Source organism: Oryzias latipes, chromosome 18, assembly GCF_053564925.1.
Source record: "Oryzias latipes strain Hd-rR chromosome 18, Olatipes_Hd-rR_3.1".
Taxonomy (NCBI): Eukaryota; Metazoa; Chordata; class Actinopteri; order Beloniformes; family Adrianichthyidae; genus Oryzias; species Oryzias latipes.
Window position 1 is genome coordinate 31,499,467 of NC_136254.1, and position 288,358 is coordinate 31,787,824.

The window sequence follows — 288,358 nt, forward strand, 5'->3', positions numbered from 1 at the left end:
CTAGTCAAGTTAATAACATCCAAATATAACTTTTATTAACCTAAATGCTGTGACAGTTTAAGCAATGTGATTTATTGTAAAATAAATAAATAATAAATTATTAAAAAAAAACTTTTTTTAAAAGCATTTTCATTCAAGAAAAGATCAGTATATAATCTATCATTATCATAAATTTTACTAATTTCCCCCGTTTTGGGGTTTTTCTATTCTATTCCATTTTATAAATACAAATTATGGGAGACAATTACACAGTGTCAAATATATTCTTTTTTTTATTATTTTTTTTTGCTAACACTTGTTTTTTTGAAAAAAAAAAAATTATCTTGATAAATCAACCACAGGTAAAAATATGTCCTGAATATATTTTTTCTTGTAGTCAGTGACTCATCTGTCTTCAAAACAATCTTTGAACAGAGTTTAAATTGGTGGTCTCTGCAGTTTACAAGTGTTTCCAGCAGAGGGAGCCAAACTCATTGTTAAACACCTGTTTTTGTACTTTATAAATTTTCTTTAAACAGTTAGACTTATGTAACCAAGTGGAACCTTACTATCATTCTGCTGCAGAAATTATAAAGATATATAAAAAAAACTGATTGATGTTTTACACATTCAACGGCACTTTTGATTAGTTAAGGTTCACTAGACTCTTTTTATTTAAGCCAAAAACATCTTCCAATATTTGCTGGTAAGTAGCTTAATTGGTAAAAGAATGATTGTAGTAAGTTTGGCAAATAACTTAACTACTCTGAGATTAAAGGAAAAAACAAACAAAAAAAAAACAAAAACAACTTTCCACCACACCAGGAAAAAATGAGCAACATTAAAGTGAATCATGACAGAGTGTGGGAGGCAAAAAAAATCCTGGATGACAGACATTGGGAACATCACAAGTCTATTTAAATGCCAATTTTTAATGTTAAAGAAAGTTTCAAATGTGTTAAAAAATGAGAGTAAAGTCCAATTTTGATAAAATATATATTTAAATTCCAGAGAACATCTCTGCAAACATTTCTGATCTGAAACGTCTTGTACGTCCTTTTTATTTTTATTTTTTAGCCGGTAAAGTTTATGTTCATCGGAAAAAATGTCTGCAGCTGCTTTAAATGTTATTTGTTCACTAGATTTCAATTAGGAACGATTAAAATGTGATTTAGATTTTGCCTTTACCCATATCCGTCAGAGTGGAAGATAATACATTTTACAACAATTTTGAAGTTGGCATCCGACCTTTGAGACAAAAACAACAAAAAAAGTTAACTTTTCAACACAAAATAATGAATGTGCAACACTTAATGCAACACTAGTATAAAGTTTTACTAACTTAAAATTAGCTTTGTGTTGATTTGCAACACTTTTTTTTGTCCTGTCCAGGAAATGAACACAGATTGCAGCTGAGTGTCTCTTGTGATGGACATGTTTACCTTTGGGGTTGTTTGTTACTCTTGGAGTCTGTTCATATAAACCCCCTTCTGTAACAGATGGGATCTTTATTGAGTTTTAGCCCCTCGGACAGGACGAGGTCCTCCTATCCCTACCCCCAGAAGCCAGAGCCACCCACCCACCCACCCGTCAGCCCCACCAAGACCTACAGGGGGAAAGAGACCGGCCACCTGGGGGGTAGGGTGGACACCAATGACTGGCAGGGCCCCGGGACGGCGAATGAGAGGACAGGGGCTCCAGTTGCTGAAAGCAACGATGGAACATTTTTGGGGTAGCGCAGTAACCCCAAGAACACGCCCCCCCAGCTCATACGTTATGGACTCCCCCACCGCACCGAAAGCTCTGGAGTACAGGGTCCCTCCGAACACCCCAACCGCCCCCGCACCGGCCGCCAGCCCATCCAACAGGGACCATCACCCTCTCAGTGTGTTTGTGTGTGCTCATATGCTAGGGGTGGGTGCAGTTAAAATTGGTGGAGTGGAGCAAAACGGAGGCCTTCGTCCTCTGATAACCGAAAGAGTCCCCCCAAAGGGCCCCGTGTGAAATGTGGGTCATCATGATCGATTTGTAGTGCATGTGGTAAAAAGAGGTGCATTTAAAGTTGGTGGTTACCTTCCCCATTAGTCCTTCTTATTTTCCCTTTAATTTCATTTGTTTATTCATTTGACATAATGTTGATTAAATACTACTTCAGTTGCTACTTACACGATTTCTTTCCATTTTTTTTCTACCCCACCACCCTTGCTGCCCTAGTAAGATGTTAGTGGAAAGAGGCATCATGGCCCCAGCAGGAACCCTGTCCTCCACACGCAGCAGGTCAAGCGGGCAGCGCGGCAGGGGTGCCATGGAGCTCACCAACCCCCATCTCCAGCCCCCTCCAGGGAGCAGAGCCAGGGTCCCCCACCCAGAGCAACCAGGACCCCAATGGGAACCCTGGTCCTTAGACGCCGGACCCCCAACCCCACCAGAAGAACCCCACTTACCACCAAGCAACTAGCAGCAAGGAGCCACCCCGCCACCCAAAACCCAGAGGCACAACCCCCCCACCACCACCACAGGCAAGGATCCGGCCCCGGCCGATGGGGCATCAGACCTTGGCCCTTACAACCCTAACCTAGACCAGACCACCGCATCCCCCACCAACCGGCCCAGAGGAGGGGCACACAAGCCACCCGCCCCGCTAGGTGGTGGGGCGCTACTTATGGCGGACCAGAGGGACGGAAGTTGTTCAATATCATGTTTGTTGGTGGTCTATGTGAACTCCATACTGATGGGGTCCAAAAGCAGATTCTGGAATTGATTAAAACTGATGCCGTTCTTACTCTTTCGGTAAACTAAGATTACTTTTTGAGCTACACATCGGGCGGTAAAAATAACAGATTTGGATCTTTTTTCTTTACTGATATCACCAAGCAGACAGAGAGAGGGAGACACTGCTACAGGGATGCCAAACCAGGTTGACAGATCTACACAAACCTTCTCCCAAAACTGTGAAACCGATGTGCAGAGGCACACGGCATTCATAGAACGGGTGTTACTATCACAGAAACCGCAGGAGTCTAAGTCTCTGAGACCCATCTTAAACATACATTGTCCCGTTTAGTGAGCCCTATGAAGAGTTTTCTACTCTATGAGCTGCAGAATGGGACGTTTGGTTAGTCTAAGGGTATTTGAACAAACTTATGAGCAGAAAGTAGCATCTGACCTAATACCCAGGTTGGCCTTGTAACTTTGCTTCCGGTGTTACTTGGGAACATTAATACTTTGGACAGAAGTTTAGATCTTCATAAATTCAAAAACCTATTCACTGAATCCAGTGGGGTCAAATTTATCTGATTCAATTTAAACCTTGTGCTTATTACTGATTTCAACTGTTGGTGGTTAAAGAAGTTGTTATTACTTATTACACAGATTTCCTTCCAATTTTCGAAAGAGAAAAAAGTTACATGTTCAATTTGTGTAAACCCCTTAGGTTGAGAAGTTAACCGTTTTCTTACTTATCAGAATGTCAGTCCTGTTTACTCAGTGTAGAATAATGAGTCATTTTAAGGCGTTAGGCAACACTTAATGGAACACTGTACTAGCATAAAGTGTTACTAACGTAATGTTGGTAAAGTTAGCTCTGGGCTGCAACACTTTCATTTTGTAAAGTATTCTTTTTTTTCCGTTTTAACTTGTTCTGTCCAACAGCTGAGCAAACAGATTACAGCTGAAGACCTTTTGTGTTGGACGGGTTTTACTGTCACAAAAAAAGGTTATAAAACTTCTAAAAACCACAGTGTAGATTTTGTTACTTTATTATTCTTTATTTATTTGTTACATTCAGTGTGTGTGGGGAGGGAGAGGGGAAGAAGAGGGGGGTGGAACAGAATAAAAGGGAGAGAGGTGAGAAAGTGGGGAATATTAACGCTGATTTGAATTAGTTATTATTTTAAGCTGTCACAATTATACCAGATCTGCTAAGACGACAAATATTACATCCTGAATTCTGACACGAAGATGAGCGGAAAATATGTGTCCATCAATACACTGTGGGTTAGGAGGAGGGATGAAGCAGACGGGGAGCAGTGTGCACGTGCACATGCACGTGGGGGTGGAGATACATGCATGCTGCCGAAGTGGACCGTAAGGGGAACCAGATCCTCCCCAGCCTGACCAGCCAGACCAGGAGAGGGGGGAGAGACCCCCAGGCCAGGAGCGCCCCACCCTACCTGGCGTAAAGTATTACTAAAGTTAGTAAAGTTAGCTTTGCATCGTTATGCAACACATTATACTAGAAAAGTGTTCTGAATGCAAAGTCTGTAAAGTTGGATTTGCGTTGTTATGCAAGACTTCACATTAGTTTTACCACGGTCTGAGTGAACTCTCAATTCTGATTGGCTGCTGGGTTTGCATTAAAAAGTGATCATGCACAGTGATAACCCCATGACTAAAAAAGAAGTTCCGGTAACGTAGCTTAAATCTTCTGTATCACTGCGCTGGCTCCTGTAAAACAAACTTTAGCTTCATCGTCGGGACAGAAACAAGCGGTAAAAGGTGAACTTTCTCTCTGAACTGATGTTTTTTTTAACCCATTGGGGCCATCAGCTTTCCTCTGCCGCTGTACTCGAGCCGGCTAAGGGGCGGTACCGTGACAACGCGCTGCACCACCTAACAGATATTACGTTTTTGTGTGAAAAAAGTGATCCAAACAGAGAAAATAACAAGAATAAAGTACTAAAAACTGATTTAACTTTTATTTCTTTAGAAAAAGACCAGGGTATAACCGGGTTAATAGCTTTCGAAATGTGCGTTAACAGAAGTAACGCACTTGGCGTCGGACGACAGGCTACCACAACGTGCGTTAATTTCTGATAATGCACACATTAACCCTAACTAATGCCTTAGTGAAGTAAAGTTAGTAAAGCCAACTGCCAAACGTGTTACATACTATTATTAAAATTTAGTAAAATGTTGAAGGGTGTTACTGTAGGTGTTGCATAACGGCACAAAGCTGCTTTTCTCTGCTTCAGGAACATGTTCACTGCAAAAACAGTTGAAGAATCTCGTTTTTTTAAAGAATATAAAAACTGACGATAAAGGATTAAAAAGGAAGCTGTTAGACTGTATTGGTCCCAAAAAATAAATTAAAAAACAAGGTGATCTATTGAGATGTTAAAAAAAAAATTAAGTTAAATTAATGTGAATCTGATTTTTTCACATCAAATTCCCACACAGGTGAGTTTCCCAAGGACTAGAAGTGACCTGTGGTTGGAGGGGGGGCTATCTTCGTCCCATTTTAGCTCCTGACTCTGGCTACAAAAGGACAGCCGGCACCTGGTTCGGTGGCGAGCACACGCTGGCGCTCATCGCCGCGTGGCTCATAGCAGGAGTTGACACTGAGTTGGTGGAGGGGAGATGGATGTGCAGAGAGAAAGAAAAGCAGCAGATGAAAGCCGGTTGGTCTGCAGCGCCGCAGCCCACACAACAGGAATAGCGAGGCTTTGTTCAAAACTCCTATTTCTCTGCTCCCCTTTCCCTGCAGAAGAAATAAAAAACACCATTTCGATTACACAGCGGGTTGTTGAGAAGCTCCGTCACCTTTCATCGTTTAAAACCAATAAGCACTCAAACGCGTGACGACTAAACTGAAGCGCAGACGTGTTTCCAGGAGTGAACTGTGATTAGAGGCTTTGTGTTGGAACAAAACAGCTCTTATTCAGACCCTCTGAATGTCGCACGGCGGCTGCTGCGCTCGCTTTCCACAAGCGTTTTCCATGAGCGTCTTCAGACCAAACACAAGTCCGTGTTTTGAACGCTGATCGTTTTTGACAAACGCCAATCAGATGTTTGATCAAATCAAACGATCCGGGCGTGTTTGATGGGAGAATCAGAGACAGAAGATATTGGATCAAATGTCCCAACATTCAGTCCTGATCCTGGAGGCCTGATGTTGTTCTGCGACTTTAGAGATCTGGATTTTGGGACCACCGACCGACCATCCTGTAATCTTCTCAGGAATCAACAGGTCAGTTTAGGTTTGAATTGTGGTTCTTATGGATTTGAAACGGATTTCCTGTGGTACAGTGAACTCAGGGTGTATTCAGACCGGAGAAGTGCATTGGTCTGTGCCAAGTCCGCTTTATTTGGTCCGGATCGAGTCCTGAACCTTGCCTTTGGTCTGTATTCAGACTGACCGTCTACCGGAATATTCTGTTTGTGAACAAAACCGCGTGACTAAAGATCTCTTCAGTCATTGGCCAGGAACTACAAGGGCTGGGCCAAGTAACAAGAGATCATCATGGTTGCTACCTTCCTCATCTGTTTACATCCCATAATGCCCGGCTACAGTTTCTTCCTCTACGGGAACAGACTATTCAGACGGAGGAATCTTAGAGCGAACCGAAGCTCAGTCCGATTGGAAACGATTTCAAGCACATTTTTTTTCTCCATCATTCTATTTTTAACTCGTGTTTCTTTTCATTTTGTGTTTGAAATAAATAAATAAAAACACAAATGCGCCTTGTAATTCAGTGTTTGGTATGGTCAGTTCCAGGTGTTAGCATGCTAACACCACACGCTTTTCAAAAGAATGCGACTCTTTGATCGTAACAACAACAAATTCACAAACAATGCTTTTCAGCACCACTTTTTTCTCCTCATTTACGTAATTATCCGTTTACGACTTAAAACAATTTAAAGAAAGTCTACACTGCAGCTCCAGGGTTAAAGGATGAATCCTTGACCTTTTCAGGTTCAGAGGTTGCCAGTCCTTCAGGTACAGATTTCCTGAAAAAAACAAACATGATCGTCAAAGAAGGACTCTGATGAGAGACCGTTTCCAGGGATGCCTTTATTAAAGAGTCAATAACGTGCATTACCCGTCTGCTTCTAGAAAAATAACACATCATACATACATTCATCCATGTGGAAATCCAAAAAAACGAAGAAAAACAAAGACAGTTTTCGTTCTTAAAGCTAAAAATCCCTTTAGAAAGTGAGAGGGGAACCTGAATGTTGCCAGATCCTGTTCATGTTACGTCGTGTGTTTGTGCAAAGCACGTTGATGTGATGAACAGACGGGTCAAAGGCTTTCTGCCCTTTTTATATGTTACATTACACCCAATTGGACTCTACAAAAATCTTTTCCATTCTTCACAGATTTTGTTTTTCAACTTGGTAAAGGTGAGACATGGGATCCTTTAGAAAGTTGGCTGAAGTTTTTTTTTCTTTATGATGTAAATCAAATTTAAATGTGAATTTATGACAAAGAGGTTAAGCAACTTAGAAGCAAAGTCCACACCTTTTTACCACCATGATACCAAAATGTTATCATAGTGTCCCCAACCCTAAAAACAGAAACAACAGAGAATAGAGTATAAGGAACTGAAAATAAGTCGCATGTTTTAATTCATTTAGCCAAATGCATCAAAAGTTTAGGTTAAGGTGTGTTTTGTTTGCAAAGAGTTTTTTTTAATCAAACCAAAAAACAGATTCATAACTTCAGCAACTGCTTTGCTTAAAAATGAGGAAGAAGGTCAGAGGAGAGCCTCAAAACACCAGACTTCTACAAACCACAAACCAAAGTCTGGAGTGGCAAAAACCCGAGATTCTACCAGAACCAACGGAGAACGAAAGACTGCACCATGGATGGATGGATGGATGGACAAATCATAATCAATCAGTCATAATCTATAATCAATTTCTAACTGACCAAATTGCAAAGATACTAAATGAAAGTTTTTCTTTGTTGTAAAATAATAATCTATGCATATGTGACAGGTGTAAATGTTATTGTTCAGGGGCGGAGCTACAGGGGACATGGGGGGCAGCAACAAAAGCAACATTTTTAAGCAAAATAAAACAATAACCATCAAAAAATGGGTTGTTATGGCCTTCTACTCTGGAAATTTGCCGTCCTTCGAAAATCTTCGGACCCTCCCTCCCCCAACCCCCCCATATAAAATGTTCTGGTCCGCCCCTTTTATTGTTACATTCTGTAAAATGGAAAATTGGCGCCACTTCTTGGTGGAATAACCCACCTGAACTGCAGTATAAAGCAAAGGCTTGTGGGAAATCCTCAGACAACAGAGGTCCCCAGTGGGGTACAATCAGCACAATGTCGTGAGCGAAAATGATCAGAAATTGTTTGTTAATTACTCCTATTTGTAATATATTGGCTTTGCTGTTGGAGAAATTTGCAATATCTCTAATTTTACATTTTTGTTTCTTTAGTAGCATTTAATTGACTACTAACAGATTCTTAGATTGGCCATTGTAGCTCTTTAACTTCTTTCCAAAACTTCTTTCTCTTGCAAGCGATGGATCAGCGGATGTCCTTTGTATTTATATCCGGCTTTGCAGAATAAATTTATCCCAAATTAACCTGGACTGTCGTCTGAATAAAGAAAGAAAAGAAACCCAATGCAGAGGCTACACATCTCAGTGTTACGTTAAAGTATTTGTATTCACTTGACCAACCGAATTCCAATGAAGCAGAGGAAGGTGGCTTTACATATCGCTTTTCTCTGCTTCAGAATCCTTTGGAAGGACGTCAATATCCTAAATATTTAAAGAGTTACGGTAATAGAGGTCGATCAGCAAGGAGCCAGAACTCGCACCTTACTGATGACTAGAGCATAGCGGCTGTCCTCAAAGGGCCATATAATGTATAAATGTAACTAAATGTAATGTTACATAACTCATTATTTATTTATTATGACATTTTAAAGTGACATTACAGTTGCATAGAAAACATAAGTTTGTTTGTTACTCTAACATAAGTCCTTTTAAATTTGATTCTGTCAGGTTAAGTCAGGGGGCGGGAACCTATGGCTCGCGAGCCATTTATGGCTCTTTTGATGGTCACATGTGGCTCGCAGACAAATCTTTAATTGTAACATTTTTTTTACATTGGACCAGTCCTTCTCGTGCGCGATTCGATGCCAGAGGGGCGCAGTAGTAGCGGTGCTTGGAGAAAAAAAATCTGCGCCAGCACTATCAGTTTACTATTATCTATGATTTCACAGAGTTTGTACCAGCCGGAAACCTGTTAATTCCCGTGCCTGCAACTGCGCTCCCGTCTCTGAGAAAGAGCGCCCAGTTAAACATATTGTGGTGGACTGAGTTTAACTGGGTGGCTGTTGGGTCGCGTTATAAGTTCTGGAGTTCATTGAACGCATCATGCAGCGATCTGATTGGCCCTCAGTTCTGTCGCTCAGCCTGTCGTTGGGGAGTTTGGACCAATGGGGTTCATCTATGGGCCGAATAAGGGAAATGGGAGCAGGAGCATATAAACTTAGAAGAAGCGCTCTCGTCTCGGTGGGAAAGATTTAGGAGTTGTTGAATTAATTGTACGCCGTATGTTCTGGTATGTAACCAGAATAAAGAACCTTAAAAGAGATTAAGTCTCCGTGCCTCAGTGTGGGAAAGGGACACTACATTACATTTAAAATTATGTGGCGTTTATGGCTCTCTCGGCCAAAAAGGTTCCCGACCCCTGTGTTAGGTTATATGGACAGTGTTTAAGTCCTAATGTATAGTTGCCCAATCCGATATTTCAAGTCTTTCAAGTCTAACTTTGTGCTCTCGAAGGCCACATAAAATGACATGGAGGGCCACATTAGGCCCCCGGGCCTTGAGTTTGACACATGTGGACTAGAGTGTGGTGTAAGGACACCGTACACCAGCATCCATTGTATGTACATATGTGTGTGTAACTTATATTAGCCTTAGAATAATCCTGACACACTTAACACACATACAACAATGGTACCTTCCAACTGTCATTATGTCACTTGACTTGGCTGTACGAGTCTCGTGGGAACTCCAGGGCACACCTGTGTTCCCTTTAAGATGCGGCCACACCTCTCTACAACCCTCCACGGACCTGGATGACCAAAAATCCCGCAGAACCCAAACATGTCAACCCTCGTACGGGCGCATGTGGCCAAAGCTCAAAACATTTGGAAAACATCGGCTTGACAGAATCTTCTGTCACCAGAGCTAAAAGTCCCATTGAATCCCCCAAGTTAAGCTTGCGATCGGCTTTTAACCCTTTAAGCCTGGAGATGTCTCCAATAACGGGAATTACCAGAACTCTTCGACCGCTTGCCCATTAGCATAAATCCAACGGATTCTGGAGCAGAGAAAAGCAGGTTTGTCCCAATGAGCAACACTTTGCGGTAATAAAGTGCATCATCAGCACAAAGAGACAGTTAAAGAGTTACAATAATTCAAAGAGCTAAAGATTGTGTTCCAGCGTTCAGAATCCACATTTTTCTGTGATTTAATGTGAAATAACTGAGCAGAGTGGAGCATTTTTGTTGAGGTGCATATTTTTGTTTGCTGTAAAAAACAGCAGTGACACACACACACACACACACACACACACATTCAGGTCGGTTTGGGAACAGGCTGTTGTCCTCGGTTGCCTTGGAGGCAGCCTGAGGCCCCAGGAGATGATTAGCACCGTGTGTTTGTGTGATTAGCATCACAGAGATCACACAGTGTCATTAAAGTGGACTTCAGGCTGAACGTCTCCATTTACGCCAAACCCGCAGCTGGTCGGCGGTCACCGGTCTGTGTGAATAATGCATTAGGTGAACCGCGTCTTCTCCTCCTGTCTCCTTCTATCTGCATGAGTACTACTGCAGCCTCTCTGGAGGACACGTTTCGGCCCGAATTCCTTTCACCGCTGCATTCTTTCACCTTACCGAGGACCCGCGCTGACACAACGCATTCACCGACCTGCTGTCCAACTGACACTGCGAAAAGTCTCGCCTTAAATGGAGTCGAGTCGGAACCGGTCCTCGCTCCGGCTTCCACACCCCGCATGGGAGCCGCCCCCCTCTTACATTGGTCATGAGGAGGCCGAATGGATCGATGGCCATCAGTCAGGGGCTCAGCAGAATTTAATCATGGGTTCTGGAGTGGATCAATACTCCTGTGGAGACGCACACACATACACACACACACACGACATGCAGACTGACCCTAACGGCATCCTTCAACTGATTTGAAGCAGATTAATCAGAGTGACTGATTACCCCCCCGACGAGTGTGCATCAGGTCACACGCCATGCTCCACACCAGAGTCGGGTCATTTACTTCAGAATCTGACTTCATAGTTGGATCTGTCGTCACGGCGACTGACGAAGGGCGGTTGATTTTTAAACCTCGTGGCACAATGTGGCCCTCATTACCGGGTGGTGACATGCAGGCTGGTTGCCATGGCAACTAAGAGGATCCAGACCCCCTCCTCACCCCTCTCCTGCATTGATTCCTGTTGTTGATGTTCTATTTCAGTCTTCCCGTGAGTTCATTTGAAGGAACTACGTTACGGGTTTTAAATGAACACTGTTGCCGTTGATTTTTTTGTAAAAGTTTGTGATCTTTGCAGCACTGAGCTTGAAGGTAAACCTGTGCCGGACGTAGCGACTCATCTTTGATGTCAGACACACGCCATGATAAGGCTGCAGCTCTGATCAATAGAAACTCAAAAAGTCAGTGAACTCGAATAAATCTGGCAAAACTCGAATAAATCTGGCAAATTTCTAGCTAATCAGCTTAAAATTAATAAAGAAAAATCAACAATCGCTTCTATTATGGACAAAACAGGGAATGTCACCCATGACCCGGTAAAAATTAATAATGCGTTTAAAGACTTTTATCAAAACTTATACACTCCACAGATCAATCCATCAGAACAAAGCATCAACTCATTTCTTAACAATATAAACCTGCCCAAGTTAAACGAAGATCAAATCACAAATTTAGACTCTCCGCTCTCGTTGTCTGAGCTTCATGAAGCTCTGTTACTTATGCCTAACAGCAAAGCACCAGGACCCGACGGCTTTCCAGCAGAGTTTTATAAGGAATTCTGGGAACAACTGGCACCAACGTTTTATAAAACGGTAAAATTTATCAATGAAAGCCAATCTCTACCACCTAACATGAACTCTGCCAACATTATCCTTCTTCTAAAACCAGACAAAGACCCCACGAGTCCTTCAAGCTATCGCCCCATTTCTTTAATTAATGCAGATGTAAAAATTATCTGCAAAGCACTAGCACAGAGAATAGAAAAAGTCACTCCTCACATAATTCACCTTGATCAAACTGGATTCATCAAAGGCAGACACTCGGATGACAATGTCCGCAGACTCGTTAACATAATAGACTTTGCCACCATCAAAAACCAGGAAATGACTATACTATCACTGGATGCTGAAAAAGCCTTTGATAGAGTAAATTGGAAGTTCCTCATTGCTGCCCTCCATAAGTTTGGGTTTGGAGAATCATTCATCAATTGGATCAAAATATTATATCACAACCCCAATGCATCAGTTAGAACTAATAAACAGACTTCCAACAGGTTTTTTCTTGGAAGAGGAACTAGACAGGGTTGCCCACTCTCCCCCTCTCTTTTTGCAATATTTATCGAGCCTCTAGCTGCAGCAATAAGACAGAATGAGAGTATCAAAGGAATTAAAACCAAACACAGCCATCATAAAATTAGTCTCTATGCAGATGACATATTACTGTTTTTAAGTAATATACATTCTGTAAATGAAACGGCAACAATCATTAATGAATTCTCTTCTATATCAGACTATTCCATTAATTGGAATAAATCTGTTTTATTACCACTGAACAGTAATGCGGAGCAAGGACCCACAATGCCAGTTAAATCAGGCAATATAAAATATCTAGGTATTTATTTCCCCCCCAAAATATCAGAACTGGTGCAGCTAAACTACACCCCATTACTGAAAAACATACAGGACGATCTAACACGCTGGACCAACCTGCCTCTGTCCCTTATGGGCAAGGTAGCCACGGTAAAAATGAAAATCTTACCCAAAGTTAATTATCTCTTCTCAATGATTCCCACACAACCGCCATTAAAATGGTTCAAAACATTAGACTCATCCATATCAAGCTTTCTATGGAACAATAAACCTGCAAGAATTAGTCTAAAAACTTTAAAATCTGCAAAAAGCTGTGGAGGATTAGAATTACCTAACTTCCACAATTACTTTCTTGCAAATAGATTACAATATATCTTAAAATGGTTAAAAAATAATCCAGAAACCAACTCATGGTTAGACTTGGAACAGGCGTTATGTGGAAAGATCAACCTGTCAGATCTTCCATTTATCAGCCAAATAGTTAAAAGACAGGATTGTTTCAAAAGTACCAATATAAATGCCACCTTAACAGCCTGGTGGGAATTTCTCAAAACATCAAAATCATCAATTCAACCGTGCAAAATGACACCCATCTGGAACAACCCAGACATCCTCATAAACAAAAAGATTATCCACTTCCCAGCTTGGCAAGCAGGGGGCATAAAACAACTAGAGCACATAATTATTGATAGAAGATTCATAACTCCCCAGGAACTTCAAGACAAACATGGAATATATAACTTCTTGGAATATCAGCAACTTAAATCAATTATTACTAAAAAGTTTAAATACAGAGACAACGATTTAAAGCTACCAGATGTAGTTACCACTCTGATCAATTTCACAATGAATAAAACTCTCTCCAAAATATACAAACTTTTATGTAATTTAGATAATAATATTTCACTTCCGACAACAAAATGGGATGCGGATTTGAGCATCAGCACAGATGAAAGCTTTTGGTCAGAACTTTGTCTAAACACCTTTAAACTGACAAAAAGTCCAAATCTGCAGCTAATCCATTTCAAAACTCTTCACAGAATTTACTACACTGGACAGAGGATGTTCAAGATGGGTCTCAGTAACTCAGACATTTGTCAGCACTGTGACAGTAATCTACCCGACAATTACATGCATGCACTGTGGTTCTGCACGCCTGTCCAGGCTCTCTGGCAGCAGGTATGTGCCGATCTATCAGTCTGGCTTAAGGTTTCAATCACAGCTTCACCGTCACTTTGTGTGCTTGGTGACATGAGTGCCATCGATGTAGAAGGAGGATTAGGCTCTATCATTTTCATAACTCTTTGCATTGCTAAAAAAACTATTTTAATAAATTGGAAAAGCAAGAAAAATATAAATATAAGTCAACACAGAAATCTGCTGCTTGATCATATCAGCTTGGAAAAAATGTCAGCCCAAGGTTCAAGTAACTTTGAAAGAACTCAGTCTCTCTGGTCTCCCATAGCTAACTCCGTGACTTAGGGGGTGGGGGGGGCCTGGTCGTCGCCGCTCCTTGCCCTTCTGCCGTGGGCTGGGGTGGGGGTCGGGGCCTCCGGTGCCTGGCGGGGGGTGGTGGGGGCTCCGTTGGTCGGGGGGTCGGGTCCGGCGCCTGGGTTGGGCGGGCTGGGGCGCTGCGTGGTCCTCTGGGCTTGGGTGTGGGGGTGCGTGGTGGGGGGGTGGGGTGGTGGTCTGGCTTGGCTTGGGGGGGTGGTCCCTTTGCCTGTGCTGGGGGGGGTTGGCGGGGGGCGCTGCTCGGGGGGGGGCCCAGCGGCGCTGGATGGGCTTCCCACCTACACCTGGGGCTGGGATCGGCCCTTCCCTGGCTCTGGGGCGGGACGGGACAGCCCTCTTGGGGCCCCCGGTCGCTCTGGGTGTCATCCGCTTTGGCTGCGGGGTCTGGGGGGTGGTGGGGTGGGGGGTCTTGTCGGCCCTGCCTTGTGGGGGGGCATTCTGGGGGAGGGGGGGGGGCTCTATTGGTACGGGGCAGGGGGGGTTGACGGGTCGGGGTCTCCGCTGAGGCCATCGGCGGTTTCCCCGGCCGGTCGGCTGCCTCGGTCCCGTCGAGGCCTGACCAGAGCTCTTCCAGGGCCGGCGTTTGGGGGTGGGGGCCTGGGCTTGCTCCTGGGGGGGGCCGACGCTTTCTGGCTCCTCTCTCTCTGTGTGGGGGGGGGTGGTGCTGGGCCTGGGGTGTCGGCGCCTCCGGGGGTGGGGCCCCTGGGCTGGGTGGGCCTGGCCCCCTTGCTGGGGGGGGGGGGGGGGCAGCTGTCTGACCACCGGGGGACAGTCTACCAGCTGTCCCCAACTTACCCCCTTCCTCATATAACCTCATAATAGGGTGAGGGGGTGGGGGGCTTAGCCTGCGATGAGCCTTGGGGGGGGGGGTTTACTAGGCAGTGGCCCCCCTCCCATGGTTGCCGTATGGAGTGGGCCCCCCCTCTTTCGGTTTTATTTGCACCTTAGACATGTAGGGCCCTTGGTAGGGGGGGTGCTTGGACATCACTGCCAGCAAGCAGCGGATGTCCTCCTGGCACCCTACCCGCCAATTTTAACCACACCTTAGACATTTAGGGTCCCTTGGTGGGGAGGGTGAGGGGACGTCACTGTGAGTAATCAGGAGATGTCCCCTCAGTGCCCTACCCGCCAATTTTAACTGCACCCCCCTTAGCACACACACCCCTCCCCCCTCAATATATACATTCCAACATAAACACACACACATGCACACACACACCCTCTCAAACACACATACACGCACACACATTTTGCAAGGAAGGTGGGACCTAGGACCATCTGTCCCCTGCCTCTTCCCTGGTGGGGGGTACGGGCCCCTTTGCAACGGCGGCCGTGTCCCCGGGGTGCTGGCTTCCTGGGCCCGGCGGTGCTCTCTCCGCGCGGCGGGGGGGTTCACATTACATCTGAGCCGGGAGTGTTCGTGTCCCTGGGGGGTGGGTTCTGGTCCTTGCTCCTGGGCGCTGGGCCCCGCCATATTTCCAACTGTGGCCGAGCCTGGTCGGGCCATATTTACAACACCCCTTGTGGGCCCTCTTTTTTTTTTCCCCGGGGTTCCCCCCCTCTTGAGCGGGGGCGGCGGGCCCCTGCCCCGCTCCTCCCTGGACCAGCCGCGGGCCGGGCGGATGGCTGCCTGGAGCGCGGAGCGGGTCTCCCTTGGGGGGTCCTGGCTCGTACCTGGGGTTGGGGCGGGGGGATGCCCGGAACTCCTGGGTGGTGGTGGGGTGCTCGTCTGGGGCTGTGGGCGTCCGTCTCCGGTGGGGCCCTGCGTTGGGTTCTCCCGGCGCGGCGGGGGGGCTGCTCTCCTGGTTGGGCTGGGGCGGCGCTCTCTCTCCCTCCGTGCTTCCCTGCTCTCTGGCTCTGGGGGCCTTGCGGCGGTCCTGCTGGCCCTGGCCTGGGTGGCGGGCTTGGTCGCCCGGGCGGCGGTTGTTCCCTGCCGGTTCCCGTGTGGCGTTGGGGGGATTCCGGCTGCCGCTGCTGCTGCGGTGGGGGTCTTGGGGTGGGGATGGCTGGGCACTCTCCCTCCTTCTTTCCACGTTCCACCATCCATTTTAGAAGAACATAAACACTCACCTGAGCACAGGTGTTAGCTCACCTTTGCACTTACAGTTTGCATGACTGAATGACTGAAATATTTCACACTAGTTGGTTTTAAGGCATAAGTATGCGTGTGAACACTATCTGTTTTGTATATATGTCGACAGGTGGACATTTTTTGCAGCTAGCAGGTGTGTTTATAACATTTGAGTGTGTGTGTGGACAGGCTCCGCCCTTATTGTACTACATTTGAACGTTACCATAATGATTAACAACCAGTAAACTTGTTGCTTTATGCTGCTTCATGGTCTTATCCCCCTTCCCCTCCTATTATCACCCCCTACCCCCCCTCTCTCTATCGTCCCTCTCTCTTCTTCCCCTCTTTCCTTTTCCGTCCGGTCCAACACCAAAGATTTTCAGACATGATTGAAATTAATAAAGTTTGGCCTCAATTACAAAAGGGGTTTATCCAGACATACCTTTGGTTTGTCTGAAGATTAATAACCCCTCTTGTTAAAGTAAAATCTGTCCAACACAAGAGGCCCTCAGCTCTCATCTGTCTGCCCAGCTGTTGGACAGGACAAGTTAAAAAAAAAAAAAAAAAAAAAAAAAAAAAAAAAAAAAAAAAAAAGTCAGTGACATCCTCCAGTGCTGACTTCAAGCATCGCATGATTTCATGTAAAGTCAATGCAAATGCACTGAAAATGGGTTTCTCTGAGATTTTCAAGATACATTAACTCTTGTGCTATCTTGACGTGTTCTCCCTACCATGACAAAGGTGGATAAAGGTGAAGAGGATTTCATGTAATCCATGGACACCAGTGAAGATCACAAATCATTGGCGGCACGTTAACGTTGGCAGTTGGGTCATCTGGACCCCACAAGATAGCACAAAGGTTAGATCGCGGTTCATCTGTCGTGGTCTCCCTTAGTGCAATGCTTCATGCTATTTTCTTTTTAACAGCGCACTGTGTTCTGCCTCCTAATTGGCTGTAAAACTTGTCAATCAATCCCTGTGCCATGTCTTCTGTACAGGATGTGTTCAGTTTTGCAAATCTTTTTTTTTTTTTTTTTTTAACTTGTCCTGTCCAACAGCTAGGCAGGCAGATGAGAGCTGAGGGCCTCTTGTGTTGGACATATTTTGCTTTAACGGCTTTAACGGCAACCATAGGAGGGGGGCCACAGCCAAGTAACCCCCCCCCCCCCCCCAAGGCGCATCGCAGGCTAGACCCCCCACCCCCTCACCCTAATATGAGGTTATATGAGGAAGGGGGTAAGTTGGGGACAGCTGGTAGACTGTCCCCCGGTGGTCAAACAGCTGTCCCCCAGCCCCCCCCCAGCAAAGGGGCCAGGCCCACCCAGCCCAGGGGCCCCACCCCCGGAGGTGCCGACACCCCAGGCCCGGCACCACCCACCCCACACAGAGAAAGAGGAGCCAGAAAGCGCAAAGTGTGTAGTGAGGAAATTTACAGCCATAAAACACACATGAAGATGAATACTTTGGATATTTAATCTATCGTGGGATAGACAATAATATCCCAGGATAGACTAAATATGCACGGAACGGAACTCCTGCGCTAAATAAGGGAACACTGTACAGTATTTGCGATGCTTGTTAGCTAGAGGTAGTGCCTCTTGGTTGAAGACCTCACGTCATGTTGTTGTAAAATGATCACAAATTAGCACCAAAATAGAAACTGTGTCTTATTGGTAGCGCTAGCTGCAGCTCTGCATCAAACCTTTTTTAGACTTTGGGTCCGACCCTGATCCCTGGTTACTGACCTCTGGCTCCAACATGACGAAGTCCATGTCGCAAAAACAATGGTGACTGAACTGACTTCATTTGGTGGAAACCAGAATCAAACCATTTTCTATGGGTGACGTCACACTCACTCGCTCCAGTTTTACCATATAGTCAATGATTACAAGTGAACAATATTTAGAGGTATTGTCTTCAAAGTTTGACTTCTCTGTCGTTTTGCTCTTGTTCTGTTTATTGTAGATACAAGACACAAACAAGAAGAAAAAGATGGTTCTCTAGGAAAACTTCCCATCAATCCCTCTGACCAATCACCTGCCTCTTAGCCCTTCTACAGTATGTGACTGTTTTGCTTTGTCTAACCCTTTGACAATGGAGTTAGCTCAATTGCTGACATTCTTGGTGTCATCGCAACTCATGAACCATTTACACAATTAGCATAATTCAAAAACATTTTAATGCAGAAAAAAGCAGTTTTTGGTTGATATGCAATACTCCGCAGTAGTGAAGCGATCGACATAAATAAGCTGAATTACCTTCACTGCATAAACGGTCGAAGAGTCCTAAGAGTGTGTTATTTACTGTCGCCGGTGACATCTCAGGTGTTAAAGGAACAATTCAAATGGAATTAGACTTAAATTTCCATCTATACTTGATTTACGTTACATGTTTATGGTTAATTTGATGTCAAGGTGCCTCTAAAACACCGTATGTCCGTTCATTATGAAGCATCGGTGGGCCTTGCTGAGAAATGGGAAACCAAGGGTGGAAATGAATCTAAAAGGAAACAAGAATCAAACAAAAATTCAGTGATTTGATGGTTTTCTAATCCAACCGTGATGGATGCAGCCTTTTCTTTTCTAAACCTTTGTAATGGACGGAGAAATTTTCATGGAAGTGAAGCTTTGTCGCAATTTCTAAAAGGAAGATCTACCTTACTTGCGGGTATGCTGGCTTCTTAAGGTACTGAGTTCTGGGTGCGTCACTCACTCCACACGCCACTCATCAATTAAACCTTCATCCTTAACCAATAGCTAAATTCTCTGCCTTCTTTGCTCAGCCAATCACAATCATATTTCTGCTTTTAAAGTCACAGATGTTTATCACTTTACATTCCAGACGCTTTTGTTGGCCCTCCTCCACCAATACTACTTTCTTGACTGGTCTCAACTACCATTAGCGTCTAGGCTCCAGGGTTTATCCATCTACGGTCCGAGCTTATCCCACCAGGATAAGGATGTTATGCCCAGAGCTGAACCGCTCAAAAGACGATGGGCTATTTCATGCACATTTTTGTATCAAAAAAATGCGATTCAATTTTCTCAACAGATGTTGCATCATTTGTTGGTGTACTTAGTTCTTAACATTTTGAGACAGGTTTGGTCATGGCTTGACAGCGAGAAGCATCGTCAGTGTCTGCAGAACATGTCTGAAAAAAACAGAAAACAGAAATTTGTTGCCGGATTGAAACCGTCGTCACTTCAAAAGGACGACAATTTACGCCAAGAGACAGAACGTTTGACCTGAAACTGCTCATCACACCAGTACATGTGCAGAGTATTGGTATGTACCATTGTGTGTGTGTGTGATGCCGGTAAGGGTGGTTGTCTGATCAAACATGCATAATCTCTAATTCATTGCCGACAGTCGTATCATAATCAGTAATATTCAGCAGCCTCCGCTCATGCCAACTCTTTGAAGTCTCTATATCGTGTGACTTCAAGAGAGGAAAAGAATTATGATGAAATTCAAGTGAAATTTCCATTTAAAATACCCCCTCCCCTCCCCTCCCACCGGCAAACACAAAGGCAAACTCCTCCCTGTTTGTGTCCAGACGCTCCTTGTGGTCACCTGTCCTGGTGGTGGTTCTTCATTAAATCGCCCCTTCACTCCGTTTTTGCTTGCACTTCTCCCGTGGTTATAAATAATCGCCATGAATTTCTGTCATCGCAGGAAAGTGTATAGAGGAAGAGCTAAGCGAGAAGCCAGGGTACCGTCTGCAACTCAAACAGAAGCAAAGACAGTCTGGAGAAACTAAAGTAGTCCTGATATTATTAGAAGAAGTCTCTTAATATTATTGTTATCATTGTTATTACTAGTATAACTTATAAATAAAGTTCCTTGGCCCTTTTTGATGCAAAGAGAGAGACAGTGTGCAGGCTGTTTGACAAGAGAGCAAAAGTTCAATGGCATGATTTTATCCGATCCCGGAAAAATCCACCGTCCCAGAGGTAAAGGTGTTGGAAAGGTCGGCCATTTTTTTCCCCCTGAAGCAGGACTCCTCCCATTCAGATTCCAAACCGTATCCCGTTTGTATTCCAGTCGTACGTTTGGTTAAAGGGAAAGACCAAACCGGAACTTTCAAGAACATTTTCCGCCTGGAAAGTCACTTTTGTAATTCCACCGTGTTTCAAAGGAAAGATTTGTACTCCTGGTCTGACAGCAAACTTTTGGTCTCCTTGCGGCAAAACTGCACCAGCAAAGTGGCAGATGCTTAAAAAGACGGTTTGGCTCGATATACTCTTTTTATTTTCAGTCATAGAAGCTCTAACACATGATTCAACTCAAAGTCAGTGGTGACAGTTATAAACTTTAGGCATGAACTGACAGTAAAGCCAGGAGAGGCTCACATTGAAAGCCTTGAATTGTTCCTAATCCCTGCTCCCTTGGGATTTATTTGCAGTGGTTTTGTTAATTCCTGTTCTCCCTGCTGATCCCTTCCACTGAGCGGACGAATGTCATTTTTTTCATGTAGTTCTTATGAAAATATCCACCATTGAGACTGCGTTTTTGTCCCTCCTCCTTAGTGTTGGGTTGGCGACGGCAGAACACTCTGCATAGCATTTAGCTTAAACATGCATGTCTTTGAACTCGATTAATTATGGCGCATCCCACACATGCACAGGGCAACAAGCGCACGCTGGAGTTAAACACTAGCAAGGCACGGAAACATAGTTCCACCTGGACAGAGTGTGTGTGGTACGACCATCGACTGTATCTGAGAACTGGAGAGTGTGAGGCCAACTATAGAAAGTGACTTCCTTCCAACTCCAACCACATGAAGTCAAGTCAGTCTCCAACGAAGTCAATGCATCCATGGCAGCACCTCTGCGTGTTTTCCAACATACCCCGCTCTGGCATGATATGATTGGCTGGACACATCCGAACCAGGCCATCAATCGTGTTTAAGACTTGGAAATCATGCAAAAACACCGGCCCTCGAGGCCTGGAGTTGCACGTCTCTGATATAGGGTATGTGTACGCTTTTTGGCAAAGACAAAACGAGCTCAAGAAAGGTTGGATTCATGATCTAATTCTTAGTTTTTGAGGAAAAACAAAAGACAAATGGTAAATCTTGCTAGCAAATCAGTTAAAAACCCAAGCCCAAGGATCTTGGTAGGATTGAAGACATAAGTAGATGTGGGTCACTGTCTTATTTTTTTAAACATGTCATGTTAGATAAAATGCTGTACAACTAAGGAGCCCCAAAACCTCTTAATCATGCCCTTCATTTGTTGAAAATGTGAAGTATAAACAGTGACTAAGCCCTGAAAAATCCCTATAACTGAAATAGCCAAACCGTCATCATAAACATCTGCCACGCCGGGTTCCTTCTGTCCTCAGAGGGAACTCCACAACTTTTAGGACCTCCCACTTTTTCAGGAAGGTCACACTCCAGAACCCGTCCTTCACAGTCCCACCGTGCGATCTCTGAACCCCTCCTCCCCGTCTCACAGCCATTCAGCAACAGTGAAGTAGATCCTCTCTCTCCTATAGTTGCGTTGTGACAGAGTCCTCTATGACCTCGCAGCTGTCCTCCATGACATCATCACAGGGTCCCACCCACCCACCCAACATCATCCGCATGCCCCCTCTTCCATCCCCGTGGTCGTCCAGCGCCCCTTCCCCGCCTCCACCCAGGAAAACGTCCTCGCTGGAGTCCAGGAGGCGCGAGCTGGACTCAGACATGTTGGAAGCACAGTGCAGGGATTGGCAGGGGCACGGGGGTGGGAGGGGCAGGGTCAGCAGCGAGTCTCGCCCATTCGTTCTCCGAGGCGAGAACGATGGGTTGTCGACCGAGCGGCCCACCTCGTTCAGGTGCGTGTCACTTCTCGTCACATCGGTGAGTCCAAAGTCGGAGTGGCTGTGGCTCCCTAAGGGGCAGAGCAACCCGTCAGAAATGGTGTAGGAGGGCGGGGACTGTAGGGGGAGTGGCGTGGGTGGGGCTCTGCGCTTGGACCGAGAGAACAAGTAGGAGAGGTGTTTGAAAGAGTCTGTCTTTGAGCTCGGAGCCGAGAGGCGCTGGAGCCGGCTCCTCGTGCGAGCCAGTGATGACGTGAGCGAAGAGGAGACTGATGAAGATGGCGAAGGGAGGACAGAGGTGGAAGACGGAGGGAGGACAGTCGTCTTCAGCCCGTTACTCTTTGGTTTACCCTCCTCTTCCTCCTCCTCCTCCCCCCAGCCACTGCCCTCCTCCAGCTCCGCCTTATCCTTTCTTTCAGTCTTTGTCATTCCCGATATGGAGCGCACCAGCGCCGACACGCCAAGCGTGGACTTTCTGTTGTCCGCCACTGGGTTGGTGAAGGTGACGCTCTTTGACTTCTGGATGCCCACACTCCCTCCTCCTCCTCCTTCGCCGCCATCACCCAATTCACTGTCATCTTCCGATGCCATGGCGCCATCGTCTTTTGTCGTCTCGCTGGAGGAGGAGTAGTTCCTTCTGGGAGGACGCCGGTTGCCCAGGAGATCCAGAACTTCGTAGCGAAAACTAGAGATGTCTTGTTTTAATTCCTGCAGTAAGACAAAGGAAAACTGTTAATACTTCAGCAAGTATGGGTTCTTCTTTTCCAGAGTTGTGAATTTTATTCTTTGAAGACACGAATAAAGCCAAAGTTTGTCGTAAATATCAATGAAGTCACAGAGTTGGTGAAGAAGACGGTGAGGGAAGGGAATCATCAGAGGGAAAAATGACACACCAGGCATGTGATACGAGTTCAATAAAGTGCCTTTAGTTCACATTTAGCAACATCAAATATGCACTTTCCTTGGTGTGCTTACCGTCTGAGCAAAGTGCGTATTTGATTTGATTTTGGTCTGTAGTTAATTTGTTATCAACGTTACAGTTCGCTGGGTCATTAAAAACAATAATATGAAATAATCTTGTGGATAAAATCCCAATCACAATCACAACTTTGACATATGTGTCCTAAAATATTCGATTTTTCTCAAAACCTGCCAAGCAGTGTGTAAAAATGCAACTGCTGCCTCCCAACTACAAATGCCATCACACGGCAACCTGCCGATTTTGCTGAAAAATGTGCATTTAGGTAGCAGCGTGGTGGCCTTTGTGGTCTAAGTAGGGGGTCACAAATCAGTCATCTAATAGCAAAGCCTCCATGAGGCAGATCCACTACTTCTTCAAATACTTACTCCCATCCAAATCTCTTGTGACTCAAACACGACCTGTGTTGTATTTTGGTAAAAACCGTCAGTGAGTAAAGATGCAGAACTCTGATTCTGTGAGTATTTCAGATCCAACATTCACACATGCTTTCTATTCTCACAGGACAAGAATGCATCCACACACACCTGATGTCATTTAACTGTGCACCTTCTGCATCTTACCCACTCACAACACACATGCTCACAGGTAAACACACTCCAGGAGTGATCAAGGGATCTGGCTCCAAGTACAACTGATGTTGTTTTTGCTCTGAAAAGCCCAGAGGATGTCTCCACTTCAAAGCTGCTGCTGGGCTCCAAGGGCATCATGGGAAACCAACTCAGAAGCAGAGCGGCTGAAAATTACTTTATGTGCAGAAAACTTGGAAAAAGCCAAGCAGCTCTCCTGACATATTATTGACGGCCGGTATTGATCAGAGCTGTAGAGTTGGGGCAGGAGCAGCTTTTTTAGCGTGGGCGGCTGGTTGTTATCAGGACTTTAATAGATCATTAACATGACAAAAATGTGCAGCATCAGAAAAAACATAAAGTGCCACACTAAGGGCTTCAGACAAGTTTTTGATGTTGACCGTGACTTTTTAGGGAACCGAGTAGCTTATTTTCATGGTACCTTGAAGTTTTCTTCCGTCAGCCCTTCGTCCGTCTTGGCGCTGCGAATCATGGCAGCCACATACCTCTTCACCAGATTCCGGATCACTTCCTGTCGAGGATAAGAACACCACTGTCATTCTTTCATCTGTTGGAGTTGTTTTTTTATTGTATGACTTAAGACAACATGCATGAAGGATGTACAAACCATGCAAATACATTTCCCTTCACACTTTATCGGTTCTGAAGTAAACTGATCTGTAGACCAGATCTGTAGACCACCTAATAGATGTTCGTTCTTGTCTGACCAATTTTCTGCTGTTTCTCCCACAGCTACATTTGGCATCTTTTTTGAACTTCAATAACTTGTTTTTGTTGCCCTAGAGACTCTTTGGGACAATTTAAATTACAAAAGATCTCACTTTGGGGTATGCCATCAACAATGTGTTGTAACTTCTACCTCTACACGCCATCAACATTGTGTTGTAACTTATACCTCTACACGCCATCAACATTGTGTTGTAACTTATGCCTCTACACGACATCAACAATGTGTTGTAACCTCAACCTCTACATGCCATCAACAATGTGTTGTAACCTCTACCTCTACACGCCATCAACAATGTGTTGTAACTTCTACCTCTACACGACATCAACAATGTGTTGTAACCTCTACCTCTACACGCCATCAACAATGTGTTGTAACCTCTACCTCTACATGCCATCAACAATGTGTTGTAACCTCTACCTCTACACGCCATCAACAATGTGTTGTAACTTCTACCTCTACACGCCATCAACATTGTGTTGTAACTTATACCTCTACACGCCATCAACATTGTGTTGTAACTTATACCTCTACACGACATCAACAATGTGTTGTAACCTCTACCTCTACACGCCATCAACAATGTGTTGTAACCTCTACCTCCACATGCCATCAACAATGTGTTGTAACCTCTACCTCTACACGCCATCAACAATGTGTTGTAACTTCTACCTCTACACGACATCAACAATGTGTTGTAACCTCTACCTCTACACGCCATCAACAATGTGTTGTAACCTCTACCTCTACACGCCATCAACAATGTGTTGTAACCTCTACCTCTACACGACATCAACAATGTGTTGTAACCTCTACCTCTACACGCCATCAACAATGTGTTGTAACCTCTACCTCTACATGCCATCAACAATGTGTTGTAACCTCTACCTCTACACGACATCAACAATGTGTTGTAACCTCTACCTCTACACGCCATCAACAATGTGTTGTAACCTCTACCTCTACACGCCATCAACAATGTGTTGTAACCTCTACCTCTACACGCCATCAACAATGTGTTGTAACTTCTACCTCTACACGCCATCAACAATGTGTTGTAACCTCTACCTCTACACGCCATCAACAATGTGTTGTAACTTCTACCTCTACACGCCATCAACAATGTGTTGTAACCTCTACCTCTACACGACATCAACAATGTGTTGTAACCTCTACCTCTACACGCCATCAACAATGTGTTGTAACTTCTACCACTACACGCCATCAACAATGTGTTGTAACTTCTCCCTCTACACGCCATCAACAATGTGTTGTAACTTCTAACTCTACACGTCATCAACAATGTGTTGTAACCTCCAACTCTACAGGCCATCAACAATGTGTTGTAACCTCTACCTCTACACTCCATCAACAATGTGTTTTAACTTCTACCTCTACACTCCATCAACAATGTGTTTTAACTTCTACCTCTACACTCCATCAACAATGTGTTGTAACTCCTACCTCTACACTCCATCAACAATGTGTTTTAACTTCTACCTCTACACTCCATCAACAATGTGTTGTAACTTCTACTTCTACACGCCATCAACAATGTGTTGTAACCTCTACCTCTACACGACATCAACAATGTGTTGTAACCTCTAACTCTACACGTCATCGACAATGTGTTGCAACCTCTACCTCTACACGCCATCAACAATGTGTTGTAACCTCCAACTCTACAGGCCATCAACAATGTGTTGTAACCTCTACCTCTACACTCCATCAACAATGTGTTTTAACTTCTACCTCTACACTCCATCAACAATGTGTTTTAACTTCTACCTCTACACTCCATCAACAATGTGTTGTAACTTCTACTTCTACACGCCATCAACAATGTGTTGTAACCTCTACCTCTACACGCCATCAACAATGTGTTGTAACCTCTACCTCTACATGCCATCAACAATGTGTTGTAACCTCTACCTCTACACGCCATCAACAATGTGTTGTAACTTCTACCTCTACACGCCATCAACATTGTGTTGTAACTTATACCTCTACACGGCATCAACATTGTGTTGTAACTTATACCTCTACACGACATCAACAATGTGTTGTAACCCCTACCTCTAGATGCCATCAACAATGTGTTGTAACCTCTACCTCTACACGCCATCAACAATGTGTTGTAACCTCTACCTCTACACGACATCAACAATGTGTTGTAACCCTCTACCTCTACACGCCATCAACAATGTGTTGTAACCTCTACCTCTACACGCCATCAACAATGTGTTGTAACCTCTACCTCTACACGACATCAACAATGTGTTGTAACCTCTACCTCTACACGCCATCAACAATGTGTTGTAACCTCTACCTCTACATGCCATCAACAATGTGTTGTAACCTCTACCTCTACACGACATCAACAATGTGTTGTAACCTCTACCTCTACAGGCCATCAACAATGTCTTGTAACCTCTACCTCTACACGCCATCAACAATGTGTTGTAACCTCTACCTCTACACGCCATCAACAATGTGTTGTAACTTCTACCTCTACACGCCATCAACAATGTGTTGTAACCTCTACCTCTACACGCCATCAACAATGTGTTGTAACCTCTACCTCTACACGCCATCAACAATGTGTTGTAACCTCTACCTCTACACGCCATCAACAATGTGTTGTAACCTCTACCTCTACACGCCATCAACAATGTGTTGCAACCTCTACCTCTACACGCCATCAACAATGTGTTGTAACTTCTACCTCTACACGCCATCAACAATGTGTTGTAACCTCTACCTCTACACGCCATCAACAATGTGTTGTAACCTCTACCTCTACACGCCATCAACAATGTGTTGTAACCTCTACCTCTACACGCCATCAACAATGTGTTGTAACTTCTACCACTACACGCCATCAACAATGTGTTGTAACTTCTACCTCTACACGCCATCAACAATGTGTTGTAACCTCTACCTCTACACGCCATCAACAATGTGTTGTAACTTCTACCACTACACGACATCAACAATGTGTTGTAACTTCTCCCTCTACACGCCATCAACAATGTGTTGCAACCTCTAACTCTACACGTCATCGACAATGTGTTGCAACCTCTACCTCTACACGCCATCAACAATGTGTTGTAACCTCCAACTCTACAGGCCATCAACAATGTGTTGTAACCTCTACCTCTACACTCCATCAACAATGTGTTTTAACTTCTACCTCTACACTCCATCAACAATGTGTTTTAACCCTTACCTCTACACTCCATCAACAATGTGTTGTAACTTCTACTTCTACACGCCATCAACAATGTGTTGTAACCTCTACCTCTACACGCCATCAACAATGTGTTGTAACCTCTACCTCTACACGCCATCAACAATGTGTTGTAACTTGTACCTCTACACGCCATCAACAATGTGTTGTAACTTCTACCTCTACACGCCATCAACAATGTGTTGTAACCTCTACCTCTACACGCCATCAACAATGTGTTGTAACCTCTACCTCTACACGCCATCAACAATGTGTTGTAACCTCTACCTCTACACGCCATCAACAATGTGTTGTAACTTCTACCACTACACGCCATCAACAATGTGTTGTAACTTCTACCTCTACACGCCATCAACAATGTGTTGTAACCTCTACCTCTACACGCCATCAACAATGTGTTGTAACTTCTACCACTACACGACATCAACAATGTGTTGTAACTTCTCCCTCTACACGCCATCAACGATGTGTTGCAACCTCTAACTCTACACGTAATCGACAATGTGTTGCAACCTCTACCTCTACACGCCATCAACAATGTGTTGTAACCTCCAACTCTACAGGCCATCAACAATGTGTTGTAACCTCTACCTCTACACTCCATCAACAATGTGTTTTAACTTCTACCTCTACACTCCATCAACAATGTGTTTTAACTTCTACCTCTACACTCCATCAACAATGTGTTGTAACTTCTACTTCTACACGCCATCAACAATGTGTTGTAACCTCTACCTCTACACTCCATCAACAATGTGTTGTAACCTCTACTTCTACACTCCATCAACAATGTGTTGTAACCTCTACCCCTACACTCCATCAACAATGTGTTGTAACCTCTACCTCTACACTCCATCAACAATGTGTTGCAACCTCTACCTCTACACGCCATCAACAATGTGTTGTAACTTCTACCACTACACGACATCAACAATGTGTTGTAACTTCTCCCTCTACACGCCATCAACAATGTGTTGCAACCTCTAACTCTACACGTCATCGACAATGTGTTGCAACCTCTACCTCTACACGCCATCAACAATGTGTTGTAACCTCCAACTCTACAGGCCATCAACAATGTGTTGTAACCTCTACCTCTACACTCCATCAACAATGTGTTTTAACTTCTACCTCTACACTCCATCAACAATGTGTTTTAACCCTTACCTCTACACTCCATCAACAATGTGTTGTAACTTCTACTTCTACACGCCATCAACAATGTGTTGTAACCTCTACCTCTACACGCCATCAACAATGTGTTGTAACCTCTACCTCTACACGCCATCAACAATGTGTTGTAACTTGTACCTCTACACGCCATCAACAATGTGTTGTAACTTCTACCTCTACACGCCATCAACAATGTGTTGTAACCTCTACCTCTACACGCCATCAACAATGTGTTGTAACCTCTACCTCTACACGCCATCAACAATGTGTTGTAACCTCTACCTCTACACGCCATCAACAATGTGTTGTAACTTCTACCACTACACGCCATCAACAATGTGTTGTAACTTCTACCTCTACACGCCATCAACAATGTGTTGTAACCTCTACCTCTACACGCCATCAACAATGTGTTGTAACTTCTACCACTACACGACATCAACAATGTGTTGTAACTTCTCCCTCTACACGCCATCAACGATGTGTTGCAACCTCTAACTCTACACGTAATCGACAATGTGTTGCAACCTCTACCTCTACACGCCATCAACAATGTGTTGTAACCTCCAACTCTACAGGCCATCAACAATGTGTTGTAACCTCTACCTCTACACTCCATCAACAATGTGTTTTAACTTCTACCTCTACACTCCATCAACAATGTGTTTTAACTTCTACCTCTACACTCCATCAACAATGTGTTGTAACTTCTACTTCTACACGCCATCAACAATGTGTTGTAACCTCTACCTCTACACTCCATCAACAATGTGTTGTAACCTCTACTTCTACACTCCATCAACAATGTGTTGTAACCTCTACTTCTACACTCCATCGACAATGTGTTGTAACTTCTACCTCTACACGCCATCGACAATGTGTTGTAACTTCTACCTCTACACTCCATCAACAATGTGTTGTAACTTCTACCTCTACACTCCATCAACAATGTGTTGTAACTTCTACCTCTACACGCCATCGACAATGTGTTGTGACCTTTACCTCTACATGCCATCAAAAATGTGTTGTAACTTCTACTTCTACACACCATCAACAATGTGTTGTAACCTCTACCTCTACATGCCATCAACAATGTGTTGTGACCTCTACCTTTACATGCCTCTACATTCAAGTTTGTAACTCTCTGCCTTCCCACTTACAGAAATTATGAACGTATTTAGCCAAAAAGCAGAATTAATCCCTTAATGACGCATTCCTCACTGACAACCATTTGCTATAAAACACCAAATAATGAGCCCTCAAGAAAATGTTACCTAACCCTTTAAAAGGGGCATAGATGGGTCTTTTATGTAACATCTTCACATGGAGTGCCTAAAGTAGCAGGAAATGTGCTTCTCTTTATGAAGTGAATATGAAGGAACTACAGACCCTAGAGCTGCAGCTGATTATAAGCAGATGCTTTCAGGCTTTTCTATTTAGCTGGAAAATAGCAGTTTTTCAAAAAGCTTAAGTTTTAGTTCTGGTCGTCAATTCTGCAACATTACAAACAACTTTCTATCCATTTATTTCCTCATTCATTTGTTACATAACTGAGCTTATTGAAACCATGACTGAAAAGGCTGCAGTAAGTGGGACTCAGGTGAATAGAAATGCGCACTTGGCTGAGTAATGAAGTAATTCAGGTTATTAAACGTCTTTGTTACTGTAGAGAAGCATTGGTGAACTGCCTGGTGCTCTGCTGCAGCTCAGCTGGCTGTTCAGTTTTTCATCTGCTAGGAGTTTATTTCATGCAGTCTGAGCAAGAGATGAGCATGAGATTCATCAAGTGAGCAATCATTCATTTTCAGGGGAGAAACCAGGTACTTGGACCAAACATATAGGGAATTCTGAAAGGACCATCATGGATTTTTCAGTTGTAGGTTCTGTATGGACATTACGTCTGGTCTGAGGGTTAACCCTTTAATATAGAAGCTGTCGCCAGCGATAGCAAATAACACACACTTTGAACTACTGTAGATCTTCAATTTTTTATGCAAATTCCGAAGGATTCTGAAGCTGATTAGATTCTAATCTTCAGAATCAGCTAGTTTACAAAATACCTCAATACTTCGTAGTGTTGCAGATCAGCGTAAAGCTGGATTTCTCCACTTCAGTTGGAATTACGTTAATCACGTAAACGGTTAAAGAGTTACGGTATTTTAAAGAACACTGAAGCTAAAGCTCTGGTGTTTGGATGAAGCTTATCTGCTGGACTATTTAAACGTGTAGTTGTAGAGTTAGATAAGTTCATTCTTCTCTAAGAGTTCTGGTACATCGCCTGTCGGTCCTAGGGGAAAATCCCTCCTTTATGTGGACACGCCTTGGGGTTCTTCCTTTTTTCCGGAATCCGTTTAAAAAAAAAGATTTTTTCCTTACTGAAAGGAGGGTCTAAGGGCAGGGATGCCCAGTTTAATTTAGTCTATTTAGTTTAGTTTAGACATTATCGATTACATTCTATGACTTTATGTTCTTTATGATTTCAAGTTTTTTTTACACAATTACCGTTATGAAGCCCATTCAAATGATGTAATATTGGGCTATATATTTAAAATTGAATTGAACTGATTTGAAAGAGGTCAAATCCAAATTGGCCGCCTTTCAGAGTTTGACAGTTGCACTCTTCCCACCAATTCAAAAAGACTTGGTATGTTTCTCTTGGACGTTCCAAACCCATCCATCCATCCATCCATCCATCCATCCATCCATCCATCCATCCATCCATCCATCCATCCATCCATCCATCCATCCATCCATCCATCCATCCATTCATCCATCCATCCATCCATTTACTTTCTTCCACTCATCTGGGGACAACAGTCTAAGCAACAATGCTCAGACTTCCTTCCCCCCAGTTGCTTCAGCTCCTCTGGGGGGACACAAGGCATTCCCAGACCAGCTGAGAGACATAGTCTCTCCAGCATGTCCTGGGTCTTCCCTGGAGTGGGAAGTGACTTAATGCCTTAGCCACCACAGCAGGCTCGTAAATGTGCCTGCTGCGCTGCTCAGAAGGACTTTCACCATTGGTGGACACCACCAGCTATTTACTAACTGCACCATATTTACACAATGAACTCTTTTGCAACTTTTTCAAATTAACTTGATGGCCCTTTTTTGCTTGAAAATATTATTGCTAGGCATAACTTTTCGCTGGGGTAATTTAACTCCGGGGAAAAAACAAGAATTGGGTGAAAATGAAACCACAATAATATATATATATATATATATATATATATATATATATATATATATATATATATATATATATATATATATATATATATATATATATATATATATATATATATATACACCCAGAGCATCTGTAAATGTGACTGTATTATCAAGAACTCATAAAATAAGACAGGTCACTTCAGTTGATTAACCGACCAAAGAAAGATTTCACGAGTATTTTGTGCTTAGTGGGTGGCAGCCTTAAACATGCATGCACTACTTCACTTCACACACACAAGAACACGCACACGAATACCCAGCATCCACCCACGACCAACGCCTGTGACTACCAAACAGCATGCCGTCACTCAGCACCTCTGCCAAAATGTGCCACATACTCTGTTATTGAGTCCCAACAACAATTCAGAAAACAAGGATGGAATTAAAGGAACCGTCCGCTTTTGCCAGAAAACAAAGTACTGGCAATGCTGAGTGGATAGTCACTGCCAGTTCTGAGGTGTTGAAGTATAAAAGCTCTGTCTCAGTTGATTTGTTGGACGATTTCCTGTAAGTAATCTAGCCCAATAACAAAAATATGACTCCAGTTGCCAAAATCAAATCAGTTTGGTCATTAAAAACCAACACATGAACTGACAACTTTAAAAGGCCGCTGATTTATGGACCCGTTAGTGCCTTGATCGACTATTGGGGATGTTGTTAAAAATGATGACCGACAGCCTTTTGCCTTCTGGCACATCGTCCCCTCTGGCTCCTATGAATCAGTATGCGGTCTGCCATCCTGACTGGCAGCTAAGCTCAGTGATTCATCATTACATGTTGATGCGACAGAAACTTCAGGTTTTTTAAAAAATTACAGTTAATCTTAAAAAGAAAAAGAATTGACGCATAAAAAATGATGGGCTACGTTAAAGAAAAATGGAATTCTTGAGTAAAAACTGTGCAACATCTAAAAAATAGTCATCCAAACAGTTTTAATTTTAGTGTTTTGTCCAGTATAAACAATGATGGAAAAAATATGTGCAGTAGTAACACTAAACTCCTCCAAACAGTTCGACCACACAAATTGCTAATAAAAAATAGTTTAGAAATATTTGAGGTACATTCTGACCTAAGTTTATGGGGGTTAGTCAAAAAAAATGATGTCATATGATAAATTTGTCACAATAAACTCTGGTAATATATGATTATTATGAGTTTTCCTACTATAAGTCCCCCATCAAAAAAGGGCCATTATTACTTGTGAAAAAAACAGATACAGAGCATGATTGTCTGCAAAAATGAGGACCTGCCAATATAAGAACCTGTTAAAAACACCAGACTGGGGTTTTTAACATGATTCACTATGCAGGTGTAGGCTGTAGTCTTATGACAACATCTTTAAGAATGCAGTACAGCAAATAGCTTCTAGCAGAAAATGAGCAGTATCATCTGCAAAGATGAGGACTTGCCAATTTTTCAAGAGGCTATTAGCTGTATAATCAACAATGTTCATACAATAAAGTTTGAATTTTTTTGTTGAGTGGTTTGCTATTGCTTTTTAAGTTGGGTTAAGGCAAGAGACGAGGGTCAATGGAATTATTCTATATAGGTTTGGGCTCTGTTTTTTATTTTTAAAGCAAAAACAGACATAGCATACAATAAGGATTAGTAATTCATGCAAAAAGGTGACTGTAAACTCAGATTAGAGGATTTAGTGAATCTTTAAAGATGGACTTGTTGAAACAAAAACTCGTTGTGGAAACAGGAGTTATAAATGTTAAACAGGCATGAAGGTGAGTGCAGGTTCTGACCTGGTAATGCTGATTCTGGATCAGGCTGTCAGCATGACGCTCCTGTGAAAAGCAGAAGAACACCGTTTTAACACAATGATCCAACATACATGACCACGTTCTATTTAATTTCCCAGAATTCTGTATGGCTTTGTTTCCACCCTTCTTTTTAGTTTTGTTTCACCTCTGCAGCAATTTTTCTTCCCAGGCAGGTTGATATTTCACACAGAGGTGACCCCAGAATTGAAAGCGTCCACATTGTGAAACAAAAGCAAAACAAACCGCTAACAAATGGCTTTCTTCTGGAAGAATGACACTTTTTTAACTCCACATATAATAAATCCAAAATACTGAGCCGCGTTAGTAATTAATCACCTCAGAACATGTAACATAACTTTGCAAAGCAAAGGAAATCTTTCAGGGTATAGAAGGCCTAATGCCTGATAACAAACATAGAATAAAGAAAATGTCAGAAATTAGAGTAATACTACACTTTGTCAATGGCACAATTTTTACAGTGGGGCAAAAACATGTTCAGTCAGCCACCAATTGTGTAAGTTCTTCCACTTAAACAGATTTGAGAGGCCTTAATTTTTCATTATAGATAAACCTCAAGCATATGAGAAAAAAATATCCAGAAAATCACATTGTCTGATTTTTAAATAGTTTTTTGGGCAAAGTATGGTGGGGAAAACAAGTATTTGGTCATCTAAAAACAAGCTTGATTTCTGGCTCTCACAGATGTGTAACTTCTTCTCTAGAGGATCCTCTGTCCTCCACTCTTTACCTGTATTAATGGCACCTGTTTGAACCGGGTCTCCGTATAAAGACACCTGTCCACAACCTCAAACAGTCACACTCCAAACAAGTGTTGATCTGCACCAGGCTGGGAAGACTGAATCTGCAACAGGTAAGCAACTTGGTGTGAAGAAATCAACTGTGGGAGCAAATATTAGGAAATGGAAGACATTCAAGACCACTGATGATCTCCCTCCATCTGGGGCTCCCCCCAAGATCTCACCCTGTGGGGTCAAAATGATCACAAGAACTGTGAGCAAAAAACCCAGAACCCCATGACTGACCTAGTGAATGACCTGCAGAGAGCTGGGACCAAAGTAACAAAGGCTACCATCAGAAGGACACGACACCACCAAGGACTCAAACCCTGCAGGGCCAGACGTGTCCCCCTGCTAAAGCCAGTACATGTGCAGACCCGTCTAAAGTTTACTGGAGAGCATTTGGATGATCCAGAAGAGGATTGGGAGAATGTCCTATGGTCAGATTAAACCAAAATATAACTTTTTAGTAAGCACTCTACTCATTGTGTTTGGAGGAGAAAGAATGCTGAGTCACATCCAAAAAACACCAGACCTACTGTAGAGCATGGGGGTGGAAACATCATGATTTGGGGCTGTTTTTTTTAGCAAAGGGACCAGGACAACTGATCTGTGGAAAGTAAAGAATGAATGGGGCCATGTATCGTTAGATTTTGAGTGATCTCCTTCCATCAGCAAGAACATTGAAGATGAACCGTCTTTTAGCATGACAACCATCCCAAACACTCTGCCCGGGTAACGAAGGAGTGGCTTGAAAAAAAAAAGCATTTCAAGGTCCTTAAGTGGCCTAGCCAGTCTCCAGATCTCAACCCCATAGAAAATCTTTGGAGGGAGTTGAAAGTCTGTGTTGCCCATCGACAGCCCCAAAACATCACTGCTCTAGAGGAGATCTGCATGGAGGAATGGGCCAAAATACCAGCAACAGTTTGTGAAAACCTGAAAAACTCACAGAAAATGTTTGACCGCTGTTATTGCCAACAAAGGATATATGACACAGTGTTGAGTTGAAGTTTTGTCATTAACCAAATACTTATTTTCTGTCATAATTCACACAAAAAATCACATTGAAAGACAATAAGGATCATCAATTATCTATGATTGTTTATGTAACAAAAGCAGCACAACAAACAGATTTTAAATCTTTGAGAGACTGAGCTCAAGAAAAAGCAGCTCATAGATATAGAAATCATGTCGCAGATGATGCAGACCTTCGCGTTTTCACAAGCCACCGCTCCAGAACATCTTAACACCACGTCAGGTCTGTGTGAAAACTGTTCTGCTTAGTGAGGCGCCCTCCTCTCCTGGTGTTCTTCACTCTCCTGGAAGCTGGGAGGGGACTTTTTTCACCAAAATGCAGCCTTTCCTCGCTACTGTGCCCGTCTTGACATTTCCAAACACTTAAAGCTTGTTGACTTTTTGCCTTACTCACATGAGCCTGAACAAGGGTCAACCCGTACGGTAGTATAGAATAAAATAGAATAGAATAACAGTCGTTTTAGAAAGATGTGCGCCAAAACCACTCGCCAAAAAGTAAACGTCTTAGTCTGAGCCGTCACTCTGATGACCTCTTGACCAATCACAGAGTAGGGAATAGAAACAGGAGAACTGTCACACTGGAACTACTGTTGTATTTTTATTAATTTTAATTGATATTTTCTTCATATTTTCATTATTTCTTTTGTCTTTACCGAAATTTAAAATGCTCTCTGGTCAGTCATTTTGTTTATAAAAAAACACAGGCATTGTTAGGTATTTTTAAGGATAATGTCGCACTCCAGTCAATCGTAAGGTGCGAGTGGTGGCTTCTTATTGGACGCACAAAGACGTCAAACTCACAGGGTGTAGATGCAACACCTAAGTGCCTGTGGGACCTCCACACAAACTACACATTGATTGTCTAATTTCCTCATTTCTAACAGTCAGGCTGCACACAAGGAGTGCACATTTATCATATTGGCAGCACTAATGTGCTCCCCGCGCAGTAGAGGCTGATATTTTGTCAGCATTGGGACGGTACAGGAAAAAATAGTTATGGGAGAAGATGGGAGCGGGAACCAACCAATAGGAAAGACGACAGAAAAGTACCGGTTTGATCATTTTTCACCCGCAGACAGCCGGTCTCCCCTGTAAGGCCAGTTGTGACTAAGACTTTGATATCTGTCATCATATTTATTTCATTTTGAACGTACTGATCAACATTTACTGGAGGTAAAGGTCATGGGACTGTGGTGTGGTGTGTTTCTGTGAGGCTCTTACTAACCAGTCTTGCCTGAGGACCCTGTGGTTGGCTTCATTTAATACGCCAGCCGGACTTTGGATGTACTTTGGCAGCTCGTTTTTCAAAACCAGGCAGTTGATAAGTGCCGGAAACCAAATAAACGTTCCATTCTTTAAATAACTCTCCTGTCTGCAGATGGTACCTGTTTGCAAATCGCATACGGAAATTGGTCCTAAATCTTGCCGTTTTCTGAAAAAAGTGTAATTCTTCTTTTTGGCCAAATCACCCGACATTTCAGAGCTTTTTCCTCAGCCGTTCTTTGTATTCAGCATGTGAATCGCAGAGGATCTGAATCTGTCTGACAAACATCCATCAGCCCAGAATTTACGCCTGCATCCAGTTTTTTTTCTTCGTATTTCCATTTCTTTTATTTTGAAGGTTTATCTCATGTTTTACTCTCATCATTCCTGTTTTGCTTATCTTCATGTGTTGGAATCCGTTTTACTTTAAATAACATTTATCAATGCTCAGTGGGAAATTACATTTTTAACGTTCTGAGTTGGTGGATGGAGAAACAGTCCGCAGGTGCGTCAGTCCTCGATTGAGCCCAAAAGAGTGGCTTCAGAGCAAAATTTGTAACATCCAGTCAAAATTTAAACCATCATTAACTTGAGTGAATAATTGTTTCAAAGGTTGATGAATTAGACAAAAAAAAGAAAAGAAAATGACTCACCAAGATACTGTATTTCTTTACTAATTCTACTTTATTAATGTAGCACCTCAAAGTGCTTTACAAAATAATATAAATGCTATCATAAAAAAAAAAAACATACATAAAAACCCAAAAATGCTAACCAATAAAATTAATAAAATCATATAATTAAAAATTACATAAAACTGACACTAAAATTATGTTTTTCTTAAAAAAAACTCTTGAGTGGATGAAGCCCCTTGGTAACTTTTTGAAAGGTTTAAAGTGAAACCGCGTCCATTTAAATGTTTCAATTTATAAAACGGCCTAGAATTCACATTTTCTCCTTCATTCCAGCTCTTATAAATAAATCAAATGCATCTAATTTAAATAGCACTATTCATACATGCTAACACAAAGTGCTGTGGACCAAAAACATAAATAAATAAAAATGACCTTCAAAATAAAAGACCTGTCCGCTCATCCCGTGGATGTAAGTCAGGGATCATTTTGTTCTGGGAAATAATTTTCATACGGTGGACCTGAAGTGCAAATCACTCAATGCTAAAAGATATGAAACCAAAAAGTAAAAAAAAAATTACAAATAATCAAATAGCAAATTCCAGAAATCATTATGAAATGTTTCAAACCAAAACACAATAAGATTCCAGAAAAGGTAGGGCAGAGGAAGACTGCAAACTAAAAAGCTTTTAGGATTAGTAGGAAGCAGATCCAGACAAACGCCATGATCCAATCAGCGATTTCCCATGATGCCTTCCTTCACCTGTTTTCAATGGATTCCTTTTTTAACATTTCATGTGTCTTGAAAGGTCTTTAGGGAAACCGGGAAAGGTAGGTTCCACCTTCCTGACGTCACTTTAGGAGCCTAAAGGGGACTGCGGGACACGCCTACACCTTCTGTCGACCTCCACGGGCGCGGATGACGCCTCCAGGTTACAAGTGTATGTGACTAACAGATCGCTGTCATTGACCTGTGAGCATCTGACTGAATGTGGAGCAACCACACAGTGTTCCAGCTGAGCCCTTCCGGTTCCCCTGAGACCAGGACATCTGTGAGCCAGCCTCCTGGAAACTTACAAGACTGACTCATTCCTACGAACGCTCAAACCCCCACGCAGACCTGCAGCCTTCCTCCCCTCATCTTCCTCTCAATCTCCTTGTGTTTCTCCTCAGAGCGATGGCTGCTTTGAACACGCGCCGCTCGCCTTCTGCTCGCGCGCGCGCAGACTCAAAAGAGTGCGTCTCCATCGGATCTCTGCAGCAGAGCTGCGAGGCTCTCTGAACCTCTGTGGGCAGCTCGGTTTATGTAACTCCGCTGAGGTGAGCGCGCCAGCCGCGCTCTGCGTGTGCGTGCGAGGTGCGAAAAAGTGTGTTGCCACTGCGCGGCCAGCTCCGGTCCCTGCAGAGGACTGGACGGCTATCAGGACGTGTTTATCTGCCGATGTTCCCTCTGCGCTGTCAGACGCACAGCTGATGTCTGTGCACATTCTGCTGTGAAATCACTGTTTCTCTGCCCTTCAGTCACCCGCGAGCACATCAGTGACTCTGAAGAGACCAAACTGACGGCTCATTTAATGCAGCCAAGTAATCAGCTCTAAAAAAGGTTCCAAACGACAGACGAGACGTGATTCTGGTTCCGTTTGAAGGTGAAGGACTGTCCGGTTCTGGAGCCACAAACCAAAGACTCTTCTATGTTTCAATCTGTAGAATGAAAAGAGGAGCTACTATTTAAAAAAACAAAAAAAAGACAGAGAAGATAAATGTTTAAACTGACACACTTTGAAATGACGCTTTTCAAAAAACGGTTTCAAATGAGACAACAAATGTCCAGAAGACGTAAGATCCTATTCAAATATTCACTAAAAATATTGATGATTTAAAAAAAAAACTCTTTATGTCTATGAATATGAAAAAATGGAAAAAACTTGAATAAAAAAACCAGACAAACTCCAAACCGTCACCACGTGTAAAAATAATGTGTATTTGTAACCGCGTCTGTTTTGTGTTTTCAATCTTTGTTTCTCTTTTTTGAGCCCCATAAGACATTTTCATTTGTTCTTTGACATTTTCTGCCCCTTTGATGTCGTCTTTGTTTTTATATCAAAAAGTCATGTTCACGGGGGTAACTGGCTGCGTGCAAATTTGGGTGAGTTGTGATATTTTTGCTCAAAGGCGCAGTAAGAGAGAAGAATTGCAAAAAAAAAGAATCCGGTCCTTGCTGTCCAGGTTTGATTCTGCTGCTGTGGGACAGAAAAATAAAGCAATGTTCACATTTCAAGGCATGTTCATGTAGCAAAATGTCCAGGAAAAACTCAAATTTAGACCACAGAATGGTTTCTGACACTCTGCCTGCAGGCTGTGAGCTTTCCTCCACTTTCTGCCACGGCTGGATATGAAGCAGAAACAGCAGGAAGAGGCAGGAGTCTGACCGGGACGCCTCCTCTGCTGGGTGCTGGGGAGGTGCAGACCATCGGAATCGGACTCCAAACCCTTTCACATCTTCTTGCTTTTTTGTTTTCAAATTCACGTGACCGTACCGGTAGTTTGAAAAAGAAAAACTGAAACCCTTTGGAGCTTCATCTCCTTTGTCTACTCACGGTGAACTCGCGCAGGTTTTCACATTTGTGCGATTCCTCCCCGGGCGGCTGTCCTCTGCGGCACAGCCTGTTGTGAAGCCACATCAGCAGGTACCACACGGACTTGGGGCTGGGGATGATGTTGAACGGGGGCGGCAGCGTGCCGCCCTCGTCGAAGTAACTCATCCACAGCTTGGTGCGCGCAAACTTCCACTCGATGTCGGCGTGATCCTGCAGGAGGAGAGCGGAGGTCCTGAGTGAAGGGGGTCATGGTTCACATGAAGACCACCTGGATTACCGTCCACCAACCATTAGAGTCGGAGGATTCTCAACAGTTTCTGATTGGAGATAAAAATCCTGGCAGCTTTGGTCCGCTCCGGATTTTAGGAAATCAAGTGAAGTAATCAAACCTCATTCAACTGTAACTTTACTGTCTCCTTGTCTCTGATTCTTTGAAAAAAAAAAGTTTTTTTCAGTCCATTTTTTTAAATAAATACATGTAATATTCCATCAAATAAACATGTTTGTCAAAGAAGCAACAGCCAAAAAGGCCTGAGGAAAAACAAGTTCTATATTTGTTGTTTTGTTTTTCCACTCTGATAAAAATAGTGTTTTTTTTTTTTTAATATGTTTTCTTTGATGATGAAGGACATATATGAACAAGATTTAAATGAAAATTGTATATCTGAGTATTTTTTTAATCCAAATACTGTGAATCGGGAGCAGATGAAAAAATGCAGTTTAAAAAAAAATGGTATTTGTGATGTAGAAAACACGCCGTCTGCTCCGCTGCGTTCTGATGCATCCGCTTGTAGACGATCAGACGTTTTCCTTTTCCCCGTCTGGGCTGGTATAGATAGCCACAACACTGCTCACCATTTCTGTGGCCCCGGTAATGTTAGGTCGGGAATGTAGAGAGCTCTCAGCAACGGGGAGGGGAAGGGGGGCGGGGTTGCTCTGTGCCAACGGCCCCCTCCACAACTCGGAGGCTAATTTGTAATGAACTCCTGCCGCTCTGCAGAGACTATGTCCAAGAAAATGACAGTTTTCTTTGTTTTTTTGGCTCACACCAGCACATTCATAATTAAAACACCACTTTTAGAAAATAGATGTTAAGTTGATCTGTTTTATCTCCTAAAATAAAGTTTTAAAAAAACATACCATCCAATGTCCAAATGTATCACTGGGCAAAACCAAGTGGAAAAACAACAGAAGTCCTACAGAGACTATATCAGGAAGAGGAGCAGCTCAATGCATCACAAAAACTACTAAATAGCACCACAGTATGATTTTGTTTGATTTGATTTACTTCGTAATCAGAGAGCGTTTTTTAATTTGTCTTCCAGTGTTTTCTTTTCTAGTGGTTTTTGTCATTGATAAAAACAACTATTATATTGTATTATTATTATCACAAAAAATACATCAAAAGTAAATAACTACTAATAAGAGCTAGACTCTAAACCAGAGTATGAAAGCTACAGTTTTATTTCTTTAAAAAATGTCTTTGAACTCGTTTCATCCGCTCCAAAGAGAATCTCATGAAGCTTCTGTTCAGGCGGTAACTCACGGCAATGAGCTGGTAGGAGTTGTTCATCATGGCGATCAGCATGTTCAGCAGAACCACCAGAGAGATGATGTTGTACGTCCCAAACATGGTCGCCCCCACAAACTCGGTGAACTCGTGGCGGGCCTTCACGTTGGTCACATAGAGGTTCAGCAGCCCAAATATGGACCAGAAGAGGGACTGGAGAGTCTCAAACAACCTGAGGAAGGAAGTCAGAACATTTGTTGATCCATCCAACCATCAACCATCCATCCATCTGTCCAAACACCCCCCTGGCTTGTCTGACGATGATCCATACTTCCATCCATCTAAACATCAGCCACCTATATGTCCATGACCTTTTTGTAGATGGATACATTCATTCATCCATTCATTTATTGATGCTCTATCCATCGATCTACTTACCTGTCCATGCATCCATCATCATCCATCCATCCATCCATCCACTGACCATCCATCATCATCCATCCATCTGTTCATAAATTAATGAACCCGTCTGGCCAAACACCCGCCTTTCTCTCTGTCCATTTGTTTATCTGCCCATCATTTATCCTTTCAACCACCAACCAACCATCCGTCCAGTCATTACCCATCTATCCACCAATTCACCCATCTGTCCATGCATCCTTCATCATCCATCCATCTATACACCCGTTTTTCTACAAACTTGCATTAATTTCCGTCTATCAGTTCTTCTGCCCACCATCCATTCTTTCATTCATATTTCCATCAACCCTCCCCATCCATCCATCCTCAAGCTTTCTGGTGTATGGATGCATCCATCTAACAATCCACCCATCTGTTTCATCCATACGTCCATCCATCCATACACTTGTCTGCTTGTCTGTCCATCCGTTGTCTTCCCATCAACAATCCTCTTACCAATCCATCTAATTGACCCAGCTGTCTATGCATCCTTTGTTACCATCCAACAATCCATTCATCCGTCAGTCCCTCCATATACCTGCCTTCACGTTCATCCAACCTTTGATCCATCTATTCATCAGCCATCCATTTGTGTGAATAAAAGTCTTTTTTGTTTTGTTCCATTTTGTGTTGCACATCTAAATTAGTATTTTGTATTGTGGTTGCAGTGCTTTTTTTGCTTCAACTAAAATTTGTTTCAAAAGGAAAAAGCAAAAATTTTACATCCCGGTAGTTAAAAGTTAAATTGTAATGAGCTGTTTTTCGTTTTGTTTAACATTTATTTTGAACATTTTATCTGAAAGGAATAGAATATACATATCATACACTTGAATAAAAGCACATTTTTTACATTAATTATTCATTTTGTGCATACTTTTATATTGTTGTTGATGATAAATGAATAAAGCAACAAAACAACCAAAAGAGCCGTTTGAGAGTCTAAAGAGACGGTTCTTTTTAGTGAGCCGATCCAAACGAGCCGGCTCTCTAAGAAGGCCAGGAATTCCCATCACTACCATCCGTACATTTGTTCATCCAGCCATCCATCAGTCTGTCCATATACCTGCCTTCTTGTCCATCCATCCATTTGTCTGACCACGATCCATCCTTTTATCCATCTGCCCACCACTCATCCACCCACTGACCATCCATCCATCCATCCATCCATCCATCCATCCATCCATCCATCCATCCATCCACCCACCCACCCATCCATCCATCCATTTCTTAACATGCTTTTGGGGTCATGGGGCCTAACCCGACTTCTGTTGAGCGAAAGTGGGGTACGCCTTTGATGAAGTGGCTCATATCTAAAGTGCATTGCTGCTCATTATTCAGAAGTTTTCAGTTCCCTAAATTAAAAAAGAATTTTTTTTAGCAAAGATTCTGTTTTCTGCTGAAAATCAGATGAAGTCAACATTTCAACTTTCTCATCATCATCTTCCTGGGACGCCTCCTAACTCTCTGTCCTGGCCGTCTTCCTTTCTCTCGTTGCGTCTCTCTGCCTTTTTGTCCATTTTTATTCCTGCCGTTCTTTTTCCATCCCGTCTTCCTCACCTCTGTGTCATCTGTTCTCCTTCCCCTGTCTCTGTGTGATGGTTACAGCGGCGCTTATTGAATTTTTGATGAAGCTCCAATTGGCAGCGCTCGACTCTACATCAGGAGAATGACACCGACAGAGGCTTGTCTGCAGGGTGTTATATTTACGCTGTATAAAAGATTCAAGGCTGCAACATTTATTTTCATTGCGGCGCGCTGCAGGACTGTGTATTGTTACAGGCGTGTGTGCGCTGGTGATCACTATCTATCAGCCCTCTGCGTTTGCTCATAAACAGCGTTTGAGTGATGGTGCGAGGAGCAGCGTGGAGGAGTGGCGGGTTTCAGCGAGGAGCAGGGAAGCAGAGGGAGAGGGCCAATTGAATCAAGAGGGAATGGAGCAACCAAGCGTGATATTGTGCCAGTTATGAAACAAGAAAGAAGGGGAAGACTTGAACACCAGGGAAGATAATAGGAGAGGAGGACAGCCTGAAACTCTGCTTCCTGAATGTCTTGCTTTTTCCTTTCCCTTCAGTTTCTCCTTTTCTTCTTTCCACTCTAGTTTTCCCAACATGGGAGAACATACAACTAAAAAACAAAAATGCAGTCAGAAATGATAGCTAAGCTTTAGAAACACCAGAATGAACATTTAGTTTGGGACTAAGAAGAATTTGGGGCTAGTTTTGGGAGCCTTAGACTACAATCACATACCTCAAAATGCCACCCGAGGCAACCTACATGCAAGTTTATCAGCATGATTGGCAGGTGACCGCACACATTATGGGGAGACAATATTTGACATGGGACAGTGGCCCCCCGGGTACATTTGGAGGTCGCACGGTGGCAGTCCAGTGATGGACAGGGGGCAAAAAGGCAGCAGAGCGATACTTGAGTGGGTCTCCATGATCCACAAAAGCATCTGATCATTGGCCGTTTTCAGACTGCCACCCTCCATCTACCCCCTATGCCCCCCTGCGGGCGTCCCACTGCAGCGCAGGCACTGGATGAGGGCTGTTGACATGGACCGGAGGCCCAGCGATGACCGTCTTTTATTTTGTAATTCATTTCCTTCGCTTGCTTTAATGTTTTATGTCCTTCTTAAAACACGTTCAACATGTGTTTTCCGATCATTTGTCCTTGACACGATATTTTCCCTAAATTTACCTTTTTTTTAGTTTTCTGTGTTCCTCATCCTCATCCTCATCGTCACCCCAGCAGTTTTTTTGCTCTTCTTCTTTTCCGCTCCGTCCTCGTTCTCCTCTCATCCTTCTCCGCTAAAGCGAGCGTAAACGGCTGCAGCTGATCCATCACTGTTTGTCGCTGCGGCAGCTTTGTGGGAGGCCAGCCGAGAAACGCGGTGTGCGTCTGTTATGAGGTGTGTGTTGTGTGTCTGTTGCTGTGTGTGTGTGTGTGTGTGCTGGCGTGTGACAGAGAAATCTTTTCTGTGAAGGAAAACAAAGAATCTTCGCGGGTTTGCAGTTGGCCGAGTGCGATGAATTCATTCCAGCCTAAGCCGCTTATCTGAGGAGAAGTTCAGATGTTCAGCGTGGATTTGCTCCGTCAACGTCCTGAGAATCTGCAGCATTTACAGGAGCAACATCCACAGGACGCTCAAAGGAGGAGTAGCTGCTGTTTGTTGCCAATCCTTTGCATCCTGATACGCTGATGATAATTACAATAATACAAATAATAACAAACTTTATTTATAAAGCACTAACATTGTCAATGGAGACCCAAAGCGCTGTAGAATTCCCTGTGGTCTGAGGAAACTTAAGGTATGTTCACGTCTGCCTCGGCAACTGGCGTTCGAGCAATGCAACATGAACGTCCGTAGGCTCACGTGTTCAAAACAATTGCGTCCACAAGTTGCTATGCAGTTTTTTAAAGCCCCTTTTCGGGTTCTACGTACTAACCGGCTGTTCACGGAACATGCGGTGATAGTTCAACCTGATGAACTGCTTGGAGGCCAAACACCTGAACTTTGACCCGTCGGGGGGTCAGATTTGGTGACATGGAGCAATCTACACCAAGTCTGCAGGTGGCGGACATGTGCTAGCTAGTAAACAATAGAAAAAAAAAGGAAAAAAATAAACATTTTTGTCAGATGTGAACACCGTTTGCTAAAAGCGCATCAATGAAACCGCCTACAGCGTTCCAACTGTTATTGCGGCTGCTGAATAAATCCAAAGGAGAAAAGAAAAGTTAAAGACTTGATTCCATTGTCGCTGTGTTAGATTGAGTCTGTTGAGAGTTTTAAATCCCAGGTCAAGACGCTTTTATTCAAGAGTTTTCTAGTCGATTTTAGCCATTGGTTTATTATTGGTTGAATGCTGTAAAGCATTCAACCCTTTGTTTTCCTCTTATGCTATCTTCCGCTGTTTTTCGGCACTTAACTCCTTCTACAATTTTCAACCTATTTTAACCATTCAACTATTAAACTGTTCAGCTCTTTCAGCTTATTACTGCTATGACTTTTGGTTTTTCAAATCCTTGAACTTTTTAAGATATTCCAGGATTTTCCAGGATTTTTTCTCCATTGAAATACATGGAGAATTTTTCGTGCAGAAGTTCACAGTTAAACTACTTCTACAATTTTTCACCTATTTTAACCATTCAACTATTAAAATGTTCAGCTCTTTCATCTTATTCCAGCTATGACATTTTGTCCTTCAAATCCTTGAACTTTTCCAGATATTCCCGGATTTTCCAAAATTTTTGCTCCATTGGCCACACCTTTGCTTCTTTAAACAATTGTAACTTTAACATTCTTTTGGCTACAGACACTATTCAAACATTAAAATGTTCACAAGGCTTTGGACTTTAATATAAGGCTCAAAATTATTATGGGATGGCAACACCACTTACAGTTTGGCGGCCATTTTGTGCCAAAATGTGAGGCAATTTTAAACTTCTTCAAACTTTCACCTATTTTAACCATTCTACAATTACAATGTTCAACCATTTCAGCTTATTCCTTTCAGCTACGACTTTTGGTCTTTCAAATCTTTGAACTTTTCAAGATATTCCAAGATTTTTGCTTCATTTAAATACAAGGATAATCTTTGAAAACCTTTGTTTCTTTTAACCATTGTAACTTCAACATGCTTTTGGCTAGAGACACCGTTCAAACATTTAAATGTTCACAAGGCTTTGGACTTCAACATAGGTTTTGAAATTATTATGAGATGGCAACACTACCTACGGTTTGAAGGCCATTTTGTGCCAAAATGTGAGGCAATTTTAAACTCCTTCAAACCTATTTCAACCATTCTACTATTTCAATGTTCAACTCCTTCAGCTTATTCCTTTCAGCTATTACTTTTGGTCCTTTAAATCCTTGAACCTTTTAAGATATTCCAAGATTTTCGCTCCATTTAAATACATTGAGAATCCTTGAAAACCTTTGGTTCTTTCAACCATTGTAACTTCAAGATGCCTTTAGCTAGAGACACCGTTCAAACGTTAAATTGATCACAAGGCTTTGGACTATAAAATAGGTTTAGAAATCATTATGGGATGTCGAAACAACCTACTGTTTGGTGGCCATTTTTTGACCAAATCTGAAGCAAATATTGCTTATTGATTAAACTTCATCCATGGCTGGAACTGAACATATTGAAATTCACTGGATCCGTACGTATAAGGAATGTGGGCGTGGTTAGCAAACAAACTTCGTTGCTAAGGACGTCCAAAGGTTTACTTTTTCCGATTTGTCTGAAACTGACGTTGATTGGTTCGTCATCCCCAGGCGACCCAAACATAAAATAGTTGCTATGGAGATAAAATCAATAGAAAAGCCGCCATTTTGAAAAAAGTGGATTTTCTATCAACTTAGAACATGTAGCTTTTACCAATAGGATACTCTCAAACAATGTGTTTCTTTGAGTCAGTTGATGATACTGATTCCAATGCTAGCACTTTATCCATTTTAGCAACATCTTCAAATTTTCAACAGTTCAACCATTTTTTCAACAATTTCAGCTTTAATGCTTAACTCCTTCTACAAATTTTGACCTATTTTAGCCATTCTACTGTTACAATGTTCAACTTTTTCAGCTTATTCCTGCTATTATTTTTTTCCCAAATCTTTGAACTTTTAAAGACATTCCAGGACTTTTGCTTCATTAAAATACATAGGACATCTTATCGCTTAACTTCTTTTACAGTTTTTTGCCCACTTTGACCTTTCTACTTTTAAAATTTTGACCTCTTTCAGCTCTGTTCAGCCATTTCTTTAGCAAATTCAGCTTTCATTCAGCAATACAGCATTCAACCCTGCATTTTCTTCTGGAAATGCAGCTCTTTCTAGTTGGTTGAATGCTGTAAAGCATTCAACCCTTTGTTTTCCTGTTTCTCTTTATTGGTTGAATGCTGTAAAGCATTCAACCCTTTGTTTTCCTGTTTCTCTTTATTGGTTGAATGCTGTAAAGCATTCAACCCTTTGTTTTTCTGTTTCTCTTTATTATTTATTACGCACATCTTCCGCCGTTTTTCGGCACTTAACTCCTTCTACAATTTTCAACCGATTGTAACCATTCAACTTTTAAAATGTTCAGCTCTTTCATCTTATTTCTGCTATGACTTTTGGTTTTTCAAATCCTTTTACTTTTTAAGATATTCCAGGTTTTCCGGGAATTTTTGGTCCATTGAAATACATGGAGAATTTTTCGTTCAGAAGTTCACAGTTAAACTCCTTCTACAATTTTTCACCTATTTTAACCGTTCGACTATGAAAATGTTCAGCTCTTTCATCTTATTCTAGCTATGACATTTTGGTCCTTCAAATCTTTGAACTTTTCCAGAAATTCCCGGATATTCCCAGATTTTCCAATGTTTTTGCTCCATTGGCCAAACCTTTGCTTCTTTAAACAATTGTAACTTTAACATTCTTTTGGCTAGAGACACCGTTCAAATATTGAAATGTTCACAAGGTTTTGGACTTCAACATAAGGTTCAAAATTATTATGGGATGGCAACACCACCTACAGTTTGGCGGCCATTTTGTGCCAAAATGTGAGGCAATTTTAAACTTCTTCAAACTTTCACCTTTTTTTTACCATTCTACTATTACAATGTTCAACCTTTTCAGCTTATTCCTTTCAGCTATGACTTTTGGTCCTTCAAATCTTTGAACTTTTCCAGATATTCCCGGATATTCCCAGATTTTCCAATCTTTTTGCTCCATTGGCCAAACCTTTGCTTCTTTAAACAATTGTAACTTTAACATTCTTTTGGCTAGAGACACCGTTCAAATATTGAAATGTTCACATGGTTTTGGACTTCAACATAAGGTTCAAAATTATTATGGGATGGCAACACCACCTACAGTTTGGCGGCCATTTTGTGCCAAAATGTGAGGCAATTTTAAACTTCTTCAAACTTTCACCTATTTTTAACATTCTACTATTACAATGTTCAATCTTTTCAGCTTATTCCTTTCAGCTATGACTTTTGGTCCTTCAAATCCTTGAACTTTTCCAGATATTCCCGGATATTCCCAGATTTTCCAATCTTTTTGCTCCATTGGCCACACCTTTGCTTCTTTAAACAATTGTAACTTTAACATTCTTTTGGCTAGAGACACCGTTCAAATATTGAAATGTTCAAAAGGTTTTGGACTTCAACATAAGGTTTAAAAATTATTATGGGATGGCAACACAACCTACAGTTTGGCGGCCATTTTGTGCCAAAATGTGAGGCAATTTTAAACTTCTTCAAACTTTCACCTATTTTTACCATTCTACTATTACAATGTTCAACCTTTTCAGTTTATTCCTTTCAGCTATGACTTTTGGTCCTTCAAATCCCTGAACTTTTCCAGATATTCCCGGATATTCCCAGATTTTCCAATCTTTTTGCTCCATTGGCCACACCTTTGCTTCTTTAAACAATTGTAACTTTAACATTCTTTTGGCTAGAGACACCGTTCAAATATTGAAATGTTCACAAGGTTTTGGACTTCAACATAAGTTTAAAAATTATTATGGGATGGCAACACCACCTACAGTTTGGCGGCCATTTTGTGCCAAAATGTGAGGCAATTTTAAACTTCTTCAAACTTTCACCTATTTTTACCATTCTACTATTACAATGTTCAACCTTTTCAGCTTATTCCTTTCAGCTATGACTTTTGGTCCTTCAAATCCTTGAACTTTTCCAGATATTCCCGGATATTCCCAGATTTTCCAATCTTTTTGCTCCATTGGCCGCACCTTTGCTTCTTTAAACAATTGTAACTTTAACATTCTTTTGGCTAGAGACACCGTTCAAATATTGAAATGTTCACAAGGTTTTGGACTTCAACATAAGGTTCAAAATTATTATGGGATGGCAACACCACCTACAGTTTGGCGGCCATTTTGTGCCAAAATGTGAGGCAATTTTAAACTTCTTCAAACTTTCACCTATTTTTAACATTCTACTATTACAATGTTCAATCTTTTCAGCTTATTCCTTTCAGCTATGACTTTTGGTCCTTCAAATCCTTGAACTTTTCCAGATATTCCCGGATATTCCCAGATTTTCCAATGTTTTTGCTCCATTGGCCACACCTTTGCTTCTTTAAACAATTGTAACTTTAACATTCTTTTGGCTAGAGACACCGTTCAAATATTGAAATGTTCAAAAGGTTTTGGACTTCAACATAAGGTTTAAAAATTATTATGGGATGGCAACACAACCTACAGTTTGGCGGCCATTTTGTGCCAAAATGTGAGGCAATTTTAAACTTCTTCAAACTTTCACCTATTTTTACCATTCTACTATTACAATGTTCAACCTTTTCAGCTTATTCCTTTCAGCTATGACTTTTGGTCCTTCAAATCTTTGAACTTTTCCAGATATTCCCGGATATTCCCAGATTTTCCAATCTTTTTGCTCCATTGGCCACACCTTTGCTTCTTTAAACAATTGTAACTTTAACATTCTTTTGGCTAGAGACACCGTTCAAATATTGAAATGTTCACAAGGTTTTGGACTTCAACATAAGGTTCAAAATTATTATGGGATGGCAACACCACCTACAGTTTGGCGGCCATTTTGTGCCAAAATGTGAGGCAATTTTAAACTTCTTCAAACTTTCACCTATTTTTACCATTCTACTATTACAATGTTCAACCCTTTCATCTTATTCCTTTCAGCTATGACTTTTGGTCCTTCAAATCTTTGAACTTTTCCAGATATTCCCGGATATTCCCAGATTTTCCAATGTTTTTGCTCCATTGGCCACACCTTTGCTTCTTTAAACAATTGTAACTTTAACATTCTTTTGGCTAGAGACACCGTTCAAATATTGAAATGTTCACAAGGTTTTGGACTTCAACATAAGGTTCAAAATTATTATGGGATGGCAACACCACCTACAGTTTGGCGGCCATTTTGTGCCAAAATGTGAGGCAATTTTAAACTTCTTCAAACTTTCACGTATTTTAATCCTTCTACTATTACAATGTTCAACCCTTTCAGCTTATTCCTTTCAGCTACGACTTTTAGTCTTTCAAATCTTTGAACTTTTCAAGATATTCCAAGATTTTCCAGGATTTTCCAAGATTTTTGCTTCATTTAAATACATGGAGAATCCTTGAAAACCTTTGTTGCTTTCAAGCATTATAACTTTAACAAGCTTTCAGCTAGAGGCACCGTTCAAACATTGAAATGCTCACAAGGCTTTGGACTTCAACATACGTTTTGAAATTATTATGGGATGGCAACACAACCTAATGTTTGGTGGGCATTTTTTGACAAAATCTGAAGCAAATGTTGCAATAAACTTCATCCATGGCTGGAACGGAACATATTGAAATTCACTGGATCTGGACATATAAGGAATGTGGGCGTGGTTAGCAAACAAACTTCGTTGCTAAGGACGTCCAAAGGTTTACTTTTTCCGATTTGTCTGAAACTGACGTCGATTTGTTCGTCATCCCCAGGCGACCCAAACATAAAATGGTTGCTATGGAGATTAAATTAATAGAAAGCCGCCATTTTGAAAAAAGTGGATTTTCTGTCAACTTAGAACATGTAGTTTTACCAATATGATACTCTTAAACAATGTGTTTTTTGGAGTCAGTTGATGATGCTGATTCCAATGCTAGCACTTTTAGCCAAATTAGCAATATCTTTACATTTTCAACAGTTCAGCCATTTTTTCAACAATTTAAGCTTTAATGCTTAATTCCTTCTACAAACTTTGACCTATTTTAGCCTTTCTACTATTACAATGTTCAACTTTTTCATCTTATTCCTGTTAGGACTTTTGCACCTTTACCTTTCAAGGTTTTTCCAGTACAGTTAAGCCATTTCTTCAGCTAATTCAGCGTTCATTCAGCAGTACAGCATTCAACCCTGCATTTTCTTCTGGAAATGCAGCTCCTTCTAGTTATTATAGTATCTTCCGCCGTTTTTTGGCGTTTAACTACTTCTACAAATTTTAACCTATTTTAACCATTCTACTATTAAAATGTTCATCTCTTTCATCTTATTTCTGCTATGACTTTTGGTTTTTCAAATCCTTTTACTTTTTAAGATATTCCAGGTTTTCCGGGAATTTTTGCTCCATTGAAATACATGGAGAATTTTTCGTTCAGAAGTTCACAGTTAAACTCCTTCTACAATTTTTCACCTATTTTAACCGTTCGACTATGAAAATGTTCAGCTCTTTCATCTTATTCAAGCTATGACATTTTGGTCCTTCAAATCCTTGAACTTTTCCAGATATTCCCGGATATTCCCAGATTTTCCAATCTTTTTGCTCCATTGGCCACACCTTTGCTTCTTTAAACAATTGTAACTTTAACATTCTTTTGGCTAGAGACACCGTTCAAATATTGAAATGTTCACAAGGTTTTGGACTTCAACATAAAGTTCAAAATTATTATGGGATGGCAACACCACCTACAGTTTGGCGGCCATTTTGTGCCAAAATGTGAGGCAATTTTAAACTTCTTCAAACTTTCACGTATTTTAATCCTTCTACTATTACAATGTTCAACCCTTTCAGCTTATTCCTTTCAGCTACGACTTTTAGTCTTTCAAATCTTTCAACTTTTCAAGATATTCCAAGATTTTCCAGGATTTTCCAAGATTTTTGCTTCATTTAAATACATGGAGAATCCTTGAAAACCTTTGTTGCTTTCAAGCATTATAACTTTAACAAGCTTTCAGCTAGAGGCACCGTTCAAACATTGAAATGCTCACAAGGCTTTGGACTTCAACATACGTTTTGAAATTATTATGGGATGGCAACACAACCTACTGTTTGGTGGGCATTTTTTGACAGAATCTGAAGCAAATGTTGCAATAAACTTCATCCATGGCTGGAACTGAACATATTGAAATTCACTGGATCTGGACATATAAGGAATGTGGGCGTGGTTAGCAAACAAACTTCGTTGCTAAGGACATCCAAAGGTTTACTTTTTCCGAATTGTCTGAAACTGACGTCGATTTGTTCGTCATCCCCAGGCGACCGAAACATAAAATGGTTGCTATGGAGATAAAATCAATAGGAAAGCCGCCATTTTGGAAAAAGTGGATTTTCTGTCAACTTAGAACATGTAGCTTTTAACAATATGATACTCTCAAACAAAGTGTTTTTTTGAGTCAGTTGATGATGCTGATTCCAATGCTAGCACTTTTAACCATTTTAGCAACATCTTCAAATTTTCAACAGTCCAGTCATTTTTGTATCAACTTAAGCTTTAATACTTAACTCCTTCTACATTTTTTGACCTATTTTAGCCATTCTACTATTACAATGTTCAAATTTTTCAACTTTTTCCTGCTATGATTTTTTTTTAAATCTTTTAACTTTTAAAGATATTCAGGGATTTCCCAGGATTTTTGCTTCATTAAAATACATAGGAAATCTTTTTTTTAACTTCTTTCACAGTTTTTTACCTACTTTAACCATTCTACTTTTAAAATGTTGAGCTCTTTCAGCTCTGTTCAGCCATTTCTTCAGCAAATTCAGCTTTCATTCAGCATTATAGCATTCAACCCTGCATTTTCTTCTGGAAATGCAGCTCCTTCTAGTTTATTGGTTGAATGCTGTAAAGCATTCAACCCTTTGTTTTCCTGTTTCTCTTTATTTATTATTATCGTATCTTATAGTATCTTCCGCCGTTTTTTGGCGTTTAACTACTTCTACAATTTTTAACCTATTTTAACCATTCTACTATTAAAATGTTCATCTCTTTCATCTTATTTCTGCTATGACTTTTGGTTTTTCAAATCCTTTTACTTTTTAAGATATTCCAGGTTTTCCGGGAATTTTTGCTCCATTGAAATACATGGAGAATTTTTCGTTCAGAAGTTCACAGTTAAACTCCTTCTACAATTTTTCACCTATTTTAACCGTTCGACTATGAAAATGTTCAGCTCTTTCATCTTATTCTAGCTATGACATTTTGGTCCTTCAAATCTTTGAACTTTTCCAGATATTCCCGGATATTCCCAGATTTTCCAATGGTTTTGCTCCATTGGCCACACCTTTGCTTCTTTAAACAATTGTAACTTTAACATTCTTTTGGCTAGAGACACCGTTCAAATATTGAAATGTTCACAAGGTTTTGGACTTCAACATAAAGTTCAAAATTATTATGGGATGGCAACACCACCTACAGTTTGGCGGCCATTTTGTGCCAAAATGTGAGGCAATTTTAAACTTCTTCAAACTTTCACCTATTTTTACCATTCTACTATTACAATGTTCAACCTTTTCAGCTTATTCCTTTCAGCTATGACTTTTGGTCCTTCAAATCCTTGAACTTTTCCAGATATTCCCGGATATTCCCAGATTTTCCAATCTTTTTGCTCCATTGGCCACACCTTTGCTTCTTTAAACAATTGTAACTTTAACATTCTTTTGGCTAGAGACACCGTTCAAATATTGAAATGTTCACAAGGTTTTGGACTTCAACATAAGGTTTAAAAATTATTATGGGATGGCAACACCACCTACAGTTTGGCGGCCATTTTGTGCCAAAATGTGAGGCAATTTTAAACTTCTTCAAACTTTCACCTATTTTTACCATTCTACTATTACAATGTTCAACCCTTTCATCTTATTCCTTTCAGCTATGACTTTTGGTCCTTCAAATCTTTGAACTTTTCCAGATATTCCCGGATATTCCCAGATTTTCCAATCTTTTTGCTCCATTGGCCACACCTTTGCTTCTTTAAACAATTGTAACTTTAACATTCTTTTGGCTAGAGACACCGTTCAAATATTGAAATGTTCACAAGGTTTTGGACTTCAACATAAAGTTCAAAATTATTATGGGATGGCAACACCACCTACAGTTTGGCGGCCATTTTGTGCCAAAATGTGAGGCAATTTTAAACTTCTTCAAACTTTCACGTATTTTAATCCTTCTACTATTACAATGTTCAACCCTTTCAGCTTATTCCTTTCAGCTACGACTTTTAGTCTTTCAAATCTTTGAACTTTTCAAGATATTCCAAGATTTTCCAGGATTTTCCAAGATTTTTGCTTCATTTAAATACATGGAGAATCCTTGAAAACCTTTGTTGCTTTCAAGCATTATAACTTTAACAAGCTTTCAGCTAGAGGCACTGTTCAAACATTGAAATGCTCACAAGGCTTTGGACTTCAACATACGTTTTGAAATTATTATGGGATGGCAACACAACCTACTGTTTGGTGGGCATTTTTTGACAAAATCTGAAGCAAATGTTGCAATAAACTTCATCCATGGCTGGAACTGAGCATATTGAAATTCACTGGATCTGGACATATAAGGAATGTGGGCGTGGTTAGCAAACAAACTTTTTTGCTAAGGACGTCCAAAGGTTTACTTTTTCCGATTTGTCTGAAACTGACGTCGATTTGTTCGTCATCCCCAGGCGACCGAAACATAAAATGGTTGCTATGGAGATAAAATCAATAGGAAAGCCGCCATTTTGGAAAAAGTGGATTTTCGGTCAACTTAGAACATGTAGCTTTTAACAATATGATACTCTCAAACAAAGTGTTTTTTTGAGTCAGTTGATGATGCTGATTCCAATGCTAGCACTTTTAACCATTTTAGCAACATCTTCAAATTTTCAACAGTCCAGTCATTTTTGTATCAACTTAAGCTTTCATGCTTAACTCCTTCTACATTTTTTGACCTATTTTAGCCATTCTACTATTACAATGTTCAACTTTTTCAACTTTTTCCTGCTATGATTTTTTTTTAAATCTTTTAACTTTTAAAGATATTCCGGGATTTCCCAGGATTTTTGCTTCATTAAAATACATAGGAAATCTTTTTTTTAACTTCTTTTACAGTTTTTTACCTACTTTAACCATTCTACTTTTAAAATGTTGAGGTCTTTCAGCTCTGTTCAGCCATTTCTTCAGCAAATTCAGCTTTCATTCAGCATTATAGCATTCAACCCTGCATTTTCTTCTGGAAATGCAGCTCCTTCTAGTGTTACATTTGTTTTCCTCTTATGCTATCTTCCGCCGTTTTTCGGCACTTAACTCCTTCTACAATTTTTAACCGATTTTTACCGTTCAACTTTTAAAATGTTCATCTCTTTCATCTTATTTCTGCTATGACTTTTGGTTTTTCAAATCCTTTTACTTTTTAAGATATTCCAGGTTTTCCGGGAATTTTTGCTCCATTGAAATACATGGAGAATTTTTCGTTCAGAAGTTCACAGTTAAAGTCCTTCTACAATTTTTCACCTATTTTAACCGTTCCACTATGAAAATGTTCAGCTCTTTCATCTTATTCTAGCTATGACATTTTGGTCCTTCAAATCCCTGAACTTTTCCATTTATTCCCGGATATTCCTGGATTTTCCAATCTTTTTGCTCCATTGGCCACACCTTTGCTTCTTTAAACAATTGTAACTTTAACATTCTTTTGGCTAGAGACACCGTTCAAATATTGAAATGTTCACAAGGTTTTGGACTTCAACATAAGGCTCAAAATTATTATGGGATGGCAACACCACCTACAGTTTGGCGGCCATTTTGTGCCAAAATGTGAGGCAATTTTAAACTTCTTCAAACTTTCACCTATTTTAACCATTCTACTATTACAATGTTCAACCCTTTCATCTTATTCCTTTCAGCTATGACTTTTGGTCCTTCAAATCTTTGAACTTTTCCAGATATTCCCGGAGATTCCCAGATTTTCCAATGTTTTTGCTCCATTGGCCACACCTTTGCTTCTTTAAACAATTGTAACTTTAACATTCTTTTGGCTAGAGACACCGTTCAAATATTGAAATGTTCACAAGGTTTTGGACTTCAACATAAGGTTCAAAATTATTATGGGATGGCAACACCACCTACAGTTTGGCGGCCATTTTGTGCCAAAATGTGAGGCAATTTTAAACTTCTTCAAACTTTCACGTATTTTAATCCTTCTACTATTACAATGTTCAACCTTTTCAGCTTATTCCTTTCAGCTACGACTTTTAGTCTTTCAAATCTTTGAACTTTTCAAGATATTCCAAGATTTTCCAGGATTTTCCAAGATTTTTGCTTCATTTAAATACATGGAGAATCCTTGAAAACCTTTGTTGCTTTCAAGCATTATAACTTTAACATGCTTTCAGCTAGAGGCACCGTTCAAACATTGAAATGCTCACAAGGCTTTGGACTTCAACATACGTTTTGAAATTATTATGGGATGGCAACACAACCTACTGTTTGGTGGGCATTTTTTGACAAAATCTGAAGCAAATGTTGCAATAAACTTCATCCATGGCTGGAACTGAACATATTGAAATTCACTGGAACTGGACATATAAGGAATGTGGGCGTGGTTAGCAAACAAAGCTCGTTGCTAAGGACGTCCAAAAATTTACTTTTTCCGATTCATCTGAAACCGACGTTGATTTGTTCCTCATCTCCAGGCGACCCAAACATAAAATGGTTGCTATGGAGATAAAATCAATAGAAAAGCCGCCATTTTGAAAAGAGTGGATTTTCTATCAACTTAGAACATGTAGCTTTTACTAATATGATACTCTCAAACAATGTGTTTTTTGGAGTCAGTTGATGATGCTGATTCCAGTGCTAGTACTTTTAGCCATTTTAGCAACATCTTCAAATTTTCAACAATTCAGCCATTTTTTCAACAATTTCAGCTTTCATGCTTAAGTCCTACAAATTTTGACCTATTTCAGCCATTCTACTATTACAATGTTCAACTTTTTCAGCTTATTCCTGCTAGGACTTTTGCACCTTTAACTTTTCATGGTTCTTCCAGTACAGTTGAGCCATTTCTTCAGCTAATTCAGCTTTCATTCAGCAGTACAGCATTCAACCCTGCATTTTCTTCTGGAAATGCAGCTCCTTCTAGTTATTATCGTATCTTATAGTATCTTCCGCCGTTTTTTGGCGCTTAACTCCTTCTACAATTTTTAACCCATTTTAACCATTCAACTTTTAAAATGTTCAGCTCTTTCAGCTTATTCCTGCTATGACTTTTGGTTTTTCAAATCCTTTTACTTTTTAAGATATTCCAGTTTTTCCGGGAATTTTTGCCCTATTAAAATACATTGGGAAGTTACGGTGCATGAGGTTCCAGGTTCGACACCCGGTTCGGACGCTTCAAAATTTTCTTCCAACCAACTTTTAAAATGTTCAACTCTTTCAACTTATTACAGTTATTACTTTTGGTCATTCAAATCATTGAACTTTTTAAGATATTCCAGGATTTACCAGGAATTTTGCTCCATTAAATTACATAGGGAATTCTTGTGCTTAACCTCTTTTACAGGTTTTCACCTATATTAACCATTTTACTTTTAAAATGTTGAGCTCTTTCAGCTCAATTCAGCCATTTCTTTTACAAATTAAGCTTTCTTTCAGCAATACAGCATTCAACCCTGCATTTTCTTCTGGAAATGCAGCTCCTTCTAGTTCTTATAGTATCTTCCGCCGTTTTTTGGCGTTTAACTACTTCTACAATTTTTAACCTATTTTAACCATTCTACTATTAAAATGTTCATCTCTTTCATCTTATTTCTGCTATGACTTTTGGTTTTTCAAATCCTTTTACTTTTAAAGATATTCCAGGTTTTCCGGGAATTTTTGCTCCATTGAAATACATGGAGAATTTTTCGTTCAGAAGTTCACAGTTAAACTCCTTCTACAATTTTTCACCTATTTTAACCGTTCGACTATGAAAATGTTCAGCTCTTTCATCTTATTCTAGCTATGACATTTTGGTCCTTCAAATCTTTGAACTTTTCCAGATATTCCCGGATATTCCCAGATTTTCCAATGTTTTTGCTCCATTGGCCACACCTTTGCTTCTTTAAACAATTGTAACTTTAACATTCTTTTGGCTAGAGACACAGTTCAAATATTGAAATGTTCACAAGGTTTTGGACTTCAACATAAGGTTCAAAATTATTATGGGATGGCAACACCACCTACAGTTTGGCGGCCATTTTGTGCCAAAATGTGAGGCAATTTTAAACTTCTTCAAACTTTCACCTATTTTTACCATTCTACTATTACAATGTTCAACCCTTTCATCTTATTCCTTTCAGCTATGACTTTTGGTCCTTCAAATCCTTGAACTTTTCCAGATATTCCTGGATATTCCCAGATTTTCCAATCTTTTTGCTCCATTGGCCACACCTTTGCTTCTTTAAACAATTGTAACTTTAACATTCTTTTGGCTAGAGACACCGTTCAAATATTGAAATGTTCACAAGGTTTTGGACTTCAACATAAGGTTCAAAATTATTATGGGATGGCAACACCACCTACAGTTTGGCTATCATTTTGTGCCAAAATGTGAGGCAATTTTAAACTTCTTCAAACTTTCACCTATTTTTACCATTCTACTATTACAATGTTCAACCCTTTCATCTTATTCCTTTCAGCTATGACTTTTGGTCCTTCAAATCCTTGAACTTTTCCAGATATTCCCGGATATTCCCAGATTTTCCAATGTTTTTGCTCCATTGGCCACACCTTTGCTTCTTTAAACAATTGTAACTTTAACATTCTTTTGGCTAGAGACACCGTTCAAATATTGAAATGTTCACAAGGTTTTGGACTTCAACATAAGGTTCAAAATTATTATGGGATGGCAACACCACCTACAGTTTGGCGGCCATTTTGTGCCAAAATGTGAGGCAATTTTAAACTTCTTCAAACTTTCACCTATTTTTACCATTCTACTATTACAATGTTCAACCCTTTCATCTTATTCCTTTCAGCTATGACCTTTGGTCCTTCAAATCTTTGAACTTTTCCAGATATTCCCGGATATTCCCAGATTTTCCAATGTTTTTGCTCCATTGGCCACACCTTTGCTTCTTTAAACAATTGTAACTTTAACATTCTTTTGGCTAGAGACACCGTTCAAATATTGAAATGTTCACAAGGTTTTGGACTTCAACATAAAGTTCAAAATTATTATGGGATGGCAACACCACCTACAGTTTGGCGGCCATTTTGTGCCAAAATGTGAGGCAATTTTAAACTTCTTCAAACTTTCACGTATTTTAATCCTTCTACTATTACAATGTTCAACCCTTTCAGCTTATTCCTTTCAGCTACGACTTTTAGTCTTTCAAATCTTTGAACTTTTCAAGATATTCCAAGATTTTCCAGGATTTTCCAAGACTTTTGCTTCATTTAAATACATGGAGAATCCTTGAAAACCTTTGTTGCTTTCAAGCATTATAACTTTAACAAGCTTTCAGCTAGAGGCACCGTTCAAACATTGAAATGCTCACAAGGCTTTGGACTTCAACATACGTTTTGAAATTATTATGGGATGGCAACACAACCTACTGTTTGGTAGGCATTTTTTGACAAAATCTGAAGCAAATGTTGCAATAAACTTCATCCATGGCTGGAACTGAACATATTGAAATTCACTGGATCTGGACATATAAGGAATGTGGGCGTGGTTAGCAAACAAAGCTCGTTGCTAAGGACGTCCAAAAGTTTACTTTTTCCGATTTGTCTGAAACCGACGTTGATTTGTTCCTCATCTCCAGGCGACCCAAACATAAAATGGTTGCTATGGAGATAAAATCAATAGAAAAGCCGCCATTTTGAAAAGAGTGGATTTTCTATCAACTTAGAACATGTAGCTTTTACCAATATAATACTCTCAAACAACGTGTTTTTTGGAGTCAGTTGATGATGCTGATTCCAATGCTAGTACTTTTAGCCATTTTAGCAACATCTTCAAATTTTCAACAATTCAGCCATTTTTTCAACAATTTCAGCTTGCATGCTTAAGTCCTACAAATTTTGACCTATTTCAGCCATTCTACTATTACAATGTTCAACTTTTTCAGCTTATTCCTGCTACGACTTTTGCACCTTTAACTTTTCATGGTTCTTCCAGTACAGTTCAGCCATTTCTTCAGCTAATTCAGCTTTCATTCAGCAGTACAGCATTCAACCCTGCATTTTCTTCTGGAAATGCAGCTCCTTCTAGTTATTGGTTGAATGCTGTAAAGCATTCAACCCTTTGTTTTCCTGTTTCTCTTTATTTATTATTGGTTGAATGCTATAAAGCATTCAACCCTTTGTTTTCCTGTTTCTCTTTATTTATTATTATTATTATTATTATTTATACTATCTTCCGCCGTTTTTTGACACTTAACTACTTCTACAATTTTTAACCGATTTTTACCATTCAACTTTTAAAATGTTCAGCTTTTTCAGCTTATTATTGCTATGACTTTTGGTACTTCTAATCCTTGTACTTTTTAAGATATTCCAGTTTTTCCGGGAATTTTTGCCCTATTAAAATGCATTGGGAAGTTATGATGCACGAGGCGCCCGGTTCGACACCCAGTTCGGACGCTTCAAAAATTTTTACCATTTTACTTTTAAAATGTTCAACTCTTTCAACTTATTACAGTTATTACTTTTGGTCATTCAAATCATTGAACTTTTTAAGATATTCCTGGATTTTTCAGGATTTATGCTCCATTAAATTACATAGGGAATTCTTGTGCTTAACCTTTTTTACAGGTTTTCACCTATTTTAACCATTTTACTTTTAAAATGTTGAGCTCTTTCAGCTCAGTTCAGCCATTTCTTTTACAAATTAAGCTTTCTTTCAGCAATACAGCATTCAACCCTGCATTTTCTTCTGGAAATGCAGCTCCTTCTAGTTGGTTGAATGCTGTAAAGCATTCAACCCTTTGTTTTCCTGTTTCTCTTTATTTATTATTATCGTATCTTATAGTATCTTCCGCCGTTTTTTGGCGTTTAACTACTTCTACAATTTTTAACCCATTTTAACCATTCAACTTTTAAAATGTTCAGCTCTTTCAGCTTATTCCTGCTATGACTTTTGGTTTTTCAAATCCTTTTACTTTTTAAGATATTCCAGTTTTTCCGGGAATTTTTGCTCCATTGAAATACATGGAGAATTTTTCGTTCAGAAGTTCACAGTTAAACTCCTTCTACAATTTTTCACCTATTTTAACCGTTCGACTATGAAAATGTTCAGCTCTTTCATCTTATTCAAGCTATGACATTTTGGTCGTTCAAATCCCTGAATTTTTCCAGATATTCCCGGATATTCCTGAATTTTCCAATCTTTTTGCTCCATTGGCCACACCTTTGCTTCTTTAAACAATTGTAACTTTAACATTGTTTTGGCTAGAGACACCGTTCAAATATTGAAATGTTCACAAGGTTTTGGACTTCAACATAAGGCTCAAAATTATTATGGGATGGCAACACCACCTACAGTTTGGCGGCCATTTTGTGCCAAAATGTGAGGCAATTTTAAACTTCTTCAAACTTTCACCTATTTTTACCATTCTACTATTACAATGTTCAACCCTTTCAGCTTATTCCTTTCAGCTATGACTTTTGGTCCTTCAAATACTTGAACTTTTCCAGATATTCCCGGATATTCCCAGATTTTCCAATGTTTTTGCTCCATTGGCCACACCTTTGCTTCTTTAAACAATTGTAACTTTAACATTATTTTGGCTAGAGACACCGTTCAAATATTGAAATTTTCACAAGGTTTTGGACTTCAACATAAGGATTAAAAATTATTATGGGATGGCAACACCACCTACAGTTTGGCGGCCATTTTGTGCCAAAATGTGAGGCAATTTTAAACTTCTTCAAACTTTCACCTATTTTTACCATTCTACTATTACAATGTTCAACCCTTTCATCTTATTCCTTTCAGCTATGACTTTTGGTCCGTCAAATCTTAGAACTTTTCCAGATATTCCCGGATATTCCCAGATTTTCCAATGTTTTTGCTCCATTGGCCACACCTTTGCTTTTTTAAACAATTATAACTTTAACATTCTTTTGGCTAGAGACACCGTTCAAATATTGAAATGTTCACAAGGTTTTGGATTTCAACATAAGGTTCAAAATTATTATGGGATGGCAACACCACCTACAGTTTGGCGGCCATTTTGTGCCAAAATGTAAGGCAATTTTAAACTTCTTCAAACTTTCACGTATTTTAATCCTTCTACTATTACAATGTTCAACCCCTTTCAGCTTATTCCTTTCAGCTACGACTTTTAGTCTTTCAAATCTTTGAACTTTTCAAGATATTCCAAGATTTTCCAGGATCTTCCAATGTTTTTGCTCCATTGGCCACACCTTTGCTTTTTTAAACAATTGTAACTTTAACATTCTTTTGGCTAGAGACACCGTTCAAATATTGAAATGTTCACAAGGTTTTGGACTTCAACATAAGGTTCAAAATTATTATGGGATGGCAACACCACCTACAGTTTGGCGGCCATTTTGTGCCAAAATGTGAGGCAATTTTAAACTTCTTCAAACTTTCACCTATTTTAATCCTTCTACTATTACAATGTTCAACCCTTTCAGCTTATTCCTTTCAGCTACGACTTTTAGTCTTTCAAATCTTTGAACTTTTCGAGATATTCCAAGATTTTCCAGGATTTTCCAAGATTTTTGCTTCATTTAAATACATGGAGAATCTTTGAAAACCTTTGTTGCTTTCAAGCATTATAACTTTAACAAGCTTTCAGCTAGAGGCACCGTTCAAACATTGAAATGCTCACAAGGCTTTGGACTTCAACATAAGTTTTGAAATTATTATGGGATGGCAACACAACCTACTGTTTGGTGGGCATTTTTTGACAAAATCTGAAGCAAATGTTGCAATAAACTTCATCCATGGCTGGAACTGAACAGATTGAAATTCACTGGATCTGGACATATAAGGAATGTGGGCGTGGTTAGCAAACAAAGCTCGTTGCTAAGGACGTCCAAAAATTTACTTTTTCCGATTCATCTGAAACCGACGTTGATTTGTTCCTCATCTCCAGGCGACCCAAACATAAAATGGTTGCTATGGAGATAAAATCAATAGAAAAGCCGCCATTTTGAAAAGAGTGGATTTTCTATCAACTTAGAACATGTAGCTTTTACCAATATAATACTCTCAAACAACGTGTTTTTTGGAGTCAGTTGATGATGCTGATTCCAATGCTAGTACTTTTAGCCATTTTAGCAACTTCTTCAAATTTTCAACACTTCAGCCATTTTTTCAACAATTTCAGCTTTAATGCTTAACTCCTTCTACAAACTTTGACCTATTTCAGCCATTCTACTATTACAATGTTCAACTTTTTCATCTTATTCCTGCTAGGACTTTTGCACATTTAACTTTTCAAGGTTTTCCCAGTACAGTTAAGCCATTTCTTCAGCTAATTCAGCTTTCATTCAGCAGTACAGCATTCAACCCTGCATTTTCTTCTGGAAATGCAGCTCCTTCTAGTTATTATAGTATCTTCCGCCGTTTTTTGGCGTTTAACTACTTCTACAAATTTTAACCTATTTTAACCATTCTACTATTAAAATGTTCATCTCTTTCATCTTATTTCTGCTATGACTTTTGGTTTTTCAAATCCTTTTACTTTTTAAGATATTCCAGGTTTTCCGGGAATTTTTGCTCCATTGAAATACATGGAGAATTTTTCGTTCAGAAGTTCACAGTTAAACTCCTACAATTTTTCACCTATTTTAACCGTTCGACTATGAAAATGTTCAGCTCTTTCATCTTATTCTAGCTATGACATTTTGGTCCTTCAAATCTTTGAACTTTTCCAGATATTCCCGGATATTCCCAGATTTTCCAATGTTTTTGCTCCATTGGCCACACCTTTGCTTCTTTAAACAATTGTAACTTTAACATTCTTTTGGCTAGAGACACCGTTCAAATATTGAAATGTTCACAAGGTTTTGGACTTCAACATAAGGTTCAAAATTATTATGGGATGGCAACACCACCTACAGTTTGGCGGCCATTTTGTGCCAAAATGTGAGGCAATTTTAAACTTCTTCAAACTTTCACCTATTTTTACCATTCTACTATTACAATGTTCAACCCTTTCATCTTATTCCTTTCAGCTATGACTTTTGGTCCTTCAAATCCTTGAACTTTTCCAGATATTCCCGGATATTCCCAGATTTTCCAATCTTTTTGCTCCATTGGCCACACCTTTGCTTCTTTAAACAATTGTAACTTTAACATTCTTTTGGCTAGAGACACCGTTCAAATATTGAAATGTTCACAAGGTTTTGGACTTCAACATGAAGTTCAAAATTATTATGGGATGGCAACACCACCGACAGTTTGGCGGCCATTTTGTGCCAAAATGTGAGGCAATTTTAAACTTCTTCAAACTTTCACGTATTTTAATCCTTCTACTATTACAATGTTCAACCCTTTCAGCTTATTCCTTTCAGCTACGACTTTTAGTCTTTCAAATCTTTGAACTTTTCAAGATTTTCCAGGATTTTCCAAGATTTTTGCTTCATTTAAATACATGGAGAATCCTTGAAAACCTTTGTTGCTTTCAAGCATTATAACTTTAACAAGCTTTCAGCTAGAGGCACCGTTCAAACATTGAAATGCTCACAAGGCTTTGGACTTCAACATACGTTTTGAAATTATTATGGGATGGCAACACAACCTACTGTTTGGTGGGCATTTTTTGACAAAATCTGAAGCAAATGTTGCAATAAACTTCATCCATGGCTGGAACTGAACATATTGAAATTCACTGGATCTGGACATATAAGGAATGTGGGCGTGGTTAGCAAACAAAGCTCGTTGCTAAGGACGTCCAAAAGTTTACTTTTTCCGATTCATCTGAAACCGACGTTGATTTGTTCCTCATCTCCAGGCGACCCAAACATAAAATGGTTGCTATGGAGATAAAATCAATAGAAAAGCCGCCATTTTGAAAAGAGTGGATTTTCTATCAACTTAGAACATGTAGCTTTTACCAATATAATACTCTCAAACAACGTGTTTTTTGGAGTCAGTTGATGATGTTGATTCCAATGCTAGTACTTTTAGCCATTTTAGCAACATCTTCAAATTTTCAACAATTCAGCCATTTTTTCAACAATTTCATACTTTCATGCTTAAGTCCTACAAATTTTGACCTATTTCAGCCATTCTACTATTACAATGTTCAACTTTTTCAGCTTATTCCTGCTAGGACTTTGCACCTTTAACTTTTCATGGTTCTTCCAGTACAGTTCAGCCATTTCTTCAGCTAATTCGGCTTTCATTCAGCAGTACAGCATTCAACCCTGCATTTTCTTCTGGAAATGCAGCTCCTTCTAGTTATTATAGTATCTTCCGCCGTTTTTTGGCGTTTAACTACTTCTACAATTTTTAACCTATTTTAACCATTCTACTTTTAAAATGTTCATCTCTTTCATCTTATTTCTGCTATGACTTTTGGTTTTTCAAATCCTTTTACTTTTTAAGATATTCCAGGTTTTCCGGGAATTTTTGCTCCATTGAAATACATGGAGAATTTTTCGTTCAGAAGTTCACAGTTAAACTCCTTCTACAATTTTTCACCTATTTTAACCGTTCAACTATGAAAATGTTCAGCTCTTTCATCTTATTCTAGCTATGACATTTTGGTCCTTCAAATCTTTGAACTTTTCCAGATATTCCCGGATATTCCCAGATTTTCCAATCTTTTTGCTCCATTGGCCACACCTTTGCTTCTTTAAGCAATTGTAACTTTAACATTCTTTTGGCTAGAGACACCGTTCAAATATTGAAATGTTCACAAGGTTTTGGACTTCAACATAAGGTTCAAAATTATTATGGGATGGCAACACCACCTACAGTTTGGCGGCCATTTTGTGCCAAAATGTGAGGCAATTTTAAACTTCTTCAAACTTTCACCTATTTTTACCATTCTACTATTACAATGTTCAACCCTTTCAGCTTATTCCTTTCAGCTATGACTTTTGGTCCTTCAAATCCTTGAACTTTTCCAGATATTCCCGGATATTCCCAGATTTTCCAATGTTTTTGCTCCATTGGCCACACCTTTGCTTCTTTAAACAATTGTAACTTTAACATTCTTTTGGCCAGAGACGCCGTTCAAATATTGAAATGTTCACAAGGTTTTGGACTTCAACATAAGGTTTAAAAATTATTATGGGATGGCAACACCACCTACAGTTTGGCGGCCATTTTGTGCCAAAATGTGAGGCAATTTTAAACTTCTTCAAACTTTCACCTATTTTTACCATTCTACTATTACAATGTTCAACCCTTTCATCTTATTCCTTTCAGCTATGACTTTTGGTCCTTCAAATCTTTGAACTTTTCCAGATATTCCCGGATATTCCCAGATTTTCCAATGTTTTTGCTCCATTGGCCACACCTTTGCTTCTTTAAACAATTGTAACTCTAACATTCTTTTGGCCAGAGACACCGTTCAAATATTGAAATGTTCACAAGATTTTGGACTTCAACATAAGGTTCAAAATTATTATGGGATGGCAACACCACCTACAGTTTGGCAGCCATTTTGTGCCAAAATGTGAGGCAATTTTAAACTTCTTCAAACTTTCACGTATTTTAATCCTTCTACTATTACAATGTTCAACCCTTTCAGCTTATTCCTTTCAGCTATGACTTTTGGTCCTTCAAATCATTGAACTTTTCCAGATATTCCCGGATATTCCCAGATTTTCCAATCTTTTTGCTCCATTGGCCACACCTTTGCTTCTTTAAACAATTGTAACTTTAACATTCTTTTGGCTAGAGACACCGTTCAAATATTGAAATGTTCACAAGGTTTTGGACTTCAACATAAGGTTTAAAAATTATTATGGGATGGCAACACCACCTACAGTTTGGCGGCCATTTTGTGCCAAAATGTGAGGCAATTTTAAACTTCTTCAAACTTTCACCTATTTTTACCATTCTACTATTACAATGTTCAACCCTTTCATCTTATTCCTTTCAGCTATGACTTTTGGTCCTTCAAATCTTTGAACTTTTCCAGATATTCCCGGATATTCCCAGATTTTCCAATGTTTTTGCTCCATTGGCCACACCTTTGCTTCTTTAAACAATTGTAACTTTAACATTCTTTTGGCTAGAGACACCGTTCAAATATTGAAATGTTCACAAGATTTTGGACTTCAACATAAGGTTCAAAATTATTATGGGATGGCAACACCACCTACAGTTTGGCAGCCATTTTGTGCCAAAATGTGAGGCAATTTTAAACTTCTTCAAACTTTCACGTATTTTAATCCTTCTACTATTACAATGTTCAACCCTTTCAGCTTATTCCTTTCAGCTACGACTTTTAGTCTTTCAAATCTTTGAACTTTTCAAGATATTCCAAGATTTTCCAGGATTTTCCAAGATTTTTGCTTCATTTAAATACATGGAGAATCCTTGAAAACCTTTGTTGCTTTCAAGCATTATAACTTTAACACGCTTTCAGCTAGAGGCACCGTTCAAACATTGAAATGCTCACAAGGCTTTGGACTTCAACATACGTTTTGAAATTATTATGGGATGGCAACACAACCTACTGTTTGGTGGGCATTTTTTGACAAAATCTGAAGCAAATGTTGCAATAAATTTCATCCATGGCTGGAACTGAACATATTGAAATTCACTGGATCTGGACATATAAGGAATGTGGGCGTGGTTAGCAAACAAAGCTCGTTGCTAAGGACGTCCAAAAATTTACTTTTTCCGATTCATCTGAAACCGACGTGGATTTTTTTCCTCATCTCCAGGCGACCCAAACATAAAATGGTTGCTATGGAGATAAAATCAATAAAAAAGCCGCCATTTTGAAAAGAGTGGATTTTCTATCAACTTAGAACATGTAGCTTTTACCAATATAATACTCTCAAACAACGTGTTTTTTGGAGTCAGTTGATGATGCTGGTTCCAATGCTAGTACTTTTAGCCATTTTAGCAACATCTTCAAATTTTCAACTATTCAGCCATTTTTTCAACAATTTCAGCTTTCATGCTTAAGTCCTACAAATTTTGACCTATTTCAGCCATTCTACTATTACAATGTTCAACTTTTTCAGCTTATTCCTGCTAGGACTTTTGCACCTTTAACTTTTCATGGTTCTTCCAGTACAGTTCAGCCATTTCTTCAGCTAATTCAGCTTTCATTCAGCAGTACAGCATTCAACCCTGCATTTTCTTCTGGAAATGCAGCTCCTTCTAGTTTATTGGTTGAATGCTGTAAAGCATTCAACCCTTTGTTTTCCTGTTTCTCTTTATTGGTTGAATGCTGTAAAGCATTCAACCCTTTGTTTTCCTGTTTCTCTTTATTTATTATTATCGTATCTTATAGTATCTTCCGCCGTTTTTTGGCGTTTAACTACTTCTACAATTTTTAACCTATTTTAACCATTCTACTATTAAAATGTTCATCTCTTTCATCTTATTTCTGCTATGACTTTTGGTTTTTCAAATCCTTTTACTTTTTAAGATATTCCAGGTTTTCCGGGAATTTTTGCTCCATTGAAATACATGGAGAATTTTTCGTTCAGAAGTTCACAGTTAAACTCCTTCTACAATTTTTCACCTATTTTAACCGTTCGACTATGAAAATGTTCAGCTCTTTCATCTTATTCTAGCTATGACATTTTGGTCCTTCAAATCCCTGAACTTTTCCAGATATTCCCGGATATTCCCAGATTTTCCAATGTTTTTTCTCCATTGGCCACACCTTTGCTTCTTTAAGCAATTGTAACTTTAACATTCTTTTGGCTAGAGACACCGTTCAAATATTGAAATGTTCACAAGGTTTTGGACTTCAACATAAGGTTCAAAATTATTATGGGATGGCAACACCACCTACAGTTTGGCGGCCATTTTGTGCCAAAATGTGAGGCAATTTTAAACTACTTCAAACTTTCACCTATTTTTACCATTCTACTATTACAATGTTCAACCTTTTCAGCTTATTCCTTTCAGCTATGACTTTTGGTCCTTCAAATCCTTGAACTTTTCCAGATATTCCCGGATATTCCCAGATTTTCCAATCTTTTTGCTCCATTGGCCACACCTTTGCTTCTTTAAACAATTGTAACTTTAACATTCTTTTGGCTAGAGACACCGTTCAAATATTGAAATGTTCACAAGGTTTTGGACTTCAACATAAGGTTTAAAAATTATTATGGGATGGCAACACCACCTACAGTTTGGCGGCCATTTTGTGCCAAAATGTGAGGCAATTTTAAACTACTTCAAACTTTCACCTATTTTTACCATTCTACTATTACAATGTTCAACCCTTTCATCTTATTGCTTTCAGCTATGACCTTTGGTCCTTCAAATCTTTGAACTCTTCCAGATATTCCCGGAGATTCCCAGATTTTCCAATGTTTTTGCTCCATTGGCCACACCTTTGCTTCTTTAAACAATTGTAACTTTAACATTCTTTTGGCTAGAGACACCGTTCAAATATTGAAATGTTCACAAGGTTTTGGACTTCAACATAAAGTTCAAAATTATTATGGGATGGCAACACCACCTACAGTTTGGCGGCCATTTTGTGCCTAAATGTGAGGCAATTTTAAACTTCTTCAAACTTTCACGTATTTTAATCCTTCTACTATTACAATGTTCAACCCTTTCAGCTTATTCCTTTCAGCTACGACTTTTAGTCTTTCAAATCTTTTAACTTTTCAAGATATTCCAAGATTTTCCAGGATTTTCCAAGATTTTTGCTTCATTTAAATACATGGAGAATCCTTGAAAACCTTTGTTGCTTTCAAGCATTATAACTTTAACAAGCTTTCAGCTAGAGGCACCGTTCAAACATTGAAATGCTCACAAGGCTTTGGACTTCAACATACGTTTTGAAAATATTATGGGATGGCAACACAACCTACTGTTTGGTGGGCATTTTTTGACAAAATCTGAAGCAAATGTTGCAATAAACTTCATCCATGGCGGGAACTGAACATATTGAAATTCACTGGATCTGGACATATAAGGAATGTGGGCGTGGTTAGCAAACAATGTTCGTTGCTAAGGACGTCCAAAAGTTTACTTTTTCCGATTCATCTGAAACCGAGGTTGATTTGTTCCTCATCTCCAGGCGACCCAAACATAAAATGGTTGCTATGGAGATAAAATCAATAGAAAAGCCGCCATTTTGACAAAAGTGGATTTTCTATCAACTTAGAACATGTAGCTTTTACCAATATTATACTCTCAAATAATGTGTTTTTTGAGTCAGTTGGTGATGCTGATTCCAATTCTAGCACTTTTAGCCATTTTAGCATCATCTTCAAATTTTCAACAATTCATCCATTTTTTCCACAATTCCAGCTTTCATGCTTAACTCCGTCTACAAATTTTGACCTGTTTTGGTCATTCTACTTTTACAATGTTCACCTTTGACTTGTGGTCTTTTAACTTTTCAAAATATTTTAAGAATTTTCCAGGACAGTTCAGCCATTTTTTTTAACAATTTCAGCTTTAATGCTTAACTCCTTCTACAAATTTTGACCTATTTTAGCCATTCTACTATTACAATGTTCACCTTTGACTTTTTTAACCATTTTACTTTGAAAATGTTGAGCTCTTTCAGCTCAGTTCATCCATTTCTTTTACAAATTAAGCTTTCTTTCAGCAATACAGCATTCAACCCTGCATTTTCTTCTGGAAATGCAGCTCCTTCTAGTTTATTATTATCGTATCTTATAGTATCTTCCGCCGTTTTTTGGCGTTTAACTACTTCTACAATTTTTAACCTATTTTAACCATTCTACTATTAAAATGTTCATCTCTTTCATCTTATTTCTGCTATGACTTTTGGTTTTTCAAATCATTTTACTTTTTAAGATATTCCAGGTTTTCCGGGAATTTTTGCTCCATTGAAATACATGGAGAATTTTTCGTTCAGAAGTTCACAGTTAAACTCCTTCTACAATTTTTCACCTTTTTTAACCGTTCGACTATGAAAATGTTCAGCTCTTTCATCTTATTCTAGCTATGACATTTTGGTCCTTCAAATCTTTGAACTTTTCCAGATATTCCCGGATATTCCCAGATTTTCCAATGTTTTTTCTCCATTGGCCACACCTTTGCTTCTTTAAGCAATTGTAACTTTAACATTCTTTTGGCTAGAGACACCGTTCAAATATTGAAATGTTCACAAGGTTTTGGACTTCAACATAAGGTTCAAAATTATTATGGGATGGCAACACCACCTACAGTTTGGCGGCCATTTTGTGCCAAAATGTGAGGCAATTTTAAACTACTTCAAACTTTCACCTATTTTTACCATTCTACTATTACAATGTTCAACCTTTTCAGCTTATTCCTTTCAGCTATGACTTTTGGTCCTTCAAATCTTTGAACTTTTCCAGATATTCCCGGATATTCCCAGATTTTCCAATCTTTTTGCTCCATTGGCCACACCTTTGCTTCTTTAAACAATTGTAACTTTAACATTCTTTTGGCTAGAGACACTGTTCAAATATTGAAATGTTCACAAGGTTTTGGACTTCAACATAAGGTTTAAAAATTATTATGGGATGGCAACACCACCTACAGTTTGGCGGCCATTTTGTGCCAAAATGTGAGGCAATTTTAAACTACTTCAAACTTTCACCTATTTTTACCATTCTACTATTACAATGTTCAACCCTTTCATCTTATTCCTTTCAGCTATGACTTTTGGTCCTTCAAATCTTTGAACTTTTCCAGATATTCCCGGATATTCACAGATTTTCCAATGTTTTTGCTCCATTGGCCACACCTTTGCTTCTTTAAACAATTGTAACTTTAACATTCTTTTGGCTAGAGACACCGTTCAAATATTGAAATGTTCACAAGGTTTTGGACTTCAACATAAAGTTCAAAATTATTATGGGATGGCAACACCACCTACAGTTTGGCGGCCATTTTGTGCCAAAATGTGAGGCAATTTTAAACTTCTTCAAACTTTCACGTATTTTAATCCTTCTACTATTACAATGTTCAACCCTTTCAGCTTATTCCTTTCAGCTACGACTTTTAGTCTTTCAAATCTTTGAACTTTTCAAGATATTCCAAGATTTTCCAGGATTTTCCAAGATTTTTGCTTCATTTAAATACATGGAGAATCCTTGAAAACCTTTGTTGCTTTCAAGCATTATAACTTTAACAAGCTTTCAGCTAGAGGCACCGTTCAAACATTGAAATGCTCACAAGGCTTTGGACTTCAACATACGTTTTGAAAATATTATGGGATGGCAACACAACCTACTGTTTGGTGGGCATTTTTTGACAAAATCTGAAGCAAATGTTGCAATAAACTTCATCCATGGCGGGAACTGAACATATTGAAATTCACTGGATCTGGACATATAAGGAATGTGGGCGTGGTTAGCAAACAATGTTCGTTGCTAAGGACGTCCAAAAGTTTACTTTTTCCGATTCATCTGAAACCGAGGTTGATTTGTTCCTCATCTCCAGGCGACCCAAACATAAAATGGTTGCTATGGAGATAAAATCAATAGAAAAGCCACCATTTTGAAAAGAGTGGATTTTCTATCAACTTAGAACATGTAGCTTTTACCAATATAATACTCTCAAACAACGTGTTTTTTGGAGTCAGTTGATGATGCTGATTCCAATGCTAGTACTATTAGCCATTTTAGCAACATCTTCAAATTTTCAACAATTCAGCCATTTTTTCAACAATTTCAGCTTTCATGCTTAAGTCCTTCAAATTTTGACCTATTTCAGCCATTCTACTATTACAATGTTCAACTTTTTCAGCTTATTCCTGCTAGGACTTTTGCACCTTTAACTTTTCATGGTTCTTCCAGTACAGTTCAGCCATTTCTTCAGCTAATTCAGCTTTCATTCAGCAGTACAGCATTCAACCCTGCATTTTCTTCTGGAAATGCAGCTCCTTCTAGTTATTATTATAGTATCTTCCGCCGTTTTTTGGCGTTTAACTACTTCTACAATTTTTAACCTATTTTAACCATTCTACTATTAAAATGTTCATCTCTTTCATCTTATTTCTGCTATGACTTTTGGTTTTTCAAATCCTTTTACTTTTTAAGATATTCCAGGTTTTCCGGGAATTTTTGCTCCATTGAAATACATGGATAATTTTTCGTTCAGAAGTTCACAGTTAAACTCCTTCTACAATTTTTCACCTATTTTAACCGTTCGACTATGAAAATGTACAGCTCTTTCATCTTACTCTAGCTATGACATTTTGGTCCTTCAAATCTTTGAACTTTTCCAGATATTCCCGGATATTCCCAGATTTTCCAATCTTTTTGCGCCATTGGCCACACCTTTGCTTCTTTAAACAATTGTAACTTTAACATTCTTTTGGCTAGAGACACCGTTCAAATATTGAAATGTTCACAAGGTTTTGGACTTCAACATAAGGTTTAAAAATTATTATGGGATGGCAACACCACCTACAGTTTGGCGGCCATTTTGTGCCAAAATGTGAGGCAATTTTAAACTTCTTCAAACTTTCACCTATTTTTACCATTCTACTATTACAATGTTCAACCCTTTCAGCTTATTCCTTTCAGCTATGACTTTTGGTCCTTCAAATCCTTGAACTTTTCCAGATATTCCCGGATATTCACAGATTTTCCAATGTTTTTGCTCCATTGGCCACACCTTTGCTTCTTTAAACAATTGTAACTTTAACATTCTTTTGGCTAGAGACACCGTTCAAATATTGAAATGTTCACAAGGTTTTGGACTTCAACATAAAGTTCAAAATTATTATGGGATGGCAACACCACCTACAGTTTGGCGGCCATTTTGTGCCAAAATGTGAGGCAATTTTAAACTTCTTCAAACTTTCACGTATTTTAATCCTTCTACTATTACAATGTTCAACCCTTTCAGCTTATTCCTTTCAGCTACGACTTTTAGTCTTTCAAATCTTTGAACTTTTCAAGATATTCCAAGATTTTCCAAGATTTTTGCTTCATTTAAATACATGGAGAATCCTTGAAAACCTTTGTTGCTTTCAAGCATTATAACTTTAACAAGCTTTCAGCTAGAGGCACCGTTCAAACATTGAAATGCTCACAAGGCTTTGGACTTCAACATACGTTTTGAAATTATTATGGGATGGCAACACAACCTACTGTTTGGTGGGCATTTTTTGACAAAATCTGAAGCAAATGTTGCAATAAACTTAATCCATGGCTGGAACTGAACATATTGAAATTCACTGGATCTGGACATATAAGGAATGTGGGCGTGGTTAGCAAACAAAGCTCGTTGCTAAGGACGTCCAAAAATTTACTTTTTCCGATTCATCTGAAACCGACGTTGATTTGTTCCTCATCTCCAGGCGACCCAAACATAAAATGGTTGCTATGGAGATAAAATCAATAGAAAAGCCGCCATTTTGAAAAAAGTGGATTTTTCTGTCAACTTAGAACATGTAGGTTTTACCAATATGATACTCTCAAACAATGTGATTTTTTGAGTCAGTTGATGATGCTGATGCTAGCACTTTTAGCCGTTTTAGCATCATCTTCAAATTTTCAACAGTACATCCATTTTTTCAACAATTTCAACTTTCATGCTTAACTCCGTCTACAAATTTTGATGCGTTTTGGTCATTCTACTTTTACAATGTTCACCTTTGACTTTTGGTCCTTTAATTTTTCAAAATATTCCAGGATTTTCCAGGACATTTCAGCCATTTTTTCAACAATTTTTTAGCTTTCATGCTTAACTCCTTCTACAATGTTTGACCTATTTTAGACATTCTACTTTTACAATGTTCAGCTTTTTCATCATATTTCTGCTTTCATTCAGCAATACAGCATTCAACCCTGCATTTTCTTCTGGAAATGCAGCTCCTTCTAGTTATTATTATTATTATAGTATCTTCCGCCGTTTTTTGGCGTTTAACTACTTCTACAATTTTTAACCTATTTTAACCATTCTACTTTTAAAATGTTCGTCTCTTTCATCTTATTTCTGCTATGACTTTTGGTTTTTCAAATCCTTTTACTTTTTAAGATATTCCAGGTTTTCCGGGAATTTTTGCTCCATTGAAATACATGGAGAATTTTTCGTTCAGAAGTTCACAGTTAAACTCCTTCTACAATTTTTCACCTATTTTAACCGTTCGACTATGAAAATGTTCAGCTCTTTCATCTTATTCTAGCTATGACATTTTGGTCCTTCAAATCTTTGAACTTTTCCAGATATTCCCGGATATTCCCAGATTTTCCAATCTTTTTGCTCCATTGGCCACACCTTTGCTTCTTTAAACAATTGTAACTTTAACATTCTTTTGGCTAGAGACACCGTTCAAATATTGAAATGTTCACAAGGTTTTGGACTTCAACATGAAGTTCAAAATTATTATGGGATGGCAACACCACCGACAGTTTGGCGGCCATTTTGTGCCAAAATGTGAGGCAATTTTAAACTTCTTCAAACTTTCACGTATTTTAATCCTTCTACTATTACAATGTTCAACCCTTTCAGCTTATTCCTTTCAGCTACGACTTTTAGTCTTTCAAATCTTTGAACTTTTCAAGATTTTCCAGGATTTTCCAAGATTTTTGCTTCATTTAAATACATGGAGAATCCTTGAAAACCTTTGTTGCTTTCAAGCATTATAACTTTAACAAGCTTTCAGCTAGAGGCACCGTTCAAACATTGAAATGCTCACAAGGCTTTGGACTTCAACATACGTTTTGAAATTATTATGGGATGGCAACACAACCTACTGTTTGGTGGGCATTTTTTGACAAAATGTGAGGCAATTTTAAACTTCTTCAAACTTTCACCTATTTTTACCATTCTACTATTACAATGTTCAACCCTTTCAGCTTATTCCTTTCAGCTATGACTTTTGGTCCTTCAAATCCTTGAACTTTTCCAGATATTCCCGGATATTCCCAGATTTTCCAATGTTTTTGCTCCATTGGCCACACCTTTGCTTCTTTAAACAATTGTAACTTTAACATTCTTTTGGCCAGAGACGCCGTTCAAATATTGAAATGTTCACAAGGTTTTGGACTTCAACATAAGGTTTAAAAATTATTATGGGATGGCAACACCACCTACAGTTTGGCGGCCATTTTGTGCCAAAATGTGAGGCAATTTTAAACTTCTTCAAACTTTCACCTATTTTTACCATTCTACTATTACAATGTTCAACCCTTTCATCTTATTCCTTTCAGCTATGACTTTTGGTCCTTCAAATCTTTGAACTTTTCCAGATATTCCCGGATATTCCCAGATTTTCCAATGTTTTTGCTCCATTGGCCACACCTTTGCTTCTTTAAACAATTGTAACTCTAACATTCTTTTGGCCAGAGACACCGTTCAAATATTGAAATGTTCACAAGATTTTGGACTTCAACATACGGTTCAAAATTATTATGGGATGGCAACACCACCTACAGTTTGGCAGCCATTTTGTGCCAAAATGTGAGGCAATTTTAAACTTCTTCAAACTTTCACGTATTTTAATCCTTCTACTATTACAATGTTCAACCCTTTCAGCTTATTCCTTTCAGCTATGACTTTTGGTCCTTCAAATCTTTGAACTTTTCCAGATATTCCCGGATATTCCCAGATTTTCCAATCTTTTTGCTCCATTGGCCACACCTTTGCTTCATTAAACAATTGTAACTTTAACATTCTTTTGGCTAGAGACACCGTTCAAATATTGAAATGTTCACAAGGTTTTGGACTTCAACATAAGGCTCAAAATTATTATGGGATGGCAACACCACCTACAGTTTGGCGGCCATTTTGTGCCAAAATGTGAGGCAATTTTAAACTTCTTCAAACTTTCACCTATTTTTACCATTCTACTATTACAATGTTCAACCCTTTCAGCTTATTCCTTTCAGCTATGACTTTTGGTCCTTCAAATCTTTGAACTTTTCCAGATAGTCCCGGATATTCCCAGATTTTCCAATCTTTTTGCTCCATTGGCCACACCTTTGCTTCTTTAAACAATTGTAACTTTAACATTCTTTTGGCTAGAGACACCGTTCAAATATTGAAATGTTCACAAAGTTTTGGACTTCAACATAAAGTTCAAAATTATTATGGGATGGCAACACCACCTACAGTTTGGCGGCCATTTTGTGCCAAAATGTGAGGCAATTTTAAACTTCTTCAAACTTTCACGTATTTTAATCCTTCTACTATTACAATGTTCAACCCTTTCAGCTTATTCCTTTCAGCTACGACTTTTAGTCTTTTAAATCTTTGAACTTTTCAAGATATTCCAAGATTTTCCAGGATTTTCCAAGATTTTTGCTTCATTTAAATACATGGAGAATCCTTGAAAACCTTTGTTGCTTTCAAGCATTATAACTTTAACAAGCTTTCAGCTAGAGGCACCGTTCAAACATTGAAATGCTCACAAGGCTTTGGACTTCAACATACGTTTTGAAATTATTATGGGATGGCAACACAACCTACTGTTTGGTGGGCATTTTTTGACAAAATCTGAAGCAAATGTTGCAATAAACTTCATCCATGGCTGGAACTGAACATATTGAAATTCACTGGATCTGGACATATAAGGAATGTGGGAGTGGTTAGCAAACAAAGCTCGTTGCTAAGGACGTCCAAAAGTTTACTTTTTCCGATTCATCTGAAACCGACGTTGATTTGTTCCTCATCTCCAGGCGACCCAAACATAAAATGGTTGCTATGGAGATAAAATCAATAGAAAAGCCGCCATTTTGAAAAGAGTGGATTTTCTATCAACTTAGAACATGTAGCTTTTACCAATATAATACTCTCAAACAACGTGTTTTTTGGAGTCAGTTGAAGATGCTGATTCCAATGCTAGTACTTTTAGCCATTTTAGCAACATCTTCAAATTTTCAACAATTCAGCCATTTTTTCAACAATTTCAGCTTTCATGCTTAAGTCCTACAAATTTTGACCTATTTCAGCCATTCTACTTTTACAATGTTCAACTTTTTCAGCTTATTCCTGCTAGGACTTTTGCACCTTTAACTTTTCATGGTTCTTCCAGTACAGTTCAGTCATTTCTTCAGCTAATTCAGCTTTCATTCAGCAGTACAGCATTCAACCCTGCATTTTCTTCTGGAAATGCAGCTCCTTCTAGTTATTTATTACGCTCATCTTCCGCCGTTTTTCGGCACTTAACTCCTTCTACAATTTTCAACCGATTTTAACCATTCAACTTTTAAAATGTTCAGCTCTTTTACCTTTTTTCTGCTATGACTTTTGGTACTTCTAATCCTTGTACTTTTTAAGATATTCCAGTTTTTCCGGGAATTTTTGCCCTATTAAAATGCATTGGAAAGTTATGGTGCAAGAGGTTCCCGGATCGACACCCGGTTCGGACACTTGAAATTTTTCTACCATTCAAATTTTTAAATGTTCAACTCTTTAAACTTATTACAGATATTACTTTTGGTCATTCAAATCATTAAAATTTTTAAGATATTCCAGGATTTTGCAGGATTTTTGCTCCATTAAAATACATAGGGAATTCTTGTGCTTAACCTTTTTTACATGTTTTCACCTTTTTTAACCATTTTACTTTTAAAATGTTGAGCTCTTTCAGCTCAGTTCAGCCATTTATTTTACAAATTAAGCTTTCTTTCAGCAATACAGCATTCAACCCTGCATTTTCTTCTGGAAATGCAGCTCCTTCTAGTTATGTTTAAAATTTGATTGTGACTTTAATAGGGCTTCTAAATATTGGATTTTACTACCTCTGTGTTTTGGATTGATTCTTTCAGTTCAAACTGAGCATCAGAATGGGAAAGAAAGGTGATTGAAGTGATTCTGATAGCGGAGGGCTTGTTGGGCTCGTCTGAGTATTTCAGAAACTGCTGATCTACAGGGATTTTCACCCACAACCATCTCTAGGGTTTACAGAGAATGGTCAGAAAAAGAGAAAATATCCAGTGAGCGGTCTGTGGGCGGAAATGCCCTGTTGATGCCAGACGTCAGAGGAGAATGACCAGACTGGTTCCAGCTGAAAGAAAGGCAACAGGAACTCAAAGAACCACTGGTTCCAACAGAAGAACATCCCTGAACAACACGTCCAACCTTAAGGCAGATGGGCTACAGCAGCAGGAGACCACACCGGGTGTCACTCCTGAGGCTACAATTCACACAGACTCACCAAAACTGGACCATAGAAGATGGAAAAACGTTGTCTGGTCTGATGAGTCTCCATTGCTGCTGCCACATTCAGATGGTAGAAAGCATGGATCTATCCTGCCTTGTATTAGCAGATCAGGCTACTAGTAAGGTGGACTTGATAAAATGGCTACTGAGAGTATAACAAATAATTGGTTGAATGCTGTAAAGCATTCAACCCTTTGTTTTCCTCTTCTGCTATCTTCCGCCGTTTTTCGGCACTTAACTCCTTCTACAATTTTTAACCGATTGTAACCATTCAACTTTTAAAATGTTCAGCTCTTTCAGCTCATTCCTGCTATGACTTTTGGTTTTTCAAATCCTTTTACTTTTTAAGATATTCCAGGTTTTCCGGGAATTTTTGCTCCATTGAAATACATGGAGAATTTTTCGTTCAGAAGTTCACAGTTAAACTCCTTCTACAAGCCATCGGCGGTTTTCCCCGGCCGGTTGGCTGCCTCGGTCCCGTCGAGGCCTGACCAGAGCTCTTCTAGGGCCGGCGTTTGGGGGTGGGGGCCTGGGCTTGCTCCGGGGGGGGCCGGCGCTTTCTGGCTCCCCTCTCTCTGTGTGGGGGTGGTGGTGCTGGGCCTGGGGTGTCTGCGCCTCCGGGGGTGGGGCCCCGGGGCTGGGTGGGCCTGGCCCCCTTGCTGGGGGGGGGGGCGGGGGACAGCTGTTTGACCACCGGGGGACAGTCTATCATCTGTCCCCAACTTACCCCCTTCCTCATATAACCTCATAATAGGGTGAGGGGGTGGGGGGCTTAGCCTGCGATGAGCCTTGGGGGGGGGGTTTACTAGGCAGTGACCCCCCTCCTGTGGTTGCCGTATGGAGTGGGCCCCCCCTCTTTCGGTTTTATTTGCACCTTAGACATGTAGGGCCCTTGGTAGGGGGGGTGCTTGGACATCACTGCCAGCAAGCAGCGGATGTCCTCCTAGCACCCTACCCGCCAATTTTAACCGCACCTTAGACATTTAGGGCCCCTTGGTGGGGAGGGTGAGGGGACGTCACTGTGAGTAATCAGGAGACGTCCCCTTAGTGCCCTACCCGCCAATTTTAACCGCACCCCCCTTAGTACACACACCCCTCCCCCCTCAATATATACATCCCAACATAAACACACACACATGCACACACACACTCTCTCAAACACACATACACGCACACACATTTTGCAAGGAAGGTGGGACCTAGGACCTTCTGTCCCCTGCCTCTTCCCTGGTGGGGGGTACGGGCCCCTTTGCAACGGCGGCTGTGTCCCCGGGGTGCTGGCCTCCTGGGCCCGGCGGTGCTCTCTCCGCGCGGTGGGGGGGTTCACATTACATCTGAGCCGGGGGTGTTCGTGTCCCTGGGGGGTGGGTTCTGGTCCTTGCTCCTGAGTGCTGGGCCCCGCCAAATTTCCAACTGTGGCCGAGCCTGGTCGGGCCATATTTACAACACCCCTTGTGGGCCCTCTTTTTTCCCCGGGGTTCCCCCCTTCTGGGCGGGGGCGGCGGGCCCCTGCCTCGCTCCTCCCTGGACCAACCGTGGGCCGGGCGGGTGGCTGCCTGGAGTGCGGAGTGGGTCTCCCTTGGGGGGTCCTGGCTCGTACCTGGGGTTGGGGCGGGGGGATGCCCGGAACTCCTGGGTGGTGGTGGGGTGCTCGTCTGGGGCTGTGGGCGTCCTTCTCCGGTGGGGCCCTGCGTTGGGTTCTCCCGGCGCGGCGGGGGGGCTGCTCTGCTGGTTGGGCTGGGGCGGCGCCCTCTTTCCCTCCGTGCCTCCCTGCTCTCTGGCTCTGGGGGCCTTGCGGCGGCCCTGCTGGCCCTGGCCTGGGTGGCGGGCTTGGTCGCCCGGGCGGCGGTTGTTCCCTGCCGGTTCCCGTGTGGCGTTGGGGGGATTCCGGCTGCCGCTGCTGGTGCGGTGGGGGTCTTGGGGTGGGGATGGCTGGGCACTCTCCCTCCTTCTTTTCACGTTCCACCATCCATTTTAGAAGAACATAAACACTCACCTGAGCACAGGTGTTAGCTCAACAGACTGAATGACTGAAATATTTCACACTAGTTGGTTTTAAGGCATAAGTATGCGTGTGAACACTATCTGTTTTGTGTACATGTCGACAGGTGGACATTTTTGCAACTAACAGGTGTGTTTATAACATTTGAGTGTGTGTGTGGACAGGCTCCGCCCTTTTTTTTTGTTTTTTTTTTCATTTGAACCTTACCATAATGATTAACAACCAGTAAACTTGCTGCTTTATGCTGCTTCATGGTCTTATCCCCCTTCCCCTCCTATTATCACCCCCTACCCCCCCTCTCTCTAATGTCCCTCTCTCTTCTTCCCCTCTTTCCTTTTCCGTCCGGTCCAACACCAAAGATTTTCAGACATGTTTGAAATTAATAAAGTTTGGCCTCAATTACAAAAGGGGTTTATTCAGACATACCTCTGGTTTGTCTGAAGATTAATAACCCCTCTTGTTAAAGTAAAATATGTCCAACCCAAGAGGCCCTCAGCTCTCATCTGTCTGCCTAGCTGTTGGACAGGACAAGTTAGAAAAAAAAAAAAAAAAAAAAAAAAAAAAAAAAACTCCTACAATTTTTCACCTATTTTAACCGTTTGACTATGAAAATGTTCAGCTCTTTCATCTTATTCCAGCTATGACATTTTAGTCCTTCAAATCCCTGAACTTTTCCATTTATTCCCGGATATTCCCAGATTTTCCAATCTTTTTGCTCCATTGGCCACACCTTTGCTTCTTTAAACAATTGTAACTTTAACATTCTTTTGGCTAGAGACACCGTTCAAATATTGAAATGTTCACAAGGTTTTGGACTTCAACATAAGGTTTAAAAATTATTATGGGATGGCAACACCAACTACAGTTTGGCGGTAATTTTGTGCCAAAATGTGAGGCAATTTTAAACTTCTTCAAACTTTCATGTATTTTAATCCTTCTACTATTACAATGTTCAACCCTTTCAGCTTATTCCTTTCAGCTACGACTTTTAGTCTTTCAAATCTTTGAACTTTTCAAGATATTCCAAGATTTTCCAGGATTTTCCAAGATTTTTGCTTCATTTAAATACATGGAGAATCCTTGAAAACCTTTGTTGCTTTCAAGCATTATAACTTTAACAAGCTTTCAGCTAGAGGCACCGTTCAAACATTGAAATGCTCACAAGGCTTTGGACTTCAACATACGTTTTGAAATTATTATGGGATGGCAACACAACCTACTGTTTGGTGGGCATTTTTTGACAAAATCTGAAGCAAATGTTGCAATAAACTTCATCCATGGCTGGAACTGAACATATTGAAATTCACTGGATCTGGACATATAAGGAATGTGGGCGTGGTTAGCAAACAAAGCTCGTTGCTAAGGACGTCCAAAAGTTTACTTTTTCCGATTCATCTGAAACCGACGTTGATTTGTTCCTCATCTCCAGGCGACCCAAACATAAAATGGTTGCTATGGAGATAAAATCAATAGAAAAGCCGCCATTTTGAAAAAAGTGGATTTTCTGTCAACTTAGAACATGTAGCTTTTACCAACATGACACTCTTAAACAATGTGATTTTTTGAGTCAGTTGATGATGCTGATGCTAGCACTTTTAGCCATTTTAGCATCATCTTCAAATTTTCAACCGTACATCCATTTTTTCAACAATTTCAACTTTCATGCTTAACTCCGTCTACAAATTTTGATCCGTTTTGGTCATTCTACTTTTACAATGTTCAGCTTTTTCATCATATTTCTGCTTTCATTCAGCAATACAGCATTCAACCCTGCATTTTCTTCTGGAAATGCAGCTCCTTCTAGTATTTCTTTGTTTTCCCCCCAAAAATCTTTAATTGTGCATTGACTACGCTTGCAAATTGAACTAAAACCTGCATAGTTTACCAAAGGTGTCATCTAAACGTGAACCATGTGTCTAAACTGTCTGAACACGCGTGTTTTGTCCGATCTCACAATCTCTGTGATGCCTTTAGGAGTATCAGAAACCTGGACGGCCGCCTTGAAGCAGGAGAGCTGAGTGCAAAATCCCAGAGAGCTTTAAACAAAACAAAACAACATCTATGAGAGAAAAGGAGGGCGATCATCCACACTCTGCTGGGTGTGAAAGGATCTCACACATTAGTGGTGATAAGAGTGTGTGAAGTACAGATGAGTGTGAGGAAGAAGAGGAGGAGGAAGAGGGATAGGAGGCACCTTGGCTCAGACAGGAAGTGATGCTGTGATGGAGGGATTATCACACATAAACATAATCCCTGGCATTGTGAACTCATGAATGCCGGCCCAGACTGCGCCACCGGCGGGGCTTACATAATGCGCCACCTTGGCCGTCGCCGCGGTGACGGTTTTGCTCTTTTCGCTTCTGTTTTTCTCTCAGACTCAGCTGATTCACAGCGATGATGAAGACGCGTCTGCTCAGAGCGCTTTTTGTCTTTTTCAGTCTCACACCGTTTCAAGCAAAACCTCACCTCAACCGCCGCCCCCTATGAATGAAGCGCTCAGCACGGCGTCAACAGAGAACAAAAACAACCTCAATATCTCAACATGTAGAAAAACGTCAAAACGTTTTCATGTGAATAATCAATTGTGAGCAAATCTGGGTTTCAGGGGTTTGGTGGGAGGATTGCAGTAGGGTTATTTGCCGCTTGTCCTCAACGTTTTTAAGACCTCGGACAAGTTTTACGTCAGTCTTTATTTTCACAGACCAGTTTCTAAGACGTTGAAGATGCAGTTTCATATTTTTATGCTTCTGGTTTCCGGAAAATACGTTTTTCCAACTAAAATACTCTTATATAGAATATATTTTAAAAAGACAGTCAAAACGTGTCTGTATACGTTTTTACAGATAATGAAGAGTCATCGCACAGGGACAATACCAATACAATAACAATATTTTACTTAACGGTTCGAGATGTCTGGGCCTCTCTGGTACTGCTCAAAGATGAAGAATTATGTAAGTATGGATACATGCGCCTTTAAAGACCTATGAAATCAGTTGCGACATCCCCCAAGGTTCAATTTCAGGCCCACAACTTTTAATCTATAAATGCAGAAATGTCATCAGGAGACATGGTGTTTGTCAGCTACGCTGATGACACACAACTTTGTATGTCATCTGCATTGTATGTGTTTTCTACCTTTTCTTTGCGTAAGGGTCTTTTGTCTTGCTTGAATTGAGTTGAAATTGAAAAATGTTTTTATGTAAAACTCTTTGAGTCACACGAGTTGAAAAGTGCTATACAAATTTGATTTAAATAAAACAAAATTGTTGATTTGAAGAAGTTGTTTCTGAAACATTACAGGGTCTTTTTCCTAGAACAACATTTTAACAGGATAATTTAGTCCAGGCTAAAGTCATCTGTTCAGGCAAACCGATTTATCCTATTTAGTTTCTAAATAAATCTTGATTTACTGTGCATTTTATGTATTTATTTATTTGATTTTGTCCTGTTCTGCAGCTGAGCAAACAGATCAGAGCCGAAGGCCTCTTGTGTTGGACACATGTTACTGTGATGCAATAGGGGTTTATGGATCTTCTGACACACAGGGTGTATATTTTTATAAACCTCTTTTGTATTTGAGGCTAAATTGGCGCTGTTTCATCTCCCCTAAAAAATGTTGAAAAAAATTTGAATTTTTATTTTTTTAAGCACCGTTTAGGCGCCACAACAGCGTCAAAAGCAATGATTCCGCACGGGCACCAGACAAATTCCAAAGTGTACCCATCCTTAAACACTGGACTACCCTGAATGGATATGAAAAGAAATAAATAAATAAAACAGGATCTCAACAGAACTAAAGGTGCTTGAAAAGTCCAAACATAAAAATGATGGAAAGGGAATTTAAACTGTGCAGCTGGTACACATGAAAAGCATATTCTGTTAGAATGTTTTCAAAAGGAATCCCTTCACCTGCTAAATGGATGATTATGTGTCGATGATACTATTTGTCCAAAAATATATCCATAACTGTGACAGGAGGGTTGCTCCACACATGGCTCTCCTCACAGCCGTATCAGTGCAGCCAGCTCTTTACTGTAATGGAATAGATGGCGAATCAATACGGCTATTATCTAAAACCGAGCTCGCGCCTCATCAGAATTTAGCTCACGGGCTCGCATCTTTCAGCGGCGGTGCTGCGTGTGCAAATGCCACATAAGGCGTAGTTCAGCGTCAGCTTTCAGTCAGCAGAAACCGCGACCAGCGTTCCACATTTGCAAATGTCTCTGCCACGCTAGAGAAAAAACAGCACATCAATATTCTTTGGGCTCCAAATCAAATATTGCCTCCATATCATGAGGCGGTGCGGCGGCGCCGACCGCAGCAACGAAGCTCCATCATTAGAAACGCAGCCCTGATTTCAGCAGATTTTCTAATTACCAACAATTTCACTGTATTTAACAAACAGGAACAAACACTCGGAGCTGCTAATGTTTTTACAGAGAGAAGCCTGGGGGGGGGGTTCCAAAAGAAATTATGAATCACATAATTATGGGTAAAGTTATAAACCATTAACCTCATATGAAAAATGGAAATTACAAGACATTTCTACCCACCTTGGAGCGACCGGCCCTGCCAGGGTGCGCATCAGGCTGATTAATATCAATGTTTAATATTTAATCTAGTTTGAACTTCATTGTCTGCTAAAAAGTGCATAAAAAGGTGAGCGTTTTCAGAAATATTTAATGGAGCTGATTAAATATTAACTTTGATGCTGCAGCTTTCAAAATAAAATGACACCACTTCCTTCAGCTATTAAAAAATAATGCTGACAAAACGTTTGCTAACAGGCAGAGACAAAATGAATACAAACAAGTTAAAATACTGTATGTTTTGTTACTCATCCTCCAACTTCTTTAACACCCTTTTTATCTACCATTTCTTTTGTACCCCATCTCTAACATCCATCTCTCTCCTTCATCTTTTTTAAACATCCAGTCTAACAAAAAAAGTATACAAACATTGTGAATATGAATTAAGTTTAGCCTAAAATGCAAAAAGGGGTTTATACAAGTATATTCCTCATGTGTCCAAAGATTTATAACGCCTAATGTAACAATAAAAGGCCTTAAGATCCAATCTGTTTGCTCAGCTGCTGGATAGGACAAGCTAAAGCTAACAAACAAATAAATAAATAACTACTAATAAAACTTTGTTTTTTCCAAATTTAATGTACAATCATTTAAATTGACTATAAAAACATGAATTGTTGGGGGCAACATGGTCAATATGACAGCTGTGCTACAGGAAGTCAGAACTTTTACATAAAATCAAAAATAGAGAAAAAAAAAGACGACACAATCCTGAAGTTATGTGTATTTTATGTGTACCAACCCCAGTATTTCCATCTAGCTTTGCTTTGAGTCTTTCAGGCTTCAATCAAAGCATCTAGTGGCCAAATTTCATGCAGAAGTGCATGTATGAACTAGGTTTTTAGCTATTGCTTATAAAAGCACATTTGATTCTTTTTCCCGTTGAGTTCCTGACCCGTCCCATTCCTAAAAGAGGCTGTACCTTCTTCCACCAGCATCATCATCATCTTTTGCTGTTTAGTAACATCTGCCCGTGCACGGCCGGCCTCTTAGAAGATACTCACGTTGAGAATGCGTTGTTCTGCCTCTCGCAGCGGATGCCCTTACAGTTGTTGGGTTCCTCTGACGCCTTGGTCTCGTAGTAGAAATAAAGCTGGTTGAGACCGTTGGCGAATGCCAGCAGGACCTGTCAGAGTTCACACAAACACATGAGTGTTCCTTTGTCATATAAAAGCTACACAAACCCTGTCACAGCGTCACAGATGCACAGTTGTCTTTTGGTTCAGGGGTTGACCTTCTGCTCCTTCAGGCCATTTGCAAACAGAGCTTTGATTTCAAACAGAACCAAAGCGAGCGGCGTTACGTAAAGCTGCTTCTGAGTAAGCACAGACTAATGAGGTGTTGGTGCCCCAGGCTCCCTCTGATTGGTTTTGTCACTGCAGGGACCGCAGCAATCCATGTGTGGATAGTGTTGTAGGTTAGCGGCTCCCTTGAGGAGGCATTAATGAGCCCTGATTGTAATGAAACAGGCTTATAATGTCCTTCTGCTGCCAGTCAAGGGTGCAGTGTGCGAAGAACTCGCCTTCGTTATCATCCAGGATGCAGAAAATCCAGACTTAGTTCCTGGATACACTTTGTGTCCAAATGATCATCAAATGAAGCAGATCGTGAGCTCGTGTGACTCCAAAAAGTCTTACCAGACAGTAAATGAAGAGAAACTTGAGGATGTCGAGCAGCATCCTCCCCAGTGAGATCTGCAGAGGCCCGAGGTGGGAGTTAGCGGTGAAGAGCGAGATGAGTCGGAGCGAGCTGAAGATGTTGGCGATGGCGAACAAAGCCTCAGCTATTAGCGTCGGGTGCCACATCTCCCACTCCTCTCTGGGACGAGAGGAGTTATACTGAAGGAGTTAGACAAAGAACAAGAACACTTAAAAGAATGAGATATGATCTAAACTGTAACATGAATTATTCTATAAAACAAACACGGAAAGGGTGTTAAATGATACACCGTGAAATATTAACCAACCAACCACATCAACTGTTTAGCATGATGAAGGAATGACGTGAAAAAATGAAGGTGAAGGTTTCAAAAAGGCTTTTGTTTTGAAATGTTTGGTGTAAAACAAACACAACAGGAGTTATGACACTGGAATTTTGTAGTTTCGTGGAACTTCCTCTGTTTCACAGAAAACTTTCACCTAGTTTTGAGCTTTAATAAACGCCGGTTTCCAATCGACGCCTGTCTCTAATAAACGCCGGGGCTTCTATTTGAAGACATGCAGCACTTAGAAGTGTGCAATGAAAGTTTAGAGACATTTTTGTAATTATTGATCAAACTTTAAATCAAGGTTCTGACAAACTGAAGTGGAATGATTCTCACAGAGTGAGATCCCGGTAAAAAAAAAAAATGCTTCAAGATTTTTTTGTTTTTGCCCTTCGACAAACAAAATCTTTAAGTTTAAATGTTCAAACATTTAAAGGATCATATAAGGTCTTATTCAGTAAAGATTTAAGTGTGTCATGTACTATATGTATAAGTGCAAATAGGTCTATTAACTAATAGAGTAAATAAAATGACAAAATGCAGATGCATATATATATATATATATATATATATATATATATATGCATATACATAGCAGCTATCCAAACTGGGTGTTAAATGTCTGTGTACATATTTGAGTCTATTTATATCTATATCTGTCCAATGTAAGGTTGTCTCATGTTTATGATATTCTCACTTAAATTAGGATCCAAATGGTGTTTAAAATAGAGGATTTGCTGAAAATTGAAGGTTCAATTTACAACTTTGAAATTAAGATAATAGTGCAAACAGGTTCTTTTACAAATGCTCTTCACACCGTACAATTAAGTGAACTCTGGTGTGGTTCACTACAGTGAGATTATAAATGGACTATCCGAAGAGAGGGAGGGATTTAAGTGAAAATGGAAAATACAGCATGGATGTAAGGAAGCAAAAACAAACTGTTCGTCTTGCTGGAACTTGTTTTCAGTCAATACCTCCATTAACAGACGAATGTTGCAACATTTTCAGCTGGATTGGGTTTCTCATGTTTAATGAAATGAAAAATCAAACCAAACCAAAGAAAAGTTTGACTTTTTTTTCCATTTAAACCAAATCCACGCCGGTGTTAAACTAGAAACAAACCCTCAGTTACAAATCTCTCAAGGTAAAATGAATACAAGAATAAAATACTCTCGGTTTAGTCGCAAGTATGAATTGGGACCTTTTAAGAATAAACATTTGAACAAAAACAAACCAACAGTTCATTGGATTTACAGACAGAGACTCCTGATGTCCCTAAAAGCCCCGTCAGTACGTCTCTTGTTCTTCTTCTCGTGTTTGTATTACTTCTGTTTGTTTCAGTCGTGGCTCAGGAGTCCCTCGTTCATCTGTCAGCCCCGCCCATCATCTTCCTCGTTCGTGACCTCCACCTCATTCCAAATTCAACCGTGAGGCTTCTGTCTGCTAAGCTCCGCCTCTGCAAGCTTCCGCTCCCAAAAAATTAATGAAAGTGCATTGGTGTTATCACGCACACACACACACACACACACACACACACACACACACACATGCTTGATAATGCCAATGCACTTTCATTAATTCATACTCTCTTGCACGTTCCCTCTCGCACAATGACAGAGCAAAGAGTTGCGTGCACTCCGGAGGATTTCAGACGCTGATGAATTTTTGAAAGCAGCAGGAAAAAACATAAAATGGCAGCAGCTTCTGCTTCTGTTAGCGTGTTTTCTGCTCCGTGCATGTATGTGAGTATGTGTGGCTGCAGCATGTGTGTAGGAGGACCATCCGCCATCACATCTAGCTGCAGATGGCCCAGACGTCTGGAATGTGTTCGCCTCTTCAAGACAAGCCTTAGATGAAAGAAGAGGAGTTCGTGCAGCAAAAGGATTATTTTAGGTTTTCAGTCCTTAGGACAATCTAAGGTCACTTAAATGACTACACCTAGTTAAGGGATCCGCTTTATCTGAGGACTGGAGCGAGGGAGTATGATGTCACCCATGGAAAATGGCTTTTGGGAGATGGACGCCGCCATGTTGGAGACAGAATCCACAACATATTTATTTAAATCTAGAAAATAATCTCCTTTAAATAAATAAATAAAGTCCATCGTGAAGGGATTTGGCATCCACACATTGGTTCACCTAAATCTTTGTCATTTTTGTCACCTGAAGTGGAAACTCAAAAAAAAAAGTAAATAAAATGTTCTTCACTGTAAATAAAACCAAAAACGGAGTTTGTTTAAATCAGGGGTCTGAAACCTTCAACCCCTTAAAGAGCCATGTAGGTTGATTTCTGGCTAAATTCTTACTATTACTTACTGTTATTCTTACTTTTAGGATACATTTAAATGAACTATTGTTTTTTTTGGCATATATAACAGTTCAATTAAAGCGTAAATATTGAGAAAAGCAATTCCTAAACATGCAACCAAAAAAACCCAATTAAAATCCATGAATTTGTTCAAAAATAGAAAATCTGCCTTTTCTGCGGTAAACGGCGCTCAAATGTTGCCAAAACTGAAATTTCAAGTCCCCGTAATGCTGCTTTGTTATGATTTGTTTTTCTGTTTTGTCATGATTTAAGTGATGCTTGTCTGAGTCTTATGTACTGTAAAGCAGAAACATGCTGTTTTTAAACTGTCAGATAAACTTTATTCATTTTTTATGTGTAATAAATCAAATCAAATCAACACGTTTTAATTCAACCTGTGATACCTACTGACCTTCAACTGTTAGCGAACGAGTTTTATAAAGTTACAGTTGGTTTATTTGAAGTCTTTTTTCCACTTCACTACTTTTGTTTACTTTCTAGTTACTTTTTAAAATAAAAATAGACATGATATTTTTCTTTAACCATGAGAGCCACAATGGAGGGGCAAAGGAAGCTTCAGGTAGCAGACCCCTGGTTTACAAACTAAACTCTTTGGAGGTGCTTCATCCCCCACAAACCCAACACTGGCTCTCGATTCTTATGCAGTTTGCTGAAAGTCTTTGGAAAATTGATATCGAGGAGGAACTCTTGACCACCCAGCTAACAGATAACCTGCTGTTTCTGTTTTGTTAATGATGGCCACATTTTCATGGGCACTCCATCTGAGAATCTGAATGATTGCATCATCTGCATATTTTTTCCATTCACTGTTAGACGAAACACAATTCAATTAAACAGAACAAATTGGTCTCCTGCTGACGAAGCACAACATGGATGTAATGAAGCTCAGAGGAGGACATATGCAGAGTTTCTGAGTCGATACTATTGACTGAAATTTAACCTGGACTGAGTGACCCCCCCCCCCCCCCTCCTCGGCATTCTAGACAGACCAGAATAACTGTCCTTGCTCTTTTTTTAACATGTTCTTGCTTATCTTCTTTTTTTTTCTGCAGTTCAAATTGGTCAGGTTGGAGACTGACCAATCAGATCGCCTCAATGACAGTGGGTGGAGCCTTCTGGCCCCCCAACGTTCAAAACCTTTCATTGACAGATATTCAAGTGGTAGGGGTGTGGCCTTCCAACAAGCTCACTCCCAATTAGCTGGAGTGGTTGCCATGGAAATGTTGACTCCCACCTATCACTGCCTAGTGACAAAGTCTGGCTCAAACACGGCGGCTACTGAATTGACTTCATTTGGTTAGAGATGGAAATTAGTCCTTTTCTTTGGGTGACGACACACACTCGCTTCTTCCAGTTTCTTTTTACAGTCGATGGTCAATACCTTAACTAGTTTAACTACGATCCTTCTGGATCCATTCAGAGTAAAACAGCAAAACCGTATTTTTCCTGCTGACTGATTGTGGACCCACCACATGGATCTCTGTTAGCATGTCTGGTCATCATTTGTTCTCCATGGCTATGTTCTCACCCTAACTACTAAAAAACTATATAAAGCGTCACTATGTAATGCCCTGGATTTTTAAAGCAATTCGGACACCATGCTAACTACTTTTTTAATTTTTTTAAACGGTGAATATGACGTTAGCAATTTCACCAATTTCCTTTTGAAACGAGTATTTATGACTCCACTGTCCTTTGAAGATGAAAACGTTGATGGTTTATTAAAAAAATACATTTAAATACCTTTTTTTGGCTAAAATTGTTTTGACGCAATGCATTGTGGTCTATTTTCGCCAATTAAGTGAGCATCAATCAAATCAAATCAAATCAAACTTTATTTATTTAGCACTTTTCCTATGAAAGCAAAACACAAAGTGCTTGTGATGCTCGCTGGTTTTCACAAATACTTCTGGCTAGGGCACTCGATTTTGGAATAGTACATTAGTACAGCACTACAAATGATGAAGGCGCTATATAGTGCACTATGGAAAGAAGGAATTGGGACAAAATCCGTGTTTTTTTATTTTCTTTTCACTCCAATGAAAATGGTGTTTTCTGTGTTTTTAACATGTGTTTGTTGCATTTTTCTGATGATGGAGGACATGTCTAAAGAAAATCAAGTATTTCTTCATGCAAATCGTTGTGAATTGTGTGGAGCATTAAAATCCACAGTTTCTCAAATAATAATTCATATTGTTTTGCATAATGTTTATGGAATCCCATATAACTATTCCCTTATATTCACTTCAGCCCATAACGCCATTTCATAGCGTTTGCACCGAGGCTGTGGGAAAAATGACAGGCATGGGTTGTTTTGCAGTTAGAAAAGAAGGCGGAAATTTTGCGGATAAATATTTTTGCACTCATCGAGGCCATGAGAGAGTTGCATTTTTTGTATTAGGCAGTGGATTGGGAGCACTGGGGGAACGCGGGTAAACTTGTGTTTAGGGAAGCACAGACTGTGTGAGGCTGCTGATGCTTCTGAGGATGACCTCGCTATAACACCTGCATGTTCGTTGATGAAGAAGAAAGTGACCAAAAGAAAAAAAACAACTCAGTTTTTTAATGAAAATTGAATCAAAGTCGTACGAACGCTCTGGGTTAGGATAAAGACGAACATCACCCAGTAGGATCCACACAAAACCTACAGCCCTATGGGTGCTTCCTTGTGTGAGCTCCAGGCCAATCTCTTGGGAGAAAAAGAGAGGCGCTTAACACCTTACGTGGTCATCCTTACTATATGTACTTTTTAAGTGGCTAATGACCTCCTGTTCCGGCCAGAAAGATCATTTACACTTTCGTTGTTCAGTGGAAAAATACTGAATTACGTTTTCATAGCCTCCCCAATTGGTTTCAACTGGTTTGCAGCTCCTTGTGCTCCTTAGGATTCAATGAGCGGGTTAACCTAAGCAAAATGAGGAATTAAAATGAAATATATATATATATATATATATATATAACAAATGATAAAAGTATCAAATGTATTATATAAAAATCTAAAAAGTCTTCATGCTGCAATGGTGTGCCTGTCAAAGCTCTAGTTGTCTGATTCGTCTCCAAATTGAGAAGCGGATGAAAAGATGGCATTTATAAAAGATCGTGTTTGTGATGATGTAGAAAATACGCTAGGCGGGCTACAAGCTCCCTGCTGCTCCATTCCGAGTGCATTTCAGAGTCCACTTGCAGACGACTAGATCCATGTAGGTCTTTGTTTTCTCCTCCGACCATTCGAGCCGTGGCTCAGAAGTGTACGTCTGGATAGCTGTTAGGCTACGTTAGGCTAATGTGAGGCTGGGGGGGGCTCTCAGGTATTGGTGACAAGACAGGGGGGGTGGGGGGAGGAAGCGAGCAGTCCCGCCCACAACTTAGAGGTGAACTGCTGCCGCTCTGCAGAAACTATGTTCTTAAATTTAATCAAAGAATGGAATAATCATATTCAAAAGACCACTGGAACAATTTGAAATAGATCCAAAGATGATCGGAGTGCGACTTTAACAGAGAATGTAGCATTAAACGATGAACAGCATGAGCTGTCCGTTAATACCTGATTAAATTGTCAAGTATAATATTAAATCAAATCAAATCAAACTTTATTTATATAGCACTTTTCCTATGAAGGCATAACACAAAGTGCTTAATACCAGTGCTTAATGGCCACATGGAAGGAACTGTGCACATTAAGGTCTTCTTGTCTTTGGGCCACACGCCTAAGTCAAGTGTTTCCACCAGACTCCAAAGCTGAATATGAATTCTTCTCCAGGCCTCTGGCTCCTGCCTATTGCTCCAATCGTAGGGGCATTTGGAGCTGTAGTGGTGTCCCAAAGCATTTTTTTTAAGGAGGAGCCGTAGCGACTTAAGACTGGGTATCCATCCGCCGGTGACTGATCTGTGGCGCCGGGGAGAACCCCATTTTGTCACTTGGGTGCACTCTGAAGCACAGAATTTGACACTAAAAGTATTGAGTTTTGTTTTTTTTGCACGACTTTTTAAAGTTATGAAACCGATGTTGTTAATTTTTGAGCCCAGGCAGCTTCACGCTAACCTAGAGAGATTATTCATGATGTCATCGAGTGGTAGTAATGCCATGTCTCTGCTTGGGGGGCTAAATGTAGGGGTAGGGAGAAGCCGTTGGGGTATGGAAGCAACCTGGATTTGGCCCAAGAATCCACACTCCGCTTCGATGGAACATCTACTCTACTCTCTGTTTGGCTTCTCTGGATTTTATGAACCGCTGTTTTGTTGATTGTTTCACACGATAGAAAATCCTTTATAACTCATAAGCTCTTCAATAGAAAAAACACAGTTTATAGGCTGCTTGTAGCGGAGTCGCTTCATTCTAGATTTATCATCATAAAATAGCGTTTTTATTTGGAGTCTAGAAGTTGAATTTTACTTTAAGCCTTTAAACTGGTGCAGAAACTTTCCTATCAATCACTCGTCTACAGATCTCTCCCCTTTATGCCAAAGATGGTTTAATCCAAGTCCTGCCAACATTGTGTTCCTGGTTGAAGGTTGGGCCCATGATGCTCCTTTAAACAGTCAAAACAGATTTTTGCCAAACATCTGCAGGGATGGGCTTTTCTTCAACTCTTTTGCCTGTATATTCTTCTCCCCCTGTATATTTTCTATTTATTACTTTATGGTGCTGCTACTACTACTACTAAATTTCCTTACGGGGATTAATAAAGTTGATCCTAATCTTAAAATGAACTCCAACTCAGAAAAAAGGATAATCTGCAGGCATCTGCAAACACAAAGACCCCAAAAGTGTAAATGTTCCTCTGCAGAATGCACGGATCCATGCTTTCCCGCTGCCGTCAGCCCCGTCATGAAACATTCATTACATCATGAACTGACATGAGGTGCTGAGGAGCCCCCATCGCTGCCGTTCTCCTCCTCACGCCAGCGGCTCTTACCTTCACGTACGCCACGATCTTCAGAGAAATGGTGGCCAGGTACAGAGAGTTCATGGCAAAGTCCATCAGGTTCCACCAGTCGTGGATGTATTCCGTGAATCCGCCGTCCCACATCTCTTTAATCTCGGCCCAGATGAAGCCTGTAGAAAGAGCACGCAGAGCATGCGGTTGCTTATTGACAGAACTGGACAAATGGACCGATTAGAGACGAGCAGTTGGGAGAGGTGATCTGAACGTAAGCAGAGACTTCATTCCTGCCAAAGACGTCCACAAATCTGTCCAAGTGGAAGCCAGAGTTGGTCAGTGAGCAGCTGCTGGAGGAAAGATGAGTCCTGGGTGGATTCTTTGAGGGACGGAGGAGTATTTGGGGAATTAAAGCCTTCCAGTGACGTTAACACTAAGCAGCTCTTGGAAAAGAGGTTTTTGGTTTAATGTGGAGTGAAGACAGATGTGGATGAATTGTTGTTTTGTTTTGTTTTTTGCATTTGCAAGTGACAAAGAAAATGATAAAGGATGGAGAAAAGAGTAAAAACCTGTGACTATGATTGGATTGCTGTTTAATTTAGACTTGTCTTAACCACTGTGAAGACGTTTTTTAAGCCTGAAGCCATTTTTTAAGTTCACACGGGACTCCAACCATACGTCTAAATCCCCAGAGACGTCAAATTTACCAGACGTCCCTGATTGGTCAAAGTTCAACTGGTTTAACTTTCCACTTATCAATCAATAGCCGCATGTTTTGTATGTTTAGTCCCAAAAACGGTCATATAAACTTGCGGAGCAACATGTGAACGCGGGAGTTTTTAACTGAGAAGCCCGAAACGTGCTCATACACACATTTCCATAGATTGTAAGTGCTTGTACGCGTGTTGCCGAGGGCGACGTGGACATAGCTTCAGTCACAACTGCTCTTACCAGGGGATATGGGTAAAAAATGGTCAAACCCGTGCGGGGAACGCAGATGGCCAGCACAACATATCAAGGCCTTAGACCGATTGACGAGGCCATAGAGAAAAATCTACATTTATTCTACGGGTTTTATGTGTTTTCCAAAATGAACCCTTTTACTGGTTCAAACCAGTGCCTCCTTCCCTTCGGACACATAAGTAACATGTTTAACTCCGCTGAACTGTTCAATATCTTCATTTTGCTGTGTGAGAAGTCATTCCATGAAGCTCATGTGGAAGAGCACAGTGGGGAAAAAAAGGCCTGTACTGAGGACTGAAACCCCAGAGTCTGCGTGTTAGTTCTGTCTGACTAACTCTAAATCTTTTGAAATAATTCATGACGGTTCAAAATTAATATTTCCCCTTTGCAAGCCCTCACTTGAGGCTTGTGTGAGGAACGACTTTGGGATAAACCATTAAGTTGGCCGTATCCCTGCGGTGCATTTATGCAGCTTCCTTTGACTGCATGGAAAGATGAGTAACCAGTTAACCCATGACTGTCTTTAAAGCTTGTTTTACCTAAAAAGTCACTCAGACTTCAAATGTTTTTACAACTTATTCATGTTTTTTAACTCTTGTGAAGAAATCAAAGAAAATTTCTACATAAAATATTTATTATTCCTGTCAAATTTAATTGACGCATTTGATTTTTTAACCTCGAGGGTCAAATTTGGACTTTGTTGTTTTTTTTGGCTGCTGTTAATCGCTGCTTCCCAAAATGAAAAAAACTTTTTTTCCCCGATTGTTTTAATTTGTTTAATTAACTTTAAAAGCCATGAAGAAAATTGTTGTTGACTTTAGCAAACAACTTTAGTTCAAATATAACTTTTCAACAAAAATATAATGTTTCAGTGAATTTATGTAAAACTCACAAAAAATCCAACCAATATATACTTTTTTTTTTTTATTTGCAGAAAGAGGTTTGGTGCGGCTTATAGGGTCCATTTAATAACAGAAATGGTCAAGACACTGAGTGGAAACAAAGCTTTAGTTTAATATTTGTTACAATTTTAGAATTAAAACAGAACTTGAATAGTAATTCATGTTTTTCCATCCATCTTTGGAACTCGCTGAATCCCTTTCAGTGTCATTGAATACGAGAACTGGACTAAGTGAGTGGGATGTCACCCATAGCTCCAACCAAAGGAAACCAACTCAGTCGGCTTTTTTTTTGCAGTACTTCCATGTCAGAGTCAGAAATTGTCGGTAAGCAGTGGTTGGTCCAAGTCAACATTCCTATGACAACCACACTGGCCAATCAGGGGTGAGCTTGTTGAAAGGCCACACCTCTACCACACGAAGTCAGTCAAAAGGTTTTGAATGTTGGACCTAGGGGCCCAGCAGGCTCCACCCACTTCTAATGAGGCATTTGATTGGTCAGTTTACAACTTGAATATCTTACATTACAGGAAAAACAATTAAAAAAAGAGGATTATCAAGAACACGTCAGAAAAAGGTAGCAGAGCTAGAGAATGACTGAGTAATAGCTTTTTATTTCACTTCCTGTTTGGAACGCCAGAGGGGAGGGGTCACTAGGTCCAGTTCTCGTATACAGTTGATGGACATGGCCGACCTCTGAATCTGTTTCCATTTCCTGCAGGCCTTGGGTGTCGCAGCCGGAGAAAAGATTGGTCTCTGCGGTGAGCAACCAGATAAGGATGCAATCTTTCAAATTTCTCACCCACCCTACCCGCCCACCCAAACCAACTCACAGAGACGCAGCACCTCCTCCGCACGCTCTCAAAGACCACACAGTGGTGAAGATCCACTCTGAGGCGTCTCAATGAATAGCAATCAGGCGAATAATAAGAAAGGCATAAGTTGTTGGATAGTTTTTTTTTCTTCTTCCTTCATTTAATTTGCTCTGGATGAGGCTGTGGAGCAGCGGCAGGCTGAGCACTGATTCAGTCTGGAGTTTAAATGTAAGACATTTATTGAAGAAAAACTACAGAAACAGAGAAACAGGCTGGTATTCATCGTCTCCAAAAACATTTGAGATGTTGTAGTTTTAATTTGAACGCTAAAGTGTGACTCTTCACTGCCAAAGCTTAAAGCTAAAAGCGTTTTTACTGACGACACATCTGAATTGGAACAAAAAGAAAAAAAAACAGAAAAGTCTTGTGTGCATGTGATATGCAAAAGCCCGTAAGATCTCCTCAAACTACGCTCTGACTGCGCAGTCCACACTATTTTGGGTAGGTAAAGAAAACGTAGAAACCCGTACGACAGGCCTGCGTCTCACCTAAATCACACCTACGTGTTGTATAAGTGCTCACTATGACCCGTGGTCTATGCATGAACATTTTCTCTCCACAGGTTTGCCCCGCAGACGGCCCATATCCACCTATAGGGGCAGTGGTAACAACGGCTTTATGGACTGACAGAAAACTAAACTGTTTAGCCCATCTTTAAGAAAAAAGACGTGCTTTCTGACTGACATGGAAGGAAGTCCTTACCCAGCACCCACGGAAGGATCATCCACTCCACAACAGTGGGCGGGGGCCCCTGCATGTGCAGGTTGGTGCGGGCAATGTGCTGCGAGGCCAGCAGCAGGAGGAAGAGGAAGGTCAGGTAGGACGCTGTGTGACAGATGAACTTGATGAAGGGCTTCTTAATGAATCGCCCCAGCGCGCTCTTTGGAGCCAACAGGTAGATCTGATGAGCAGAGGTAGAAAAAAGACACAAAAAAGTGGGGCAGATGTAAAAGAAAATAGGATAAAAAGAAACCAAGAAAGATGTAAAGTTAGGTTTATGATTCTCTTTCATTTTACTAAACTGACAGATTTTAGAAAGTTATCAAAGACTTTCATTTGACAACGAGTGGAATGATAAGCTTTAAAGTTTTTTTTATATTTGTACGGCTGGTTTGAAGCTACGTTCACCTCGGCCTTTGCAACTGCCGTTCGGGCGACCCCCTCTTAATGAACCGTTTAAGTAAAGGTCTGCAAAACCCGCGTTTCAGGCGTCTGCCTTCAAACCCCCCCCACCAACACATCGCCACAGCATCTTTTAGCTCAGTTTTCCGGCTCTACGTACAAGCCAGGTGTTCATTGAAGGGGCAAAGAAAGTTCAACCAGTCTTGAACATCAGCTGAACTTTGACCCATCAGGGACTCGGGTTTAGTTGTTGAGTTGCACAGATGTGAGTTCTCGCGGTGCGATTTGAGCGCCGGTCCGGCAGCAGCGTGGTTTGGGCCTCGTGGCACGTCCACAGTTTAAAAATCGGAACTTTGCCGAGGAAAACACATCGTATCAACCAATTAGGGACTCAGCTTTGGGCATGTAGGCGTGCCCAATGACACTATGAGCGGGTGGAGTCAGAAACCCACACAGTGATATTTTTCTTATTAGCATTGAGACAACACAAAAAAGTTCCTCTACTTTGAATCTTATTTTATTTCTGTCCTCTGACTAACAGAGAGACAGAAGTACAAAGCCGCCATCATTCAGACGCAGCTCCTGCATCCTGAAAAAACTATGGGAGCATCTTTGATTTGGTTTCAGGTCTCCAAGAAGGATTTTAGCTGGATCATTCGTTTACATGAAACCATTTTTTTGTTAGTTTAAATAGCTATCTATTTTAGGAGACTGGACGGGATCCAACACACTTCGGTTTTAGTGTTTTTGCTTTTCTGATACATTTTCTTCCAAAAGTCCCAGTGAAGTGTGTTCTACTGCACCACTAGGGCTTTAGACGGGATTAAATGTAATAACAAGCTATAAAGGAAAAAGCAGCAGGAGACAGCTGTACAGTATTAACCAGTGTATCATGAGACAAACGCTGGAGCTTAACCTCTCCACACATTCATTTATTTCCAGGCATGAATAATGTCCCGTGTTGCTTTAAGGTAGACACTAAGTTAAGGTCATTTTGGAGCTGAAGTAGTCTGATGCATATTTGCATCAGTAGGTGTCAAGGTGGTAAACCTTCCTTTACTTACACACATTAACACAAGGTCAGAGCTTTGTGTCTGTGAGGCTGTAAACTCTAAAACATCAGGGAATCTTTTAAAAAAATGTTTTACGACTTTATTTTTGGGTAGAAATGAAGTCAAAGTGTCTGGAAAAAACAAAAAACTAAAACCTGAAGAGCGTGGATTCTACTCACCATGGAGAAAACAGGAAACAACAGTCCGATGATGAAACATGTGACCAGTTTGACGGCCCAGTGGTGCCGCCTCCAGCCGGGGAAGCCGTCGTACCACAGCGTGGCCAGCAGCTGCTGGCAGTTCGGCTGCGCCACAAACTGAAAACAGAGGAAGGACAGTCCTTAAAAACAAGTAGCATCAACCAAAGCAGATGGTTTGGGGCGGAAATAGACCAAAAACTATCCACTCTGTGGACATCCTTCGAGAAAGTACAGCTAAGTTGTTTAAATCAAGCCTTAGAATTCTCTCTGGGCTGAAGAATAATGTACAGTTTTTGCTTTTTTTTGACGCGCTGCGTTTAACGACCAAGTCGCGCTTGACAGTGCGCTGAACCTTTTTCCTTCAATGATTTGTGATCTTCACTGGTGTCCATGGATTACATGAAATCTTTCCACCTTTATCCACCTTTGTCTTGGTAGGAAGAACACGTCAATGTAAGGGGGGGGTCATCTAAGATAGCACAAGGGTTAAGGCTGTAGGCTGTGGACAGCTGACTTTAATACAGTTAAATAAACCACTGACTTAAAGGAACTAAAATAAACAAACATTTAACTTTTTATAAAGTGAATAAAGTAAAAATTCTTCCAAATAAGATGGAAGTTAAACATAAAACAGAATTTAAGGTAAAAGAAAGGAAAGAAGGGCAGAAGGAAGGCACGTGGGCAGACTAAAGTCAAGGTGTCGATGAAGTCAGTGAGAAAAACTGAACAAATAGAAGTCAGAGATGACATCCTGCCTCGTACAAACTTCATTGTATCCCCCAAATACTTTCCCCCAGTTCCCCCCATGCACTCAAAAAACTGCTTGCCCATCCAGCGCCGGTCCATTTATTCCTCCAAAGGCTTAGACTTCACTCTGAAAGCCTTCTCCGTCGCTTGAAAAAATATGTCCACTGAATGACAAATGAAGATGTGTGACAGACGAGAGGCTGAGTTTGAAGGCGCTCCAAGATGCCTCGGATGTGTCACATTCAGCCATGCATGTTAACGAGATGACATCATTATCAATGATACATGACAGCCATTAGCGCGATGCTTCACCCAGACGTTCTTTACACTCGCTTCCTCCTGCTTGGAGATGGGGAGGTCGCCGAGTTGTAGTGTGAAGGTGGTGGCAGTAGCCGGTGTTTGTCCATCAGAGTTCATTCGTGCTGCATAGGGGCAGAACTGATGGGGTTCAGATGGGACTGGATCTGGAGGGATGACTAGTTAAATTTTAGTCCCATGCACCCGTAATGGGGGGTTGACCCGTATGTTTTTTTTTGGGTTGTTCGTAGTGGGTCATAGAGAAGATTGGACGCATCTTTTCATAACGTCTCTTGGAGCACAGTCACCTCAAGAGACGTCTTAAAAATGGAACGTACCGTTGTCAGGCATGCGGTGAGTGTATTTTGAATAATTCGTAGGGTTTCTGTACGGTAAGGTGCACACATATGACGTACTGGTGACGCTGTTGTACGGTGTCCTTAGTAATGACTCTAGTCGCTACTATGATGATAGTAAAGACAAATTTTGTACACACATGATGTGCAGGTGAGTGTCCCCTTAAGACAACGCTAGAATGTCAATTATTTCCATTATGATCGATTTTCAAACAGTTGGGACTTTCGCGATTTAAAGGAGACGCTATCCACACGTCACTGTCAAATCCTGGTCCCTGATTGGCCAAAGTTCAGCCTGGATTAACTTCCAACACTCGCTAAATGGATAGGCCCTTTGTACGTAGAGCCTGAAAGACATTTTATAAACTTGCATGAACACGAGAGTTTTAAACATGGAAGCCCTAAATGTGTGTTAATGCGTGCTTACAAAGATTCTTCATAGGAAGTGGCTACTTGAACACACATATCAGAGCCCTGCGTCAATGTAGCCTTACTAATCCTTGTGTGTTGTATAAGTGTTGTTTACTACGACCTGCCTCCTGCAGAACACCCTGGAAAAAAACATGTACCAACGCCTTTAGGGTTCACCGAGCAGTCTACGACCTTGATATCCCAAATGGGCCACCTGCGTACCCTGTACAGGTTCTTACATATTCACCTGTAGGGGCAGTTGTGACCATAGACTATATGGGAATTGGATTGAGTGACCCCTACCCCTGGTGTTCAAAACAAGAAACCAAGAAACCAAAATCCTAAAGACGTCTATAGAGAAATAAACAGCTGTTAGTCAGTCATTCTATGGGTCAGAAGAACCATTCTTGGTCTGATACTTTTTTTTTTAAATGTTCTTGATTATCCTCTTTTTTTATGGTAGTTTTGCAAGTTGGTGACTGAATTGGCTTCATTTCACCAGACCAGGAGTAAGGCGTTTTCTATGGGTGACATCACACTCGCTCATTCCAGGTCTCCTATACAGTCTATGATTGTGGCTAAGGCTCTAGCTGGTTAATGAGACTCATCCGTACAGCCAGGTTTACACACACGATGCAAAATCTTCATCTAGGACACACTAGAGCCTTTCCTTTTATCTCTCCGCTGCCTTTTTTTATGTAATCCTGCCCCCCTCCTCCCTGCTTTTCTTTCTCCTCGTCGCTCTCTGATGTTTTTGTCTCTCTTTCAGAACTTCAAAAGTTAAAAACAAACAAACTCCAACATAAAATGTGTATAATGGTTAAAGTTGTGCTTCATAAGCAAAAGGGATTCATGCGGAAATAAACTTGAGTTTCTACTGAACAAACTTGCAGCAGTGGTCATGGGTTGCGATGGACACTAAGCATCGACAGCAAGTTAGAAGTTCCTGATTCAGGAGCCTTTAGAATGTAGGAACTAATTCAATTTTCGTTTATTCTGTGACGGAGTAAAGATACGGAGTGAATATTTACATATTGGTGCAACGTTTCGGATTTAGCGGAACCAATTTTCTCAGATTTCGTGCCCCTGCGATCTAGAACGGGTCAACATGCTGAGAAGGCTCTGGAAACTCCCTGCCTGAAATCTACTGCACACCCTGTAAGGAAGCAGCAGTCTGCAGACTCCTGGGTGCTGTTCAGGAGGTGTGGGACATCGGAAGAGTCATTGAAAAAAAGCTGCTTGTCTGTCTTTGCACAAAAGGAGAACCGCTCTCCTCCAGATTATCTCCCGTCTACTTACTCCTCAAACCTCAACAACTGGCAGGAGCAGCGGCAACACCATCCTGAGTCAGCGGTTGCTCTCATCTGGGAATTCAGCGATTGTATTTAATTATAAAGATGAAATGATAGAAGAGGAAAAGGGGATGAAAGAGGGAAGCAGAGAAGTCAAACCAAGGAGGTGGCTAATTCTTCATCTCCCCCTCTTCCTCCTCTATGTCTCACTAATCCTCCTCCTTCACCTTCAGAAGCCCCCAGCTTCTCCTCTTTCCATTTTTCCTCTTTCCTTTCATCCATCCATCCTCTCCTCTCTTGTTCAGTGACTTCTTCTCCTCCTTTTTAAGCCATCCCAGTCCTTCCCTGCTCTTTCTAATCCTCCTGCCTCATTCTTTTCTATTTTCCTCGTTCCTTTCTTCTAACATCTTCATCACTCCTTCTGTTATCCTTCACCTCCAGTCCCTCACATTTCCCTCCAACTCTTTCCATCTTTCGCTCCCTGTTCCCCTTTTTTTCCCCCCTCGCTAGCTCCGGTTTGGTGTGCTGTTGCCATGGCAGCAGTATGCTAATGAGGGAGCATCTCTGCTCCGCTGACAGTAGAGCTCCTTCTTTCCCCCGTTTGGTTTCAGGAAAGGTTCTCTGCTCACACCGGGTCCCTTCAGAACCGGAAACAGAACATGACATGGACCCTTACCACAGAAATGATGCAAATAAGTTCTGCACCATCAGCAAATACACATTTCCACGAGCCAGCTGAATTTTCCCCACCGATGACTAATGAAGTCGTCCATTCAGATGGCGAGCGGTGAATTTTCTCCTCCTGATTTGCATGCTGGGTAAATTTCCTCTGCGAGCTGGATCGGAAAGACACGGTGGATTGGGGAGCAGCTCATTTAGCAGAAGTGGAGAGTTTTTTGATTTGGTCTGATGTTTCCATGAAGGGTGGCGAACAAACTGGACACAGAAAGAACAAAAAACTGCTTCCTGAAGGTTCTGCAGTCCGTTAGCCCAGATCTAACTTTCTTTTATTCAGCTAAAATGACCCACGTGAACTTTTTTCCTGAATGCAACAGACGTTTCTCCTTTTCTCTCTAAGGAACTCAGCTTTGGTTTTGCCTTTACGCTGCTGACACTTTAAGGCAGGGGTATCAAACTCCAGGCCTCAAAGGCCGGCCCCCCAGCTAGTTTTCCGGAAATCCAGCGTGATCTGCTGCTGAGTTCCTGCATCAGGTGTGCTTAGCCAACAGGGAGCTTCAATGGCAGGTTGGTTGCAAAACATGTAGGCCTGGATTCTGACAGTCCTGCCTTAAGCGTCAGCCACATGCACCTTTGCAGACCTTGAAACATATTGTTAAACCAGGACAAAAGATCAAGGTCGTAGAGCGCTCGGTGAGCCCGTAGGGCTTAAATGCTGCGAGCGACATGTCGTAGTGAACACTTATACAACACGTATGGGTAAGTAAGGATGAAGAAGGTGAGACTCAGGTGTGCCATATAGATTTTTTTCCTGATTTTACTCCTCCCAAATCCTGCAGACTGTGCAAGGAGGCCCTAGTGCTGTTCACGTGATGATTGCACACTTCTTCTGTGCAGCCTGATATTAGAAATGAGGAATTTAAGCAATCAAAGTGCAGTTTGTGTCGACATCCTACGGGAACTTATACCACATGCACATCCCGCATGTGCGGCCAGTAAGGAGCCAGCACTCACACCTTAATAACTATGGAGTGTGGCATGAATAACAGCATACCACATACTTGACGATACACCCACACAACGATGGTACACTCCGGATCGTGACCTCTTGTATGGGTACATGTGACTAAAGCTTTCAGGGGAGCGCTGGTGTGTCTTGTAGCTTGTCCAGACACCTTCAGGAACATCATGAAAATGGATTGTACCATTGTTGAGTGGGTGATAAACATATCGTGAAGTATTCGTAAGGCTAAAGTACCTTTACTTATGATGTGTGGGTGATGCTCTCAAACGGTGCCCTTACACTACACATCGTCAGTTGGGTGTAAGTACTTGTTCCTTACTGAACAACAGCAAATACTGCGTGCACGGTGTGAGCTCGTGATACGTAAGCACCCATAGGATGTCCACACAAACCCCACTCTGATTGTTGTTCCCTGAGTTCCAACGGTCAGGCTGCAGCGCAAAGAGCGCAGACTTATCACGTGAACAACACTGATGGCCTCAGAGCACAGTTTGCAGGATTTAGGGGGTTGAAAAATAATAAAATCCATACAACACGCCTGCGTCTCACCTACCTCATCTGTAGTTTAAGTGTTCAGCATGCCCGCAGAAAAATATGCATGAATATTTTCTCCCTACAGGCTTACCAAGCGGTTTGCCACCACGATATTCCGTGAGGGCCACCTGGGTGCAGTTGTGACCAGAGCTTTACACAATCCATGGATTCATAGAAAACAGCTTTCCAGTAAACAGATGAGCTAAAACAAGCCTTTAGATTTCCTCTTTTCTGCCCAGTTTTCCTCTTCAAAGTACCACTCGGCCAACATGACGGCATTTCCAGCCCATCTAAAATTAAGGTGGGCTGAAAGGGGCTGGAGGATAGTGACAAGTCTTAAACTTTACCTTGGTGCGCTCACGGCACAGAGACAAAGTCTGCTCATGCTAATCTAGCAGCAGCAGCAGCAGCAGCAGCAGCAGCCTTACATAAGACCGGCTGCAGAGACCTGCGTTTAAATATTTAACAAGAGGGAGAAACAAAAGTCTCTAAGTGATATCTGCTTTTTCTGAACCAGAAATGCATCCCATTTCTTTGCACCATAAATCAAGAAAATTTAAAATACAAATTTATTGGTTAGAGATTGGAGCAAATTTGAAAATAATAATAGAGCAAAACAATCTCAAATATTATGAGGAATCATTAAAGGTGTTTTATTTTTATTTATTTTTTACCAAATAGATGATTTCTGTCTGTTGAGACAGTGTCCCTGGACTCTGCTGTGGACCAAACAAGCATACGAGAACCAGGTCTGGGTTCTCAAGTGAACTCTGGTGCGGTTCACTTCAGTGTAAATGCATCCCAGACTTTCCACTGACCCACATGAGGAAAAAAACCAAAGAAAATGAAAAACATAAGCTGCGATTAGAGTCAGAAAGCAAAGAGTTCCCAGCAGAAATAATAGAAACCAAAGGAAAATGTTAGAGGTAAATGTAGAGCGGGGGAGGGGGAGGGGGGGGTTCACTGATAAATGCTCATCAGAGGACAAGATGATGTTTCCTGTTCTACGTTAAAAAACAACAACTAATGACTATCTAAAGGTCACCAGAAATGTCATTGACTTCAGTCCGTAATGAACATTGTCGACTCATTTGTGTGTCGTTGCAAATGAGGAGAACAGCTTCCCCAACGATGCTTTCACACAAACGGTCCAACAAAAGTCGGTTCTCGCGTAGTTTTCCTTCCATCTCTGCTTTACCTTTGTTCTGTCTACAGACCGCCTCTGTTTTGTCTGTGGTTCACCTTTGGTGTGTCTTTATTTAGTCTTCGGTCCACCTTTGTTTCGTCTGTGTTTCATCAATGTTTTGTCTACTATCCATGTTTGTTTCTTTCTTGTCTAGGTTTATTTTTTCTCTGTTTCCCCTTTCTTCTGTCTCTGTTTTGTCCTAATTTTGTCTACATTCCATCTTTGTTCCATCTCTATTTGTCTTTGTTTTACCTACTTGTTCCTTTCTTGTTTAGTTTTAGTCTTGTCTACAGTCCACCTTTATTCTATGTCTGTTTTGTCTAAATGTCTACATTTCGCTTTTGTTCTGTCTTTGTTCTATCTCTATCTACTTTTCACCTGAGTTCTTCTCTGTCTCCTCATCATTCTGTCTCTTTAGTTTTTCCAAAATTCACTACTTATTATATTAGGTATTTTTCAGTTAAGTTTTCATCATCTTCAGTGCTAAAAAGAAATGTTTTTGGACAGCGTTGCTCCGTAATCTCACAATCACTGAAGCAAATTCAGGTTAAATGACACGACTGCAGTAGGAACGTAAAACTCCAGTCGTTGCAGAATGTGAGACCTGCTGGTGACATCACCCTCAACTGGGACGATGAGCGCTAGTGCCGTGGCAGAAATGTGAATGCATCTTTTTTTGTTTTTTTTGCCGCTGCTGCCGCGGCGGGGGTCTTGGTGTGGGGATGGCTTGGTACTCTTTCCCCCCTCCTTCTTTTTACATTCCATCATCCACTTTAGAAGAACACACAGACCCACTCGAGCACAGGTGCTATCTACCTTTACACTAATAGTCTGAATGATTAAATGAAATATTTCACTTGTTGGTCCAAATGCACAAGTATGCGTGTGTGAACATCAGTTGTATTGTGTACATGTGGACATGTTTTGTATGTGTGCATTTATGGAGCCCACACATATATTTGTGGAATTTTGGTGTGTGTGTGGACAGGCCCCGCCCCCTATTGGATTTATATCACTTATAAACCTGACTGTAATGATTGTAAACATCCAGCAACATTTCCGTCCGGTCCAACAAAAGACTGTTCCACATACGAGTAAGATGAATAAAGTTTAGACTAAATTACAAAAGAGGTTTATTTAAATAAACACCTAGTGTGTCAAACGTTTCATAACCCCTATTGTAACAGTAAAATATGTCCAACACAAGTAAGAGGCTTTCAGCTCTCATCTGTCTGCTCAGCTGTTAGACAGGACAAGTAAAAAAAGAAATGTAAATGCATCTGCTGTAAATCAAAGTATTGTTCACATCTGTCGCCATGTTTCTGAAGGACTTTGGAATGAGTAGGAATAGAATAGAAACAGTGTAATTGCAAAATCGTGTTTTTTCCACAAATCTAAAATATTGATTAAGCTTTGCGCACATGCGTGATGGAAACCCAGCCAGTGACAGACGTCAATTGTTGATGCCATTTGATGCCAATTAAATTTTTCTTTTACAGTTCCTTCAAAGTTGGACGATATATTGGGAAAATGTAAAAAGATTGTGAATTTATAGTTGACAAAAATAAATAAGTTCTGAGAAAATCTTCCAGACCCATCGTGAAGTCCTTATTTCATAGTCTTTATCCTCTAAACCTCTGTTAGTTCTTTATGCTTCATGTTTAGTGTCCGACCCCACAAGCTGCAGAAACAAAAGCGGCAGAGAAAGCATGAAAGTCTTTCGAGCATTAATAACTGCTCGGCGTCCTCCAGCAGAGGCTCTGGGGAGGCGGCACGCTGGAAAACTTGGTCAAAACGCTCCAAACTCCCTTTATATTGGACTGCATATGGGGGGGGGCTCAGCTGGGTTCTGATGACTCATGCTAACCCGACAAATGAAGCTGCAGGCAGGAGCGACACGACTTTTACATAATACTGCTGTTGTTCAGGAAGCTTCTGCAGGTGACGTCCAGAGCGACGCCGTTGTTACACAAGAAATCCAGAAATCCAGCTCCACTGTCGCTATTTCAACATAAAGGTTGAGAGAAAAACACGCTTTCAACTCTTCTGACATTATTCCATGAAAGAATCTCCGTCGGTCTTAATTCAAACATGTTTTTTTTTGGGGGGGAATAAAAATGAACAAAAACAGAGTTTATAATAATGTTTCACTAACTGTTTTTTCACAGATTTGGTTATAGAAACTTCTTAGAGCTTCAATATTTAAGCTTTGAATGATCAAACCCAAACATTGTTTTTCCTGGTATCTAACAATTTTATACTGTTGAAAATGAAAAGAAATCAAATCAAAAAACGTCAAATGATCAGCCTACGGTATCTGTCTTTGTCTGTTAAACTTTATCACACCACAAGCTCTAGATTCTTTACCCCTTTCTTGAATGTTAACCCTTAGTAGTCTTTGAAATCACCGGAGTTTACCAAACACATCAGGAATGACACAACCCCCCCCCCCCCCCCATTAGTATTGCTTTTATTCAACTTTAACACGAAGGTTTCAAAAGGTTTTTAGCTTTAAAATCACAACTTAGTGTAGTTTATGTTGTGGAAATTTACATGGTTTTTTAGACATTAGTTTCATAGTTTTGACCTCAGTTTTACTTTCTCTTCTGCTATAAACATAAAGACATTTGGTCAGAGTTTTTTTTTATTATTATTGCAAAAAACAAACAAACATCTGCTTGGAATTGAGTTTTTTTTTTGGACATGTTCGGCTTCATTGTGGAATTTTTTCTAATATTATCAAAAATGGATCTTCAAACAAATAAACTAGGGTTGTAAAAGCTTATTTGTAAAAAAAAAAAAAAAAAAAAACTCCACTGACTATTTAAGCCAACATCAATGCATTTAGTGTAAAGAACTGAAGACTCTTGCAGGTCAAGGTCATCAATCGTTGGTCTAACAGTGTTTTAGTCCCATTTTGAGTTCAGCTTTCCCAAAAATGAGAGCGAAGCTCATTGGTGGATGATCAGGAAGGCACAGGGTTAACAGAAAGTCACGGAGCGCGCTCCTGCAGGAGCTCTGGAAGCCGCCTGCTGCGTTCTGCTCGGCTTGACTGATCAGATTAGGGCGCGTTTGTGTGGATTCGTGTTGTCATCGGGTTTAGCCGAGCCTGCTTTTGTGCCTGAAACAATAGAGAATGTGTTGAAGACCGTGAACATAAAAAATGGATAAAAATGAGATAGAAAAGGAAAAGAAACCTGTGAGCAAACAGAGCAGATGATGCTGTTTTTGTGAGGACCGGTTAGAGAACTCCAAGGACGTTCTGATCCACCGCTTGAGGAGGCTTTTCGAGATGTAACCGCGCTTTTTCTTCAAGGTCAGAGTTCGCATTGGGGTGAAATTTGGGCAGAGATAACTGCTACGAGTTTGTGAGTCGCTATCATTGGGAACACGTGTTGATGGATTCATTAAAGCAACACTGCATTTGGATGCAGTGAATAAAACATGAAAGACAGCCGTTACATTATTCAGCCGTTCACACACCAACATGCACACACTCAACCTCTCTTTGTGCGGTCACATTCACATCATTTGTTGCCTCAATCCAAACGCAACTTTGTTCCCAACAAGGTTTGTTTGTTTAACAAATCATATCGATAAGAACACACACACACACACACACACAGCATTCAATATTGAGACCAACGTTACTGTTGAAGAAGACTGCAGGTGTTTGAGACTAAAGCAGAGAAAATCTCTCCTAAAAGATTCCCGAACAGGAAGCCCACATTAAAAGTCTTCAGTCTTGGCACACTGGAGCTGAGAACCAGGGAGGAAGTTATGGGTGGAAACAGGCTGAAAATAGGTCAAACCTGTACGGGACACGCAGGTGGTCCACACAAAGTTGTACACAACACGTCCATCTCAAGTGTTTATGCACATGCCTGGTTATTAGGGAATTTTGGAGAACTGAAAGGATTGTAAAACATAACATTCCTATCATACCTGCTAGGTGTTTTTCCCAGAAGACTGTGATGCCGATCAAATATTTATACTGAACATTTTACTATTGGTGGCTAAAAATACCAGCATCACCATCTGTAACGGAACGGAAACAAAGAATCAAATACATGTAAATACACGAAAAATGACAGCGACTCTACAACAGAGTACAGATGTCATTGAACGTTGATGGCCCACAGTTAAACTTTATTTGGGGTTGTGGCTGTTTTTGCACCTTTCTTCATGGTTGTACAAGTATCTGTTTAACTGAACCACATGTCTCATCTTGCCTGAATGCCATTGTGTGTTTTAACTAGAACAATGACTGTACGCTATATTGGATTGGGTCTTATGGTCGAACGCCTCTCAGAGAATTGTTGTTTGTTATGTGTTGTGATGAGAAAACAAAAATAAAAATGTTCACGAACAGTTTTCTCTAAGGACGTGCCGCAGTCCAAAGGTCGTGAAGTGGGTGAGGCACAGGTGTGTCATAGGGATTTTTAAAGTATCCTCCCCCTTGAATCCTGTGCAAGGAGCCTGTTAGTGGTGGTCATGTGATCATTGGCTGCAGCCTGACTGTTAGAAATGAAGATACTCCCCCCCCCCCCCCCCCCCAAATTCTTCAATTCCTTTATCCTTTGGTGTAGAGAATGAAGATGGCGAGTCTAAACCCCATCCGCTCTGACCCGTTCTATATACAGTCAATGCTTGAAAACCATTCATGCAATGAATGTAATAACAGTGGATCTTCAAGCGGTAAAAGGCACCTGATAGACGTTACTTGAGTAAGCACTTCACTCCTGTATATCAACACAAGACTGCTTTTCTCAGCTTCAGAATCTGTTGGAATTACGTTTATGGTGTAAACGCTTGATAACAGTTGAAGCTGCTGTAATTCGCAGAACGTCAAAAGTGCTGTAGTTTAACCCTTTACTACCAGAGCTTCAACTACACTGTTGAAATTTATGGACTCCTGTAACTCAACTTAGGCCTTAGTAACACAAGGGTTGAGCTGTACAGGATTTTGGGTTGTCTGTTACTGTGAAGGGCGTAAAGAGGAGCGGCCCGCATCTCAAGGATGGTTTGCAGTTCCTATGGGCGTCCTGATTGTCGTGCATCGTGGTAAATGTATCAAAACGTATTTGCAAGAGTATGCATGCACTTCTGATGTACAGGTGATGCTGTCGTGCGCTGCCCTTACTCTAGTCATCAGACTACATTCTGTCAAATCTCTTCATTTATAACAGACGGCTTCTATGTAAGGATCAGACACTTGCACTGTTGCCTGCAGCAAGCCCGTAGTAATAAAAAGGTCCTCAAATATTTTCTCTCAACAGGTTCAGCGAAATTTTTACAACTTTGATTCCCGAACAGGTTTGCCCATTTTTCCCCATTGGGGCAGTTGTGGCTGAGACTTTAGGTGGCGCCTGTGACATCTCCAGTACTGAAGGGGTAAACAGGTTTTTGTTCCATCACCCTGGTTTAAAGTGGGTGTTCCCATGCAGTCTGTAATGAACGTCCTCCATCGTTTCTCTGTGATTGCTGTCATTTATCAAACTGTCACACAAACTTAACCTTTTCTCGTCCTTCCTGTTCCATTCCATCTCCCATTCCCATTGAACGATGAAAATACACTTTTTTTTAAACATCTCTCTGTCTTCATTTGTGTCTTTCCTGCCGGTCTGTGACAGTGGAGTCAGCCTGAGCAGGTTTACGTGTTTCCTGCCTGTCTTTCTCCTGTCTCACCACGTTTCGCTCGTTCCCTCCTGACCCCCACAGGCTGCTTCCACTTCCTGTTATGTGAAGTGAACACGATAAAAGCGGGAAAATCCTGAGAGTTCCGGTCCTCCTGACAGACTTGCACGCGTTTAGCTAACAGACAGAACCATAACCCAGAATTAGCCGCGTTGGCTGTTGATTTCCTGCCAGCATCTCTCAGCGTTTTAAGACCAAACCCTTCAGGTTTGCTCTCACTGCAGCATTGCAACATCATTTGCATATTTTGGTTCTCAATGCCAAGCCCCCCCCTCAGCTGCAGCAAATCATGAATATGGACACATCTGGGCTGCTTTGGAAAGCCTCCAAGCTTGGTGGCGTCTCTCCTGTGTCGCCCCAAACATGCACACAAGACGGATGCTGCAAACAACCAGTCAGTAGCAAAAGGGTGATTTATTGCTCCTTTCCTTTCATCGATCTCTCTGGAAGGGCTTCAGACTTCCTGTTGTAATTTACAGTTTGGGTTTTTGCTGTATTTTCAATGAAAATTAATTATAAAAAAACCACTGAGAGAATCATTAAAGCAAAGTTTATGAATTTCACACCAAAACTGTTAGCAGCTTATAGCCACTTTGAACTTTTCCTGTCAGTTAGGCCTGCACAATATACCGCAAATTTATCGTTATCGCAATAACAAGCTGTGCAATATGCATATCGCAAAAGACAGCAAATTTGCAATAAATGGTTACCTTAAATGTGGCCAAACAATCTTATGGCAGCTTAAAGTGTTAAATGGATTAAAAGAATCCCTTTCTGCATTTGACCAATCAGATGGACCCCTTCACGTTGTTAAATTTAATCGGATGGCGCCCTATTATGTTGTATGTTCGCCTCCTACGTCAACAAGGGTCATTTGTAGTATAATTTTTAAGCTGTTGCAATGGAATGGGAATAATATTTTTGGTTGTTTTGCTAATTGTTTATATACCGCAAATTATATCGTTATCGCAATATTAATTACTAATATCGCATATCGCAAGTTTTCTTCATATCGTGCAGCCCTACTGTCAGTTATTGCTTTTATATTACTTCTAAAAATATCTGACCTTAAATACTCCTGGATTCTTTTTTAATTGCATGTTTAATACAATCTTCTGGATTCAAAGAAACAACTGGAAACTGTTTAGGATTTAGAGCGTTTGCGTCTCACAGGGTACGTTTGATTCGTTGTCGGGAAAACAAAATTCATTCACAGTCAACTGGGCATTTTTCTATGCGGGTTGGAGGTCGGTTAGTTTGCAACGGGATGAGAAAAAAAGAGGACTGAGCACTATTGTGATTGATAGTTCAAGATACAAAACAGAAAAACAATGCAAAGGTGGAAGTGAAACGTGCAACAAAGAAATTCAGTTCTATTTGAAAGAAGAACAATGGATGGAAAATGTTGAAAAGGGAAAATTGCAATGAGGATGAAGATGTGCAAGCTGAGATTAGAAGGGGAGTAGAAAAGGAGGAAGAAGGAGGCTGTGCTTTTAACAAGTTCAAATATTTTTTCTACATTTTAATTTACAGACAAGATTTCTTCTCAGGTTCATTTATCTGCATAAGTGCTGTAACACTTCATTTTAACAACAATTTGATTCATATCATAATTTGTGTTTGACAATACGATTCATATTGCTATTTATTCATTTTGACAAATCAGATTCACTAAGTTAAAAGTCGATTTTTAGCCAAAACTTTAACTGACTCAGACAGAAATTCCTGCTACTGAACTGTGAAGTTTTCCAGATTCTTGGATTTCTTCCAGATCATCAAATGTAAATGAAATATGTGTCCAAACTAACAAGTAAACAAGAATGAATGTCAAATCCATTCACATTTTGGTTTCCTAAAGTTCAGCCCACGTCCAAAGAATCCAAAGGGAACATTCTTAGCCCTTGTGCTATTTCGTGGGGTCCAGATGACCCCACCCCCCATGGTTAACCTGCCTTGGAGGCACTTCCAATGAAAACTTCATGTAAATGCACGTTTTAGGCTCCCAACTCTTGCATTTATACATCACTATGCAGGTTTTTGAGTTCCTTTTGGGGCTTTTTGTGCAAAATGCCCGGCTATTGAGCTAGAGTTAAATCAGTTGAACTTTGATCGATCAGGGACTCGGATTTGGTATCGATGTACGGGAAGCTCGGATGTGTCAGCCGCTTGAAATGTGAGCTGTGAAAGAAAGAGCCTGGAGAAGCTTCAAACTTGACCAAGTGAGAGTTCACAGGCCAGTATCGGGTGGTGACAGTCCGGCGTGAACACGTGATGGTAAAGAATGACGTCTAGCGCCTTCTTGAACGCGCATCACATCCCTGGTGTGAACGGACTATTTACTGGGAATTCTCTGGTAGATGAGTTTGCTGCCATGAACTGGCTGGTAATGGGTTTTGTTTTGATAGCATCAACCTCTGAAAGTCAGAAAGACTCTTAAAACATCGTCAAATAAACTCTTAAACCATCGATGAAGAGTTTTTGCGATTATTCCCCCCCCTCTGATCTGTCCACCATGTTTTGCCGTTTGTCTCACCTCTAGCCTTTCTCTTCCTCCCTATCATGAAGGAATTCCTGTACGTTCAGCGGCAGCTGATGAACTCAGGGCTACGTCTTCATGCGGCCAATTAGAAGCAGTTTGGCTGCTGGTTTGTGAAGAGCAGCGGTGTTTGTGAGCGGATCTCTTCGCGGCTCAACACTAATCTCAGTGATTAATGTAAACAGAATTCCTATTTAAATGCCATCCTTAATGGCTGCTGTATTAAAGCCTCGCCGCCTTCAGCTTCTGGGGTGTGTGTGTGTGTGTGTGTGTGTGTGTGCGTGGGGGTGTGTGTGTGTGTGTGTGTGAAGGGACGTCGTCTCAACCCGAATGTGGTCATCATTCATCTACTCGTCTCTGTTGTTCTGCCCGACCAAAACCACTCCACAGAACGGAGCAAACCTCATTCTGATTTTCATGGGGTCTGTTTCTTCAAAGAAACAGAAATATCCTCTTCAAAGACGCCAAACGATGTTCATAGACAGTTAAACACCCACACAAACTAAAGGCAGCTTCGCATTTCCCTCTTTAACTGCACAGATCTAATCATGAGCTGGGATTTAATTAGGGTTTGACTCCCAGGAACATTTAACGGAGGACGTCCAGAACGACCAGAGGACAGTGGAGCGTTACGCAGAACCAACAGATTTATTTAGGGAAATGTTAGATTCATTTAAAGTACGCACATTTGCAATAAAGAGTATTTGGTCGTAGTTCCTTTGCATGAATTGCTGCAGGTCAGTGTGCAGCTCTGGAGGCGGTCTTCATTTATTCCTTGTTAGTCTGTCTCACCCTCTTCTTCTTCAAGATTCCTAGCTTCAGGTAGCTTTGCTGGACGATCGGTTGCAGGAGCATCATGGTGTCCAAACCAGGAGTTGATACTTTTAGCAGCCAAGTCCTGCTAAATCGGCAGTTCCTGAAGCTGATCGGCTGTAATCAAACCTCCAGATAGATGAATATCATGATCTGTGGTAAAAACTACGTGGATTATTACGCACATAGCACATTATACTACTGTTGACAGGTCTCCACATTCCATCATTTGTTCACTCTTTTTATCATGGTTTGTGTATGTGTTTGTGTGTGTGTGAGTGTGTGTGTGTGTGTGGTGGTGGTGGGGGGTTATCGGCATTGTGCGTCGTGTCATTTTGTTTTTAAATTTGACTGTATTTTATGCAACGCACTTAGAGTGACATGTGTTGTAAAAGTGCTATATAAATAAAGGTCGATTTGATTTGACAGACCAGAGTTTACAGTTGACTTCCAGTAACCAAAATCCCCGTTTCCACTGACCGGTCCGGTCCAATGCAGAACGATCCAGGCTAAACCGGCCCGTTGTGATGCATGCGGGGTGAAGCTAACAACAACAAAGAGGTCCTCCAGCACATCAGAGTATTTACTGTTGTCTGAACGAAGACTGCGGACAGCGAAGAGGATCACAGCTAGCTTTGGCTGTTGTTTGCTGCTGTGTTCTCCTACATTAAAACAGAATAAAAACGCTTTGACTCCAAGCTCCTGGAGACACAATTCTGTCTTTATATACAGTTTATCTCAAAAAATAAATAAATCAAAGCATTTTTTTGACAATAAAAAAACAAATTTAGACCTCCTACTTGGTAGATTTATCAAAGAATGTACAGTGCAGTGGCTCTTTTACCTGCAAGGTTTCTTATCTGCTTGTTTATTGCACTAGTTTACCCTTCTTAGCACTTGGGGCAAATGTCGGGGCAGGAAAACACCCAGATGAATCCTTGTACTGATTTATACAACAACAGGTTTACGGTTGAGGGGCCACAAAGTTGAAAATATGAGTTGTGACTTTGTTTTCTAAGGTTTTATGGAGAATGTTAAAAGCTGGTGTCATAGGAAGGTTGCAGCCCTCCCTCCTTCTCTTCTTTTCATTTCTTTTCTCCCTCCCTCTGTTGCGCTTTTCTCCTCCACTCAGCTTTCCCATTCATCAGCAGCTACCCAGAAGGCTCTGCAGGGGGGCTGTGAAGGGTAGCAGCCTCCTTCCTCCAGCTCTCTGCCAGTCAGCTGGACATACTTCATTACTTCCTGTGGGCTCAACAACAGCCAATCGCAGCATTTATTTGGCGTTTATAGGGCCTTTGGCTCGGCTGTGTGCGAGGCGAAAACACCCATTAAGGTGGAACCACCGAGTCCAAACCCCAAAGTTCCTCCCACACTTTCACGCTCCTTCTTTTCTTCGTCCCTGTTGATTTAATCAGAGGTCGAAAGCCGGATCGATAACAAGAACGCCTCTGCTGGGAGAGGGCGAGGAAGCAGAGGTGACGGGATGAGAGGCCAGCGAAGGAAACAAGAGAAGGAGGGTCGACTAAATGAGTCGTGGAGGTATGGGAAGATGGAGAGAAGAAAAAACCAGGGGGGAAAGATGCACGATGAAGTAGTGAAGGAGGAAAAGGAGGAGTGTGGAGAGCATTGATTGAAGAAAGACGATATATTTGAGATGCAATTGTCATCGATCGGCCAGGAGAACGCTGACAACACGCTCACACACAGTGCTGCACAAACACAGCAGTGTGTAGACGTTCACACTCTCTGCCGTAACCCTAGAAACCCTTTTGTAATCAAAAAGTAGGAAACCGGGCAACCATTAAGGGTATACCCCTCCTTTACCCAACAGTGGCTGGGATAGGCTCCAGCAACCCTGTGACCCCGAAAGAAATGAGTTCAGATGATTGAAATGTTTTTCAAAATCCTAAAATTGTTGCTCTTCCAAAGACAGAAAACTAGTCGTTCATCCAGTAAAATTGCACTCGACACTCTGTCGAAAACCGCCCCATTGCATGCTGGGGGTCCCAGCTTGATGAAGCCAACAGAACAACATCATCTGCAAAGAGCAGAGAGGGAGTCCTGTGGTGCTCAAACCAGATCCCCTCCGGTCCCTGGCAGCGCCTAGAAAGTCTGACTATAGAGACTAAGACCAGAACCAGTGTTGAAGGGCAGCTCTGCCACCAGAAACGGGTCCGATTCACTAGAACCCAGCTCCTGCTCCGGTCTTACAGTCAGTAAGGAACCCCAGACCCCAGAGCGCCCTCCTCAGGAAACCACAGGGGGCGCGGTCGAACGCCTTGTCCAAAGGCGATTGAAACTGGTATTATAATTATAATTCTTTAATACAACAATAAACATGAATCTAATGTTTCAACAACTTTATTAGCAGCATCCTCATAACATTACACAACTGGTTCATAAATATTCTGAATTATTATTATGGTCTGTGGGAACAACACTATATTTGGATTAAACACTCCTGTTTTTGTTTGTTAAATGCGGCTGTCTTATTTTGAAGTCGAAGGCTGAGAGGTTTCCTCACAGATTCTTTTCGACAAAAATACATTTAAAAAATTTTTTTTTTTGTTAACTTTGCTAGCTTGGGCGTTTTCATTTATTTAAATTTAATGTTGTATTTTCGTGACGTGACCAAGCGACTTGACATGCCTCAGGAATGAGTCAGATGTGTAGATTTTCAAAATAAAACTTCCTTAGGAATCAGAATAAAGAAGACAACCCCCCCAAAAAGTATATTTTTTTACCTCTACGCCTGATACCAACTGTTCCACGAACTGTTTCTTATTTTTAACACAATGTAAAACACAAAATAAATCACATTTTAAATTCTGAAAAGGTGATCGGAGACCATGAGTGCACAAAAACGAGTCAAACAAATTATGTAACCTCAGAGAACTGCAATTTTATGAATTTATAATTGATTTAATAAAAAAGGCAACATTCCTGACCCTAATTAATTCTGCAAAACAAATATCTTCTGATTCTCTTCATTGCTCTTCACTTTTTCAATAATGAGCTGAAAGTCCATTTGGAGGACGTATGTTTTTCTAAACCCAGATTCAGTTCGTGTGCAGAAACGGCACAAACGGAGACGATATAAGCTGTTTTGGTTTAATGAAACATAAACACCATGAGTCAGAGCGCCGCACAATCCCCTCTAAAAGCCCGCTGTCAGCGCTATGACGCCGGTGCGGCGTTTACTATGTGACACTTTGACCTCCACGGCACGGAAAGTACAGCCTTCCACACATTCATTAAAACAACAGACACTGAAGGCAAACATGCAGATGGGGAGGAGGGGAGGTCAGGAGGGGGGGGGGGGGGGGTGAAGGTGAGGAGTAGATGCGACAGCGAAGGTGACGAGTAACAGGAGGAGTGAGAAAAAAAAGAGAAGCAGGAGGCGAACGGTTATGTAAGCCGCTGATGACACAAGCGGCTGCGTGATGTCACACCCCAGAGGTGCAGTTCATGCGGCGTCCAAGCAAATTTGAGGAAAAAGCTACCAGGTTTACGGCTAAAAGCTCCAAAAGATCTAAGCGGCTTGTTTCAACTGTCTTTGAATCTTGTTTCAATCATAAAAGTGAGAATAAAAACAGAAAAAAATGAAGCATAGACTTCATTTTTACCATAGATTCCTGCTCACGATCGTAAGAAAACCTGCATTTTAAAAAGAGTTTTTCTAACAGAATGTGACAGCGTCCACCTCTCACACACGGGAACCTTTTTCCTTCTCGTAATTTAAGGTTCCCTCCTCTTTCCCGCTCCTCCTCTGCTCCGGAACGCCCGGATGTTTTGGAAAATAGGACTTTCCACGGCTGGAGGTTTGCTCAAAGAGCTTCTCCGCCAGAGCTGCAGACGATTCTACAGACCAGCAGGGAGGGGCGGGCGGATGGCCGGAAAGCAGACCGCCACCTGGGCTCCTTTTATTTTAACCGTACGGCGTGGAAAAGCAAAAGATTTCACAGGACATCAACAGGAACGTTGATCAACGGGCTTTTTAAACACACACCCCACAGAAAAAGGTGTTTTTAACATGTTCAGGAAATTTATCAAGCTTAAAATTAAATTTCTGAGTATTTTTCTGTTCAAATTGTTGTGAATAAATCGTATGTTTGATACAGAAAACACGCTTGGCGGGCCACAAGCTCCCTGCTCCGCCTAGATCCATGTATGCCGTAGATCCTCATCCGAGCTTGTACCTGGTTCAGAACTGGATGGCAGAATGTTGTCAGGGGCTGTAAGCTAGCATGTCAACGGAGAGTTATCGGCAACTGTGCCGGGAAGGGGGGCGGGATTGCTCCACGCCAATAGTTCACCCTACAAATTTCCAATGAAAGGTTGAAAAATGTTTTTCAACCTTTCATTGGAAATTCTTCTGAGGCCAAGGTTCCCAAAATGACGTACATGATTAAACCTCCAAGAATGATTGCTGAAGACAGTTGAAGGGTGGAACTTTAACCAAAATGAGAGGAATTGACTAAAGGGATGAAAAACTGCAGTGCAGTCGTTCTTATCAAAGTGTTTTGAATAGAAATGAAATAAACACAACTATTCCTAACTATTCAGTGTGAAACCTGAACACGGAGCGGATCCTGACACAGGGGTAAAAGGTTTTTTGTGTAGACCTGTAGGGTCTAAAAAGATAAAAATGGTGAAAAAATAAAAAGCAAAGTTTTATGGAGACAAGCTTGGCGACCTGTTATTCAGAGACCTGAGGCTTTTCTCTACCTGTGTCATCAGCTGCACTCAGGACAGAAAGCACTTCACTTCCTGCTCTTCTGACTCCGTGGCTCATTTAAGCGTGGCTCCTGTCATCTCTTATCTCCTCCCTTTGCTCTGTCCTTTCGCCTCTGCTTTCAGCTGTCTGGCAGCATCCCTCTGGAAACGCCGCGGAACAGACAGGCGGAGGGAAACGGCGAAGGAACAGACAGGCGGAGGGAAACGGCGAAGACGGAGATCGCCGTGGGGGTTTTCTCCGCCAAATCTCCCCCTCCTTTGCTCTCGGCCGCTGGCTTGATCCACCTAGCTCTCAGTTTTCCTCTTTTTCTGTCCCACTAAATCTGTCCTCCATGTTTGCTGGCTTTGTATCCCCTCATTTTTGCTAAGAAGCAATCGTTCCACCCCTCCTCCTTTCCTCTTTCTGCTTCCACTGACTTCCTTTGCGCCGTGCACTTCCTCACATTTGTGGACTCGGTTCTCATTAGAGGGGAAGAAGCCTCCTTCCCTTCGTTTCTGTCAGGCAGAAGGGTGTCCATATGTCCCCCCCCTCTCAACGCCCCCCCGGTTCAGGACGGGTCCTACCTCTTTTTGGTGATACTTGATGGCCAGCTTGAGCTTGGCCAGGTCGTGGCACTGCCGGGGGTCCAGCTCCTCGCTCTGGTCACTGTCCCTGTGGTTCAGGATGGTCTCCAGCTCTCTTGAACTTCTGGCCTGATCCAGAAGGTCCTTGGCGAAACGTTTGCACTGCTGAGAAAGCTCCTCGTACTCCTGACGAAACTCGTTTTCCACCTGAAATCCGGCGGAGATCAACACTTTCTTAGGAGCTATAAGCAAGGAAACACACAAACTTTGATTCTGACAGAGTTAAACTCCATTGCTTCACCTTTGAAACAGCAAAATCATTTGCATCCTTACAAAAGGTGATATGGGGAGAGGGGCCTGGCTGCAAGAATTAGTGATTTAAAGTCATATAAAGAGTTTAATTGACTCATTAACATGTTCTTTATGCTACAGTTAGCATAATACTTGTTCATATGCTGCGCTATTATTGCTACAGGGCTGTCAACTGTCCTGATTGGCCGTGAGACTCACGCATTTGATGGATTTCTCACGCCAAAGTACACCTAAAGTTACTCTTTCCAGTTTACTTTTTTTATGAATCTGTTGAGGTTGAAGACACTTAAGTCCTAACATCCATAGTTTCTACCTGCAGAGACTCTGGTAATGGATCAATCAATTGCATTAAGTGTGATTCTTCATTAACATGGATGTTGGTTTCTGTGCGCGTGATCCACTAATGTGTGGCATCATTCCCAAGGTAAACATCAAAAAGACTCTACTTTGATTTCACATTTTCCAGGTGTGGTTTTGAGTATGAGTGGTAATAAGCTCTACATGTTATGTACTCATTCATTCATTCATTCATTCATTCATCTTCTAATCCGTTTGTCCCTTTCGGGGTCATATGGCTGCTGGAGCCTATCCCGGCCACTTGTGGGCGAAGGCAGGGGACATCCTGGACAGGTCACCAGTCTGTCGCAGAGTAGAGTGTCGGCAATCACACATCCATTCACTCTCACACTCACACCTAGGGACAATTTAGGTTGACCAATTAACGTATGAAGCATGTTTTTGGACGGAGGGAGGAAGCCGGAGACCCTGGAGAAAACCCACGCATGCACGGGGAGAACATGCTAACTCCACACAGAAAGGTCCTCTATTGGTGTTCTGGTCCAAGTCACCCAGCCAGGACTTGAACCTTGAACCTGGAGCCTTTTTGCTGTGAGGCAGGAGAGCTAACCACTGCTCCACCGTGCAGCATATTATGTTCTCACTTTAATAATCCCTGTCAGAAATGTTTATTTCACCTTGAGAGTCCTGTTAGCATAATGTAGAGACGCAGATCCTGTTTGTTATTGTCGTAACTGCTCTGACTGCTGGAGCGAGCGGCGTGCGAAACACCGGCCATTAAAGCCTTAGACATGCACCCGCCGGGGGTTGAACGAGTGCTGCGCCCGAATGCCTCACGCATGGGACGTGCACGTGGTACGTGAGTGCACGCTCACGCACACTACCCTCTGACTGTCTAATGCTCTCATTTCAACCAGGGAGGCTTCGCACAAAGACCACGCACCTTTACTGTCTTGTCTTTCTGAAAGGAAGGAAAAACAATTCTTCCTTTCTGTTTGCCTTTTCCTCTTTTTACAGCCACTCAGATACGCTTTATTTTTCTTCATTTAATCCTCATTTCATCTCTGCCAGTGTTGCAAGATAAGAGTTTTGGTTTTCCAGCCCAAAGGTCATCTAAAGACCACCAACCGCCAAAAATAAACCCTACAAATATGAATCAGTAATTCATTTGCCGATAATCCATTGTTTATTCCTTTTTGATTCGATTGAAAGTCAAACTTTGACACATTCTTCTTAAAAGTATTACATCTATCCATCATTTTGGCTCTCAGAGCAAAACATGAACTAATGGACTGCTGCTAAAGCTTATCAGTAACCATCTTTTTCTCAAAAATTAAGAACAATTAGAACTTTTTTTTTTAAATCAAACACTCTGTCTTTTCAGCACAGCTTCGTGTCATTACCTTAACACTAAATAAACAACAGACAAACACAAAATAAATGGCAAATACTTAACGCTTTATTACCTTCTTAGAAGGCTCAAAGCGTTTTTTCAGTCCTATTCACCCATGTACACACACACACGTACGCCCGCACGCACGCACAAACTGCCAATCAAACGCTTCGAAACCTTCCACGGATTTGGAAGTCGAGTGAACCAGAAGCTGCCTCTAAATGGACTCCCCCACCTACCTTGCTGAGCTCTTTGAGCTCCCACCCCAGTCTGAAGGCGGTGAGGATGGGGTCTTCACTGGACAGCGCGATGAGGGACGGCGAGGCCAGAGCCTTGTAGATGTTGAGTCGGGAGCGGGAATGACGCAGGCTGTCGACCTGAAGGAGTGCAGAGGAATCAATGATTACGGTCTTGGCTGACCCTGTCCCTCTGTCCCTCCTTTGGTCATTGGCCTATTTCTGCTCTCCGTCTGCTGCTTTCTGTGTTCATTTATGTACCGTATTTTCACGACCTTAAGGCGCACTTGAAAGTCTAAAATGTTCTCCAAACTGTAGGGGGGCGCCCCATGAGGTGGTGCGTCTATGGCGGCATGAGAAATGGGCGAGAAGTATGATTGAGTCTTTCATAGCACAGTGGTGAGAGTGAAGCTGCCATTTAACTGACTGTAATAGAAAGTCTGTGTTCCGCATACATCTCTACCCCTAAAAGGTTCAATGAGGGGGGGTGAGTAGGAGAGTCCTTTGGTCACACTTGTTCAAATCAGTACAACTCATGTCTACTTAACACACACACAAAACCGTAACAACGTGAATTTCACTTCTCTTCACAGCTCCCTAACTCATGGTGTGGGAATCAACACTTCCCATGAGTCTTAGTGGCCATGGGTGGGGCTAAGTCCCGGTGTTTACAAAAATGGCTGAAGCCCTGTTTAAACTACAGCTATCAGCTACGTGGATTGGTGGATGTTTATATGCTGTTTTATGACTGAAAAAATCAAAATAAATCAAAACTAACACAGATTTGCTCCTGCTGCACACACTGAGTTTTTGTGTGTGTGCTCAAGCCGTCTCATCGCTAGCGCGTGTGTAGGAAGCAAGAAAACAGAAGCACCCGCATGAGGAACAAGGAGGGGGGGGGCAGGCGCTGAGCGCAAGTGAGTCTGTGGTCATGCATTCAGTTTGTGTTATTCAGTTAGGGAGAACAGAAAAAAAGGTTTCCTCTAAAAGAACAGAGACTGGTTCTTTTCTTAACCCACTCTGGAGGCTCTAAACGGGGCGTTAACGTGCCCGCGCCTCAACACCCGGTGTACCTTTTGTATGTGTCAAAGATTGAAAAATACCCCGTAACTGAGACCACGCCCCATAACCCGGTGCGCCCTATGGTCGTGAAAATACGGTATTTATTAATTGGTAACTTGTCCCGTCCGGCAGCTGAGCAAACAGATAAGAGCTGTTAGAGCTGAAGGCCCCTTCCGGACTATAGATCCATGAACGTCTTTGTTTTCCTTGTTTTAGCAGGAATCTGGACCAGAACTGGACGGCTGGATGGCTCTGATATCACTCGCCATTTTGGCTGTGCTGGTAATGCTAAACCTGACAAAACCAGTACAACAACAATGGTGAGCGTGAGGGGCTGTAAGCTAGCAGGAGAGCATGTACAGAGATGGGTGACGTGAAATGAGGGCGGGGCTGCTCCACAGCCCAGAGGTGAGTTTCTGATGAACTCCTGCCGCTCTGCAGAAACTATGTCCTAGAAAACGGCACAGGTTTTTGGGGGATTTTGGCTAAAAACTGCATAATCAGAAAAGAGCCCCACAGCGGTCCTTCTGTATAGATGAAAAAATGAGGAATTTGTTGAGTGGCTGCCTTTCTGATCAGGGAGTTCTCACACCAAACAGGCCGGTTTGCAGAATCCGCTGAGAGGGAGCTGGGCATGTGACGAGCATTCAAGGACGCACCCAAACACCATTAGTCCACAATGGACAAGCAGGGAGGGGCTTCTTCTGCTTCTTTTCCTATTTCTAATGTTTACTAGCGCATGTCTGCCACCTACAGCTAGAAGAGTCTTGGTGTAAAATGTCGAAGCGTTGTACATTTTGTGAGTCTTGCTCCAGGCTTTTTCTTTCACAGCTTTATTCTGATATACGAAAGGACTTGGTGTCGTAGATTTCCATCTGGGCACAAACTCCAATCAATGATTTCTCCTCCATCATCAATTCTCAAAAGGTCGGTTATTCCACAAATAAAAAGGGACGCCATCCATGCATCACTACCAAATTGGAGTCCCTGATTGGTCAAAGTTTGACTTGGTTTAATTTGCAATGTGCTTTCAAGGGCCTGGCATTCGGTACGTAGAGCCCAGAAACGGTCATGGAAACAAATTTTGCCTTAGGTGGTGTGAACTTAGCTTTATATCATCAGATGGACGTGGAACTCAAGGCTACGGGTTTAAAAAACAAGGTGACACAGGTGAACCCGGCTGTGTGGAAGCTAAACGAGTCGTAGACGTGGTCTTCTGAATTTGTTTGTTTTTTTAAATGCAGAAAAAAATCATCTTCCATGTGAACTCACCTCTGAACTGGACACACACTCGACACAGTCGCATCGTATTTGGTGAGGCCTCGGGATGGTGACCTAAACGGATAAACAGAAAAACCACGTTTGTGATCAAGACGTCGTTTTAGCAATCAAATTCTGCGACGCAGCATTGATGTCACCTTTCTCTGGACCAGCAGCTTGATGATCTCGTAATTGTTGGTGTGAGCAGCAAGCATGATGGGAGTGATGTCCGGCGTGAACTCTGAAAACTGACTGTCCATCATCAGGGAGGGGACCTGAAGAAAAACCAAATGCAAAACCCCATTGAATGGATGTATTCAGTGATGCTTCATGGGGGTAAGTCTTAGTGGCCCTCCAACTGACGGACAGGAAACCAAAAAAAAGTCACAGCTTAAGCATCCAAACCAAAATCATGACTCTAATTACAGTCACTAACTGGTTAAATTAATGCAATGGATCAACAAAAGACTTATCTTGGTCCCAGAAAGAAGACTTATTCAGAACCCCACCCCCCTTAAAAGGTCCCCATTGATGCACACCATCAAACCTGCAGCAGCTTCAGAGAATGTGAGAGGAATCAATGGCAACCAAAGAGTCCCAGTCAGAGAAAAGCTTTCCTCCACTCCGACTGTGGACTCTCAGGAAAGTCTCTGACACTTTTAATGGGCTTTGCCACCAAAGCAGTACAAAGTCAGGCCAGTCAAAGGGATTTTTGTAGAGTAAGACTCACAAAGTGTTCAAAACAAACCCCCCAGAAAAACAAGAACAAACTGCGAGTAGAGGAGTTGGTGGGATCAGTCAGCATTGATAGAAGCGCTCTAAGGGGGACTTGACCCTTTTTGTTGTTTATAAACTGTCTGGGGATGCACGGTGGCGTAGCACCTTTGCTTTATAGCGGGAAGGCCCTGGTTCTAATGTCGGTTGGGTTCTTTGTGTGTGTTCTTTTTTCTCTGGGTGGTCTGGTGACTATCAGGGACGGGCATATCCAGGCCTTGAGGACCGGTGTGTTTCCACGATTATCCAAGCCCCGCTCAGTCATGACTGATTACCTGATTCAGGTCTGTCCAGCCATTCAGATCATGCCAGAGCAGGGAACGTTGGAAAACAAGCCGGAATGTTGCCCAACCCTGCTATAGTCTGCTCACTTTAAGTAGACATTTTCATACACATCTCTGAACCTCACTTTATACTCTGTTTTTTTATTGTTTCTACTTGATTTGTGTTTTATTATTGTCTTTTCTTCAAATTTGCAAGTTAAAATGAATAAAGTAGACATACACTGTCTTTCTGTCTATCTCTATGTTTTCTACTCATGAAATAAATCTTAAGACCATTTTCATGGGTACTCTAGGTCTAGGAAATAGCAATCTCATCTGGCAAGAATGGAACAAAGATTCATGGATCCGACCTTTTAAGGCCAAGTTTCTCCATAAATGTACAATTTTTTTGAAACAGTCCTAATGTTTAAGCCTTTTTTCCAGCCTAAAACTTGTACTCATCCTCAAATAAGCATTGAAAGCTTTGTTGTCTGCAAACCCAGCAGTAAATCACAGATCAAAGCAGGCGGATCAACACAATGCACATTTCTAGGATCTTTCAGCAGCCATCCAACTCAAAAACTGAAGCACGTCATGAAGAATGGAACATCTTGTTCTCTGCAAGGTCTTTGTAAACACAGACCACCTTCTTTTGCTGGAGAAGTGTCTCCAAATTATTGACAAAAAATGTTCAGGATTCTAGGGTAGTTCTATGCTTCGAGCAACATAAACAGTCCTATTTCAGACAGATTAAAAAACAGGAAAGTATTTTAATCCATGAACACTTCAAGCAGCCTTTAGATTTTTCTGACAACTACAGGAAGATGCTGAACTTCTCCTGGAAACGTTGATGTCCTAGCTTTCAAATGAATGCTCTGCTTCAGGTCGACAAGTAAAGACCCCAGACGAGTTTGTGCCTTTGTCCAGATGAACTAATTCCACCCACGGCCTCGGCTCCTCCACAGCTCACTGACACGTTACATATTTAATCCTTTCAAAATTTAAAAGACAGTCTGGAGTTATTTTTGGCTGCCTGGCAACGTCGAAGCGACAAAAGCAGCAGAACTGAAAGCCCGATGAGATGGATCCTGGAGGAATGTCAGATTCCACAGATTCCCGTTCAAATAGAGAGGCACGGTCCAAACTCCATGAAAAGATGACTGTCTCAGAACATGCAGGTTCTAAGTTATGCTGGAGTGAAGCAGAAACTTTATTTTACATGAAGAATTTCTCAGAACCTGGAGTACCGTTTCTGTAAACCTAACCTAAGGAGCACAACTGTGGCACCATTCCTGCTCTGTTCTTTGTACCTTTAGGGTATTTTGTTAACAAGTAGAAATTATATATATTTATACCATGGTCCGGGTGAATACTCGATTCTGATTGGCTGCTGGGTGTGCATTAAAAAGTGATAACCGCACGCCCCAAAAAGAAGTTCCAGTCACATATCTTAAATCTTCTGTATCACTGCGCCAGCTTCTTTAAAACAACCTTTAGCTTCATTATCTGGACAAAAACAACCGGTAAGAGGTGAACTTTCTCTCTGAACTGATGCTTTATTAACCCATCGGAAAGACCAGCGTATAGATATTGCTTTGACGGCAGCGGTGTCATGGCAACGGTGTCATGGTAATGTGACAAGGCGCCGCACCACGTAACAAATAGTCCGCTTTTTGTGGAAAAAAGCGATCCAAATCGGAAAAAAACAAGAATTAAGGACTAAAAACTGGTTACAATTTATTTTTTTGTAAGTGACCATGGTAAAAGCGGGTTATTGGCCTTGGAAGTGTGCATTATCACTTTTTAACGCACTTCGCGGAAGCCATCTATGCATCCATCCATCTATAAATGCATCCATACTTTCATGCGTTTATCTTTTTATCAATTCATTCATCCAACCATTTATCTGACATGTGAGGTATTTATTTATCTATCCATACATCCATCCATTCTCCATCCATCAAGTTTTTAGCTCTCTAGTTTGAGACCCATCTCTTAGAGACTCACCCTCTGCTTATGAAGGAATGGACCTGGATGCACTCTACAGGTAAAGTCAGTTCTTGTTCACCCTTAATACAAGTCTCAACACTGAATACTTTAAATCCAACAGTTGCAAACAGACATTCCCATTTTAAAGGTATTGAAATGTGCTAAATTAAAAACTGTGGACAAGTTCATTGTTTATTAAAGGTCCTGTCAAATCTAAAAAGACGTGAAAGCAGCAGAAACTGTGGATGAGCATGGCGGTAACACCAGGACGGGAGGAGAGAGGAGCACATGTGAGAACGTGGAAGAGGGTTTCTGTCTTCCCTCTCACTCTCCCCCCGTCTCTCCCAGCGCCTCACCTCCTCTTCTCTTCACCTCTCTCCATCCTCTGATCTGTTTTCTTCTCCCATCTGCTCCTCATACCTGTGCACCCCCCCCCTCCCCCCCCGCTGACTGTCCTGATCTGTCCGTCTTTTTTGGCCGGCACCTCCTGTCTCCTGCTGTGGTGGAGAGGCCTGCTAGGCTGGCTTTCACACTGTCAGGTACTTGATGTTGGCTGCGATTGATTAATTCGTGACTACTGTAACTGCAGCTTTACTCCAGGCAGCAAAGTACAGAAGAAACGTGCCTCCATGAAGGACGCAGAGGAATCATCACGGCTGCTTTGAAGAGAGGACACACCAAAAAAAGTGGATTTAAGATGCTGTTAAATGGCCAATTTTTGGCCATTTTCTCCTCCTTTGCTCTAGTTGAGCCGCTCTGGCTTTAGTTTTCAGATGCTGCACCGTCAGAACGATGGCAGAGCACTTTCATTCAGAAACATGCATGTCTCTGCATGTGAATGCAGAGACAGAAGCGCTGGAGCTGCAGCTGTCAGACTTTCTTTAAGGCACAAAAAATTCAATTACCAGCAAATCCAGATAAAGTTTGTGCGGAAAAAATGATGGCTGACCTATTTTTCCACAGATTAGTGCTCATCTTCCTCCTCTCTCAGAGCGACATGGACGACATGACTGAATGAAACCACAGGAAATGACTTTCAGCTGTAAACAGCCGCTGCATGACTTCTACTCCACACACATCACCCTGTTTTTTTGAAGACTTCAAAGGAAACATCTCCTCTTCTGCGTCTCCTTCTGTCTTCTCCTCGTCTTCCCTATTTCTCTTCTTTTCACCCAGTGTTCTGTCTTTGAAACCCTTTGTCCCCGTCATCGTTTCTTCCATCAATCCCCACATTCTTCATCCTTCAGTCCCTCTTACCTCCAGAGCTGCCGCCGTGGGAAGCAGTGCACTCAGAAACAGTAAGAAGTTCTTACCCCATCGGCACATTTTCTTTATAAAAGCGAAAAAACTAAAATCTGCCAATTGGGCTAAAGACCACCGTAACTCTTCAATTGATCTTTCCAGCGGGTTCTGAAGTGGAGAAAAGTGGCTTTGCGCCATTAAGGTTGGTTTATACTTCCCAGCGTTTAGCCATCCCATCCATCACAGCCAGAATCACACCATGGAGTTCATACTAATGAAGGCAGGCTTTGCTTGAGACTGTCAGCGATAAATGCGATGAAATTCTGAGCGGTGTTTATACTTCTTTAAGCGACAGGATCGTCTCCGGCGTTTATTTTTAATGTCAAGGACATCGTGATCCTGCACCTGCTGCGTCTGCGAAGGCGCAGGGAAACGATGAGGAACAGGACCCACAATCAGGGCACAGGCCACACCTCCATGACCCTATGAAGCCATAAAGTGATCAGCATGCTCCTCCTGTCCTGACACCAGGCTGGGCGTGGAACCAATTGTTTACTCCCCTTACTATTTGTGCGCATGCAGACAGGGAACGCCTCTGCGGCCTGATAATATGCCCGCTCGTTGGTTGGTCAGTAAAGCATTCTGCTGGAACTCCGTACAACTTTGACCCCACTTTTGACAGCTTTCATTAAATGGTTCAAGTGTTTGTCTCTCACTTCCTCATCAACCGAGTCGGGGAGGCTAGAGGAGGACTGCCTCAACCCAAACACTCCCCTCGTCCACACGGGTCAGCCCCCGCATGGTTAAATGTGATGGAGGCTCTGTTTGTATCAAACTTTTGAACATGGAGGAACAAAGTTCTTTACAGAAATAAACCTGAAGGAAAACGGACAAAAAGAACGTGAGCAACTGCAGCATAAAGCTCTGATGTGCTCCCAAAAAAATCCTTCCCACAATCCTCAGCATTAGCCAAGACTGGGTTGCCATGGAGACTCAGAACCCCACAGCCAGAGTCCAAAAATGCACACATAGGAAAAGCTGCCCCCCCCCTCCATCGTCCTTTCCTTGTGACACGGAAGTTTCGTTTTCATTCCTGCATTGTCGTCCACATCCGCCAGTGGCGCGTTCTCCCAAATACACGGCGAATGCAGCCGGCAGACGAACGCAGCCGGCAGACAAACGCACCCAGCAGACAGACGCAGCCAGCAGACAGACGCAGCCGGCAGACGGACGCAGCCAGCAGACAAACGCAGCCAGCAGACAGACGCAGCCAGCAGACAGACGCAGCCAGCAGACAGACGCAGCCAGCAGACAAACGCAGCCAGCAGACAGACGCAGCCAGCAGACAGACGCAGCCGGCAGACGGACGCAGCCAGCAGACAGACGCAGCCAGCAGACAGACGCAGCCGGCAGACGGACGCAGCCAGCAGACAGACGCAGCCAGCAGACAGACGCAGCCGGCAGACAGACGCAGACGGACGCAGCCAGCAGACAGACGCAGCCGGCAGACAGACGCAGCCGGCAGACAGACGCAGCCGGCAGACAGACGCAGCCGGCAGACAGACGCAGCCGGCAGACAGACGCAGTGGCCAACTCCAAATCCTGTTTCACAGCTTGTCTGCTAATCTGTTCAACTCTCCGCCCCTCAGCAGAAAGCGGCGCCGAGCTTCACAGAGAACGGAGATAAAGCTTATTATGCTTTCAAACTGAACACAAAAAATAAAATAAATCGCACAAACCAACGAGAAAATGCAAACAGATGTGACACATGAAGCGTTTGCTCCCACCTGCTTCTCCCCGCTGGGCCTCCTGTGTGACAGCAGCAGCTCCACGGCGCCCACCACCTCCTTCCTGATGGCGTACAGCAGGGCGTCGCCCGTGTGGATGCCGTGGTCCAGCAGGAGCTCCATGATCTCCAGGTTCTCGTTCTCGATGGCGATGAGGAGCCCGCTGCGACCCAGCGGGTCCAGACAGTTCACGTCCATGTTGTAGTAGACCTCGGCCTCGCGGAGGGCGTGCTTCACCCCGGCATAGTCACCTGGAGAACGGTTGATGAGAAAATCAAAGATAATATATGTGTCATTTCACCACAAACACATGCAGGTGCTGCACTTTCCCCACATTTTTCAGGTTTAATTAAAGCAAAAAAGTCATTGGTGGTCATTTTTACTCAAAGTTATCTCCTTTATCATGGAAGTTGTGTTCTAAAAATAATTTGCGATAGACAAAATCTGCAAAGCAGTAATCTTTATTTGCACTTACACAACACCATATCTAAAATATTTTCCACTGCAATTATTATTAAACTAAGGCCGCTTATGCGAAATGGTTTCATCCTCCCCCGTCCCTCTGCAGCAATGGACTATCCCGTCAACAGCAAGCTGACAAGCAAAATGGAAAAATAAAGGTTAAGATGAAGCGCAGTGGAAATGATTCTTATCCTGATACAGCTGATGCCATCAAAGGAAAGAAAATCATCTGACACAAAACTCAAACAAAAACAACAAAATTATTGTGTGAAAAAAAACAGGAAAAAGAAGAACAGAATACAAAGGAACACAAAATGAAGATAAAAAAGTCAGGAATTTGAAAAGGAGAGGGGGAGGTGAAGAAAATGATCATTTTGAGGATATTTAATTGTTTATTGATGCAACTCCATTTTATTTCATTATTTAGGAATCTGTTTCTTTTTTAAATAAATCTGACAAATTAATAACATTTGTTAAAGACCTTTGTTTGTTCTTACTAGAAAGTGGGCGAGAAACAAAGAACACAATAAATTCAACGTTTTCCTTTATACATAAAAATACATTTCTTTGACATATCTATGTGATTTCAGTTTTTAGATGCTTATCAAAACATTTGAATTCCTGACATAAGTAGTTTTACTTTAAAAATTTGTTCTACTTTTCTCTATTTTTCCGTCTTCAGAACCCGTTGTATCCCTTTTGGGGTCACGAGGTTGCTGGAGCCTATCCCAGGTACTGTTGGGTGAAGGCGAGATAAACCCTGAACAGGTTGCCAGTCAGTTGCAGGACCATAAAATCACACATGCTCAAACGCAGAGTCACATGCACACGCACGCACACACGCAGAGTCACATGCACACACGCAGAGTCACATGCACACAACTTGGGCCTTGTTTCCACGCAGCGGTATGGTCCGGTCCAGTCCGGTATTTTGAGCGTTTCCATTAGAAAATGGTCCCCTTAAGCCTGACCGAACCGTACCATTTTTGGGCTCCTGTTGGTTGTAGGTCAATAAAAAAATGGAATGGACTGATTAGGGTGGAGCTACTGTTAAAACCTGCTAATTGGCTGAAGGTCGTTACGACAAAAGAAAGTGTCTGTGTTCTTCAACGCCCACAGTCTTCTCTTGTATTACATTAAATGGTTTGTTTACATGAAGAACCAAAAGCCAAGCGGAAAGAAAGCGATTACCTCCATTATTGTTTTGGTTAGCTTCCCCCACATGCGCCGTGACGGTCCAGCTCACCTGAAATGCCTGGACCGTTCTAAACTGGACCGGACCGCTCAGTGGGAACGAGGTTTTAGAGTCCCCAAATAATCTATGAAGCATGTTTTAGGTCTGTGGGAGGAAACCCACACTTCTCCACACAGAAAGACCCCAGCCCGGGCCTTCTTGGCGTAAGGCAAAAGTGCTAACCACTACACCACCGTGCAGCATTTGTGTAAAGTACTGAACAAAATGAAGGTTCGACTTTCTGGTTTTAGGCTTCAGGACTGTTTTCTTCACTGCCTCTTTTCCAGCCTTCTTACTGCAGATTCTATGGTGAGTTTGAGCTGAACCAATCACAGGAAAAACCCGCAGTGATGGTTTTTTTTTTACTATACATTGTGAGGGAGGGGTTTAAATTGATTCATTTATTCACTACATTGACATTTATTACATTTCTACATGGAATATAAATTCATTTCTAAAGTTTTGCAAGAAAAAAAGGGTTCAAAGGCAACAAAAAGAACAACCAAAGCGTGTCAAAATGAAAGTGATGTGTTGAAGGTAGATAGACGACTCGGGAATCTACCCAACATTCTGCTTGTTAGTCTGGTTAAATCAACCTCAAACCACCTTTTCGTTGCTCTACTTTCTCAAAAATCCTGTATTATTCCCCCACAGACCTCCACATTCTGCCACCTGGTGGCTTATTAAGATGAAATTGTTTCCTGTTAAAGGGGGATTCAGGTGGTTGGTCGCGCTGAGATGTACCTGACCGACATCAGCGGGCGGCAGCCTCCGTCTGAGCGGCCAGCTGCTGAGCTATCAGCCTCATTTACCAGGAGTCTGGACGAGCAGCGTGAGTTGAAAGTGTGTTTGTTCACCTTTTTCGACTGCAGTGAGGTAGGCCCGCTCCTCTGCAGAAAGCTCCACCTCCGCCCGCACGATCTGCAGCGGGATGCGGTCGCGGTACGGCGAGTACGTCGCCTGTGGGACCAACAGACAGAATAAATGCATGAGTCCCTTTAGGACAAACCCTTTTGCTGGTTTGTCCTAAAGAGATTCTCCGGTTTGCTTTCCCACAAGATTATGATTTTTGCTCAAAAAAATTCATTGAGGTCTTTAACTGAAAAAAAAATCAGATTCTCGCCAAAAGTTGGGTGAAAAATGGTCAAAACCTGTTCGGGGCATGAAGGTGGACTGCACGAATTATTAAAGTTGTAGACACTTCAGTGAACCTGTAAAGTTAAAATGTTCATGCACGTTCTTTTTACAGGCAGGCTGGGTAGTGAACATTTACACAACACATAGAGGTAAGTACAGGTGAAGTATGTGGGGCACAGGTGTGTCATACGACAGCATCACCAGAACAAGGTCCATCAGCCTTACCTATATTTTACAATTCGCTTACCACACAATGGTACGTTCCATTTTCATGATGTCCCTTTTGAGTAGGAGCCTCAAGGGAACTGCAAGACACACCTGTGCTACCCTTAAACACCGGAGCTTTGGTTCCACTGTCAACAATCGATCCACCGCTGTAAAGCGGCTGGGTAGCTCAGTTGGTAAGGTGAGAGGCTACAATGCAGGAATCCAGGGTTCGATTCCCGGATAAACAATGGTACTGGGTACTGGGTCAATTACCATATCAATGGCGAGCAATGAACATCACCCAGAGAGGGCCCTTAGGCAAGGCCCTTAACGCTACTGCCTCCCGAGTGCAGTTAGGCTGCAGCTCACTGCTCTTAATACCTTGAACCCGCTTATTCCGGCACAGGGAAAAGCTTTTCTCCAGGTCAAACTCCGGCAGTCCATGTTGATCGCGTAAACGCTCAAAGCGTTATGGTGTGTCAAAGAGCGCGCGTTATTTAGACTTCAACTGCAACATCTCCAGTGTTAAAGGGTTAAGATGCTCTTTTCTATGACCCCCCCAGCCCAAAAGCCCACAGCACCCATACCCTCCTTAGTTTTTGTCTGTAGATGACAATACTTTTTGGATTGCGTCATTTGACTCATTTAAAGTACTGTACTAAGCCCTGATGGGCTTAAAACAGGACATTATGGCCTTCCCACTGATATCCCGTGTGTTTGGGTGGAGTACGGGGAACAGGGTACATACATTAATGGGCTGGTTCTCAGAAGGGTCAACCGGGTCAACCCCCCATTACCGGTAAAGCTTTAAGAGCATGGGATAAAAAAGGGTGTGTCCATTTTCACTCACCTTCTTGTAGTACAGCTGTGTCATGGGATTCATCTGGACGACCTGAAAGAAAGAAGAAGACTAATGACTCATTTGATCTAGAAAACCACATCAGCTCAAGTCGAGAGCAGCGGCGGGCGTTGGCGGGTCTGAAAGTCAACGCCATTAACAAGACATGAAGAAGCAGAACCAACGAAGGTATTTTGTGTTTATCGCAGTTCTTCGCTGTAGTACAAATGACAGATTTATGGTTGGACGCAAGAACCCAGCAAACAGAGCGGCGCCAAACGCTAATCCACATCATTTGTGCTTCTGCTCTTCTTAATGCTTGTAATCCTGTGAACCTCCGTCTTGTTTGCTCATTGGTGTGTTTGTTTAAGTCCTCATCAGCGTGACTTACTGCTCCGTATATAATGTTTATTCTGTGTGAAGACGGACGAGGTGCTGTGAATGTTTTACATCTTCCAGCTCAGCGTGGGATTCACTTCACAACAGCGGGAAACAAAGACGGATACCAACGCGTTTCAGAGTCCGACTGAGAATTAAATACAAAATCAGTGTTTTATAAGCCGTCGTAAAAACATGATGGTTCATCTCTGATTGGTACTTTAGTGAGAATGCAGTAGAAACTCTGGAAATGGAGGCCATTTGCCATCAGAATGTCGCTGGTCACACTCGTTGAACACTGATACCAGGGGGGAGAACAGGAGTCTGCACAGATGCTTGTTTCCAGCTGTTCTAGCGGCGTCACCGACACCCGAGGAGGTAAATTAAAGGACAGGTGGGAGGAAAGTGCACCTGAAGTCACTTGCAGTGTTGAATGTTATTCTGTGAAGAGCCGTTTCTGGGTCACAGAGTGATTTTTTCTCAATTTTCTGTCTCCATTTCAGGTAAAAACTCACTGGAGCTCAACCTGGAAGCTTTTATTCCATTTTTTACCATTTTCTATGCACATCTAAACCTACTTACAGTCAGTACCTGTAGATGTTCTGTGTTTGAGAAAAGTATTTTAAAGGATTTTCTACTGAAATAACAGGAAACATTATGCAAATACATCTAGGGTTTCCTTTAAGGACGTGTCACACAGCCACAACGTACTTTTTGGTAAACGTGAGAAAAAGTAAGACAATTTGTGGTCTATAAGTGAAATTTTCACATATGTATCCCGAATGAACCCCGTTAAAACTGTGGAAGAAGTACAGATCCACCATGAGAAGAGAACGTAAACCAACGAAGAAGATGAACCGTGTGTGGATTACATGCAATTCATTAGCGATTTGTGTGTCAAGTATGTAATTTGAATGTGATTTAATGCGCCGTATACGCGATAGAAAAGTTATGCATCGGTGGTAAATGCGTGAAAAAGCCGTTTGAAATACGTGGTCGTAGATTGTGTTAGTATCTTGCCCTTATTTACGCAAAATTGCGTAAGATTAACGTGATAACTGTGTATAAGGTACGTAAACACACGTGAACTGCGTAATTCTCAACCGACCAAAAACTCGGAACAGCTATAAACCGACTTAGATTATATTAGGTAACTTTCTATTATCTGCGGCAGCAACAAGAACATTCAATAGTGACGTAAAGACCCGTCGGCTAAAACCCTCGACAGACATGTGCGCACATCGACGAACAGGAAACGCAAGAAACTATGAATTACGTACATCATGGAAAAATTCAATGGTCACAACATCAAAGGAAATAAAAAATGTTGAACATTTTTTTGCAGCATTTTTTTGAGCTATGAGTTGAGTGTTTTTTTTGGCCATGGAGTGCGACTTATATTCAGGAACGACTTATATGTGATTTTAGAAAATAAATATTGGCTTATAGAAATATTGGCTTTCTATATAACAACTGATTGCCCTCAAGTGGTTGTTTCCTACTAACAACCTCTAGAGGACACTGTAAGTGTGTTTATCAGGAGCTCTGCGGCTAAATTTTGAAAACGAAGGGACTTTATATGCATTTTCCAGGCATCTGATGAACTATTTCAGTTGATTAAAAGGCAGTAGAGAAGAAGGATTTAGTCCTTGACTTCCACTCTTTCACTGTTGACAACTATTGTTTCCTCCAAGCCATTTCCTGTGACTGCTGATCAACTACGTAACTTCCTGAACGTTTAAGGAGGAGCCCCAAAAGGCCCACTGTTTGTAAAGTACCCTTACTTATACCACCGTCCTATTTATCACCAATACCGTAAGTTATTTCTGAGGAGGAAAGCTGTCATTCACCTGTGCTCTGAATTAGCTGAAGATCATCATGAAATCCTTTTCAACATTTTTACACAAATGAAACAGCACACAAGTGCATAGGGGGTGCGGAGCTTTAAGCTGCTCCGCCCCCAAACTCTGGAACTCACTTCTACCTGACATTAGGATCACAGACGGCCTTTAAAACAAAACTCAAAACCCATCTGTTCCAACTGTCATATTCCCACCACCACCACCCCGTTTAAGGCTGTTTATTTTGCTTTTAGCTCGCCTTTGGTTCAGTGTCATTAAGGACACTGAAAGGCACTTTAGAATAAAATGCATTAGTTTTATTATTACAATATGCAAAATTAACAACCAACCCGTAGCGCTGATCTCTTCTCTACTGAGGTTCGTTACAGTAACTTCAGTTCACAATGACTCTGCAGTGAGTTTTACTGCAGCAACAATTCCGTTTCCCATCTGGAATCAATTCTTCAATCATGAACGAACGTCGGTCCTCTAACCTCGTTATCATCATCGTGTAAAAACGGATTGGGGCTCTAATTGGAAACCCGTTGGGATGAGTGAGATGTGTGTGGATGACAGCAGAGTTCTGGACTGCAGGCTGGCTGTGGACTGAATCCTGCAGATGGTTCAGGCCGAGCTTAGCTCCACCATGGAAATTGCTGCTATTATCGCAGACGTGATATAGATCTGCATTTCAACGAGGCTGTAATTGGTTCAGGGATGCAGCAAAACGCTGATGGAGCGTGGAGATATTTATAGAGTCTGTTGCTTGAATAAACACAAAACACACTGAAGCATCTTGTTTTTGGGGCGCATAGGCGGTTTGAGAGAAGTCATTCGACTGCAAACACCTAAAAACTACATGCAATTCACCTATTTGGATAATAAATGCTCCACGTTGGTTATTTTAGATGTGTTCACCTGACATGGTAGCAGTTACAACATGACATCAGGTGATATGTTATAAACCACTGAGCAGCCAGTCAGAATCAGAAACTTGCCAGAGAGAAAAACATGTTTTTTTTTTTATCCCTTTAACACTGAAGCTGTCATCCGTGGCACCTAATATACCATAAATCTTTGACCGTTCAAGCAGTCACAGCAAATCAGCCGATTCTGACATAGAGAAAAGTGGCTTTTCATACCAGCTTTACACTGGTGGAGCCTATTGCCTATGTGCCATGGAGCACATATGCGACAGATTACTGGAGGCCGTTTTACACAGTTGCTACTTATGTTTTCTCGTATTGCACAGATGAAAACAGGTCATATGTGAATTTACGTGGAAAAGGGAGAGAAGTTGTGTTTTTTTAATCACGAATGTATCATGTAATAACCACGGAAGAAGTATGAATAAACCACAAAAAGAACACGGATTACTTTGACATTCAGAGCACTGAGCTGAAATTGTATTTGGTCAGCACCATGGTCAGCGCCAAGGTCAGCACCATGGTCAGCACCTGCCACCAGCCCACGCAAAGCTTTGGTTTCATTAAACGGTCGAATTCCCCTAGTCTGCACCAGTTCTAAGTCAGCTGTCAGGCGGCAGCCCGCTGAGACGGTGGGACCCCCGCAGGAGCCGCACCTGGGGAAATCCGCAAGAAGGGCCTGGTGCGGGCCCAGAGTTGCGTCCATGCCCTCCATACTCTGCCCCCTTCCGTGTGGCAGCACACGCTGTGAAAGACCTGCTAAAATATATCAACTTCAAAATATCCACTCTAGACGAGATCATATCAGACATATCATTGAAACAGCCTCATCTGTGAAAAAAAAACTGCATCCACTGCTGGCTGGTCCAAATATGTATTTAAAAACCAAAAACTCTCAGTTTTTACGTTTGATAAAGAACAAAGATGTCTTGTTGCTATCTCTGGAACATTTCAGGGTGTGAAATCTCCAAACACAGGAACTTTAGTGTTACCTGTGAAAACACACACCATGTCATATAGAAAAAGGGTTTTTTCATGAGGGTCAGACAAGGGAAACTGTTCCAAGTACAGAAACTATGTCGTCCCCTTGTAGTTCAGTTAGTTCAGTTAGTATAGCTTAGTGGCCCAAAGGAGAAATGATGTTAACAAGTATCCTGTAATACGTGGGAACAGCACATATGAGCTTATTTAGAACATTGAATCCTCCAGTAATTGAATCTGAGCCCTGATGTGGTTGAATTTAAAATCAGAAACTCGAATAATTAGCAATTCTTTTGCATGTCTGTTTTGAATCACACATCACTCACAGAAACAAAAACTGTGGTTTTATTTCTGGGTCATGTTGAGTCACTGCCAGAGACGCAGGTCCTGAATCCAAAATGTCTGTGTGGAGCCTCCGAGATCCCCTGAATGACCTGCTGTCAGCGTTATCTGTGCAGACAGAAGCGGGTAGGAGCCTCCCCACGGTTACCGACCAGAGATCTATCCATCTGGGAGAAACACTGCCTGTTTCAAAGCGGCAGGTTTGCAGTAAGAATACATAAAATTTCGCTGTCAAATCCCTTTTATCAACAGCTGACAGACAAATTATCGCCTGCAGTCAACAGCGTTATCAAGGGCGCTGGAGACGGATACCTCGCTGGCTGGAAAGAGCACTTTTCATCTGGCTTCAAAGTATAATTATTGCAATTGGTTAAATACAGAAATACAGAAGCGACACCTAAAGACCTCCAGACGTCCAGACCGCGTTCAGTCTGTTCTTTCTAAAACAAGAAGCGACTTTACCAAGCAAAAAGCAAAACAGACTTTGGAAACTTGGCATCCAACTGATGCTTCCCTTCACATTTACGGAACCTAAATTATTTCCAAGTGAAGATGACATTTAGAGACACGTGAAGCAAGTGGATAAAAGGGAAGTGACAAGCAGGAAAGGGGAGTGAGCCGAGTCTGATGGCGACAGCTTCACTGACAGACACTTGACCAACGTTTACAGCAATTAGCAGCCAACTGAAGCCTGACGGAGGGCAGATGAGGGCAGGACAAGTGCCCCACTCACCAGTTCCTGCTAATCAAAAGCACTTCAGGTATTGATCACCCAAGACCGTGATTAGAAAAGCAGTTTTTCTGTCGTCAGTCCAAGTTTAAGTTTGGATGCAGCAAAAAGAAAAACTGTAAAAATGTACCGAGTGTGACGTCTAATGCTATGTTCACACCAAACTCTGCAACGCGTTCAAGTGGTCATTTTTAATGAAAAGCCTATGTAAATATAATAAGAGACTTTAGCCTTTTGTTGGCAAAAGTGTAAAAATAAATATATTCATAAACAAAAAATTTCAAAAATTAATCAAATTAAAATAAAAAATACACGTATAAATAATTAAATACATAAAATAAAATAATATATTATGGTAAAGTGTTGCATATCAGCACAAAGCTGATTTTCTTTGCTTCAAAATCTGCTGGAATTATGCATAAACGGTTGAATAGTTACGGTAATTCAAAGAATGTAAATCCTGGTGCTGAAGCTCTAAAGAAAAACCCACCAACTACAGAGCCGTCACCAGCGACGCTAAATTAACGCACACTCTTCCACAAATCGTAACTCTCTGTCCGTTTACGCAATCAGCATAAGTGTTGCTGACTCTGATGTGGAGAAAAGCAGCTTTGCCCTGATACTAATGTCAAAAATAACACGCTTTTCTCCACATCAGAATCAGCTGGTTTACGCTGATTGCGTTAAAGTGTGAAGTGTTGCATATCAGAATTATGTTGATTGCGTAAATGCTTGAAGAGTTACGGTAATTGGAAGATCGTCAACGCTAAAGTCCAAGCTTCAGTGTTCAAAGGCGATTTTTGGTTTCCCATTTGTTTATTATTTGTAGAAAAAAGCCTCCTAGTCTGACTTCCAGGTGAGCCCTCTGCCCCTCATACCCTCCAGGGTCCCATTGGGAGTTGCCTGTCCTGCTGAGGGTACAGGACCGTTTCCCAGTAGGAGCACACAGGGACAAACAACACACAACTACCCTATGAAGCATGTTTGAGACACATCCACACAGAAAACCCCCCAGCCTTTTTACTGTGAGGCTTGATGTATTGGTCCATAATGATGTCATTGGCTCTTTTGAACTAAATGGAAACAGATTTAAGAAAAGTGACTTAGACAATAATACCCAGTAATAATGATAGTGGTTCAATTATCTCAAGCAATTTAACTTCCAGCTTTTCTCCCAGTGAGCGGGAGAGGACAGAGGTTTGAGTTTCCACTTATTCCGATCATTTTCCGACATTCATGCCCTCACCCTCCGGCTTTATATCAGCCATGACCCGCACCAACATGGTCACGGCTTGAAAAAAACCAATCAGTGTTGGAAAATGGGAGCGACTCTGGATGAAAGTGTTGGTCCCCACAGCAGCGAGGTATTCGAGTGATGTTAAGGCCGTGTCCCACAGCCATTACGCACATTTTGTGCATTTTTGACGGATGACATGTCGGTCTTGGAAGAGAAATGTGTGATAGATATTCATAGGTGTTTCTTGCGTTCGTCATTCGTCGATGTGCGCAGACATCCATCAAAGGTTTCAGTCGACGGGGTCTTTATATGAATTTAGTTTAGAACTGTTTCTAATTTGACGTAGTTTATACGCAATTATTCCGTAACTCATGCAATTGTTTGTGATTTCCACGTTCCACGTAGATCTAGCAGACTTTTCAGGCATGAACCACCAATGTTTAACTTTTAAATCTCGTATATGGCGTACATATTACATTAGAATGACCTAACTGACGCACAAATCACTAGTAAAATGCATGTAAACAGCGCAATAGTCGCTCGGTTCAGGTTCTACGTTGATTTACGTGGTTTATCCGTACTTCTGCGGTTTTAACGTGGTTCATTCGTGATACATCTGGGAAACTTTCCCATAAAGAACCACCACTTCTCTCACTTTTTTCTCATGTATGTTCACGTCTTACCAATTTTCATCCGTGCAAAACGTACGTCGTGTGACTCAGCCTTTAGAAACAAGGAAGGAGGCTGGTCTTCATCTGAGAATTGGAGCCGGCCATCATCTAATTAATTTCAACACACTTAATGTCCTCAACTGATGGGAAAATGAAACTGATTTATGAAATAAAAGCAGCACTGAGCGTAATTAGCTGTCCAGGAAAACAGAGTAAACATTAAATCCTGCTCCTGCCTGCAGGTGAGGTTCATGCTGATTTCTCTAAGTAAGTTTATCTTTTTTTTTGGATCAGATTATCTCTGCAGTGGCGGCTGGACGGTTGTTTTAGTGCAGATGAGATTAGAGATTCCTCTAGATGTAGATACCGTGTGGTTCCTGACTTTTGCCTCTTTTCCTTTGGCACATTCCAGCCTGGAAGTCTACCCTCGACTTCCAGATTTTCCATCTGTTCTTTCTTTCTGCTATTTTTAGCCTTTGCCAAATTTCTACTTCTCTTATCTTCCTCCCTCAGAACCCTCATCTCAACCTGAACATCATCGTCTTTGACTCGCGGCACCTTTCATATTTTCCGCTCTATTTTTTGCCTCCGTCCTGTGGGAACATGGAGTGCTCTTTCCTGACCCCACTTCCACGCATCACACAGATCTTTCTCATTCACTCTCTGCTTTGAGCCGTTTTTTTCTCTCCTCTTCATCAAGTATCAGCTGACAGGGATGCAGGCCAACTCCACTACAATGTGTTTCCTGGTGGGTTTTTTAGCACTCGGTGGTGCTTAGGGGGCGGCGGTGTGAGGGAGCTGACACTGTTGGCGGTGGGGCGTCACGTCGCTCTACGCACACAAATACTACAGACATGAATGCTGTCATTCATTGTGAATGGACAAACACACGAGGAAGATGAAAACAGCTGATCCCTGCAGGAAGCAGGAGAGTTCATTTCAGAAGATTTACAGGAAGTAAACATTGTTTAATTTCCTGCCTTTTTTGCCAGCAGATTTTTGAAAAATTCATTTACTGAAGCCTTAGTCACAAGCACCCATACAAGGGGGTTGACCTGCACAGGTGGTGTGGTTATTGGTAGGGATGTAAGTGATAATGCATATTAAAAAAAACGATCTGGAGGGTTGTGGCGATGAGTGGCTGCATCGTAAGGGGAGCGTAGGTGTATCTTACAGTTTCCTTAAACCAGAGGTCGGCAACCCATGGCTCCGGAGCCACATCTGGCTTTTTCATCCTTTTCTGTTGCTCCCTGTGACTTTGGAAAATAATGAGTATTATAATAATTACATTTTATTTTAGTTTGTTCATCTGCTGGCTCCGTACGAAGCCCATACCACGTCAAAACCAGCTTCCTAAATGAGCTCGTATTTATCGGGCGAGACCTGCAGAGCTGATAGAAGGGAGAGGCACGCGGGGCGGCTTCAATAAACACTCCGATCTTCTGCCGGGAACTTGACGTGCCGCGGGACAGAGGCCAACTCGCTGATGACAGACTGAGAGTTCGAGCCAGCGTTGCCAGATAGAGTCACAGTTTTCCAGCCGAAAAGTCATCTGAAAACCACCAGACCCAGCCAAAAACCGCCTAACACAGCTTTTGTTGATGTTTTTTTTTTACTGGACTGATAAAATAAAAGATTTTTCTAAATAAAAAATAGTTCTGACCAATAATAAAATGTGTACAATATTGAATATTTCTTCAGCGGGCCGCCTTCTTCCATTCATTTTCTTAACCCGCTCTATCCCCGCTATAACCTGAGTCCGGCTCTTTCATCCTTGTGTTGCGCTGGAGCGGCCCGACTACTATCGTATTTTGCGCTCTCTGTGTAGGACACACTGAGGAGCGCGGGGGAAACAACTCTCAGCTACAGAGGATGTGAACAGGTGAACAGGTAGAGAGGAAGAGCAGGTGGAGAGGCGGAGGAGGGGCTTTGGCTTCAAACTCTGTCAGATAGAATGGAAACATGGGCGTCAGATTGAGACGCAGCTTTCACTGCAGGAGTTGAAGCAGAGACTTTCTCTGGGATGATTTTTTGAACTCACACATGGAAACATGATTAGCAAGTAGAACTCTTCAAAATAATAAACCTGATCTCTCCACATTCTCCGTGTCTACCATGCATTGATAAATACATCGCTCCATGCAGCGATCAAACCAGAACTTCAGCTGGTGGCTCCTCCCAACGCGGCCGCGGTATCATCCTTTTAAGAACACAATGTGCATTTGCATCGACGTATGCTTCAGACCATGTCCGACTGGCCAATCTACATGTCAATCAAGTCTCGTACTTCTGAGTGAGGATTTTGATTGGCTGGTGGATTTTTAAGAAGTACTTTTATCTTTTCTGGCCCGCGATCTACACTCATGTCATTGAAGATCGACCGGTCGATCGCGATCGACGTAATGAGCACCTTTGAATAATATATACATGCATAATATATATAATGATGTCAAAACGGGTTGTGGCTCCGGGTGCTTTCTTTTTTATTAAGGGGCAGTCCCAAATGGCTGTTTGAGTAAAAAAGGTTGCCGACCCCTGCCTTAAACGTACGAGGGTCATGTGTGTTTAGTGTATCATGAAGTATTTGTGAGGCTAATGCAAGTTGCACATACATTTTAGGTAGAGGGTGATGCTGTCGAACATTGACCTTCTGCCACTCCATAGTCATTTGTAGGAGTAAGGGGTCCACACAAACTAGGCTCTGATTGTCTAATTCTTCATTTTTGTCGGTACCGGCTCCTTGCTTTTAGTGCAGGATTTGGGGATTTTAAAAGATGAAAAACCGGTTTGACACTACCAACATCTGCTTCACCCTTACTGCCCGTGTCGTATAAGTGTTCGCTACAGCCTGTCGCCCACAGCATAGGCCTACTCGTAGAAAACCATTTGCCTGGCATTGCTGTTTCCAGTATGATCTGACCTTTCAGAGCAATAATTGAATCAGATATTTCTGAAGTAGTTTACATACATTGTATTCAATAACTAATAGGTGCAGGCCTGCAGGAACTGTATAGCTATGAAGCTGGAGGAGTTGAAAAGCCTTTCATGGATGGGAGCTCCGGGTTGAAACGGCCGGCGCCTGCCGTGCAGAGACAAGCAAATCTTGTGGTAAAGTCACGACGATGTCTGGCAGCCACTCGGTCAGGAGGTTTTATGATGCTTGTAGCAGCTGTTAGGGATTTGATGGACTTGGCCCTGAGTGTGGTAATGATCTCTTTACAGCTCTGACTGCCTGCCAGGCTCTTCTCACAACCCCAGCACTTTGTTCTCTAAGTCCCAGTCTTAGAACTGAGGCTCGAGTCGGGCTGGAGCTTGCACTCTCTGTCCCCCACGCCTCCCTGCTCTCCGGCATCGGGGCCCTTGTGGCGGTCCTGCTGCCCCTGGTCTGGGTGGTGGACGGGGTTGCCCGGTCAGTGGTTTTTCTCCATCTGCTATACTGTACGGGTGATGGGGGGTTCCTGGCTACCACTGGTGCTTTGGCGGGGGTCTTGGTGTGGGGATGAACGGGCCCTCTCCCTCTTTTTTGTTTTCACATACATACATACATTCCACATACTAACATTTACACCTGACAGAACCCGACCCAATGATCCTGTGAGCCCAAATTTAATCGAAAGACAATCCACCTGAAGGTATTGGTCAGCTAATTATTCATGTTTTACACGCTAATGGCACTTACAGGAGAGTCCCACGTTTGACTCTTATAACACCGACGGCATAACTGACCGAATAATCTATTATCAAATCAATTAAGACTAAATGTGAAACAATCCGGAGCTTAGCAGAGGCTAATTCAGCCTTGCTAGCCCCCATCACAGCAGAGGTGAAATGGATTTCCTTCTCTAATGAGAGCGCACTGAAATGAAGGGCTTTAAACGACTCAGAGGAGGATCATAGATTACAGGACGACGCGTGGATAAGAAGCAGGAAGACGAAGAGGAGGTACAGCAAATTCAAAGTTTCTAAATGAAGGAAAATCAACCAATGACCCAAAAAGCTCAGCATGATGGGAATGCTGGGAGCTGAAGATCACAGGGAGTTGGCGTGCAGTCTGGAGGGTGTTCCTCAGTCCGGCGGATCGCAGATCTGACACGACGAGGATGAAAAGCTCTTTGTTCCACTGTATGTTGCACTGGAGGCCAAAACTGACACCCCTGTGATCCGCAAAAGGACTTAGATATTTTTTATGTGTCAGTATTCTGTTTCTTCTTTTTAGAAACATCTTTTTTTGTGGGGAATGTGCAACTTCACTGTTTCCTCTAGACAGGAACAAACATTTACATCCTTGTGTGGCCAATCAAGGCAGACAGGATGATATTATGGCACAGAGCTGGGCTGTGGATCGTTACTTAGGAGGCGTTCCGATTCGCTTTACGAATCTAGCACAACAATTCACACATCAAAACACGATTCTTATTATATAACATGTTTTTGAGTTCCTATACGACTTTTTACAGGATGTATGAAAATTAAAATTATTTGTATTGAATCACCCTCACTTTCCTTTATTCCTTTATTTACAACAGGAGAATCAAGAAAACTCATGAAAACACAAAGATCTAGATAGAAAGAAAGGGTAGTCGTCATTTTAAACAGTAGCTGCGTTACGAAACTCTGGAAATGTCCAAAAACAAACAAACACACAATTACACTGTTTCAATTAAATCATGGTTATGTGAATAAACACAAACCAACTCACGCAATAAATCATTCAAAAACACGCTGAGGGATATGAACAATGCTTTGATTGACAGCAGATCCATTCCCATTTCAGCCACGGCACTGGAGCTCATCATCCTCTATCAAAGGAGATGCCGGCGTCTTCTTCAGGGCTCATAGCGGCGAGCTCCTCACAAATGGGAGGGGCTATGGACGAAGGGATTTTGGGAAATGGTGGTTGGTGAATTTCCAGAGGAGCTGTGGATCCAACAGTTCAACATGACACGCTCAGCCTTTAATGTGCTGTGTGACGCTGTGGGACCTCTGGTGTCAGTCAGTAAAGTTCAACAGTTTACCAAGCATCTAGTCTACATGCTTTGGGTCTTTGTGTCACTTCCTGTTTTTGTTACGACAGTGTTTGGTTGGTTCGTTAATCTGTTTAATGAACTAAAAAGTATAAAATCCAATTTTGTCGTCCCTATTCCTATTTCTTCACTTGTTTTCTGTTCAACTGTTTTTTTAACTATTGGATTTGTTTTCACATTTTTGCATCTGCTAGCTTAGCATGGCTGTTAGCCAACTCGGTGTGTCAGATATTTCGGAACTTCTCTAGCTCATCTAAACGGTAGGGTTGTTTGAAATAAATGTAGTTTTTTTGCAACTTTGGAGGTGGTCTCATGGAAGTTTTGTTTGCCTCTGCACCATTAAGAAACAGTATTCCTGTTAGCTTCAAAACTGCCGGTGTGGGTACCGGATTGACTCGGGCTGCCAGATCTTCTCGGGGTCCATCGACCAATGCTGACATCACCCTACGGCAACCCCAGTTGGACAAACTACTCAAACTACTTAGCGATTTAAAAAATTTTTTTTTTTACTTTATTGACAATTGAGGTATCATACATTAAATGACGAACACTTAGCGATTTTACTACTTAACACCAGTTGGACAAACTACTTAGCGATTTTACGTTTCCTTTTGTAAAGTTTTTCTCACTCATAACTAATAATGCCATTTTTAATTTTAAGGTGTCTGACATAATTGTTTGTTATGTCGGACATTATTATTTGTTACACCAAATGCAAACTGTACTTTTTACATAAACAGAACATATATGTTCTGTTTATATTTTAAAGAAGAAACAATGGCAATATAAACTTATTTTTCCAATTTGGGCAAATGTATGACTGTATAAAAACAATATTTATTTATGGTGTGCAGTCTGGTTTAATTCTCCCAAATGTCAGTTTTCCTTTTTTTATCTCAGAAAAAAAACATTGTCATATTGATAACTATAATCAAAAGGAGAAGCCTACAGTCCTAAGCATTAATCGAATTCCACACTATGGAATTCCAGAACTTTATTGGATTTAACAGTTCTGATTGCAAAGTTTATATTTCCCGTTTAAAACTTGTTGAAAGCATTAAAAAACTAATTACAAAAAACAGCACACTTTTTTTGCTCAATTTTTAATTGTTCTTCATGTTGTATCAAAACAAACAAACCAAAAAAAAAATTCGATGTAATAGTCATCCATGTTTCTCACGAATAACGGAAAATTATAGTTTTATCGTTCACCGTAACTGACCAATCACTATCGTATACGTCATCGTGCCAACGTACAGCCAATCAAATAGTGTAACGTCATCATTGGTCGAAGGACCCCGAAGGACCCCGAGCAGATCTGCCAGCCCGAGTCGATCCGGTACCCACACCGGGAGATCACGCTAGCAGAGACAGAATGCGGCATCGCCTCTACACCGACTGATCTTAAATATTTAAAACATATAAGAAAATGTTCATTTTCATTGCTTTAGCTCTATTTGATGTTTAGTGTTGAATTACTGTAGCTCTTCGACCAATTGAGCAATTAACTTAACTCCATCGGCTTTAAAGCGGAGAAAAGCTACTTTATGCTGATACGCAACACTTATGGCAATAAATAAAGTGTTCAAGTAATTAACACGAACCGGGTGATTTTGACGCAAAAAAATGTGGAATGTAATATTGGAATGGCTTTAATTGTATAAATGGTTCAAAGAGTGTATGCTATTTTACTGTTGGCAGCTCCAGTATTAAAGGTTTAATACGACAGAGTTTTAGGGCCACGGTGAGGAAAAAAAATTCTGGCCAACGAGAAAAAACTCGACACAAAGTTTCGAGAAAAAACTCGTCGTGTCGAGATAAAAGTCGAAATAAAGTTTCGAGATTAAAGTCGCAATGTTGCGCTAGAGCAGTGAAGCTGAGTCTTTCAGGAGTATTCAGTGTTATGGCTAATGTTAATGAGCTAGTGGCTTTGTATTTAAGAGTTTACGACAGAGTTTTATGGCCACCAAAAAAAAGTAATTTTATTAGGAGATAAAAACTCGTAAATTTTACGGGAAAAAAGTCATAGATTAACAAGGAGAAAACCCCGAAGTTGTCTGTTTATCGGAGCCTAGCTTGAAGATGAAATATGTGAAGCCTTTTGTGAAGCTTTATTTCCGGATTATAGGTTTAAAACAAAGAGATTCTGAGCCTTCTGGCGACTCAAAATCAGATTATTTTCCGTGGAGCCGTCTTTCCGGGGTTCGGTGTCAGTAAAGCGGACTCTCATATGTAAAATAAGGAGCTCAGAGACACGTTTGGGTGTAGAGGACCGCTGCAGCCTTTATTCTCCTTTTCATTCACATAACCTGAAGTTCATCTGTCACATTACGTCATGAACCTGTCATCCGATCACCAATGCGGAAGTAAACAGTGTTACATACGCCCCCTCCTGCAGATGAAGCGACCCGTTTGATCATTAAAAAACAAAGATGAATGAAAATAGTCTGTTATATTAGCATTAAAACGTTGAAAAAGGCAAAAAGTGCTTCTCCTCCTCAGACGGAAGCATCACACAAACATAGAGATCTTGTCTTTGGTGGAGGAAGAAAGGATTCAAGCAAACAGCTGCAGGGACAACCGATGGCTTCATCATCGGGCTGCAGAGATCCTGCAAAACAACCATCAATAAATAAAACTTTAATAACTTGTAAATCAAACAAATGAGCTTCCAGACATTTGGAACATTATCAATTAACATTCAACTCACCTGTTCAACAAAGTTTAGTCGGTCTGATCTGCTGCTGCACGGCGTTCACCTGCTGCTCTGCATGCTCACTTCCACTATAATCTCGTAAATTTACGAGTTTTTTTCTCTCGCGCGCAACATTGCGACTTTAATCTCGAAACTTTATTTCGACTTTTATCTCGACAAGACGGGTTTTTTCTCGTAACTTTGTGTCGAGTTTTTTCTCGTCATGACGAGATTAAAGTCGACATGACGACTTTAATCTCGTCATGTTGGCCAGAATTTCTTTCCCCTCACCGTGGCCCTAAAACTTCGTCGTAGTTTAAAGACAGAGGGAAGGATGTTGAGAAAAAAAAAGTAGATGGGTTTTGCTGCTCCACCTACACAGCAGGAAACGGTAAGAAAAGGGGGACTGAATAATTCATAAGAACTGGAAGGAAGGGCTAAAAGTTCACCTGAGATTCTGTTTAAAAGCCAACAGCACTTTTGGGATCAATCAAGGTACTTTTGAGGGACACAATGACGACAAACGTGAACTATACCTGCCCCATGGTACCATTTCTAGCAGAGCCTCCCACCTGCTGCTTGCTTCAGGTGGCACAAGCTACCGCCTGCTAGGAAAGAGTCAGCGTGGATAATGGAGGTTCATTTTTTTGCAGTTACTTGCAATGGTTCGTCAGGTATGTGCTTAACTCTTCTTATTTCAGTACAAGGAAATCACCCGAACATCCATCTGTGATCAAAATCCTCACCAAGATTAAAGCATCAACTTGTTACATGTTCTCCATTGGGATCATATTCTTGAAGAATGATCCAATAGACAGGGCAAACAAACCCTGATGGATGCCGGAACAGGAAAGCTACAGACACACTGGCCGTGTGACGCACGTTTAGCGTTCTGGAATGAGGGTATAGCCCATGGTGTTCACACTGGACAAGTAGAGAGGGGCTTCTTCTTCTTTTTCTACTGTTTACTAGCCCATGCCATCAACGGTTGGAAGACGTTTGGTGCTAAATGTCTAGTGGGTGCTAATTTCACAGATCTCCACGTTTTATCTTACGTAGCTCTATTCCAGAACATTAAATACTTGGTTTAGCAAACTGCAGTTTTTTTTAATTTCAGAGGTACCCAAAAACAACATCCAGCCTTGGAGGCACTTAAAATGCGTGTGGGGAATGCAGTAATGTGCCATCTTCTCTTCTCCCTTTACCGGAGCTTGTGCACGTTGGATGGAGTAGATCAGGGAGCTCGTGCACTCTCTCCTGGGCCGTTGTGACATCACAACAACTCATCAATTCAACCAGTGTCTTTGCGACAGTTTGATTGACAGCGATTTAAAAGCAAAAATACTCAGAAATGCAAACATGACATGATTTCTTAGTACATTTGCCACACGTACATGCCAAAAACTCAAAAAACATGATTTTCATCGGAGGGGGACTTTAACTCCAACTGTACATGGTAATAGCACATTCTCCTGTTTTACTGCCTAAATGCTCATGATGATCTTCTGTAAAGGTCATCGTGAAACTGAACTAACAGCGAACTCTCACAAAGGCTGAGGTTGAATCCCACAAACACGTTGTTCCAGCTGCTTTAGCACGTCAGGAAGAGTGTTTGGATGAACGGTCCGAACACAAAACCAGAGCCTCTGAAGCTCTGCAGGGTCTCTCCCTTCAGAGAAACCTCGGTTTTGGAGCTGCAGACGGAGAGTTGAACGTTGCTGGCTGAGGATGCACCCTTTGTTGTCTGAAACTGAATGTAGCCCCAAAAGGCATGTGGGATCTGTGAAGAAGAGACTGCCAGCTGATCCAAAAATAACCTGATGGCAGTTCTACCCAAAAAAAACCCAGGGGTAGGGGGTGGTGGTGTCCGTCTTTTGATAATTTCCTCCATCCTTTTTCCCTCCATCCGACCGTTTTTCTCTGCTTTCATCGGTTCACTCCCCTTCATTTCTCCTTCTGTCTCTTTATTACCTCCCTCCACATTCATTCTCTTCCTTTGTGCTGTTTGGAATTTTATTTTTCTCAAAACCCTTTTTCATCCCATCAGACGGATCCTACATCCCAGTATCCTCTATTTCCCTAGTCCTTCTGCTTTTATAGTCTTCCTGACTATTTCCTTTCCTCACTTGTTTTAAGTTTATTCATTATCATTACTCCTGTTTTCATTAATCAATTCTAATACTCTTTATTAGTTGTAAAAGCTTGTTTTTATTGACTAAATGGTGGACTTTTTATTTATCAGCAGTGAAAATATTAACTGTAAATTCTTTATTTCATTAAATGATACATAGATAAATGGATGGACTCATCCATATCTCCATCTATTTGACCACCTACTCACCTACCCATCAATCTATCCATCCATCTATCCAACATTCTCTAAAAACAACCCATCCATCCATCAATATATCTATCCATCCATCCTACATTAATATATCTATCTATCTGCAAATCACTCATCTATCTATCCATCCATTCATCTAACATCCCCTCATCCTTCACCTTTCATCCTCTTTTCTACATGACATGTTTATCCATTCATCCATCTTTGTTTTAGTCTTCAAAGTCAACTCTTCCATGCTTGATCCCTCCTTTCCACAATGTCCTGATGTACCGTCTTCTTCTTTCCTCCGCATCTCCTAATCTTGTCTGGTCTTCCTTTTATCCAGAACCTGATTTAATTAGAATTCCTGTTGCTCCTCTTAGCTCCCCACTCTCCCTTCTTGTTGAGTTAAACAACATCTCATGGTAATCAAACTGCATAGAGCTTTTTGTTTTTCAATGATCACCTCACATACTTCACGACCTGCAAACATTTAGCGTAGGAAAAAGCCGGGATAATCACTGAATGTCCCTGCTGTGTTTTCCAGTTCTGCTGTCCCGATGAGTGAGTAAAATCCAGAAAACAATCTGCTTCTCTGTTTAATTAGGGCTTCAGTTGGCTTTCTTGGTGACACAGTTAGGAAAAGAGGAAAAACTTGGCAGCTGGTTTGGCCAGAACTGTCATGACAGGCCTTTCTTTTTTATGCTAAATCAGTCCAGACTAAAACCAGTTTGTGCAAAAGCAGAAAAAGCCTCAAAGCCTGGCAAAACAAACAAAGCCTAATTAGGGAGCTGAGCAGAGCAGGAGCTGTTCAGCAGAAAGGAAAAGCATTAGATTCAGTAAGAGCACCATGCACTACCTGAGGCCGGGAGACGCTAATGTCATAAGAGAATGAATATTCAGCCGTCTACCCACCTATCTGTCTGAATTAGACAGTAAAGTGGGCAATGAGACAGAAGTGAGGTGTAATAAGGCAGAAAAGAGGCAATAGCTTTAACTTGATCTAATATTTTCATGAACTAAAACCTCTGCATCAATGCTTCTTTGAGGACAGCTGTAATGAGACGGCACACTTCAGGAGCTGGCACATTTGTCAGAGCTGAGCTTGTTGGCTGTGCTCATGAAACGTGGGCCAGAATCCTTTCCGCTAACATCAAACTGCTTGCTTCGTCACAACTACTGTTTGCCGTTTGATGGATTGAATGATTGAAGTTTGAAGAAATAGAAAAAAGAAAAAATAATTTAAGTAATTTCTTCATTAAACATTCAGGAGGGTCAGTAACGTGTGGAAGAATCAGCATTTGTCACAAGTCTTGGTTGTGCTGGTCCATCTGGCACAAACAGCATATCCAAGTGTTTAATCAAATCCTCTCATTCCAAACTTGTGGGGGGGAGTCTCTAAAAACCCTGACTGTGTGGGGGCGGGCATTGACATCTTGGAGTAGAGTTTGGTCCTAGACATGGGACTGCCCGATAGATTGGCTCCAATGACGCAAAGCCCACCTACAATGGACTGATTAGGTCCAGGGTCCAAGGTGTACCCCTGATTTGCCCAACAGTGACTGGGACAGGTTCCAAGAATACTTTGACCCCTTTGGGATTAAAATGGTTGGATGCCCCATTTTTTCTCAGAAAGCAAGACTCCATGCCATCATACTGCCGCTGCCTTTTTTATTTTATTTTATTTTATTCACCTTTATTTAACCTGGATAAATCTCATTGAGATTAAAAATCTCTTTTGCAAGAGCGTCCTTGCTGCTTCATCAGTGGAGCAATCAACACAATATTGTCTGGACTTTCTCTTAATGCTGACTTCTCAATCCAACTGCAACTGCTGCTGGACATATCGATCCACTACATGTAAAGATGGATGGTGAGGGACAATCCTGAGAGGCCTTCTGGACTGTCATGACTGCAGGGATCCATGGATCACGTCAACCTGCAAACATTGACAACAGGTACTGTATATCATCTACTTGTTGCCTATCTCTTATTAACGCCCGTTTTCAATAAACGCCAGCTTTGAAGAGATGACGTAAACAGACATCGATCTCTGATAGAGGTCAGTCTCCTCAATGTGACAGTCTGTAGTTAATACCAATCTTCAATGTCTAGGGCGGGTAGAACATGAAAAGACCATTGTCCACGTGTTAATTGTCTCGTTTATCCAGAGAAAGAGTGGCTTAATAGACAGTGTATAAAAAATTTGTGCCCTAACCCCATAAATATTGTACCATACCTTATCTTATTGCCAAATGAACCCTGTCTACCCACCATTTCCAAGGTGAATAACAGACATACAGTACATGATCATTTGAAACTCTGCGCACTGCCACCGTTAATGGAATCATGAATAGTAGTCGGTCTCCTTAAAGCACCGGTCTGTCGTAAATGCCAATCTCCAATGACCCGGTTGGGAAGAACATGAAAATGCCATCTATCACAAGTTAATTCCTCTCCTTTGACCAGGGAAGGGGCTGACTGGTGATCAGACAGACAATACACAACTGCATAAAATACTACTACCGTACCCTATACCTTACTTTACTGCCAAATCCACTTGTTTCCCACCATATTTGAGTAATTGCCAGTCTCCACAGATCAACGGTCTCTTTTCAATGCCGATCCAACCAAATATTATTTTAACTAAACAACAGGGTTTCAATTGGATATATATGAATGTACAAGACCACCTACAACTTCTTAAAGTTCATTATAAAAGAAGACAGTAAAACGTTCATCTTTCGGCACATTCCGTCAGGAGTCGCACAGCGAATCGGCTTTTCAGTGATCCGCATATTTAATTTGCCAAAAACTTTTACGCCAAATGCCCTTCTTAACACAACCCTGTATTTCATCCGAGCTGGGGACAGGCACACGAAGACTTAACTATGTAGGCAGTAGCATGTGGGGTTGTTGGGATCCCTTTCTGTCTTGCTGAGTGGGCGAAGTGTTTGGCTGTCTCGCCTGCCCTCCCCCTGGACCACACTTTTCCTAAAAATAAATTCAAACTTAATTCTTTTTGCCTGTGTCTGCTACATTGATCCTCCTGCCTTGCCCCGCACCTCAACAAGGGTCTCGCCTAAGAACCCAAACTGGATTCAGTTCATCGAGCCCCCGGGAAAACAAACTCTGGTTTCCCATGTACAAACCAACTGAGACACTTAGCTGCTCTTCAACAAAAGAAGACAGTTAACAAACGTTTTAAAAGTACAAGATTTACAGCAAAAGAGCAGTGCCGCAATAAAGAAACCTTAGACACTAAAATTCTTTAGTGTATGTACTAAGTTTATCCTGACTTCTCATTGTATAGATGCTTGTTTTTGCTTTTGTTGCACACTACTATATAGATTCCTCAGCACCAGCATTGGGCTGTTCAGCGTCAAGGTCGATTTTGAATCCATTTGAAGTTAAAAACCCCCGTTTAACCAAGCAAATCATTTCACCTAAAGCTGTCCAAAAGACTGATGTTCTGAACACCATGAGGATTCAGATGGACGTGAACGGTGTTCAGACATGATTCCCCATCCGAGAACATCTTCCCAAGTACTTTTATGTCAAAGTAGAAGCATAATCCATAAAACAGTTTACACTAACAAAGTTTATTTGATGATGGAGAAGACCTGGAGACCATTTTTCTCTGCAGCCCTCCCACATGGTCTAAGTCAACACCACTTTGCCTCTGGGTCTTTCAGGCTCACAGGGGGTGTTGCCAGCACCTTCTGAGTCTGGGCGGGTATCACCAACAATTTCCAGAATTAATTTGATACGATTCACCAGAGCCTGGATCAATTTGATTCCCAATCCACTCAATTCGATTCAATTTTGAATTTACACAGTTTACACATTTAGATATATCTGAGCTGCCAGCACTTGTTGCTTTAAAATTTACAGTGCTTTATGATTATACTACCCCCCCTTCATTCTATAATCCTCCTACGTACCACCCCCCAGCATCCCTCTCTCTTCTTCCCTCCTCATTTTTTCCGTTAGGTTCAACAAAAAAGGTTTACAAATAAATCAATATAAAATATGTGAAGTTTTGCCTAAATTACAAAAGGGGTCTATTCAAATATACACATCCTGTGTCAGAAGATTCATAACCCCCATTGTGACAGTAAGACATGCCATCTACAAGAGGCCTTCAGCTCTGATCTGTTTGCTCAGCGGTTGAAAAGGACAACTTAAAAAAAAAAGAATCTTGTAATGATTCAGATCGATTAATCGATTTTTATTTAACCTAGTCCTACTTCTCAGTAAACCATGAGTAATAAGTAACTAGAAAGCAAAGAGTAATTGAAAAACAAGTAAATAAAAAGCCGTAATTAAACAATGTGTAAAAAATGAATAAGAATGACATCCGTATGAAAAGCTTTAACAAAAAAATATAATGACGAGCTTTTATAAAAATAAAATCTTTCATTTATTGGAGAGTGTCTAGCTAAGATACCACACACAATATTTCAATGCTAGCCTCTGTGTCACTAAAGTCGCTGGGAACAAATGCAGCAAAAACATTAAGGGGGAAAAAAACAAAAACTGGGATGAAAACTGCATTTCTAAATTTGGTCACATTTAAATCCCAAACCCTCTTTAAAATCTTATTACATTTATTTACAGGGTTGCAAAGAGTTTCTCCTCTTCCCTCCCTTGTTATTAAAGGCGTTTTATTATCACCTTTCTGCCTCTGCTGCCCACAAAAAGACTCCAGCAGTCAGCTGCTAAATGTGCTTGTTAAATTCAGCCGTTATATAAGCCTACAAGACTGCAGTGGTTCAAGCTCTTCAGTCAAACTGCAGCACATTGAGCTGAGCAACGTGTATTCAAAACATTTTCCTTAAGGTGTTTCTGTTGATGGAAGAATCTGGAAGAACAAAGTGAAAGAAAAAAGAAGATAAAAACACTATAATAAATCTTGACAGGCCAAATAAAGTAAAGCATAAATGTAAACACATTTGCAGCCTCCTTCTTGATGCCACAGTTCATTAAGTCATGTCCAACTACACACTTAGCAATTACAGACGCGGTTGCACAACACTGGTTTTCTTAATTGGCCTGGTCTCTAAATGTGAGCACATGTACAGCATGTTCCTCTCCACACTAAGGTGCTGCACACGTATAGCCAGGTGTGTTTGTGTCCTCATCGTGAAGGCGATTTTGCCAAACTGAGCCGTTAGTTTGCCGCGCTGAACAGGGCCGGCTTGGGGCTGCAGCGGCAGCTTTGGAATTGCAGCACGATCGCCGTGACTGAGAGGAAAGGCGATCTGATGCTTCTTGGAAGCACATGCATGCACGCTCGCCTCTCTGATGCTTAGTCATGACGGAAGGAGGCAGAGGGATCTCCATGGAAACCACCGTACTTGCAGTTGAGTGGTGGGAAAGCAGCTGTGGCTCGTTGCAGCGGCAGGTTTGAGGTTAAAACAGCAGGTTGGTCTGAGTGTTTGATTCCGCTGTCATTTCCTCATCCGTCAGACCTTATCGCTCTCAACCTCAATAAGTGCTTACGGCTAAACGATCACAGATCAAAAGATTCCGGCTGGGATCTCTTTGTGTGTGTTAAAAAAAATGAAGACAGACACACAGGAATCTGGAATGCAATAATTCACTGCAACCAGCCCAAGGGTGCAGTAAAGGCCGTGTCACACAGCCACTACGTACATTTTGCGCATATTCCACATAGGAAATATATTTTGTGATACACGAACGTAATTTATACAGTACAGAGAGAAAGTCTGGACACACCTTCTCATTCATTTGAATGGTCTGTACTGTAGGTGTTTCTTGCATTCGTCATTCGTCGACATGCGCAGATGTGTGTCGAGGGTTTCGGTTTTTCTCAAAACCCTTTCAGATTTGGTCCTTGAATCTTGAAAATTGGTCAAAGCTTTCTTCATTCTGAAACTCTTTGAGAGTTTATGAGCTCCAAGGAGGGAGGGGTTTAGTAGAAGACATGACCATCATTTAGGTGAACGATAGCTTAGGATAAAGTCAAAGGGCTTTTGGGTGTGAGATGGGAAAGGCGTCAGGACTCTGCAGGCCTACCTGCTTCTCTGAATGAAACCGGTCCGCTGTGTTTCTTGAAAACAGCTGAGTACATTTTTAGAAACATGGTGATTTTTACATGTTAGATTTGAAGGATTAGAGCTGAACTGTGATCAGTGGGTCCTCAGTAGCTTCAAACCCTCAAAGTGATCATTTACAGAGCTGAGTCAACGATGTGGAACAAGGTCGGGAAAGGCAGTCACCCCGTTCACAAGCTGAAAGTTCAGTTTCATTAATGTAAAACACACAAAGACAAGGAGATGAGTTCATACCACGGCTTCCTGCCTTCGCTGTGTTTGTGTTAGTGTGTGTGTGTGTGTGTGTGTTGGGTTAATCAACCAGAAAGGCAGCGGGCAGACATAAGTCCCTTTGATCTGACACTGTTAAGCACTTCCCAGCGACTCCCTCCCACATGAAAAAACACACACCTTTCCAGCGAGGACGACAACGTTGGGCCGTCACACGGACACACACACAAAGACACGGGTTCCATTTTAAAGCAGTTTTTTTTTTCTTTTCTTAATTGATGCAGAAAAAACAACAATCTTTCTAATTAGAGACGCAGCAGCTGCAGCCACAGAGACCGAGGTCGGACTCACGGAGCGTGTCTGCGAATGTCCGATGACACACATACACACATTAGGTCAAAGATGGGGTGGAAGGGCAGTTTGTGCTTCAGAGTGGCAATGAGGAGAAAATGCAAAAGATAAAAAGGATACCACCAAAACTCTGCTTTTAGGTTTTTAATTACAGACAATCCCAATTCTTAAGATTTAATATTATGTTTAAGACCCATTGACTCTAATGGACTGAGTGACCCCTCCCCCTAACATTCCAACATTCCATAGACTTCTATAGAGAAATAAACAGCTGCAAGTCAGTTGTTCTATTGGAGATTTTTAACATGTTCTTGATAATCCTCTTTTCTTATCTATAATTCAAGTAATATACTGACCAATCAGAAGCCTCAATAAAAGTAGGCGGAGCCTGCTGGCCCCCAAATCAATCGTTCAAATAGTTTGACACATTTCGCGTAGCCCGCTTTCAAGTGGTAGGGGTGTGGCCTACAAGCTCATTCCTGGTTGCCATGGAAGCATTGACTCAGACCAACGCGGACCAATCACTGCTTACCGACAACATCTAGTTCCAACATGTTGCCGTCCAAAAATGGGGATTTTATTTGGCAGGAGCCTTAAGTAAACCAATCTCTATGGGTGACGTCACACACTCCAGTTCTCCGATACAGTCAACGTGGAGACCCCCTCGCTTTCTTTCTAACTGTAATTTACCATTGAAACGGGGCCCGTAATGTTTTCAACATGTCTCCGACTCTGAGCCACGTAGACTTAAACACCTGATTATCGTCAGGTGATGTGGGAGCCGAAGGCCTCGTGGGATTCTCACTTTCTGCTGGGATGCACAGAATCAAGAAACTCATTATCACTTTTGTGCAATTAGAGAAACAGATTAAAGTGAGGTGCTAAAGGGAGAATTGGTGTAGAAAAATCAAGTGAACACAGAAACATACAAACTGACTGTTACAGACTGAATGATTGCAAACCAACAAAAAACTAATGTTTCCTCCTCTGCCACTCTAGTTTATGGTGACAGGATGAGACTTGTCCAAGATGTGTGGTTTTTTTAAAGCATTTAACTAACTAATTGGCTGCACAGTGGTGTGATGGACTGGTTTGAACCCCGGCTGGGTTCTTTCCATGAGGAATGTGCATGTTGTCCTCACGCATGTGTGGGTTTTCTCTGAGCACTCCAGTTTCCTCCCACAGTTCACAAACATGCTTCATAGGTTAATTGGTGACTTTAAATTGTCCCTAGGTCTGAATGGGAGAATATGTGGCCCTGTGATGGACAATTGACCTGTCCAGGGTGTATCCCACATTCAGCAGCTGGGATAGGCTCCAGCAACCGTGGGAGCTTTTGGAAAATGGATGTATAGATGGATGACTAAATGCTGATTTCTCCACTAAAGTTTGACCATGTAGCCCACTCTATTTGGCAATTGTGGTTGCTTGCAAGTCAACCTTGTTGTGACTTCAATCTTAGCACAGAAACCTCTGTATTAAGAAGACTGAATGCAAAAGAGAAAGATTTAGCAACAAAAATGTTATGTATAGACAATGGAAAATGTCTTGTTAGTAAACTGAGAACTGTTGGTTTGGTCACCTCTCAAAAGTGCAATGTGAACCCCAACTGGACTAATTGAAGTTCTGAATTTTCTGAAGTTTTGTTGCACAGTCAATCTTGAAGTTCCTTATAGGTGATGAATGTGGTGAAATGTATTAGGTGCTTTGAACACCTTTATGTTTATTTCCAATTATACAGAAAATATTCTTCAGTGCTTTTTTTTTTACGTTCAAGGTGATGCTAACGTATGTGGAGTCCTGGATTTAATGCAAACTGGCAACAAATGACGTGAAGGACTTAAAAACAGGGCATACTCTAATGAAGACACCTACTTTTTATAGGGTATATAACAGATCTAATCCTGGTTTATTAATAGACACAAACTAAAATTGCTATAGAACATGGACCCCAGTCAGGTAAGACGACAGGGAAGCAATTGGAGGGGAATTTTATTCTTTTTTTTGTCCTTTGCTGTTTCTAATGTGCATTACCATCAAGAGCAGTGAGATACAATGGCACTAAACTAACAACATTACATAAAGTGAGTATCTGTAGCACTGAGGTTAGGTAAACACTGTTTACACTCAACCCATTAATACGACTGAAGAGCCTTTAAGGCAAGACACATAACCCTACAGCCGTCTATTGTTTTATTGCCACAAGCGCATTTTCAATGTTTTTATCAAAGTGGACTTTTAAATATGATTTTGCCGTTTTTAGCCCAAATCAGAAAGCTGGGTCGTTTTCTAGGACATAGTTTTCACAGAGCGGAAGAAGTTCACTAGAAATTGACCTCTAAGTTGTGGGAGTGGAGTAAGCCACCCCATTTCCCATCATTCCTTTGTTTCCACGCTCACCAGTTCCTCACACCCCAACCCTACAGAACTGGTGCAACAGTAGCGGCGAGCAACATCCAGTCGTCAGATTCTGGGTCAGATGTGGAAAACAAACACCGACATGGATCTATTTGTCTGCAAGTAGATGCATCAGAATGAAACAGAGCGGCAAGCTTGATTGTAGCTTCTACGTCGCTCCTAATAGATTTTTCAATCAACATTTCTCCTGATTAACAATAATTTGAATAGAGAAATACTCAGAAATGCAATTATCAGCTTAATTTCACTCATATATGTCTTCCATCATGCTAAACATGTCAAAAACATCAATTTCATTGGAGTAGATCTAGGTAAAGTCTCTCAGTGTGTCACCGACACACTTCTGCTTTTAAACAAATTTATTTCTTTGCAACCACTTTTGGATATTTCTTGTTTTTTTTTCTCTATCTTGTCCTATCATTCCTTTTAGAACAGCTCAAAAACATCTATGCTGCACAGTGGTTAGCGCTCTTGCCTCACAGCAAGAAAGCCCCTGGCTCAAGTTCCGGCTGGGGGACCTGAAACCGAACACCAATGGGGACCTTTCTGTGTGGAGTTTGCATGTTCTCACTGGTCATGTATGGGTTTTCTCCAGGGACTCTTCGGGGACTCAAGCATGCTTCATGGGTTAATTGGTCCCTCTAAATTATCCTTAGATGTGAATGTGAGTGTGCATGGGTGTGTGATTGTGGCCCTGCGACAGACTGGCGACCTGTCCAGGTTGTCCCCTGCCTTCGCCCACAAGAAGGCGGGATAGGCTCCAGCAACCGCGTGACCCCAAAGGGGAAAAACACGTAAGAAGATGAAAGAAAATAAAAACGTAGGAATCAAAAACTTCCATTGTCTGTAATGTAAAAAGGATAACTACAAAGCATTTTGGTAGAAAGTGGTGGAATAATGGTATGGGGGCTGAACGTTGGACGTGGACTCTTATTTCTGTTGAAGATGAAGATCTATTAATGTGTCGTCATAATAATACATGAGAGGGAAAACCCTTCTTCAATCATGTTTCCACCACTTCTACCAGCCCAACCAAAACCCAGGCTTCATAAAGACGTCATTGGATAAGTTAGGAAAGGAGGAACCGTAACCCACTTTGAAGATGAGGGTTACTTTGACATCCAGCCCATTAAATACCGGATCTGACACCAGCGACATGGAAGAAGACTCGCTCCTCGCATGATGAGGAGTAACCATAATTCAAAGCACACTGGAGCTCAAAGGGTTAACTGGAACTCTAATGATGTTTTTCAATATTTAATTAACATTAAATGCAAAAGGCTTCTCCCCTCTCCACACATCCATCATCCTTAGAAAAAAACAAATCTCACTTCTCCAGGTTTGAATGCTGCGTTGATCCGGCGTGTGATCAGCCAGTGACCACGAATCAGTTCCATCAGCGGCACCACAATGCTTTTCCCGCACTCCGCCCATGGATGTTCGACAGACCTTGACCCGTTGCAGCGCAAGTAACTTTTAATGAAGCGGGTTTTGAAATGACATTGCTGTCTCTCGGCCTGGCTCTCTCTCTCTGCATTTCCTATAAAACACGGAATGATTGGTCTTCTCTGTCCATTAAGCAGCTATTAGCCCCGTGGAACTCGTTACAGACTCAGCTGGAAGGCTGGCGACACATACATCCAATCCGGTCCATAAAAAGTCAAAGACAAGGAGGACGGGGGCCTGAAAGGAGGAGCGTTTATGGAAAAAAGGTCTTTTTTTTGGGGGTCTTTCTTCGCATCAGAATCATTTGACTCCCGTTGATCTTGACGCTGGCCAAATCTGGAGTGTTAACCAATGAATTTTTGGGTGGTTTCAACACGTTCTTATGGCATTTTTCTGACAAAGGAGAACATTTGTAAAAAAATTTAAGCTCAAAACTGCTTTGGAGTATTTTTTATTCAAATTGTTGTGAGTTTGGAGAAGATGAGAAAATGCAGTTTGAAAAAGATCGTATTGTTGACGCAGAAACTACGCTTGGTGGGCCATGAGCCCGCCGCTCTGCTCTGCTCCATTCTGATCATCCACTGTCAGATAAATAGATTATGAACATCTTTGTTTTCCTCGTCTGAGCTGGAATCTGGATCTAAACTCTACGACTGGATAGCTCAGACACTGCTCACCTTTTTGCTGGGTTGGGGGTGTGAGGGGCTGTAAGCTAGTAGGAAAGTGTGTAAACAGAGAGCTCTCAGCAATGGGGGGCGGGGTTGCTCTGCGTCGATAAGTGAAATTCTAACGAACTCCTGCCGCTCTGCAGAAACTGTTTAAAAAACGACAGGTTTTTGGATGTAGGCTAAAAACCACGATCATAATTAACTGATTTAATTAATTTCGGTTTGTTCGCATACGCTGAGTAGTGCCAGAGAATCTATGTCAGTTTTAGGTTTTTGTGTATCCAGGTTTGTACCCTTTGACTAACATCACCCCGTTTCGTCCCGTAGATTCAGTTTTTGTCACTTCTGCACCCGTCCAGCTAATAAACGGCTGTAATACCAGTTTCCATCCTATCCTTTTTTACCCACTTTGTCCCTCCTGCCTAAAGACGGACGCACCAATAGATCACTGTAAGCACTTGGGTGGGACTTTAATGCATTTCCAGCACCTTCTGTAGCGCAGAAAAGCGGTTTTGCGATGATTTGAGACCCTTCAGAGGAGTAACGTTATTACACATTTACGGTAAACCAACTGAATACCACAAAAAAGTGTTCAGTCTCAGTGCAAAGCAGCCTTATTCCGTCTCAGAACCCACTGGAACTAATTCAGAGTTAGGGTAGGTCAAAGGGCATGTGTGATGGCTCTGGTGTTAAAGGTCTCAGAAACTCTCGTCACCTTCTACCATTTGTCATTTAAGAAACAACACATTAAAACTGTGAAAAACAAACGAGGCAAATCAAAGTGGGGAGGAAGGAAGAAGAAGAGGATCCCAGACGACACAGCTGACCGTCCCGAGGGTCACCAGTCATCGTCTCGGCTCCGTGACGAGCGCGGCTGTCATGGCAACCGGCATGAGTGTCCTGACAACAAGAGCGATGTGTCACGCAGCGCGGCGGCGTCTGGAGACAATCTGTCTGAGTGTGACATGCGTCTCACACGCACATTTGTGTGTTCGGCTGCTACGCAAACTCTCACATCAAATATGAAGCCACACAAAAGCAGACAGAAGCGCTGGGATTCACCCCCCCCCCCCCTCCCCAACAAAAACAAACTCAGACATTAACATTTCACCAGGATCGAGCGTGGAAACGTGCACACTCATGCATGTTGCATGTGCGGCAGAAGGACAAACACAGAGCACGCGTGCGCACGCACACTGATGTGCACAAGCGGGCCTGACAAATATCACCTCCCCCGAGAGTTTGCCTTTGATCACGTGCACACACTCGCGTGGATCTGCAGCAGTGCGGCGTGTGTATGCGCGTGCGTGCACGTGCACCGACAGCCACATTAATATTAAAACAAGAACAACACATTGCAGCTCCTTCTCAGCGGTCACATGATCTAATCAGAGGTAATGTGCTGCCGCAGCAGCAGCCTCAGAGGGCCGCCGCAGAGCACGCAGCGTCTCACCAACGGCTGTCGCTGACGCCTCCTTCCAGCCCCTCAACCACGAATTCCCACCGACCTCAGATTCCTTTCAGGTGCAGGGGTGTCAGGGCTTTCTGCTGAGACTTATCCCGCTGCATTTCCATCCCAGACGCTGCGTCCAGGGCCTCGCCCTCGCCGTAGGACGTGTGAGCGCTTTAAGTGGCAAAGACAGATTACCTGGATCCAAGCGGAACGGATGATTCAAACTGGATCTACGTCGTTTTAAATTTTGTGATGTGGAAGCAGCAGACTGTAGCCTCTCCCTCGGACTCACAAAAATCACTACAAACATTTACATCATTTTCAGTAGGAGTGCCACAAGCTTATGTCACACCATTGAAAGTGAATTGTTCTGCCTATTGCATTACCAGCATGTTTACTTTGAAACTAACACACATGTATGAAGGATTTGATGTTTAATGTGTTTTTACATTCCACCAGGTTTAATATAAATGGCTTCTACCCTGTTAAAATTAACTTTTTGGAGCTTTTAGGTGTATTGTTTTGCTAAATCCTTACAAACAAACCCAAAGCGGTTGTTTTCATCCATTCACTCATTTCTGAGTATTCCTCTAAAAACCTGCTCTCTGAGGGTAAAGCTACACAATCTGCGCATCCATCTTTGCAAAAGTTCGGATGTCGTCCGCTTTCGTGGGCAAAACGCAGAGACGCTGCCGAGGCCGGCTCTAGGTGGACGTCATGAAATGGGCGACACCCACAATTAGAGAAAGGCGGGCGCCAACGCCAGCCAATCACAGGCATGGACATAATTGATCAGAAGTTCCTCCAATCGCACACCAACCTGATCCAGTCTGGGAGCTGATTGAAAGAATTTCAAGTGACAATTCTTTGGATTGCACGTACGTACGTTTAAAGAGTAAAACCGTCTCGTTTGGGCGTATTTTCTGAGTTCCAATTGTATTTTTCTGTTTCAAGGGCAAAATTGAGCACACAACATTTTGTATGTTTTTTTTGCTCAAACACAGCTTGGAATATTGGCACAAATGTCACTCCATACTACAGAGACTCTGTAGTTGAGAGCCACAACACTCTTTTTGCAAGGTTTGGAAATGCTGCAAAGGCAGAGAAACAGGGACTAAAAGTAAGAAACATTTCCTTAGGATAAAAAAATCCCCAAATCATTTTGTGTCCTCAGATTGAGTCTCCTTGCTGAACCCCTCCCCCACCCCTCATTAGTGTTTTAAAAAGTCCAAATGAATGAAATGTTCTGTTTCTGTGACTCAAATGTCCAAATGGAACAGCTTCATGTTTTGTTCCAGAGCCGCAGCAGGACTTTTGCACATTCCCGTTCTGAATTATGCATCAGCTCAGATTTGTCTTCTTGGAGTTAAAGCTCAAAGAAAAAGAAAAGAAAAAAAAAAAAGCAAAAGAAGATGACGGACAGCTCCCAGCACCGGCATTGCGAAGGGGATAAAAATAGAAGTTGTGTCTCTGGGATGGGAGTGTACCGAACGTCTGCGGGTAATGAGCGGATCTGCTGCGCTGCAGTTCGCCCTCGTCCTCCTCAGAGTCCAAACCACTTCTCCCCGCCGGGGGATCAATGTATAGATCGTCCCGCGGCAGTAAACCGAGCCTCTGCGTCTTTTTTTCCCCTCTAAACGGCTCGAGTAGAAACAAATCCGCACAGACGTTTATGTGCTGTAAAGATTGGTGATGAAGATGAAAAAAAACATCGATTACAGAAGGAGAAAAAGGAAAATGTTATTTCTCTTTGTCTACGTCTAAAAGCAAACGTGGTTTTCTGGTAGAACAAAAAGCTTTACCAGCAAACGGATTTGAGCGGTTTTCCATCAACCCATTTGTGTAAAGGCTTTAACAATAAACTAAAAACTCCTTGAGTGTGAAAAATGACTGATCTGTGGCTTTTCAATCATGGATGACTCCTTTAATCCAACAACAAAAAAGTGCTTCAAGTCATGATTTAGCCTTTAGGCCCACAAAAGTGCTATGACTATGAAGGGAAACAAGAGCCCATGAGAGCTGAAACTGCAGTTTCTAGCATAATTCTAAGGATTTTTCTTTGATAACAGGCACCAAAAGTTCTCAAAATATAACTGAACTTGAAGAGAAAGGCCGTCTTTTCTCATGTGAAATGATTAAATAGTCTTTTCCAGCAGCTCAAGTATCTCTTTCTTTCAAGATACAGAGTGGCAGACGCCCTTGAACGGCAACCTGTGCTGCTGCTGCGAGCTCATTCGCCCTGAATAGAACTGAAGTGAAGCATCGGCTGGATACGCTCAGCACAATGGGAAACGCCGGCGTTTTTTAACAGCCCACACGCCAGGAATCTGACAGCCATTCAGCCGTGAAGATCCGGAAAAAAGAGCAATCGTAAACACGCTTACCATGAAAAAGTGGATGAAACTATGAGACCATTGGACAGCGCTGACACCAAACACAGACTGCAACCTATATAGATTTGGTACCAGTGGGTCAACAATAAAAAAGGCAATAAATGGTTGACCTTTGCTTTTAGTACTTTGATCATTTTGAAAATCTTTTCTCTGACAGGTGGAGAAACTAAACGGGAATAAACGGGACAGACGACGCTAAAGGAGCAGCTTGAGACGGCAGAGCTGTGTCTGACTGAAGCTTAAGAGGTCATTCAACCCTCCTAAACATTCACACAGGTTGTCTCACACACACTAACCTTTTATTTTTTGGTATAAAGAATCAGACCAAAAAGTCCCACTCTAATCATCTTTTGACCTATTTTCAAAGCGTTCTCAGTGGGTTTTAATTATGATTATACCGTTTTTAGCCAAAAACAAAAAAAACTGTGTCGATTTCTGGGACAGTTTCTGGGAGGAGTTCATCAGTAACTACATAACAACACAACCTCATAACTAAGAGTTCTCTGTATACACGCACTCCCCCAACCTCAATGCTCGGAAATGCAATTTTAAGCTGAATTTTTTTTATATATATACAGATATACAGTACAGTCACAGACTGTATATGTTTTCAATCATGAAAAAAGCCCCCAGAACATGTTAAAACACCAAAAACTTGATTTTAATGAGAGTGATTCTTTAGGTCTTCAAATGCAGAAGGGACACCTTTTTCTTTTTTTTTGACTTCTCCTGTCCAACAGCTGAGAACACAGAGGAGAGCTGAAGGCCTCTTGTGCTGGACAGATTTTACAACAGGGAGTTGTGAATCTTCTGATACACGAGTGGTATATTTGCATAAACCCCTTTTGTATTTGATGCTAAACTTTATTTATATTAATTATGTGATATCCCTTTTTTGAATGGAAAACACAATTTTCTTGCTTCCATAGTCATTGCGGATTCTTTGAAAAATAAGAGCCAAACGTATTTGGATCCATAAACCTTTTTGTTTTGTTTTTATTCATCTTCTAAACCCATTTTGTCCCCTTTGGGGAGCCTATCCCAGCCACTCGAGGCCGAAGGCAGGGCCACACACCCATACACACCTAGAGAAAATTTAGAGTGACCAATTAACCTATGAGGTTATTGGTTGTTGGTCACAGCGACAACATGCAATCTCCCATTGGTGATCCTGTTTCAGCCCCCCCAGCTGGCACCGGTCGCTAACTACCGCGCCACCATGCAGCCCCCACTGGAGAATCGCATTTCCTCATGCGGGTGTGCTCTGAAGCACAGAGGTTTACATTTGAATGTAATTAATGACGTTTTGTTCTTGCATGACTTTTTAAAGTTATAAAACTGATGTTGAGTATTTTTCCGAGGGCTAGCGGCTACGTTCTAATGTAGATGACCATCGACTATTGATGACGTCATTGAGTGGTAGTAACGTCTGAATTCAAAAAGACTCAATCTGGAGGGCTAAATGTAGGGATGGGGAGAACCCAGTGGGGTAGGAGAAGAATTTAGATTCTGACAACTTTTTGTTTTTTATTTTTATACATAAATGATCATTACCCGGTTCCTAACTTCTGATGAGTTATTTATACTTTACCAACATAATAAATAAGTATATGGACTATTGACACTTAATTTGTGAAATGTTATAGATTCAATATGGATCCCTTTTATATATTAATCGTTTATGTTATGAATGAATGATGCAAATTAAAAATGAATAGTGATGTATTAATTGATGGAGATCACCTACAATACATCACATTTATTTATGAATATGTAATGAATAGGAATAAATAAATAATTTCCTTCCACCAACTCCATTTTTGTTGAAAAAAGAATGATGGTCTCATCAGAAAAGCAAATATTTTTTCTTGTACACTATTTTTCTTCCACATTTTCCACAGACTGAAGGGGTTAAATCCACCCTGGGTGCTTCACTTCTCATCCTCTATTGTGCCGAGTGTATCAGTGGAGGACTCTGATCTTCTCGAGTTAAAAAAAGTCAAACTGTGACCAGATGAAAGCACCACTTTCAGGCTTTTTCTTTGCTGGGTAAAGTGAACAGATAAACCTTTCTCCATCTGCTTGATAAAGTTGATGTTTTACAAACTGCAGAGATGCTACTCTAACGCATCCACGTGGCTCCACTTCACCCCTTTTAACGCCATCTATGTGTAGCATCTGACAAACACACACCAGTGTATTAGATAGACAGTCGCAACAAGAATGCATGCACCAGCTGCTTTTTCACTTCTTTTCAGTGCAGTTCCTGCACCACCATGCATAAATCAAACCACCTATGTCCTTTTTGCACCACGGATGTTATTGTTTTTTGGTCTCCCAAGATTTATCAACCATAATCTTGGCGCATCTAATGGCGAACAGTAAGTCCTGCCAGCGTCCTGCCGCAATACCCGCTGAAAGCAAAGCAACCGATGCTTATTAGTGTCTCACCTTCAGAGCATTCCAAAAGATGTGATCATAAATTCAGCTTTCTTGAGGAATAAAAACAACATCTTAAAGAATTGCTGGCTTACCAGAAAATGCAACAAGGTGAAAGTAAGGTTACAGGCTGTCAGAGGCCATAAAGTTAGCTGATAAATGGGAAGTGGATCAGGAAAAATGTTGATTGATATCTACATTGCTAAAGTCACCTTTGACGCTTAATGTTAATGTGTCCTTCATTTTAATATTGGTTGTGACCTGTTGCAGAGATCCTTCTCAAAGCTTTTGGTGCCTGACAGTAAGTGCATGTATGACATCATTGGACATGCAAAAGTCAATGGCTTTAGTGCTTCTACAATTTTGATTGCTTGGAAAATTCAAAAAGGGCTACGGTGGTTGTATAACTTAAAGATCAACACAAACAGCAACAAAAACCCCAATGGGAATTGCTTACGTCTTGATTTTAGGCTCTACCATCCATGATCATGATGGATGAAGGTTGAGCAACTTTCCACTTGTTCATGTCGTGAGAGGCGGCCTATGGCGTTTCATGGCTGCCATAAAGTGAAAGGGCGTAAAGACAACTGAGCGGCGTATTCAGGAACTGAGTGAGGAATTTTACAGTCGCGCAGGCGCAATTCTTACCGAGCGACCCCGTATTTTACAACTGCACGCCTGTAATCCTAACTGAGCGGGGATCTTGCGCGGTCAGTTCTCCTTTGCGCGCTCAAGTGGATTTGCGCTCAGTGTCAAGGGGGCGTTTTGGTTACTTGGGAGGCGGTGTTCAGGGGTGTGTTTGTCACTTGGGGGCGGAAAGCTTTCTGATTGATCTGATTGGCCAAAATTTGCTGGTCAAATTCGGAAATTCGGCGAGGCAGCGGGCGGGACTTTCATTTTTCAGAGCGGGGGGGGCTAACAGCATGACCTGCATGCGGCTCTCTGCCTTTTATCAAATTTTCTATAAACCGTACTTTCACAACCATAAGTCGAACATAGAAGTCTTACATTTTCTCCAAAATGTACGGAGCGGCGCTAATGTGTTGTTGTGTGAATTCGGTAAAGAGGACATAGGAGAGAACAGCATGATTAGAACAATACTGAGAGAGGTGAGGACGTGAAAGAAGACCCCCCCCCCCCCCCCCCATTAGTGCAAAGGTTCAGATATGAGCATAATGTCGATATTCCAGTTCCGGTTCTCATCCGGAACCGGTTCACGGAGGCAGCAGTCTAAGCAAAGACACCCAGGCTTTGGGCACTTCCTCCAGCTCCTTTGGGGGGGCTCCAAAACAAAAAAAAAAGGTCTCCACAGAAACTAGGTTTCATCAGGGTGGAACAGCCGATAACAGAATAAACTAAACTCATTACCATTTTACCGAAACGTAAGGGCGCTCTGACTGTTAAAAGTACAAGATGACATTTAGAAAACCCAATTTAAACGCTGCACAATCATTGAATGGCGGCAGTACATGCAGAAGCACAGAGAAATGGACATCCACTCAGTCCGGGTTATGAATTTCTGATGCAACTACAAGGTTCAATATTTTATTCAGATTTGCTCAGATCTGCAAAATTATCGGTTAAGCTGATTCCATGGTAACCTAGTTACCAGTTTGAATTTGTTAACTACCGAAAGAGGAGCTGAGGGTGAGCTCCTCCTCTCTGTTAATCCACTTTCTGTTTTTGTTTTTTTTAAAGCTGCCTCAATAGTCTGTTTCACTGAAAGTGTGACCCCCAAGCAGAGAGATTTAAACCCGTAATGATAAATCTCCCGGCAGACATTGATTTTCACCAAATCCCCTTTAAAAGCTGCTCCTTTTTACTCAGAGGAGACTCGACCTCCACATCCCAATGAGTGTCATCAAGCGTTTGACTCTTTAATCCCTCAGCGTCTCTGGGAATTAGCAGCGTGTTTTGATCTGCCGTCACAGACGTTCAGAGACTGGAGGCAGAGAGGAAGAGGTTGATGTTCCCTTTGGACGTGTCTGGTATGGATAGGATCAGGAATGAATCCATCAGAGGAACAGATCATGAAGCAGATTGAGATAGTTTAAACATGTTGACAGAACGGTCAGTGATTAAGTCTTAGTCACATACATCTATACAGGCCTGTATGGGCACTGCAAATTTTTTGGTTGTCCAGGTGCATTGTTGAAATTGGGAGTTGTGTCTCAGACTACATGGCCTTGACTTGTGGTGTGCCCCAGGGATCGATCCTGGGACCCCTCCTGTTCAACCTCTACATGCTGCCACTAGGGCAGTTAATACGCAGTAATAACATATCTTATCACAACTATGCAGATGATACTCAGATCTATGTGTCACTGACAACAGGTGAATATGGGCCGGTGGATTCACTCAGCCACTGCCTCCAACAGATCAGTGCGTGGATGCAGAACAACTTTCTCCAGCTAAACTCAAACAAGACCGAAGTTTTCATTTTTGGTCCACAGAAACAAAGAGAAAGTGTCAGCAGCTACCTTCATTCTCTGTCTCTTAAACCCTCAAATCAAGTCAGAAATCTAGGGGTAATCATGGACTCTGACCTTAACTTCAACAGCCATATCAAGTCAGTAACATCAGCGGCATTTTACCATCTGAAAAGCATTGGCAAAATCAAAAACATAGTGTCAGACCTGGAGATACTTATTCATGCATTTGTCTCCAGTAGGTTAGACTACTGTAACGGCCGGCTCACCGGCCTCTCCAAACGAGCTGTAAAACAGCTTCAGTACATCCAGAATGCTGCTGCTCGAGTCCTGACCAGAACCAGGAAGTATGATCACATCAGTCCTGTGCTCAGGTCTCTGCACTGGCTCCCTGTACCTCAAAGAATAGACTTCAAAGCAGCTCTGCTTGTGTACAAGTCTCTCCATGGCCGAGCACCAAAGTACATCTCTGACATGTTAGTGCCATATGAACCATCTCGTACTATGAGGACCTCAGGGGCCGGCCTCCTGTTGATTCCCAGAGTCAGAACTAAACAAGGGGAATCAGCGTTTCAATATTCTGCAGCTAAAATCTGGAACAGCCTCCCTGAAGTTGTAAGACAGGCCTCTTCTGTGTTCATGTTCAAATCTAGACTTAAAACATTTCTGTTTAGCCGTGCATATGACTGAAAGGTCCTATCTGCACTTTTCTTTCATTTCCTTCCTTTCTTTTTAAATTTTTCTTTTCTATTAAAGTAAATTTGATGTTGATTATTTATGATGTATTGTGATTTCAATGCATTTCTCTGTTTTGTGAAGCACCTTGAATTACTTTGTGTACTAATTGTGCTATACAAATAAACTTGCCTTGCCTTGAAGGGTCGTACAGACGAGCCATCGCGACTTAAGGTGACAGCACATGTCTTGCAGTTGTTTTGAGGCTCATACGGTCCCCTAAAAGGACGTCTTGCTGTGCGGGTGGTAAATGTTGCACCCGTTTATGACGTATGGGTAATTCTGTTGTACAATGTCCTTACACCACGTTACACCACGTGCACGTTCTCCCACTTAAACCTATGATGAAAATTACAGGCCTCTCTCATCTTTTTAACTCAACTATGAGAGAAAAAAAATCCAGAAAATCACATTGTCCGATTTTTAAAAGAAAGTTTTTATAAATTATGGTGGAAAATAAGAATTTGGTCAATAACTAAAGTTCAACTCTGTTACAACCTCTGTTTCATATATCCTTTGTTGGCAATAACAGCAATCTAACATTTTCTGTGATTCTTCATGAGGTTTTCACAAACTCTTGCTGGTACTTTGGCCCATTCCTCCATGCAGATCTCCTCTAGAGCAGTAATGTTTTGGGGCTGTCGCTGGGCAACACAGACTTTCAACTCCCTCCAAAGATTTTCTATGGGGTTGAGATCTGGAGACTGGCTAGGCCACTTCAGGACCTTGAAATGCTTTTTTTTTTTCAAGCCACTCCTTTGTTACCCGGGCAGAGTGTTTGGGATGGTTGTCATGCTAAAAGACGGTTCATCTTTAATGTTCTTGCTGATGGAAGGAGATCACTCAAAATCTAACGATACATGGCCCCATTCGTTCTTTCCCTTACATGGATCAGTCGTCGTGGTCCCTTTGCTAAAAAAACAGCCCCAAATCATGATGTTTCCACCCCCATGCTTTACAGTAGGTATGGTGATCTTTGAATGCAACTCAGCATTCTTTCTCCTCCAAACATGATGAGTAGAATTCTTACCAAAAAGCTCTATTTTGGTTTAATCTGACCATAGGACATTCTTCCAATCCTCTTCTGGATCATCCAAATGCTCTCTAGCAAACTTTAGACGGGTTTGCACATGTACTGGCTTTAACAGGGGGACACGTCTGGCCCTGCAGGGTTTGAGTCCCTGGTGGTGTCGTGGCTTACTGATGGTAGCCTTTGTAACTTTGGTCCCAGCTCTCTGCAGGTCATTCACTAGTCCCCCCATGTGGTTCTGGGATTTTTGCTCAATGTTCTTGTGATCATTTTGACCCCACGGGGTGAGACCTTGCAGATTCAGTCTTTCCAGCCTGGTGCAGGTCAACACTTTGGTTTCTGTTGTCCTTAGACAGCTCTTTGGTCTTGGCCATTGTGGAGTTTGGACTGTGGTAGTTTGAGGTTGTGGACATGTGTCTTTACTATAGATAACCGGTTCAAACAGGTGTCATTAATGCAGGTAACCATTGGAGGACAGAAGATCCTCTAGAGAAGACGTTACAGGTCTGTCAGAGTCAGAACTCTTGTTGTTTTTAGTTGACCAAATACTTATTTTCTACCTTTATTTACAAATAAATCAGACAATGTGATTTTCTGGATGTTTTTCTCATTTTGTCTCTCCTAGTTGAGGTTAAATTATGATGAAACTATCTGCATAGTTGATGGCTGACTAAATACTTTTTTGCATCCACTGTACCACGTGCACACCCTATACATGCACACATATGTGCACACAAACTACACTCTTTGAGAGATTGTCTGATCTCGTCATTTCTAACACTCAGGCTGCAGACAACAGAGCAAACTTATCATGCAAACAGAAATAACGGGCTCCTTGCACAGCCTGCAGGATTTGGGGGTTTTAACAAATTTGAAAAACGTAACGACAGGCTTGCGTCTCACCTACTTCACCCGTCCTTACCCTGAAATAATGTGTAAGTGTTCGCTACAACCTGTCGTTCGCAGCATCCCCGTAGGAAAAAATGTTCATGAAGATTCTTGCGTCTCTGGGTTCATCGAGTGGTCTATGACCTGGATGTGTCCTGTGGGCCGGCTGCATGCCCTAAACAGGTTTGACCATTTTTCACCCACAGATAGTCCGAATCCACCTATGAGGGCAGTTATTCCTAAGGCTTTATGTTGGTAAAAGGCTGAGGCTGAGGTTTGGAGTCTCCAGCACAGATATCTAGAGAAACACCAAAGAGGATGTTCATTTAGTGATGATGGACATAGGATGGTTGGTGTGTGTGTGAATGAGGAGGATTAGATAAGATTAGATGATTCTCTAAGCGGATCAGCCAAAAGACACTGACGATACCTGTACTTTTGACTCAGTAGAGCAGAATCTTTAACCCTTCAAGGGATTTTGATTGAATCAAATGGAAAATTTGACTTTTCAAACTAGAACTCTACAATCTGGTGTAGTCTTGTGCTGCCTGAGGCATTCTTTTAGATACATCACTTCAAGTTAAAAAAAAAAAAAAAAAAGAGTACTCCAGCTTCAGTTGTATCTAAAGCAGACTCAAAGGTACTTGGGCAAAAAAAAAAGTAATCATTCATCTCTTATTCCTCTCAGTCCTCTTTGACCTGATTTAAATTTCTGACCCGTCCTCACTTTCTCTCTAGTGCCACGTTTCCCCTCTAGCTCTATCCTTTCATTTTAATCAACATTTTGATTTAGGTGTTACATCTCCAGCTTTTATCCCGGGCTCCCTGGCCGTACTTTGTCTCATGGCCCAGCCCAGTTTGCTGTCTTTGTTCAAACCGTAAGTGTTCATGTTCAAACATTCTGCCTAGGCCTCTTTTTGTGTCTGACGTTACTGTTCCTGGAATGTAACTGAGATTTTGAAGCTTCTCTAGCCTTTGTGCTATTTATGTGGGGTCCAGATGACCCCACCACTACATCGATGTGTTGTCCGTCCTATGATAACAGTGGACAAAGGTGGACAGGATTTCATGTCTGCCATGGACACCAGTGAAGATCAAAAATCATGGAGAAAAAAAAAAAAAAAAAGAGTTCAGAAGTCTGTCTTTGACAGCAAAAGGGCTAGTATGAGGTGGACCAATGAACTAATACCTGTATACTTTACAATGAGCCCTTCCCAATGTTTCCTCACATAGTCAAACTCAAACACTCCAATGGAAAGAGAGGCCGGACGCTTTCCCCACACTAAACTTCCTCCATTATCTAGAGAAGCAACTGTTGTGTTTTTGTCCTGCCTCTGCTCGTTGTTCATGGAATTATGGAGGACAGCGACGCACACCAACATCCACAATAAAACAAGTTGCTTCATTTTGTGCTTATAAACGCTGACGTTCAAACAAAAAACACTTTTTGCACACCTTGAAAAAGCCTTAAGGTAGCACAGTAGATACATTGATGAATTCCACTCTGCTGTGTGCTAAAAGACCCCTAGAGACTTGTTTAGCTAGTCACAGTCCAAAAATTTCTGACAATAGTGGCTCAGAATTTAATGTGCTAATTTTCTGTATCTGTTTAGCAGAATGTCTTTTTGTACATTTTTGATACATAAATTATTAGTATTACGACAAAATACTTAATCACAGCTCTTCAGCTTTTGAACAATGGCCTTTAACCCACTTTTTAAACCTGAGTTACACATTCTTGGTGGAAGCTTGTCTCTTCTTTAAAAGGCTTCTTTAAACGTTGTTTACATGAGTAACTAACATTAAGGCAAACAATAAAACTCCCCTGGAGTTGTTCATGCTCATGATAAAGAATTATTAAACTGCATTTGATTAGCGGTGCTTAAATTCCTTTAGAAGCAATAAAGGAAGATGTATTTTTCCCCATGTGGTCTGCTAGACTTTTTTAATTTTTTTATTAAGGCTTTGGAGGAGCGAGCAAAGCTTTCCTTTCCTTCAGCTATAAATCCATTTTCCTCTGTGCAGACGGTGGTGGTGGTGAGGAGCCTGCATCACCTTCCCTCCTCACACAAAAGTCACGTTGCCTGTGGCTAAATAGTACAAAACACAGAAATCATTTTCCCTGGGTTGCATCAGTTCAGCAGACTATTTCAGGGAGTCCTCCTCTCCAAGTGCTGTTTGGAAACGCGGCGTGTCACGGTGCAGCAGCTCCTCCTGTCAGAGAATAGCCATAACAATTCAAACGATGGCTGGACAGCACCGACACACTCTGATGCCGAGTCAGGTTTGCTTGTTTCACCGCAGGAGCTACAAAACGTCAAACATGATGGGAAATAGAAGTCGACTGGAAGACACCAGCTTCCACACCTCTATGTTTGCAGTATATTTTTCAGGACTCTGTCAGTTTGTGGGATTTGACAGGTTTCGATGTGCTCAAACTCTGCATGTGCTCATTGGATCCTGCGTTTCTTTGTCTTGAACGTACGTCGATAAAGCCACAGCGTCCTTCAGCCAGCTGCAGTTTTTAATTCTATGGAAGACGAGTTCCTCCTGTGTGGATCATTTAAGAAAAGCCCAGTGTCAGCACTTTCCTGCTGCATGTGTTGAATGTTGGCTAATGCAGATTAAATACTTTCATGTTTGCTTCCAGTTTCCTTGTGGAAGCCATAGATTTCTGCTAATGAGGTAAATGTGTTTACGCCACGTGTTTCTCTGTTCGCCGCATTATTGGAAAAGTACTTTTTCAGCTCTGCTATGTTTGTCAGAGAGCAGGACTTTGGGTTTGGTTTAACCCTTTAGCTCAAGTGTAGACAGTCTTGGAAATACCATAGTTCTTCAACCATTTATGAAATTAACCTAATTTTAACTGATTCTGAAGGAGACTAAAGCAGCTTTACGTTGATATGCAACACTTTACCAACGTAAAAGGTTTACTAACAGAAGGTGTAGCATTTCTCTGAGTTGATCCTCCTCAGATTCTGTTGGAAATACATTTATCGCAAAGCAATCTGACAGCTAATAGCCTAAACGGTTTAGGAATTATTGCAGTTCAAAGAATGTGTGTTCTTTTGTTGTCGCCAGTAGCTGGGGTTACATGTACAAAATGTCTTTGATCGGATTACAACTGAACTGTGCCCGTGGTCCCAGAAAAACGTCATCCGATCATAAACGGCTACATACCAAACCTTCCATCCGAATAAATCATTTTGACATGCGCAGAATAAATCTAAAATAGCCGAAACGGCCGTAGAAGAAGAAATAGCGAGTTCCATAGTGAACACAGAAAGCTGCAGCATAAAGGGGAGATGATCTCATAAATGTGCTTTTATTATTGTTTTGATTATTTTTAAATCCCCTTTCACTCATAATTTGTTTAATCTGTGCTTTTTTCTTGGCCGGACGTACCCTGAAGGAGGGTTAGGGTTAGGCTAATATGTCCCAACAAAATTTAGCTTAGGATGCCGCCATGAGCATCTTGGCTGCAGGTAAATATGTGGGAATAACGTCAGCCTTTATTTTGTCTGGGCACAATTGAGAGTGAACGTGAGAGTATTGAACACAAAAGTCCAGAACAAGTATTTAAATACACAAGTGGTGGCTTAAACATGTGTTGCAGAGGGTGGTGTGAAGGTAGCTTTAGGCAACTCAACCTGCTGCTGACATTTAAAATAAAGACAAGAGCGTCAACACAAAAGTCACATAAATGTCTAGTATGAAGTCTTCAGAATGTGGAAATAAAGAAAGAAAACTAAAGTGTGAAGAAATGAAAGTTAAAAAAAAGAAATAAGGACATTTTACATCTAAATCTCACATTAAATTCCATTATTTTAATCTGGTACCGGGTTTTCTCGTGGCACTATGACTTCCTCCCACTGTCAAAATAATTAGTGATTATAAATTACCTTTTTGAAGTTAGAGCCTCTGGTTATTTTTCTCAGTGCTGACGAACTGTCCAGGATATTTCCCGCCTTTGCTCTTCAACAGCTGGGATAGGCTTTGGGAGATTATGAGTATAGAAGTTGGACAAACCAATGGATATACAGATGGGTTGACTCAACAGTCCACCATGCCTGGTGTTCCTTTGCTGGAAGACTGCCTGTATGTAAATCTCTTAGCTGGGTTTGGTGTATCCTCAGGAGAACCTGACTCAGGATGAAGGACTTTAAGAATGAACTAAAGTGCCATCCGCTTTCCCATTTTCTGTCAGCTTATCTGGGTTATTATTGCCGGGGTGCTGTACTTGGGGTCAGGGCAAGCAGGGAGATACAGTCTCCCTAGTGTGTCCCCAGACTGCAACTGTGCCCCCTCCCTGTTGGATGAAAATGTAACGCCTCACTAGGAATGCATACGGGTGGCTTTCTCAGGCGTTCAAACCTCTTTGATAAATTCCTCTACATGAATCTGCAAAGACAGGTCATTTCCCCTCCAGTGTCTGTGATCTTAAGGACTCATTCATGACCCTGAGGGGGCCTTCTTCCTTTAAAGTCCCACTCCGGTCATCTTTTGATCCATTTTCAAAGCGTTCCAAATGGTCTTTTAATCATGATTAATGCCAAAATAAAAAACCGTGTGCTGTTTCCTAGGCACAGCAGAGCAGCAATAGTTCATCAGAAACCTCTGAGTTGTGGGCGGGTCTGACAACCTCACCCCCACTTCCCATCATCCATTTGTTAATAGTCTCTCCCACTAGCTTCCTGCCTCTCAAAACCACAACCATATATTGATGGTGCAAGAAAAATGGCAGCAAATATTGGTTCAGATGAGGAAGACAAAGATGTCCATGGCTTGTGGCCCAACCAGCATCCTCCTGCATGTTTTCATCTGCTCCAGATTCACAGTGATATTCATAAAGAGATACTCAGAGATGCATTTTTGATCTTAAATCTCTACTGGAAGGCAACAAACCACATTTTCATGTCTCACCATTGGCCATTTGAATAGAAATGACTTGTTTTTCTTTTTTTTCCTTTTTTTCTTCAAAAAATGCATAATTCCTGTCCAATACAATGATGATCTGATAATGATCAGATCAGAAAAATGCCACAAGAATATGTTAAAACCAAAAACCCAGTTTTCCTTGGCGTGGGTCTCTAAACATTATCAGCGCAACAATCTAAAGGGGGCGTGGTTTTCCAACAGAAGTGGAAGCACAGCGTAGCTTTAAGTAGTAGAGTGTTGGCATAAGCTGGGATGATGTCCATGCATGTCACAGCAGTAACATCACCTGATAGAATTGACTGCTGTGGCTTTCTGCAAACAGCTCATTGTTATTTAGTTGTTTTAACGGCTTTTGGACAAGAAAACCTAGAATTCTTTAATATTTTACACGTTCTTTATCACATTTTGGAGTATAATTCACATTTTTTGCACCCTGCTTTTTGGTACTAAGTACTTTGTTACAGCAACTCATTTTTTTCTTATTTTCACTCTGTGATCTTTAAAAAAAGACCAAATACCCAGGACAGATGGCGTTCTAGTAAAATGACTGCAGTTTTAATGGCAGGCCTGTGTAACCAACAATGAAATGAAACGACATCTTCATTTGGTGACGAATTTCACCAATAAATAAAGAGTTTCAAAACCCAGCTGCAAAACAAACAACAATCATGGGAAAAGGAGGATTGACGGGTAAGAAAGGGTTAAAAAGAACAGCAGAAAAGAAGGGAAGGCTCCATAGAAGAAAAAGGAATGAGAAGAAGATGAAGTCAGAGGAGATGATGAAGATAAGAGGAGAAGAAAATAAGTGTGAAGTTATGTGGAGAGAACGGAGGAGGATTAGGTAAGAAAACGAAAAGAAAAAAAAGTAGATGATTGAACGATGAGAAATGAGAGAAAAAGAACAGCAAAAAGGTAAATAAAGGAAAAATCCTAAAGATGATAAGAACAGGGGAAACAGGGGAAAAAAGAGCGGTGGGATAAAACGGAGCGGCTGTTTCATTCTGCTGCACAAAACAATCCCATGCCAGCCTCCTCTACCCATCCATCCATCCATCCATCCATCCATCCCTCCATCCACCCATCCATCCATCCATCCATCCATCCATCCATCCACCCATCCATCCATCCATCCATCCATCCATCCATCCATCCGGTAGACGCAAAAGTGAGAGGAGGAGGAAGAACGGGAAAGAGAGGAAGAGTGGACTGTGGAAGCTAAAAACAAAAAGTGCTCGCCCACGCAGGTCAGAGAGGAGCAGGCTCGCCAATCCAGAAGAGGATTTGGAACCTGGACTTTCTCACATTCATGGACTCCCACTGCAGCACAGCAGCAGCAGCAGATCGGCGTCCCCTCACTCCTTTGGATCCATTAACACAACTACAACCTTCTTATCCTGACAGATTCAACCTGCAAAAGCCAACGTGAGATATGCTACATGAAAAAAAAACAATGAAAAGGAACATCAACAAAGTTTGACTGTTTTGAGAAGAAATCGCCGGCCGGCAGCGCCTTTAATTGAACGATGTGTAAATGTCTCCAACTGCAGTCGTCCATGTAAAGTTCCATTGGCAGCCCGCCGCCCACCAGCACAGCTGTGTATAAAAGGGACACAAATTATGATTTCTAGACGACAACGCCCACAACGAAGGTCCAACCACTGACGGATTTATACGTAGGACCCGCTATGGCCGGAGTGACGTCCGGTCATCTCCAGGCCCCCCCATCCATGTCAACAGCCCTCGCCCAGTCCCTGCGCTGCTACAGCAGGATTTTTAACAATCAGACGGGGGCAGGGAAACCGCAGCATGGGGGCAGGGGGTGGCTGGAGGGGGGGGGCCAGTCTGAAATCGGCCGATTATCAGAAGATTTTGGGGACCGTGGAGATCCTCCTTTCCGTTTATTATCACACTGCTGCCTTCCTGCCATCCGCCTGTCACTGACCTGCCACAGCGTGACCTCAGAACGCGCCAAAACGGCTCAAAAACGGTACGGTTGGGTACCGGTACTGGCTTAACGGGTCCATTTTATACTGGAAACGCTCAAAACACCAGTGGAACGGAGACTTTACAGACCCACAACGACGAAAAATTGGCTTTTTAAAATTTCTTCTGGGCGGAAGTATTAGCACAGAGCAACCCCCCCCCCACTATTGCTGAGAGCTCTCTGTTTAAACTCTGCTTGCATACAGCCCCTCCCACCCTCCAGACTCCAGCTCAAAGACGTTGGTGGATCTGTTTGTCTGCAGGAGGTTGATCAGAATGGAGCGGAGCAGGGAGACTGTGGTCCACCTATCGCAGTTTGTCTGCACCAAAGTCACACGATTCCAATACAGAAATCCTCAGAAAGGCCATTTGAAGCTTACATTTCTAGATAAATGTCTTCCATCATCAGAAAAATGCTAAAAGAATCATGTTAGAAACACCAAAACCATCATTTAGGATCTGCTGCCTCTGGTTCTGGTTCTGTTTCTCATGACGAAATTATTTTGAAAAGCTTTAAACTTTAAAACTGTGTGTGTTTTATGTTTTTGCATCTTAAAGCCAGTTCCATTTGGTGATGTAACAGCAGTGTTTGGGTATCATGTACGGTTTAAAAAGGGGATTTTCAGAGATAGATCGTATTCCGTCTCATCACTTTAACGCTCAGACGGTAAGAAACGTTGTTTCCCCGTATTTCAGGTGGATGCAGGACCAAACATCCATCTGAAAGCTTATGGGGCTCTGGGGCCTCAGGTGCTGCCGCTTCACGTCTCTACATTTCTGGTTTCCAGGGAAGCTGCGACCATCTGCTTATCAGGCAGAACAGGGACACACAGATGAAGTCGCTCTGCAGGCACATGGCCTCTTCATTTCCCACTGTAGAGCCACAAAAAGCAGAGGATTCTCTGAACCGAGCAAGATCAGGGACCAACCCGACCGCAGTGGAGCGTCCTCCTCACTGTGCTGCTGTTTGAACAGACGTTGAGGTTTAAATGAATCCCAAAGACCTTAAATCTGTTCTTCTGCTGGAATTTGGGATGCTGAGCATCCCTGACTGCAACTGTTGTGCATCAAGCCTCCACACAGAATCCAGGTCTTCATTTGTTTCTGCAGAACTTAAGAGCAAATGTGCAAAACTCTTATTAGCGTTCCTGACATTTGGGCACGTGCGCTCTTTATTGACATTACTTCTCCTCCCAGCACGTGATGGGTCCGTTTCATTCCAACACCTAGAACCAAACGGAACCAGGCGCCAAACATCCTTCTGCGCGCGCGCGCCCCCTGATTCATCTGGGATCCGTCGTCCGCGTCACTCGCTGGTTGTTGCGCACGTTCCAACTTAATGCCGTTCAAAAAGGGGAGGGGGGTGAGAAAGTAAGGGGGTGCGTGCGCAAGGTGCATTCTGCAGATGCGTATTGTTTTTGTTTTCCTCTGCTATGCGCGTCCACACACACAAACACACACGCGAAAGAGCACGCGCGTGTGCGCAGCAGAGATCTGCAGCCCCTGTAACACCCACAGGAGCCCCGCAGAGACCCACGGAAACTCCGCAGTTCCACGCACACATGAACTCACGCATGGACGCAAGCACGCACGCTCAGAGCGCGTGCACGGGCCCTATCTACGCCTCCTCTTTTTTTTCTTATTTCCAACATTAGTCAAATACAGCCAGGACACATACACCCACAGCGCGAGGCGCGTGAGCGTGGGCGCTGTCACGGAACAGGTGGGAGGAAATCCACATTAAAAAATGAACAAAAACAACAATAATGGAATAAATTGGGGGTTTTCTTTGCTGTCAGTCTCACCTGACTGACCGCAGAGGCTGAAGTGGAACTCGGCGCGGGGAAAAAAGTGCAGAAAAACGCGCCAAAATATCCGCTTTCCATGAAAACACGCAGCTGATCCTGGAGAACCCACGTGACCAAAAATGACGTTTAAATCATCCGCAGCTGCGGTTAATTGATCAATCAGCCTGCCACAGGTGTTGCAGCCCCCCGCCCCCATGTAAGGAGGGGGGCACGCGCGTCCGTTGGTTCTTACCTGAAAGCGGAGAGCCTCCTTCTCCGTCAGAAAAGAAAAGAAAAATCTCCCAAAATTAGGATTATCCTGCTCCTCTGGGCTCCTGCGCCCGCACGCACGTGCTGCAGGTCCTCTGTCGGTCTCTGCCTGTCGGTCTCTTTCCTCTCTCGCGGGATTTCCTCCCCCGTTTCTCCCGGGCTCCTTCTCCTCCTCCTCCTCCTCCTCGGGATCAGCTTGTTCTCCTCGCGCCACCTGGACGGAATCGCTCGTGACGCCCGTGATGTCGCTGCTGCGTCCTCGCGCGCCCCATCATGATGCCGCCGGCTCCGGCTGCTCCTCGGGGAGTGAATGGGAGGATGAGGAGGGCTCAGTGTTGGTTCTCTCTCAGCAAATCACGAGCTTCGAGCAACAGGTGATGGGAGTGATGAGCACCCCCCCCCCTCTCCTACCGCATGAACACCATACCCCCCCCCCCCCCCCCCACACACACACAGAAGTGACTCCCTAAACCATGAATGTTTAGGGTTTGTGGGGTGTGTGCACACTTGAAAAGTGAAAAGTCCAACTTTTCAAATGTGAGTTGAAGCCTGCCTCCGCTGGCCTTTTGAGGAACTGCAACATTTGGTGCACTGGTTTCTTGGCTCATCTGCTTCACACTGCTCCCTAAACCGAACCAGAGTTCACTTACAAAAACAAAACAAAACAAAAAAAATAGTCTAATATTGCCTTTTTGGGCTTTATTAACATCCAGCTGAGTTTGTTTTTTCTATTTTTGGAGAACTAAAGAGGAAAATCTAAGAGAACAATCTCTTTCATTGACCAAGCCATAAGCTCTCTTCACATCGAATTTTTTATTTTTTTATTTTCTGTTTTTTTAATATTTTTTTAATCTATGCATTTCATCATTTCTGTAATGAGTTTGATAAATCTTCATACATTCTTTATTGCTTTGACTACAATGCTTGAAATCAATCCATCAATCGCCCTCGGCAACGTGCGTTCAAGCGGCCGCTTTCAATGAAAAGTTTACGTGCACGCGCATTCCAGAATTTAAAACTCTTATGTTCACATACCTTTAGACAGAGTTTTTCAGCTACAACAAAACAAGCAGCTATTTAGCGCACATTTAAAATTAAAACAGTTGAGCTTTGACCAATCAGGGACTCGGATTCGGTAGTGACGTATGGACGGAGAGGTGAACAGATTATAAATCGATCAATTAGTAAGGGCGCTTCTTGTCCTACTACAGTTCTACACCAAGGCTTTATATTGGAATAGAGCAGTCAAAGAAACCACCTGGAGCAATATTAACGAGATTTACACCGCTTCGACATTTTGCACCAACACTCTCTCAACTGTACTTGGTGGACATGCGCTAGTATTGGGTAGCAACAGTCCAGGGCGAACACCACCACTAAATGTGCCTTCAAGAACCCGCGTTTAGCTCCTTCTTTAATGTGTGTCACATGCCCAGTACCATGCGGGGGGTTTGACCCAAACTGGTGCTGCAGGTTTTTGGGATGTCCGGGTCCGTAGAGGGTCGTAGACAGGAGTGGCGAGGTGTGCAAGGGCAGCCACCTTAAGGGATGTCAGGAAAATGGTACATACCACTGTTGTGTGTAGGGTAAGAGTATCGCGAAGTATTTGTAAGGCTATTGGAGGTTACACACACTTATGATGTACGGGGTCGCTGTCATACAGTGCCCTTATGTCACACTCTAGTAGTTATTGACTGCATGCTAATGCTGCACGCACGAGCTGTGCATGTGTCTGCAGGGTGCCTGTAGGATATCCTGTAGTTTATACTTCTCACATAAACAGCACTAACAGGTTATCAGCGCAGTTTGCAGGATTTAGAAGGGTTGAAAGAACGAAAAGTCTGTACGACACACCCGTATCTCACCTCCTTGTGTCTTGTATAAGTCTGCGCTACGACCTGTTGCTTGCATCATGTACGTGGGGAAAAAAATGCACATGAACAGTTTCACAGAAGGGTCTCATATGCCCTTGATACTTTGTACAGGTTTGCCTATTATGGCCCGCAGGCAGTCCGGATCCACCCATTTGGGCAGTTGTGATGGAAGCATCTATGTGGGTCGGTGTTGCTTTGTGATGTTTCTGTCGATGAAATGACTTTTTTTCACCAAACTCATCCGTGCTGTGACCCTCAGAATGACCTTGAAACCGTATTTTCATGTGCTTTAAACATTTAATCAAATTTCAAGAAACATTTCCTAATCAAAAGCTATTTTAGTCTCTTAAATCTTTCTGATTATCCATCATGAGTGTCGGACTTCCTGCAGACTGATGGAAAACCCACATCCCTAAATTATCCATCAGAGGTTAATCCTTCCAAAAAGAATGAACATTTTTGCCCTGCGAGGTCGGTTACCTGACTTTACACTCTTTGTTCCGTTAGCCACATCATAAAATCGGATGAATTTAATCCGTTAATCTGTTATGCTCCAATCCTGTCAGCAGGCCGCATGCCACAGTCACCTGGTACTTTAAGTACTTTTAGGATAGTCTCCACTCTTTAGAAGGTGAGAAGACCGAGCTCTTTTGCCAATATTTATTAGGTGAAGTTCTTCAGCAGATCTGCTGTTATTTTCACCTTTATGACTCATCCAGATGTTTAAAAAAAGTTTGTTTAGTTTGGTAGAAGTTTGGATAGTTTTATGGTAAGTGGTTGTGTTTTAAGAAATAGGTTTCATAGGTGAAAGTAAAAAGGAGGTGTTGATATCATGGACAGCTAATATGGGAATGGTTTAGGATGGAATGAAGAAATGGATAAAGACGTTCACCATCCCACCCAATCACGAAGTACAGGAATACAAAGTAATAGTATCAAGAAACAAAAATGTAGTACGCATCAGAGAACATCACATATCAGCCAAAGAGTTTGTTTAAACACCCACGGACCTTCCAATCCACTCACCTTTAGATGGTCAAACATTGGTTACTTCAGGATGAATGAAAATGAAGACGCAGTTTGGTTTTTACCCTAGAACACTCTCACTATAAAAAGTTAACACCATCACTTTTGCCGGGTAATTTTTACCCGATAAAATATAGCCAACAAATAGTACTTGTCATAAAAATAGATCAAAATATGACAACACGTGATATATTTGTGTGGTTTTCTTTTATTTTCAACTCTGTAACTAAATAGGAAGTCAAAAAACATGCTGAAAAATGATGGAAATTAGGAATTTGAGACCAAAAAATTCCTAAAGGATAATAAAACGATGCTAGAAACTTGGTCTTCGGTCCACCCAACACTGAAACATGCAAGACTTCCCTGGTGAAGGCACAGACCTCGGCAATAGTGCTCAAGGGTTAAAAGCACAGACAGCCGATGGTGTGCGTCACATTCCTGCCTTTTTTCTTCAGCTCTGCATTGAACTCCTTCTGTTTGGCTCACAGGTCTGTGAGAATTGTCCCGGGTCAACCAGTCACACAACATTTGACACTTTGTTGTTCTTGGTGGTTTAGCATCATCTCCTTAAAGACCCGTGGCACATGTTTTGGTGTTTGTTACATGTTCTTGTGGGATTTTTCTCACAATAAAGGACATATCTAAAGAACATCAAGCTTAAAATTAGTTCTCTGTATTTCTTTATTCATAATTGTTGTGTATTGTGTACCCTGCTCTGATTGCATCCACTTGTGGCTTCATTTTCCTCGTCTTAGCTGGGGTCTGGATCTGTACGGCTGAATGGCTGCAATATTGCTCACCGTATGTCTAGAACTGGTAATGTTAAGTTTGGGATGGGAGGGGCTAGTGGGAGAGAATGTAAACAAAGGGATGAAGGGAAGAGTTGAAAGCTCACACTGCGCCAACGGTCCTGCCCTCAAGTCAGACACATTTTTAATGAACTCCTGTCAGTCTGCAGAAACTATGTCCTAGATGTGTAGAACACATTTAAACTTTTAAAACACCAATAAAAAGACCAGCTTTGAAAATAAATCAAAATATGATTGGAGTGGGGCTTTATAGATTAAACTGTATCCATACATATGATAATATGTTACCTTTGGCACACAAAAGAGTGATTTTTTATGAAATATTGGTTATTTTTGCAGCTAAGTTTTCTACATGGAAGTAAGACGCCTCAAACTCAGAGGCTCCGCCTCTCTCTCCTTGTGGGTGCCGCCCATTTTAGAGCCCGCATGGGCAGGGTTTCTCCCACGAAAACAAACAAACTTCCAAACTTTTGCAAAGATGGATGTGCATTTTGTGCAAACATAATGAAAACGTTTGACCAATCACGGCTAGCTCCACTAAGAAATTGTGTGTGCTAGCCTGGGGGCGGGGCTGGCAGCGCAGACTCTTCCTGGAAGGGGCGGTTTCTCCCTTTGTGAAGTCACAATGTGAGAACCCACTCGTTTTCGTGGATTGGGAGGGGCTGGTGCTCAGAGAGCAGGTTTTTGGGGGAATACTCAGAAATGTGTGAACAGTTCAAAATACCCATCTGGGGTTATTTAAAGCTCAAACAGTTGATTTTGCGTGATATAGGCCCTTAAGAAAATATAACTAAATATGTCAAACAGTCCCCTGTCTTAAATTTTAATTTTAAAGTTAATGGTGAGTTTAAGCTTGACTACCACATCAAACGTGTTTCAGCTGAGACAGTTAAAGGTTTACTTCTTTATTGATTGTTCTCAGCAGTTTTATAGAGTAGAGCGCTTTTTTCGACTTTTAGTTTGTGTTAAAGGGCTTTATAAATAAAGGTTTTATTATAAAATAAATGCATCTATTTAAATGGAGATCTTTTCTGGTTCAGGTTGGCAGCATTGTGTAACCCAGTGTTTTTCAACCAGTGTGCCACGGCTCACTAGTGTGCCGTGGGAGATGGTCAGGTGTGCCGTGGGAAATTGCCCTCATTAACTGATCTAAAAACATTTTCCATCTCCAGGAAATCAGCTCTGTGTTCATCCAAACAGGCCCTGATAAAACACTGAGTAGTTAGGAATATGAAAGATCGTAAAATACTTTTTCTTTGTGTTTATCTGATTCTAATAAAGACATTTTCATAAGAATGACGGTACCGTGATTTAGCCGCAGCTTCATACGTTTTCGGAAAAGTCCCGCCCCTTTAACTATCTCCACCAATCATTCTTGAAAGGTTTAACCATACGTCATCAGTCTGACCAATCAGAAGTGGTTAAAGTCTTCTCTTCCTTGTTCAGACTCTGCCCATAAATTCTCTCAGTTCTAACAAAAATACCAGCTAAAGCTCGTCTTTAGCAGTGCACAGAATCCGGTGTCAGACCGTGGAACATGTGAACAAAACAATGAACAATGAAGCTCAGAGATGCTTGTCTTTCTGCATTCGGCGCTTTTTTGCACTACATCTCCCATGATGCACTGGGTTAAAGTGACAGCGTCTCAGCTCACCATGAGCCCTTGTTAAACGTCTTGAAACCACAAAGAACACACCAAACAGTTTTTAAATCCTCTAACTTAACTTTTATTACATCTTTTAGAAAAAACAGCTGCAACTTCCAGCTTTTTCTGCCACAATTATCACAAAAATGCATGTGAGATTGTGGAGGGACTGTAGATCAATACAGACTATGAGTTTCTCCTATTTTAAAATTTTTGGATGCTGGTGTGTTGCGGGATTTTTGTCAAGGGTAAAGTGTGCCGTGGCTCAAAAAAGGTTGAAAATCACTGCTGTAAGCAATACTGAATCATTTCTCTCTGCACATGTAAGCACCTCTATATTTGCGCGGAAGTGATAGCATTTAATAATCTTATTTGCAAAAGTGTGGTTGTGTGTGTATAATCCATCACAACCCAGACACCTGGTGCTTGAGTTGTTGCCCCTGTTGTGGTCTGGACGGTGTGCTTATGTGTGTTTATGAAGCGCGTGGGAGTCTGTATCCAATGGAAACCCAATTTAATTACTCGGTCGTCATGAAGAGATGAATGAAGATGGGGGTCGGAGAGAAGGGAACCAGTGGAGAGAGAGAGGAAAGGAGAAAAGTTATCGAAGGAGGCCCGAGCGAGGCGGTGAAGAGGAAGATGAAGAACAGCAGAAATAAAAGCAGAGACGCATGGGACCGGTGAGCATCGTCCATCTGCGTCAACGTGCGACACTTTCCAGAACAGCGGCTCCGTGTGTGTTTGTGTGAAGCAGATTATTGTGAGATTATCCAGTGCCTATGTGTGCAGAGTGTCTACACACACACACACATACACAACCTGTGCAGAATGCTACCATATAAGTAGAAGCAAAGACTCGAAGTGAAGAAACAAATGACTGCTGATTTTTATCAGGTCAGATGGAGCGCTCCATCATAAACCCCATTTGCTGTTAAAGAGCCACACGGGAGCCGCTTTACGAGGAGCAGAACTGATCAGACCAAAGGTTAGTTCTTAAAGAGTCTAAAGATTCAAGGTTGAGAAAAGTGTCCCAACAAGTTAAAGGTGCTCCTGATGACATTTCTAAATGATAATCGTGGAACAAAAGCTTTAACTGCTGAGGAAAAAATGATCAGGCTGTTAATAGAATTATCAACTTTGGGGTATTCCAGAAAGCATGTTTAATCTATCCTGACTTTACCCCTGAACTCTGGCTGAAATCCGCCTGAACTTGCTTACTCTGGGTATGTCGGTTCCAAAAGACCAGATATGAGTTGGCATAATTACGCTCCACTTTGTAACCCTGGGTTAACGCACGTGCTCGTCAAGTACATAAAGACATTCTCAATGGATCGCCGATTTCCAGAGTCTCATGGAAACGCGTGGTGAAAAAAAGAGAGCGCTATACTTCAGTGAGACGGAGTCTGAGATTTTAATGACGGCGTATGAAGATTATAAAAACCATCAAAAAGTAATACGGCTGCATCATCAAAGAAACTGTCTGTTTTGAGAAAAAAAAAACGCAAAATAAACGCAAGACTTTTTAACTTAAAATCTATTTTCTGACGCACATCTATATATATATATATATATATATATATATATATATATATATATATATATATATATATACCAACTGCCCCAACAACCACAGATACGCTGAGCGAGGCAGCACCTGACCTGAAAGACAAGATCATGTCTAGAATGAACACTAGGCAACCCTGACACCAGCTACAACGGTTAAGTGATGTACCGCCTGAAAGTCTACTGGAAACTGTGAATGAAGCATTGAGGGCAATTCCTACCACAACAATCACAGAAACCCATGAACTGGTCTACACTTCAGCAGCAGTGATCCTTGAGATGCTTGGCTATAAGAGCAACCATGGAAGAAAACAGTACCCACCATGGAAGCAACGGTTAGAGGCCAAAATCAAGGCAACTCGGAAGGATGTGAGTAAGCTGACAGAGGTACAATGAGAAAGCAAGTACCTAAGAGATACAGCCAGATGCCTATACCTGAAGCACTGGAAACTGCCAAACAAAGGCTCCTAGCCTTGAGCAGCCACCTAAAGAGGTACACAAGAGACAATGAAGCCAGATGGATAAACAGGCTGTTCGCAACTCAACCTGCGAAAGTGTACGCTCAGTGGCAGGGTCAAAACAGCCGAGCAGACCCACCAAGGCTGGAAACTGAACAGTACTGGAAAAGTATATGGGAGAAAGAGACAGCACATAACAGTAATGCCCAGTGGCTGGTCTCTCTGAGAAAAGATCATAGCAACCTCCCTGAACAGAATCCAGTAACCATCACAGTGGCAGACATCTAAGAAAGAGTCTCAGGTATGAAGAACTGGACAGCACCGGGCCCTGACATGATACATGCCTACTGGCTAAAGAAGCTTACCGCACTAATGAACCAGCTGCTAAGAGATGGGACTCACCCCAAATGGCTAACGGAAGGGCAAACTATGCTGATCCAGAAGGATCCCTCAAAGGGTGCAGTCCCATCCAACTGACGGCCAATAACCTGTCTTTCCACAACATGGAAGCTCATGTCAGGCATCATTACAACCAAGATAAATAGGCACATGGATCAATACATGAGCAACACACAGAAGGGCATTGGTAGAGACTCCAGAGGAGCCAAACACCAACTCCTGGTCGACAGAACAGTCGCTCAAGACTGCAAGTCACGACACACCAACCTGTGCACAGCCTGGATTGATTACAAGAACACCTATGAAGACTCTAAGAGCCTTAATAGGAAACTCATTGAAGCTGTGGAAAACCACCCCTTGAAGCCAATGGGAAGCCACTTGCACAAGTGTCCATCAAATGTGGGATATACCAAGGTGATGCTCTGTCCCCACTGCTGTTCTGCATAGGTCAGAGGTGGGCACTGAGGGCCGCAGTCCTGCATGTTTTCCAGCATACCCTGCTCTGGCATGTTCTGATTGGCTGGACACACCTGAACCAGGTAATCAGCCATGAGTAGGGCAAGATTATTGGCTGGACACACCTGAACCAGGTAATCAGCCATGAGTAGGGCAAGAGTATCTGGAAATCATGCAGACACACCGGCCCTCGAGGCCTGGAATTGCCCACCCCTGGCATAGGTCTAAACCCCCTCAGCCAAATAATCAACAAGACTGGCTATGGATACCGACTTAGAAATGGGGCCAACATCAGTCACCTCCTCTAGATGGATGACATCAAGCTTTATGCTAAGAGCGAGCGTGACATTGACTCCCTGATCCACACCACCAGGATCTACAGTACTGACATTGGGATGTCATTCGGGCTCGAGAAATGCAGCCGGATGGTGACAAAGAGAGGCAAGGTACTCTACACAGGAGGGGTCTCACTCCCAGAAGGAGCAATAGCAGACATCGTGGACAGTTACAGGTACCTTGGAATTCCGCAGGCAAATGGCAACCTGGAGCAGGCAACAAGGAAAGCTGCAACAGCTAAATACCTCCAACGAGTAAGGCAAGTCCTGAGAAGCCAGCTCAATGGCAAAAATAAGACCCGGGCAATAAACAGCTACGCACTACCAGTTATCAGATACCCTGCAGGAATAATAAGATGGCCAAAGGAAAAGATACAGACCACGGATGTTAAAACACGAAAGCTCCTCACCATGCATGGAGGGTTCCATCCCAAATCCAGCACCCTGAGACTGTATGCTAGCCGCAAGGAAGGAGGCCGGGGACTAGTGAGCGTAGAAGCCACTATCCAGGATAAAACATCCAAGATCCATGAGTACATCAAGCTCAAGGCCCCATCTGACAGTGTGCTCAGTGAATGTCTCAGGCAATGGAGAGCAGAGGATACAGTGCTGGAGGACAGATCCTCATGGGAGGACAAACCCCTGCATGGGATGTACCACCGGATCATAACTGAAGTGGCTGATATCAAGAAGTCCTACCAATGGCTAGAAAGAGCTGGCCTACAGGACAGCACCCAAGCGCTCATCCTGGCAGCTCAGGAACAAGCCCTGAGCACCAGAGCGATAGTGGCTCAGATCTACCATACCAGACAAGACCCGAGGTGTAGGCTGTGCAAAGAGGCGCCTGAAACAATCCAGCACATAACTGCAGGGTGTAAGATGCTGGCAGGTAAAGCATACATGGAGCGCCACAATCAAGTGGCTGGAATAATATACAGGAACATGTGTGCAGAATATGGACTGGAAACCCCAAGGTCAAAATGGGAAACACCTCCGAAGGTGGTAGAGAATGAGAGGGCAAAGATCCTGTGGGACTTCAAGATCCAGACTGATAGGATGGTAATGGCGAACCAACCAGACACTGTAGTGGTGGATAAAGAACAGAGGAAAGCCGTTGTGGTGGATGTGGCAGTGCCAAGCGATGGGAACATCAGGAAGAAGGAACATGAGAAACTGGAGAAAATACCAGGGACTCAGAAAAGAACTGGAGAAAGCCTGGAAAGTGAAGGTGACAGTGGTGCCTGTGGTAATTGGAGCACTCAGGGCAGTAACCCCCAAGCTGGAGGAGTGGCTACAACAGATACCTTATATAAATTATCCAATTTAAATGAGTTAATTCAATTGGAAACCGGAAATTCAGTTAAATTTATTTGATCTAATTTCTTACGCCTATCTAGTAATATAACGGACAAAGTTAACGCATTAGTTATTGATGGTTCTGGTCATGGCTCTGATTCTAACTTCTAACTTGCATTGGCACTGGTGGTGCTAAATAAACTCATCCCCCTCTCCTTCCCTCTCACTATGGTGCAGTTAAACAAATCTGCCCAGACAGGCAAAGGGAATGACACACTCCGTCCCAAAGCCGCTTCTCTGCTCAGAGACACGGTACTCCTGAGGCCGGCAGCTCGCTCACGCAGAACAGACGGACGTCCGTTGGACGCGCACCACAACAAAGCACCCTCCCTGCCTGCAAACACGAAGCTACAAGTCCGCTTGCTCTGCTCAGAGATGCTTGCGATTAGCAGCCGGTTCATTCTAACAGCCACAAATCTTTTTACAAAGTGGGTTGTGGCAAAATCTCTCTAGAAACACTAAAAATAATGATGCCATACACAGATTACTTGTCCAAGTGGGGTTACCATAGTGCAGTGCTTCTCAAATAGTGGGGCGCGCCCCCAGGGGGGGGCACGAAGCGATGCCAGGGGGGGCGCGCGGTGGTGGCGGTTTTAGGCACAGGTTTGTCCGGTGCGCAAATTTAACGTGGGGGCAGCGGTGACAGCGGCTCAGTGCTTGGAAAATAATCTGGTCCACTATTCGGTTCCTATTGTCTGTTCTGTCTGTCCGCGGCTGCGCGAGTGAGAACGAAAGGGGAGGGGTGGTGTGGGCCCTGTCTGCCAGGGGAATCGGGGCACGCGGACCACTGCTACCGCTGCCTGTTGCCCAAGATCACCGCTGCCCTTAGATTCCTAAGCTCATGCTAACAATGTCATTCTTTATGAACTATTGTAGACATTTTGATGACGTGTCTTTATTTTCCATCCATGTTTTCTTTGTCTGCCTGTGGTTTAGTTAGTGTCAGACAGACATAAAGACAGCAGGTAATGCAGGAAAACAGCTGCACTTTTATGAGATCAGAAATAAACAATCCGTCATTTAGGAAAAAAAATCAGCACGTTTTTACCTATTTCTTCAGACTAAAAACGTTAAATATATTGGTGCTGCTGTGTTAATGTTTCAGATCAATTTAGATTTAATATTATTTATTGATTGAATTATTTTTTTCAGCATCAAATGGTTCAGTTGGTCAAAATGTTTCTAGTTTAAATAAGGAATGACAGATTTTTTTTATTTCAGGTACTTTCAGCTTCTTTTCTGTTTTAGACTAGAACAGGGTTTCTGTGGCTAAATAAAGTTAATATTTGTTGAAAGTGGATTTATTTTGCTTTTTTCTTTTGTTAGTGTTAAAAGATACAATTTTAGGTATACAAATTTTATAGATACTGACCTGATGTATTGTCACCGCGCGAGTGTGTCTGTGTGTGTGTGTGTGTGGGGGGGGGGTTATGGGGGGGGGGTCAGGGGGGGCGCGAAACATTTTCTTTTCCTAGGGGGGGCCTGGCAAAAAATAATTGAGAAGCACTGCCATAGTGTAACGTCATCTTAAGTGTCAGGCCCCGGAACACTTTTTGCAGGCCGAACACTTTTGGTACCTACAGCGCTGTACCTACAGTACCTACAGCTGCTACTCAGCAAGGGAGGAACTGCAGCATGTTGTTGGCAGAACTGTGCTGCTCGGAGCGAATGAGGGATTCCCATTTGTGAGCTTTGTTCTGAGGTTCTTGACTTCTTTTAGCAGAGGGGGAAAAAAAAGAGTTATGATGCAGCGAAAAGCTGGATATTTTTCTACAAGTCCAAGTAGTTAGTGGTGGAAGGAAACGAGTCAGTTAATGAGTCCGTGGAGAAGATGATTCATGATTCGTGAGTCGGTAAAGTGACTGGCAAGCTTTGAACGATTCGTTCACGACTCGAATATCACTGTTCCCTTCAGTTCCAGACTTAAGCCAGAGCAGAACTGTACTGTTTGGTTTCCACATCTGATCACAAAAGCACATGCAAAGGTTGTCCTGTACTGCCCTCTGCTGGTTGTAGGGTGTTTTAATGTAAAATGAAGACGACTTCATTTTGAGCCAGTCAGGCATTTTCAGAGGTAAAATGAATACACAATGAAATAACAAAAAGAAAAACACTGAACCTTTATTAATAAATACATTTAATCATGTCTGTCAGAATGGAATAAGATAAGTAGTTGATGTAATAAATCAAGGCTGCTGTAAAAAAAAAGTAACAACAGCTCATATGCAAAACAGTTTTTCTATGGTTACACGGCCGTCTTTATGAGTCTGGCCAATTGGTCTGGGTCATCAGACAAAAACACTTCTGTCTATAAATTTCAGTCCATTTGCATGAAGTGCAACAACAATATGAACCGAAACAAAATGTAAAAACAAAAAACAAGAAGGTGGTCTAGACGGATCTAGACGGAGGAAGAAGACACGCTTCCCTTGTGGGAATATTCTTTAAGATGACACTTCAGTCAAGGGTTGCACTTGAAAAAATGGTCGGGGACAGTAGGTGTAAGACCCAGAATGCAGGAGACCGGGCTTGGTGGCAGAAACATAAACATAAAATCAGCTTAAACATGACAAAACCTGTCGAGCTACAAAAGAAAGGGATAAAACAGACCACCTGACAATGGAGAACTGAAAACCACACACTTAAATACACAAAGGGTCATTAACTAAATGAAGGTGGCCAAAAACACCACTTAAAAACCAAGCTAAACTGCAGAATCCTCTCAAAAACAAAGCTTTGAATGGTGGCTCACCCAAAAAAAAAAAGAAATGTCCATTAGAGAAGACAGATTTACTTTTGTCATTACAGTTATTATTATTTGTATTAGGGGTGTAGCAGTTCATCGATGTATATTCCTGCAATTTAACCAGATCCATTAACAACTAGTTAATCAAACAAGTTGTTGATGGAAGCGATCTGTTTCAGTATAAAATGGTATAAAAAAGAAAGAAATGGATCATTTCAGTAATGGGAAAGACCATTTGGATGGAGGCACGGTACGCTCATGTTACTATAAAGATGTTCAAAGGAAGTCATTTTACTATCTATGGGATGTCAAGCACAATCACGGTGAACAACACACCTGCAACAAATGATCGGGCCATCGTGGCTGTAGTTAGACTGGGAAAATGAGTCGTTTAGAAACAGATTAGCCTAAATAAAGAAATAAATAAAACACAGCATACCTGTTTCAGGAAAGAAATCAAACTCTTTTTTTTTCTTGTTGTTTTTTTTACCCTTTTTATTAGATTTTTTTTGTCAACATGCTGACAAGTGAAACAATGAAACAGCAAAGACCATATGTCAGAATGAACTAAAACAAAGCAAATAACTGATTAAAAATCATTTAAAAAATCCATTGTCTTGTTGTCAGAGACGTGTTTTTTTTTACAACCACAGCATCAGGTTTTTAAAATCAACATCACTTCTGTCCTTCAGTAATAAACATAAAAAAAAGAAACAGCTGCGCCTGATTTAAAAAACACCGAATTTGGATTCACATGAAATTAGGATAATATACGACAGCTAAGAAACATAAATGGCAAATCAGCCAATTAAGTTTAATTTAAAGATCACTGAGATATGTTTTCTCAAATAAATGTAATTAACAAAAAATTTATTAGATTAGATCAATTACTATAATTCAACAGTAAATTGTGTTTGAGATGACGTTTTGGTGTCATTGTCTCATCTTCATCAAAGTCGCCAGCCAATTAATACGTTTGTATCACCATGGTAACCACCTGAAAAAGAAAGAAGAGATGTGACAGGTTTACAGCTGTCCCCGTTTTCTTCATCAAACGTGACTTTTATTTCCTTTTAGCAAACATGTGTTTGTGAACTTTAAAGATGGGATTTATTATTAGTTACGTATCAGCGACTTACGTAATGCTGATGAAGCTTGGCTTCACGTTTATATTCTAGCTCCACCAGAACAAACCTGGAAGTTGAACAAAAGCAATGAAACACAAACATTGGTTCCGTTGCTATTTTCATGTTTTTGGATGAGCATTTGAGTATAACGTGTTTTGTATGTTGTTATAAAGAAAGATGCTTAAATAAATAGCAGGTTACAATGGGGATTTAACCCCTTCATGCCTGAATTTAATTCCAGTTACAGTATATCAAAAATAATGTTGTCAGTAAAATTTCCACTGAGGTTCTTCTTAACACACAACTGCAGTTTGCAGTGAAGGTACATTTCCCCAGTGCTCCTAGGGAACCTGAACATTTTGAAGGAGAAGTAGTTTGTGCTTCCTTCTCCATTTCCCCCAACATGCACCATCTGATCAGCGGGATCTGCACATCTGCTCACAAACCAAACACTCTTTCATCAGAAGTACATATCAAAGATGAGAAAACAAGCCTGGGAATCAATCCAAGGCAACAAAAGGGAGCAGCTATGGATCATCTCACCCATTCATGGTCTGGTCGTACTTGGGAGTGCTGTTGGACATTTTGTTGCTGGTTGCCCAGCGGGATTCGGTCACCACAGAAACCAAGTCTCCATTCAGGCCGTTGGTCTCCAGCTCCACCCAAATGCTTTGGTTCAGCTTCACCTCAGTGTTTGGAGCTAGAATTTGAGCGCGGTTGGTGCCTGTGAAGGCCTTCATGGTCACGCTGTAATTCCAGACTTCAGATTTGATGTACTGGACTACAGCGCTGCAGAGAACAATTACAAGTTCAATGAAATATAAATGTATATATATATATATAATATTTAATAAATGAAATAAAAAATAAAAAACACCCCAAAAACTATTTTTGAATTTCTGTGAAAGAGTGGAAGAAACCTTCCTTGAATCCTGAAAACCACTGTCTGCATTTCAGGTTTTTTATGGCGTATGGTAAATGGCGTATACTTGTATAGCTCTTTTCTACCTACAAGGACAAAGCGCTTTTACAGTCACCGAACCATTCACCCAGTCACACACATTCACACACTGGTGGCCGCTCTGCTGCTAAACACAGGCTCCCGCCTACCAGATGGGGTTCAGTGTCTTGCCCAAGGAAACTTCGACTCATGGGCGTGCAAGGCGGGATTTGAAACTGCAACTTTACGATCATGGGTAGACTGCCCTACCGCTGCACCACGGACACAAGAGAACTCAATGTAGATTTAATCCTGACGAGTGATGACTTCAGAGGAGCCATTATTGGTCATTATGCCATTCTTGTACGTTATGTGGTTGCTAGTTTCTTGAAGGACTTGACATTCACAAGTTAAAGATCAAAAGGCCAAAAAATCTATGAAGAACTGACTGAAACGCTACAAAACTAGAGGAGTAGGAGTAGTACTATTTGAATTTGATCTGGTTCCAGTGCTGAACTAAAACATTGGAGATGGTTCCGGTGCTTGAACATGTGCCAAAAAAAAAAAAAGCATTTAAGTGTGACGAAACTACTTCACAGGCTGAATGAGAGCACTTAAATGTGCCTAAATTTGTGTTTCCACCGCCCTTGACAATGCGCCTTCAACGACCACTTTGAACAAAAAGTCTATCAAAATGCTTGCAAACGCATGTTTTGGCGTACCTGGTTCACAAATCTCACGGTCACGCACTGTTACCCAAACTTTTAAGACCATTTTTGGGCTCGCATTGAAAGTTAAAGCAGGTTGAACTTTGACCAATCAGGGGCCTGGATTTAGCATGGTTGGCACACCTTTTAATTGAGGGTAGTGGCAACCATTTGAAAATTGATCATGAAAAAAAAACTCATGACTACGGTTTGTGTCTGAACGGAACTATACAACACCAAGTTTTTGGTGAACGTTATTCTACATGGAAGTCACTGAAGAGAACTGTGGCAAACTTGATTCACATCGCACAGTGTTTCTCCTCTTCCGAGACCATTGAAAAGTGTTCTGGGTGGCATATCTGCAAAACAGCAATCATATATGAACTGCTGGAGAAAGCTGAAAATGTAATCATAAAGAATGTCCAGCAAGAAACTCATCCAGATGAAATCAGATGTTTTGCAGCAAAACAAAATCTGGCCAAAATGAGCCTACTGATAAAGCTTAATCCCATCATTGGAAAAGACGGCCTTCTGAGAGTTGGTGGCCGCATTTCTCATTCTGGCTTGGAAGCAAAAGAAACAAGACCTATCATTTTGCCATGAAACACCACATAACTACCCTGCTTGTGCAACACCATCATGAAAGCATCAACCATCAAGGCAGGCACTTCACAGAAGGAGCAGTCAGAGAAAGTGGCTTGTGGATTGTTGGAGCTAAAAGGTGCATTGGGAAAGTTATAAACAAGTGTGTTTCATGCAAAAGACTAAGAGGGAAGTTTGAGGAGCAATTAATGAGTGACTTACCAACAGAACGTCTTAAAAATGGAGCCCCCTTTGACTTACGTGGGTGTTGACATCTTTGGCCCCTGGGAAGTGCTTTCAAGGCGTACAAGAGGAGGACAAGCAAACATCAAACGATGGGCTGTGCTATTTACCTGCTTGTGTATCAGGGCTGTACACATTGAAGTAGTGGAGGAAATGAGCTCATCCAGCTTCATCAACGCACTGAGGCGCTTCTTTTCTCTGAGAGGCTCTGCAAAGCAGCTACGTTCTGACTGTGGCACTAATTTTATAGGAGCTCAGAAAGAAATCACAGCTTCAGTGTCTAACCAAGACAAGGTGCGACAGTATTTGCAAGAGCACAAGTGCACGTGGGTATTCAACCCTCCTCATTCGTCTCATATGGGTGGAGTATGGAAACGTGTGATTGGCATGGCAAGGCGCATGCTGAACAGTTTGTTGCTACAAGCTGGGCGTTCTCAGCTCACCCATGAAATCTTGACGACACTGCTTGCTGAAGTCACGGCTGTGATCAACGCTCGCCCAATAGTGTCAGTTTCATCGGACCCGGAGCATCCACACATTCTGTCTCCTGCCATGTTGCTCACCCAAAAATCTGCAGCTCTTCTTCCAATTTGTGACGACATTGACCACAAGAACATGCTTCAGAGTCACTGGAAGCGTGTTCAGTTCCTCGCTGACCACTTTTGGAGCAGGTGGCGGAAGAAGTACTTGTGCACCCTCCAAACTTGCCAAAAATGGCATCACAAAAAGACTGAAATCAAATAAGGAGATGTTGTGCTTCTGAAAGACAAACAAGTCAGAAGAACTGAGTGGCCCATTGGAATCATCGTCAAGAAAGTTGCAAGTGAAGATGGAGTTGTGAGAATATCGGAGGTTAGAGTTGCTAACCAAGGGACTGTTAAGACTTATTATCGACCCATCTCGGAGATGATTCTTTTGTTACGTGGTGACATATGAGTTAGTTTAGTTGTGGCATCCTTAAGGCCCGTACACACCGGGATGAATTTCGTCGGCGAAAACGCCTCGTGACTAAACAAAGGGCACTAATGAGAGTGTGCACACCGACGCGAAAAAACGCCACGCGTCAAAGCGTCACTTTTTAAAAAACGCCTCGGGTTCGTTTTTTTTTTTTTGACGCGTCCCATCGAAATCTATTCGAACAATGAGAATGGCGCTTTTGCACACGTGTCTGGAGCTTCTGAAGTTACAGGAAAACACAACTTTGGGGCGCTCAAACACAAAACTGTCTTGCTGAGCACACATACCAGCGAAGAAGATAGACGCCAAGTAGCGTCTACACTGCCACGAAGAAATAATGACGGACATTCTAAAATATCCCCGAACCAAGCACCAGTTGGAGCTACTGGTGCTTGAAATATTCATGTTTTCTTTGTATGATTCTGACAAGCGCGTAAATACTTGCTCTCTTCTTCTTACAAAGGTGCGCCGGCGCAGGTCATCTAAGGCGTTCGGCTGCATTGACCTCAGTAACCTCTCGAGATCATCGAGATGTACTGGAACTGAGTTTCTCCTTGTTGGGATTAATAAAGTTTTTCATTCATTCATTCTGAGTGAAAAGCGACTTTAAGAAGCGTAAAGTTGCGCAGCGCCACCTTGTGTACAGGAGTATTTCTGTTTACATTAAGCGCCATCTAATGTCAGGGAATGAAATTGATTGTTCACTCGGCTCATCGTCAGCGAAAATCGCCTGGGTGTGAACACAAAAAACGTGGCGAAAAACGCTGGCGAATAATGCCTGGCGAACATTCGTCCCGGTGTGTACGGGCCGTTAAGATACCAGACGGGGAGTGTTTTGGCTTTGCCATAATGTTTTTATGTGCACTGCCCCTTTAAGAGGCACATTAGCATGCTCCGCTCAGAGCACGAGGAGCAGAGCAGAGTCGAAGTCCCGACAGAGGAGCAGCAAAGAGTTGAAGCCACGCCAGACAAGTTGCTGTGTTTTGGTGATGTTCTAAGTTTAAGAAGGCATTCCCTGTAGGTGTATATTTTGTCTAAAAAACAGACTTATTTTGGAGTTGTACATTTTTATGACATTTTGAATATGTCCTGTATTCATACAGTATCATCATCCCTGGCATATAAAACGGAAGAAAACCCATTTTAGCGTCTGTCATTCATTGTGTGGAGGTGTTTAACTGACTGGATAGAGGGAAATGCTTTCATGAGTCCAAAACAGAAAAACACTGTGACTTCTGTTTCACAACTGTCACAGACTCTCTATTTGTTAAGGCTTATTTCTTTAGTTTTCAGACTTATATCAATGTTATGTAGACTAAAAAAGTGTTTTTTTTTTGTAGAGTAGATTATCTAAAGACAAGGGCCCATTTATAGATAAACATTATTTATACCACAATGGGGAAATTCTCTTATCTGCGGCAGCAAAAAAGACATAAAAAAAAAAAAAACTAGCAGCAAGAGTGACATTCACCAAAAGATAAATTTACCATTTATAACCATCGTCCTTGAATGGATACAGATCAATCACTGCTCAGTTCAACGTTCTTTACTAATTTTTGTAAGATTTTGATTCACATGTTTAAGCATTCTTTTCTGCTCTTTTTTTCAGTCAAAATGTAAATTATTATGGGTGAAATACAGTCAAAGATCCAGCTAGTTGTATAAAAGACGACCTTCTCAACACCAAGAATTGTGGTGGTAGTGAGTACACAGAGATGAAAACTCAGGCTTTTCTTTAACCACACGTTTTATTATTATTGCTGAAAAACTGTAAACAACCACAAAAACACAAACATATGCTGTTATTGTCATACATTTTTCACCTAAAGTTTAAAAGGAAATCAATCAAAAGGACCAGTTCAAATGAAGCAGAATTGGGTGGTTTAGATGGTACATGTACACGACCCAATAGAAAGACAGTAAACACCAGTGTAATAGGAACTCTTTGGAAATACTTTTAGAGCTTCTGTTCAATAAAAGAGTTAACATCCAACAAAATTTAACATGTCAAAACCCCAAAAGTTGTACATTTCTAGACTATTTACTCAATAATATATCCTCCAATGCTAATTCTCCAGGGAGTTCCTCAGATTGACTTAAAGTACATCCTTTGATTTTGTAGAGAAGCTAAAGGAAACTCACACACTTCCCTTTCCCATGTCATTACTAAGGCACCAATCAGATGATCAATATAATATCTAGGATAAAGTTTGGTATTTTCTACAGAATTCATCCCTAAAATCAACAGTTTAACTTCTGATTAAAAACTTAATTCATAGAAGCAAGAAGTGAGAATCTTTCACACATTCATGTTCAGGACCAGGATCAAGTCAGGAAAGGTCAACGCTTCTGTTGAAACCACCTGGAAACACAATTTAAAAATGAATGAAAGATGCTTCAAGAGAAAGGGCTAAAGTTTTATCATGTGACCTTCCTGCTGCTTCTGGTAAAGTTCACTAGTCTTACCTAAGGAGTCCAGACCATGCTGATCAAGGCTGGAGCTCCACGTCTGTATCTGAGAGATCTGCGTCTTCTAGCTGGACCAGAGGAACCCTGGAAGACAAAGTTCAGACGTTAAAACATTTTCTGTTCTCATAGTTCTCATTAAACGTGTTTATTTAGTAAAGTTTCCATGGAGACGTACCGGCTCACAGATGCCGTTTTTTTTTTTTCTTACTTGTTCTGTCCAACAGCTGAGCAAACAGATTAGAGCTGAAGGCCTTTTGTGTTGGACAGGTTTTACCATCACAAAAAGAGGTTAAATAGCTTTGAGAAATCAGAGTATAGATTTGTATTTATTTGTTATATTTAGCAGTGAACCCCAAGAAGGCTGCTGGCCCCGACGGAGTTCCGGGCAAAGTGCTCAGGGTGTGCGCCCATCAGCTCGCCCCCACCTTCACAAAGATCTTCAACTTCTCCCTGGCCCAGGCAGCAATACCATCCTGCCTGAAATCAGCAACCATAATCCCTTTGCCAAAAACATCTCCTACCACCAGCCTCAATGACTATCGCCCAGTGGCCCTCACGCCGGTCATAATGAAGTGTTTTGAAAGGCTGATCATCCCGCACTTAAGAGACCACCTCCCCACTGACTTGGACACCCACCAGTTCGCATACCGCAAGAACAGATCCACAGAGGACGCCGTAGCCGTGGCTCTTCACTCCGCACTGAACCACCTGGAGCAGCAGCAGAGCTACGTCCGGATGCTCTTTGTGGATTACAGTTCTGCTTTCAACACAATAATCCCGGACAGACTCTGCAATAAACTGCTCACTCTCGGCCTCCCACCCCTCACATGCAATTGGATTAACAACTTCCTCACAAACCGAACACAAACTGTGAGACTTGGCCCCCACCACTCCTCCACCCGCACACTGAACATTGGGGCCCCACAGGGCTGTGTGCTAAGCCCCCTGCTGTACTGCCTCTACACTTATGGCTGCAGTCCGGCCCACAACAACAACTGAATTCATCAAGTTTGCCGACGACACCACGGTGGTCGGACTCATTCCCAGGGGGGAGGAGTCTGCCTACAGAGAGGAGGTCCTGAAGTTGACAACCTGGTCCTCAGAGAACAACCTCACCCTGAACACCAACAAAACCAGGGAGATCATACTTGACTTCAGGAAACATGGCGTGGACCCAGCCCCCCTCCTTATTAATGGGGAGCATGTAGAGAGGGTCCACACCTTCAAGTTCCTCGGCATCATCATCTCTGCAGACCTTTCCTGGACAGCCAACACCACCGCCATCATCAAGAAGGCTTAGCAGCGTCTAGACTTCCTGAGGGTCCTCAGGAAGAACAACATCAGCACCAACCTGCTGCTGACCTTCTACCAGTCATCCATCCAGAGCCTGCTCACATACTGCACAACTGTTTGGTTCGGCAGCTGCACAGCCGTGGATAAAAAGAGACTGCAGAGAGTCGTAGAGACGGCTCAGAAAATCATTGGGTGCCCTCTCCCCACCCTGACGGACATCTACTCCGCGCGCTGTCTCACTAGGGCTCACAACATCATTAAGGACAGTTTACACCCCGGCTCAGACCTGATCAACCTGATGCCCTCCAGGAGGCGCTACAGATGCATCAGAAGCAAAACGAACAGACTAAAAAACAGCTTCTTTCCAAAGGCAATAACAATCCTCAATTCCCAAATGCACAGATAAGAAAAAAAAAACAAAAAAAAACAAACATTCCTGTTTACTCTGTCCACAGTCTGTCCACAGTGTCAACTATCTACCTCATTGCCACCTCTGCACTTTGACATGTCTACGCACAGTTTTTTCATACGCAATTTTTGCACAATTATCTCGGGACTCTTCAGCACAGTTTACAGCTTATATTGCACACTTGTATATACTGTTTGTTTGCTTGTTTGATTTTATTATAATACGATGTTTTCTTTACTACTTATCCCCTCCTTACTGTTCTTGCACTGATGGTGATGCTTAAATCTCATTGTACTATGCACAATGACAATAAAGCCATTCTATTCTATTCTATTCTATTCTATTCTATTGTGGGAGGGAGAGGGGAAGAATGTGAGGGGGGGGAGAGTAAAAGGAAGAGAGGTGAGAAAGTGGGGGATACAAGCACTAATTTGAATAAGTTATTATTTTAAGCCGTCACAATTATACCAGATCTGCTGCAAAGATAAATATTACATCAAAGGTGAAAATCTGACACGAAGATGAGCGGAAAATATCTGTCCATCAATACACTGTGTGTTAGGAGGAGGGATGAAGCAGACAGGGAGCAGTGTGGCAGTGTGCTCGTGCACGTGGGGGTGGAGATACATGCATGCTGCCAAAGTGAACCGTGTGCTTATAAGGTGAATCAGATCCTACCCAGCCAGACCAGGAGAGAGGGGGGGAGACCCCCAGGCAGCCCGGGAGGGGGAAGCTGTTGTTCTTTTTGACCACCAGCTGCAGCTGGCAGTGAAGGTAGACTTCTGAAGGTTCCTTTCCAGAGAACTCAAACATGTTGAAGGAGAAGGAGTTGGAGGTTCCTTGTCCATTTCCCATCACTTGAACTGTTCCATCCTCTGCATTTGCACAGCTGGTAACAAACAAGAAAAAACAAACTATTGTCAGAATTTTTAGATGGTTGCCTTGAAGCAGGAGGTTCTGATCGTCTCACCCGTCTGTGATCAGGTCATATCTGGGAGAGCTGCTGGGTGAGTTCCCACTGGTTGCCCAGCAGGAGTCGGTCACCACAGAAACCACCTCTGCATCCAGACCGTTGGTCTCCAGCACAATCCAGATCTTCTGGTTCAGCCTGACATCACTGTTTGGACCCAAAAGTTGGGTTTGGGCAGCATCAGAGTAAGCCTTCATGGTCAAGTTGTAGTGCCACTCTCCAGATTGGAGGACAACTTCCACAGAGCTGAAGAAACAAATAAGATTCTTTAACTCATAATCCAGCTCATTAGTTTCACATCCTTGTTCTAATTTAGTACTCACTTATCTATAATCTTGAAGGCCACATTCTGCAGTTCAGGTGCAGGATGGCTGCAGGAGAACTCAATGAAGACTTTATCCTGACGAGTGATGAGGTCCGAGGAGCTGTTCCGGGTCACAACTGCATTTGTGAAGATGACCTGGCTGTTGTTGGTCTGAGGAATCAGATGTTCAGAAGTAAATCAAAATGTTTTATTTTCAACTGAAAATGAAATGAATGAAATTTAACAGAAGTTCCTAAAGCCTTTCAAACATACACCCCTGTGGGAGGTGGACCTGTATAGATAATGTGGGTCTGAGTCCATGGAGGGTCATAGAGAGGAAGAGCTGCATCTTAATAGAGCACAAGTGTGTTTTGCTGTTCCCATGAGGCTCATGTTGCCACTTTAAGGGACACCACGAAAATAGAATGTACCATTGTTGTGTGTGAACGTGTTAGTTAAGTATTTGTAAGGATAATGCAAGCTGCACTCATGTATGACATACAGGTGATGTTGTCTGTTGCCCTTACGCTACACTTTAGTTGTCAGTAAGGTATGAGTACTGGCTCCCTACTGACAGGGAATGCTCATGTACAGGGTGTGCATGTGATATGCAAGTGCTCGTATGGCCCACAAACTAACCTCTGATTGTCTAATTTCCTCATTTCTAGCAGTCAGGTTGTTTGTAAGGGAGGCACACTTATCACTTGAAGAGGTCTAATGAGCTCTTTGTGCTGTTCGTAGGATTTGGTTTGAACATTGAATCGTCTTTCTGACACACGTACATTTCACCTATTTCACCGTTACTTACCCTTATGTGTTGTATAAGTGTTCAGCACAGCCAGTTGCCCACATCATTCTCATAGGAACAAATGCACATCAACAATTTCTCCCTAAGCTCTTACCAAACAGTCTATGACCTTGATATTTTGTGTGGGCCAGCTGTGAGCTCCATGAAACCATAGAAACTTTCACAAGTGGATCAAAAGCTCTGTGTTTGTCTTGCCCCCATAAGCAGAGTGCTCATTATCCTTGAACCTTTGCGGAAAATAAATGCCAACTTGGAGCGTTTTTCTGCCCAAACCGAGGGGAGACTGGTCACCAATATCTCTCTCTCTCTATCTCTCTATTTATCCAGTTATTTCCATTAAGGCTTAAACTAGAGAGCAGCAGGAGAAGCTCAGCAGAGAGAAAGAAGAGATGTTTTTGAGGAGAATAAAGAGATGGAGGAGGAAACCCACCGTGACCTCTGTTCCACAGCTGTCACTGCTAAAGTTGAACTTCAGAATGTGACTCTCGGGGTCCATCACACCTGTGCAGGTCTTGTCATTGAGGTGTAGGTGATTGTAGTCGATGCCGTTTTCCTTCAGGAGACAACCCACCAGAGTGAGTGAGGCAGTGTTGTCCTTGCAGACAGTTGGACCTCCTGAACATGTGAACAATGAGTCAAACTATGAAATGTAGTCCTTTCTAAGTTCTGATAATCAGGTCTGACAGCTGACATACCCAGTCTGTTCTGTTCAGTGTACTGTGAGGCATAAATGGCTCTACAGCGGCAGTCAGTGTTTCCGTGGATATCTCCACAGAACTCATGGTCACTGCATTTGTCCTGACAGATGGGCTCAGGGTGGTCTGCAGAGAAGAACAAGTGTGTTACTCTGAGAATGTAGGGGCTTTGACAAACAAAGATCATTTCTGTAACGTTCTTACGGCACTTAGCTGCTGTCCACCAGTTCTGCACGGTAGCTTGACTCTTCTGGCAGGCTTTGGCGTAGGCCTTAAGGAACTGACACCTGAGACCGTCCACTGCAGGATACTTGTTCAAAGTATTTCTGCAGGCAATTATGTATGACTCTGGATCAACAACAGCATTACAGGAGGAGAATGGTGAAGATTTCAGGATGTTACACCTGTTCAATGCAGGAAAGAGAAGAACAGAGAAAACGTTAAACAGATGATCATTTATATTACTTCTTAATCATTAGCTGTGTTTACATGGATAAACATAATAGGAAACAACACCTGATCAGAATAAAAATGCAAACATGCAAATCGTTCAGAATACTTTGCCCCGATCAGACTCATTCGGATCAAAATTTCTTTGCAACGAGTTAGGTGGGTAATGCCGATTGTCGATCCAATCATGGTGGATAGAAGCAGTTTATTCCAATCGTGGGTAACTACAGCGCTGGCTTTACGTAATGCGTAGATGGTGTGGCACCATGTATCTGAGCAGAGCAGCCAGACTCATCGCTTTGTGTTTGCAGGCAGGGCAGCGTGCTTTTTTACAGTGTTTGCTCTGGAGGAAGCTTTGGACCGCAGTCCGTCTGGCTGCTCTCAATGGAGGCAGCCTTTAAAAGCACCATTTGGACCTCCAGTCTATGAGAAGGGAGCCTTGCAGCAACAAGCCTCCACTGTGACTTGACCCCCTTCTCCAGTTTGTTTTGGACTTCACCTGTTTAGTTGTGTGTTTCACTTTAGTGTTGTGTTTTAGTATTTTGGCTTTGTGCCCACTCTGTTTAGTCTTTTGGTTTGTAGTTATGTTTAAGTGAAGCTGTAGGGGTGAACTGCCATTTTCTTTAGTTGTTTTCTCCTGTTTTTGTTGATCCAGGGAGGTTAGTGTTCTGTCATTGATTTCCCTTTTCTTTCATTTACAGGTAAGATTACAAGATTTCAGTTAGGTGGGGTTTAGTTTGTTATTTTGGCCTTGGTTCACGCTGAAGCCTTTTTGCTTCACTTTTAGTTATTGATGTTGTTGATTTGTAAATTCATGTGTTATATTTTGTATGGATACATTTGTTTGTTAATTTAAATTTAACCAAAACAATTTAGTGTTATGTTATGACCCCTAGGTACCCCTAGACTCAGAAGGGGGTCTAACAGTTTCCCACACCGATCTTTTAACTACATCCAGAGTTAAATGTTGTTGTTGGCATGTATTGGCCAAATCCTAACCCTTCTTACAGCTCCGTTCTGCAAAGAAAAACGCACTGGTCGGCAGGATAAAAAAAATTCGCTTACTGTTCAATCACAGCAGTGCTGTTGATGGTGTCGTCAGCAGGATCCTCATACTGTTGCTGACAGCTGCAGGTGACAAAGAACACACAGTCAGGACTGTTCTAATCTTTTATCAAACAGCAGCAGATCAGCAATCAGTGAGACTCTGACTTTGGGATCAGATGTTACCTGGAGTCACTGGACAGCCTTGAAGATGAGGAACTGCTAGAGTCTGCACACAGACCCGTAAAAGTGTGACTGACAGGTACATCCATGTAGATCTGAGCTGTGGTTCCATCAAAGAACACAGACACAGGTGAACCATTGAGTGAAATATTGGCAGTGACTCCAGTCTGGTCCTTGGAGAGACCAACACCATTAAACGTCTGGACTGAACCACTGAGGGTCACAGGTGAGCCTCCCACCTGTTGGACAGCAGACAGATTGAAGGAGGAAACAGTCAGTAAAACTCCTCAATCATCTTCAGAGCAGAGGAGGTGTGGAGGAGATCAACTCATGAGGTTTTAGTCAGCTTACCATGACTCTGTGTCCTTGTAGCAGCTGAATGTCAGCACCCTGACTGAAGTCCAGAGTGACACTGTCCACAAAGCTCACATCTCTGCGACGCCGTTCCAGAAAGTTGGCCTTCAGAGTGAATCCAGTAGACTGATCCTGCAGCAGAGTGTACTCACACCGGTCTGACACTGAGCTCATTTGTCCTCTGAAGTCAATGACGGTGGGACCGGTCACTGTGCAGAGTCCTTTCACCGAGCAGCTGATGGAGCTTATGAGGAAAAAAACGTCATTGTAAACCACAGCTGAGGCCTGCAGCCACTAGAGGGCGCTGTGTTGTTTTCTGAAGCTCCTCAAAGACAAACATTTATTTGTCTCGTGTTTATTTGTTGATGAACTTTAATGAGATCTAATACCCATTTATACAAATGAACAGGTGCACACCAGCAAAATTGATCAGTAGACGATTTGCAATATATTTAATTCAAATCAAGAATGTAATTACGGTTTGTTGCCGTCACATTGCTTAGTGAGTCACACCTGCTTGTAGAGCTAACACGGGTGTTGCTGCATATCAGAGAAGTACAGTTGTCAAGACTTTGGCAGTCAGACACACTGACTGGGCTGTAGCATCAATGTTTGATAAGACATAGAAACCAGAACAAAAGAGTCATTTACTAACCTGAGATTCTGCAGCCACTGGTGTCTGAGATAACAGGCCCGTTTAGAGAGCCCGGCACATTTTCTACCACATCTCCATTGACCAGAACACTAACAATCTAGAAAAGAAAAACATAAATGAATTTAAGAGACACAAAAATAAATCAAACGAAAATGAAGTTTAGATAAAAAAACATGCACTTCCTTCTGCATTAAAGCACTCAGAAGATTTTAAAATTAAATTTAACATATAAATGTAATCAACAATGTTATCCTAAAAACACAAATTTCTTATACTCACTTTTTCTGGAGAGGCAGACCAGTATAGAACTGACTGTGACCCCATGGCAAACAGAGAAAAGGTAGTCTATGATGATGAAGAAACATTATAAAGGGTTGATCTCATAGTCCAGAAAATAGTTTGATCTGATGTTTGTTTAAGTTTGAATCAAGAAACCTGAAGATTAAACAAGCATACTTACTGAACTAGAGAAAGTCATATAGCATGTTGCATCGTTCGTGATGGTGTTTACTGAGCTCTGCACCAGAGTTGTCAGATAAGTCCAAAAGAAAGGATCATCGTCAGCATTTAACTCAATAATTTTTTTGCTGTCAGCATTAGGGGCCTTAATACAGTCGCCGTTGCTCTCAGGGTTGTAATATCCGTTGAAACAAACAAACATGTGTTCACCGGTGAAGTTCATCTGTAATCAGTTTGAGATGTAGTTTGTTAGACAAATATTTCTTTCATTTTTCTAAAAATCTTTGCTCAACAAAAAGACATCCTTGATTGACAAAGTTTCTATTTCTTACATAGACTGTGGTGTACACCTGTCCATAATATGTGATGGGACATAAGCTGGTGTCAACCTGAGTGTTTTCAGTTATTTGGATCTGAATGAATGCATCTGAAAAGATGGAGACACACAAGAGGACTCAGTATTTATCACAAAATTAAAATCCTGTGTTAATGCAAGGATCTGAACAGAAATTAACAGGACATTAAAAATAGAAAAGGTGAAAACCGAAAAACTCTTAATGGTCGATGCACAGAAAAGATTCATAGACATTTCTAAGTTTAAACAGTTTTCATTTTTGGTGACTTACCCGTCAGTCCAGCAGCAGCAAACAGGAACAGCAGGGGGAGGAGCATTTTGGAGGAAGGACCAATCAGGTCACAAAGGTCTAGAAAACACAACGGATGGAAAGATTGAATTCTTTGAAGAGGAAAAGACTAAAAGCAGGTAGTGAGTTACTTGATCACATCAGTTCAGCGTTCCGTGATCTCAGAGTGACATAAGACAGGACGATGGGTGGTTTTAAAGGGTTTATGTCATGTTTTTTACTCAGCAATAAATTACCTTTGATACACTAAAGAAATAAAATATTATTATTTTTCTCAGTTTATTTTCCTACACAGAAGTAAGACGACTGGATCTCTGAGGCTCCGCCTTTCACCCTGTGTGGGAGCCGCCCATTAAAAAAACATCTGAATTTTTTGCAAAATGGATGTGCATATTATACATAAAGAGTGAGAGTGTTTAGCTGTTTAGTTCCATAGGAGAAAGTGTGTTAGCCAGGGGGCGGAGCTGCCAGGACAGACCCTTGGAAGGTGCTGTTCCTCACTTTGTGATGTCACAATGGGAGAACCTGCTTGTTTCTGTGGTGGGAGGGGCGATCAGAGTTTTTAAGAGTAATGCTCAGAGATGTGTGAATGGATCAAAATACCACTTCAGGGTCGTTTTTTTTTGTGAGAAATGAACATTATAACAGAGAATTGATTTGTCATGATATAGCCCCTTTAATCTGTGGTTCCTTTATAAAATATCTACTAAATGCATCGTTGCTTAACTAGAACCAGAAGTCTGGTCATTTCTGATATTGTAAAATCCTTTAACACAGGAGATGTAGACACCTAAATAACACGTTCTGTGACCTGCTGTAACTCTTCAACCCTTTATGCAATCAAGGTGAATCTGCTGATCCTAATGGGATGAAAAGCCGCTGTACGTTGGTAGAAAACAGGAACAACATTAATAACTCATAGTCAGTGGCGGTTTTTGATATGGGCGAGGTGGTCGTGGCCCAGGGCGGCATATTAAAGAGGGCGGCATCTGGCGTTTGCCGTTGTGCTATAGGTAAGGAAATACCTAAGTCAAAGAGGAGACTTTCAGCTTTTACTTTGACAGGCCTGCTACGGCCTACATCTAATGCTTTAATTTTGACACATCTGATACTGAAAATCGCACCGCTCTCTTCATCCTCTCTCCTCTCCACACTTATGGTGTGAAAAAAGGATGAAAATAACTAAGAGTGAAACAATGAAAAACAGCCACATGATAAGGAAGTAGGCAGAAGAAAAACCTTGGCTCATCCCTTTTTTGACAAGAGCAGGCAATGGGGATTATTTCCCACAATTCCCCGCTCCGACACAGCAGACCCAACGTGCACGTGACCACCGCCCTCTGCTGCAAGTTACTTGACACTTGCGCCTACAGCTCTTGTGGTAGTCTTTGGAACATAAGTCAAAAGGCGGGCGCAACTCACCGGTGGGTGGGTGAATCACAGTAACAGGTAATTGGGAATCTTTTTCACTGACGACTTCCAAACCCATTAAGAAACCCCTAAAATGTTGAAGCTCCAGCAGGTGTGAAACTTGTCTTACCAGATGCAGTTTTGAAGAAGATGAAGACTTCTGTTCTGGGGGGTCTCTGACGATCCTGCAGGGGGTCTCAGTGAAAGATGCTGCTGTCCTCGCTTGGCTTTCCTCCTCCCTGTCTGCCTCCTTTTATCTCCATCCTGGCTTTTATATACACCCAGAAGAATTTAAGGGCAGGGCTGCAGGTGTGGAAACCGACCTGCCAACGTGAGGGAACCTCCCCCCTCCTGTAATTGGAGGATGGAAAATAAACACAGAGGAACTAAAATCAAACTTAGAGGAATAGTTTCTTTTTAAAATTAGGGATGTAAAAAATATATTAAGGGATTTAGACATTTGAATGTGACCCACAATGGAATACTGACCTGTCCAAAGTGTGCTCTGCTTAGACTAGCCTGGGTAGGTTACAGTAACACCCTTTGTCCTCAGGATGAAGCAGGAATAGATTGTGGATTCATGGAATAACAAAATTCTCTCAGTCAAATGTTGTTTTCCATTTCTTTTAAACAAGGTCTGCATTTAGTGTTTTTTTTTATTCAACTTTGAGTTTGACTTTGTTCTGACAGTTTAACAAACTGGTTTTAGTCAAATGTTGTAATGTCTTGTTCAAGGTTGTTTAATTGGAAAAAGACGACTAAATTCCTGCACAACCTGTTCTTTTTTCCTTATTCTCAGGTGTGTTCATAGTCGTGTCACCTGATAGGAATCTCTCTTACATGTGACAGAAAGAAACAAGACCTTTTTGTAGCACATTGAGGAAAAAAAAGTACTATTATTATATTGTGTATCATGTTAAAATTATGTAAATGACACAGATGTAACTCTGGACACCGGATTTGGTCGCCCGGGGGGGCGGTTCTTCCCTGCATGCTCCCTTGTGGCGTTGGGGGGGGGTTACGGCTGCCGCTGCGGCGGGGGTCTTGGTGTGGGGATGGCTGGGCACTCTCCTTCCTTCTTTACACATTCCTCCATCCATTTTAGAAAAACATAAACACTCACCTTCGCACTAATAGTTTGCGTGATAGAATGAATAAAATATTACATACTAGTTGGTTTGAAGGCATAAGTATGCGTTTGTGAACACTATCTGTTTTATACATGTTGACATGTGGACATTTTTGCAGCTAGCAGGTGTGTTGATAATATTTGAGTGAGTGTGTGGACAGGCCCCGTCCTTTTTGTACTACATTTGAACCTTACCGTAATGATAAACAACCAGTAAACTTGTTGCTCTATGCAGCTTCATGGTCTTATCCCCCCTCCCCTCCCACTATCACCCCCCCCCCCCCCCTATGTCTGAATAAAGGGGTTTATTCAGACATACCTTTGGTTTGTCTGAAGATTACTAACCCCTCTTGTTAAAGTAAAATATGTCCAACACAAGAGGCCCTCAGCTCTCATCTGCCTGCCCAGCTGTTGGACAGAACAAGTTTAAAAAGAAAAAAAAAGATTCAGAAGTTGCTGAATGGCTTGTACGGCGTTGGTTACGGCCAACAGTAACCAGAAGAAAAAACCTTAAAAAGGATTAAGGCTCAGTGCCTCAGAAAAAGGGACACTACAATATAGGACTATACCATAATTGATTAACATATTCTATAATTGATGTATGTTCAGTTTACATTGTTCTAATTAGTTAACAGTTTTTTTTGCCAAAAGTCTCTGTCCTGTGTTTTACTATACACATTAAAATATTGTGTACTGTATTTCCAAATTAATTCTAAGATCACAACAGTTCAAGGAAAAAGTATCTGTACATTGGTGATACTAGCCCTGTAAATACTTGGCATCGGATTGATACAAAGTACAGCCCAGTATATGCAAATCACTAACTTTAGCACACCTAAGATAGTTCTTTTGTTCGCTGGCAGCATTCTTTAATAAGTTGTGCATCTGATCCACCCCATGGATCTGAAGAATCGTAGTCATGACACATGGTTCTCAGCAGAGTTTTCACAAAAACACCTTGAGGGAATTTGATGTTGTTAGAGGGAAACTTTGTTCTTTAGTGAAACATACCTCTAAGTTATAGCAAGTCACACAAGGAAATGAATTAATTACCAGATTGTTGCATATTTATTCAATGACACATGCACACACATTCAACGTGATTTGTATTTTTTGCGAGCATCATCACTCCATTAGAAATTAAAGACTAAATGCTGAGATCATTAGCAGCATTTTAATGACAGATTCATTTTGTGTGAAATTTGACATGTTCTCCATGAACATGCTTTGGTTTTATCGTTTCCTGGGTGAATTGATGAATCCTAGTTGTTGGTCAGTAACAAGCATCAGTCTGTGAGGTTGTTGTTTGTGTGTGGGCACTGGATTGTGAACTAGTGAATAATAAGTAAACTGAATTGAGAAAAACTGATCAATCATTAAAAATCCTATCAAACCCTTTTTTAATTTTATTTAAATGTATTTCAAAAAAGTCATTGAGCTTAAAAATCTCTTTTGCAAGAGCGTCCTGGCCAAGAGGCAGCAGAACAACAATAACACACATTTCCCATTTACACTCACACTCAATCAACATAAAAAGACAGTCTTAAATAAAGCATTTGAAGTTTGATAGCTTTGTCTCAATTTGACCCCATGCTCTGCTCAGAATCACACTTTCACGGCGTATCAACTATCAAGAATATAAAATAAAACATTGAAGGTATTCAAACTAACAAGACAGGTTTGGCTGAACGTTTTATTGACGAGAACTGAAGAGTTAGAAACAAGTTGGTTTTATTTTGGTGCCAGTTTTAAAGTACAACTGCCAACATGCAGCAAACCAAAGACCTCCTGTTTTTAGTGAAACTTGATCAAACTGTGTTTAGATAAAACAGAAACAAGAGAAAACAATATTCCTCATTTTATTCTCCATATCTGATCCAGCAGAGGTTTATTATTTTTTTCAATGCATAATTACAACCCAGTTTTAGACATAATCTCCTTTGGCACTACAAAGACAGTCCTTATGTATGTTCACTGATAGCAGTACATTTTAGAGATCAGAGTTACCACCAAGGTTATAATAGTTTCGGATTTTTTATTAGTTTTAGTTTTTATTTAGTTTTGAATTTTTGTTTTTAAATTTATTTAGTTTTTAATTAGTTTTTAGAGGCTGCTTTACTAGTTTTTATTAGTTTTTATTTTTTGAAATTGCTTCGTTTTAGTTTAGTTTTTATTAGTTTTAGTGTTAGTTTTAGTTTTTTCTTCTTTTTTTTTTTTGTAAATTAGGATATTTGTCAGGTGCATGATTCAAAATCACCAGAATTAGTATTGTATGATAAAAACTCAATCAAAGATACATTTTGAAACACTTATTATTCAGAGGACACAAGGACAACCATCCTTAAATTAAAATACAACAGCCGATAACAGCATTACGTTATCTGCTCTCGCTTCTTTTTCGGGGGAGGGCGGGCGACAGGCTAGCTTGTCTAGGTACTGTTGATTTGCGTTGTTGTGTGCGCTTTTTAAATGTACTTTTAGATTCGTAGGGTTTTCCCTTTGAGGAGCGTTCCACAAATGTTGTCTCCTGCTTCGACTACAAGGCACTTACTTTAGTTTTCGACGCTGTTATGTTCAAAAAAGTCCCAAATAGGACTCTCCCGCTTTCTCCCAACTTTTAATGCAGCCATCACGCTCATGTAAAGGTCTATGACAACGCTAGCCCGCAGTGTCCGACAGACATCATGTGACGTCACAGACTACGTGATGCCGTAAGGTTCAGATACACAGTAAAACTAGCAGCGTGAAGTAAATAAACTTTATTTCAACCCAAAAGTCTTATGTATTAACAAAGACGAAACGAAGTATTTTTTGGGGTTAATATTAGTTAGTTTCAGTTAGTTTTATACACACAACAAACAGTTTTAGTTAGTTTTCGTTTTTTTAAAAACTCTCGTTTTTATTTTTATTTCAGTTAACGAAAATGTTTTTTCAGTTCTAGTTTTAGTTTTTTCGTTCGTTTTCGTTAACTATAATAACCTTGGTTACCACTAAAGAAACGTGACCAGATTTGATTATTGTTTAAACAAACATTATGATCTTTAGTGATTCACTAGAAAATAGGTTAGTAAGTCACCTTCAGATTGTAAAAAATCAATTATACATTTGTACATTCAAATGGTTCCAAACTGCATAGCTTTTGTTAAAATTATTTCCTTTAATGTGCCTGATCTGACCACAGAAGACACCCATGACTCTAAATTGAAACCTTGAACGCCACAATTCCAACAGTTCTCTCATCCTTTGCTGGCCTTTCTGTGACCTTGACATTTCCTTTACTCTCCTTGTCCTTGTCAAAAATGAAACAACTTCATTGAGTTTTCAATGTAAAAATCTATTGTGCATGAGGAAACATCATAATACTTATTAATTTAACTGAAATTTATCTTTTTATTCTATTTTTGGTTACACAATACAAAATAATTCACAGGTCAAAAATGACCCATAAGACAATCTTTGTACCCTAGTGGTGTACAGCCCACATTGAGACCCCCTAAGTAAAAGTCAGGAAATATCAAGTCGGGAAATGGCAGGTTAATGTTTTTTATTTTTACAATTAAACATGGTAAAGGGTCACTTTTTACCACAAAACAACACAAGGGTTAAGAACGGTTCAATGAGACTGGCGATTACAAACAGTAAATACAATATATACTCAATGAGTGAAATTCACATGGTAGGATTCTTGAAGTTTTAAAGGCCGTGCCACACCACCACTACGTACATTTTGTAGATTTTCTTTGTATGAAAAAAGTATTCAGTCAGTTCAAGTTCTCCCACTTTAAAAGATGACAGAAGCCTGTAACTTTCTTTATAGGTAGACCTCAACTATGAGAGACCAAAATGAGAGAAAGAAAATCCAGAAAATCACAGTCTGATTTTTACAGAATGTATTTGTAAATTTAGGCTGATGGGTCTTTACATAAATTCAGTGTTGTGCTGTTCAGAATTTTTTACATTTGACAATTATATAGTGTACACATATTTCTTGTCGTTTATCCGCAATTACTAAGTAACTGCGAGATACATACTCACATTCGTGGTTTTATTAGGCCATTCCACGTATGTCTAATGAACTTTTCATGAATGTCCCACCATTCTTTAACATCTATAAACCTCTATAAACAGCAATCCACAGCTTGATCATTTCTCCTCTAGATTATTGTAACTCAATGTCCTTTGGTGTCACTCAGGGATCACTTAAACGCCTCCACATAAGTTAAGAATGTGGAATGTTAACTGGAACATCCAGGAACGGTCATCGCCCACTTCCAATAATTACAGCCCAGAACGTGCAAATAACTGACTCTAGCACACCTGAGACAGTCCTTTTGTTCACTGGCAGCATTCTTTAATAATTTGTCCATCTCTACTCTACCTCATGAATCAAAAGAATCAGTCGTGACATATTTTCTAAATGGGACAAAATAGTTCTCAGCAGAGTTACCACAAAAAACACCAGAGGGAATTTGATGTTGTTGGAAGGCAACGCTTAGTTTTTTAGTGAAACCTATCTGAAAGTAGGTTATAGCGTGTAACACAGGGAGTGTAACATATTTATTCAATGACCCATGCACACATTTAACAAGTGATTTGTCTTTTTTGCGAGCATCATCACTCCATTAGAAGTTAAAGACTAAATGCTGAGATCATTAGCAGCATTTTTTTGCCAATGTCAGTCACAAGTATCAGTCTGTGAGGTTGTTGTATGTGTGTGGGCACTGGATTGTGAACTAGTGCATGATAAGTAAAATGAATTGAGAAAAACTGATCATTAAAAATCCTATGAAGCCCTTTTTTAAATTTCTTTAAATGTATTTCACTTTTATTTATCCAGGATAAAAAAGTCATTGAGATAGAGAATCACTTTTGCAAGAGCGTCCTGGCCAAGAGTGTCATGTCTCGTCATGTCACGTCAAGTTCCTGTCCGTCACTTGTGTTGTCTCGTGTGGTACTTCCTGTTTTATTCTGAAGGTTTAACCCACCTCTCGTTTCAGACCTTCCTCTCCCTGCTCTTGTCTGTTTCCCCTCAGCTGAGACTGCCTCATCATCCCTGATGGTTCCCACCTGTGTGCTTCCCCTCCTCATGTATTTATAGCCTGAGTTTCCATTTGTCCAGTGCGTGTTTGTCATGTGTCTTCACTTGTCAAAGCTAAGCCAACTTCTTGAATCCAAGAATTAAAATAGTCTGAAACTCTGCATCTGAGTTCAGTCCTGTGTTCTGCCTTGTCGAAGAGGCAGCAGAACAACAATAACACACATTTCTCATTTACACCTAAACTCAATAAACAAACAAAGACTGTCTTAAAGTAAGCTTTTGAAGTTTGATAGATTTGTCTCAACTTGACCCCATATTTTGCTCAGAATCACACTTTCATCGCGTATCAACAATCAAGAATATAAAATAAAACATTGAAGGTATTCAAACTAACAAGACAGGTTTGTCTGAACGTTTTAATTGACGAGAACTGAAGAGTTGAAAACAGGTTTGTTTTATTTTGGTGCCAGTTTTAAAGAACAACTGCCAACATGCAGCAAACCAAAGACCTCCTGTTTTTAGTGAAACTTGATCAAACTGTGTTCAGATAAAACAGAAAAAAGAGAAAACAATATTCCTCATTTTATTCTCCATATCTGATCCAGCAGAGGTTTGTCAATTTTAAATGTATAATTACAACCCAGTATTTGCACATTACCTCTATTGCCAATCCAAAGACAGTGACCTGAGGCTGTGCCTCACCTGTTAAATCTTGATAAAATAGAAAAAGGTAAATTAAGTAAATATTATTTTCCACTGATCTGTGTTAAAATACATTTTCAATCAGCTCAACACGTTTTCCACAGTTTCTGAGGTTAAAATCACTGAATTTGAGTGTTGTGCGATCACAGAGGCTCTGAAGCTGCTGTGCCTCCTGTCTGACTGCAGGACTCCGTGTTAACAGAGACGTGCGTTGAAATCACTGCTCTAGGCCCACAGAAAAGCCTTTAGGCGAGGCACGCCTCACCAGCAGAGGGCAGACGTGAGCTGACTGCTATCTAGCTACACTGGTGCCGCAGAAACAGAACAGACTAAGGACGGCTTTCTCCATTGAGAGGGAAAAACTCAAACTAAAGGAAAATAAGGAAGACTTTATAGAACTTTTTGTGGAGAAGGACTGACACATGGACTAAAAAAGTAAGGCCAAGCATGTTTTTGAATGTTTTTTTTTTAAATAACATGGGACTAAGTGTAAAAAATGTAAGTAAAATTGTTTATTTTATTTTTGTAATCATTTTCACAGACAACATTTGATAACCGATTAAAACACCAGAAATTGAAGTTGGAAAACCTCCCCAGGAGACATCTGGACTAGATGCCCGAGCCACCTCAACTGGCTCCCTTGGATGTGGAGGATAAGCCGTTCTACTCTGAACTCTCTGCGGGTGACGGAGCTCCTCCCCCTATATCTAAGGGAGCGCCCAGCCAACCTATGTAGGAAGCTCATTTCAGACGCTTGTATTCGGGACCTCGTTCTTTCAGTCATGACCATAGGTGAGTATTGGAACGAAGATTTACCGCTTTGCTTTTTGGCTCAGCTTTCTCTTCACCACAATGGACCGATACAGTGACCGCATAACTACAGACGCTGCTCCGATCCGCCTGTCAATCAACAAGACCCCAAGATACTTAAACTCCTCCACCTGGGGCAGGGACACTCCCGTCACAGAGATGGCAAATTACCTTTGCCAGCTAAAACTTCACAAAGCTAAATCAGGTTGAGGTAGGCAGGGGGTCAATAAGAGGCATGAGAGCATCAGAGAACGGATGGGGTAGTCAGGATCCAGGCAAGAGTCTGGGTAGGCGGCAGGCACACTGAGTCAGAAACAGAAGATCAGATCCACATACACGGCTCAGTAAGGAAGGAAGAGTGGCACAGACAATACTTCACACTGAGTGAGGCTCAGTACAGTGCTTAAGTAGACTGTGATGATTGAGTGAATGAGAGTCAGGTGTGTGGCATCCAGGAAGTGCACGCTGGGGTTGCTGGGAGGTGTAGTCCATTAGGTAATCTGGAGATGGTTCCCGCTGGTGACCAGAAGGGGAGACAGAGCTCTGATTTCTGACATATTTACTTACAAACATATTAAAATGGCTTTCTTTTGACTGTCGGAAAAAGGGATTTATTGAAAAAAAAACATATACAAACTAAACAGGTTTGAAGTAGAAGCTCATTCTATGGTAGATTTTAATCTGCCTGTGAGTCAAACATTCTATCATTAATGAAGACTTTTGTTAACTCTTTAATAAGGAAGATTTCTTTGGAAACAGCAAAAATAACTCTTTGGCCTTTATGCATTTAACGGAAGTCCAACCAGACAAACGTCTGAAATAATACACAAACTGTAACAAAACTGACGGATATGAACAATCAACAACAGTAGTAGTGATGCACATCACCACAAAGCCGCTTTTCTCTGCTTCAGAATTAAAGACAAATACAGTTTAAAAGGTAGATTATGAAAGTAAATTGTAAAACAAATTTCAAAAGGGCCCCAAACTACTAAAGATTGATCATTTTTAATTGTTATCAATTCCTCAAAATGAAATGTTCAAATTACAATACGTCCTGTTTTGTTCTCCAATAAGAAGTATTGAGGGTTAAATAAGAAAGAATAAAAAGCTGTCGGTTTTGAACAAGCAGGGATTTATAAAGGTATTTGCAACATTTTAAACAAAAGGATGCAACGCGGCCACAATTCCAACTGACTCATTGTCCAAAAACAGCTTTAAAGAGCAAAGGAGGAAAATTCTCAACTATGCAGGAAACTACCGACTCTACTTTAAATGTGCACCTAAAGGTTTTCTGTTGAAAACATTAAAACAATTGAGCATTTTTTATTGATTATATGTATGTTCATAGTTTTCTAAATTCTTTGTTTTAGTAGGGTTAAAAAAACACAATTTACGTTTTTAATTTTTTAATAAAACCAGGCGAGTTTTAAATTCATTTTCAAAAACAAAAACCCTTCTCAATATTTCCCAAAAGGAGGTTTGTTTATATTTTCTTTCATTGAAATTCATGAAAATTAAAGTTATGGACAATTTTTCTCTCCTTTTCAAAAGACAATAAGTTTTATGAAAACCTTTGTGTTTAATTGTATGCACCTTTTTTGCTATCTTCTTTTGTTCAATTATAAAAGTCAATTGTTTTATTTCAAGTTTTTTTTTAAATTATGGTTCTATGTTCTTAAGTGTTCAATTAAAAATGTTTAACTTTAGGTAAACAGCGCCCTTTAGTGGCTGCAGGCTTTAGCAGCAGCTGGAATGGACGCCTGTGCCCTCTGCCCACATCAGCTGCTTGGATTTGGTTCAGTATTTAGCAGAAAATCCTTCCATTGTCAGGAATTTTAAAATTACGTCTACAATTACACAGTCATGGCTGTATTAGTAATAAGAAAAAATAGTTCTATTAATCTTGTTTCTGGCATATTACAGCTGATTTCTGCAGAATATAAGAGAATAAAATAAAAATGGAATATGATCATTTTTATTTCAGAAACATCCTTCAAAATAAAAATGAAAAAAGGGAAGTGACTAAGACTTTTAGGCTTTATTTTACAGGAGAAACACAATAAAGGTGCATTAATAATCAATTTACAGAGGTTTTTAATAGAGTCGCAATGACATGTTCTTTGCAATTATAATTCACTGATACAACAAGTCACTGATACAACAAGGGACATTGAGATTATTCGTCGGTTACTTTATTGTAATGAACATGGTACTTTTTATCCCAGCAGGATGATAATGCTTTTCCAGAGGACTTTTAACAAAAAAAGTATTATTATAAAGAGAAAATATCAAACATGACATTAAGACCATTATTATAGAATCTAGTAGAAACTAGACATGAAACAACATGTTCCCGTGTTTCCACCTTACACAACTTTCTCTAAACCATTACCTGATCAGTTGAGGCCCGTTAGTTGGGTATGGTGGAAGTTTCTTGGTAACGTATCGAAGTTGCATTCCAAAGTGTTGACTTTTAATTGGGATGGAAACCCAACCGATCTGTTTAGTGTTTACAGGTACATGCATCAATTACCACCCTTTAATAAAGATGTGTTGACAGGATCTGGGCACCAGCCTCTGTTCACTTAAAACACAACAGTCACTAAGTTGATTGTAGAGGAAACCTTTCAAATCTGTTTTAGAGGTTCAAAATCTGATTGATCCAAATCCAAACTAGAATGGTAAAAATTCTATGGCTGTATGTTTCTTGTCAATGACTTAAAAGTGACTTAAAATGGACGCTGCTATTTATCTTTAGGGAAAAACAGCATAAAGCCTACTGATTGAAATTCAAAAACCTGTTATATAGCAAAAAAAAATAAACAAGGCATGATGGGTTATTTCAAGGTTTCTGAAAACACAAGACAGTTTAAAAAACAGGGTCAGAGGCCCGAGTTAGATTTCCTGCGAGGATAGCGGCGACAGATGACTCAAGAGGTTTCTATTTGTATAAACCCCTTTTGTATTTGAGGTTAAACTTGATTTATTTTAGCTTGTATACAAGTTGGACTGGACAGAAAGAAGGAGAGAGTGGAAGTTTCACGCAATTAACATAATTCCAACAAATTCTAAATACCAAATTCTAAGGTTTCTTGTGAGCAGAGCAGTGACAGAAACAACCTCTGTAACAATTCTGTCCACCTACTCTGAAGTGTTTATGGCTCCTTACATTTAGTTCAGGATGTCCTTAGCTGCATGGGTTGTGTTAGTCTAAGGTTTGGACAATTAATTTGATGTTAGTACACTTTTTTGTTAGTTTGTGCTAAGCATGAACAATGCTGGATCGATCGTGGATTGATGTAGAATTCCAGTTTCATCAGTTTGTGTCGTCTTGAACAACGGTTGCTGCATATCTGACTTTTTCTGTTCTTCCTGAAGAAAGTTTCCTGCAAGCAAGAAGAGCAACGGAATGTCAGCATGCAAAGCTTCAAACTCATTATAACGGGTCAAACAGAGTTCAAACACAGTTTTAACCAGCAATTAGAACGATAATGAAAATATATAGTTATACTTTTTAATTTGTCAGAAATATTCTCTTTAAAGACAGACACCAATGAAAATCATGTTTTTGTAACATTTTTCTCATTAAAATTGTGTTTCTGAGTATTTCTTTATTAAAATTAGAGCAGATAAAAGCGAGCGACCTTGGGAGCATTTCAGGCAGACTACTCTGGAAGGTTACTCCTCTAGGGTGGTTCAGTTAATCAATTCCCCTGTTCACCGTCCTATTTAAGTCCAGGTGTGCAAGTTGTTCATTCTCTTCCTTACCGCAAGCGCTGCGTTCGTCGCCCCACCCTCCTCCACGTCTTCCATCTGTGAGCTCCGTTAGGGGTTTATTACCCTAAAGTTTTATGGAGATCTTGTCTTATGTAATTTAACGGAGCCTTATTCAAAACTAAAAGAATGTGAAAATAAATATCTTACTGCATGGGTTGTCTGACTGGAATCCACAGTTTGAAAAAAATTTGTGATGCATGTTTTTGGTGTTTTTAACATGTTTTTGTAGCATTTTTCTTATGATGGAGGATATAAATGAAGGCATTTAAGATTAAAATTGTGTTTCTGAGTATTTCTTTATTAAAATCAGAGGAGACAAAAATGCACAGTTTGAAAAAAAATCCAATTTGTGATGCAGCAACTGAAATGGGCGGGGCCAAAGTCTCCCTGCTCAATAAATCAATCAATCAAACTTTATTTATAAAGCACTTTTCATATAAAAGTATAACACAAAGTGCTTTCCCTGCCCGTTAGGTGGTTATGGTGGAAATTTATTGGCAACACATCAAAGTTGAATTCCAAAGTGGTGACCTTTGATTTAATATTTAATTCTGCTGCATCCACTTTCAGACATATGGTCTTTATTACTGCTCTATAGTCTAACCTTGCATTCTGGAATAACCACTTTTCTGGCCTAAGCCATCCTCTGGAAACCATTTGGTTTACTTATATTTTTTGTGTTTTATTTCTATTATCACACCCACACTCTCTATTTGTTAAGGCTTATACCTTTAGTTTTCAGACTTTTGAATCTTATGTAGACCAAAAAAAATGTTGTTTTTTTTTAGTAGAGTAGATTATCTCAAGATAAGCGCCCAATAATAGATAAATGTTTTTTATACCACGATGGGGAAATTCTCTCATCTGCGACAGCAAAAAAGACATCAATAAAAAAATAAAAAAATACAGCAGCAAGAGTGACATTCACCAAAAGATAAAGGAACCATTTAGAACCATCGTCCTTGAATGGCTACAGCTCAATCACTGCTCACTTCTAAAAACACATCTGTCCAACGTTCCTTACTAACTTTTGTAAGAGTTTGATTCACATGTTTAAGCATTTTTTCCTCTCTGTTTTTTTCAGTGGAAATGTAAATTATTATGGGTTATTATACAGTCAAAGATCCAGCTAATTGTAAACATAAAAGACGACCTTCTCAACACCAAGAATTGTGGTGGTAGTGAGAACACAGAGATGAAAACTCAGACTTTTCTTTAACCACACGTTTTATTATTATTGCTGAAAAACTGTAAACAACCACAAAAACACAAACATATGCCATTATTGTCATACATTTTGCCCTAAAAGTTTAAAAGGAAATCAACCAAAAGGACCAGTTCAAATGAAGCAGAATTGGGTGGTTTAGATGGTAAATGTACACGACCCAATAGAAAGACAGTAAACACCAGTGTAATAGGAACTCTTTGGAAATACTTTTTGAGCTTCTCTTCTATAAAAGAGTTAACATACATCAAAATCTAACCAGTCAAAACCCCAAAAGTTGTACATTTCTAGACTATTTACTCAATAATATATCCTCCAATGCTAATTCTCCAGGGAGTTCCTCAGATTGACTTAAAGTACATCCTTTGATTTTGTAGAGAAGCTAAAGGAAACTCACACACTTCCCTTTCCCATGTCATTACTAAGGCACCAATCAGATGACCAATATAATATCTAGGATAAAGTTTTGTATTTTCTACAGAATTCATCCCTAAAATCAACAGTTTAAGTTCTGATTAAAAACTTAATTCATAGAAACAAGAACTGAGAATCTTTCACACATTCAGGTTCAGGACCAGGATCAAGTCAGGAAAGGTCAACGCTTCTGTTGAAATCACCTGGAAACAGAATTTAAAAATGAATGAAAGATGCTTCAAGAAAAAGAGCTAAACTTTTATCATGTGACCTTCCTGCTGCTTCTGGTAAAGTTCACTAGTCTTACCTAAGGAGTCCAGACCATGCTGATCAAGGCTGGAGCTCCACGTCTGTATCTGAGAGATCTGCGTCTTCTAGCTGCACCAGAGGAACCCTGGAAGACAAAGTTCAGACGTTAGAACATTTTCTGTCCTCATAGTTCTCATTAAACGTGTTTATTCAGTAAAGTTTCCATGGATACGTACCGGCTCACAGCTGTTGTTCTTTTTGACACACAGCTGCAGCTGGCAGTGAAGGTAGACTTCTGAAGGTTCCTTTCCAGAGAACTCAAACATGTTGAAGGAGAAGGAGTTGGAGGTTCCTTGTCCATTTCCCATCACTTGAACTGTTCCATCCTCTGCATTTGCACAGCTGCTAACAAACAAGGAAAAAAAAAAAACTATTGTCAGAATTTTAAGATGGTTGCCTTGAAGCAGGAGGTTCTGATCGTCTCACCCGTCTGTGATCAGGTCATATCTGGGAGAGCTGCTGGGTGAGTTCCCACTGGTTGCCCAGCAGGAGTCGGTCACCACAGAAACCACCTCTTCATCCAGACCGTTGGTCTCCAGCACAATCCAGATCTTCTGGTTCAGCCTGACATCACTGTTTGGACCCAAAAGTTGGGTTTGGGCAGCATCAGAGTAAGCCTTCATGGTCAAGCTGTAGTGCCACTCTCCAGATTGGAGGACAACTTCCACAGAGCTGAAAAGAACAAAGAAGATTCTTTAACTCATAATCCAGTTCATAATTTTGACATTTTTATTCTAATTTAGTACTCACTTATCTATAATCTTGAAGGCCACATTCTGCAGTTCAGGTGCAGGATGGCTGCAGGAGAACTCAATGAAGACTTTATCCTGACGAGTGATGAGGTCTGAGGAGCTGTTCCGGGTCACAACTGCATTTGTGAAGATGACCTGGCTGTTGTTGGTCTGAGGAATCAAATGTTCAGAAGTAAATCAAAAGTATTTTGTCAATTGAAACGGAAATGAATGAAAATTAACAGAAGTTCCTAAAGCCTTTGCAACATGCACCTCTGTGGGAGGTTGAGCTGTATAGATAATGTGGGTCTTGGAGACGTCTGGGTCCATGGAGGGTCATAGAGAGGAGGAGCTGCATCTTAAAAGGGCACAAGTGTGTTTTGCTGTTCCCTTGAGGCTCCTTAAGGGACACCATGAAAATAGAATGTACCATTGTTCTGTGTGAATGTGTGTAGTTATTATTATTAGCAGTATTTGTGAGGACAATGTAAGTTGCACTCATGTATGACATACTGGTGACATTGTTGTCTGGTGCACTTACGCTACTTTTTAGTTGTTAGTAGGGTATGAGTACTGGCTCCTTATTGACCGAGGACGAATACTTATGTACAGGGTGTGCATGTAAAGGAGGCACACTTATCACTTGAGGAGGTCTAATGGGCTCTTTGTGCTGTTCGTAGGATTTGGGTTGGACATTGAATCGTCTTTCCGACACATGTACATTTCATCTATTTTCCTGTATCTTACCCTTATGTGTTGTATAAGTGTTCACCACAACCAGTTGCCCTCAGCATTCCCATAGGAACAAATGCACATCAACAATTTCACCCTAAGTTCTTACCAAACAGTCTATGACCTTGATATTTTGTGTAGTCCAGCTGCATGCTCCATACATGTTTTCACAATTTTTCACCCACAATCAGCCCATTCCTTGCTGATTCCCATCAAGGACAAACACTTTTCCTCTCGCTCCTCCTGTGTAAGCCCTTCCCAAGGCTTTTTGTCCTGTCTGCCTCAGAGCTGCATTGTTCAGCCCTCTGCAACTTCTGCCTTTTGGGTAACTGAAAATGGATCTGATCAGCTGGTCGCTAAATTTGATCGACAAAGTTTTCTCCTGCCTTCGCCCACAAGTGGCGAAGGCAGGAGAAAAAACGGCAGGAGGAAAAAACGGATAAGAAGATGGATGGATGGAAGTTTTCTCCACACAAAGGAACAGGAAAGTGAACCCTTCCTGCCCAGGCGGATCCCCTGGATCCGTGGGGCTGGTGTGCCTTTCCCAGCTGTCTGTGGAAATTGTTGAAGATGTGTACCTGTACGTATTTTTGATAATTACATTCCTCCTAATTGAGATTGGAGGATTTCTGATTTATCGGGCAGTTCAGGAGCGGAAGACGGAGAGAGTGATCCGTCCAAGCTCTATGGAAAGATTCTTCGAGGATAGACTCTCAGTGAGAAACTTTCACAAGTGGATCAAAAGCTCTGTGTTTGTTTTGCCCCCTTAAGCAGAGTGCTCACGATACTTGAACTTTTGCAGAAAATGGATGGTAACTTGAAGCGTTTTTCTGCCCGAACCGATCGGAGACTGGTCTAAATTGCCCACTTTTCAGCTCAGTCTGCCTTGAATTCTGCAAGACCGGTCAAGGAAACAGCCAACAGAACAAACGACCTGCTGGCACCCAGAAGAATTTAATCTAATCAGAGTCCCGCAATGAGCTGAGGGCTGCCTTCCTTGGCTCTACCAAAACATATTCACTTCCATAGAGTGCAAAAACTGCAGCAGTGAAAAGCTGACACTGACCCCCCCCCATCCCCCCCTCGTCCTTCTTACAACTCATCCCCCCCGAGCACTTTCTGGAGACGCCCTCATGTTGCAGCTGGTGGATTGTTCCACCCTTCCCCCCTCTGAGCCTCATGTACTGTGCTGCTGTCTGCATATGGCTGGCTGGCTGTTTCCATGAAGGCTTAAACTAGAGAGCAGCAGGAGAAGCTCAGCAGAGAGGAGATGTTTTTCAGGAAAATAAAGAATTGGAGGTTGAAACCCACCGTGACCTCTGTTCCACAACTGTCACTGCTAAAGCTGAACTTCAGCATGTGACTCTCGGGGTCCATCACACCTGTGCAGGTCTTGTCATTGAGGTGTAGGTGATTGTAGTCGATGCCGTTTTCCTTCAGGAGACAACCCACCAGAGTGAGGGAGGCAGTGTTGTCCTTGCAGACAGTTGGACCTCCTGAACATGTGAACAATGAGTCAAACTATGAAATGTAGTCCTTTTTAAGTTCTGATAATCAGGTCTGACAGCTGACATACCCAGTCTGTTCTGTTCAGTGTACTGTGAGGCATAAATGGCTCTACAGCGGCAGTCAGTGTTTCCGTGGATATCTCCACAGAACTCATGGTCACTGCATTTGTCCTGACAGATGGGCTCAGGGTGGTCTGCAGAGAAGAACAAGTGTGTTACTCTGAGAATGTAGGGGCTTTGACAAACAAAGATCATTTCTGTAACGTTCTTACGGCACTTAGCTGCTGTCCACCAGTTCTGCACGGTAGATTGACTCTTCTGGCAGGCTTTGGCGTAGGCCTTAAGGAACTGACACCTGAGACCGTCCACTGCAGGATACTTGTTCAAAGTATTTCTGCAGGCAATTATGTATGACTCTGGATCAACAACAGCATTACAGGAGGAGAATGGTGAAGATTTCAGGATGTTACACCTGTTCAATGCAGGAAAGAGAAGAACAGAGAAAACGTTAAACAGATGATTATTTATACTTGTTCTTTATCACTGATGTCACTGAAGATGAATGGAGGAATCTGCTTACTGTGCAATCACAGTAGTGGGGTTGATGGTGTCGTCAGCAGGGTCTACATACTGTTGCTGACAGCTGCAGGTGACAAACAACACACAGTCAGGACTGTTCTAATCTTTCATCAAACAGCAGCAGAGCAGCAATCAGTGAGACTCTGACTTTGGGATCAGATGTTACCTGGAGTCACTGGACAGCCTTGAAGATGAGGAACTGCTAGAGTCTGCACACAGACCCTTAACATTGACAGGTACATCAATGTAGATCTGAGCTGTGGTTCCATCAAAGAACACAGACACAGGTGAACCATTCAGTGAAATATTGGCAGTGACTCCAGTCTGGTCCTTGGAGAGACCAACACCGTTAAACGTCTGGACTGAACCACTGAGGGTCACAGGTGAGCCTCCCACCTGTTGGACAGCAGACAGATTGAAGGAGGAAACAGTCAGTAAATCTCCTCAATCATCTTCAGAGCAGAGGAGGTGTGGAGGAGATCAACTCATGAGGTTTTAGGCAGCTTACCAGGACTCTGTGTCCTTGTAGCAGCTGAATGTCAGCACCCTGACTGAAGTCCAGAGTGAGACTGTCCACAAAGCTCACATCTCTGCGATGCCGTTCCAGAAAGTTAGCCTTCAGAGTGAATCCAGCAGACTGATCCTGCAGCAGAGTGTACTCACACCGGTCTGACACTGAGTTCATTTGTCCTCTGAAGTCAATGACGGTGGGACCGGTCACTGTGCAGAGTCCTTTCACCGAGCAGCTGATGGAGCTTATGAAGAAAAAAAACGTCATTGTAAACCACAGCTGAGGCCTGCAGCCACTAGAGGGCACTGTGTTGTTTTCTGAAGCTCCTCAAAGCCAGAGACAAACATTTATGTGTCTCGTGTTTATTTGTTGATGAACTTTAATGAGATCTAATACCCATTTATACAAATGAACAGGTGCACACCAGCAAAATTGGTCAGTAGACGATTTGCAATATATTTAATTCAAATCAAGAATGTAATTACGGTTTGTTGCCGTCACATTGCTTAGTGAGTCACACCTGCTTGTAGAGCTAACACTGGTGTTGCTGCATATCAGAGAAGTACATTCGTCAAGACTTTGGCGTGTAGTTCCAGGTTTCACCCCAAAGCCTGAGAAATGAAGGAGACAAATCCAACAGTTCAGACACACTGACTGGGCTGTATCATCAATAGCGACTCGTCGCATTTCGGGCAGACACTCGGCAGAATTGCAGGTTACTCCCCTAGGGCAGGTCAGTTAATTAACCCACCTGCTTAGCGTCCTATTTAAGTCAGGTGTACAATTGTTCATTCTCTCTTACCTTCAGCGCTCATTCTTTGACGGTCTCCGCGCCGCGGGTCTCCTTCTCTTTCGGCGTCTTGCTGTGTTCCCCCCGTCCTTCGGATGGATGATCCCCATTTTTCTTTTTTTTTTTTTTTTTTTTTTTTTTTTTTTTCAACTTGTCCTGTCCAACAGCTAGGCAAACAGATGAGAGCTGAGGGCCTCTTGTGTTGGACATATTTTATTCTAACAAGAGGGGTTATTCATCTTCAGACAAACCAAAGGTATGTCTGAATAAACCCCTTTTGTAATTGAGGCCAAACTTTATTAATTTCAATCATGTTTGAAAATCTTTGGTGTTGGACCGGACGGAAAAGGAAAGAGGGGAACAAGAGAGAGGGACGTTAGAGAGAGGGGGGGGTAGGAGGGTGATAATAGGAGGGGAAGGGGGGTAAGACCATGAAGCAGCATAGAGCAGGCAGGTTTACTGGTTGTTTATCGTTACGGTACGGTTCAAATGTAGTACAAAAAGGGCGGGGCCTGTTCACACACACTCAAATATTATCAACACACCTGCTAGCCGCAGCAATGTCCACATGTCAACATGCACACAAAACAGATAGTGTTCACGAACGCATACTTATGCCTTTAAACCAACTAGTGTGAAATCTTTCATTCATTCAATCATGCAAACTATTAGTGCAAAGGTGAGCTAACACCTGTGCTCGGGTGAGTGTTTATGTTCTTCTAAAATGGATGGTGGAATGTGAAAAGAAGGAGGAGGAGCGCCCAGCCACCCCCACACCCATACCCCCGCCGCAGCAGCAGCGGCAGCCGGAATTCCCCCAGCGCCACACGGGAACAGGCAGGGAACAACCGCCCCCCGGGCGACCAAGACCGCCACCCAGGCCAGGGCCAGCAGGACCGCCGCGAGGCCCCCAGAGCCAGAGAGCAGGGAGGCGCAGAGGGAAAGAGAGCGCCGCCCCAGCCCAGCCAGGAAAGCAGCCCCCCGCCGCGCCGGAAGAGCCCAACGCAGGGCCCCACCGGAGAGGGACGCCCACAGCCCCAGACGAGCACCCCACCACCACCCAGGAGTTCCGGGCATCCCCCCGCCCCGACCCCAGGTACGAGCCAGGACCCCCCAAGGGAGACCCGCTCCGCACTCCAGGCAGCCACCCACCCGGCCCACGGTTGGTCCAGGTAGGAGCAAGGCAGGGGCCCGCCGCCCCCGCCCAGGAGGGGGGAACCCCGGGGAAAAAAGGGCGGCCCATAAGGGATGTTATAAATATGGCCCGACCAGGCTCGGCCATGTTGGAAGTTTGGCGGGGCCCAGCGCCCAGGGGCAAGGACCAGGACCCACCCCCCAGGGACACGAACACCCCCGGCTCAGGTGTAATATGAACCCCCCCACCGTGCGGAGAGAGCACCGCCGGGCCCAGGGAGCCGGCACCCAAGGGACACGGCCGCCATCGCCAAGGGGCCCACACCCCCCACCAGGGACGGGGTAGGGGACAGATGGACCCAGGTCCCACCTTCCTTGTAAAATGTGTGTGCGTGTATGGGTGTTTGAGAGGGTGTTTGTGTGCATGTGTGTGTGTTTATGTTTGAATGTATATATTGAAGGGGGAGGGGTGTGTGTACTAAGGGGGGTGCAGTTAAAATTGGCGAGTAGGGCACTAAGGGGACATCTCCTGATTACTCACAGTGATGTCCCCTCACCCTCCACACCAAGGGGCCCTAAATGTCTAAGGTGCGGTTAAAATTGGCGGGTAGGGTGCCAGGAGGACATCTGCTGCTTGCTGGCAGTGATGTCCAAGCACCCCCCCTACCAAGGACCCTACGTGTCTAAGGTGCAAATAAAACCGAAAGAGGGGGGGCCCACTCCATACGGCAACCATAGGAGGGGGGCCACTCCCAAGTAGCCCCCCCCCAAGGCGCATCGCAGGCTAAACCCCCCACCCCCTCACCCTAATATGAGGTTATATAAGGAAGGGGGTAAGTTGGGGACAGCTGGTAGACTGTCCCCCGGTGGTCAAACAGCCGTCCCCCAGCCCACCCCCAGCAAAGGGGCCAGGGCCACCCAGCCCAGGGGCCCACCCCCGGAGGCGCCGACACCCCAGGCCCGGCACCACCCACCCCACACAGAGAGAGAGGAGCCAGAAAGCGTCGCCCCCCCCCCGGAGCAAGCCCAGGCCCCCACCCCCAGACGCCGGCCCTAGAAGAGCTCTGGTCAGGCCTCGACGGGACCGAGGAGGCCAACCGGCCGAGGCAACCACTGATTGCCTCAGCGGAGACCCCGACCCGCTAGCCCCCCCGACCCGTACTAATAATGGGCCCCCCCTCCCCCCCAGAACGCCCCCCCACAGGACAGGGCCGACAAGCCCCCCACCCCACCCCACCCCAGACCCCGCAGCCGAAGCGGGTGACACCCAGAGCGACCGGGGGCCCCGAGAGGGTTGTCCCGTCCCGTCCCAGAGCCAGGGAAGGGCCGATCCCAGCCCCAGGTGCAGATGGGCAGCCCATCCGGCGCCGCTGGGCCCCCCCCACCCGAGCAGGGCCCCCCGCCAACCCCCCCCAGCACAGGCAAAGGGACCACCCCCCCAAGCCAAGCCAGACCACCACCCCACCCCCCCACCACGCACCCCCACACCCAAGCCCAGAGGACCACGCAGCGCCCCAGCCCGCCCCACCCAGGCACCGGACCCGACCCCCCGACCAACGGAGCCCCCCACCGCCCCCGCCAGGCACCGGAAGCCCCGACCCCCACCCCAAACCACGGCAGAAGGGCAAGGAGCAGCGACGACCAGGCCCTCCACCCCCTAAGTCATGGAGTCAACCACAGGAGACCAGAGAGACTGAATTCTTTCAAAGTTACTTGAGCTTTGGGCTGACATTTTTTCCAAGCTGATATGATCAAACAGCAGATTTCTGTGTTGACTTATGTTTATATTTTTCTTGTTTTTCCAATTTATTAAAATAGTTTTTTTGGCAATACAAAGAGTTATGAAAATGATAGATGCTAATCCTTCTTCTATATCGATGGCACTCATGTCACCAAGCACACAAAGTGACGGTGAGGCAGTGATTGAAACCTTAAGCCAGACTGATAAATCGGCACATACCTGCTGCCAGAGAGCCTGGACAGGAGTGCAGAACCACAGTGCGTGCATGTAGCTGTCGGGTAGATTATTATCACAGTGCTCGCAAATGTCTGAGTTACTGAGACCCATCTTGAACATCCTCTGTCCAGTGTAGTAAATTCTGTGAAGAGTTTTGAGATGGATTAGCTGCAGATTTGGACTTTTTGTCAGTTTAAAGGTGTTTAGACAAAGTTCTGACCAGAAGCTTTCATCTGTGCTGATGCTCAAATCTGCATCCCATTTTTTTGTTGGAAGGGCAATATTGTTATCTAAATTACATAAAAGTTTGTATATTTTGGAGAGAGTTCTATTCATTGAAAAATTAATCAGAGTGGTAACTACATCTGGTAGCTTTAAATCGTCGTCTTTAATTTTATACTTTTTAGTAATACTTGATTTAAGTTGCTGATATTCCAAGAAGTTATTTATTCCATGTTTGTCTTGAAGTTCCTGGGGGGTTATGAATCTTCTATCAATAATTACGTGCTCTAGTTGTTTTATGCCCCCTGCTTGCCAAGCTGGGAAGTGAATCATTTTTTTGTTAATAAGGATGTCCGGGTTGTTCCAGATGGGTGTCATTTTGCACGGTTGAATTGATGATTTTGATATTTTGAGAAATTCCCACCAGGCTGTTAAGGTGGCATTTATATTAATGCTTTTGAAACAATCCTGTTTTTTAACTGTTTGGCTAATAAATGGTAGCTGTGACAGGTTGATCTTTCCACATAACACCTGTTCCAAGTCTAACCATGAGTTGGTTTCTGGATTATTTTTTAACCATTTTAAGATATATTGTAATCTATTTGCAAGAAAGTATTTGTGGAAATTAGGTAGTTCTAATCCTCCACAGCTTTTTGCAGATTTTAAAGTTTTTAGACTAATTCTTGCAGGTTTGTTGTTCCATAGAAAGCTTGATATGGATGAGTCTAATGTTTTGAACCATTTTAATGGCGGTTGTGTGGGAATCATTGAGAAGAGATAATTAACCTTGGGTAAGATTTTCATTTTAACCGTGGCTACCTTGCCCATAAGGGACAGAGGCAGGTTGGTCCAGCGTGTTAGATCGTCCTGTATGCTTTTCAGTAATGGGGTGTGGTTTAGCTGCACCAGTTCTGATAGTTTGGGGGAAAAGTAGATACCCAGATATTTGATATTTCCTGTTTTAACTGGAATTGTGAGTCTTTGTTCCATATTCCTGTTGAGTGGTAATAAAACAGACTTATTCCAATTAATGGAATAGTCTGATATGGAGGAGAATTCATTTATGATCATTGCTGTTTCATTTACAGAATGTAAATTCCTTAAAAACAGTAATATGTCATCCGCATAAAGACTAATTTTATGATGGCTGTGTTTGGTTTTTATTCCTATAATGCTCTCATTCTGTCTTATTGCTGCAGCTAAAGGCTCAATGAATATAGCAAAAAGAGAAGGAGAGAGTGGGCAGCCCTGTCTGGTTCCTCTTCCAAGAAAAAACCTGTTTGAAGTCTGTTTATTAGTTCTAACTGATGCATTGGGGTTGTGATATAATATTTTGATCCAATTGATGAATGCTTCTCCAAAACCAAACTTATGGAGGGCAGCAATAAGGAACTTCCAATTAACTCTGTCAAAGGCTTTTTCAGCATCCAGCGATAGTACCGTCATTTCCTGTTTTTTAATGGTGGCAAAGTCTATTATATTAACTAGTCTACGGACATTATCATCCGAGTGTCTGCCTTTGATGAATCCAGTCTGGTCGAAGTGAATTATGTGAGGAGTGATTTTTTCTATTCTCTGTGCTAGTGCTTTGCAGATAATTTTTACATCTGCATTGATTAAAGAAATGGGGCGATAGCTTGAAGGACTAGTGGGATCTTTGTCTGGTTTTAGAAGAAGAATTATGTTGGCTGAGTTCATGTTAGGTGGCATTGATTGGCTCTCATTAATAGATGTGACAGTTTTATAAAATGTTGGTGCCAGTTGTTCCCAGAATTCTTTATAAAACTCAGCAGGAAAGCCATCAGGCCCTGGTGCTTTACCATTGGGCATAAGTAACAGAGCTTCATGAAGTTCAGACGGCAAGAGCGGAGAATCTAAGTTTGTGATTTGATCCTCATTTAGCCTGGGTAGGTTTACATTATTAAGAAATGAGTCAATACTTTGCTCTGACGGATTGATCTGCGGTGTGTACAGGTTTTTATAAAAGTTTTCAAATTCGTTATTAATTTTGACCGGGTCATGGGTGACATTTCCTGTTTGGTCCATAATAGAGGTGATTGATGATTTTTCTCTGTTAATTTTAAGCTGATTAGCCAGAAATTTGCCAGATTTATTAGAGTTTTCAAATCTTTCAAGTCGTAGTCTTTGTATTTGAAATTGTGTTTGTTTATTAATGATGTCATTTAACTGCAGCTTTAAATTTTTCAGATCTCCCAGAATGTGTTCCTGTGCAGAAGCAGCATAAGCAGTCTCCAGGGTTTTGATTTTATTTTCTAATTCTAATAAATCTGCTTTCTCTTTGCGTTTTTTGTGCGTTGAATAAGAAATGATTTTCCCTCTCATGACTGCCTTTGCTGCTTCCCAAAGAACGCACGGTGGGATGTCTGGAGTATTGTTGAAGTCTAAGAAGGTTGCCCACTCTTTTTTAAAGAATTCAAGAAATTCCTGGTCCTTTAACAGAGACGTATTAAACCTCCAGGTTGTACCAGAGGGTGTGGATTTTTCCCTAGAAATGTTTACAGAGACTGGTGCATGATCACTGATAATAATTGGATGGATATTGGAGCTTTGAATATTTTTTAAAAGAGAGTTACTGATTAATAAATAGTCTAAACGGGAGTGTGAATAGTGAACTGGAGAAAAAAAGGTGAACCCTTTAGTGCTTGGGTGACATGAGCGCCACGCGTCGCAGAGACCCAGATCATTCATGTACTGCTTTAGAATACTTGCAGACCGCCATGTACGCTGGTTTGCTGCTGTGCTGAGTCTGTCAAGTTCAGGGTCCAAAACAAGGTTGAAGTCTCCTCCTATAATGATTGTGGAGTCAGAGTGAACTGAGAGTGAGGTGAAGAATCTGTGAAAGAAGGAAGAGTCGTCAACATTAGGACCATAAATACTCACTATACAATAGTCCTTATTTGATCCCCATTTTTCTGATGTGGGTTTTCGTTTCGCCGCGTCTGTTCTCCTTTTGCGGCGATCAGCGGGCGGCTGACGGCGCACAGCGTGTTCGTTTCGCAACGGTCGCGTGCATCTGCAGGGGGTCTGCTTCCGCGGTGTCCGTGGCCCTCGATTGGGAACAGTCCGAGTCTTCTCGTCTGCCGTGGTCAGCCGAATTACTACGGTGAGCGGTTCTTTTCCCGTGTTGCTTTTCTGAAGCTTCGCCCTTGCTTCCTGTTTACTTCGGTGACGTCACGCCCCTCAGGACCCTGGGAATTGTAGTTTTGTTTCGTGGTCCTTTTATGATGCACTTCTGATTCCTATTCTGCTGCAGTTCTGCGTCGTCCGGTTGTTGTTTCAGGGGTTGTGGGGTCTTTTTTGTGGTTGTGAAGCCTGGCGGTCCTCGTTTAAACAGGTTTCTCATGCTGGCTGAATTTTGTGGCTTTTAGCTTTGTTTCTGTTGCTGTTTTGTTCTTTGGGAGCTGTGTGTAAATCTTGATTATCTTTAATTCGATGCTGGCTTTATTATTATGGCGGTTCTTCTGTTTATTTTCTTCGTGTTGTAGCTGCTTGTTAGTCAGAATGTGAATCAGTCTCTCTTGGACCGGCTCTGCTCTGTGGACGTTTTTCCTATGGTTGGTCTCTCTTATGCAGCATCTATGGCTCATTTTATTCACTCGGCGATCCTCGTTCATTTCCCCCGCACGTTCTGCATCTGGTTCTGCTCCGCCTGTTTTTCCCTGCTCTGTGTACCCCAGTGGGTCCTGCCCTGTCCTCAGGGACTTGCGTCGGCCGCATTGGTGAGTGTGTCAGTCTCATCCCGGCCTTGTGTTCTCGGCTGGGCAGTTAATTTGTTGTTCTCTCTCTGGTTTGGCTTGGAGGTTTGTGGGGGCTATGTGATGGATTCTTCCGGGGCATCGTTTTCAAAGCCGCCACTGAGGGTGGCCCCTAGGAAGTGTTCAGGTTGACGTTCTTGATATGGACCTGTTTGCGCCTCGCAGTTCAATTTCTGGGCATCGGTGGCCTGGTTCCCCATGCGCCTTCAGGATTGGTATATATTTTCTTCATCTGCCCATGCTGTCTCCACGATTTTCCTCCGAACGGGATATAAGGCTGAGGATGACTATTGTCGCCGATGTTCTCACTTTTCTGCCTCTATGCCTCTCAGTGGTGTCCATTGGCATTCGGTTGGCGCTCAAAGTGTTTGTCAGTTTACCTTTCAGCTGTCGTGGCAGTCTTAATAATATCAACTTTATTATCAGAAGCCCTGCTATGGATATTTATAGGCGATGGGTGCCCTTCATTTTGCGAGTTATTGATGATTTCTCGGTGGTCAAATTTCCTCTGTATCCCTGGTCTTTTGAATATGTGGATAAATTTATTTTGGGTTTCCACGTTGTCTATACTGTATGATCCTCCACCCATCCGGATTTATTTTTCTTCTATGGATCTGGATGGTTCATTGATGCTTGCCGCTCCCCATTATGTCATCTCTAGCTTTGTGCAGTGTATTGTTTATTCATTCTTTGGTTGAATATGATTTGTCAATGATTGGGCCACCTGAAATTTGCTGTGGCTTTGGTCCCACGGTAATCTGTTCATCTTGTGTTCTTGTTCTGGGTAGCTCGATCCTGGGCCACATGTTCCAGTTCTGGATTTCGTGTTTTGCGTTTGATCTTTCCTTCTCTATGCTTGGAGTGGTTTTGTTATGGTAATGACTGTCGTGTCTCCAGGCTCCCCCACCACTTGTTCTTCTGAGGCTGCGCCTTCTGGTTTTGGGGAGAAAGATTTATGTAGAGTGGTTTGTGTTTGTCCGGCTGCCTGAATTCACAGCTGTAATGGTTTGTAAGGGATCGTGTGGTTAGATGAGATTTTATTTATTTTTGCATAGTACAATTTATGAGAGAATTCAGCCATGGTGATTATATTGAGGCTGTTTCTATGTGAAATGATAATCTTATGTGTCATAGGCTGACTGGGTAGTGTTTAATAACACCATGAGCCATTTTAACCCTGACCGGAGAAATTATCATACACTCTCTCAAGCTTAGTTCAAGAGTTAAATCTTGTGTCCATTAGTCTTCTATCTGCCCTGTTTAAGCAGATACACTCGGCTAGAGGCATCTCCTTTAGAGGCTTGTTATTCTCTGCCTCTAAATGCTAAGGTTCAGTCTAGCTAAAATACTTAAACCTACGATCCCTCGTGGATCGGAAGTTCTTCTTTTGCAGTATCCAGACGCCCTTGGCTAATTAGAACTTCAATAGTCTGTGCATTGTTGTCCACCTATTTGAGGACCACTGATGTCATAACCGGCCGAGCTGCGATCCATTGCTACGTGGGATGATGACCTTCCTCATCTACAAATATTCTTGGTCTTTGGTTACCTTTCTATCGCCTGCTCCTCGATGACCTTCTGAAGGTGCGTCCCTCTGGAATTGTCAAAGGTTACTTCTCTTACATTAGTGTACATTAAATTGGTGTTAAGATTTGTTGCAGGTTCTATATTTCTCTATCAATTCTTTGCTGGAATTTGTGATTCTGGCGGTTTTATGGTGCAATGAATCCATAAAGGGACTTTTACTTAATTACCAACTAAATTTCACTTCTCAGAACTGTTCTTTAAAAGCACTGTTATTCCATTTATATCAAGAATTTAAAACAAAGCGGTTTCTGGGTTATTTCTATATTCTTTGCCGAGACTAATTATGCTTTTATCTTTATCTATGCATTGCATCCCGAACCTACGAACCCCTACTTCCCTGTCTGATCTCCGTTTCCGGCGAATGATGTCACCCCTTGCAGTCCTTGATCTGGTGCTGCAAAGACGTCTGCTTGCCCTGCGGTCTTCCGTCAGACCTTTACACCCTGCACTCCCTGAGAATAGGCGCCGCTACAACTGCTGCTCTTTATGTGCCATCATCTCCGCTAAAAGCAATGGGAAGATGGTCCTTTTCCGCCTTTCAGAGATGTGTTAAATTAAATTCTGATGAAATATTAGCGGTTTAAAGGAAAAAAAAAATATGTCTGGTTTGAATGATGAATATGTTAAGTCAGGTGGAAGCCGCGAATGAGAAGGAATAACTGCATTGGTGTTAAAATTGAATCAGGTTGTGTAATATTGTTGGCTCCCCTTCATTCTTCCCTCTCTTTTCAGGTAGTATGTTCCCCTGGTGAAGGGGAGCGGCCAAACGGTCAATGAGGCCGGGTAAACACATAGCAGATACACTAGATAGAATGTTCCCTTCGTAGAGTGGTTCTCGAAGGGAGCGGCCAAACGGTCAATGGTGCCGGGTAAACACATAGCAGTCATACTGGAAAATGAAATGAAATGAAGTGAAAATGGAATGCCACCGAAAACACACCTCATCTTATTTACACACTGATTATACATTATACATTCACATTTTCTTCTTCTTCTGGATGATCTTGGTGTTGAGGGTTGTTACCCGAAAGTGTATGTGTGAATGTCATCCTAAAGATGTTGTGTAAACCTAAAGATGTCGTGAAATAAATATTCTTCTGCAAGAGTTGTCTGACTGAAATAGCGACTCGTCGCATTTCGGGCAGACACTCGGCAGAATTGCATGTTACTCCCCTAGGGCGGGTCAGTTAATTAACCCACCTGCTTAGCGTCCTATTTAAGTCAGGTGTACAATTGTTCATTCTCTCTTACCTTCAGCGCTCATTCTTTGCTCCTCCCTCCTCCCCGGCTTCCACCTGTGGGCTCCGTTACAGGGGTTGTTACCCGAAAGTGTATGGAAAAATAATTGTCTCAAGGAATTGAACGGAGCCTTATGCCAAAACGAAGTTGTGAATCAAATTGTGAATGTCATCCTAAAGATGTTGTGTAAACCTAAAGATGTCGTGAAATAAATATTCTTCTGCAAGAGTTGTCTGACTGAAATGTTTGATAAGACATAAAACCTAAACAAGAGTTATTTACTAACCTGAGATTCTGCAGCCACTGGTGTCTGAGTAAACAGGACCGTCTGGAGAGCCTGACACATTTTCTACCACATCTCCATTGACCAGAACACTAACAGACTAAAAAAGAAACACATAAATGAGTTTAAGAAACAAAAATAAATCAAACGAAAATGAAGTTTAGAGAAAAAAACATGCACTTCCTTCTGCATTAAAGCACTCAGAAGATTTTAAAATTAAATTTAACATATAAATGTAATCAACCATGTTATCCTAAAAACACTAATTTCTTATACTCACTTTTTCTGGAGAGGCAACCCAATCTAGAACTGACTGGGAGCCCATGGCAAACAGAACCAAGGTGTTCTATGATGATGAAGAAACATTATAACGGTTGATCTCTGTGAAGGAAATTGTTTTATTATTATCATTGTTTAAATGTATTTGTTTAAATGTGTGTTTAAATGTTAACTCAGATTGACCTTTTCTCAAAACAGTTGTGTGTTTGTTCATCTGCTTCTCATCCCAATCCCAGCAAGAGAGGGGGGTTTACGACACTGTCCTTAGCTGATAAGGGATAATGTTTGAACTTAGAATCCAACCAAAAGGGTCATTGTATGACACCCCCTAATGAACTTTTTCTCTTTGTCTTGAAATTGTGACCTCCCACTTGTGTTCTTAATAAAAGCAGCACGAGGAGAGGCAGACCTTGGAGAAGAGAAACGTGGTGGACCTTTTCCAACACATTTGCTCCTCTCCCTCGTGCATGAGAAACTTGATTCTTGTTGTGGTTTGTTGTTTATAATTGTGTTTTTCTGTAATGTCTAGATGCATTTATCTGACATTCTTTGGTCCATTCGAGCCGGGTGACAACATATCTGCGTCTTTGGGGGAGGACCATGCCGATTGAAGTCTGTGCACAGCCCGTGAGACTAGGTCTCCGGAGGAAAGTCCGTCGTAGTGAATTCTATGCCGGCCAATCGACTGGTCTGATCCCTGGGTCCGGATTGACGTTATTCGTTAACCAGTCAGACCACAACGACAAGGCAAGTAAAGCGCTTTTTCAGGGGTTCAAGTCCCCGAAGTGGCCCAGAATTCTGAGGGACAAGTTCAAGTCCTGTTGCCTAAAATACGTGTGGGTTTGGAGTCCCGGAAAAGTCCAGAATTCTGTATAAAGGTGTAGGTTCAAGTCCTGCAGCCTAAAACGCGTAAGAGGGTTCAAGTCCCTAAAAGGCCTATTAAAATTTAAAAATAAATAAAAAATAACGTTTTTTTTTGGTGTGAATGTGAGTGCATGTGTAAATGGAGTGAACTTGTTTGAAGCAGTGGGCAGCTGGAAACCTTGCGGTGTTAACACAAGGCTGCTTGTTGACGTAGAACAAGATTTCATCTCATTAGGCTTTAGGTGAAAAGAACCCAGAGTCTAAAACGGGTTTTGCTCCTGGGAGGACCCTAAACGTGTGACCGGATCAGACAATAGGTCTGACCTAGAAGCTTGTTGCACGGGGAGTGAAATTCGGTCCTGAGAGAAATTCTCTGTTGGTTCTGATCACACTCTGTGACTAACGTAATGAATAAAAAAAATAAAAAATGGGGAATTCAAATAAAAATGTTGAATTAACATGATATTAAAAATATATGGAAAGAGGTTCATCCAGGTTCAACTACATTCTTGATAAAATGGGATAAAAACTAGGATTTTAAGGGGAATGTACTGAATTAGTTCAATGGTTACCAATTCAAAACAGAATAAAAAAGAAACAAAAACATAGTGAAGAATTAATTTGTGCAAAATTGTGCTTAAATGAAGCAACGAAAAATAAAGAATGGCATTCAGAAAAGTAAAACTAGAGATAAATCAGATGTGAGACTCAGACCCCTGCAACAGCAGGCTGCAGCAGGCTGCAGACCGAGCAGGGGCGGGATGAAAGGGGGGGAGAGCAGAAACCAGCTGATTTCTCACCTCCTCCCTACCAGGGGACAAATGCTCCTCTGTTGACGGGTTTTTACCCACCAGTGACTGATTTCAATAAACCAGAAAAAGAAAAAATAATGTTAGGAGGAAAAGGGAAAAAACTTGGAGAATGGAGAATGGAGTAGAACTATGGGGGTTGGTTTGGAAGAAGCTGGAGAGTCATCTAAAGTTGCATAGACATTTCCAATCATTGAAGTGCCCAATCCCAGAGCTGGAGAAGATGACCAGAGACCTACACTTCTTGTGTTTAGGACCTGGACATTAGAGGATGTTAGGAAGGCAGTGAGGGGAGTTATCTCTCACGGGCAAATGATGGAAGTTCAGAGAGCTTACCATCTGAATGGCATTAAATGTCAGAAACCATGTATGACTTCTATGAAAGCAGACTGGGCAAAAGTAAAGGGAAAAAGGAATCCCATGAATGATGACGATCCACCCAGACCTCTTCCGCATAACAGTCTAAGAGTTAATTCAAAGTCTTACACTTTTAGGACAAAGAATTAGAGAAGCCTTTCCAATGAGACCTGATTATGGAAAGATTGGTCAAACTAAACAAAAAGATGGAGAGTTAGTGTCTGATTTTAGAGTCAGATTTGAAGAAGTTTTAAAGCTAACAGTGGACTCAGAGATGATGATAATGATGATGATCCCTATAGACAGCAGCTGAAACAAGTTTTACTGCAAGCTATGAGACCAGAGATTGCAGACTAGATAAGGACACTTTACATAGATCTGCCTACAGGAGCACTACAACAGTTTATGAATTTTGCTGTTCATGCAGAAAAAGTGATGGTGAATAGAAAGAAATTTAGGAATCCAAGGCTACGTTCACACTGCAGGCTGAAACGACCCAATTCCGAATTTTTTGCCCCTAAGCGGCCCAATTCCGATCTTTTCATGACAGTCTGAATGACACAGATCCGATCTTTTCAATTGTGACCCAGGCCCCGTGGGTTTGCCGTCCTGATTCCGAATTGTAGCCGATCTTTTCAATTGCGACCGCCGTCTGACCGGCCAGGCGACTTGATTCCGAACCGTACGTCATCGACACGCAACAAACGTCATCATTTTGCGTTGAAGTAGGCGGGAACGAGAACGTAAACATCAACCATGGTGGACGATGCTGCTGACATCAGTCAGTGGAAGGGAAGGGAGGTCACGGATTGGATTAATATTTGGGGTGATCGCTCTTTTCAGGCCAAACTCCAGGGCTCTTATCGCAACTGGGCGGTTTTTGAGAAAATTTCCAGATAAATGGCAGAGCGTGGTGTTGAACCTTTCCAGCGATAACTTTTTTTTCTTTCTCCCCTTCCGACCGTGCTCAGAAGCGCGGGGGACCCGAGGCGATTCTCCTCCTCCTCCCTGTTCTGATCCTTAGATTCTCCAGAACGGGTTAATAAAGAGTCCATAGCATTTATTCTGGGGGAAACCTTCTTTTATTACCGTCCTCCGTAACACACAACATGAATGCGCACCTACACTGCCCCCCCCCCCCCCCCCTATTCTCTATCGTGGCACGCGCTTGCACACACACACACACACACACACACACACACACACACGGGCGCGCGGCCCCAACACATGCACATTTCCTTTCCACAACAGTTGGTCCAGACGATCCCGACTCCATTGCCTTCTTAAAATGAGAAGATTGTAATTGTGCTGCTCCTTCGTGAAAATAAATTTAATATTACAAAAAGAGCTCCGCTTTTGACAACACTGTTGTTGAAATCCATTGTTAAGGTTTGCTCCGCAAACAACAAGTGACGTCGTTCACCGTTGAGTGTTCTTCTGGCTTCTGCGCATGCGGGTCTCGTTTGGGTCGTGTCACGGTCACACTGGAGATCACAAAAGTTCGGATTTACTTGGAAATGTGAACGGTCTAGCAAACAATTCGGATTTTTTCAAAAAATCCGAATTGAGCATTAAGCCCTGCAGTGTGAACGTAGCCAAAGTGTAGATACATTTTGGCAGGAGGAAAGTAGTGATGTGTTTTTTGGAAGGAATGTGAACAGAGGAAGAAATCGTGGTCATTGAAAAGGAAATTTTAAAGGAAGTTTTAGAAGAAGGTTTAGAGGAAGTAGCAAGAGAGGGTCAGAGCAAGTTGATGATGGATGTTGGATTTGTAGACAGAGAGATCATTGGGAGAGAGATTGTCCTGAAAGGAAGAAATTAGATTGATTAGATGGTAAAAGAAATGAAAAGATAAAAGATGAATCAGAACTACAAATTCAACCAATTAGTGATGAATTTTTAGATCTCACTGAAAGAGAAATAGTTTTTGTTGATGGGTCAGCAAAGAAAGATGACACAGGCAGAAACAAAGTGAGTTTTGCTGTTGTAACTCAAGATAAGGTTCTGAAGGCAGGACCCCTGTGTGGAAATTACTCAGCACAATCAGCAGAGTTGACAGCCTTAACTGAAGCATGCAAACTGTTTAAAGATAATCCAGTTACAATCTACACTGATAGCCAATATGCGTTTGCTACAGTGCATTTTTTTTGTCAACAGTGGAAGAACTGAGGGTTTAAAACATCAACAGGAAAACCAGTAACGCATGTAGACTTACTGAAAGAATTATTCCCTGCTGTAATGTTACCATCTAAAGTGGCAATATGTAAATGTGAGACACACACACGAAGAACAGATCATAATTCTAAAGCTAATTCCTTTGCAGATGCAACAGAAAAGCAAGCTGCAACAAAAGATGTAGAAATATGCACAAATGAGGATGTGACTGCAGATGCAACCGCTGATGTTTTAAAAGAAATGCAACACAGCGCACTACAACAAGAAAAAGATTTGTGTTTCAGAAAGGGAGCAAAGTTAGAACAAGGTTTTTATGTCAGCACAGAAGGTAAACCTATTTTACCAAAATCCATGTACAAATGGGCAGCAATTTTGAGTCATGGGCTTTGCCATGATTCAACAGGGGGGAGGATGAATTTATTAGAGAAATATTATACAAGTTAGGGATTTATTCTCTATTCAAAATTTTTTTGTAAACAATGTGTTACATGTATGCGTCATAATCCCCAAGGCAATGTTAGACCTAAGAGAGGAAAATTTCCTGAACCAACTTTTCCTTTCCATACAATCCATATGGATTTTATTGAATTGAATAAAAGCAAAGGATTGAAATATTGTTTAGTGATTATTGATGCATTTTCCAAATGGGTTGAAATTTTTCCATGTGCAACACAAGATGCTATTACAGTAGCTAAAGCTATTTGTAAAAGAATAATCCCAACTTTTGGCATACCACAAGTGATAAGAAGTGATAATGGTACACATTTTGTAAATCAAGTGATAGACAAAATGGCTCAACATCTTTGTATTGATCTAAAGAGACATTGTAGTTATCACCCACAGAGTGCAGGATTAGTTGAGAGAACTAATAGCACTATCAAATCAAAGTTAAAGAAATGCATGGAAGAGACAAACAGACAGTGGCCTGACTGCATAGACTTAGTTCAGCTAAGCATGCGTATCACACGCACAGCAGGTCAACTTTTAACGCCTTTTGAAATGTTGTATGGACGTTCTTATAGGTTACCAGACCTTGATCCTACACAGCAACATTCTCCAGATGATGATGCAAATTTAGTGGATTATTTGAGAAAAATGTTTACCACTAAAGATGTGCAAAGGACAAATCAAGTGCCAGATTCCTTTTTATCTCCACAGGACACCTCACCAGTGCAGGTTGGTGACTGGGTGTTTGTGAAGGCCATAAAAAGGAAGTGTTGGTCCAGCCCACGGGGGGAAGGGCCATTCCAAGTCCTGCTGACTACACCAACAGCTGTAAAGATTGCTGAAAGGATGTCTTGGATCCACCTGTCACACTGCAAGAAAAAGCATCTGGGTGAGGCTAATTCCAACTGCTAGGTGGGGAAGTCTGACTACAAAGGGAGGCAGCTGTATAGAAGCTGCTTGTCTCAACGTCAGCGAAGCCGGGAGATCCACCTAGTCTTAGGGAAGAAAGCACACCAGATCTCTTTTGCACTACACGGATCCTACACTGTTAGAGGACTTAAGGAGGTGATGTGCTAGTAACCTCTCCCTCCCGAAGATAGGTACATATCCACCATGGCGTGTCCAACTGGGCTAAGAGACAGTTTATTTTGTTTACTGTTCCTGCTATTCCTGACGGGAGCCACCACAAGGATTTGGTTCTTTTGGAATCATTGTCCACCTGCAAGAAGAACCACCAACGAGGAAAGACTAAACATTTCTCGACGATGGCTGAGTATTGATGAACATGATGTTTTGAATAGTCCAAAAATGAACATAACTCACCTGTATATGACAAATTCTTGGTATAGGTATGTTATGTTACAGGCTAAAGAAAGGAATAGATCTGATTGCTATGTTTGTTCTGTAATTCCAACTTCATCCCTACATCCTAATTTACAGGCAAAGCAATTGAGCCATGAGCCTCACCTGCGTCACAGACGTAACCTTATTGATGTCAAGCCACATGATTCCATTTGGGGATCAGATGTAACTGAAGACCATAAACACTGGAATACTTGGGAAAAGGTAACTATGGCATTGTTTCCCTAGGTTGGAAATGCTAAAAACACTTTCAGAATTGAGACCATTGATTATCGATTAGGTTTATTTTTAGGTTTATTTTTGAACGCTACAATGAAAGCATTTAAAGGCTATAACGAAAAAATGTCAAGCATGAGACTTATGGTTCTAAAGAACAGATTGGTTTTGGACTTATTGGTTGCTCAGGAGGGATGTGTCTGTAAAATGTTAAATGACACCTGTTGTACATTTATTCCTGACAACACAGATGAAGGTCACAGCGTCACTGAAGCATTACATCAACTTGAAAAGGTTCAACAGGCATTGCAGGATGACAGGAAACCCCAATCTTGGGATTTCTTCTCCTGGTTTGCTTTTGGTTCCTGGTGGCAACTTTTGTTAAAAATAGTGTCACCTATTCTTATGGTACTGATCATATGTTGTGTGTTTACTACGTGCATTTTTCCTTGTATTCAATCTATGATTTCCAGAGCAGTGAATGGTGGAGTACAAAGTGTTCTTATGAGTCAAGAATACAACTTGTTATTAAAGGGAGAACAAGATGACTGTAATGATTTTGAAATTGAAATGACTTGAAAAAGAAAAAAAAAAAACTTCTCATCTGAGTGTAAATTGAAAGTGTTATAAAAATGAAGATGTCACAGAAAACTGAAAAGAGATGTGATATTGGATGTGAGATTTTGACATTTATCAATGATAAAAAGGAAGGACTATGTGAAGGAAATTGTTTTATTATTATCATTGTTTAAATGTATTTGTTTAAATGTTAACTCAGATTGACCTTTTCTGAAAACAGTTGTGTGTTTGTTCATCTGCTTCTCATCCCAATCCCAGCAAGAGAGGGGGGTTTACGACACTGTCCTTAACTGATAAGGGATACTGTTTGAACTTAGAATCCAACCAAAAGGGTCATTGTATGACACCCCCTAATGAACTTTTTCTCTTTGTCTTGAAATTGTGACCTCCCACTTGTGTTCTTAATAAAAGCAGCACGAGGAGAGGCAGACCTTGGAGAAGAGAAACGTGGTGGACCTTTTCCAACACATTTGCTCCTCTCCCTCGTGCATGAGAAACTTGATTCTTGTTGTGGTTTGTTGTTTATAATTGTGTTTTTCTATCTGACAATCTCATAGTCCAGAAAATAGTTTGATCTGATGTTTGTTTAAGTTTGAATCAAGAAACCTGAAGATTAAACAAGCATACTTACTGAACTAGAGAAAGTCATATAGCATGTTGCATCGTTCGTGATGGTGTTTACTGAGCTCTGCACCACAGTTGTCACATCAGTCCAAAAGAAAGGATCATCGTCAGCACTTAACTCAAAAATTTTTTTGCTCTCAGCATTAGGGGCCTTAATACAGTCGCCGTTGCTCTCAGGGTTGTAATATCCGTTGAAACAAACAAACATGTGTTCACCGGTGAAGTTCATCTGTAATCAGTTTGAGATGTAGTTTGTTAGACAAATATTTCTTTCATTTTTCTAAAAGTCTTTGCTCAACAAAAAGACATCCTTGATTGACAAAGTTTCTATTTCTTACATAGACTGTGGTGTACTCCTGTCCATAATATGTAATGGGACATAAGCTGGTGTCAACCTGAGTGTTTTCAGTTATTTGGATCTGAATGAATGCATCTGAAAAGATGGAGACACACAAGATGACTCAGTATTTATCACAAAATAAAAATCCAGTGTTAATGCAAGGATCTGAACAGAAATTAACAGGACATTATAGAATAGGACAAATAGAAAAGGTGAAAACCGAAAAACTCTTAATGGTCGATGCACAGAAAAGATTCATAGACATTTCTAAGTTTAAACAGTTTTCATTTTTGGTGACTTACCCGTCAGTCCAGCAGCAGCAAACAGGAACAGCAGGGGGATGAGCATTTTGGAGGAAGGACCAATCAGGTCACAAAGGTCTAGAAAACACAACGGATGGAAAGATTGAATTCTTTGAAGAGGAAAAGACTAAAAGCAGGTAGTGAGTTACTTGATCACATCAGTTCAGCGTTCCGTGATCTCAGAGTGACATAAGACAGGACGATGGGTGGTTTTAAAGGGTTTATGTCATGTTTTTTACTCAGCAATAAATTACCTTTGATACACTAAAGAAATAAAATATTATTATTTTTCTCAGTTTATTTTCCTACACAGAAGTAAGACGACTGGATCTCTGAGGCTCCGCCTTTCACCCTGTGTGGGAGCCGCCCATTAAAAAAACATCTGAATTTTTTGCAAAATGGATGTGCATATTATACATAAAGAATGAGAGTGTTTAGCTGTTTAGTTCCATAGGAGAAAGTGTGTTAGCCAGGGGGCGGAGCTGCCAGGAATGACCCTTGGAAGGTGCTGTTCCTCACTTTGTGATGTCACAATGGGAGAACCTGCTTGTTTCTGTGGTGGGAGGGGCGATCAGAGTTTTTAAGAGTAATGCTCAGAGATGTGTGAATGGATCAAAATACCACTTCAGGGTCGTTTTTTTTTGTGAGAAATGAACATTATAACAGAGAATTGATTTGTCATGATATAGCCCCTTTAATCTGTGGTTCCTTTATAAAATATCTACTAAATGCATCGTTGCTTAACTAGAACCAGAAGTCTGGTCATTTCTGATATTGTATAATCCTTTAACACAGGAGATATCGACACATAAATAACACGTTCTGTGACCTGCTTTAACTCTTCAACCCTTTATATAACCAAGGTGAATCTGCTGATCCTAATGGAATGAAAAGCAGCTGAGCGTCGGTAAAAAACAGGAACAACATTAATAACTCAAAGTCAGTGGCGGTTATTGATATGGACGAGGTGGGCGGTGGCCCAGGGCGGCATGTCAAAGAGTGCGGCATTTGCCGTAGTGCTATATGTAAGGAAATACCTAAGTCAAAGAGGAGGCTTTCAGTTTTTACTTTGACAGGCCTGCTACGGCCTACATGTAATGCTTTTATTTTACATATCTGATACTGAACATCGCACCGCTCTCTTCATCCTCTCTCCTCTCCACACTTATGGTGTGGAAAAAGGATGAAAATAACTAAGAGAGAACAACGTAAAACAGCTGCATGAAAAGGAATTAGGCAGAAGAAAACCAGGGCAGGCAATGGTGATTATTTCCCACAATTCCCCGCTCCGACACAGCAGACCCAACACGCACGTGACCACCACTACATCTGAAGCTTTTATTTTAAATGTCACACGCTGCCTTCTGCTGCAAGATACTCGACACTTGCGTCCACACCTCTTTGTAGTAGTCTTTGGAACATAAGTCAAAGAATTCGAGAGATGGGCGCAACTCACCGGTGGGTGGGTGAATCACACTAACAGGTAATTGGGAACCTTTTTCACTGACGACTTCCAAACCCATGAAGAAACCCCTAAAATGTTGAAGCTCCAGTAGGTGTGAAACTTGTCTTACCAGATGCAGTTTTAAAGAAGAGGAAGACTTCTGTTCTGGGGGGTCTCTGATGATCCTGCAGGGGGTCTCAGTGAAAGATGCTGCTGTCCTCGCTTGGCTTTCCTCCTCCCTGTCTGCCTCCTTTTATCTCCATCCTGACTTTTATATACATCCAGAAGAATTTAAGGACAGGGCTGCAGGTGTGGACACCGACCTGCTAACGTAAGAACCTCCCCCTCCTGTAATTGCAGGATGGAAAATAAACACAGAGGAACTAAAATAAAACTTAGAAAAATAGTTTGGCACCGGGACCCTTCCTTGCTGGCTGTCTCTCGGCGCCGCGAGGCTCTGGCCTCCAACTGCGGCTGGCTTGGCGTTTCTGGCTGCCCGGCCGCTCTGGGAGGGGGGGCGCCTACCGCGGCCGGCTGGGGGGCCGGTCGCTCGGGGGAGCCTTCTCCCCCGGTTGTGCCCATCCGCCCGCTCCTCCCCGCTCTCACCCAAACAAATATTGCACACAGGCACATAGGGCCCCGGGATCTGGATGGGAGGGGTATGCTGGCGGGGCTCACTGGGGATGCCCCTCTCTGGGTTCTCGTTGGCACCCGCCCTCCTCCCCGCTTTTTACTTGCATATTAGACACTCTGATTCATCTAGGGCCTTGTGGAGAGGGTCTGGTGGAGGGGGGCACGGTGAAACATCCGTGCTCACCTTTCGCTGGCCCCCCCCACAATTTTAACTTCCTCTGTAGACACACACACTGCATGCTAGCAGCACACACACAGCAAATACACACCACTCACAGAGGGACTCCGGAGTGGGGGGCTTTGCGGCTTGGCAGCGGTGGAGCCCCCCACACTGGTGACCTCCTATTTTACCTGCAGCACACACACAGCACTCCCACACCTCCATACATGGGTGAGGTCGGGGGGGGCGGCCGGTCTTCACCCGCCTGGTCCTCTCCCATGGCTGCCGCCTGGTACGGCTAAGCGCTCCTGTCTTGTGGCCTGGGGGCCGGACACTGGGTTCGCTTGTGCCTCTGGGCATTGGGGGGGCCCCTGTAGGGGGGCCCTCTCTGTGCCTGGCTGGTGGGGTGGGCGGTCCCCTCCTCCTCCCCTCCCGGGCTGCCTGGGTCCGGATGCTGGGGGGGCTTCTGGCCTGGGGGGCTCTCCTCCCCTTTCCTGGTCTGGCTGGTCTTGCTGGGTAGGATCTGGCTCCCCTTATGAACACACGGTTCACGTCGGCAGCATGCATGTATCTCCACCCCCACGTGCACGTGCACACTGCCACACTGCTCCCTGTCTGCTTCATCCCTCCTCCTTACCTACAGTGTATTGATGGACAGTTTTTTTTTCGCTCATCTTAGTGTCAGATTTTCACCTTTGATGTAACATTCGTCTTTCCAGCAGATCTGGTATAATTGTAACAGCTTAAATTAATAACTTAGTCAAATCAGTGCTTGTATCCCCCACCTTTTCACCTTTCTTCCTTTTACTCTCTTCCACCCTCCCCTCACATTCTTCCCCTCTCCCTCCCCACACACACTAAATGTAACAAATAAATAAAAAAATACGACAAAAAGGGGTTTATACAAATCTACACTCTAGTTTCTTGAAGCTATATAACCTCTTTTTGTGATAGTAAAACCTGTCCAACACAAAAAGCCTTCAGCTCTAATCTGTTTGCTCAGCTGTTGGACAGAACAAGTTAAAAAAAGGGCGAAAGCAGAGGCAAAAAAAGAAAAAAAAAAAAAAAAAAAAAAAAAAGATAAATAGTTTTGAATACTGACCTGTCCAACGTATGCTCTCCTTAGACTAGCCTGGGTAGGTTACAGTAACCCCCTTTGTCCTCAGGATGAAGCAGGAATAGATTGTGGATTCATGGAATAACAAAATCCTCTCAGTCAAATGTTGTTTTCCATTTCTTTTAAACAAGGTCTGCATTTAGTGGTTTTTGTTATCCAACTTTGAGTTTCACTTTGTTAAGTTTGACAAACTGGTTTTAGTCAAATGTTGTAACGTCTTGTTCAAGGTTGTCCAAGGTTGGCATTTAATTGGAGAAAGACGACTAAATTCCTGCACAGCTTGTTCTTGTTTTCTTATACTCAGGTGTGTTCATAGTCGTGTCACCAGATAGGAACCTTTTTTTCATGTGATAGAAAGAAACAAAACTTTTTTATAGCAAATTGAGGAAAAGAAGGAGAAAAAAGTACTATTATTATATTGTGTATCATGTTAAAATCATGTAATGACACAGATGTAACTCTGGACGCCCGCTGGGCCCTTCTCATGGATCTCCACTGTGGCTCCCACTGGGGGTGCCCCGTCTCGACATTTGTCCCCCCACCTGGCGGGTTACCTCGGTTGGCCCTATCAGCTGACTTGGAACTGGTGTGGATTAGAGGAATCCAACTATTTCAGTAAAATAAAGCTTTGTGAGGCCCCTCAGTGCGTGCTGACCATGGTGCTGACGTGATGTGATTTATGCTTAGTCTGAATGTCAAAGTAAAGAAATTCAGTGAAGTGCAGATCAACCAGTTTTTTTTAGTGGTTTATTTGTACTTCTTCCATGGTTCTAATGTGGTTCATGCATGATACATTTGTGAAAATTCTATGTTAAGGCCACAACTTTCTCACTTACCTTAAATGTAAAAATCTGTTTGTGTTGCTCTTCATAGCTTTGCACTTTTGACTTTGATATTGTTAATGTAGAGGACTGAGTTGGACTGGGCGGCTGTTGGGTCGTGTTCTAAGTTCCAGAGTTCCTTGAACGCATCATACAGAGATGTTGGTGTGCCCTCAGTTCTGTCAATCAGCCTGTTGTTGAGGAGTTTGGACCAATGGGGTTCAGCTATGGGCCAAATAAGGGAATAGGAGGGCTGATGTGGGAGGAGGAAATAAAAGTTGGGGGAGAGCGCTCACGGGGGCAGTTTTTAGAGATTCAGAAGTTGCTGAATGGCTTTTACGGCGTTGGTTACGGCCAACAGTAACCAGAATAAAAAACCTTAAAAAGGATTAAATCTCAGTGCCTCAGAAAAAGGGACACTACAATATTGTACTAAACCATTAGTGATAAAGATGTTCTATAATTGATGTAGTTTACTTTGTTGTAATTAGTTAACAATTTTATTTGCCAAAAGTCTCTGTCCTGTGTTTTATTATACACATCAAATATTGTATTTCCAAATTGATTCTAAGATCACAACAGTTTAAGGAAAAAGTATCTGTATCAACACATTGGTGATACTAGCCCTGTAAATACTCGGTATCAGATTGATACTAAAATACAGCTCAGTATATGCAAATCACTAACTTTAGCACACCTAAGACAGTCCTTTTGTTTGCTGGCAGCATTCTTTAATAAGTTGTACATCTGATCCAACCCATGGATCTGAAGAATCGTAGTTATGACACATGGTTCTCAGCAGAGTTATCACAAAAACACCTTGAGGGGATTTGATGTTGTTAGAGGGAAACTCTTTGTTCTTTAATGAAACATAGCTATAAGTTATAGCAAGTCACACAAGGAAATGATTTAATTACCAGAGTGTTGCACAGTTTTTCAATGACACATGCACACACATTTAACACGTGATTTGTCTTTCTAGGAAGCATCATCACTCCATTAGAAATCAAAGACTAAAGTTGTTAAACCTAGTTGTTGGTCAGTCACAAGTATCAGGCTGTGAGGTTGTTGTTGGTGTGTTGATACTTGATTGTGAACTAGTGCATGATAAGTAAACTGAATTGAGAAAAACTGATCAATCATTAAAAATCCTATCAAAGCCTATTTTAATTTTATTTAAATGTATTTCACTTTTATTTATCCAGGATAAAAAACTCATTGAGATTAAAAATCTCTTTTGCAAAAGCGTCCTGACCAAAAATCAAAAATTTAAAAAAACATTGATTTTATTCAAACTAACAAGACAGGTTTGTCTGAACGTTTTAATTTACGAGAATTGAAGAGTTGAAAACAGGTTTGTTTTATTTTGGTGCCAGTTTTAAAGTACAACTGCCAACATACAACAAACCAAAGACCTCCTGTTTTTAGTGAAACTTGATCAAACTGTGTCTAGATAAAACAGAAACAAGAGAAAAAAATGTCCCTCATTTTATTCTCCATATCTGATCCAGCAGAGGTTTGTCAATTTTAAATGTATAATTACAACCCAGTATTAGACATTATCTCCTTTGGCACTACAAAGTCAGTCCTTATGTTTACTGATAGCAGCACTTTTTTAAGAGATCTAAAGACACCTGACCAGATTTTATTGTTGTTTAAACAAACATTATGATTTTTAGTAATTCACTAGAAAATAGGTTAGTAAGTCACCTTCAGATTGTAAAGAATCAATTTTGCATTTGTACATTCAAATGGTTCCAAACTGCATAGCTTTTGTTTCATTATTTCCTTTAATGTGGCTGATCTGACCACAGAAGACACCCATGACTCTAAATTGAAACCTTGAACGCCACAATCCCAACAGTTCTCTCATCCTATGATGGCCTTTCTGTGACCTTGACATTTCCTTTACTCTCCTTGTCCTTGTCAAAAATGAAGAAACTCCATTGAGTTTTCAATCTAAAAATCTATTGTGCATGAGAAAACATCATACTTATGAATTTAACTGAAATGTATCTTTTTATTCTATTTTGGTTGCACAATACAAAATAATTCACAAGTCAAAAATGACCCATAAGACAATCTTTGTACCCTAGCGATGTACAGCCCACATTGAGGACACCTAAGTAAAAGTCAGGAAATATCAAGTTGGGAAATGGCAGGTTAATGTTTTATTTTTACAATTAAACATAGTAGTGGGTCACTTTTTACCACAAAACAACACAAGGGTTAAGAAAGATTGAAAGGTTTATGTTTGAATAACGTATATAGGTTATCTCATATTTGCTTATTTTATGCATCACCTAGCTATATATATATATCTTAATCATGTTTGCAGAAGTGTGTGTGTGTTTCTGAATCTGTTTCACTGGAAGGTGGAGGTGACACCCTTGGGAGAAAATGTTTATCTTCTTCGTCTTTTTAGCATTCAGCTGCAGCTGTGTTTTTATCTGTTCCCCCTCCTTGGAGCTCAGCGCATGTGTAACTTAGGGACAACCCAAAACAATTCATAAAAGAGGAGGCAGCAGAATAGGCGCCAGAGTGGAGAAAGATTGTTTACTGGGTAGATCGCTGTCTGCTCTTGTTCTGTTTGTCTTTCTTTCCTTTTTGAATTATTATGATGTTGCAGGTTGTTTTAACCCAACATTAATTTGGTCCCTCGAGCCGGATACCAACATACCTGAAGATTCCAGCGGGCGTGGTGGGCCCCAGGAGACTGTGGCCACAGTTGACTCCTAGGTGAGTCAACCCTTTGTTGGAACTGGTGCCCATCCCGTTGGCTGGAGTCAAAAAGGTTGACGGTATACCAAAGGAGAAAGACAACTGATAGGACGGCAAAGCAGCTCCTCTGCTCAGAGACACGGTTCTCCTGAGGCTGGCAGCTCGCTCACGCATAACAGCCGGACGTCCGTTGGACGCGCAACACAACAAAGCACCCTCCCTGCCTGCAAACAGGAAAGCTACAAGTTCGGTTGCTCTGCCAGGAGAAGCTTGCGATGGGCAGCCGGTTCATTCCAACAGCCACAGATCTTTTTACAAAGTGGGTTGTGGCAAAATCTCTCTAGAAACACTACAAAGAATAATACCAGACACAACTTATGAGGGAAAAGAACTTTAGGTTACAAAAGGAAACATGAAATGAAAATGCCTAGAGCTACGTAGTTTGTCCAAGTGGGGTTACTGTAATGTGATGTCATCATAAGTGTCAGGCCCCCGAACACTTATTGCAGGTCGAACAGTTTTGGTACCTACAGCGGCCTCAGAGAGCCGGCTCGCTGCTTCTCAGCAGAGGAGGAACTGCAGCATGTTGTTAGCAGAACTGTGCTGCTCAGAGCGAACAAGGGATTCCCATTTGTGAGCTTCGTTCTGAGGTTTTAGATCTTCTTATAGTAGAGAGGGAAAAAAACAGTTATGATGCAGCGATAAGCTGGATATTTTTCTACAAGTGCAAGTAGTTTGTGGTGGAAGGAAACCAGTCAGTTAATGAGTCCGTGGAGAAGGTGATTCATGATTTACGAGTCGGTAAAGTGACCAGAGCAGAACTGTACTGTTTGGTTTCCACATCTGATCACAAAAGCACATGCAAAGGTTGTCCTGTACTGCCCTCTGCTGGTTGTAGGGTGTTTAAATGTAAAATGAAGACGACTTCATTTTGAGCCAGTCAGGCATTTTCAGAGGGAAAATGAATACACAATGAAATAACAAAAAGAAAAACACTGAACCTTTATTAATAAATACATTTAATCATGTCTGTCAGAATGGAATAAGATAAGTAGTTGATGTAATAAATCAAGGCTGCTGTAAAAAAAAGTAACAACAGCTCATATGTAAAACAGTTTTTCTATGGTTACATTGGCCTTCTTTGAGTCTGGCAAATTGGTCTGGGTCATCAGACAAAAACATTTCTGTCTACAAATTTCAGGCCATTTGCATAAAGTGCAACAACAATATAAACCAAAATGTAAAAAAAAAAAAAAATAGAGGCGGTGCTCCATCTAGAAGGAGGAAGAAGACAGGCTTTCCTCGTGAGAATATTCTCTAAGATGACACTTTGGTCAAGGGTTGCACTTGAACAAAGGGTCGAAACCAACTTCATCTTTTTTTTAATGGCATCCAAAACTGCCGGGGACAAGAGGTGTTGGACCCAGACTGCTGAAGACCGGGCTTGGTGGCAGAAACGTAAACAAAAAATGAGCCTAAACATGACAAAACCTGTCTAGTGAACAAAAGAAAGGGATAAAGCAGACCACCTGAAAAATGGAGAACTGAAAACCCCACACCTAAACATCCAAAGGGTCATTAACTAAATGAACATGGCCAAAAATACCACAAGCTAAACTGCAGAATCCTCTCAAAAACAAAGCTTTGAATGGTGGCTCACCAAAAAAACCACCAAATGTTCACAAAAAAACAAGAACAGTCCATTAGAGAAGAAAGATTTACTTTTGTCATTACAGTTAGTATTATTTGTATTAGGGTGTAGCGATTTAACCAGATCGATCAACAACTAGTTAATCAAACAACAAGTTGTTGATGGAAGCGATCTGTTTCAGTATAAAATGGTTTAAAAAGGAAAGAAATGCATCATTTCAGTACTGGAAAACACCATTTGGATGGAGGCACGGAACGCTTATGTTACTACAAAGATGTTCAAAGGAAGTCATTTTACTATCTATGGGATGTCAAAATCAAGCACCATCACAGTGAACATCATCTGCAACAAATGATCAGGCTGTAGTTCAGTGACGTGCGGTCAGGTGATGCAAGTGAGGCAGAGCCTCACCTACGGTGGCCCAGAAGGGTCACAACACAACACATTAACTTTACACACAACACATTAACTTTACACACAACACATTAACTCTACACACAACACATTAACTTAACACACAACACATTTACTTTACACACAACACATTAACTCTACACACAACACAAACTTTACACACAACACATTAACTCACAACACAACACATTAACTCACAACACAACACAATAACTCACAACACAACACATTAACTCACAACACAACACAATAACTCACAACACAACACATTAACTCACAACACAACACATTTACTCACAACTCAACACATTAACTCATGGCCCAGAAGGGTCATAACACAACACATTAACTTACCTCACAACACTTTAACTCACAACGGAAGTAAAGCAGCAATTGAGGTGCTTTTATTCTGAAATGTCCACTGGGCTGAGCGGCTAACGACCTAACAGAAAGTAATGTCACAGTGAGCTGTGGAGGGAGCATGATTTTTCTACAAGAGAACCTAGCAGCAGTGTTGCCAGATTGGGCTGTTTTGGTTCTAAATTTGCGGGTAAAAATGGCTTTGGCCGGGTTTTCATAATTTGGGCGGTTTTAGGGTCAGTTCTGCGTTTTTTCCCCCCTCATGAATATATAATAGCGGACTACGTTAGGCCGTGTAGCTGTGAACTTCTATGTACTGAAGCTCAGTAAACGCACCAGGCAGAGACGCTTAACGGGCTCTTACATCTAACCTGTCGTTGGGGGGGTGCCCCGCCTCTTAAAAATTGTGTTCTTTAAAGCCTGACACTGCGGCTCCGTGTGGGAGGAGCTACCAGCTAAAGTTATGGTCTGATCGCTACATGGAGCGGTGTCTGTGTTTATCAATCCTTTTATTATTACTCTGAACTATCTTTTATTTTGAAAAATCATCGGATCGGGTGCTAAATCAGTCCAGTAGGGGGGAAAACTCAACGAAAGCTGTGTATACGTCTTTCTCCTGATCTAATAAAAGGAGGACAGTATTGAATATTTCTTCAGCGGACCGGCCTTTCTTTCATTCATTTTGTGTGTGCGTGCGTGCGCGCGCCTGTTTGTGTGTGTGTTGGGGACCGCACGTGCATGTGTGAGGGGAGGGAGCGGAAGAAAGGAGAGGAGCGCGCGTGCAGCGACAGAGAGGGGTGGGGGGAGGAGTGTGCGTTCATATTGTGTGTGTTCAGAGGAAGCAGAATCTAATAAAGAGAAAGTTTCTGGCAACACTGCTGCTAGCTTCTCTTGCAGCAATAACATGCTCCCTCCACAGATCACCTTGACATTAACTTCTGTAAGGTAGTTAGTAGTTAGTTGGACATTTCAGAATAAAAGCACTTCAATTGCTGCTTTACTTCCGTTGTGAGTTAAAGTGTTGTGAGGTAAGTTAATGTGTTGTGTTGTGACCCTTCTGGGCCATGAGTTAATGTGTTGTGTTGTGAGTTAATGTGTTGTGTTGTGAGTTAATGTGTTGTGTTGTGAGTTAATGTGTTGTGTTGTGAGTTATTGTGTTGTGTTGTGAGTTAATGTGTTGTGTGTTAAGTTAATGTGTTGTGTGTAAAGTTAATGTGTTGTGTGTAAAGTTAAAGTGTGGGTGACATGGCCTATTTTAATAAGCCAAAATATAGTAAATAGTCTCTATTTCATGTTGCGATTGTTTTTAATATTTTTTGAAAAAGAATAAATAGCGAAAAACGCGATATAAACAACGAGGACGGCCGCCGGCTTCACGCATTCCGCCGACTTCGCGCCGCCATGTTTGTGACGTAACGAAAGGCAGACAACATGGCTAGCACCGATAGCGAAGCACAGAGTGATGCTACCGTCTCTATTAGCGATTTATCATCAGATGAACAGAAAGATGAAGAGGAAAGTTGCGGAGATTATCATGATGATGAGTCACTTTTGCAACCGTATTGATTCGAACCCTTTTGCGAAAGTGAGGAGGATATAGCAGAAAGTAGTAGGTCTAGTGATGCCGATGACGATAGCCAGCATGAAGATTCGGCTAGACTCCAGTAAGTCTAAAAAATGAATAAAATTAAATTACTTCACTTACCCTAAAATATACTCAAAATGTCCCCTTTTGGCCTAATCTAAACAAAGGTAAACACTGGTTTTCAACCCAATTTACAAAATAAATGTCACAAAATAAAAGTTTCCCAGATATTACTACTCTTTAGTTAACAAAGTCACTGTATACCATTAACAACTGTGGAACATTAACAGTTTTACCTGTTTGAACCAGTTTGAAACCTTTTGTCGTGCGCGCGCGCGCTCACACACACACACACACAGTTCAGTTTACTCACGGTACCGGCACCTCAAAAGCAAAAGAAAAAAAAAACGTTGCAGGCCTGTTGCTTCTCTTGCAAAACATTGAGTGCATTGAAATACTCCAGTTGGATCCAAGGACAACAGAAAACACGACTACTTCGCCTCAATGTGATCCATCGTGATGCACACTAGCTTAGCAGCCTCCGCTCCCGACTCCAGCGCCGTCCTCTCCGACCCAGAAAACGGCTCGCTCGCTTCCAGCTCACCCGCCTTTCCTCGACTCAGAAGCCAAGATCCTCCTCCCAACTCTCCGTACAAAATTCTTCGTTTGTGTCCCGGTTTTTGTCCCTTCGAAAACGCAGACTTTTCTCCTGCAGATCTGGAGGGAAAAATCCTTCGCCGTCCACCTTCTTGAACTTTCCCCTTTTCAGCAGCGTTTCTTGTTTTGGGAATTTATACACAGATACACTTTCACTAGATGTATTGCTACATCCAGCTGCCACACAACGACTTGGCATGTTGATGATTAACAGATTTAAACACGAGAGAAACGAAGACTACCTGTTTTGTTTACATGCTGTCCGAAGCGGAACTACGAAAGTCAACGCCTTTCGTGACGTCACAGGTCATATCGAGGTCACTTCCAGCCTGCGCTCTTAGCGGCAAATTCAAATCTCTGATTCCTTCGAAAGATGTCTATTATTCATATGCTTCGGATTTTTTTCGACGCTAACTATTGGTATCAATAGAATCAGCGTTTAAAAGGCTTTTTTATTTGACAAAGTTGTTCAAAGCATGGCATCCACACTTTAATGTGTTGTGTTGTGAGTTAATGTGTTGTGTGTTAAGTTAATGTGTTGTGTGTAAAGTTAATGTGTTGTGTGTAAAGTTAATGTGTTGTGTTGTGACCCTTCTGGGCCACCGTACTCACCTGTCATAATCGTGACAAAATAGAAAAAGGTAAATTGAGTAAATATTATTTTCCACTGATATGTGTGAAATATACATTTTCAGTCAACTCAACACATTTTCCACCGTTTCTGAGGTTAAAATGTCCGAATTTGAGTGTTGCCTGATCTCAGACGAGCTGAATCTCTGGGTGAGGCTCGGGAGCGCTGTGCCTCATATCTGACGGTAGAACTCAATGTTAACACAGACGGGCCGTGGACGCACTGCTGTAGGCCTGCAGAAATGGCTGCAGGTGAGGCATGCCTCACCAGCAGGGGGCAGACATGAGCTGACAGCTGCTTTGTAGCTACACTGCTACCCTAGAAACAGACAGAGGACGTCTGTCTCCATAGACCTTTTTCGCAAAAACCGGAAATACGTCATAAACGTGTTAACCTAGTTCTGGTTTGTACTTCGGTGGCGGAGGAATGACACAGCCTAGAGTGTTTTCGAAGAGCCAGAGTTGTGTTCCGAAGTACACCAGCACCGATGTGGTGAAGAGTGTGAAGATGCATTCGTCCACTAAAGGAAACAAATTGGACAAGGGATATAAATTCGTTCACGAAGAGTTTATCCACCATTACCAAGGTAAGCTTCAGCTAGCTTTAGCCATAGCCGCATCACCGGTAACTCTGTTTACGTCAACTGTAAATCCTGGTGTTATTAATTTGTAATATAAGGTATAACACATCGCAGTGAATATGTTGTGTGTATGTTTAAGTGAAAAGGCACGAGATTAACATAACACCCAAAAATTTGGTTAAGCTGTAAATAAGAAATATTAAGTTGCCCGTTTGCGTCTTCATTCTTTTTGCTGCGGTTGCGGAACTTTCCTCACTTACTATTAGTATTATTTTTCTGAAAGTAGGGTGACCAGACGTCCTCTTTTCCTGGACATGTCCTCTTTTGTGATACTTATATAATAAAATAACATTGAACATAGATGAAATGTAATCATATTTGCTTATGTACGCAGCTCTCGATGAAATATCTCACAAACTCACTTTACTCCTCTTTTTTACAAACTCAAATCTGGTCACCCTACTGAAAGTTATAGTTTCATGTTACATTGATGTAGCAACATAAGTATGTCTTAATTGTAACCTATTTATTTTTTTTCCAGATATCACTGGATGGATGCAGAAAGTGCCAACCTGAAAGCTTTCTTCTGCAGTTGTGCGAAAGGATTCTGCAATCACATAGTTGCTGTTCCAGACCGCACATTATTCACAGCTGGGTCTGTGGGCTGCTCCACCCCCCCTGGCCTGCACGAGTGGCTTGCAAAGATGGCACAGACCAAGAGCACAGGTGGGTTTGTGATCATCATTATAATAATAATTAATAATAATTGGTACTTTATTGATCCCACAATGGGGAAATTCTTCTCCCCCTAACTGCGCTCGGGAGGCAGTAGCGTTAAGGGCCTTGCCTAAGGACCCTCACTGGGTGATGTTCATTGCTCAATTGATATGGTAATTGACTCAGTACCATTGTTTATTCCCCTCCAGGAATCGAACCCTGGATTCCTGCGTGGTAGCCGCTCACCTTACCAACCGAGCCACCCAGCCGCTTATGATTTAAGAACGGATGTGTATCCATAACAACTGTAAATTATTATAAAAACACCCCCAGTAGTGACTACAGACTGTAATTGCTTTTTGCCTTTTACTTATAAGGGAATCCATCCTGAACCGGTTAGTGAGCTGGTGGTGCAAAAGCCCAAAACAGTTGGCAGGGACGGTCTGAGGTCCACACTGTACAAGGCATATACAGGTGAATAATTTAACTTTTTGTTGCTTTGTGAGCAAGTTAAGTTGTTTTTTCTAATCTTATGACTAACCAAATTATGGTTACAGCAGATATAATGAATTAAATTTAAACGTAGTTATGCACTTATGGCTAACTTTTGTGTGTTGTGTTTCTCTTGTGTAGGACCACAGCCAGATCCATATATGATGGCATCTGGAAGCAGATTATGCCAGGTGCATCCCCAACCTCTCATGGTTGTGTTGGATGGGGTTTCTGAGATGGAATGAAAGAGAACTTGGATATATATTATGGCAAATGCATGAATGCATACCTTAAATTACACTTATCTTGTCTTTAACAATCAGTTCAGCCTTCTGTCTTACTGTTGATCTGTAATGTTATTATTTATTGTAAATGTTTGATGTTATTTGTGTTGTGATTAATCAGTTGTTGTTACGCATACCAAAAAATTAAATGAGGCACAATTTTGACCAAAATTGTTTTATTTGTTCATCTAATCTTTTTGTGAAGTCAAAGTCACATTTCAACAGAAAAATATTACGGATAAAAAATAATATTATATTAGATTTTAAGAATATGTGGGAACACTAAATTTTTCCATTCTATTTGCACATTATACATTATTTACATACCAAACATTAATTCACTCTTCAAAACAAAAAAGTCCTTGATAATTTGCCAAAACACAGCAGTTTAGTTAGATCTGATTCACACCGCCCATCAGTGTGAGCGGCACGGGAGAGTCCCTGATGTGAGAGGACTTTATCCTACTGATCACTCTTTACACTACAATTCTGAGGCGGGCAATGGCTGCGTTTGTTCCGTTTCCTCCTTGCTGAATTGAGCTGAAAGCTTAAAAGGTGGAATGATGAGCTTAGATCCAATGTCAGTAAGGAGGTCTTGAACGAGGAACTCTTTGTCCGCCATGACGTCGTCTCCTTGCTCCAGCAAGGGAACTTGGCTTCTAAGTCATGGATGTAATCAAAGCCTCATCCAGACCACCTGTAAAGATAAAGAAATTAAAAACCAGTCTATACATATTTGCTACCTTTCAACACAGTAATCATGTTTTGAAAAGTATGTTAAGTATTTAATTACAAAAACGTTTCATTTATTTTTGTTAAGGAAAATACAAAATGACAAAATACTCAAAAGTGATTAAATACATGTAATTAAAATAGGTGAGAGCATGAACAGCTTTTATTATAAACATTTATTTGTTCAGGTAGAAATGCATTTATCCAATAACGGTACACATAGTTGACAAACGTTAACCAAACACATTATGAACAACCTTACCTGCAGTGGGTGTGTCACGTAGTCCTGATCCATCTTTACTGCCTTAGCTTAGCCACCATGTCGCTATCTTCACAGCATAGCTGCATAGACTGACGTTTGAGGTTCTGTCATATACTGACTCCCTTCTCAGAGGAGCAGTAAAGTTGTTACAAGAGAAAATACTCGGGGCAACACCACTCTTCAGGCGACGAACGACGCAGCTGCACCACAATCCGGAGCGAAATGCCAGAAGCAGAGGGTGCTACCTGTGTTTACATTAAACTATGCCCTTCCTCTCTTCGGATCGCCTATATCCCTTTGGGTTTCAGGTTTTGATCCACAGGAAAATAATGAAATGAAAGGTAGGGCTGTTTTTGGTTGGAAGACGAACAGCCTGGAACACAACAGAAACTGCAACTCTTCGACTCTGCCATTCTTCATATCTGCTGCTATGCTAACAGGAAGTTGTTTTACACGTCATTGACGTATTTCCGGTCGAGAAATGCGGAAGTGTGAAAAAGGTCCATTGAGAGGGAGAAACTCATAAAATAAAGGAAAATAAGGAAGACTTTTTCTTTTTTTTCTTCTTTTTTTTTTAACTTGTTCTGTCCAACAGCTTAGCAAACAGATTAGAGCTGAAGGCTTTTTGTGTTGGACAGGTTTTACTATCACAAAAAGAGGTTATATAGCTTCGAGAAACTAGAGTGTGGCTTTGTATAAACACCTTTTTGTTGTATTAGTTTTTATTTATTTGTTACATTTAGGGAGAGGGGAGAATGTGAGGGGAGGGTGGAAGAGTGTAAGAGGAAGAGGTGAAAAGGTGGGGGATACAAGCACTGATTTGAATAAGTTATTATTTTAAGCTGTTACAATTCTACCAGATCTGCCGGAAAGAAAAATGTTACATCAAAGGTGAAAATCTGACACTAAGATGAGTGAAAAAAAAAAGAAAAAATCTGTCCATCAATACACTGTGGGTAAGGAGGAGGGATGAAGCAGACAGGGAGCGCTGTGGCAGTGTGCACGTGCATGTGGGGGTGGAGATACATGCATGCTGCCGACGTGAACCGTGTGTTCATAAGGGGAACCAGATCCTACCCAGCCAGACCAGCCAGACCAGGAGAGGGGAGGAGAGCCCCGCAGGCCAGGAGCCCCCCGAGCATCCGCACCCAGGCAGCCCGGGAGGAGGGGACCGCCCACCCCACCGGCCAGGCACAGAGAGGGCCCCCCTACAGGGGCCCCCCCAGTGCCCAGAGGCACAAGCGAACCCAGTGTCCGGCCCCCAGGCCACAAGACAGGAGCGCTTAGCCGTACCAGGCGGCAGCCATGGGGGCCACCGGGCACCAGACACCCAGACAAGGGCCAGGGACGAAGCCAGGGCCCCCGGAACCCATGAGCCGTCCACCACCCGACCGGCGCCCCGTCTCCGCAAGCCAGCCCAGGCACGCGACCTAAGCAGCCCAGGGATCGCCACGCACCCACAGCCACCCCCCATAACCCTACAACCCAACACACTACAACCCCCCCCCCCCCCCCCCCGCCATAATATCTGAGCCCCCCTCCCCAACCCAACCCAAACAATTAAACATTAAAGACCACGTGTCAGAATGAACTAAAACAAAGCAAATAACTGATTAAAAATCATTTAAAAAATCCATTGTCTTGTTGTTGGAGACGTTTTTTTTTACAACCACAGCATCAGGTCATCAACATCACTTCTGTTCTTCAGTAATAAACAGAGAAAAACACAAAAAACAGCTGCCCCTGATTTCATAAACACCGAATTTGGATTCACATGAAATTAGGATAATATACGACAGCTAAGAAACATAAATCGCAAATCAGCCAATAAAGTTTAATTTAAAGATCACTGAGATATGTTTTCAGAAAAAAAATGTAATTAAAAAAATACAATTAGATTAGTTCAATTACTACAATTCAACAGTAAATTGTGTTTGAGATGACGTTTTGGTGTCATTGTCTCATCTTTATCAAAGTCGCCAGCAAATTAGTAAGTTTGTGTCACCATGGTAACCACCTGAAAAAGAAAGAAGAGATGTGACAGGTTTACAGCTGTCCCAGTTTTCTTCATCAAACTTGACTTTTATTTCCTTTTAGCAAACATGTGTTAGTTAACTTTAAAGATGGGATTTATTATTAGTTACGTATCAGCGACTTACGTAATGCTGATGAAAGCTGGGGCTTCAGACCCGCCTCTTCTAGCTGCACCAGAACAAACCTTTGAAGTTGAACAAAAGCAATGAAACACAAACATTGGTTCTGTTGCTATTTTCATGTTTTTGGATGAGCGTTTGAGTATTACGTTTTTTTTTGTATGTTGTTATAAAGAAAGAAGCTTAGATAAATAACAGGTTACAATGGGGATTTAACCCCTTCATGCCTGAATTTAATTCCAGTTATATCAAAATAATGTTTTCAGTAAAGTTTCCATTGAGGCGTACCGGTACACAGTTGTTCTTTTTAACGCACAACTGCAGTTTGCAGTATAGGTACTCTCCCCCAGTGCTCCTAGGGAACCTGAACATGTTGAAGGAGAAGTAATTGGTGGTTCCCTCTCCATTTCCCCCAACATGCACCATCTGATCAGCGGGATCTGAACATCTGCTCACAAAGCAAACACACTTTCATCAGAAGTCCATATCAAAGATGAGAACACACGCCTGGGAATCAATCCAAGGCAACAAAAGGGAGCAGCTATGGATCATCTCACCCATTCATGATCCCGTCGTACTTGGGGGTACTGTTGGACATTTTGTTGCTGGTTGCCCAGCAGGATTCGGTCAACACAAAAACCAAGTCTCCATTCAGATCTCCAGCTCCACCCAAATGCTTTGGTTCAGCTTCACCTCAGTGTTTGGAGCTAGAATTTGAGCGCGGCTGTGAAGGCCTTCGTGGTCACGCTGTAATTCCAGACTTCAGATTTGATGTACTGGACTACAGCACTGCAGAAACAAGTTCAATGAAATAAAAAAACACCCCAAAAAATATATTTGAATTTCTGTTAAAGAGTGGAACAAACCTTCCTTGAATCCTGAAAACCACTGTCTGCATTTCAGGCTTTTTATGGACACAAGAGAACTCAATGTAGATTTAATCCTCACGAGTGATGACTTCAGAGGAGCCATTATTGGTCATGATGCCATTCTTGTACGTTATCTGGTTGCTAGTTTCTTGAAGGACCAGACATTCACAAGTCAAAGATCTTCTTCTTCCTCTTTCGGCTTCTCCCATCAGGGGTCGCCACAGCGAACAATTCGCATGGTAAACTTGGCAATGTTTTACGCCGGATGCCCTTCCTGACGCAACCTTCTCAAACCGGGCTTGGAACCGGCACAGAGGTGGAGAAGGGTACAGGGAGCAGCCCGGAGTCGAACCCTGGTTTCACGGACGGAAGGCGCCGCGAACCAGCACGAGCTAAACCGGCTCCCCATTCACAAGTCAAAGATCAACAGGCCAAAATCTCTATGAAGAGTTGACTGAAATGCTACAAAACTAGAGGAGTAGGGATGGACACTATTTGAATTTGATCCGGTTCCGGTGCTGAACCAAAACATCTGAGATGGTTCCAGTAATAGGCCCTTGGTAATGCGCCTTTAACAACCACTTTGAGCAAAAAGTCCATCTATATGCTTGTAAACACATGTTTTGGGCTACCCTGTTCACAAATCTCACGGTCACGCACAGGTTACCCACACTTTTAAGACCGTGTTTGGGCTGGCATTGACAGTTAAAGCAGGTTGAACTTTGACCAATCAGGGGCCTGGACTTAGCACCTTTTAATTGAGGGAAGTGGCAACCATTTAAAAATTGATCATGAAAGAAAAACTAATGATTACGGTTTGTGTCTGAACGGAATTATACAACACCAAGTCTTTAATATGTCAGACTATAAGGCTGGAGAATATTGGCAAGATTTGCACCGCTTCAACATTTCGCACCAAAACTCTTCCAACTGTAGGTGGCGACAGTCCACTGTGAACAACAGGGGCTTAACCTGTGTTACATAAGCGTTGTGATAAGATGCTTTATTTCATTCTACTGGAAAGTCTGAACCAACAACACACGCAAAAGTAAACATGTGTTTTACCGCTAATTGCTGCGACGGTCCTTTTTCTGAGAATTGTACACAACACTCTTATTAATCAACTGGGTGAATTAAATTCTTTTGCTGTGAAGCACAGCCAAACTTCTGCTTTCTTTGCCTTTGGCATTTCGACTGAATCGTCATCCACTCTTACGACCACACCCATTTTTAAATAAGCATTCCCTCAATCACTGGAAACATAAAATGGCCAAAATTGAACAGCAAAACTGAATAGAATACAAGTGGTTGTCATGTCTGAAACAAAGTACCATAAGGAAACACCTAAATCTGCATTTTTGTACTGGTAGCATCATGTACGTCATGAACGCCGCAGCGTTGTGGCCCGTTAGGTGGGTATGGTGGAAGTTTCTTGGCAAGTTGCATTCCAAAGCGTTGACTTTTAATTGGGTTGGAAACCCAACCCACTCTTTAATAAAGATGTGTTGACAGGATCTGGGCACCAGCCTCTGTTCACTTAAAACACAACAGTCACTAAGTTGTTTATAGAAGAAACCTTTCAAATCTGTTTTAGAGGTTCAAAATCTGATTGATCCAAATCCAAACTGTAATGGTAAAAAATCCATGGCTGTATGTTTCTAGGGGTGCAGCTATCGATTCTTTTTGTAATCGATTAATCTAGCACTTAATCGATCGATTAATCGAGTAATCGGATGAAATGATTTGTGTGTGTTTTTGAACAACCAAAACAAATAATGCATAACAAAAATGATGTGGCTGTAAAATGAACAAGCATTTGGCTTTTATTTCTCAACAGAGGTATTTATTTCCAAGGCCAAAAGTTTGGCTCCAAAAGTTAAGTGCCAAGTTGGCATTGCCAACAATTATAGAACAATGTACAGTTATGTGAACTTACTGTAACATGTATAACATGTATTGTAAAACTATTATGAATATAAACTTAGTTTTTTGTCTTCTTAATACATAACATTACAAAAAAAAGGATTGCACCTTCTGCAAATTTAGTTTAGTTAACCTGAAAACAAAAAATGAATATAAAATATCAAGCCAAACAGGTACACAATGTATAAAATGTATAAAAAAATTATGTAAATAAAACAATTATAAACAATTATAAATAATAAGCTTTAATCTCAAAACAAACATCAAAATGTACGTGTGTGTGTGTGTGTGTGCGTGCGTGCATTTATTAGTGTGTGTGTGTGTGAAGGGGTTCTTTTTTTAGGCTATACTCTCTTGCAATTGAACGTGATAGTTACATTTACCACTTTAAAACGTCATCAAAGTTAAACATCATATCTAGTCAAACCGCATCACGACATCGCTACAAATGCAGTATGGGATTAAAATCAGCGAACATCTATAGGCTTAGACTACGTTAACTTACCTTGTTTCAGAGATGCTTGGTGAAACAGCATAGAGTGGATGTCTTCTGTTCAGATGCTGAATCACGGAAGATGTGCTGTTGTGGTATGCCAGCTCTATTTTGCAGTAGAGACACTGCACCTTGTTCTCTTCTTTATTAAGTGTGTAATGATCCCACACTTTAGACAATTTCTGCCGTTTATTTATAGATCTATTCTCCACCATCGCGCCAACTAAATTCAAAAGGTCCGTGTAGGGCTGGGCGATATGGCCTCCGAAATGTCCGATTTTATTTTTTTTAATTTGATTTCCGATTTTTTTTTCTTCCCCCCTGCTGCTGTTTTTTTGCTTTTATTTAATCAAACGCAAGACAAATGTAGCCGCCATTTCTGGGATGAATAAAAAATAGATGAACACACTCTTGGAATCAAAGTTAAGTATAAGATTTTTCTTCTCACTGCCTTGTTTGTATAATTTTGTCTTGTCTGGTGTTATATAATTTTTTGTCTTATTTTGTTATTTAATGCTTGTTTTCACTTGTCCAAAATAAAAAGGTTACTTACTTACTTAAAGTCCCAGCTGTGTTTTAAGGTTTTAAATGTATTAATAATTTAATAAAACTCTCCACGGAGAAGATGATGAAGCTGCAGTTGCGCGGTACAACCCCCCCCCCACCCCTCGCGTCTCAAACGAATATACCGGTACAAGTAATAATTACAACGCAGTATTCTTTATTAACAAATAACAGTAACAATTAAGTAACTAATGAACTATCTATACAGCCGTTGTAGAATGAATATGTGTGTGTCAGGAGCGTGCATGTGTAACAGGACTGAGCGCGCGTGAGAGCCTCGCGTGGCACGTCTCAGCGTCGGGTCTCTTCCTCCCCGTCTGTGGCAGCAAACCCAGACCAGTTCCAAACAACAGATGATTTTATTCCTTTCTTGGGAACAAACTTCCTACTCTCACCGGTACCCATGCTGTCGCTTGCTGTTTCGTGTGTGCTATGATGTTGTTGTTTGTCGCTTGCCATACCGCCGTGTAAAACTAGCGCTACGGAAGATCCGGGGAGCCAAAAATGCGCCATAACACAAAGACTCGATTTAGTTATTTTTGAAATCGCCCTTAACAAAAAATTCAAATTAATTCATTCAATCGATTTATCGCCCAGGCCTAGGTCCGTGTGAATAAACGGTCCGTGTGACACAATCAAATCCCTGCGCCGCGCGTATAGTGCGCGTCATAGGAATTTAACGAGGCTTCGAGGCAGAGTTTTTGCCTCGAGGAATTTTTGTAATCGAGTAACTCGAGGAATCGTTTCAGCCGTATATGTTTCTCATCAATGTTTTCAAAAACTGACTTAGAATGGAAAAACAGCATAAACCCAACTGACTGAAATACAAAAACTTGTGATATAGCAAACAATAAAAAAAGGCATGATGGGTTATTTCAAAATTATTTCTGAAAACACAAGACAGTGTTAACACACAGAGTCAGAAGCCAGACTTAGATTTCCTGCGAGGAGAGCACTAACAGATGATACATAAGGTGTCTATTTGAATACACCCCTTTTGTATGTGAGGCTAAATCTTATTTATTTCAGCTTGTATATATGTTGGACTGGACAGAGAGAAGTAGAGAGTGGGATGTTCACGCAATTAACGTTATTCCAACAAATTCTAAGATTTTTTGTGAGCAGAGCAGTGACAGAAGCAACCTCCGTAACAATTCTGTCCACCTACTCTGAAGTGCTTCTGCACTTGCATTCAGTTCAGTTAAGGATGTCCTTAGCTGCATGGGTTGTGTTAGTCTAAGATTTGGACAATAAATTTGGTGTTAGTAGACTTTATTGTTAGTTTGTGCTAAGCAAGAACAATCCTGGGTTGAGGAATAAACCTTTAAACCTGCCCTCGGCTTCAGACTCTGCTTTGGGGTCCTACCACTCACCCTAACAAACGTGTCTGCATGAAAAACTTCAAACTCAGTATAACGGGCCAAACAGTTCAAACACAGTTTTAATAAGCAGTTAGATTTATTATGAAAATATATACATTCTTTCAAAAGTTACACTTTTTCATTTGTCAGATATTTTCCCTTTAAAGACTGATGCCAGTAAAAATCATGTTTTTAGGTTTTTTTAAAATCTTTTTGTAACATTTTTCTAATGATGGAAGTACGACGGAGTCTTAGGGCCACGGTGAGGAAAAAAAATTCTGGCCAACATGACGAGATGAAAGTCGTCATGTCGACTTTAATCTCGTCATGACGAGAAAAAACTCGACACAAAGTTTCGAGAAAAAACTCGTCTTGTCGAGATAAAAGTCGAAATAAAGTTTCGAGATTAAAGTCGCAATGTTGCGCGAGATCAGTGAAGCTGAGTCTTTCAGGAGTATTCAGTGTTATGGCTAATGTTACTGAGCTAGTGGCTTTGTATTTAAGAGTTTACGACAGAGTTTTATGGCCACCAAAAAAAAGTAATTTTATTAGGAGATAAAAACTCGTAAATTTACGGGAAAAAATTCATAGATGAACAAGGAGAAAACACCGAAGTTGTCTGTTTATCAGAGCCTAGTTTGAAGATGAAATATGTGAAGCCTTTTGTGAAGCTTTATTTCCGGATTATAGGTTTAAAACAAAGAGATTCTGAACCTTTTGGCGATTCAAAATCAGATTATTGTCAGTGTAGTCGGCTTTCCGGGGTTCGGTGTCAGTAAAGCGGACTTTCATATGTAAAATAAGAACCTCAGAGACACGTTTGGGTGTAGAGGACCGCTGCTGCCTTTATTCTCCTTTTCATTCACATAACCTGAAGTTCATTTGTCTCATTACGTCATGAACCTGTCATCCCATCACCAATGCGGAAGTAAACAGTGTTACATACGCCCCCTCCTGCAGATGAAGCGACCCGTTTGATCATTAAAAAAACAAAGATGAATGAAAATAGTCTGTTATATTAGCATTACAACGTTGAAAAAGGCAAAAAGTGCTTCTCCTCCTCAGATGGAAGCATCACACAAACATAAAGATCTTGTCTTTGGTGGAGGAAGAAAGGATTCAAGCAAACAGCTGCAGGGACACCGATGGCTTCATCGGGCTGCAGAGATCCTGCAAACCAACCATCAATAAATAAAACTTTAATGAATCGTAAATCAATCAAATGAGCCTCCACATATCTGGAAAGTTATCAATAAACATTCAGCTCACCTGTTCAACAAAGTTTAGTCGGTCTGCTCTGCTTCTGCACGGCGTTCACCTGCTGCTCTGCATGCTCACTTCCACAATAATCTCGTAAATTTACGAGTTTTTTCTCGCGCAACATTGCGACTTTAATCTCGAAACTTTTTCGACTTTTATCACGACAAGACGAGTTTTTTCTCGAAACTTTTTGTCGAGTTTTTTCTCGTCATGACGAGATTAAAGTCGACATGACAACTTTAATCTCGCCATGTTGGCCAGAATTTTTTTTCCTCACCGTGGCCCTAAAACTCCGTCTTATGGAAGAGATATATGAAGGCATTTAAGATTGAAATTGTGTTTCTAAGTATTTCTCTATTCAACTCAGAACAGATAAAAATGCACAGTTTGAAAGAAAATCCAATTTGTGATGAAGCAAATGAAAAGGCCGGGGCCAAAGTCTCCCTGCTGCACTCCAATTCTGCTGCATCCACTTACAAACAAATGGTCTTTAGTACTGCTCTACAGTCTAACCTTGCATTGTGGAATATCTACTTTTTTATTCTATCACACTACTATCACACCCACACTCTCTATTTGTTAAGGCTTATTCCTTTAGTTTTCAGACTTCTATTCTATTCAATTCAATTCAATTCAATCATTTGTATAGCCCAAAATCACAACAACAGTCATCTGGATGGGCTTCGTAGAAAGTGAAACATGAACTCAAAAGGATCATGAATACATAGAGTTTAAATAGGAAAATACTAAAGTGAACTAACAAACTGACTAAGCTATACTGGCATCCCTGCCCTTAGAGCCCCCTTCACGGTAAGGAAAAACTCCTAAAAAACCGGATTCCGGAAAAAACGAAGAAACCTCAGGGGTGCCCACATGAAGTAGGGATCCTCCCCCAGGACGGACGGGCGATTTACCAGAACTCTTAGAGAAGGATTTGTCATGACGCTCAAGGCGTGAGAACCCAGATGCTGAAACCCAGAGGAAAGACAGGTGAGTTTTAGGTGAGAAAGGGTTTATTGATTCTCCAGAGCTGGAAGTAGTAGTGGCTGAAGGAGGTCTGGTCTTGACGGCGGCTGGTGGCGTGGCTGGAGGGCTATGAGCAGTGAGTGTGATCCGTGCGGTCTTCAGGTTTTCCTGAGAGCCGCAGAGTGGAAGGCAGCGCTGACATCACTCATGAGATGTTGGTATCCTGAGACAAAGGAGCGAGAGTTAGTGCAAGGCTGAGAGCAAGGCATGAGAATAAGACCTTAGATAGAGAACCAGGCTTAGTCACCATAAGGGGCAACAAACTGGCGTTGAACTGATGAGTGAGGTCTGCTTTTAAGCAGCATGGCAGATGAGGTGAGTGGCGTCAGCTGGTGGCAATCAGGGAGCATAGCAGGCAGAGCTGAAGGGGGAGGAGTCTGACAGGCACCATGGCAGAATGAACTTATCAAATTCTACATCTACATACTGGTATACAAAGTCCAGCAGACGAGCTTCATCCAGCCAGAGTTGTGGGGACAGTCAGGGGCACGAGTCGAGTCGGAGACAGGAACCACATCCAGGTGTAGGAGCGGGAACAAAGACACGACAGCTGTGGTGTCTTTGCAGGTACACGATCAGGAACAGGAGCACGAATCAACTGGGAGGCAATGGAGCGAAACTAACACAGGAGTGATGTGATCTCTTCTGCTAGTTCCTGCTAACAATCTAGCTGCTGCTTTCTGAACAAGCTGGAGACTTCTTAAGGAACTCTTAGGACACACTGCTAACAAGGAGTTACAGTAATCCAGCCTCGACGTAACAAATGCATGGATGAGTTTTTCAGCATCACTCTTAGAAAGTATATTTCTGATCTTAGCAATATTCCACAGGTGAAAAAAGGCAGTTCTACACGCCTGAGATCTGTGAGCCTTAAATGATAAATCCTGGTCAAATAAAACCCCAAGGTTTCTAACTGTGGATTTGGGGGCTATACTTATGCCATCCAGGGAGACTATCTGAGCAGACAGAGCATCTCTGAGGTTTTTGGGACCAAGTATAATGACCTCAGTTTTTTCTGGGTTCAAGAGGAGGTAATTGATTGTCATCCAGGTCTTGATGTCTCTGATGCAGGCGTTCAGTTTCTCTATCTGATCATTCTGGTCAGGTTTCATGGATAAATACAACTGCGTATCGTCGGCATAACAATGAAAATTAATGCTGTGTTTCCTGATTATGTTTCCTAAGGGTAGCATATAAAGCATAAACAGGATGGGTCCTAAAACTGAGCCCTGTGGGACCCCATAGTTAACTCGAGTGCACTGAGAGGAATGTTCATTTACATTAACAAACTGATACCTATCGGACGATAGGATTTTAACCACTGGAGGGCAGATCCTCTGATCCCTATGTCATACTCTAATCTATGATTTTACTCCATTATTGGTATCGTTATTGGTATTGTCTCTGGGTTGTCAGGTTGACAGACTAAGGCTAGCAGAAATGTTTCTAGAAAGAAGAGCGGCACCGTCCAGAGTAGGATGGACGCCATCTCCCCGCATGAGACCGGGCTTCCCCAGAAAAACATGCTCCAATTATCCACATAACCAATGCCGTTTTCTGGGCACCATCTAGAAAGCAAGCGGTTAAATGTTGAAAAGCGGCTATGCATTTCATCATTGATTAAGTTCGGCAGGGGACCATAGAAAATTACAGTGTCGGACATCGTCCTAGCAAGTTTACACACCGAAGCTACGTTTATCTTAAGCACCTCTGATTGTCTCCGTCGGGCATCATTACAGCCTGCGTGAATCACGACTCGACGAAACCTGGACTTACTCTGAGCTAACATCCTAAGGTTCCCCTCGATGTCACCAACTCTGGCCCCCAGGATAACACCTGATTGTAGTCGCTGGGAGCGCCATGTTACTAACTTCAGAAGAGCCGGTAACCAGAGTTGAGGTTTCAGCGGGTGTGTCGCTGAGGGGGGAGAACCTATTTCAAACGTGGAGTCTCGGGTGCTCTAAGTTTTTGCGTTTAGCACTATGTTTCCCAACCGGTGCAGACCCCTGAGTGTTTCTCGACTGCTGGGAAAGCGCTGGGGTGCTAACTGGGTTAGCCCTGGTAGCGCGGCTCGCGCTACGAGTAACGACCTGGCTAGCCGGCTTAGCTTCCACTGTCCGGAGCCGCGCTTGTAACTGCTCCAGCCTGGCCTCCAGGTCTAACACAAGACTACACTTAACACACCTACCGCTATCTTCACTAAAGGAGGCAGGATCCTCACTAAACATATGGCACATGGGGCAGGAGAGAGGGGGAAAGGTGGAAGGAGTGGTGGCCATGCTAGGTTCAAAGCTAAGGCTAGCGGTGTTTAGGTAAAGAGAAGTGGTTTATTTAGCAAAATGAAAAAAGTGAACAGCAAGCGGTTTAACAGTGGTGTATTCGCTAATAAAAGGTGCTAGATGTGAATGTGAATATTAAACCAGATAACACTTAAAGTAAGCAATAGTAGTCAGGCTAATGCCAAACAAGAGAGCAGCAGTTAAAAATGACTAACACTGGAAAACGCTCACCCGTCACAGGATAGTAGCAGGTACCCTCCAGCTGCTGTCAGAACATCCACAATGATATCAATCTTATGTAGACAAAAAAGGGTTTTTTTCTTTCTTTTTAGTAGAGTACATTATATCAAGATAAGCGCCCATTTATAGATAAACTTTCTTTATACCACGATGGGGAAATTCTCTCATCTGCGGCAGCAAAAAAGACATAAGACATAAGATAAAGGAACCATTTAGAACCATTGTCCTTGAATGGCTACAGCACTCAATCACTGCTCAGTTCTAAAAACAGCTTTCTTTCCCAGCTTGGCAAGCAGGGGGCATAAAACAACTAGAACACATAATTATTGATAGAAGATTCATAACTCCCCAGGAACTTCAAGACAAACATGGAATAAATAACTTCTTGGAATATCAGCAACTTAAATCAATTATTACTAAAAAGTTTAAATACAGAGACAACGATTTAAAACCACCAGATGTAGTTACCACTCTGATTAATTTCTCAATGAATAAAACTCTCTCCAAAATATACAAACTTTTATGTAATTTAGATAACAATATTTCACTTCCAACAACAAAATGGGATGCGGATTTGAGCATCAGCACAGATGGAAGCTTCTGGTCAGAACTCTGTCTAAACACCTTTAAACTGACAAAAAGTCCAAATCTGCAGCTAATCCACTTCAAAACTCTTCACAGAATTTACTACACTGGACAGAGGATGTTCAAGATAGGTCACAGTAACTCAGACATTTGTCAGCACTGTGATAATAATCTACCCGACAGTTACATGCACGCACTATGGTTCTGCACGCCTGTCCAGGCTCTCTGGCAGCAGGTATGTGCCGATCTATCAGTCTGGCTTAAAGTTTCAATCACTGCTTCACCGTCCCTTTGTGTGCTTGGTGACATGAGTGCCATCGATGTAGACGGAGGATTAGGCTCTATCATTTTCATAACTCTTTGTATTGCTAAAAAAACTATTTTAATGAATTGGAAAAACAAGAAAAATATAAACATAAGTCAACACAGAAATCTGCTGCTTGATCATATGAGCTTGGAAAAAATGTCTGCCCAAAGTTCAAGTAACTTTGAAAGAATTCAGTCTCTCTGGTCTCCCATAGCTAACTCCATGACTTAGGGGGTGGGGGGCCTGGTCGTCGCTGCCCCTTGCCCTTCTGCCGTGGTTCGGGGTGTGGGTCGGGGCCTGGCGGGTCGCTCTGGGTGTCATCCGCTTCGGCTGCGGGTTCTGGGGTGGGGTGGGGGGCTTGTCGGCCCTGTCCTGTGGGGGGGCGTTCTGGGAGGAGGGGGGGGGCACTATTGGTACGGGGCGGGGGGGCTGACGGGTCGGGGTCTCCGCTGAGGCAATCGGTGGTTGCCCCGGCCGGTTGGCTGCCTCGGTCCCGTCAAGGCCTGACCAGAGCTCTTCTAGGGCCGGCGTTTGGGGGTGGGGGCCTGGGCTTGCTCCGTGGGGCGACGCTTTCTGGCTCCTCTCTCTCTGCGTGGGGTGGGTGGTGCCGGGCCTGGGGTGTCTGCGCCTCCGGGGGTGGGGCCCCTGGGCTGGGTGGGCCTGGCACCTCTGCTGGGGGGGGGCTGGCGGACAGCTGTTTGACCACCGGGGGACGGTCTACCAGCTGTCTCCAACTTACCCCCTTCCTCATATAACCTTATATGAGGGGGTGAGGGGGTGAGGGGGTGGGGGGTCTAGCCTGCGATGCGCCTTGGGGGGGGGGGCTACTTGGCAGCGGCCCCCCTCCTGTGGTTGCCGTATTATTTGCACCTTAGACATGTAGGGTCCTTGGGAGGGGGGGTGCTTGGACATCACTGCCAGCAAGCAGCAGATGTCCTCCTAGCACCCTACCCGCCAATTTTAACCGCACCTTAGACATTTAGGGCCCCTTGGTGGGGAGGGTGAGGGGACATCACTGTGAGTAATCAGGAGATGTCCCCTTAGTGCCCTACTCGCCAATTTTAACTGCACCCCCCTTAGTACACACACCCCTCCCCCTTCAATATATACATTCCAGCATAAACACACACACATGCACACACACACCCTCTCAAACACACATACACGCACACACATTTTGCAAGGAAGGTGGACCTGGGTCCATCTGTCCCCTACCCCTCCCCTGGTGGGGGGTGCGGGCCCCTTGGCGGCGGCGGCCGTTTCCCCTGGGTGCTGGATTCCTGGGCCCGGCGGTGCTCTCTCCGTGCGGTGGGGGGGTTCACATTACACCTGAGCCGGGGGTGTTCGTGTCCCTGGGGGGTGGGTCCTGGTCCTTGCCCCTGAGCGCTGTGCTATTTACAACACCCCTTGTGGGCCCCCTTTTTTTCCCCGGGGTTCCCCCCCTCCTGGGCGGGGGCGGCGGGCCCCTGCCTTGCTCCTCCCTGGACCAACCGTGGGCCGGGTGGGTGGCTGCCTGGAGTGCGGAGCGGGTCTCTGGGGGGTCCTGGCTCGTACCTGGGGTTGGGGCGGGGGGATGCCCGGAACTCCTGGGTGGTGGTGGGGTGCTCGTCTGGGGCTGTGGACGTCATTCTCCGGTGGGGCCCTGCGTTGGGCTCTCCCGGCGTGGCGGGGGGGCTGCTTTTCTGGTTGGGCTGGGGCGGCGTTCCCTTTCCCTCCGCGCTTCCCTGCTCTCTGGCTCTGGGGGCCTTGGTCCTGGTGGCCCCGGCCTGGGTGGCGGTCTTGGTCGCCCGGGGGGCGGTTGTTCCCTGCCTGTTCCTGTGTGGTGTTGGGGGGATTCCGGCGGCCGCTGCAGCTGCGGCGGGGGTCTTGGGGTGGGGATGGCTGGGCACTCTCCCTCCTTCTTTTCACGTTCCACCATCCATTTTAGAAGAACATAAACACTCACCTGAGCACAGGTGTTAGCTCACCTTGGCATTAACAGTTTGCATGATTGTATGACTGAAATATTTCACACTAGTTGGTTTTAAGGCATAAGTATGCGTGTGAACACTATCTGTTTTGTGTACATGTCGACATTTGGACATTTTTGCAGCTAACAGGTGTGTTGATAACATTTGAGTGTGTGTGTGGACAGGCTCCGCCCTTTTTGGTACTACATCTGAACCTTACCGTAATGATAAACAACCAGTAAACTTGTTGCTTTATGCTGCTTCATGGTCTTATCCCCCCTCCCCTCCCATTATCACTCTCCTACCCCCCTCTCTCTCTAACATCCCTCTCTCTTCTTCCCTTCTTTCCTTTTCCGTCCGGTCCAACACTCAAAATTTTCAAACATGGTTGAAATTAATAAAGTTTGGCCTCAATTACAAAAGGGGTTTATTCAGTCATACCTCTGGTTTGTCTGAAGATTAATAACCCCTATTGTTAAAGTAAAATATGTCCAACACAAGAGGCCCTCAGCTCTCATCTGCCTGCCCAGCTGTTGGACAGGACACGTTAAAAAGAAAAAAAACAAAAAAAAAAACATCTTTCTAACGGTCCTTAATAACTTTTGTAAGATTTTGATTCATGTGTTTGAGCATTTTTTTTTTTCTTTTTTCAGTCAACATGTAAATTATTATGGGTTATTATACAGTTAAAGATCCAGCTAATTGTAAACATAAAAGACGACCTTCTCAAAACCAAGGATTGTGGTGGTAGTGAGTACACAGAGAAAACTCAGGCTTTTCTTTAACCTTACGTTTTTATTATTATTGCTGAAAACTGTAAACAACCACAAAACAGAATAATATGCCATTATTGTCAAACATTTTTCCACCAAAAGTTTAAAAGGTAATCAATCAAAAGGACCAGTTCAAATGAAGCAGAATTGGGTGGTTTAGATGGTACATGTACACGACCCAATAGAAAGACAGTAAACACCAGTGTAATAGAAACTCTTTGGAAATACTTTTTGTGCTTCTCTTCAATAAAGGAGTTAACATCCATCAAAATCTAACCAGTGAAAACCACAAAGTTGTATATTTCTAGGCTATTTACTCAATAATATATCCTCCAATGCTAATTCTCCAGGGAGTTCCTCAGATTGACTTAAAGAACATCCTTTGATTTTGTAGAGAAGCTAAAGGAAACTCACACACTTCCCTTTCCCATGTCATTACTAAGATACCAATCAGATGATCAAAATAATATCTAGGATAAAGTTTTGTCTTTTCTACAGAATTCATCCCTAAAATCAACAGTTTAAGTTCTGATTAAAAACTTAATTTATAGAAGCAAGAAGTGAGAATCTTTCACACATTCAGGTTCAGGACCAGGATCAAGTCAGGAAAGGTCAACGCTTCTGTTGAAACCACCTGGAAATAGAATTTAAAAATGAATGAAAGATGCTTCAAGAAGAATGGCTAAACTTTTATCATGTGACCTTCCTGCTGCTTCTGGTAAAGTTCACTAGTCTTACCTAAGGAGTCCAGACCATGCTGATCAAGGCTGGAGCTCCACGTCTGTATCTGAGAGATCTGCGTCTTCTAGCTGGACCAGAGGAACCCTGGAAGACAAAGTTCAGACGTTAGAACATTTTCTGTTCTCATAGTTCTCATTAAACGTGTTTATTCAGTAAAGTTTCCATGGAGACGTACCGGCTCACAGATGCCGTTTTTTTTTTCTTACTTGTTCTGTCCAACAGCTGAGCAAACAGATTAGAGCTGAAGGCCTTTTGTGTTGGACAGGTTTTACCATCACAAAAAGAGGTTAAATAGCTTTGAGAAATCAGAGTATAGATTTGTATTTATTTGTTATATTTAGCAGTGAACCCCAAGAAGGCTGCTGGCCCCGACGGAGTTCCGGGCAAAGTGCTCAGGGTGTGCGCCCATCAGCTCGCCCCCACCTTCACAAAGATCTTCAACTTCTCCCTGGCCCAGGCAGCAATACCATCCTGCCTGAAATCAGCAACCATAATCCCTTTGCCAAAAACATCTCCTACCACCAGCCTCAATGACTATTGCCCAGTGGCCCTCACGCCGGTCATAATGAAGTGTTTTGAAAGGCTGATCATCCCGCACTTAAGAGACCACCTCCCCACTGACTTGGACACCCACCAGTTCGCATACCGCAAGAACAGATCCACAGAGGACGCCGTAGCCGTGGCCCTCCACTCCGCACTGAACCACCTGGAGCAACAGCAGAGCTACGTCCGGATGCTCTTTGTGGATTACAGTTCTGCTTTTAACACAATAATCCCTGACAGACTCTGCAATAAACTGCTCACTCTCGGCCTCCCACCCCTCACATGCAATTGGATTAACAACTTCCTCACAAACCGAACACAAACTGTGAGACTTGGCCCCCACCACTCCTCCACCCGCACACTGAACATTGGGGCCCCACAGGGCTGTGTGCTAAGCCCCCTGCTATACTGCCTCTACACTTATGGCTGCAGTCCGGCCCACAACAACAACTGAATTCATCAAGTTTGCCGACGACACCACGGTGGTCGGACTCATTCCCAGGGGGGAGGAGTCTGCCTACAGAGAGGAGGTCCTGAAGTTGACAACCTGGTCCTCAGAGAACAACCTCACCCTGAACACCAACAAAACCAGGGAGATCATACTTGACTTCAGGAAACATGGCGCGGACCCAGCCCCCCTCCTTATTAATGGGGAGCATGTGGAGAGGGTCCACACCTTCAAGTTCCTCGGCATCATCATCTCTGCAGACCTTTCCTGGACAGCCAACACCACCGCCATCATCAAGAAGGCTTAGCAGCGTCTAGACTTCCTGAGGGTCCTCAGGAAGAACAACATCAGCACCAACCTGCTGCTGACCTTCTACCAGTCATCCATCCAGAGCCTGCTCACATACTGCACAACTGTTTGGTTCGGCAGCTGCACAGCCGCGGATAAAAAGAGACTGCAGAGAGTCGTAGAGACGGCTCAGAAAATCATTGGGTGCCCTCTCCCCACCCTGACGGACATCTACTATGCGCGCTGTCTCACTAGGGCTCAAAACATCATTAAGGACAGTTCACACCCCGGCTCAGACCTGATCAACCTGATGCCCTCCAGGAGGCGCTACAGAGGCATCAGAAGCAAAACGAACAGACTAAAAAAAACAAAACAAAAAAAAAAAAAAACATTCCTGTTTACTCTGTCCACAGTCTGTCCACAGTGTCAACTATCTACCTCATTGCCACCTCTGCACTTTGACATGTCTACGCACAGTTTTTTCATACGCAATTTTTGCACAATTATCTCGGGACTCTTCAGCACAGTTTACAGCTTATATTGCACACTTGTATATACTGTTTGTTTGCTTGTTTGATTTTATTATAATACGATGTTTTCTTTACTACTTATCCCTTCCTTACTGTTCTTGCACTGATGGTGACGCTTAAATCTCATTGTACTATGCACAATGACAATAAAGCCATTCTATTCTATTCTATTCTATTCTATTCTATTCTATTCTATTCTATTCTATTCTATTCTATTCTATTCTATTCTATTCTATTGTGGGAGGGAGAGGGGAAGAATGTGAGGGGGGGGAGAGTAAAAGGAAGAGAGGTGAGAAAATATTACATCAAAGGTGAAAATCTGACACGAAGATGAGCGAAAAAAAAACTGTCCATCAATACACTGTGTGTTAGGAGGGGGGATGAAGCAGACAGGAAGCAGTGTGGCAGTGTGCACGTGGGGGTGGAGATACATGCATAGTGAACCGTGTGCTTATAAGGGGAACCAGATCCTACCCAGCCAGACCAGGAGAGAGGGGGGGAGACCCCCAGGCCAGGAGCCCCCCCGGCATCGGGACCCAGGCAGCCCGGGAGGGGGAAGCTGTTGTTCTTTTTGACCACCAGCTGCAGCTGGCAGTGAAGGTAGACTTCTGAAGGTTCCTTTCCAGAGAACTCAAACATGTTGAAGGAGAAGGAGTTGGAGGTTCCTTGTCCATTTCCCATCACCTGAACTGTTCCATCCTCTGCATTTGCACAGCTGGTGACAAACAAGAAAAAAACAAACTATTATCAGAACTTTTAGATGGTTGCCTTGAAGCAGGAGGTTCTGATCATCTCACCCGTCTGTGATCAGGTCATATCTGGGAGAGCTGCTGGGTGAGTTCCCACTGGTTGCCCAGCAGGAGTCGGTCACCACAGAAACCACCTCTGCATCCAGACCGTTGGTTTCCAGCACAATCCAGATCTTCTGGTTCAGCCTGACATCACTGTTTGGACCCAAAAGTTGGGTTTGGGCAGCATCAGAGTAAGCCTTCATGGTCAAGTTGTAGTGCCACTCTCCAGATTGGAGGACAACTTCCACAGAGCTGAAGAAACAAATAAGATTCTTTAACTCATAATCCAGCTCATAAGTTTCACATCCTTATTCTAATTTAGTACTCACTTATCTATAATCTTGAAGGCCACATTCTGCAGTTCAGGTGCAGGATGGCTGCAGGAGAACTCAATGAAGACTTTATCCTGACGAGTGATGAGGTCTGAGGAGCTGTTCCGGGTCACAACTGCATTTGTGAAGATGACCTGGCTGTTGTTGGTCTGAGGAATCAAATGTTCAGAAGTAAATCAAAATGTTTTATTTTCAACTGAAAATGAAATGAATGAAATTTAACAGAAGTTCCTAAAGCCTTTGCAACTTGCACCCCTGTGGGAGGTGGACCTGTATAGATAATGTGGGTCTTGGAGACGTCTGGGTCCATGGAGGGTCATAGAGAGGAGGAGCTGCATCTTAAAAGGGCACAAGTGTGTTTTGCTGTTCCCTTGAGGCTCATGTTGCCACTTTAAGGGACACCATGAAAATAGAATGTACCATTGTTGTGTGTGAACGTGTATAGTTAAGTATTTGTAAGGATAATGCAAGCTGCAGTCATGTATGACATACAGGTGATGTTGTCTGTTGCCCTTACGCTACACTTTAGTTGTCAGTAAGTTATGAGTACTGGCTCCCTACTGACAGGGAATGCTCATGTACAGGGTGTGCATGTGATATGCAAGTGCTGGTATGGCCCACAAACTAACCTCTGATTGTCTAATTTCCTCATTTCTAGCAGTCAGGTTGTTTGTAAGGGAGGCACACTTATCACTTGAAGAGGTCTAATGAGCTCTTTGTGCTGTTCGTAGGATTTGGTTTGAACATTGAATCGTCTTTCTGACACACGTACATTTCACCTATTTCACCGTTACTTACCCTTATGTGTTGTATAAGTGTTCACCACAACCAGTTGCCCACATCATTCTCATAGGAACAAATGCACATCAACAGTTTCTCCCTAAGGTCTTACCAAACAGTCTATGACCTTGAAATTTTGTGTGGGCCAGCTGTGAGCTCCATGAAACCATAGAAACTTTCACAAGTGGATCAAAAGCTCTGTGTTTGTCTTGCCCCCATAAGCAGAGTGCTCATGATCCTTGAACCTTTGTGGAAAATAAATGCCAACTTGGAGCGTTTTTCTGCCCAAACCGAGGGGAGACTGGTCACCAATATCTCTCTCTCTCTATCTCTCTATTTATCCAGTTATTTCCATTAAGGCTTAAACTAGAGAGCAGCAGGAGAAGCTCAGCAGAGAGAAAGAAGAGATGTTTTTCAGGAGAATAAGAAACTGGAGGTTGAAACCCACCGTGACCTCTGTTCCACAACTGTCACTGCTAAAGTTGAACTTCAGCATGTGACTCTCGGGGTCCATCACACCTGTGCAGGTCTTGTCATTGAGGTGTAGGTGATTGTAGTCGATGCCGTTTTCCTTCAGGAGACAACCCACCAGAGTGAGTGAGGCAGTGTTGTCCTTGCAGACAGTTGGACCTCCTGAACATGTGAACAATGAGTCAAACTATGAAATGTAGTCCTTTTGAAGTTCTGATAATCAGGTCTGACAGCTGACATACCCAGTCTGTTCTGTTCAGTGTACTCTGAGGCATAAATGGCTCTACAGCGACAGTCAGTGTTTCCGTGGATATCTCCACAGAACTCATGGTCACTGCATTTGTCCTGACAGATGGGCTCAGGGTGGTCTGCAGAGAAGAACAAGTGTGTTACTCTGAGAATGTAGGGGCTTTGACAAACAAAGATCATTTCTGTAACGTTCTTACGGCACTTAGCTGCTGTCCACCAGTTCTGCACGGTAGATTGACTCTTCTGGCAGGCTTTGGCGTAGGCCTTAAGGAACTGACACCTGAGACCGTCCACTGCAGGATACTTGTTCAAAGTATTTCTGCAGGCAATTATGTATGACTCTGGATCAACAACAGCATTACAGGAGGAGAATGGTGCAGATTTCAGGATGTTACACCTGTTCAATGCAGGAAAGAGAAGAACAGAGAAAACGTTAAACAGATGATCATTTATACTTGTTCTTTATCATTGATGTCACTGAAGATGAATGGAGGAATCTGCTTACTGTTCAATCACAGTAGTGGGGTTAATGGTGTCATCAGCAGGGTCCTTATACTGTTCCTGACAGCTGCAGGTGACAAACAACACACAGTCAGGACTGTTGTTCTGCTCAGACTTATGTCAGGAACTTGCAGTGGAGGAGCCAAAATGCAGGAGACCAGTCTTGATGACAGAAAATAAAATGTTTAATAACAAAACCGAAACATGACAACTACAGTGAGAAACAAAAAGGTGATACAGCAGAGCAGATGACCTGACAAGGATGAAGAGAAACCAAGACAGATAGACTGAGGATAATTAACTGAACTGAAGACAGCTATGAATCATGAAGCTGAAACTGGAGTGACTGACCAAAAGAAAACCAAAAACATTACCAAGAACAAAACCAAACCACTAAAACTTTACAACTTGTTCTAATCTTTCATCAAACAGCAGCAGAGCAGCAATCAGTGAGACTCTGACTTTGGGATCAGATGTTACCTGGAGTCACTGGACAGCCTTGAAGATGAGGAACTGCTAGAGTCTGCACACAGGCCCGTAAAAGTGTGACTGACAGGTACATCA

At 42.0% G+C, this 288,358-nt stretch overlaps 3 protein-coding genes and 2 long non-coding RNA genes across 11 annotated transcripts in view; 1 reads left to right on the plus strand and 4 right to left on the minus strand.

The window, feature by feature from the left end:
* Positions 1-21,541: 21,541 nt before the first annotated feature.
* trpc5a (transient receptor potential cation channel, subfamily C, member 5a) lies at positions 21,542-185,167 on the minus strand. Of its 2 annotated transcripts, none has more exons than XM_023948991.2 (18): positions 184,881-185,167; positions 136,244-136,285; positions 134,907-135,009; positions 132,354-132,604; positions 126,457-126,573; positions 126,311-126,373; positions 123,980-124,117; positions 121,739-121,945; positions 100,846-100,983; positions 99,195-99,393; positions 95,792-95,931; positions 88,198-88,398; positions 87,565-87,686; positions 41,589-41,784; positions 40,043-40,252; positions 33,701-33,742; positions 23,990-24,079; positions 21,542-22,707 (listed from the first exon to the last, which is right to left on the minus strand). In XM_023948991.2, exons 2-18 carry the CDS (start codon positions 136,274-136,276, stop codon positions 21,688-21,690), a joined length of 3,270 nt encoding a protein of 1,089 aa, XP_023804759.1. In that variant the 5' UTR covers positions 136,277-136,285; positions 184,881-185,167; the 3' UTR covers positions 21,542-21,687. The 2 variants fall into 2 exon arrangements, with proteins under 2 accessions (XP_023804759.1, XP_078791885.1); XM_078935759.1 differs by lacking the exon at positions 184,881-185,167 and adding an exon at positions 184,646-184,785.
* Positions 185,168-203,849: 18,682 nt separating this feature from the next.
* On the minus strand, positions 203,850-211,670 carry LOC144986991 (uromodulin-like). The gene is made up of 12 exons (XM_078935767.1): positions 211,613-211,670; positions 211,097-211,343; positions 210,749-210,984; positions 210,584-210,646; positions 209,273-209,472; positions 209,069-209,194; positions 208,804-208,988; positions 207,585-207,736; positions 207,262-207,507; positions 206,970-207,180; positions 204,587-204,673; positions 203,850-204,482 (listed from the first exon to the last, which is right to left on the minus strand). The coding sequence occupies exons 2-11, from the start codon at positions 211,271-211,273 to the stop codon at positions 204,587-204,589; spliced, it is 1,683 nt and encodes a 560-aa protein (XP_078791893.1). The 5' UTR covers positions 211,274-211,343; positions 211,613-211,670; the 3' UTR covers positions 203,850-204,482.
* Positions 211,671-212,214: 544 nt separating this feature from the next.
* LOC144986993 (uncharacterized) lies at positions 212,215-214,529 on the minus strand. The gene is made up of 4 exons (XR_013650832.1): positions 214,398-214,529; positions 212,840-212,917; positions 212,546-212,640; positions 212,215-212,436 (listed from the first exon to the last, which is right to left on the minus strand). It is a non-coding gene; the product is annotated as an uncharacterized LOC144986993 (long non-coding RNA).
* Positions 214,530-226,935: 12,406 nt separating this feature from the next.
* The window catches only part of LOC105356345 (alpha-tectorin-like), a 75,555-nt gene continuing 14,132 nt past the window's right edge, over positions 226,936-288,358 (minus strand). Inside the window, exons 1-14 of one of the 6 annotated variants that reach the window (XM_078935766.1) lie at positions 243,004-243,100; positions 242,727-242,823; positions 232,256-232,346; positions 231,733-231,970; positions 231,391-231,620; positions 231,226-231,288; positions 230,918-231,117; positions 230,714-230,839; positions 230,449-230,633; positions 228,425-228,576; positions 228,101-228,346; positions 227,851-228,016; positions 227,673-227,759; positions 226,936-227,568 (exon numbers count right to left, since the gene is read on the minus strand). In XM_078935766.1, coding sequence (XP_078791892.1) covers positions 227,673-227,759; positions 227,851-228,016; positions 228,101-228,346; positions 228,425-228,576; positions 230,449-230,633; positions 230,714-230,839; positions 230,918-231,117; positions 231,226-231,288; positions 231,391-231,620; positions 231,733-231,970; positions 232,256-232,346; positions 242,727-242,823; positions 243,004-243,048 — 1,926 coding nt within the window. In that variant the 5' untranslated portion in view covers positions 243,049-243,100 and the 3' untranslated portion in view covers positions 226,936-227,568. Of the gene's footprint in view, positions 227,569-227,672; positions 227,760-227,850; positions 228,017-228,100; positions 228,347-228,424; positions 228,577-230,448; positions 230,634-230,713; positions 230,840-230,917; positions 231,118-231,225; positions 231,289-231,390; positions 231,621-231,732; positions 231,980-232,255; positions 232,347-242,726; positions 242,824-243,003; positions 243,101-282,122; positions 282,755-282,858; positions 282,946-285,144; positions 285,386-285,467; positions 285,714-285,790; positions 285,943-287,021; positions 287,207-287,286; positions 287,413-287,490; positions 287,691-287,798; positions 287,862-288,358 lie in introns of those variants that run through there. The other 5 variants (XM_078935765.1, XM_078935763.1, XM_078935762.1 and 2 more) reach the window with 5 other exon arrangements.
* Positions 264,483-265,340, plus strand: LOC105356339 (uncharacterized). Its single transcript, XR_002875318.2, has 3 exons — positions 264,483-264,577; positions 264,946-265,042; positions 265,202-265,340. It is a non-coding gene; the product is annotated as an uncharacterized LOC105356339 (long non-coding RNA).

What these genes read in the sequence shown, in the direction of transcription:
- trpc5a (XM_078935759.1), bottom strand. Translation starts at nt 184,726, where the DNA reads ATGGAAAGCGGATATTTTGGCGCGTTTTTCTGCACTTTTTTCCCCGCG. An exon ending in ACTCCTACCAGCTCATTGCC is followed by an intron (nt 40,253 to 41,588) that starts GTGAGTTACCGC and finishes CTCCTCCTGCAG; the next exon opens with GATCACGCCGACATCGAGTG. An exon ending in AAAACCTGCGCGAGTTCACC is followed by an intron (nt 33,743 to 40,042) that starts GTGAGTAGACAA and finishes TGCTTTTCACAG; the next exon opens with GAGCGTCATGCTGACAGCCT.
- LOC144986991 (XM_078935767.1), bottom strand. Translation starts at nt 211,273, where the DNA reads ATGAGCTCAGTGTCAGACCGGTGTGAGTACACTCTGCTGCAGGATCAG. An exon ending in CACTGAACAGAACAGACTGG is followed by an intron (nt 208,989 to 209,068) that starts GTATGTCAGCTG and finishes TCACATGTTCAG; the next exon opens with GAGGTCCAACTGTCTGCAAG. An exon ending in TATGACCTGATCACAGACGG is followed by an intron (nt 207,181 to 207,261) that starts GTGAGACGATCA and finishes GTTTGTTACCAG; the next exon opens with CTGTGCAAATGCAGAGGATG.